This window comes from Rhea pennata, chromosome 2, assembly GCF_028389875.1.
Source record: "Rhea pennata isolate bPtePen1 chromosome 2, bPtePen1.pri, whole genome shotgun sequence".
Classification (NCBI taxonomy): Eukaryota; Metazoa; Chordata; class Aves; order Rheiformes; family Rheidae; genus Rhea; species Rhea pennata.
The window spans coordinates 68,505,843-68,752,019 of record NC_084664.1 but is presented as its reverse complement, the minus strand read 5'-3'; the positions used below and the strand labels follow the sequence as shown (position 1 = coordinate 68,752,019).

The window sequence follows — 246,177 nt, the reverse complement described above, 5'->3', positions numbered from 1 at the left end:
ACCAACTGATCTGCAGGACTTGCTTATTTGTGCTTTTTACCTCTAATGTACCATGACAAATCTGAGATTTCTACGAAAATTTCTTCATTTCTGGAGAAAGACATTGACCTATTGGCCATTAGCAAGAAACTGTATGCTCTAGGAACTCAAAATTCACCTGGGTTATTATTCTGCCTCCTGTATCAGAGGAAGGTAATCCCAGTAGTTGTAGGGAACATCGGACAGTAATCTCAGATTTTACAGAGATTTTCTCAGTTAATCTCAGATTTATTCCGTAACGTCTCAGATTGTACTGAGGGAAAAAGCATCATTGGATTAATTCATGCTTATTGTAGTGCCAGACTATGCAGTCAAACACAGAACCATTGCTACACAGTTACTTGCATATTCACAAGAACCCTTTGCTTTGCTCTAAAATATACTTCTCCTTCAAGTTATGCAAGGCTTAAGTTTGTCATGTTTCACAGAGTTGTTATGGTTAATGAACCTCTACAAGATGAATCATTTCACAATATAAGCTGCTAAACAAGGCATATTTTGCAAATTGCAATTTGTAAATGCGGGAGAAAACGATTCTTACATTTAGATTAGATTATTATTGATAAAACATTTCTAATGACATTTTGGTTTTCTTGCCTACTACTCCCACACTTCTAGCATACTAATTTTTCGCAAGTCAAAAGAGGGCATACAAAAAAGTAAGCAATTTGTCCATAAGTAACTCATAATTTTACAGAAATAATGTTTAAAAAGGAAGCTTCCCTCACATATATTTTATTGGAATATGCATTATAGATAAGATAGGTATAGATATTTGGAATAATATGCATATATTCCTCTGTCAGATAAAAATGATTCAAGATCAAGATACTATCTCCAACTGCAGTCTTCCACAAAAAGAGGCTGCTGTTCAGGATTTAGAAGTCTTTCTTTTGATCATGTGTCTCAAAACTTGACTATTTCATGATGCTATTTAAAGTAATTTGATACCACTACTTTGCAATGTGCAAATCAAGTTATATAAAAATTAAAGTCTCACAAAAGGACTGAAATTCCGAATGAGCCAGGGAACACTGAACCTGTGTTTTTTCAGAACCTGCCTGAACAAATAGTCAAATTCTTGATCAGATAATAGCATTGATAAATCACTAGCAGTCTGTCATCTCACAAGGTGATGAAGACGATATAAGTAAAGAGTATGAAAGGGAGGTAGAAGCAAAGAAAAAAGTTGCAGTAGGAGGATATCAGAGACGTTAATCAAAACAAAAAGAAGGGGGAAAAAACAGGTTACATATCAACACTAAGCTTCTTAAAGACTCATTTTTCCCTTTCTGTTTAAATAGCTGAGCTCCCAGCTGGAGCGTGACTTCCCTTTGAAACAAAATAGGCATGTCCAGGCCATGCTTCTACCTGCCCTTCAGAGGCAGAGGCAGCACCTGGCGCCTCATGACCCGCTTCCATGTCAGTGCTCAGGGGACCTCCACACCTGCCTTTGGTGGTGGCCTGAGCTTCATGGAGACCTGACCCTGACTTGGCAGCGCTGACATCGTTCCTGTTAGCCCGATGCCAAGATGGACACCTGGAAACCCCTGTTCCCACCAGTCTGTCCCCAAAGCAACCAGACACCTCTCAGCCATGTCCAACTGGGAGCTGGGAAGCTTCTTCATTTTTAGGAGCAAGAGCTGACACTTTGAAGGTGACCCCTTTCCAGGGGCCCTGAGGCAGCCTCAAGACCTCAGTCCCAGGAGCACTGCTAATGCCTCCTGAAAGCCCTTCGCGGGGGCCAGCACCCTGGTAAGCCGGTTCAGCTTCAGTAGAGGGACAAGAGGGCCAGAGAAGCAGCTGCCTCCGCAGAGCCCCCATGGAGGGGAGGTGACAAGGGGCCCAGGCAGGGGGCCGAGGGCCGCAGAGACCCCGGGAAAGGCCCAGGAAGAGGCAGGCGCCCGCCCTGCCAGCAGGGATGGGGCCTGGGGCCAGTGCCCGCCCGGGAGGCAGTGAGGGCTGAGGTCCAGTGATGGGGAGGGGGAGGGGAGAGGAATGGCAGCGGGCAGGAGGGGGCTGGGGTGGCGGCCAGACCTCCTTCAAGCTCCAGCAGGTCTCCACAGCCACAGGCCACTTGGACAGCTGGCCACCGCGGGTCTGCAGCGGTTCTGGCTCTCAGAAAAGGGGCGCAATGGGCCACCTCCCTTCCTCCCCTGGAGGTGCAGGTGAAGTCTGTCACCCAGCTGGAGACCCACCACCCAAAAGTCTCCTCCCTCTCCTGACCTTGCCTGGGGCTTCTTCGGGCTGCCCCGGTGCCTGCAGGCCAGCACAGCTTGTGAACCCTGCGGAAAACTGCCCCCGCGTGGGGGAGGCCACGTTGCTCTCCAAGGCGGAGGGACTGAATCCACCAACTGAAGCTCCTGACTGGGCCATCTGTATTCTCGTGGCTTCAGTGGCCACAAAAACCTCCTCTGACTGGGTGCTGTGAAGGGGAGGACAAGGAGAAGGTGTGAAAGAAGACAAGGAAGGTGTCTTCTTTAGAAAAAAAATATTCATTTTTAGAAAAAAAATTCTTTTGTTCAAAGCTACAGAGAGAAGCAGCAACCAACAGCAGTGTGTGTTTTCCATCCAGTCCTAATTTCAGGAATGGAATACAATATGGTGCTTTCTTCTTGATCCCGTATTCTCTGGTATGACATGGAACAAGTTTGTAATTCTTCAATTATTTGGGGAGTGACAGTCATAGAGCATTAGAGCTAAAGGCAATATAATCATAAATGGCAAGTTTGTTCTATGATCTTGCTCAGCAGTGTCCCAAGCTGTTACAATTAATTACATCATTTTCTGACTCTTTAGTTTTGTAGCAGATACTTGTATGAAATCTCTTATTCTAGTGATTCTATAGCATTATTTCACTGGAGTTAATTATACCTTTTTACAGTCAGCTCGTATGGCTCAAAACAACATATACAGTATGCAGAATTAGTCTTTGTTTAGTTTTAGTCATTTAACCTTTGGTCACATGCACCTGTGCTTCATATGGAAAGAATATGGAGGTCTGTATGTGTCTGTGAAGAGGTGAAAAGAGTCCATGGACAGCTAGTCTAGAAGCACATACCCCAGCTTTTGTGATAGAAACTACAAAATAAGCAGGCTGCCAACTTGAACATTTCCAGGTTGGCTAGTGTATCTGTGTACCTCGGTGAAATGATTTCCAGCCATCAGTTTAGGTGAGAGTACTACATTCTTTCCCTCATTTTCCTCTGTCATGTTTAACTGATCCTCGTTTTCTCATCCCCATCTAGCTAGATCATCTAGCACAACTCCCCTGCTTCAAGCAGGGTCAACTAGAATAATTTGCTCAGGGCTTTGTCGTGTTAGGTTTTGAATATCTCCAAGAATTCACAGCTTCTCTAGACAACTTGTTCCAGCAATCAATCATCCTTACAGTAATTATTTTTTTCTTATGTTTAAACAGAATTTCTTACATTTCAATTTGTACCCATTGCTTCTTGTCTTGTCACTGGGCTCCACTGAAAAGAGTCTGTCTAGGCCGTCTTTACTCCCTCCCATCAGGTATTTGTACACATTGATAAGATCCCATGAACCTTCTCTTCTTCACACTAAACAATCCCAGTTCCCTCAGCCTCTCCTTATATGACAAATGCTCCAATTCAGTAATCATCTTTGCAGCCCTTTAGTGGACTCACTCCAGTATGTCTATGTCTTTCCTATGCTGGAGAGCTAAAAACTGGACACAGTACTCCAGATGTGCCCTCACAAGAGCTGAATAGAGAGGAATAATCACCTCTCTCAAACTGCTGGTGATGCTCTTCCTAATGCAGCCCAGGATGCTGTTGGTCTCCTTTGCCGCAAGGGTGCATTGTGAGCCCGTGTCCACCAGGACTCCCAGGTCCTTCCCTGCAAAGTTGCTTTCCAGCAGGTCAGCCTCCAACCTGTACTTGTGCGTGGAATTATTCAGCTCCAGGTGCAAGACTTTTAGTTTCCATTTGATGATCTTCATGAGATTCATGTTTGCCCATTTTTCCACCTCAGGAGGTCCTTCTGAATGCAACTATCTGCTGTATCAATCACTCCTCCCAATTTTGTACCATCAGCAACCTTGCTGAGGGTCACTATGTGCCATCACCCAGATCTTTAATGATGATGTTAAACAATACTGGTCCCAGTATCAACCATGTTCTCCAGATGGACATCATTCTGCTTTGAGCCCAGCAGTTCAGCCAGTTTTCAGTTCACTGTACCTTCCATTTAACTAGTCCATATTTTATCAGTTTATCTCTAAGGATGTTATGGGAGACAGTGTTAAAGCGTTATTAAAATCAAAATAAGCAACATCCACTGCTGTCCCTCATCCATTGAGCCAGTCATATCATCATAGAGGGCTACCAGGCTGATCCCTTCATAAATCCATGCTGACCTCTCTCAGTCACCTTTTTATCCATAGTATGTTTGGAAACAGCTTCTAGGATTGTTTCCTCCATGGAAACCTTCCCAGAGGTCAAGGTGAGGCTGACTAGCCTGTGGTTGCTTAGACTCTTCTTCTTGCCTTTCTTAAAGATATGAGTGACACTTGCTTTATTCCAGTCCTCAGGAACTCCCCCCTCCCAAGTCACCATGCTCTTTCAAAGACTGTCAAGAGTGGCCTCAAAAGGATATCAGCCAGCTTCCTCAGCACTCAGGGATGCATCCCTTCAGGTCCCATGGACTTGTGTATGTCCAGTTTGTTTAAATGTTCCCTAACCAGATCCTCCTCCACCAAGGTTTGCTGCTAGTGCCCCAGGCCAAAAAAAAAAAAAAAAAAAAAAAGGAATCAAACTGGCTCAGATACACAGAGGGTATTGAGGAGAGGGGTTGTAGGAAGCAAAGCCTGTATGATAAGCCCTGTGTGATGAGTAAGGTGGGAAAGATATAATAGAAATGAGGAGGAAGAACATTTAGAGGTGCTTTCCCTGACAGTCTGTCCCTGGCATAATTTACTTGGACATAGTCCACAAAAGCAAATCCTTTTGTGAGCTACCAGTGGGAAAAATCCTTGACCAGCTCCACCAAGAAGGAGCTCTAAACTCCAGGTTCAAGAGAAGACTCAGAATCCCCAGCCCAAGGGGCTATAACAGTCATATTTGAACGAGAGATAAGCTGGCAAAATGATCCAGAGTCACTTAGGTTTAGGTATAATATTCAGCGGCAGGTGGTAACAGAGTTTGCCCTGCCAAAAAACATTCTGTAGATCTTTAACTTGGCCTGAAGTTTTAGGCTCTGCTGTTCTCAAACTCTACCTCATAAATAACCAAAAGACACAGCTTCTCAGCTGGCATGATTCAGTTTCCTTTGTATGATTCAAGGCTGCAGTCACCAGCATCACAGCAGTTCAAGTAAGGTTAGCTGGAAGGCTTTAGGGAAGTTCAATAAACTTTGGAGGTTAAATCTCTTTCCATATGATTGTAAACTTCTCCAGAAAGGACAGAGGTCCTCTTGTGTCAGCAAGTATCACTGCAAAGTAGAAACAGAACAGCACCGAGCTGTCATTGAAACTGTTTTAAGCCACTGAGAAAGCAACAGAGATGGGATTCTATACACAATTACTTCTACATGCATCTCATTCTGGAATTGTTTTATGGTGTTAGGAAATTTTCTTGAGCAACCTGACATACTTAGAAATAGTCAAAGTCCTTGCTTATTTTAGAAATAACAATGTCCTTAACCACAAAAGAGTTAAAGGGAACAAGCTATAAACATCACATCTGTTACAGTACATCCAGATCAGAAATGACATTGATTCTCATGTAGCACTTTTCTCCTTTTTCTCTTCTAGAAATAGGCATGATCTCTATTTTGTATATATGAATAGTTTGTGTAATACTTGCTTTAGCTTTGTATATACATATTTCAGTGGAATAATATCTGCTCCAGCAGCATTACTCTTCTTTGTTCTGTTCTTGTTCACATGCTGTCCTTACTGTTGCACTGATTACATTTAGGAGATCTCAGAAATGTTGCTATCATCACTGAAGAATGTTTTTCATCTTTGTGCTTTGGTGGAATTCACAAGTAAGGTGCATAAGTCTAGAAATGTTTCTGTGAACATCATGAAATTATTTGATCTCATGATGGCCAACATAGTCCTGTTGTTTCTTAGCCAGTAAGGTACTATTACTTGAATCTTTCTCACCACATGCATCTCTTCTCCAGAAGCCAACAGACCATGTTGACAGTTGTCGGTTGTTGCTTGTGATGTTCTTGAAGCAATGAACAGTGTTCTTTAATCAAGGTTTCTACTGTTTTCTTTTCCAATACTGTTGTATACAAGGAGATGCTACAAGGTTCCTGAGCTACATCCAATTACTGCATACTATCTTTGCATAGAGGTCTACCACAACATCCAGTTTGGTGCAGAGAAATTAATTCTGTTTTGGCCACTGAAAAAGATCTTATCTTTCTTATTATTACAGTGCAGTCATTTTTGGACCAGAAAGCCCTGACTGTGTGGCATAATAGTTGTGTACCAAAGGAAGTCATAACAACCTAAGGTAGCCATTTAGGCTGCTGGCTAGCCAAGAGACCAGCCACAAGGGGGAGGTAGTATTTTATAATATGAAGCACGAACGAACTTGGCTGAGGGTTTTGTTCTGTGTAATGCTGAATGTAGTCCCCAGTAGCAATTGGAGCGGCTACATTTGCCATGCTGAAGGCTTTCACTCGGGTCGACCTTCTGAAAACGTATGCAGCTCTACAGGTCTTGAGCTGCAGGGAGTGCCTGGGGGCTCTCCGTGAGGCTGGGGCTGGCAGTTAGCTTTTCTACAGAAGCTATGCTGTTGTTTATGAGTTGTGTTGCCAGGTAAAGGAGTTGTAAGAGGAAGAGAGTAGGCTGTGTAGCGTCTGAGAAAATGAGTGAGAGACAGGAGATTCACAGAGACTCTAAAGCTTCAAGAGTCTGAACCTCCCGCAGCAGCGGAGATGCAGAAGGGCTCTGTACCATGTGGCACAGAGTCATAACTTTGTAGAAGATGAAGGCCGGAAACTCGTCACTTCTCAAATGAGGAAAAAGGCTCTTGCTCCTCCTGAAGACTTGAAATTGATGAAGAGGTTCAGTGCCCTCCAAGCTGAGAAGGAGCCAGGTATGGCTTCAAGTGAAACAACTGAGCTGATGGACCCCATGCCACACAGGAACACCTGAAAGAAGCAGCGAGTGATTTTTGTGGGTGACTCCTGTATCTGTACTATTTGTATCTATCTGCTGACTTGACCTCTTCTGTAGAGAGGTTTGCTGCCTGCTTGAGGAGGCTTGAATAAAAAGTCATGGAAGAATGGAAAGACTGCCAAGACTTGTCCACCTCTCTTATTATCCCACTTCCAATGGGCAGCAGTGATACTGCTAAGGGCAAGTTAGAGAGCATCAGATGGGATTACAGTGCTCTGGGGACAGTGGTCAGGGTGTTCCTTGATCCTTCCAGTGAAGAAGAAGGATGGGAGGAGGAGTAGACAGATACTGCAACTAAACAACTAGCTGCACAGCTGGTGCTGGCAACAGGGTTTTGGTTTCTATGGTCATGGGTTGTTGTCACTGATCAGCAACTGATTGGGAGAGATGAGATCCACTTCATTAAATGGGGCACATGTGTCTTTGCCAACAGACTGACCAACCTAGTAAGGAGGGCTTTAAACTGCAAAAGACGGGAGAAGTTTGCAGTCAGGAAAACAGGGGGGTACCTCCGGCAATTGCATGCAGCTATAAGACAAGACTATGCGAAGACTTCTTGCACCCCTTCAGGGAAATCAACATGCTCGAATACCTCTCTGCAGTGCCTGTACACAAATGCATGCAGTATGGGAAATAAACAGGAGGAGCTGGAGATTTGTGTGCAGTCACAGGGCTATGATTTCATTGCAATTATGGAGATGTGCTGGGATAGTTCACATGACTGGAATGCTGCCATGGATGGCTACAGGTTCTTTAGGAAGGACAGATCAGGAAGGCAAGGAGGGGAAGTCACTCTGTGGGAGGAGCAACTGAAGTGTATTGTGCTCTGCCTAGGGGTGGCCAATGAGCAGGCAGCGAGTTTATGGGTAAGGATTAAAGGGCAGGATAACATGGGTAACTGTTGTGGGTGTTTGCTACAGGCCACCTGACCAGGAAGAGTAAGATGAGGCCTTCTACAGACAGCTGGAAGTAGTATCACAATTGCAGGCTCTGGTTCTCATGGGGGATTTCAACCACCTTGACTTCTACTGGAGGGGCAACATAGCAAGGCACAAGCAATACAGGAAGTTCCTGAAGAGCACTGCTGATAACTTCCTGACACAGGTGATGGAGGAGCCAATGATGAGAAGTGCTCTGCTGTACCTTGTATTAACAAACAAGGAAGGGCTGGCTGGACATATGAAGGTTGGGGGCAGCCTTGGTTGTAGTGACCATGAGATGGTGGAGTTGAGGATCCTGAGAGGAGGATGCAGGGCAAAGAGCAGGATCACAGCCCTGGACTTCAGGAGAGCAAACTTTGGCCTTTTCAGGCCTGCTTGGAGGAATCCTATGGGAAAGGGTCATAGAAGAAAGAGGAGTCCAAGAAGGCTGACTGATATCCTCCAAGCTCAAGAACAATACATCCCAATGAGCAGAAAATAGAGCAAAAAAATGAAATGTATAGAAGGTGGAAGCAGGAACTTGCAACTTGGGAGGAATACAGGGATATCATCTGAGTATGCAGAAATGGGACTGGGAAGGCCAAGGCCTGTTTGGAGTATAATTTGGCAAGGGATGTCAAGGACAACAAGAAGGGCTTCTTTAAATATATCAGTAAAAAAAGAAAGACTACGAGAAATGTGGGTCCACTGCTGAATGGGTCAGGGGCCCTTATGACAAAGGATACAGAAAAGGCAGAGATACCGAATGCCTTCACAGAATCACAGAACCACAGAATGGTTGAGGTTGGAAGGGATCTCTGGAGAACATCTAGTCCAAACCCCCTGCTCAAGCAGGGTCACCTAGAGCATGTCAGATAGGGTTGCATCCAGGTGGGTTTTGAATATCTCCAGAGGAGGAGACTCCACAGCCTCTCTGGGCAACCTCTTCCAATGCTCTGTCACTCTCACAGGAAAGAAATTCCTCCTCATGTCCAGGCAGAACTTCCTGTGATTCAGTTTGTGCCTGTTGTCTCTTGTCCTGTCACTTAGCACCGCTGAAAAGAGTTTGTCCCCATCCCCCTGACACCCTCCCTTCAGATACTTATGCACATTGATAAGATCCCCCCTCAGTCTTCTCTTCTCTAGGCTAAACAGACACAGCTCTTGCAGCCGTTCCTCGTAGGGCAGATGCTCCACTCCTCTGATCATCTTTGTAGCCCTACACCGGACACTTTCCAATAGCTCCATGTCTCTCTTGTGCTGGGGAGCCTAGAAGTGGATGCAGTACTTGAGACATGGCCTCACCAGTGCTGAGTAGAGGGGCAGGATCACCTCCCTCCACCTGCTGGCAACACGCTTCCTAATGCACCCCAGGATACCACTGGCCTTCCTGGCCACAAGAGCACATTGTTAGCTTGTGGTCAACTTGTTGTCCACCAGGACTCCCAGGTCCTTCTCTGCAAAGCTGCTTTCCAGCAGGTCAGTCCCCAACCTGTACTTGTGCCTGGGGTTATTCCTCCCCAGGTGCAGGACCCTGCACTTGCCCTTGTTGAACTTCATGAGGTTTCTCTCTGCCCCACTCTGTCCCTTCATCCACATCATTGACGAATAAGCTGAACAAGAAGAGACCCAGTACTGAGCCCTGGGGAACTCCACCAGCCACAGGCCTCCAACTAGACTCTGCACCACTGATGACAATCTTCTGAGCTCTGCTTTTCAGCCAATTTTCAATCCACCTCACTGTCCACTCATCTAACCCTCACTTTCTGAGCTTGCCTAGGAGGATGTTATGGGAGGCAGTGTTAAGTGCTGAAGTCAAGGTAGATAGGAGAGGTGCCTGAGGACTGGAGGAAAGCCAGTGTCACTCCAGTCTTGAAAAAGGACAAGAAGGAGGACCCAGGAAACTATAGGCCAGTCAGCTTCCCCTCCATCCCTAGAAAGGTGATGGAACAACTCATCCTGGATGCCACCTCTAAGCATGTGAAGGATAAGAAGGTGATCAGGAGTAGTCAGTATGGATTCACCAAGGGGAAATCACGTTTAACCAATCTGATAGCCTTTTACAATCGAATGACTGGCTGGGTAGATGAGAGGAGAGCAGTGGATGTTGTCTACCTTGACTTCAGCAAGGCTTTCGACACTCTCCCGTAACATCCTCCTAAGCAAGCTCGGGAAGTGTGAGTTAAATGAGTATCCACTCATGTGGACAGAAGTGAGGTGGACTGGGAACTGGCTGGATAGCAGAGCTCAGAGGGTTGTGATCAGTGATGCAAGGTCTAGTTGGAGGTCTGTAGTTAACGGTATCTCCCAGGGGTCAGTACTGGGTCCCTTCTTGTTCACCTTATTCATCAATGACCTGGATGAAGGGAAAGAGTGTCTCCTCACCAATTTGCTGATGATACCAAACTGGGGGGAGTGGCTGATATTCCATAGGGCTGTGCTGCCATTCAGAGAGATTTGGACAGGCTGGAGAGTTGGGCAGAGAGGAACCTTATAAAGTTCAAAGTAGGGAAGTGCAGAGTCCCCCCACTGTGCACAAGTACAGGCTGGGGGCTGACCCTGCTGGAGAGCAGTTTTGCGGAGAAGGACCTGGGGGTCCTGTTGGACAACAGGTAGACCATGAGCCAGCAATGTGCTCTTCTGGCCAAGAAGGTCAGTGGTGTCCGCGGGTGCATTAGGAAGAGTGTTATCAGCAGGTCAAGGCAGGTGATTCTTCCCCTCTACACAGCCCTGGTGAGGCCATGCCTGGAGTTCTAAGTCTAGTTCTGGGTTTCCTAGTACAAGAGAGACATGGAGCTATTGGAGTGAGGCCAGTGCAGGGCTACAAAGATGATGAAGGGACTGGAGCTCTCCTATGAGGAAAAGGCTGAGAGAGCTGGGACTTCAGCCTGGAGAAGAGAAAATCTAGGGATGATCTTATCAATGTGTGTAAGTATCTGAAGAGAAGGTGTAAAGAGGAGGGGGCTGGACTCTTTTCAGTGGTGCCCAGTGATAGGATGAGAAGCAATGGACACCAACTGAAACACAGGAAGTTCCGCCTGAACATAAGGAAAACCTTTTTTACTGTGATGGTGACAAGAGCACTGGAACAGGTTGCCCAGAGAGGCTGTGGAGTCTCCCTCCTTCGAGATATTTAAAAGCCATCTGAACAGGAGCCTGGACAATGTGCCCCAGGTGACCTTGCTTGAGCAGGGAGTGGGTTAAACTAGATGATCTCCAGAAGTCCTTTCCAACCTCAGGCATCCTGTGTATGCACACAGGTTTAGCCTTTATACCCAGCTGCACAACTATAACTAAAGAGCAAATCTGCATTTCATCCTTTCATCACAGTTATAACTTAAATTCTCTTGATTTTGCCACAATATCCGATCCGGGCTGTTGGCTGCTGTTTCTGCCTTGTATCCTCCACAGAGTAACTCTTGCTATTTGCTCATCCTATCAGAACAGGAGCACTCAAAGGTATGCTTAAAAAGGCAAGAGGTAAAGGATGGCTTCCTAAGAGCCCTTCTTCTCAAGGGAGCTTGAACAGAACCCTCACTTCCAGAGTACAACATTCCTTTGAGCTCATGGCTACATGCTTGTCCTGCCACTAGTCTTCTTGCAGCTCATGTTTAAGTAAAGGAAGTGAGAGAAGGTCAGACCCTCTGGGCTGCTCCCTCTTTACCTGTCCCCCTGCCAGAAGGCAGCACTTTCTAAGAAACATTTCCCTTTTCTAATGCTTAATCCAAGTTCCATTAAACACAGGAAATGTTTTGTAGTTTTCTGTTTCATGTACCCTGCACAGAAGCTGCATGGCACAACATAGGCTAGGCAGGATGTGTTTTCTTCTAATGAAAGCACAAGGTACCTCAGGGAGTTTCCTGTGTCTGAGGGTGAAAAGTTTATAGGGCTGGCCTTAATGTTGTGACTGCCTTCCTGGACATGGACTGGGGGCTAATTAACTATGAAATAGTGAAAATAAAATGTGCAGCTACTCTCAGAGCACACTCTACTTGGACTCAGGGGAGGCTGAAGACTTTGGGAGGGACATTCCCTTCTCCAGTACCTGCGGGCTCGTGGACTCTCATTCACCAAACACCAGGCCAACCTCAGCACCTCCAGGCACGACTTCACTTGGAAAGGAACACACAGCCTCCTTAAGAACCTTGAAACACGTACTCCAGCTCTTTGACACATGGCAAGTAAAACTGCTTTCATGTCATCTGAAGCATTGGTGCACACACAGGCAGCATCCCTGCTTTGTATTTCTCATTACAGTATCAGTCTTTGGTTACTGTAATGGACAAAGAGCCTATCAGTTGTTTGGTTACTTCTTATTTAATTATCTCATACTGATAAATAAATGTAAGCCCATGAGTGTGTTATACAAATGTTGCATAGGAAGATGGTATTTTCAGAAACTCAATGCTTCATGCAAAAGACTTTAGAAAACACTTCGTCCAAATCATCTTATGGAGTACCTACCATATAGTGTCACAGGTAGATTCAACAGGAATGCTGTAAATTATTAGCCAATTACAAATACATAGAAATGCGTATCAACTTGATTATTCTTCTGAAAGCTAAGTTTTTATATGGCTATATATGTAAGAGATTTCCAATGATAGTAAATGATTAAGCTAATAATAATAGCAAAAATTACTTGGAAATATTCCAAACCTAAGTAATTGCTAACTTTCAGGAAAGGCTGAACCTGTAATATGTGAAGCTTCTAAATAATATATGTATTAAAAAGAAATCCAAAACTCGAACTCTTGGAACAGTGTGGGAATTGTAACTCTAAGTTACATTAACAAACCTAACTTTTATTCTCAATTTGGTAACAAGCACTCCTCTTTTCATTTCTAGTATTTCACAAAGAAGGCATCCTCCTGTGAGGATGAGGGATGGGTGCAATATGAAGCACTGTGTCAAATACAAGGAGATGAATGATCTATTACTAACAGCAACAGGAATCTCCAAGACCTCTGAACACTGTCTTGTAACAGTGGGATTGGAATGCTCTGGAAAACAGGAAGATGAGAAAATCCACAGAAGGAAACAAAAAGTAGTTGAAGCACAGTATAAGACTTTTGAGGGATTCTGGAGGAAGGCAGGGTGTCCTATCAGACAGAAGCAATAACCCCAGTGTTTCAGTAGAATGGTCATCTTTAATCATTCATCTTTAGTTAATGCTGGTGCATTTATCTCACTTTAGGGCATCTGTTCTTTCTAAAAAAAAAAAAAAAAAAAAAAAAAAAAAAAATCCAACATACTCTGCTCAGCACTGAAACCAAAGCTTTTTAAGTGCCAATTTACTTTAAAACTATGTAATTTGCTTAGAAAGCTGGCATAAAATAGACAAATCCCCTTCCTCTCATCCTCCTCTTTCAATTTACAATACAGTGCATAAAGATTTAAAATTTTTAATTGTCTATTTAATAGGTGAGTGACATTTTGTAATCAAAAGATCTTCATTAAATATTCTGAAGACAAATTATTCTTACGTTGTACATATATAAGGGAATTTTCAAACAAATCACTAACCTAAATCAATAGCTACTAAGCAAGATAAAGCTCACAACAGAACTTTCAATATAACTCAACCTCTAGAGGGGGAGTATTTCAAAAATGCTTAACACTAAGAAATATTTATTTCAGTAGAAACGAATAGGAGTGATACTTCTAAACCTGTGTTCAAAAATTCTCCTCAAATTGCTCTTTTGTCTTAATATCCTGATCTGCAAAGTGTCCATGAACAACCTTAGCTGTACAAATAGTCAAAACTTCTAAAGAAGAGAATTTCAAACATTTATTACATTGCATCCAATCACATACAGTCAAGCACACAGTGCTTCAATTTACATATTTATATTGAAGAATGTATTTTACCCTCTTGATTACACGTTTTCTTTAAATATTTTGAGTTGATGTCAGTGACAAACTATGAAAAAACTCAGAAAGCATAAAAGCTTGACCTTTTAATATCAAGAACTAATGAACATGTACAAAGCCAAGGCATGAGTCTTGAATATATTGGCATAGATACACTGGCTACTGTATGTCAGCTGAATTGCTGTAACTGCCTGTATGTGCTCACTAAACTCTCCATAGCTGTGCGGCAATTTCCACAAGCTGAAGGAATTACACATAAGGGAAGTTGTTTTATTTGTTCTACTAAGCAATTAGGGTATGTGCATATGGTCAGCTACAGCAGCTTGCCTCAAGTGGTCACACAAGAGTAGTATTTCAATTGCTTATTGTCATCTCCCAACCTGCATATATTTGGCATCCATAAAGTCTTTGGCCTTTTCGGTGCTTGCGATAATATATTTTTTTCCTCTTTTGGTAATGTATGTTTACCACAACTTTAAGAAATATCATTCCATAAAAGGCTGACAGATCAATACAATAGTATAGTTACCACTAAAGTGAGCAAAATCACAACTGAAGAAATGATTATTTGAGAAACATGTACAGTTTAAGAATTTTGTTTCATGTGGGGCATTTCTGCTGAGTAACTACGTTAGGTTGCATACACAATTTGCATGGTTGACTTATCTGCTGTCTCCTGTACTCAGGCTAAAATGAAACCAAGAGGAGATAATAAGAGAAAACTCCAAATCTGCCAGAGCTCTGTTAAACTTGCACAGGCATCCACTTTGCTGAACTGCTTCTGAGCCGAGCAACAGCTGACAGCCTAGGGCAAACTTGTTTCAAGGCTGATCCTGAATAACTGAAGAACTGCTGAAGAACTGACAACCTATCAACATTGATCAATGCCAAGTAACAGACAAGGTTATAAGGTTATAAACAAAAGGGTACACACTGCTGCTTTGGGAGTAAGGCTGGATTAGAAAGGAGGAAGAAATCCACTCCAAAATGCATGGCACATTTGAAACTAAATGTGGTTCCCACTCTCCACAAAGAGCCAAAGTTTCAGGGGATTTCAAGCACAGAAATGCACTATGGTATTTTTAATGTTCTGTCTAGATCTGTTCATTTTATTGTGCTCAATAAAGTTAAAAGTCCTTTTACTTAAACTTTTGCAAAGCTTGTTGCTTACAGTTCATAGGCTTTCAGAGTCATGTTTACCTCTTCTGAAGAGGTGAACTGTAAGTTCAAAATTTAACAGTTTTGGAAAAGTATACTTCAGTTCTGGGAGAACTGAGACAGCTGTAGGGCTGGAAGTGGCTAGAGGTGGTCAGGCTACATTTATGTTTCTGTATGCGAGTATCAAATAGGGCCTGTACCAGGCATGGGGCCAGATGTACTGACAGGAATCTTCAGAGGCTCCTGGAAGTGCAACATGTACCACCCAGTGCACCAGGACACAGAGACAGCAGCATGGTAAGGTCTATGCTGGAGGCACACTCTTCAGTAATAACTGAAGTCTTGACTAAGAAGAAAATGTATGTATTCTTAACATTTATATGGTATGAATATAGCCTAGAGTTCATATACTTTCCATTTAGAACTCAGATATGCTTCCCTAGTTCAAGCGAGACTTTGATCAAACTGTTTTTTAGGCATTATTTTGATTAGCATCTTTGGGATGTTTCCTACAGAAAGTCCCATTTGTACATTAAGCCTGGAAAACAAGACAATGCAAAACTGATTAATCTGAACAAGATCATACTTTTTCCTCCCTTGGAATAGTAATACATAGAAATGTATGTATTATACAAATGTATATACATGTACACACATATACACACATACATGTGTGTGTCTGTGTGTATATATATATATACACACACAGTCACACACATTTTACATATATACACACACACACATATATATATATGCAAGCACATGTAGGATTTATGTGACAAGGAACCTTGCTTGATCATGGTCTCTTCCAAGTTTCTGCCTGGAAATCAGGCCTGCTTAAAAAAGGTGATGAAACATTATGCAAGAAATTAGAGATAAGGAGCACTGTGTGTTACCTAGCTTGAGGGAGACAATTCTCATTCTCCATTGGAGGAGGATAACCAGCAGTTAGGTAAATTAGTCTAACTTGGTTTCCATTTTTGGTGCTTCTGGTACCTACAGAAGCCTGCATATCTGTACACTACACTGCAGTCTGCAATACAAACACACTCACAGAGTTTTAGAGCAAAGTGCACAGCTCACTAGAGCATTTGTTGTTAAATAGTGAAAGGAAAGGCACCCACACTGTACATGTCCCATGCAAATACAAATGCAATGAGGAAGGGAAACTGTCAAAACAAAGTAGAATTTAACAGCTTCAGACTACAGTTGTGATAGTCTATACTATTCATGGTGGAGCACATGAAAGATCATTATTTCCCCCACCTATTGTTTTCCTAACATAGCTTTTTCTAGCCTCTGGAACTTCTGTACTTCAATAGCTAGCTCCCAATATCTGAGATACAGCCACATAAGTCTTCCATTTTGACTTTTGTTTCTGTTCAGCAGATTGCCACAGTAGTTATCATGCTTGAAAATATCTTTCAAGCCACTCTCCATTTGCAGATCCACAGCAACAGGATCAGTTGCTGCTTTAACTAGCAGATTTTTCTCTATTTCTAGTCTCTGGTTTCTTGGTACCACAAGACTGCAGTAGATTTCCTGTCTTTCTTTAAGTCCATCTTCAAATTCTTTTAGTAGAATATTGGCTCTTTTTTGCCACTCTTCTTCCTTTGCCAGATAACTTTGGTACAAGTTACCTGCAGCTCCTGAGTGCAAGAGGACTTGTTTTTCTCGCTCTAATTTCTCCTGTTCCTGTTCTAGGATTCTTCTTTCTTCTACTAATTTGCGACTCTGAGACACCAGTGCTTCACGGTAACTCAAGGTTCTGTTGCGTTCCTTTTCAAGCTCCAGCTCCAAGTGAGCAACTGTGCGACGATTTTCTGTGATGATATCCCGGTATTTGGCTTCTAGGTCTCTTTGTAAAGATGAGTGTTTTTTATAATATTCTTTTTTTTCTCTTTCTATTTCTTTCTGACATTCTCTGGTCCAGATCCAACCTATCATATACAAATGAGACTCCACATATTAGTAACACACAGATAACATTGATGGGATTAATTAAGTATACCTCAAAAGAGAAGTTATTCTGCAGTTGAAACTTTCTTTCCTGGTCCTTGAACACCAAAAAGTGGCATCCGCTTCTGTTTACATGGCCTACAGAGTGAACTTCTGTGGGTCCAAGTTTCACAGTAAGTCAAACTAGATAATCATGTTTCCTTTGAAGCGAAATCTCTGCTAGTCTTTTATCGCTCACACACATACTTCATGGATTAAAGAAGGAAGAATTACTGAGGAGATAAACTCAAGGTTCCTAATGTGGAAACTACGCTAAGAACTTTCTAGGCCCAGTAAATAGATATACATCAGTAGCTCTTCGTGTTGTTACCTTTTGGCTCTCTAGCATATCACTTGTTTCCTCCTGTGACAGAGGGCTGTGTAAAGTGGAGCTTATTAAAATGCAGATTCAATTCCATGTGTAAAAAATTGTCATTGCCTTAGGGCTATTAATTTAACAGCATTTACTGGAACATTCCAAAATGTATGACACAGCCTGGAGACCAAGGGCAGGCTAGAGGAAATCCCGAGACAGTGTATTACTTAATCATTGTATTGTTTCAGAAATTTCACTTCAGCCTGAAGGTTACATGCCTGCACACGGCAACACACTCCAGCACGAGCATTAGATACTACTTACGAAAGGCTGCCAATCCCAGCATGGGAACCAGCAAAGCGTAATTCCATCTGCCGCCCTCATCCCTGGGCTCTCTTTGATTTGGCTGGATGTTCCAGTTGGGAGGATCATTTAAATTATTCATGAAGACACCTTAGATTCATAGGAAAGAAGGGAGGGAAACACTGTATTAGTGCTGTACACAGGAACAAAGGCTGCTGCCATAACTACTATTTTATCTGAACCAGTGCTAACCTTAGGACAAGCATTTCTGCTTTAGACTCTGCATCAAACCAGATAAAATGAGAACTTTAAGAGACAGTTTAAGGTAACAAAATCCTGATGCAAACTGCCCCAAAGATGAGAAATACAGTCCATTATTCGGAACCTTCAACGCAATGTGCTTTTGCTCGGCAGAGGTCCCTCAGGTAGGGTACACAACCAGGGGCCGCGCTGAGGCTCGCAGGTCGGCTCCCAGCGCTCGGACCCCGCAGGCCTCAGCGCTCGCTGGCGTTACCTTCCGTTCGCTCTCCGAGTTGGGTGCGAGGCTAGGCGGTCCCTGCCACCCGGGCCGCCGTCCCGGAGCCCTTCAGGCCCCTCGGCACAGCGGGTCCCAGGCCAGGCCAGGCCAGGCCAGGCCGTCCCCACCGCCAGCCCGGCGCGGCCCTGCCCGGGCAGGCCCTGCCCTCGCGGCGGGGGAGGACGCGGGGGGCGCCAGGGAGCCTCACGCCGCGCGTGGGGATGGGGGACGCTGGCTGTAGCGGGGGCAGTTACGTACCAGCCCAGGTGTGCGAAGCCGCAGCAGAGCGCCCTCAGGGCCACTTACCCGCCGGCCCCGCCTCTTCTCGGGCTGACCCATTAGCCGAGAGAAAAAAGGGGGAAATGGAGAGGGAAAGGACAAAGCGACGCGCTCGAGCGCGAAGTGTTCCCGTTCGCCTGGCCACTCTGGAGCTTCTCGCAAGAAAGGAGGGCCGGGGGAGCATTCTGGGGGGAAGCCCGCGCGCAGGCAGCCTCTGACTCCCCCCGCACACACACCCCGTTGGTATCTCCTGCCGAGCCCTGCGGATAACGGCACCGCTAGCGAGGTCTCGCGCATGTGCCTTGATAGCTCCCCGCGGGCCCGTGTGAAATGGCGGCGACAGTAGCGGCTTCGCGGAGTTTTGCGAAGCGTTGGTTATGGCCCGTGGCGCGGGCGGTAAGTGTGGGTGCTCGGCCTGACCCGACCGCCTTGCCCTTCCAGCGGCGAAGGGAGTGGAGAAGGCGAAGGCCGCGGGAAGGGTGGAGAGCTGCTTTCGGGGGGATAGGGTGGAAATGACGCAGGCTGGGCCCGGGGGTTCCGAGAATCTCCTGTCGCTCCTCTTGCAGGGGGGAGGGGGCCGCTTATCCGCCGTCCTGCTCCCACCCGTCTCTGAGCGCCCGCGGCGGTGTCACTGGCGCGTGTTTCCTCCGTGACCTTGGGGCAGTCCTGCGCTGCGGCCGCGGGAGCCCGTGGGGGAGCCCGAGTGCCTGGAGGTTCATGAAGGCACTTGTCCAGGGGGGAAAAAAAGAGAAAGAGTGAAACACTATGAACTCGTTCACTGTATTCTAAATACACGTACTAGAGCAAATAATAATATACGTGAGGAAGGACTTTTAATTTGCCAAGGCATGTAGTGGTTGTAGTAAGAAATTGGAATTCGTCTGATCAATATTTGCAAATTGAGTACATCTTTTTCTGCTTAATGGACATCTGTTCATAATCTTTCTGATCAAAATTCAGGGACAATAGAAATTCTTACCTGTTTGACAACAGCAAAAATAATGTGAATGGGAATAACAGTCCTGAAAAATCGGTTTTGCAGAAGCTGAAAATTAAAAGCATCTGTTAATAATATATATATTTTATTAACATATATGTGTGTATATATATATATATTTGCTAATAGATTTCCAGAGTTCTCTGATGCAGAGGTATACTTCATGACTGTTTACAAATAGTCTGACAGAATAGTGATGTAGCAACTTCAGGAAAATAATATATTTTTTAAAAAGCTTGTTATTTATAAGGCACTCATAGCAGAATTCTGACTGGAGATTGTAGCTGGACATTGACTCTGTGCATTGGGAGAGAGGCATTGATTTTATACTTCATTTTGCTTGGTATGTCTATTTTGTCTGATCAGTGAAACACTTGATCTGATTTTCCATGTGAAAAGTTAATGAAGATAAGCATAAATATGGGGATTAAGATGGGCATGCAATTGTCCAGAAGTGTAATGACACAGCAGTGGGGGGGGGGGGGGGGGGGGAAATCAACAGTCATAAGGCTGGGATTTACTGGGAGAATTTTTCAGTAATAGCTGTTAAGATTGATCTTATTTAATGATCTCACCTAATTACCTGGTCTCTAAAAAGTTGTCATATTCATTAATACGCTCCTATGCTTTAGATGCATTGTTAAGCAAAAAGATGATTTTAAGGAAGTAGTAAGAGATGGTAAAATTTAATTCTTAGTAAGGAATTAGTAAGAGATGATAAAACTTAATTGAGTAAAGCTCAGTTTGGTTTATTTTATGGTGGGGGGGGAAGAGATGAATTTTTGTGAGTGACAGGGAGCAGAAACCTTCTCATTGACTGTATTACAGGGTGATTTAACCACTGTTGGAAAAGAGAAATGCAGTCCTAGAATGTGTTGGAGAGATATTTCGAATAGAAAAGTACTAGTGTGCCTGTGTAAGGCACTGATACGACTTTTTTTGTATTACTGTTCTAATAGTGTATACACAGATATATTTTCTAAACAGTCTGAAGAACGAATTCCAGGAGGAAGAAATAGGAAGGAATACTAGGATTGACAGAAGGAGTACTAGGATTGGGAAAATTGGTGACTTACCTAGAGGGGCTAGAATTGTGGTTTTAACCTATCAAAGCAAAGACTGGATGTGAGTTTGGGTGGTTTAGTGCTTTTAGTGGTTTAGTGTTTAGGGAGCAGTGAGAAAGTTACAGAAGTGGAAAACTGTGCCACTGTGCTTCATTCTGGTAAGAATAAATGATTTTAAATAGGCCACTAATAAATACAGAATGAAAACAAGGACAATATCTCTGGTTCTTTCAGACATCTGAAATAATTCAAATTTTGTGGATTGAGTCAAATGAGATGTCTTCCAGTAATTTCTGTGATTCTCATAAAGCTGTCTGTATCTTTGTTTGCATAAGAAGAACCATGATAATGCCAGAGCCTTAGTTTCAAACCTACATTTTGGCCATACAAGGCTCAGATAAGTTTAAGAGACTAGTTAAGTGTTAATGAGGTGAAGAAAATATGATAAAGTCCATGACAACTTGTTACTTTGACTAGACAAAAGAAAAACCTGCAACAAAACTTTTAAATATTTTTCCTTCTAGTTATGGCAATAGGAAAGCCAGAACTTTGCTCATATAACTCTAAAATGTTGTTGATACAGTATTCTTGAACATGTGGAATCAGTGGTAAATAGATGATTATTATAAACATAGGGTAATTGAGAATGCTGCAAGTTTTGCTTGTGGAAACACTTGTCCTACAATAGTCATCTTGATTTTTTTTCTGCAGTGGCCAGCAGCATGCCAGACTCTTGCACGCAACATTCACTTCACAGTCAGTGGAAAGAAAAATACGTCCGCCAAGGTTTCTGATTCGGTATGTTTGTGCTTTTCTATACCTTAAGTAACAGATAGATAATACACATGAGATTTTTGAGGCCTGGAAGGAAACCATAGGAATGCTGTGTCAGATGTTTGGCTTCAGTGGAGTGTTGTGTTCAAGTAGGTATTGAGTTTGAGTTTCTGAAATGAATTGCTTTTTCTATGATAAATTTCCCCCTTGCAGATAGTATCTAATATATTCTTTTAATGAGTGTTACGTCTGTTAAGAATGTTAAATGTATATTCCTTGTGTCTACACAGAGCTTTAAAGTTTGGCTCAGCTTGAAGTATTTTTGATAATAACAAACGGTCTTTTTCATTCATTTTCCAGATTTCTACACAATATCCAGTAGTGGACCATGAATTTGATGCTGTTGTTGTGGGGGCAGGAGGAGCAGGTCTGCGTGCTGCATTTGGCTTGTCAGAGGCTGGATTTAATACAGCATGTGTTACAAAGCTGTTTCCTACCAGATCTCATACTGTTGCTGCACAGGTGAGAAATTAGGCAGAACGAACGTTAAAAGAAATACCTGATTTCAGAAAGCCTGTCTGGATATGTACATGAACTTGTTTCAACATAATAAAAATTTCAACATAATAAAAAAATTACACGTTCAGTTGAAACTATTTTGGAAGGCAATATATGTCTAGCTTCAGTTTTGTTTTACTGCATTCCATGTATGGAATATAGCTTTTGTGTTACTTATCAGAATAAGATAAGAGCTGTTGTGAAACTAATAAGATTGCATGGATTTTTTTCACAACCATGTTAAGTCTGACTTTACTGTTTCTTATGTATACAGCATATGATTTTAACAGAAACAGGAGGAAAAACTGCTGAAACTGTACTTCAGTAATATCATTCCAGGAATATGTATTTTCATTTTCAGGGAGGGATCAATGCTGCCCTGGGAAATATGGAGGATGATAACTGGAGGTGGCATTTCTATGACACGGTGAAAGGGTCTGATTGGCTGGGGGACCAGGATGCCATACACTATATGACTGAACAGGCCCCTGCTGCAGTGATAGAGGTGAGAGTCACTGAAATTGATTTCCACTTTAGGTAATTATAGCACAGACCAACGTCCATTAAGATCTCCTTACTAGGAACAGTTAAAAAGTTAACTTTTTGGCTTATTATGCGGATCTGTATCTGATGCTTATATCTGGGTTCAACAGCTGGAAAACTACGGGATGCCATTCAGTAGAACAGAGGAAGGAAAAATCTATCAGCGTGCATTTGGTGGACAGAGTCTCCAGTTTGGAAAAGGAGGACAGGCTCACAGATGCTGTTGTGTTGCAGACAGAACAGGACACTCACTATTACATACGTTGTATGGGAGGGTAAGAACCTGTGAAGTAAAACTGAATTTGGGTTTTTGTGTTAATGATTTCTTGTAGCATTTGAAAAATCAAAGACTTGTAGCTGCTCGTACGTATAGTATCAGGCGAATCTAGGCAAATCGCTGATGTATATTCTGGATTTTCTTTCCTGAGGCACTGTGAAAGGATGTAGCCTAGCAGATGCCTGTTTGCGGTCAGGAGTACAAACAAAAGACACTGAAGGATCCTGCTTATACTTGCTCTCCTGGAGGCAATGTTTGAGTAGTAGACACTGTCAACTTTGTGGTTTGGAGTAGTTTTTCCTTGATACTTTTGCATCTGTTAACTAGTCAAAGACAGAATTTATTTAAACTCTACAAAACCCCACCTTTTTCAGAAAAGCTGATTCAGGGGCATTGGGGAACTCTAGCAGAAGGTACAAGGCAACATTTTTGTTTAGTCATCTTCAAACAAGAAGCAGGGGAAATGTGTAATGTTTTTAAATGCTTGAAGGATTACTATGATTACTATGCATTCCTGAGCTTGCTTTCTTGCAAGTAAGTGACCAGAATTCTAATATCTGGTCCTATCAATTCTGCATGCTGTAACAGTGGGAAGATTCATTTTTTTGAAAAAAATGATAGCAAGCTACTTGAAGCCTTCAACTAAGTGCAGAACAGCTAATGGTTTTTATTTACTTAATAGCTAGCCATTTGCTCTCCTTGTGCTTAAAGCCATATGTGCTATTGCAATACAGATGCTCAGTGCTGGCATATGCTAGTCTGATCCTTGAGGGCATGAAAGAATCTGACTTTGCTTGCTAGTTCTGTTGATACACTGGGCTTGAGGAGATATATTGTGTGTCTTAGGGAGATTTAGTGATACATGCTCGTGCGTGTATTGAGCTCTGCAGCTGACTAAAATATTGCCAAATGAACAAGTCTTGTGGAGTAGCTATGGCTTTTCTAGTTCAACCACTCAAAATGAATAGATTCTTTTTCTTTTCTTTTCTTTTGCCTTTTTTTTAATACAGTTTTATAAGGAAAAAGGCTTCCCTGAGAGCTGCTGGGGAAAGGGGATTTTTTTTTTCTTATCTTTTTGTCTTTGTCTTAGTATAGTTCATATGCATTGACATTTTTGAACAGAGCTTACATAAGTTTCCAGATTGTTCTTGATAATTACTTTACTTTTTTCTTTGCTTTTTTCTTTTCTTTTCCCCCCTCCAGTCTCTGCGGTATGATACCAGCTACTTTGTTGAGTATTTTGCCTTGGACCTTCTTATGGAAAATGGAGAATGCCGTGGTGTTATTGCCCTTTGCATAGAAGATGGTTCTATACATCGTTTTAGAGCAAAGAACACAGTAATTGCCACTGGGTAATGTAATGGTTATGATAAAGGGCAGAAATCTGATGTTGCTACTAGTTTGAGAGCTGGGTTTTTGTAGATGAATTTGAAGCTCTAGTGTGGAGGTGAACATATAATGTATAATTTTTAAGTCATTCTGCCTGAAAGAGAGCACCTAATAATGTTTTGACCAAGTATAAATTCAGGATGAGGTTTAGCTTTAAATTCTAGAGCAATGACATAAAGCTGAAATGTGTAAGAGCAGTGTGTATACAATCTAAAGGTTTTTTGATGTTTTTTGTTTTTTTAAAACTAGCTGTTTAAAGCAGATACTGTTGTAGTGCTAACAACAGTGCTAACAAATCCTACAGTATTTGTAGGATTCTGAGTTTCCTTTAGAAAACAAGTATTTCAGAAAGCTCTTGAGCATCTGTGACATAAAAATAACAGAATTGTAAATACAAACAGTATAGAATGGAACTATTTAGAGATTAGGTCAGCTTTACATTATCTCGTGGCAGAAATTTGTATACTCATATTAGAATATGATGTGGATTACACCTGTGCTGCTTGTTGTCGTCTCCTATCTATTTGAGTACGATGGATTTGTTATGTGTATCTTGCAAAAATACTGTGTTTGCTGGTTGCCTACATGATTTGGCTTTATTAAAATCAAGGCTAATGTTTTCATACTTAAGTACTACAATCTGTAGGCTGATATCTCTTCTCAGAAATTGTTCTGAAATTGGAAATACTGGCAACAGTCAATAACTTTGGAAATTAGCATGTTTGTTTTAGATGTAAAAATTCACTTCTAATACATGTTTTAGACAACTAACTTGTCAAATCTGAGCATATGGAGTTGTGACCATATCAAGGATATAAAATCCTGTTATGTATTATTTTTGCTAAAACTGGTAATAATAGTTCTAACTGAGTCTAATGGTATTGGATTGCGAGAACTTAGCTTTCTGAAGCAATCCTTTTTTTCCCAGAGAAAAGACTTCTGGTGAATAAACTTGATTTTTGTTATTGGGCATAGTTTGAGTGATGGTGCACCAACTGAGTTATCCTGCTTTAGAATTGTTACTCTTTCTCTTGGACCATCTGGCACCAGTCATTTTTCAGATGTGGTTGACCATGACAGGAGACTATCGATTTTTATTTTCTTTGGTTAAACTTAGTACAGGAGATGGCTACATATCTTGCTTATTAACCCTCTGCTCTAGTTCCACTGTTATGCAAACAGCATACGTGAATGATATATTCTAATGACTCTTCCTTGACTTGCAACTTTCTCAACCTTTCTGTTTTGTAGTGGGTATGGCCGCACTTACTTCAGTTGTACATCTGCTCATACTAGTACGGGTGATGGCACTGCAATGGTCACACGAGCTGGTCTTCCTTGCCAGGACTTAGAGTTTGTACAGTTTCATCCTACAGGTACAGAGTACAATTACAAAAGCAATCCTAACCGTAGAAATATTTATACCTGCAGCATTGAAGTAATACTTGCAACGTTATCTTTAATAAGAAGACTTGAAAGAGGAGTTTTACTTGTTTGTTTTAAAAACTTACTCAAGTCAGTTTGCACTGTCTTGTGGCACTTACCTGTTCATAAGTTGATTGTAAAGAGTGTTCAGACTGCTGTAGAATATAAAGCTGAGAGTAGGGAAATTACAACATGAGAAAGACTTCAGCTCTTCTAATTTAGATACCAGTGTTAAATATTCTGAAGAACTGTCTTTACAATATTAACAAGTCTTATGAATTTCCATGTGAAACTACTTGACGTCTTAAAAATGTGTTTCTGCCTGTCTTTAAAATATTAAATGGTTTGATATTACAGATAGAAGCAATAGGATAGATGTAAATGCTAGGGAGTTGCAGTTGTTTAGAGCATGGTGCTAATAATGCCAACGTTGCGGGGTCGATCCCCATATGGGCCACTTGCTTGAGGGTTGGGCTAGATGATCTCCAGAGGTCCCTTCCAGTCTTACCGATTGTGTGATACTAGGATGTTTTGTGGAAGAGCGGTAGTTGAAGTAAAGTTTAAATGTTTAGGATCGTGGTTTTATAGCAGCGGATCAGTATCAGAAGTGTGGGCCATAAAAGTTACAGACTAAGAAGTGAAGGGCATCCATGTCTTTTTACTGTAGCTAAGTAAGTGTTCAGTTTTGGCTTGTTAGAGTTAGAAATAGCGAAGTTTTTGAATTATTGACTTAATTTTACAGTATTATATCCTGAAAAGATCTAAGGTTTGTTCTGGTCAAAGAAACTTCACTGCTTGTCTGATAATTCCATACTTTTTGAAATAATTATGAAGTACATGAGTAGTTCAGCTTTTTTGCTTCGTATAATGACCAGAGCTGAAGACTAACAAGTAGGCCTTACTTCTCTAGGGGAAAAGAAGACTTACTGAGTTTTCTTTTCCTTTCCGTACAACTTGTACTAAATGTAGTGCAGCATAGCTTTGTGAGAAACAGGAACAAAAATGAACAAACTGAACTTAAGATGATCAACTTCTGATTTGCTTCAAATACTTCAAGAAAGTAATTACCCAAGGTCTACAAGATCCTTGTAAATGTTCTCCTTATGTATTGGCAGATGCAGATATCTTCAGATCGTAATAATTTGGATGTAATAGGTGTTTCTAATCAATTTGCTTACAAGCCGACAAAATGTTTGAAAGGAATAATAAACCTTGTTTCTAAGCAGCCTTGTGGGACAATTACTAGTATGTATAGTTATTAAGACAGAATAAAATCTACCCGTGTGACTTGTTTGCATTATTTTAAGTAGATTTTGTTTCCTCAGTCCTGGTCATCTTGGTCGTGAAGCTGTCTTGTGAGTGTTTCACTTCATGGGTGTTCTTTTGTTTTTTTGTTTTTCAGGTATTTATGGAGCTGGTTGCCTCATAACAGAAGGGTGTCGAGGAGAGGGAGGTATTCTAATTAACAGTGAAGGTGAAAGATTTATGGAGAGATATGCACCTGTTGCTAAGGATCTGGCTTCCAGGGATGTAGTGTGCCGTTCTATGACAATAGAAATCAGGGAAGGAAGGTTAGTTAAATATTTCAAAGAAGTTGTAGAATGAATGTTTAATAATACTAGACTGCATGTAGTACAGAAGTTCATTTGGTAAACTCCTGGTAATTTGGACACATGAACTTTAATTGTTACATGAAGACTGTGTTTGGAGTGAAAATGTTGCTTGTTATTTCTTAATAATACTAAAAAGGAACATAGGAGTAACATAAGGAGTGTCTTGTTTGAATTCAGTTAATCTAGGGACAGTTGCTCAAGTAAGTTTAACATATCAGTTCTTAGTTTTTTAAAAAAGAAACCATTTGTTCTGTTAATGAACTATCTTTTACATCTCTCTGAATATGTACTGCTTTAAAATGTTAAATACTGTGCAGAAAGAGGAGAAAATGTTCTTCCTCTTCCAACTTTCTTTTGGCAAAGACACTGCCAGGTTAAAACACATTTTTATCAGAGATGAATCTTATTTTTTAATTTTTGCAAAGGTTGTCAAAACTAAATAGGCTTAAGATAATTACTGGATTTTGTAGAGTTCTTGTTTATATATTGTTTGTTTGTTTTGCTAGGGGTTGTGGTCCTGATAAAGACCATGTGTATTTGCAGTTGCACCATTTACCACCTCAGCAGCTGGCAACCCGTCTTCCAGGAATTTCAGAAACAGCTATGATATTTGCTGGAGTCGATGTCACTAAAGAGCCCATTCCTGTTCTTCCTACTGTGCATTACAATATGGGAGGTATTCCTACCAACTACAAAGGGCAGGTAAGTAATACAGGTTATTCTCAGTAACTTGTATCATCTAGTAATAGGAAATGATTTTCCAAATATCCAGGCATTAACAGTATTTTATAACTGTCAGGATGCTGAACTACATAACATAATACTAGAGTACTTGAAACCTACTGTCTGGTTTGTTTTTGTAAGTAACCCAAGAACTATGTTTCAGAACGTCTGGAGATGGAATTCTAAGGAATATCTGAAAGGAAGCATTACTGCCATATTTGATAACAGTTCTCTGATTAACCAGTTGAGGATAATACATAGTTGAACAGGAATAAGACTAAGAGTCTACTGCAATCTGTAACTCAGGTCATACCTGCTAATACTTTGCACCTAATATAATTATGTAATCTCTGCATTAGAACTGATTCTTTCAATTCATACTACTCGAAGGTCAATTTCATAGTGTCAGCTGAATTTTCTGGCTCAGTACATTGTATTTGATAGGTGTGTTTTTGTTGTAAAATTTTTGCCTTGGAAATACGCAGGACAGATTCACTTCCTGTGCTTTTTCTGGCTTATACTGAAAAAGTCATAAAGTGTGTAGTTTTGTTTCATACATGTGACTCAAGAAATACTAAGTTTTACTTCCATCTTAGTTTACGTAGCACTACTACTTACCCTTTGGAACCAAGATACTGATAGATTTAGAGTCAGAAAACTTCAGATTGCTGTAGTTTGATGCTTACAAAGTATGAAACTCTTTATTTGAAAATGAGGCTTGCATTACTACAAACTGTCGTCTTTGTTTTTATTTTTTTAAAATAATACTAATTGGCTGTCTGAAATGACAGGTGATTACGCATGTGAATGGTGAAGATAAAGTGGTACCTGGCTTGTACGCTTGTGGGGAAGCAGCCTGTGCATCTGTCCATGGTGCAAATCGACTTGGAGCAAACTCACTTTTGGATTTGGTGGTCTTTGGTCGTGCTTGTGCCCTTACTGTTGCAGAAACGTGTAAGCCTGGTATGTCTCACTGTTTAGCTCAACTTGAGAGATATTTACCTTTATGATCTGATTTCTGCCCAAAAAAGAATTGTTACTTAGTATGACTACCTATGGCTAATAGACTATTTGTTAGAAAATGCAAAAAACTCTCTGCTTATATACTTCTCGCCATGTTCTTGAATGTGAAAATGCTTACCGTTGGTACTTTGTGACCCACTCCTGTTAAAACTAATTCGTTCAATGCTGTCAACAAATGCAGTTGATTTTCCACCAGCTACTGAAACTGAACAGGAAGACTAACTTTTCTGCATTCTGCACTGTATCTTCTAGATCAAGGTGTGGTCTGTCTTGCACTTTTTCTTTAATATAGTAGGATTTGCTGCCGCCTTGTTGATTTATGATGCGGACCACATGTCTGCATGCAAGTGATGCAAGAACTGGATCCTAAGAATTGTAACATCTCATTGGCTATGTGGATTATCACTGTTGCATGTTATTTTAGAATAACTTGATTCTGCAGCAGTTACTAAGCTCAAAAATAATGGTAAAAGTGTAGTTAAACTGTCAGAGCAACTTAAGTCCAGAAGTAGTCATCTGTTTCCTCATAACTTGATGTCCAAATTAATAAATCAGTTTATTCATTCTGGCTGCAGAGTCGATAAGTGGTGGTTCTTCGTGGAATCAGTTTTGGTCTAGCAGTGCTTATTGGCTCTGGTTTCATGCGGATGTCTATTTGGATCAGTCTTTCTGTGACTCCTTTGAGAATGAAGTTGTGGAATGGTGGGGGTTATTTTTGTTTGTTTGAGGGGGGAGGTCAGATTTTTTTAGTGTGAATGCAAAGCTACACAAGAGAAAAAAACATACCAGTCAGATGTAGTGTACTCTGTTAGTTTAATCTTCTCTGTTACCTAGTAACAGGTGGATCCTGGCATTAGAGATAAGCTACAGAGCCCACATATAACTGCCAAAGTTGTTGACTAGGCCCTAGTCCCTTAGTAGAGCCAAGAGGAGGTGGGCAGTTTGGATGTGGTAAGGACCCACGAGCAGTGAGGCTTATTCCATGGTTTAGGTGAATTTGCTTCAAGTGTTTCTTTTTAAGGAATTTACAGGTCCAGCTAAATCCTGCTGTTAATTCCCTCCCAAATAGCACGTGCAAGAAAGTGATTCATATGTTCCACTGAGAACTCTACTTTTAAAAGTGTAGAGATGTTGGTGGGAGTTTAGGAAAAATCCAATAACCTGCATCTCTGGCAGTGATAGATTGTTTTTAGTTTGTTGTGATTTTTAGTAGTTACTGTTTTATGAAACGGACAAACTGAAAAAAATAATCTATTAAACTTACTGAAACTTTCTTATTAGGAGAGCCAGTTCCCTCCATTAAGCCAAACGCTGGTGAGGAGTCAGTTGCTAATCTTGACAAATTAAGATTTGCCAGTGGAACCATAAGAACTTCAGAATTGAGGCTTAACATGCAGAAGGTAAGATTGATTGAAGTCCTCAAGTGTACGGGGGAGAAGCTGAAAGCAAAGGAGATTGGTTTGGGCACTGTTAAATATGCTTTTCAGGATGTACTTTAGTGAAGTAAAAAGGAGTATGGGAACAATGTACACAGCAAAGGCATTTTTGTTAGTTTTTCTTCCCTCATGCTCATTCCTCTTGGGTAGTTTACTCCATTGTGTACCATGGTGTGGTTTCCTCTGGGGAGTATTTTTCTTCATACCGCAGGCATGTCTGAAGTCAGAATAGCTTTATATAAAGCTCTACTGGAACTGATGAAATCACCTAAGAACTTTGTGCATGTACAGCAGATAAAACTATGCCATTTCTTTTTTTACTGTCTTGCAGACAATGCAAACCCATGCTGCTGTATTTCGTACTGGCTCTGTATTACAAGAAGGTTGTGAGAAACTTAGTCAAATATATCATGATTTGGCTCACCTAAAAACATTTGACAGAGGTAATTTGATATTAAAGAACTGATCTTGGTTAGAGTATTCTATGGTAGAAGTGTGGGGGGAGAGGGTTGGGATTTTTTTGTTTTGTTTTTAACTTTGGCTAGAGATCTTGACCATTTCAGATTCTCAGAAATATGTTGTAGAGACTTGAATGCTAAATATGATAATCAGGAAAGTACTTTATCATACTGAACACTTTTTAGTTGTACTTGTTTTCAAAGAAATTGATGCTGAAGTCAAATGTAATTATAGAAGATATTACTGTCTCACAGAGCGTAAGATGAAGTGATTCACATACTGACCTTTTCAGAAAATATTTACAATATTCTTAGTAAGTCAATGAAAAGTTGACAAGACACTATTAGGCCGAACACTCAGTTCTCATTCTTCATCTAAGAAAACAGCTATGCATACAGTTACTGTCATGTCTTGCAGTGTATGTTAGGAGGACTTGGTTTAAATGCATCTGATGATGTACACTTGCTCCCCTCGAGTTGTGTATTTCTCTCCAACTACTGCTATTAGATATGTATCCTGACTGTGAAAGTAGAACTGGCTTTCTTGGACAGCTGTCACCATGCATCAAGAGGAATGTTGTGATAGATTAGAATGTAGAAAAAGATACATTCATCTAAGTGAATATAGGTCCACTTTGGAGATAGTTAACTGAAGGAAAAAGTTATTTTTTGAGAGGGAGGAGAAGGGGAAGCTTTATTGTTTGGGCCTGTTATGGAATCTTTCAAAACTGCTGAATTTGTGTGACATGTTAAGATTATAAGCATTGAGTATTGAGATGCAGTATTGAGCTTTACAAGCAATAGTGAGTAGTTCAGTGTTACTGTACTATGATCATGTTATTACAGCACTAGCTAGCTTCACTCTAAATAGGTTAGAAATAAATTGAGGGAGAACTTGTTTGTAGAAGACTTTCATAGTATTTTAATATCTTTACTAGGTATTGTGTGGAATACTGACTTGGTGGAGACCCTAGAACTGCAAAATCTGATGCTTTGCGCACTGCAAACTGTTTATGGTGCTGAAGCTCGTAAAGAGTCCCGGGGTGCTCATGCCAGAGAGGACTATAAGGTATACATGTTTTTGTGACTGAACATGAGATTGATTTTACTTTTACTTTGTCTTTGGATGGATTATGTAAGTCTTGATTTCTTCAAAGAACAGCCCTCAGAATCTTGAGTTAGAATTCATGTGGCATTTTTTTGTGGTCTCATTTGCCTTTTTGCATTTAGTCTGCTTTATTTAATATATATGTGTACATACATATACACACACATAGAGGAATCTTCTATGCAAACAACACTATTTTAAATATTGAAGCCTCACAAGGACCTTGGGTTTTGACATAGGTGGTGTTAAGATAAAGTTCACTGGCTATTAGAAGACACAATGTATTACAGTTGCAAATGGCATGCAGTTAACTATGGTTAGGAAGTAAATTTCAGGTGCAGCTTCTGGTCTATACTAATCTGATCTTTTTAGGTACGGATAGATGAGTTTGATTATTCCAAGCCACTCCAAGGCCAACAGAAGAAGCCATTTGAAGAACACTGGAGAAAGCACACCCTTTCATATGTGGACATCAAGACTGGGAAGGTATGTTGACTCTGATCCTTGAGGGTCTTTCTCCCTGTCAAGAGACAGCCATTCTTATGATTGGCATTGTCCAAGGTACTTGGTATAGTTCGCTTAAGGAATTAAATGTTCAGTCTGATACAGTAGGCGTAGCTGAGAGAAGTTATTGTTGAACTTTGAGAAGTAACTTTGTGATCTGAGCTGGAATTGTTCTTCACCTTGCATCAGGTTAGTTGCAGAAGTGTTCCCCCACCCCCACGCCTCCCAATGCTGGTAAAACCTGTTTTTTGAGGTTCAACATAAGGTATTTAAAATAAATACAATTGAAATTTGACCTTATTAAAAAAAAAAAAATCCTCGAGTGTTGGCTTGTATATCCTTTCTCTTAGTTCTCTTTGCCCCTGACTTCCAGCTTCCTTGACTCTATCTTGAGGACAAGTGAGAATACTCCTGCTCCTGAATAACTGCTGAGGTGCTGGAGAAACAGAATGACACTGGTTTACCTGCTTCCTACTTAATCCATTGTGTTTTCAACATCTCCCAAGACTTTCTTCAGCCAAAAGAAGTAGGAAATAGAAGTCTTTGGACAAAAGTAAATTTTTGTCCAAAGGTGGTCTTAAAGAAGCAGCTTTCTGCTACCATGTTTGGTCAAGTTTTTGGTTTTGATAACTTCAGTTGGTGAATTCAGCTGAGAACTGTCTTCACATGTTCCATGTAAATTACTGAATGTTCTTTTTCTGTGGAAGGAAATTAATTCTGTAAAACAGTTTAATACCAGCCAAGCGATTCAGTTATTCATATTATCCCCAGTCATTTGTAATTACCTAGGGTGTCTTGTTTGGGATATATGAGGCTTGTTTGTCTTAAAGTTTTTTTTTGTTCTTTTTCTCTCCCTTTTTTTTAAGGTTACTTTGAAATACAGACCTGTAATTGACAGAACTTTGAATGAAGAAGATTGCTCAACTGTTCCACCTGCTATTCGCTCATACTAGTAACTTGCAATCAACTTGCAGTCCTCTCCCAAAGAGGGGTTAGTGTACATAAGCATAGCACAGGCAAATCAAAATGCTATTTTCATTAACAAATAATGAAAAATGCTTCCTGGAGATGTCTCCAATTTATGTTCTGCTGTGTGGCTTACTGTAAAGCTATGAAAATGGAATGCAAAACATCTTATGCTCTTTTACCTATCTGCCAGAACTGAAAGGGAAAACACAAAATGTGTCTAAATAAAGTGATAAGAAGTCTTGTCCCAATATTTATCTTTGAATATGCAGTTATGTATATAACCATAATGCATTTATTTTGAATGTATAGTTGTTTCCTTGGTTTAAAAACAAGTGCATTGCAATAGTTGTACACATGCCTGAGATACTGAATTTTATGATAGAGATTTAAGATTAAGCATTACAAAATTGCCACTTATAAGTAACATGAAAGAGAAGTATAATATGAATTATAACTTTATATGTTTTTTTCTAAAGTTAAAATTGTAAAAGTTGTCTATTTCATTATTGAAGGAAACAAGACAATTTTATTCCAGTTGAAACAGGTTGAAGTTATTTCCATGAAAATATAGCATAAGTAAAATATAATCTCATCAGCTATCTGTAGTATCTCTGGAACTGTTGAAGATATTTTTCTGTTTTATTTTATGTGCATTCTGTATTTCCTAGCCTGCCTTTTCTCCTAGGAATCAAGAATCGGAATTGCAGAAGACAACTCATCTAAATGTTAAAGCTTACCAAGACTTAAAATTTCTGTGCTCTCATAAATGATGCACTAAGTAAGGCACAAATGCTTTTATAGAAGTACAGTGGTCCCTAGCAGTCTTCCTGTGAATAACTCCAGAGTTTGTGCAGTTACCCAGATCTGAACTGAATTAAGTGTATCTTTTTCTTTCTTTCTTTCTTTCTTTCTTTTTTTTTTTTTTTTTTTTTTTTGGACAAATGTTTGTTTTCTGAATTGCTGAATGTTTTATTCCCTGGTTGCTGTTGGAAAAATGAATACATGATATCTCGCTTGCTTCTAGTGTTCCTGTGTCTTACATCTAAGAGTTCAAACTGGACCCGGGGCGGGGGGAATTCATAAGCAAAAGCGTGTAGAATTACTGTCCTTCCTTGGGTAGGTAAAGAGGAGGAGAGCGTGTTGCAAAGACAGGATATAGTATTTCAGTGTTACAGGAACAGCTTTGTTTTTGTTTTTTGTTTTTAACTTAAGAGGAAATAATGTTTCAGTCTCCTCTGGTTATTGTAAAACAAAATATGATGCTATTTATCAGTGTTCTGGAAACAACTTACTGTGGGGCTTTGCAGCTGCCATATGGGCCTTGGAAGTGTGATGTATGATGTACTCTCTGCATCCATAGAACTGGGAACACCTCTCCGAAGGACTAGTGCTGCCGCTATTCTAATGAAAATATTTGCAGTAAAGACCTAGATTTTGCTCGCTACAGCTTGTATTTGCCTCCTGGGAGGAAGCGGAGCTAGGGCCGCCGCAGGCAGTGCTTACGGGGAGGAGGACGCTCTCCCGGGGGAGGCGGGGCCCTTCCCCCGGCGCCGCCTGGCTGCGCCTGCGCCGCCTGCGCAGCGCTCTGCCTCGCCTGCGCGGCCGGCCCGCTCGGCGCAGCTCATTGGCGGCGGGCGGTGCCGCCGTGGCGATGGCGCTGCCTCCCCGCATGACGCTTGTCCGGGGCGGGGCCGCTCGCTGTACCCGCCCCGCAGCCGGCCCCCGGCGCTGCGTCCCCGAGCCGTCACCATGCACCGCTCACTCTGCTGCTTCCGCCGCCTGGGCTGCGCGGCGGGGCTGCTCGCGCGCCAGCCCCGCTCGCCACGCGCCGCCGCCGCCGCCCTCCGCGGCGCCCTGCCGCGCGCCGCCATGGTGAGCACCCGGGGGCGGGGGGAGCGGTGACCTCTAACTGCCACCGCCGACCGCGCCCATCCTGGCTCCTCCCCTTGTGCCCGTCAGCGCTCGCGACCCTCCTTGCACCGCCGGGGGCTCTGCCCCCCCCCCCCCCCCCGCCTCCCCTCCCCCGGCGCGCGCTGCTGTCGTAGCGGCTGCCGCTGCCAGGGGCGAGGGGAGCGGAGCGATCATTTCCCTCTCCCGCTGGGAAGCTGCGGGGACTGCGGGTTCCTGGCCGCCATGGCCGAGTGCGGCGGCGCCTCCGAGGCCCACCTCAGCCCTCCTCCCGCGGTGGTGCTGGCGGTGCTGGCGCATCGACTTTCAGGTTATTCCTTAACTTAGCTTGGGTGATGTCTGTAACAGGCAGCTTCCCAGAGATTTATGCTGTGCGCAGCGCCGTTATAGTTATCTGAGCTTGTCTGGAGAGGTGAGGAGGAAGGTAGGGCCAGGTGAAGCAGCGGTGAAGAAATTACCGCAAGCACTGTTATGAGAGAGAGCGCTGGCGTTAAACAGTTTCTTCCGTAAAATCTTTGGGCCCTCTCTTAGGGCTGTCGAGGGATAAAAAGGAGAAAGCTGTATTCGCACAGAAATGGGAGTACCTGATAAATCTTTTGCTTGAAAACTAGGGATGTTTCTCTGACTGCATCTGAGAACTTTGAGACCTCTAATTCTCAGGTATCCTAAGCTTTTATTCAAGTACAGTCAGTCAACTGTTAGGCAAAAGCATGAGTGGGACTCGTTTATTGCCCATGATTCAACGTGAAAGTAGAAATGCTTTTCAAATAAGGAACTGTAAATCTCAGAGTTAACAGTTAGGACATTGAGTGTGCTGTAACAGAAGTTCATTCCTAAAAACAAGAGGTAAGTGATGACTGTCAAAAGAATTCCAGCGGAAAGTGAAATGTATAGGATACAATGTTTTTATTAAAAATAACTAGAATGTTAGTTCCTGATCTGTAATATTACTTATGGTGCAGAAAATAGTGTAAAAAGATAAAGTTTCAGATTAATGAATAAGCTGTATGATGAATAAAACATGAGAAAATTGGTGTCAAAACCAGTTATGTAACTCATAAACCACTGGCCTATCAGATGATTCCTTTTTAAAAATTTTCTGTTCCTGCCCCATCATGTAAGAAAAATGTTGTAGATTATGGTCTTCACTTACTTGCTGAAGACCTGGTATTTATGAAGGCTGCAAACTTACGTGAAACATGTTCTTTGATAGTCTCAAATATAACTTACCCTGTAAACAGACATTCATGATGTCGTTAATTGCCTGTGTTTAAATAACTGCAGAATTTGTAGCAAAATGTTCCTCAGTGAATTTCAGGCTCAAAAAGCTCTTGCATTTTAGTCAGGAAAACTTTTTTTGGTGGCCATTTGGAAAGGAAAACATACAATATACTAATCAGTACTTAAATGTAAATAAATCGCTGTGATATTTGCAGAGACTTTTCAGTAGCAAAAATTGTCTTTTTGAACGTTTTATAGGTAGAGAGAGCCTAACCTGCATGTGGTCTTGTAGTTGCTCTAACTTGGTGCTAAATCAAACAGGATTTGAACTGAGATGATTTAAATAGAACTGGTTTCTTTCTTTCCTCAGTTTAATGTTGTAAAATATTTGTTTTTGTTTTCTAAAGAATACATTTCAAGATTTGTGACTTAATTGATATGTAAAGGAAATGCCACACTTAAAAATGGAAAGCCCATCCATCTGACAAAGGAGAGCAGGGAGAGTACAAATTCCATTTTCTGTTGGTTTTTAAGGATTGACTTAGACATGCTAGTGGTGTTTATTTAAACTGAAATACTCCTTTCCAAAAGTTGCTGCATACAAAAATCAGAGAGCATTATTGCAGTACATTTGATTTTTTTCCAGTGCATTATGGTACAATCAGTTCCAATGTCAAAAGAGTTTCTAGTAGTGAGGCAAAAGTACAGCTATGTTTGCCTAACTACATCAGCTTTGGTCTCTGTGTTGTTGGGTTTTGGGGGAACACAGCCACCTGGCCAGGACACTCTATTTTATTTTATTTTTTTAAGAGAACTATTTATTTTATAAATGTGAGGAATATGAGGAATAGCAGTTCCAAGCTGACTTTTACTGTGGATGTGATGGAAACTAAGTGAACATAGGAATTTGACTTAGCTTCTCATTAGGTCTCCTTTTGGTTTCTTCTGTGGTCCAGTAGAATGGGCCTGGGGAGCTGATACGGTTGTGCTTTTGTTACGCTATTGCACAGGAGGTCTCCTAATTCCCTAGGTTTCTAAGTGACTGTAAAACCCACTCTAGATAAGGAAACTGGGGCCTTCAGCTGGTTTCGCCCAGGAGGGTAAATTCTATTTAAGGAGTTGGGAATTGTATTTTTTTCGCACAAAAATGTGCTGAATTTTGCTGACTGCTACATTAGTCAGTCATGCAGATAATGCATTGTTTTCTGTGGTACCACTTGTACTTATGCAAACAGTAAATTAACTCAAATTAATGTTTTGGCGAATATTTAGTGAATATTAGTGTCCTATATATTCTTTGTACAGGTTCGTGTGATCTTGTTTGTATTATTTTTTTGCCTTCATTTAAGACAACTTATGACAATTCCTGTGGCTTCTTGGCAAACTTAAATTAAAATACTGGTAGGTAACGAAAATTATTTTAGTTATTGAAAATGAAATTACTTTCATTTTTTTCTAATGTCACTTGTTGCTTGATTAATCAGCAAATGACACATAGCTTAAAGCAGCTCATCCTCTTCATTTGAAAATCTTTGTGAATCTGTGTGGTATTGTATGTTCCCTAGCTAATCCCATATGGTTTTCTGTTAAAAGTTACTTTAACAAATATACTGGGGATATTGATCTGTCTGAGTTCCCATTTATTTTTGTTTCACCAGTGTTGACTTTGGAATTGTATAAGCTTGAGAAAATCAATTGTGCGCCTTCTGACTTTTTGCTAGAAGTTTGTAGGTATTAAACATTTTATGTTGTTTGAGCGTGGCTACTTTTGGTGAATGAACCAGTGACTAGATCATGATTTGGGCTTGGAAATGAATTGATTCTGCTCATCTTGTTCTATAGAAAGTTTGATATTTGTCTACTTTTACAAGATTTCCAGATTTCAAAAGCAGAGATTTCAGATATCCTGAGTCAGAGATACATATTGGTATTTCAACAGTAGATGCATGTGTACAGTGGGTAAGACTCTCAAACATCCTGGTTAAACATTTTTGGTTGTAAGATACTGGACAAATATTGACTATGTTTTGTTTCTTTGGTAGCATGTCAGTGAATGATAAATGATTAAAATAGGATAAAGAAGATCCAAGAACATAGGAATGGCATACTGGCCCACACCAAGCTTAGTATTCTTTTGTGGTCAGTGTATGTGGAAGAGTAACAGCCAAAATGCAAGCCATGGGAGAGGGGGCAGCAATATAAGAGCTAAATTCACTCTTTGTGGACTGGGCTATGGTGTCTTCTGGGTCATGTCCACATCTGCTGTGCAAGAATGAGCACCTTCAGTAGCAGGGCTTGTGTCTCCATTATGTGACTGTTGGAGTTTTAATGGCAGACCTTCTACATCTAGCTGGGAAAGCAAGTTAGGACAACAAAAAGACTGGACCATCCTACCACTGTCAGCTTGCTATTTGCAATGGTGAGGACCTAGACAGGCTGTTGGAGAAAGTCACTGTTGTTCAAGAGAGGGTTCTGCTGGAGATTAGCTGTGCTGTCTGAGAAGACTGAGAGCCATAAAGCAAAGAACAAGTAAAACTGACCATGAAAAGAGAGGAACATTGTGACTTGAGAAGTCACCCGCTAGGGAAGAGTAAGAACTGTGCAAGCATATGTATTGTTTTCCTCTTACACTGATTCAGAATTTCTTTTTTTCACCATCAGGGGATTCCTGTGGTTTGTCTGTGTAATAACCCATTATAGCTCGCTCTTCTGAGTGCTTATCTAATCTTTTCCTTGAACTCAAACTTCTGCAACTACAGCATCCTTTGGCAAGGAGTTTTGTCAGTCTGTTACTTGTGTGAAGAGCTGCTTGCTTTTGCTTGCTTTGAACATGACTCCTACTAGTCTAATTTTATGGCTCCAATTTCTTGTATTGGAAGAATACAAGTATTGGAAGAATACAGTGGGCAATGAATATATATTTCCATTCTACTCATAATTTTATTGATATAAATTTTCCCTCCATCTCACTAGCCAGCTACTTTGGCTAGTGGAACTATGTTCCTGATTTATTGGGTTTAAGATGAGAATGAGTAGTTAGTAACTTGGTACTGAATTAGTTACTTGCTGCCTTCCAGTATTTTTATTCTGTTCCATGTGCAATGTTAATTTCAAGTAGGGATCTTGTTACATATATGTTGCCTGTGAAGATATCACCTGAATTATTTCTGTGCTAAGTTTGGTAAAGTTTGGTTTTAGGAGTACAGCCAATCTGTAAATTGCAAGGTGAACTAGTAATTAATTGAGCAGAAAGGGAGGGACTCTCCTTCAAAAGAAACTGAAATCTTTCATCAGGTAAGTGTTTCATTAGAAGTGTTTAATGCAGTGGGCAGCAGAAGTCTAAGCCTTGCAGTGCTGCCTGTTACCTGTGAACAAGTGAGTCTGCTAGGTTACATACCAGTCATGTTAGTAGTTGAGACTCTCTTAATAAGACAAGTATTCAAAATTAGACAAGTGCTTAAACTTTGAAGATACAATTAGAAAAATACTTACGGCCAATATTTACCTTTGATATCATTTCTTCTCTTATTGTGTATTTTTGCTTAGCTGTATCTGCTTTCAAAAAGGTTGTTCTGTTTACCAGTGTTTGAAATGTGTTTTCTTCCTTTTCCATAGTCCAGTCAAGAGTCTTTTAGGATAGAATATGATACCTTTGGTGAACTGAAGGTTCCAAGTGACAAATACTATGGTGCCCAGACTGTGAGATCAACAATGAACTTCAAGATAGGAGGTGTTTCAGAAAGGATGCCAGTAAGTAATTTCAGTCTGTGCTCATTTTTTTTCTTTAAGTTTGTGGATGTCAGAGTAATACTTTTTTCTTAGTCTTTTACTGGGAATATCAGCAACTTCGAATTGTAATTAAAACTAAAATCTCCGTGGCAAGATATTTCTCAGTGGTAGAAATCATTTTAATTTAAAAAATTGAACATTGCTTTTGAATAATTACTTAATTGCATTGCTTATTTTTTTAAGCAATAGATAAGCAGAAATATATGGCTTTCATTTTTCTGAAGACCAAAGACTGTGAATAGAACAGTTTGTAGTTTGAGTTATTTATTTACTATAGTGTGATGCTGTTTGTTTCTGAAGATGTTTTGCATAGCATAAATTACTGTAAATTTTGCTTTTTTACTTGCAGCTATACTTGTAGCAGTGGTATGCACACAACTTGTCATGCACTGTTTTTGCATATACTGAAATGTAACACAGTTTGGCTTTAAAAGGCTATTTTAGAAAGGCTACCAGTTCTTCTTTTCTGTTCATTTTATCACATATAATCTGTTTTGATAGAGATACCTTAGCTCATCCTCACTTTGAAAGTTATGTTGTGTACTGCTTTCTGTACTGCTTGGATAAATATTAATTCTAATGACAGCACAGTCAATATGACCTCAGTTGCTCTATGAATTGCCTGATGGACTATTTGCTGGTTAAGAAAGTTTAGTTTAGAACTAGTGTAATGGGTTTCTTAATTTTCCTTAGGGAAAAAAATTTACGTATTTAAACTTTCTCTTGTGTCTCAGATTCAAGTCATAAGGGCTTTTGGCATCTTGAAGAGAGCAGCTGCTGAAGTAAATCAGGATTATGGTCTTGAACCAAAGATTGCAAATGCTATCATAAAGGCAGCAGATGAGGTAGGAACCAACTATTTGACATACTGTAACTTTCATGGTATTTTTGGTAGCTTTTCATAGGAAGATTGGGTGCTGGGGAAAGACTTCTTGCATTTCTCAAACTAAGAGCAAAACATTCATAGTTAATAAACTGTGGTTTTGAGGCTGACAAATTTTTTACTTAGTAATATTTTACTTCTTACATTTTTAGAAATGATTGAATAATCTAATACATTTTGATACTTACGTTTCTTAAAATAATGTAGTTTTTCTTCTCCGTTAATACTATACATTACTTGCAAAGTGTTTGTGGAATGACTCTTAACAGATGAACAGTACAAAAAAACTAGGAGGGGAATAGAATATTGCTGAATTCAATGCTAATATGAAACCTGACACCACAAAAAGCTTCTTCCTTTCTGGAGGTCCACATCATTGTAGTATGAAGACGATCTGAAAAGTTCTGTTACTGGTCTAAATCCTCTTCAGAATTAAATTTACTACTATACCTGTGCTTGTTTAGTGTAACTTTTATGGCTAGAGAGGACATGATGTGACACATGGAGGCATCTGTTCTTTCTCAGGATAAATGCCACAGGATGGTGAATGACCATTAACTGAGGAAATGCCAGGTGTGCCTGCATAGTGTAAATCAACAGACATATTTAGCCTGCAACATTTTTTACAGTTCTGAATAGCTTCAAAATATTTCAGTACTTTCAGAAGCCACATCTTCTTTCCACCAGCTGTAGCACCATGAGTCCCAAGCCCCAAGACTTCTGGAGAGCTTCAGAATATACAGCTAGTCACTTCTTGTGGTTTCTAGGGCTCTCCAAGTTAAAGTGTACCAGGAGTCCTGGTGGCTGAAAGCCGTTTAGCTTTTCAGCTTTTTAGCTCTATTTGTTATCTCCGAAAGTTGTCTAAGGCATTATTGTTATGATTTTAGAATGCCCCTGCGGTGATAGCCCTTCCCTTAACTTGAAGGAATCAATTTCATCTTGGAAGTGAGAGTTTTGCTCCTATATAATGTGGAAAATTCATAAGAAGATTATTTCCTGAAAAGCATAATTCCAGGATGACTGTTATGTATCTTTAAAATCTAGAGATAGTTATCTAGCCTTAGACTCATGACAAGAGATCGCCTGCTTTTTAGAACATGAGATTAAGTGGTATCTTCCTTTGTTTTAGAATTTAGTATCTTCTAAAAGCATAACAAAAGCGTAACATTGAATTATCTTCTTAACTTTTCAGTATAAATCCACAATGATTATATGTTGATTTTCATATATAATTGAGAACATTAACAACCTTAAAATTACAGATTGTGTAGCTCTGTTTCAGATAATTTTCTTTGTCTTGGCAGAACAAATCCTCTCTTTTTCCATTATAGGTAGCCGCAGGAAAATTAAACGATCACTTTCCATTGGTGGTGTGGCAGACTGGGTCTGGAACTCAAACCAATATGAATGTCAATGAAGTCATCAGCAACAGAGCCATTGAGATAATGGGAGGCCAACTGGGGAGCAAAAAGCCAGTACATCCGAATGATCATGTTAACAAAAGTCAGGTTGTTATATTCTCAAATATTTTTACTGTTAAAATTATATATATATTTAATTGTGATTCTTCAGGGTTATTTTAATAGTGACTGTTTAGACAGAAATATATAAAAAAGGGAGTTTTGTGAAATTTGTGCACAGCTCTGGCAACTGAATTTTTCAGGCTTGTAATTTTTCAGTTTAAATGAACTTTAAAGTGTTGGTGAGTGACTGCTTTTTAGATTAAAAACTTCAAACTCATTCATAGCAGATGAATTCATATGGGAGGGAGTAGAATTGGCCTACTGGCAACCACTTCTACTGCAGACAACTGTAAAAGAGTCAAATGTAGGTCCAGTTTTTAAAGGTTGAGTAGGTGTAGCTGTTATCTCCATAATAGGTTATATAAAGCATATAGAAAGCAAAGTGACTAAATTCCTGTAATTGAAAAATGAAATATGCATTTCTTCTTCTTTCTATGGATTTTGGTAGACAGTCTTATTTTTGTTGTACCTCACTCCTAATATTTTCTTTAGATTAGCTGAAACTGCTGAGTTGGTTATATCCCTGCCTGATCTTTTGTGGTGGGTGGATATTCTGGAAACTACTAGAAGCAATATGATGGCATTTCAGTCACTTGCAGTTTCTTTAAAATCCTCCATCCGTTTGTTATCTCTCTCTCATAATTACTATAGCAATTCTTTTCTTTTTAAAAAAAATCTATTGTGAACTATCTACTTACGCAGTTAATTTTCCATGGGTATAGAAAAAGTTGATTTTATCATTAAGATGCTGGATTTGAACTTGGAAGACTTTTATTCATGTTGCAGATTGATGTTTGTAATGCTCCTAATTTAATTGTGCTTCATTTCTTCTTGTTTATAAGATAAAAAGGATAAAGCCATACATGTAGATCTTAGAGCAACAAATGATGAGAAAAGCCTATAGATAAACTTCCTTAATTTCCTTCACAGAGTTCGAATGACACGTTCCCAACAGCCATGCATATTGCTGCAGCCCAAGAGGTTAATGAGGTATTGTTACCTGGACTAAAGAAGCTACAGAATGCACTTGAAGCAAAATCCAAAGAGTTTTCTCAAATCATAAAAATAGGGCGCACTCATACACAGGATGCTGTTCCACTTACACTTGGACAGGTAAAAAAAAAAAATATATATATATATATATCTTTTCTATTTGTTTGGGATAGTCTTGTAAATTTAGTGAATGAAATTAATTTTTACTGAGGCAAACTCAGGGAACTCTAAAATTAAGTTGATAATTTAAGACAAATTATAGGAAACCAGTTGAATCTGTCATAGTATTTTTCATTTTCAGCGGTGTTTGCTGAATTCTGTGCTCTATGAACAGCATCACAAATTTCCTTAAATTTTTGCAAGGAACTTTTATTGCTAAAAGTAGTAAGATATAAATAATTTTTTAATGATTTTTTTTTAACCAAATAACACAACATGATGTGTGATATTTCTATTGCAGTGATATCAGAAGGAATAAGGTACGGTTAGTTTGTATTCCTAAGCATATTTAAGTGAGGTTTTGCCAATACACAAAATTCCTAAGTGTTTTGAACCAATTTAATTATACTACTAAAAATCTAATCTTAGTTATCATTTGTTCAGAAATGATATTACGTTAACTTGGTACAGAATCAGTTTAAACTGAACTGATTAAAATGCATGTAAAATTTATTTCAAGAGGTACAGGTGAGCTTTTTACTAACTAAATTAAGGTGACCAAAACTCAGGATACATTTTCTAATTGCACCTTGAGAATTTGTTGATTTATTCTGAGAGCTGATTTACCTTAGATTCAGGTTCTACAAATTATACAACTCAGATAAAAGGCAAGAGAGAGGTACAGTGTATGTACTTTTTTATATGCAAGTTACTTTTATATGTAATTGTTCTTTATGCGTGAGCAGTCTTCTAATGTAAGAGTTACTGTCTGGGAGAAGTTTAGTGTTTTTAGATTTTTAGAAAGAGCATCATCACGTTAAAGTAGTTCTAGATGCTTATTCTTGTTTGTCATCTTTGTTTCTTTTCTTGTCCTCTTTCCTTTCAAAGGAATTTAGTGGTTATGTGCAACAAATTAAATATGGTGTGGCTAGGATTGAGTCAACCATGCCAAGAGTTTATCAGCTGGCAGCTGGTGGGACTGCAGTTGGTACAGGATTAAATACAAGAATTGGCTTTGCTGAGAAGGTTGCTGCTAAAGTGGCTGAACTGACAGGTGGGCCATAATGCTTCCACATTGATCTTTGCTCCTCTTTCCTAATCTGGAGTGACTTGACACTAAAGAGGAAGAAAAACAGCCAAAAATACTTTTTTTATATATATGAAAGAGTGGTTAATTGTCTAATTTTTGATGTTGTCTTTATAGATCTAAAACTAACTTACAGAGACATTGAGGTTTTTTGATCCTCAAATCAGTTACAATTGCTTTGTCTTGTGTACCAATATCAGCTTAAAAAAAAAATGAGTATCTGAAAAATGAATGTGTCTGTCTTTCACTTAAGCAGCTTCATGTTTTACAGGAAATTTTTTGGCAGTATGTTTGTTCTAATGGATGTGTATTGTTCACTGTCTAGTAGAGGACAAAGATTTTCTTGTATCCCAACAAGGAGGAAGTAGCATGAGATAAACAACGGTTGCTGACAAGTTATTGGGTGCAGTGCAGGGCTCATCTTGGTGCTTGAAGAATCCATCAGTGTTTTTAGGAAGTTCTCCCATCTTACAATTGTAGGGTGTACCACATGTGCAGGCTGTATGAACTTAAACCAGTTAGGGCAGACTGTTGAGACTCCATGTGTTCTTATATGGGAAGTTCATTGTCAAAGGCAAACTGAAACAATGGAAGGTTTAGAATAGTATCTGCAAGTGAGAAGGCAACTACAAAATGCAGAAGCCCATGCAAGTGGAGAGTCGGTGTTAGGCAGGAACTGCAAAACATGGTAGAAATTCTCTTGTTCTTCTGGAAAAGGGACTTAAGCTACTCATCTGTTGTTTGACTAGACAATATTCTAAGCTCAGATCAGTAGTTTTGTGTGGCCGAAGTCCAGCTTACAGTCAGCATCCCTGCACATATGCTTAGTGATGTCCATTACCACTATCAGATGTTGACAGTGTGCTCAGAAACACCTGCTGATACTTCTCTTCCAGGGCAAAGCCTTGAAAAAATTCATTTTTCTACTATGGGTCCTAGCCTCAAATTTAAATTCCAGTTGAGGAAGCTGTTGCTTCTATTGCTCTTGTGCTCCTACTGTTGTCAGAAGTTTCAGGCATCCTCCTAAGTTTGAATCACCTTTCGTGTTCCTTTCCAAGCCCAGTAGTTAGAATTTGGATGTGTTTTTTTTTTCTTTATGTAATTGTTTCATTTGTGATTATTTTTTCTTTATCCTAATATTTACACTGCTAGGCAAAAATCTTCATAACTGAGAGAAAGCATCCTTGAAATTAAGAGTCTCAAGCATCTAACTTGCTATTATAGGGGAAATTTGTAAGTTAGGGCTAAATTTTAAGAAATTCTTGACATTCACAAAGTATTACGGTACAAAGCAATACTTATGATACAACACATAGTATGAAACCTTGACGTTCGTTATAGGTAGATGCTCCACTTTCATACTCTTCTATGTTCTAGTGACTTTTACTGTCTTTTGTAAACAATTGAATCTGTTTAAGACACGTGAGGAAAGGTACAGAGAAAACAGAGATGAACTTAAGAGTGTTATCAGTATAATTTTATATTAAGCAATTTACATGTGTGGTTATCTGGTTTATGTCTGTAAGATCACGGTTTTAATATTTCTTGCCCTCCTTGTAGGTTTGCCTTTTGTCACTGCTCCAAATAAGTTTGAAGCCCTTGCAGCTCATGATGCTCTAGTTGAACTCAGTGGCGCTATGAACACAGTGGCATGTAGTCTGATGAAAATAGCAAATGATATTCGTTTCCTGGGTTCTGGACCACGCTCTGGACTAGGGGAACTCATCCTGCCTGAAAATGAACCAGGAAGCAGTATCATGCCAGGTAACATACTGGGAAAAAAATGCCTGTTTCTTTTGTGTTGGACTAGTATCTGTTAACAAGTATTTACTGAACGCACAGTGCAAATTTCGGTGAGAAGTCCATGATTCAATAGTTCTGTCACTTTTTTATCTTCTGTCTCATTTTACCAAAATTTGTGTTCATAAATATTTACCTTCACAGCTGTGTGTTGAAAAGTATGTGCAGGGGATTAATATCTGTACATGTATAATATAACTGTATTAATGCAAGCATACTTCTCTAAACTTTTCAAAATTTTACAGATCTTGCAATTCAAAAACAAAAAAGAAAGATTTTATATAAAGACTTTCTGAGACAGGCTTTAAATGATCTAATCTCTGAATTGTATCCATTATTTGAGCTGAATAGATGATGATTGTTTTGGCAATATTGTGATTTAAGTCGACTTCTGTCTTTACTTTCTAGTCTGATTAATGTTACAAACTCACATTTTCTCTTCTGCAGTGATCCCAGTTTATGGGAGGACAAGAAAGAAAGGAATAATATTAATTGTTCCTTGCTCCTTTCCTAAAAAGTATGCATTTATGAATACTGTACATCTGAATTTGTGCTAACCATGTTGCTTTAGATATTAGAAAAGAAAAAGGTTGTGTATGTATCTGACATTAAAAAAGCAGATACTAAATGTTCTTAGTAGGATTATTTTCTGTATGTGAAATCAACCATGAAACTTTCTTGTTAGGAGGTCCCTTTTTTTTTTTTTTTTTTTTTTGCTGACGAAATAAAACATAGTGAATCAATTGTATTACAAATTAATTTGTAATAATTATCTTACATTAACTGAGATGTAATAGTGATTTACCAGAAATGCCTTATGTTCTTGAATAGTAATGGTTATATCATTAATAATCTCTTGACTGCTAAGAATTGTGGTAACTTAGAGTTGCTTTTTTCAAACACATTAGATTCATCTCTTGCAGGCTTGGTAGATTGCTAAAGCAGTCTTTGATGTCTATATTGGGGATGGACGCCTTTAAAACTTTGCATTCTGCAGATGTGTTTTCCCTTCCAAGAGAAGGAAACATGATTGAAGGTTGTTTTTTATTTTTGTAGAGAATGGAGAATTAAATGAGAATGGTAGGTTGTTTTTAAGTTTGAGAGAAATTAAAAAAGAAAAATCCTAGCTGAGTTACTGGAAAAGTGCAGTGAATTTAGTATAATTTTTGAAATTACTTCTCTTTTGTATTTCTAGATTTAATAGGTATAGATGAGTGATACATGCTACCTCATAGAAAACTTTTATTGAATGTGATTTGGTAAATAAGGGACTGCTATTCTACCTTTTTCTCTCCCTTCCACAACCAGGAAAAGTGAACCCAACGCAATGTGAAGCTGTAACCATGGTGGCAGCCCAAGTTATGGGAAACCATGTTGCTGTTACTGTAGGAGGTAGCAACGGACACTTTGAACTAAATGTTTTTAAGCCCATGATGGTAAGTTCAAACCATTTTAAATATCTAGGACAGATAGTCAGATAACTAGGAAAAAGATCAGTGAACATATTGCTAACACAAGCATCAGAGAAGTTCATAAAAGTGAGAATAAACAATATTCTTTTGTATAAGTGCTATTATTTTGACAGAGGCCCAGCTAGCTTTTTTTTTTTTTTTTTTAACCTGGCTCTATCTTATGCAGAGAAGCTTCTATCTTAAAAAACGTACCCTTATCATTAGTCTAAGGAGGTGGGAAGGCAGGATCAAAATACGAGACAAAATTCTGTCAAAAGCAGAACAAAATATGCTACAAGGGAGGATTTTTTTTTTTCATTTGATATGCAGGAACTATTGTTGCTAATTGATTTTACTGCTGAAAATGAAGGATTACATACCTCTGGCAAGCGAGTTGTTTATAACTGTAAATGACTAGTTTGAGACTTTAGTATTTAAAATTACATCTGCCTTCTGCAGTGTGAGAATAAACCACAATCCTGAGTACTCCTTCTCTATATTTAAAGATGTACATCTAGTTAACTGAGTATTATGTCTAATTTCTGTTTTTTTAATCTTAAAACCAAGAAGGAAAAATGAACAGAGAAGAAATTGAGAAAAAAGAATATAAACAAAAGCATCAAAATTGAAAATTGTGGAGAACTGTGTATAAGATGATGGAGGAATAGCAGAGAGGTTAGAGTAGGAATGCTATTTTGAAAAGAATGAAGGTAGCTTGTGGAAAGGTTCTTTAAATAGAAATTTTAAAAAATGTGAGTGCTTGTCTTTTTGTAAGAAATACAAGGCACAAGGGAAGCAACGTGCCATATATTATTTTTCTACCTGGCCTATACTGACTGATGCTGCTGCTTTGTTACAATAGTTAGAAATGATTGATTGAAATTGTTAATAAAACCAGTATTTGTCTCTTCCTTACTGGGTCAGCTTAGGATACTGTTTTTTTCACCCATTTGAACAAACTTCCTTAAAGTATATAGCATCTGGTTTGGACCAAAAAAAAAAAAATATTGCTTAGCCAAGAGATTTTTTCTAACAGAAGATAAATACTGATGGAAATGGAGAGCTATCAAAAAAACTGAGTAATGTTCAACAATGTAATGGTTCCTCTAAGTAGAGGACTAATGCCAGATAGTATTGTGGTTTATATTTTAAAGATGTCTTAACTGTTAGTTAGGGGAAAAAATACTCTTGAATCAAATCCCTTTATTTATTTTTACTTGCTATTTGTAAGCTGTTGTGAAAAAAAAGTGTTTATGTGTACTGGGATTATCTTTTTGTAAGAGTTTTTCAGCTTTTCAACACTTCTCACAGATTTATTTATTTATTTATTTTATGTGACTGGCTGGACTTAACCTGCAAAGGGAAGCATGTATTATATACTGTATTCCTTTTTATAAATACACACTATCAAAGAAGTATATATTGGGAGAGGGTGTTAGGTATGAACAAATACACCGGGTGATGCAAATACTAATGTCTGAATGTAATGGTTGGTATTTTTTCCTCTTTGTTAGATTAAAAACGTGTTAAACTCTGCAAGACTCCTTGGAGATGTTTGTGTCTCTTTCACTGACAACTGTGTAGTTGGAATCCAAGCGAACACAGACAGGATCAACAAACTAATGAGTGAATCGCTGATGTTGGTGACAGCACTTAATCCTCATATAGGTAAGTTTAAGGCTCAGAAGCTTCTCAAAACATTGTATTTAATATTTTGCAGTAATGTTCCATAAAAATATTTTGTAGTAACATGATTTTGCTTATGTTGTTTGTGTTACCACAATGTTTAGGAGATCAAGTCATCAGTCAGGTCAAAACTTAATTTACTTTAGCATCCCCCAACTACTATTATTAGTGAAAAATATACCTCCTGTTTCCAGTGGCCATTCCAGTATATTAAGAGTAAAATCCAATAGGAGTCAAACATGAAATTACGAAGAATTGTACACCCTTTGCCCTGATTTGATCTCTTTAATAATAATGAAAAATGAAAAATTACAATATAAGATCTTTCAAAAGGAGAAGTTACTGAGTAGCATGTTGACTAAAGTCACACAGAACTCTTAACTCAATGCATTATTACCAGAATAACAGAATTTGCCTTCACTTTTAAGTGAGCAGCTGGTGTACTGTATTTAGTGCAGCTTTACTGCAAATTAAGTAGCAATGCATCAATAATAGTAGTACCTAGCAAATCGGTAATTCAAGGTCCAAGTGTCCTACTTTTTCTCGTATCTAACAAATCTTCTAGAACTGTAAATGGCTAATTTGATCCCTTTGTTTTGTTACAGGATATGATAAAGCAGCTAAGATTGCCAAAACTGCACACAAAGAAGGGACAACATTAAAAGAAGCTGCTATAAAACTGGGATTCCTTACATCAGATCAGTTTGATCAGTGGGTGAAGCCTAAAGATATGTTAGGTCCTCAGTAATTTCTTAAATGTTCTTAACATTAAAAATAAATAAATAAACGTATGCTTTTGTTTTGGTTTTCATTGTCACAGGTTCTCACGGTATTACTCTTTAAGTATTATCTGCTTATATCTTTATTACAAGCATTAGCTGATCAAAAGATCAACTGATCTTTTGGGGAAGACTACTGCTATAGATACTTCATTAGAAAATAGGTACAACTTCAATAGTTACATAACTTAAGATAGCAGAATGTGTGTGTATATATATATATTTTTATATATATATAGTATATGCTGAGAGAGTATTTGTTTAAGGAGACATTGGCATAGCTGCATCTTACTTCGTTTGAGCTATTGGGGCCTTCCTAGTTACTAGAAACACTCACTGAAAGGCATTTCGTAGTGTATTGAAAAGTAAAAATTAGGACTAATTTATACATTCTCTCATAAAACTCAAAAGTTTTCCCCAAAAAGCTCATGCACAATGTAATAATTTTATATTCTTCACTTTCCTGTGTCAGTGCTAAGAAACGTGTTTTAAACTTGCTTTCCAAGTATTTTATTTGGTTAAGTAATCTTTTGATTTCTGCTAGTGGCTGAATAACAATGATTTGGCGTAATTTGGGTTTCAGCTTTCCAGTAGAGAGTTTATCAGGGAAGGAAATGGCCCTAAGTATTGCAAGTCTGATCTATTAGTATGTAGTAATTTGACCGGTTACCTTCAGACTCTGTAATTCAAAAAGAAACTATAGACATGAACTGCCACTGAAGAGGCAGACATTCTTGCCCAGTGTTTTTATTATTTCCATTATTAATAGCTATGCTAAGCTATTAACATCATTTAAAACTGGCATATTACTGAATCTTCAAATGATTGAAAGCAAGTGTGTGTCCTGCCTCAATTTAAATGAAGATACACCTGTTAACCAAAGTAAAACCATGTGGAACTTCTTATGTTAGCTCCTATGAAGAAATACTACTTCTTAAAGAAGAAAACAAGGAGTGAATAGTGGAAAGGACCTAATCACGTGCAGTAATATTGGACTAGATAAGTAACTATCATCAGGAACAGATCTCCTAGCAATAAAACTAGTGTGATTTCTAAGCTGCGGTCAGTTTGGGGCTTGATTTGGTAATGCTTCAGGAGATGCAAGACTAGTGTGCAATTGGTTGCCCAAATCAGCAGTAACATGCTTAGAAGAGTACGAAGAGTACGCACATCACTCAGAATGACAGTTGTGCATTGCAGCCCAATTTGTTCTTCAGTTCAGAACTCCCTAAAAAGGTGGGTGGGTTATTTGGCTTTCTTTTTCTTTTTTCTTTTTTTTTTTTTTGGGGGGGGGGGGGTGGACGACTGCTTTCCTGCAAGTGTCGTCTTTATAAGCAGGCGTTTTTTACTCCAGCCTTAAAATGGCCAGGACACTTACTAAATGCCCTTTTTTTGTATTTAAGTACATTGAAGGACAATATTGAAGGACAGAGCAAGTAGTTTTTGCCTGTCATGCCAGCTCCTAAATAAGACTTTAGTACAGTGCAAATGATTAGCTGGAGGTATCACCAGAGCTGAATTCAGCTACATGCACAAGTCCTGAGTATCCCTATTTGTCTTTGACTTTTATCGTTGAGCATCAAATGACAGCCCATGATTGCATATTCTAATGAAAACAGTCAATCTTAGAGCAAAACTATATGACAAAAAAGGGAAAAAAGACTGCTTAGGAAGGAGGAGATTAGGATCACTTGAACACTACTGTGTGTTGTAAAGAATGACTGCTACTGCAATTTCTGTTCATTGTTAATGTACAGTCGTCTTCACTGATCTACACTTGAACTTGCAGCTTACACGCACACATCCATGTATGTAGCCACCTTTATTTTTCTCAGATTGCCATGCTCCAGGTATAAAAGGGAAGAAATTTATTTTAAGCACCAATACTGAGATTATAGTATTTAATCTACCAGACAAGTTTGCCTGAGGTTTTCTATGCTTTCCTACTATGGATTCATCTTCGTATAGCAAAAATAACTTTAATCTAATTTTTAGATTGACAGCTACTCTAGTGAAAATCCCTTGTCAGTATAAGCTTATCCTGTGTCTTACGTTTGGTTATTGGCTAAAAAATAGTTTTGGCAAGATGTACTGCTGAAGCATATACAAAATGAACTATGTCATATCCAAAGTAAGACTTGGCACTACAGAGTGATTATTTGAATACTGGGAAGTTTTATATTCAAGTAATGAAATACGAATGCTAGCTCGTTATTTCAGAGGCTGTCTTGTACCGTGTTTCGGTTCAATGTCATATAAAGGAATGAGATTTTGACAAGATGCACCACTTTGCCGCGGTTTGAGACCCCGCCGGAGCACCAGGGCCGGGTTGAGCGCCCTGTGCACGAGGGACTCCAGCCACCCCCCATCACTTGAGCGCCCTGTGCACGAGGGACTCCAGCCACCCCCCATCACTCCTCGCTGCTGCTGCGCTTTCAGCACGGGGGCCCAGGCCGGACCCTTTAAATATGCTCCGCTTTGCCCCGCCTATTTTCGAGTAGCCAATCACACGTCGTCTCCCTTGACGGAAGGGCGAAGGAAGGATGGATATTGCTGAACAGTACTTCTGCCCTTAGCAGGGCAACTATTCGCAAGGCTCTTCCGGCGAGGCGTTCGCGCAGGCGCGTTGGCGTACGGAGTCGGCTTGGGTTTCCGGGTCGGTGGGAGAGCGCTGCCGCTGTCGTCGCGTCCGAGCGCTGCCGCCATGAACCGCTTCTTCGGCAAAGCGAAGCCCAAGGCGCCTCCGCCGAGCCTCACCGACTGTATTGGGACGGTGAGTCCCCTCCCGTTGGGGCGAGGCGCGTAGCCGCCCGCCCAGCCGGCTGCCACGGCCCTCCCGGCCCCCGCGGAGGGCCTGAGCGGGGCGAGGGGAGGGGAGGGAGCGGGAGAGCGGCGGGGGCTGCCTGGCCCCGGGTGCGCCGCTCTGGGTCGGGCCCGGCCGGGCACCCCGAGGGTGCGGGCGGTGCCCACGGCTGTCGGTGTAAAGGTGCGTGCCTAGTTTCCTGGGTGGGTTAGTAGACACGGAAGCGCGTACTTGCGCGCGGCGGTGTACAGGCGCACAGCCGTGCCGTGCCTATAGCTGAACGTACATCTCTACCTCCTCTTCTTTGCCGTCCTGCTTGCTCTGGCTAGTTCCTGCCGTGCCGGGTTGTGGGAAAGCAGGGATGGCAGTGAGGGACCCAGCCCTCCTTTCCAGTGCACAACGGGGCGGAGAGGAGGCATCGTGTGGCGGATAGAGAAGGGTGACAATTGCTGTCTCTCCACTGCACAGCGACTTCTTGTAGGGTCAGTGGTGAAGATCTGGGCAGAAGGGCAGCTAAACCAGCCCAAATAAGCAATGCTGAGGAGATATGTGGCAGAACTCTTCGCAGCTGTTTGAAGGTTGGCCTGTCTGGAGGAAAGGAGGGGTGGGGGGAAAAGGATCTAGAAAAGTTTTGAGGAGGTTAATCTAGTCATTTCATGACTCTCTTCTGGCTTTTAAACCTGCAGAGAAAAATGTAGTGTGTTTTTACAGATTAAGAGGTGAAAAAGGAGTACAGTGATCTTGAATACGTGTCTGATTTCTTGACAAACTGATAATGCTTGTAGTATAAACCAAAGTGTTCTAGTCCAAGGCTGTTTCAGTGCTGTCCTCGGAACCTGCCAATGAGAAGTTCCTTTAGAAGGTTACCGGTTTCCTCCCAGAAGTTTTACTCTTTCTCCCAGTGATGACCTTCTTAAATGACACTCTAAGTACCTAATAATTTTTTAGCAGTAACTACACAAACCCATGCACACCAGTCTGTGGTTAATGTTTTTTGTAGAGTGTTACTTTATTAGCTGAGAATCCATGCTGCTTTTTAATAGTGCTAAAACGTAGCTCCAAGTATGTTTAGTTTGTTTGAACCATAAGTTCAAGCTGTTCAGTTTGAGCCAAAACTGTTTAGTTTCCATAAGTTAGAAGTATGCTCAAAAATTAAGATGAGCTTTCTCATTGTTACCAACGAATGCTTTGGTGGATAGCCAAAACTCTGAAATTCATTTGAGGTACTCTTGATTACATTTAAATTTTCCCTTTTGGCAATGTAAGCTGAAGACCAGCAAATCTTTTCTTTTCCTCACAACAACAGAAGTATTAATTTACTAGATTTTTCTTTTTCAAGACTGATCTTGCCACTCCCAAGATAATGTACACTTTCAATTGTTGAGGCAAATCAGAGTAAGACCAGCCAGATTTAGATATGCCAGCGGCTTTGCTTCCATAAGGAGCTTGTTCAGTCCCCATGGATTTTGGGTGTACGTAAAAGTGTAATTTAAACAGCTGCTTTTTACTGACAGTACAGGCTTTTCTCTTTTTTCTTTCCTTTTTTCTTTTTCTTTAAGTCAAAGCTATGATCTACTGGCTGTGCAGTTTCATTTTTTTCTAGTTATTTGTAATTACATTCTCTGAAAGTGTTGCTGTACAAGACATCTCATGTTAACTGCAAAGCAGAGTTCCAGATTCGTTCTACAAATGTGATTTTTTTTTGCAACCTATAATGAGTTATGGGTTTTAAGATATGAAATCAAGAGTCTATGAAATCAAGAATATCGTGAAAAATTAAAAATAAAGTGTGTGTATTTATTTTATAAATAAATTTATAAATACTGGAATAAGCTGCTGGTTTGATTAATAGGGATTTGGAATATGGCTTTACTTTCCTGCATTTAGGTTGAGCTCTGTAGCACAAAAAAGGGGCTCCTATGTGTTTTGTTTGTGAATAATAGAAAGCACCTCCTTGAGGTGCTTAAAGCATAATACAGATTTTCTTAGCATAAGTTAGATCAATTCTTGAAGCTCCCCACCCCCCGATGTATGTGTAGCTCTAAGTAATGTGCGCATTTAAACATCAAGTTTCTGGACTTGGAAGCTGAAACACCAGCATATCTTACCTAATTTTGCAGTAGCAGATGTACTGTATATTCATGACGCTCAGATTGATTTTAAAAGTTCAGATTATGTGTTTATAAAATCCTTATGTAGGTTATAAGCATTACAAACAAAGAGACTGAGGCAGATCTTCCTAGATCTAGGTGTATAGTTGTAGACTCTTGTCTAAATAACTGGTTTTCCCCTGTGAAGGAGGCTGGCTTTAAAGATGCATTTAGCTGGTGAAGACCTTGAAGAATTGCTAGACTTGGAACATACAAGACTTTAAAAATCATAAATAGCTTATTTTCTTCTTATTAGTGAAATGTTTAGCATAATGAAAAGCTTAATGCAATTTTTTTTCAATGCCAACTGTGACTGAGCACTTTAATCTCTAGTGTAGAGAGAATTCATGTCAAATACTCCGCTCAGAATGCCTATGGCAAAAGCATATTGCTGTCAGAACAGCAGTTTAAAAGGAGCATAAAGACACAAAAATTAAAAAGAGGATAATTCTATATGTTTAGATACACTGATAGCAAGTCAAATTCTAAATTTACACTAGTTTGTCTTGCTCTAAAATTGGAATGTAATTATATTCTTATATTCTAATCCCTAGATTCTTTGAATGAAAAGCTAAAAAGATAATTTTGATGTTTTCAAAGGAATGCTGCACAATTGTCAGTGTATCATAAGATGACCTGGGGGCCCTGTTTTGTTTTGTTTTTTTTTTCTTTTTTTGCATATGCTTTTAGAATAATCTATATCTATATTTGGTAATGTAATTATCTTTTATCCACCTATGGAGTGGGCTTAAAATATATTACTGTAATGGTGGCCACGTGATACATTTTGGGCTGTGTCAGGGTTGACCACTGGAGGAGTGTTCTACTGTGTTATTTCAGCTGCTATGGGGATGTTGAGCAATAAGGAATTCAGATTACTTGCCATGCCCAACTGCTCCAACTGCTGTGTCGTGGTTTCCTTTGCAGGAAGTGATAGAGAAGTGCAGCTGTGACACATAATTAGGTGCCTTTGGGAAGTAATTGAAACAGTGCTTAAGTGTGGTCTTGTAAATGTAGCTAGTAATCCAGGAGTCAAAGCATAAGTATTAATCTGAAGTTTTAATATTGAATATTTATTTAATATTGAAGTTTAATTCCCTGCCCATCAAAAGTAAGCTTCTAGTCTTGCTGGGCACATCCCTGTCCATTTTGCATTGCCCCCTCATCTGCCAACGTGGCATGCCTAAGTTGTTCTCTATGCATTTTGGCCTAGTCCCTGGCATTGTACATGGTCAGAAGTTCCTGAACAGAGCTGTGGCCTGAGTTGGGTATGCAATGGAGCATCCCAAAGCAGAGAGTCTTGTTACATACAGGACTTAACTGCAGCCTCAGAGTGTTCCTTGTGCTTCTTGTAGAAGATGTTTCACTTGCTTCTGGTTTTGAATGTTTTTACAAACTTTAAACTGTTTTCTAAAACTGCTGAATGGAAAAAATATTCAGAGACATTCAAAATAAGGCTGTTGTTTTATTGTCCAATGAATAGCATCTCAATTTTTTTTCTCTCTTTTTTTTTCTTTTTTCCTGTCTTGTATCAAAGGTGGATAGCAGAGCTGAGTCAATTGATAAGAAAATCGCTAGACTTGATGCAGAGCTAGTGAAATATAAGGATCAAATGAAGAAGATGAGAGAGGGGCCTGCAAAGGTAAGAAACTTCTGTGGGGTTTATGCATGAGAGGATGTGGACTCAATTTTTGTCATTTAATGGGTTGATGATGTAGCCAGTTCTTCAGGTTAAAATTGTGCCTAGCATCACTGAAATTTATATAAGATCCTACAGGTTTATTTTTAATCTGAAGTCTCTATCAAATGTGTATCTTAACATAGTTGGATTTTCATTGGGGTTTTTTTGTTTCATCTAAAGTGTAATGTGATTTCCTCAAATCAGAAATAACTTGCTTACTTCCCTTCCTCCTTCTGTTTTCAGTCTAGTATAGAAGCTGTTTAGTTCACCTGCCAGAAGCAAAGGTCTGCACTGTTCAGAAGTGAAGTAGGAAAACCCAGTTTTGCAAGGGGACAAACATCAATTACAATGTTGCTGAAGTATTTTGCAGGATTATTTCGTGCTGACCATTAAAATGTGTTGATGAAAGATGATTCTGATTGATCAAATTTGACTTCATATTCTGCTTATCAAAAAAGAATTTAAGAGCTAGAATACCATACGTTATGTTGAAATAGTATAAGCCAGAGTAAAGTGCAGTTCTTTTCCTCATATTGTTATGCTTATCTCTTTCAGAATACAGTAAAGCAGAAAGCTTTGAGAGTGTTAAAGCAGAAGCGAATGTAAGTTTAAACCTTTCTTGGTTCTGAGTTAATCAAAAGCTGTTTTGTTTAAGGAAAGAGGCATGCTTTTCACTTATCTTTTCAGTACGTTACTTCTCAGCATTCTTGCAATAAAATAGCTGAACTAGCATGGTCAGTCTTTCAGAAACAGCTGTGTACAGATTTTGTGTCATCATATCTGTGCCATATTTGTATGTGAGTATATAAATTTGGATTGGGAAAAGCTCACTTAAAAATGCTTATGTGTACTTGACTCCTGAACTTGCTTTATTAGAAGAGTAAAGCCTAATTTTAGATCATTATTTGGTTATTATAAATAATGTACTTTATGATCTTGCCCTGGTTCATAGGAAGTTTACCAGCACCCTTTATGACTGTCTATCACATGTAGCACATGTAATCGTATCTATTTAGAAGAAGAGCAGATAGGATATGCTACATGATCTTGTAATAATAGCTTAATATACAGTCTCCAAAAGTGACCAGCAACAAATACAAAGGAAAGAATGTCAGAACGTGGCACACATTCAGGGTGCTTCACCAGAATATTTTGTAATCTCTGAACTGAAATCTGTTAGGTGCTATCTGAGCTGAAGCTGATGTCTACTGGTATTTCATGTCCCTCAGAGGAGTTTTTCCTATACAGAATTGTTCAATTGCTTTTTAAATATCTGTAAACTTCTATCATCCAGAGTATCCTATGGCAAGGAACATAGTAGTTTAATTAGATGTTATGAGGAGAACTACTTTCTTTTGTTTTTGACTCTGCCACCTGCTAATCTCATTTGATGCTTCCTCAGTGCCTGTATTGGAAGAGTGAGTAGTTGTTTCCCCATTTACGTTTGCTTGGCTCCTCATAAGAGGCCATAATCATATCTCTCAGTCATCTCTTCTAGCTTGTTGAACCTTATCTTAGTGTGCTTAATCATTGCTTGTCCTGAAGCTGCTCTGTGTTTGGATTATCCTTGTCATCCTTCTCTGAAGCTTTTCCAGTTCTGCTACATTCTTTTTGAGATAAAGCACACAGAATTTCACATAGCATTCAAAATGTTGGTGTACTTTGCCAGTAGCATGATATTCTTTTTTTTTCCTTTCCTGATTACTCAAAATACTCATTTTGCCTGTTGTACTGCTGAACATTAATGTGACCTTTTCATAGAACTGTGCTTATAACTCCCAAGTTCTCATTTCTAGAGAGGAATGGTCAAAGTAATGGCCAGCTTAGAGCCCCTCATACTCAGAGGATTAGAATTGTTTATCCCTATGTACATTGATTTGTTCTGGTTTTTGTTTTGTTTTCATCAGCCATTTTTATGTGTAGTCACTGGATCTGGCAAGGCCCTTATGAAGTTTTCAGTCAGTTCTTAGCTTTGCAGATGTTATTTAGGGAACTGTCTTGTCAGGTACTAGTCAGCCTTGATCCAGATCATTTATGTCAGCTGAAAAGCATGGGGCCTGAGGGTCACTGAATATTGGTGCCTTGCCCTTCTCTGTAAAAGTAGTTACATTCATTGGCCTTTTCTTATCTTTTGTTCCTCCTTGTGAGGACCTTCCCTCTTATACATTGCACACTTAGTTTCTTGAAGAACTCTGTTTCTTTGAGTGGCCTTGTCAGACAACATTTGGATATATATAAATAGGCTATGTTAGCTGAATCGCCTTCATCCATATACTTGCTGCCTCCCTCAAAGAACTCTAGAAGAACAGAGAAATTATCCTTTACAAAAGCTCTGTGACTCCGAAAAGATCAAGTTTAAGCTAATTTTGTTCTATATTTTAATTTGACGGGTACTGATGTACTCGTCTTGCTGTATCCAGATCTCCCCTGAAAAATTGTTGCATTAGCAACCTTCCATATCAGTCCCTGGGGATTAACTAAAAAGTTATATGCCAGTGAATAGTTAATTTCTTTCATTCTGAATTACCTCAAAATTATCAAATGAATGATGTGTAGAGCCAACTGTATGTTACTGTTTGTATTTGGTCCGTGCCATCTTCTGTTTACGCTTGATTTTGTCAGATGCTCTGTAGCCTATCATAAAGGGAGACTTCCAGTACGTAGACATTACAAGTGCTTCCATAGTGAACAAGGATTGGGGGGGGGGTGTGTAGTTTTTCTGGTATACCATCATTTTTGCTTCCTTATGTATTCTGAGTGTCCGTAGACCCTACAGACTCTCTTGCATCTGCTTCAGATGTTTGAAGAATGATTTATTGCTTGTTTTAATGCTTTATGCAACCTGTTCCTCACTGGTTTTTTAACCTAACGTATTTTATGTTCTTTTGGTCTTTATTAGACACAACTTTGGCTCTGTGAAGAATGATTTCTTGTGTGTGTTTTTTTATTATTTTTTATTTTTGAAGTCTTTATTATCATTTTGGTTAGCCATAACAGTTTCCATTCTCCATTTTGACCTTTCCCTCCCACCCCATGCTAAATTGCAGGGCAAAGCCCCTTTTTTGGATAACATATGTCCCTTCTAGTCTGCTTACAGCACTAATAGGCAACAATATACTTTTCCAGTTTGTAGTTATTAAAATATCAGCTTATACAAGCAGTCTTACCATCCGTTAAAGTAGAATTTTAATTCAAAAGTAATTTTGGCCAATACTGGGTTTAACTATATAGAAGTATATAATGGACTGTGAAACAAGATTGAAATAACTTGTTTTCTGTTTATGAAGTTATTTATTTGAGTATTGTTGTTGTTTGTAATAAATTAGAAATTTTAATTTTGTTCCCGTCTTCACAGTACTGTTTTTTGTTGGTTTGCTTTTTTTTTTTTTTTTTTTTTAATTAAAGAGTATTTTTGTAGCATGTGTAGTGATGTTTTTAAACCGTAATTTTCATTGTTTTTAACAGGTATGAACAACAGCGGGATAATCTATCACAGCAGTCTTTTAATATGGAACAAGCTAATTACACTATTCAGGCACTCAAGGATACAAAGACGACGGTACCTGAATATTAATCTCACATTTTTTTAATTTGTGTATGCTACATTAGATAAAAACACATTGTTTCATTCTATTCTAGGTTGATGCAATGAAACTGGGAGTGAAAGAAATGAAGAAAGCTTATAAGCAAGTCAAAATTGATCAAATTGAGGTGAGCTGCTGCTTTGTAATAATTGAAAATATTGAAAGAGTGTACTGAAATAGTGATGGGAGTGGTGGACTAAGTAACTAAACCACAAGCTAATTGCTTTGTTTTGGTTTCTGTTTTGTTTGGTGTTCATTCTTTCCTAATTTCTCTGGTATTACATAGTCAGCCGTTTCCTTTACTGCATTTAGTGTTATTTCCATATTGGGCTAATCTTTAATATTCATCTGTTCTTCCTTTCTTCTGTACTTTTATGCAAATATTAGTGACTACTTTGTTCTATACAGTCTTTATCCTCTTCCTTTTTTTTTCCCATGTTGCTACTTCTTTGCCCCCCTGTGTTCATATTCATGGCAGCTACTGAAAATAAATATTTTCAAGAAGCCTGCAAGGCCTCGTGGTGTCCTCAGAAAATGCATTTTAAAAACATAAGATCTTGAAATGTAACTTCAAGCATGCGCACTTAAATGTTCCTCAAATGTCAGTGTTGGCATTTCTTGTGTTATTTTTAAAACTGTCTGTATTGTAAATCCTTAGACAAGGATGATTTTCTTATTTGAATCTAAGTACAGTGCTAATAGGTATGCTACAATATCTTCTACTCTTTTGTTCTGGCACATTCCGGCTCCAGCAGGTAGATTGGCTCTCCAGATTTCATACTTTCCTATTTTTCCAAGAAAATAGTAGGCTCCAAATCATTTTTATAGGCTTTTGAATTTGCCCTGAAGAGTACAAAAATTATCGGGGTTTTGAAAAGACGTTGTTGTGAAGTTCCTCCTCTACCTGATACATCGTTTATATTACATTTGTAATAGTATTTCAGGCCATGCTGTAATACTGAATACGTATGTAGAAGTTTGTATTAATGCTACCTCAGAAAAAGGATTTATTTATTAAAACATTTGTGAGTTTCTTGTATGCTGAAGTACTCAACTGGTTGTGGTTAAACTCTGATAAATTTAGCTAAAACTATTGGATGCAGACATGTTGAAATTTTTTGTTGTTCCAGGACATACAAGATCAGTTAGAGGATATGATGGAAGAAGCCAATGAAGTTCAGGAAGCACTGAGCCGTAGCTATGGAACACCAGAGATTGATGAAGATGACTTGGAAGCAGGTTAGGAAGGTGGAGGAGAAAGTACAGTGATGTTTTAATTTCATTAGCCAAATACTCAAAAGCATTAAAAACATGTTTTAATTACTCTTTTAAATATAAACCTGCATTTCTTACAACAAACTTAACTTTTATTTCCTGCGCTTCTTTCAAGTGCCATAACAAAAGTATGAGGCAAATGTGAAGGAGATACTAACGGAGTTCCACAGAGAAGGAAAAAATGTTCTTTGTGTCTGTGTGTGCACGTGTTCCTGAATGATACCTAAATAAGAAAGTAAGAAAGGAGCAAAGTGATTCATTATGAACCATGTTTTTCTATAAGAGATGCTTTCTTCTCAAAAAAGAAATGCCTTGCTTAATTTTTGAACCTACATAATAATTCTATTATTCTATTTCAGAACTGGATGCACTAGGGGATGAAATTTTAGCTGATGAAGACAATTCCTACTTAGATGAAGCTGCATCTGCTCCAGCAATCCCAGAAGGCACTCCTACTGATACAAAAAACAAAGTGAGACTTTTCTTTAAAAGCAAAATGTATTTTTTTCTGAATTAATTGTATTTATGTGGGTTGCCTGCTCTTTGGAATCCTCAGTATGTTAAACAAAAATTGTGCTTGATATGTTTTCTGTCTTTTGGGTGATCTACTTATGTGGGATGCTCGCTGATGAATTAGCCTTCTAAAGCATAAGCTACCTTCATGATAACTGGGTATTTTCCAAAGATTTGTATGTGACAGAATACAATGTACTTAGTTTTAAAGAGCTAAGATGGCATTTTCTAACTATTGTCTTGGTAGACTTCATAGTCTTAAAGTTTTTCATATTTTTGATTTTCAGGGTGGTAATACAGCTTAGTAGTGAGAAAGAATACCAACTGCTTTTATTTTGATTAATTTGATACACAATGATAATTACAGATATATCACTAAATGAAAATTGTGAGGAAAAATTTGCAAAATTTGGAAAATGTTCCGATTGGAGCATTTATTAATTTGTTTCTCTTCTCTTCTTATAGGATGGTGTCTTGGTGGATGAATTTGGGTTGCCCAAGATCCCTGCTACATAAATGTTTAAAAAGCACAGTGGATATAGTGAACTACATTTTACAAATCAAGAATTTTTTTAATTCTGGAAAACTTATCCTTCCAGTGTAACCTTAATATCACTACATCCTAGTATGCAATATGAATGGCTGATGGTGTTTTCTTTCTTTGAAGAAAGTTGTTCTACTACTGACTTTTCTATTAATGAAAAATTTGGCACAGAATCCTTCAGTGGAAGCAGTCAGTCTAATAGGTTTTGATTTCCTGTGTCTCATGGACAAGTAATACGTGAGGAGTAAAGGTGGCTGTTTATAGCTGAGCTCTGTTTTGACTTTTGTATTATGGTTCTCTTTCTTGAAACTAAGACTGTATGTTGCTGCTTACTCTCTGTAAAATAGCTTCCTTACTTCTATGCTTATTTGATAAAGAATTAGATGCATTTTAAAACTACTTCAGTCTTGAGACTTTTGTGCTATTGTATTGTAACCTTCTTGATAGCTGTAACAAATGGTAGGGTTATCATTAACCCTATGCATTCCATTGTGACATAAAATTATTTAGATAGCTGATTCTTGTGTTTTTGGTAATGATCTTAATCTGCCACTTGTTCTCACTGTTACCAGCTGCTTGAGGACAGGCTTATTCAGAGGTGGAGCCTGGTTCCAATCCTAAAAATATCATATATGCTTCCTTTGCAGTATCACACTTAAACTGTACTGTTGCTTTGGCCATGTTTCTCCTCCTGTCAGGAGTTACTCCGCTCAGCAATAGAAGTCATGGGGGGGGGGGGGGAGGGGGAAGTATCTCACAAAAAGATGATCAAAGAAAAACTACTGTCTTCCTTCTCTTGAACTCACTGGCCACAAATACAAGACTGCTGCCAAGCCTCAACTCCAGTGCTGAAGATCAGTTGTCAAGCCTGGAAATCATTCTTAATTAAAAGGAAAAACGCTTTGTGAGGATACACTTAGCGTACAAATGTTTGTATAGGAACAGCTTTATTTAACACTAATAAAGATATTTTTTTCCAAAGTGGTCTTTAGAACGTATCCCTCTAGCTGCTATTAGACATGCTTATGTTTGCTCTGTGTAATTAAACTGAAAGCGTATTTGACCATAACCTGATGTTTTTGTGACAGGTGTTTATCCTGCTGAAGAATTCTTCTTGTCGGTTTTGTTGGTAAATAACACCTTATACTCGAGCAGGAAGCACTGTGCTAGTGGCTGGGAAGCTGCCCAAGGAATTGAGTGTTACCTGAGACGGCTTACAGGATGCTTTGGCAAAAGGGAAAGTGCATGTGGGCGGGGAGCTAAAGAAAGCCCCTCCCTGAAAGCTAAGCAGCTGTGGCACACGGCTGCTTTCTTTCTAGTGTTTAAAAATCTGCTTCTCCGTCCTTCCCCCATTTCTCCCTTGCTTTCCCCGGAAGCGGAGCAGAGCCGGGGCACAGCGACATCACTCCGGCTCGTGATGTCACCTAGGGGCGGGGACGGCGCGGGGCAGCCCGCGGCCGGGAAGTGACGCGTTTCTGGCGCGCTCCCGGAAGCGCCGCGAGACAGTTTCCTGCTGGCGGGACTGAGATGGCGGCGCGCGGAGCCCCGGTTACCGTTACCGTCACCTACAGTAAGAGCCGCCACAGGGAAGAGCGGCCGCGGCCCGCAGCGCCCCGGGGGGCGGGTCCTGGGGGCGGGGCGGGGGGGGAGGGTCTCGGCCCAGCCCTGCCGCGGCTCCCCGGGGAGCAGTGGGGGCAGCGGCGTTCCCTCCTGTGTCAGCAATCCTGCTTCACGTGAAATGCACCGCGGGGCTGGAGGCAGTGCTGCGTACGAAGAGCAGATGCTGTCTTTTGGGCTGCCTGCTTGTTTGTTGAAGAAGCTTGAAAATGTCTGGTTAGCGAGATGGGAGATTGCAGCAGCAAAAGATAATTTCTTGGTTAGGACAGTTGGGTGCCGACCTGATGAAATGAGTTACTCAACGGCCTTTGGAGACAACTGAGCTTTTCCCTAAAGAAGAGAAACCGGAGGGGGGGAAAAGTGGATGGGAGATACACACTAAAATCTTCAAATACATGTGAAAAATTAATGCAGAGAGTTAAGAATAGCCTTGACTCTACAGTTCCTAAAAGCAGGATAAGAAATATATGCTTAAATTATAACTAAGTGGGTTTAGGAAGAACCCTGAAGGAAGAGGAAGAACACTGAAGATAGTAAAGTACTAAAAATGATTCATCAGCAAATTTTGTTTTTAAAACTTACGACTATTTTATGTATTTTTTTTTTTAATAATTGAACAGTGTACACCCTGCTCCCATCTCTTTTGCACTCTATTGGTGATGTTCTATCACCTGGTAGCTTAGTTTATTTAAGAGTCTTTGCTGAGGGACCCTGTGGAGTAATGTATTTGGAGCTTCATGATCTGCGTGCTTGTTGATACCTTCAGAGAACTCGTTTTCAGCTGAGAGATTTTCATTTGCACAGATCGTATCAACTTTCCTTCAAAATGCTATGTCTATAATTCCAGCACCTTGCTTCCAGTTATTTTCTTGTTTGTAATTACTTTGTCATTCATGGCAGGTAGAACGTATCCTTCATCTTGGACTTCAGCTATCTGGTTTACACCTGTTGCTGTTAGATCTTTGTAGAAACAATTTTGTTAAAACTCTATGTGTGTAAAAGTGAGAAATGATGGAAATAATGAAGGCTTAAGAAAGAGAATGATAGCAGACCCACATGTATCACTGTACAATCCACAAGTCATTGAGCTGATTTTTCTAAGTGTATTTAGGGTTTTCCAAAAGAATTGGGAAATTTACATTAGCTGAGATCTTAAATCACTGTTGTGGCTTACAGAAAAAGAGTGGGAAGCTGTAATGCCAGTTCTAACCTACGAGGTGTTTTTTTGTGATTTCACTCAGCAGTGAATTGACAGTATAACTTGTGCTATAGTCATCCTGCAGTGTTATTCATAATTTGCAGGTTTTTCTTGGAGATAGATATTCTATTAAGATGTGTTGAAGGGAGAAACCATCTTCAGACTGTGAGAGTTCTTTCAGGTGGCGCATTAGAGGGAAGGCTGGGAAGACATTGATCGCTTCTCATGCATAAGGAGTAGGGAGCAAAGGAAGTGATAAACCATCTCTGATTTCCCAAGACTCATGTGGTTAGAAGTTCCTGTAAGTAGCAAATAAAGCAGATCATGAAAGTCTGGGCTTCCATTCTTCAGCTTGTGAGATGACTGTATTAGCTGCGTTCTTTAATATTACTCCCCCTGCTCCCTCAGGAGCATTATGGCCAGTAGTTTTCTCCTTATCTGCCTCTTTAGGTTCTTAAAAGATAAAAATACGTACATATTTTCAGCTGAGATGAGTAAGATGAAGGAATTCTAAGATAAAGAATTGTAATAGCACCCTGTGATTTAAAAGTTTGTACATGAGTATCAGTGATTTGAGAACTTTCTGTGTTCATGGAAATAAGTATTAGAAACTGATTCCACCTAAAATTTTCTAGGTAACAATAGATACTACTGTTGTTCTGTTTTTGTTAGGTAATGAAAAACACAGTATTGAGGTCGGTTCTCATCAGGAAGATGGTGAACCTACACTACAAGACATGGCTCTACTTATTGAACAAGTCACTGGTGTTCCAGTTCCTTTTCAGAAGCTGATATACAAAGGTAACTTACAAATCTGTTCATGTTTATTATAGATAGTACCTTTCCTCTTACTTTCAGGTGTCCACAATCTGAACGTTTTTAAAAAGACGTTCTTAATACTTTAATTTTTAGGACTTGGAAAGAACAGTTGAAAGTATCACTTACTGTTATTAGTAATATTTTGACTTTTTTTTTCCTCTCTCATTCCATTTAGGGAAATCTCTAAAAGAAATGGAACAACCATTATCAGCACTTGGTGTTAAAAATGGTTGCAAAGTCATGTTGATTGGGAAAAGGGTAAGTGTTGCCTTCACAATTTTTTTTTCTTACATTATCCTAATTTCTATTAGTGGCTCAACTCCTGAACATGAATATAAGTTTCAGCGTAAAACTCACCTTGTATACACACCCACAAAGCTGTGTTCAGTCTCATGTTGTACTGCAAATAACTCTGCAGTTTTCTGAAATTAAATTACTGACAAACTTCTGTCTAATGTGTGACTTGTCAGCACTCGTGAACCTCCTGTGTGCTGATACCCTTTTCTGTCCATCTTATAATTCTAGTTGAAAAACAACAACAACAAAAACCCGTAGCTGCTGTCTCTGCTGGGTTACTTCTAGTGAAATGACCTGTGACTAGCTCTGTCAAGTTGAGGACAAAGTAGTATCTCCTCCTCTACTTGCAAGATAATAAAGCTAATAACAGAATTTGCACTTTTCATTTTCTCTTCAAATTAATCTCAGTTAACATGTTTGTATACATTGCTACTATATTTGTTATTAAGCTTTAGAAGTAGCTTGTTTAGTAGGTACTAAAGTATGGAAAGAATAACCACAGTGTAATATTTAATTCAGGAAAAGCCTTCACTTCTGTATCACACTGTTGCTGCACTTTAGCTACATAGTGACTTTATTTGTTCCACAGTTGTGAATTTTATGCTTTTGAATACACAGAATAGTCCAGAGGAAGAAGCTGAATTAAAGAAGTTAAAAGATTTGGAGAAGTCAGTGGAGCAAATAGCTAATAAATTAGAGGAAGTTAATAAAGAGTTCACAAGTATCCAGAAGGTATGTCAGCTCTGTATAGTTTTAAATTCTTGCAAGACTATTTTTTAGATACATATTTTAAAAAATACTGCTTGAAGGTTTTATACAGTGAGTAATATGCTGTCCCTTTTAGCTTTCCAAAGGACTGTAGAATTCTTACTAAACTTCAAATGCTATTTGTGAGTTTTCAAAATAAGGAGATATATGTATCACACTGTTTAGAAAAAGGTAAATATTGTTGCATATTGAACAAATGATATTCTTTAGATCTAGAAAAACATGAACTGTTCTCTCAAAATTCAAAGGCGGATGGCTGTTCCTTTGAGTTTTGTTTAATATTTTAAGAAAACCTAGTAGATCTTACAGATAGTATTTCAAGCATTGATGGAATACAAATTCAGATTGGAGTTTTTATTGCACGTGAAATTACAGAATAGTAAAAAGTATTTTCTAGTGTAGTGGATTGACAGATTTTTCTAAGCTGCATAGTCTTCAGGGTGTGGAATAATGTTGTCTTGTCTTCCCTCCTTTTCTTCCTCAGGGTTTTTTAGCAAAGGATCTCCAGGCAGAAGCTCTGAAAAAGCTGGACAAGAGGATAAAAGGAACTGCAGAGCAGTTCATGAAGATCCTGGAACAGATAGATTCCATTGTAAGTAAATAATCACAGAAAGGCATTATATCCCCAAATAAGTTTGCTTTTAAGAATAAATCTTTAATATAATTTATTTGATATTTTAAAACACTAACAAGTATATTTCATTTTTTAAAGTTAGTTAATTAGTTTGCTCATTTTTTTTCTTTAATATCCAGCTCTTGCCCCTGTGTTTCTCCAAAAGGCTACTAAATGGTGACATTAATGCCTGTGTATGCATCCCCATTCTACAGAAGAGCTTCATATTGGGCAACAGCCTGTTAAGACTGCATGAAATGGGTATCCTTTACTCAAGTTTTACCCTTTTGTTTTGTCTTGACAAAACCTGTTAGATTATATTTTATGGTAACAGTAAAGGTCTTGAGGAGACGTTGACTCAGAAAAAGCAGAAGCACTTTTTCTATATTGCTTAAGAACAAGGAAGTCCTGAAGAATCTTCTAGTCAGTCCTATGTGGATTGACAGAACTTTTATTCAAGTGTGCATACTGAGGACTGGATTCTTTATTTGAAATGTACTGGGGTTTATCCAAGCACTTCACAGTCATTAATGGATCATAACCTTACAGCATCCTTATTAGAGTATAGTATGTATCTCCCTGTATAATGTGAGAACTGAGAGCTGCATGAGAATAAGGGACTTGCCCTAGATTGTGGCAACTAGGGCATTTTGTTACTCAGTTTCTATGTCTATTGAGTCATTCTCTTTCATTTTGTAGTCTAATTGCATATGTTGCATATCATGATCATAAATTCCTGTTCTGAAGGAGTACCATGCTGCTTTGCTGTGGTAGTAGTGTCTTTGCGTTTACTCCTTTCCACAGTGACCCTTATGGGTTTATTTCAGCATGTTTTATTACAAAGGTCTATGTTCTGTGAAACAAATGGATTTTAACTGATGAGTACTTTGAAAAAGTTGAGCGGCTGACTATGTTATAGAGTAATAATTTGCATTGGCCCTCACCAGGTACTGTACATTATGGGTTGCTGGGATTGGCGGGGAGTTTGTTAACTTATTTCCTCCTTTCATGCTGTGCAGTTTTAATGGTAAGTTAGCCTTTGCTGTTTGCTGCCAGGAGTTTAGCTTATGCTTATTATATCTGACAGTTCTAAGTATGTTTTAATTTTTCTTGCATGTTATAGTTAAAAGAAAAAAGTAGTTTAGTATTTTGAAGTCTTCAGCTTTCAGTAGTCTTCATCACTTCTTGAATGCTATCAGACATAGACTTAATACAACTGATGCCTTGTTTGAAGTGGCAGATTTTCTGTGTGTTACCATGAAAATAGCAATGAGGTGACAACTGGCTCATTTGGATGGGATCAAAGCTTATTTCTGATCCCATTGGTTTCCGGTATCGTGGCCTACTTAGATAAAAGGCAGTATTTGTATGCTAACATACAGTTCTGAAACCTAGCAAGCAACCTTGAAAGCCCCTCTTCATTGCTTCCTTGTTAGTCCTTATTAACCCAAGTTTTCTTTTGATTCTGGTATTGCTTGCATGGTTTAAATAGAAAGTTTGCTATTACCTATCCCCTTATCCAAAATGCTCTAGATAGTAATGGACATGGGCTTCCAGGCTTAATAAAAGATTTTAGGAGGCTTATAAGCTGGTGACTTCTTGTTTCGATGAAATAATGGACTTCAGATGCCTCAGCTTTCTCTTGTGGAAATGGAGCAGTCAGGACTAAAACTAATCATGATTAATATATTTTAATATTGGCGATAGTTATTTTTGACTTCATTGTAGAAGAGCCTAGAAGCTGACATTGATTAGGATCATGTCTTTAAGGGTGGGATGAAAATTAGGGCTTCTCGTAGCAGTGGATGAAAGGTACATTTTGGAACCATCCTCCATATTGATTTGTCTTAATATTCTAGTATAACACTGTTAGGCCCCAACTTTGTGAAGGTGTTACTTAAACGTACTGCAGTTGTGGAACATACAGATGTAGTAAAACAAAACAGTAATGAAGTATGTTTGAGGATAATGAACAGGTGCTATTGAAGTAAGAAACTGTGTGAAAAAATGGTAAATAAAAATGTAAAGTAGAAGAGTGTAAAGCTTCTAGAAAGCAATTTTCCTGTGTATCTGAAATGTTTTACATACTTCTTAATATTCCTTGCCTTACCCAAGTAAAAAACAAGTCCTAAAAAATAGTAGTTTAAGAGCCATATAGTATTGGGGTGGGAGAGGAGAGATACAGTGGTGTCACTGCCAAAAGAGCAGAAACAAAGACCTGAAGGGATGTCTCCGAGTAGAGTACCTGCAACTTGAACATTTTAACATTACATGTTTTGTTAAAAATAGCTACTGTTTCTACAGGGGAGAGGGGAGAGTGGGGATCTTTTCAGCATCTAACAAATTTTTGAATGTTGTCTAGTCTTTGCACAGGCTGCAAATCATTTAATTTTCTTCAGAAGGAATACAGAGTCAGTTTTGCTCAGCAGTTGAGGATTTATCTGTATACATCATTGGAAATTCATTTATTTTAGCAATTAAAATACTTGGTTCAGGAATAAAAGTCAACACATACCACTTACTGCAAATCTCAGTATATAGAACACAGAAAATGCCTGACTTGATTAGCTGACACAAATTTTTAGACAAATTACTGAAACAAAGGAAAGGAAGGAAAACCTAGTCCTGAGATAAAATTTAAACCCACAGGCCTGATGCTATGCACTTCTTGTCAGCCTACTCTAATTTACTTGAAGCCTGTTACTGATTTTGCACCTGAGAGATTACTTTGTTCTCATGATGATTCCTTATTAAATTCTTGAAATAAAGTCATTGGCTTTTTTGTTTACATATGTTAACTGCAAAATCCACTGTCAAAGTGGCCATATCAGGTAAACTAATGTTTAATTAACATTTCAAGGGTTAAAGAAGGAATTATTCTGCAAATAGTGTTATTGTGCCTTTAACAAACACTTCACAAGCTTCTATGAAGTTTTACCATTTACAGTTGGAGTGATGTGAGCTTACTTCTGAATCTTTGATTTTATTTGGATAATTAAACGTTTGATAGGCATTTCTTATTTTTAATTCTTAAATTTCTTGATATGGATCAGAAGTGTAAAATAAAAGGGGAATATTTTTAAAAAGCACAAGAAGCATGAAAGTGCCATCACTCCTCAGTGAGAGTAGAGCACCTAGTTACCACTTTAGAAAACCCATTGACAAGTGCAGGCATTTAAAAGCTACTTTTAAAGAAGCTGCTTGAATGTCTAGTTAGGTGAGAAAGTTTTGGTATCAACATAATGTGCTTACCTTATTTACCAATTTATTTAATAATAGGTGATGAAAGAGTGGCAATTGGTAAAAATAATGCACCAAAATACTGTACATTACAGTGTTTTTAAAACCCTAATATAATGTAAAAAACAAAAAAGCTTCTGCCTAAATGGACAGTGGTGTCAGCAAAAATCCCTATAAGAGCATTAACATTGGTGCTGTGTGCAACAGAGTGATTTTTTTAATCAATTTGATATCAGAAATCTAAAAGGTTTCTAGCTATTGCTACTGTTGACTGCTAGTGTTGGAGACAGAGTATCCACATGGTAAGACCCCTCAAAAAGATGTGGTTAAGCAGCTCTGAATTTGAGGTATGAGGAGGAGCTAGCCAGTGGTAGTAGGGGGACTCGGGCTGTTTCTGAAGGGGAGAAAAGAAAAATGATAACCTGTTCTGGAGAGGGGAAAAAAATCCTGTGCCCAGGAGTTCTATAGAAATTGCTGGACTAAAGCCTGCACAGCAGTCAGTGCTCAAAAGTTTAAGCACATATATGCAAAGCACTGTGAAACTTGGAACAGGGTTTTGTCATGGAGAAAGAAGAAAGCAAGAGACCTGCTGTATAAATCAGAATATGCTATGCAGTGGAAAGTTGTCTACTAACCCAAGCTATTGATCTGTGAGAAATGCACCAAGACATAAATTTAGCAAGAGCTTTGCAGAAGCACTGCCTAGATTAAATAATTTTTTTAAAAAATATAAATTAAATTTGATTTTAATTAAATATTGAAATGTTATTGTGACTTAAGGTTTATTGCCAGCTTCACCTGTTAAATCCTGAATAGTTGGACAACGTATTCCTGGAGAGGAGACGTAAGCTGACTAAGGTAAAATAGAGAGACTGTGAGATTTAATTTGATGTTAAGATCTGTAAGCTTTACTAATTTGATTGCAAAATACCTTTTAATCATTTTAAGCAGTATGGTAAGTTAGTACATTTAGGGCTTCCGGTTCTATGTCTTTGCCTAGGGCTTTACAAGATGTGATTTTAAAAACTGCTATGAGGGTAGGCAGACAAACATAGAATTTTGCATGCACAGATGCATTTTAAAAAGAGTTTTGAAAAATGTCCAAATAGAAATGGATTTCACGGTTTTCCTTCAGTTACCAGTATTTGTTTCTTAAATGGCTATTGAGTGGTAGCCCATCTGGGTTTCCCTATCTACTATTAATAGTTAACTTAGATCCATTTAGAAGATTGCTTGTTTAATATGCTATTGCAGTTTGGTAGGAATACTTGAATAGGCCAAAATCTCTCAGAAGGTGCAATCTGAGATAAAAAGCTCTGGGCAAAGAGAGATAATGAGAAGGCATGGACAATGTAACTGAGCTAGCATATTATTTCATTTTTTAAAATCTGATTATTAATAAATTCTGAGTCATGAAGAGCTTCAAGGCATAGAAGAATTTCTGTGACACGGTGAGATCTTAATGTTCTGGTGAGAATCAATTGTTAATATTTAGGCCTAACTGATCTTTGTTTTTCCAGGTTATTACACACTGTGGGGTCAAATACTAGGCATCAAATACTTTTTTCATGTCAGATGCTTCTTGTTGTATTTTTTTTTTTTTTCATTTTTCAAAAATGAATATTGTACAAAACCAAGGGAAAAATAGGAGTGTTTCTTCTTGTGGTTACAGGGTCCTGTGTCATAAACAAGATCCATTCAAGTACCTCATACACCTTTATAATATTTTTTTTTCTCTTTTTTTTCTGTGACAGCTGTAAGTATTCCAAAGGCCTTCATTTTTATTTGTGAGCTAAAGCTAGTGTTTGAAGAAGACTAACTTCAGCTTTAAACTAACATTTCAGTTGTTCTGTAATGTCTTTGGAACATCCAATTTTCTGGAAAAAATGCATATAATAAAATCTTATCACAACCTTGTGCTTATTGGGAAGAGACATGCAGGTTTAGCATGCTGCAGTGAGCAAGACCTTATTGCAGTACACAGTGCTAGAAAATACACTTATAAAAGAGCAATGTACATCCAAAAATGAACATTTTTTTTTAAAAAAAGTTGTGCTTTGAGAAACAGATGTGGGCCACTATTAAAGCTTTTGTTTATTTAAACAGTTGTTGAAAATGTGTAATGGCTTTTGAATCTATCCTGTGCTGTAAATCCAAAGAGAATGAAGCCACACTACATAAATGAAGAAAGTAACCAATGTAAATCAGGCTGCTGTGGGAGAGTTTAGACATTGTGAATAACGAATTCCTGTAATTAACCTGATAACTTATTTTCTAAAGGTGCTTTTCCTCCCCTTTCTTACAAAATAGAAGAGGAGATGGAAAGGAAACTGTTTCTTGGGAAAAAATGAAAAATATTTGTGGTAGTAAGAGGAGGAAAAATCATAACTTTTAATTTTTTTAGACATTTCTGTCCCTGTTTGCAAAAATAGAATTGCACCAGTTTGTATTTGGGAGGATGTCTCTGTTAACCGGCAGGTTGATCTACCTGTCTTGTGCCTTTTGATACTGCTATTAATTTTTCAGCCTGGAAAAAATATGTCTAGTTTCTGGTGCTGTTTCGGAAGGTGCAGTCTGACATAAAAGCTCTCTGCAAGGGAGATGACTTTTTTGATCTCAAAGGAAGTGTTAAAAAATTATACGAGTCTTATCAGCTTAATAGTACTACTGTTTGGGAAAACTCCAAATGGTGCTGGAACAACAGAAATGGAAGTTGGAACTACAGGAACAGAAGTCTCCTCCTCATCCGTCTTCCAGAAACAAACCAAAAAAAAAAAAAAAAAAAAAAAATCTGACCTTGGGACTAGGCTAGCTTAGTAGTAGTAGTAGTTATTCCCATTTTAAACTTTCATACAGTCCTAGGAGATGAGCAACGTTCAGTGTTCCTCCTGCCAGTGAGGATAGAAGAATAATGATGGGGATTTTAAACCAGGGTTTATGGGGAAGTAAATGAAAAAATAAGTTGCAGCTTAATCCATGTGGTCGTTTCCTCCTCACTCCTGATGCAGAGTATGTTCAGAGCCTGGCTGTTATTATTTCATTATCTGGTACCACCCACAATGTCCTAATCACTACACAAATACCAGAGCAGTGTGATCTCTGCTCCAGAACTGCCCAAGGTCTCTTTAAGCCCATAGTTTCACTTCTCACAATGACTGGGGTTTTTTTGGTGTGCAGTCTTGTGTATTTTTAACACCTATATTAAATTACGTGCAAGACATATTTAAGACTCTGTATGGTTAGCTGGACTTTTAAAAAAAAAGATTTTTTTTTTTTTGTATTCTTATAAATGATTTGGTATCTGATTTTTCCAGTGGAACTTGCATTTTAGGAGAAATGAAACAGAGGGAAAGATAGGGTAACCTCTGGTCTTCATATAGGTTTAGGAGGAAAAAAAAAAAAAAAAAAAATGGTGTACCAGTGAGAAACTCCAAGATGTGATGGTGTGACCTTTTTTATGTTTCCAGCAGTGAGCATAGTGTTTCTGAGAACATTTGTGTTTAAAAAAAAAAAAAAAAAAAACAAAAAAAAAAACAAAAACACCCTCTCCCATCCAATATGTCAATTTAAATTCTCTCCAAAAGAACAAAGCTTGTAAAATTTGCTAAGATGATATATATTAAATTATACATATATATTGGGTGGAAGGAGTAGGGAAATTGATACAATTTGACTTTAATTAAGAACCTTCATGACAATTTGACTTTAATTAAGAACCTTCATGTACAGAGCCTTCCGTGAATAGATTCGCAGGGAAGATCAGACATACAGTTTAAACAGACTAGCAATGCCTGCATCAGCTGACTATTTATTGATGATATAGTCTAATGATGATGAAAGATTGAGTTAATGTGTTTGTAAGAAATTACCACATCTTCATTAGTCTCAGAAACCTGAAGCTGATGCTCAGCAGAGGAGTTAACATGCTGCAATGGACAAAGTGTATATGGTCTATTGCTGTGTGTTAGCTGAAGCCTCATGGTAAACTTGCTAGCTCAGTTGTTTGTAATCATCATGTTATATCCCTGGATTTTTTGAAATGATTACTTTTTCTTTTGAATTCTTTCATGTGTAATCATCCTCACTGAGCAGGCATGCCATTTCCAGGTTGCCTGTTAAGAGGATTCAGCTCTTTGATGCATTCACTTTTCTCTGTGTGTTTAATATATTAGTTTCAAGATTAAGCTGCATCAACTTGTTCACTTATTTTACTGCAGAATCTGCCAGAGAATTTCAGTGATTGCAAACTGAAAAAGAAGGGATTGGTGAAAAGGGTTCAGGTGAGTTTTTCTCATTTATGTTGGGTACGTGTAAACTAACCGTTTGTGAAAATGAGAGCTGTGTTTAGAGCTTAGATTTTTGCAGTATTCGTTGTTACAATATTATTTCTTATGACCTCTTTTTGAGTAGTATTTAATACTTTCATAAAGGAACATAAAAATAGATTTTCGTAGTTCATACTGTTTTCAAATAATATTTGTAATTTAAATTAGTGGTTGGCCTTATGGCTATCTGACAATGGAAGCAATTCTGATTACTTATAAAGGATCACAAACATTCTTTCTTTCCCGTATCTGTGTGAACTGGAGCAATGAATGAGGTTTGGGCAGCCAACTAGCTCCTACTGGAGGCTGGGAAACACCTTAGTAGAGCTGTTCTTTGGAAAATTTAGCATCTATTGCAACATAGCAACTTTCTATAGACATTAAGCCTCTAAAGTAAAAGCTATACAGAAGAGTGGCTGTGCTGGGTTTTTTAATTGCCTTGCTGTTGTGTGATGTTTATATTTTCCTAGATGTTCCTTAGCAACTTTACTCTGAAGTTTTGTTACTAAATGCTGGAATTTCTCTTCCACCCCACCACTGCACCCCCCCCCCCAAAAAAAAAAATCCGCCTTCCTTAAATGAGTGGCAGTGCTACTCAAATGACTGTTTTGATTTGTATTGTGCTAGCTTCAGTCACAAGTTAGACTTCTGAGAATTATTTGTGAATAATTGCATTATGTGGAGTTGAAAGGTTTTGTCTTTTACTGTAAACTTTATTTAATAAATTTCCAAAAATGTTTCCCAAATATTTTTAAATAGTTGTCTATTTTAGAGAAAATCCTACCAAGAAGTACTTTATAGTGGAAATGCTTTTCTGTTATAGCTTTAGGTCCAAAGCCCTTTGGACTCTGTTACAGAGAGAAGTTCAGTTAATAAAAGTTGAAATGAAGATGGCTTCCTCGTGTAGCTATGTTATATGGAGCTCTGAATAATTTTGATTCTGTGTGCTTGACCAAAGTTGTTAGCTAGCCTTTCTAATACAGATATCACCATAAACCTCATTGCAAACTGCTAGGGCTGCACTCTTGTATGAAGTTATCAGAGAAATAAGTGGGACATTGTATAAGAACTGCTGATAAGGCCTAAAGTAGGCTCTGTTGAGCAGAGGTCAGAATTATCTATGTGCTTTTATGGGGACAGTGTTCAGCAGCTGTAGCTTATGATTCCTTTGGGGATGCAGAAGAATCCAAGGGATTTCAGACCGAAGCAGTCAACAATTATTTTTTTCAAAGCAAGGAAATTACGGCAAATTATGCTTATTACTCTTACATATTTATAAAGGTGAGAGGGTGTTATTAACTGTTTCCTGTTACTGGTGACCACTCGTGTCTTCCAGAGTGGAGACTTGGATATAAAACACTCGCAGCCAGCAACTGCAACTGTTACTTCCTTGGATTTTTCATCACCCAAGTCTTGACAGAAGTGAGTTGATGTCAGATTAAGGGGTTGGGTGAAGACAGATGATCCAAAACTGCAGGATGGTTAAAAACCACTGGCCTGGCACAACAAAGTACTGGTTTAGAGGGGAGGGAGCAAAAGTTTCTTAGCGCTATTTCAATTTAAGTAGCGTTAAAAGTACTGCTTGACTGTTAAGTCTATTGCAGACATAGCAAAACTGAGTGTAAGACATATATGTAGATAGAAACTACAGTTAGTACTTTGGACTTGGCCTGAGAGAATATATTGGTGGAGATAGGAAACTTAAAGGGTTAAGGCGTGCTGTGATCAGGTAACCAGCAGCCACTGGCTTTTAACTACTGTGTGTGAGTTACTACAATTGTAATAATTTGTGGGCATGTTTTAAGAAATGCTTAAGATACTGTGGACTGTTCTCTTTGGAAATGAGCTTTCCACCATTGAGGCGCATTGGTTACTTGTAAAGATTAGGCTTCCTGTTGCCTTGCAGTCTTGAGAAGTACAAACAAGGAGTTCTTGGCTTAACAAAGGCTTGTTTTGATTTGACTGAAAAGAATTTTTCAGTCCTGTCTTAGGCTACATGTATTGTAGGAAGAAGTTCTAAAGTTATATTCAAAACTAAAGCCCTAACTTACTGGTGATTGTGGATTTTGGATTAAGTTGAAGTGGTTTAGCAGCAGGACTGGTGAGGATGGACAGCCACATTGTTGTCATGTTTCTGTTGGATTCTAGGTAAATAAAACAGTTAATAAAGCCATTATCAAAACTGATCTGGGAGGTAGTTGTTGAATTGCTTTCTTTGCATGGTGGAAACTTTATTTTCTGTTCTTAAGAAGCAGTCTACCATTGCTGTAATTGCATCGCTGATAACGTTTGTTTGTTGTTTTCAGGCTTTTCTTGCCCAGTGCGATACAATCGAAGGAAATATTGGTCAAGAAATGGATAAGCTGCAGTCAAAGAATTTGGCACTGGTGGAATGAGACACTGCTCTACTTAATTAGGAAACATAATTGCTCTATGAGCAAGAAGAGAAGTTTGCTCTTTGTTTTAGAGCACATATTCAATGTATTCAGCTTTTTTTCTTTTTTCTTTTTTTTTCTTTTCTTTTTTAAAGCCCAGTCTATTAGACTGGTACTAGTTAATCATTACTTGCTGGTTGTCATGGTTGCCACTTGGTTAGATCTATTATTCTGAAAAGAAGACAATCCTTCCTTTAAATTGCAGAAACAATAAGAATATTTGTGGTGAATTGTCATGTATCTTATGAATGAGTGTTTAGTTAACTGAATAACAAAGTTTGCAGTGATGGGCAATTTTGTCTGTTATGTCTTGGAATTTATTGACAGCTCAAATCAAAGAAGATCTATAATCCTAAAAATGCCAGAAGTCTCAATTGTAGAACTTCAGCTTGATTGAAAAAAGATTACTGATGTAACATCTGGGGAAATACAACATTCTTGTAGACAGTCCAGAGCAATAAGAAGACCACACATTTGTATCTACTTAATGTTTGTATGCATTGATAAATATAAGAAAGCTTGACTATAAGGGAGTTGTACCTATTTTAGCCTTAAATTGTCATAATAAATGGAATGTACTGTAATAGATACATAATTTTGAGTGGTGCTTTGCATTGTTGTTGATCTCCTTGATACACTTATTTTTACATGGATTTCTGATGCTCTGTGTTTTATAGCTTATTTTTATTGCTTCTGTTATGTCTTGAGTTATGGTGAGAAAGGAAATGGGATCATTTATGCTGCTCATAGGCAAAAGATTCCGTTGAAACAAGGTATCAATAAGGAACTCTTAAAAGATATTTTTGGCTTTTTTCTGGTTTCACTGAATCCATGCTGTATTTAATGGAAATTTGCAGTGATTGTTTCTAATTGATGCTTGCAGACACATGTCCTGCTTAGCCTTCCTTGGTAGATGAAAAACTTTGGCAGGAGATAGCAACTGTTTCAGCAGCTGCAGCCAGCTCTGTTTGCAATTGTGAGCCAGAGCTCACAGCTGGCATATGTGTAACGGCAGCTGTTTTTTCAGTGATGTTTCTGACACGTGGGTCCGTTGTCATACACAGTGACCAGTGAAATACTGACTGGTAAGAGCTTATTCCTGTGACAAACCTAAGCTGCTTCATCTCACATGAGTCAGAGACTGAGGATGTTTAGAAATGGCCCCTTAGATAATGAGTCTTTATCTGCATATGACTGTTTAACTATTAGCTCTCCTTACAAAATAAAAATAGAAAATGTGACTAAAAGGATAAGTTACAACCATTAAAGTATTATCCTGCAGTATTTCTCTGTTGTTTGTAATTGGAGGAGCATTTCTTTAGTGAAAAACACCATTGGACATATTAAGTGGTAGCCCTGCATTAAAAATGGGTCACTTCCATTGTAAAAAATAGTTCTTGACCATAACAAGATTCAAGCTGCCATATTTTTGTTTTTGACACTTTCTGTAAGATTGCACTTTTTTTCCATATGAAACTTGTTTTTTTAGGAGCTGTGAAAGATTTTAAGGCCTACAATTGTAGTAAACTTAGCTATGAGTTAGAAAATGGTATGTGTGGCAAGACTGTAGTATATTTCCCCTACTCTCATCCTGTTGTATTTGCCCACTACTTCAAGTTTATAGGGAGGATCAGCTGTAGACGTTTTTGTGAAGCCCTAGCTTAGTGCCACTTCTGTGCCAGGTTCTGCTGACTCCTAAACCAACAGCAACACAGTTGCTTAATTCAGGGGATGCAAAATTGCCCACTTTTCTTTGATGAAATGGATCCTCACCCCCTCAAAAGTGAATGTGGTCTAATGCATTGAACTTTCACAGGTGTGTGTGTGTAATAAGCAACGTATTCTCCTCTGCCCACGAAGAGTTGTGGTCATGACTAGGATTGCGTTCACTTCTGCTCCGTTGTGGTTTTCTCTCTTCAGCCAGAACGTTAAGGCTATAGACAGGCATTGTTGTTTGGATCTCTCTGTCGGTGGAAAAGGTACCAGCCTCCAGCTACTTATCATCCCTCTTTTACCAGAGACTGCTGCTCCTTGAGACCTGGTTGGGTGAGTATATCCTGAACCTGTCTCAAAGTGGGATGGATTATTTGATGATTTTAAATAGTAAATCTTTGCTAATCTAGTAGTCTGAGGCAAAAGGAGTGATGATGAACCTCTCCCACTAGCACATCTGGATTCAGAAAAGGATGTCCAGAAGAACTGGAGGACTTCTGTGATAACAGCAGTTACCAGTATTCAGTTGTGAGGACAAGAGAGTAAACAGATTAAGACAAATTTGTGCAACGAAGAACAGCAACCATCACCCCCTGGGGCAGTTACCTCAAACGTAGAGAAGTTCCTTCAAGTCTGAAATCGGATGAGGCAGGCTGAGCGCATGCTCCACTTCTAACTGCATGTTTGGCCTGTTGAGGGCAGCATCAGCTCAGACAACGGGGGTTACCGAAGGGGTAAAAGGGGCTAATGAGAGAGCCTAGGAGGCATCTGGATAACAGCGCTTCCAGTTCTGCTGGTGCTTGGAGGATTTGAATTCTGAAAAAGGCGACTAAGCCACAGAACTGAATGCTGCTACTAGGAGGGAGAGCGAGCGGCGGAGAGTGCGCCCCGCCCCCTGCCTGCGGGGGGCGGGGCTTAGGCAGCACCACCCCCCCTTTGCGCGCGCGTGCGCGGCGTGGGCGGGAGTGGCGCTGCCGGACAAGATGGCGGCGGGTGGGGTGGGCGCGGGGCGGAAGCAGGTGCGGCAGGAGGAGCTGCGGCGCCTCATGCGGGAGAAGCAGCGGCAGAACGCGGGCAAGAAGCGGATCGACTCGCCCTTCGCCAAATATCCTGCGCCGCGCTCCCCGGACGCGGTCCTCCCCTCCTTGTGGCGCCAGGCGGGGCCGCCGCCGTCCCGCGCAGTGCCGTCGGCGCGGCCGGGGGTGGTGGGCTCCGGGGCTGGGGGAGGGGGAAGGGGCGGCTCCACAGCGCCTTGGCTTCTCCTTAACGGCGGCGCACGTACAACAGCCTGGGGCACCTGAGCTGCGCGCTCTGCAACGTGGCGGTCAAGAGCGAGCTGCTGTGGCAGACGCACGCGCTGGGCAAGCAGCACCGCGAGGTGAGCGGCGGCCGGGCCCGGCGGGGGGAAATGGCGGCGGGCGGGGCGGCGGGCAGTGTTACGGGCTCCGCGGCCGCCTTCCAGCCCGCCGCTGCCAGGTGACGCAGTGTTTCAGTGCAGCTCGCTGGGTTTGTTGAAGAAATGCTTTAGACACGTCCGCATTAGCATCGACTTTTAGCTCCCAGCTGTCTACGGCTTTCCGTAGTTTGACTTGTGTTTCTTATTGTAGGGCCCTAGGATAAGCCGAGTCTACTGCTTTTTGCTCCAGTGTTTTTCTGCTGTAAACATTACTAATCCTAGCCTTTGTGCAAGCATCACTTCTGCCCTAATGTCATACAAGAGACTAACACAAACACCAGTCTTGATTTTGATATTGGTGATGCCTATTTTAGTACTCTTGTTATGGAAGAATATTAATTCATTTTAATGAAGTATTCTACATGTATTGCAGTATTTTGAACTGTGATTCAGAAATTCCTGATAGCGTCCTGAATTTTGTACTAATTTGCAGAGAGTTGCAGAGTTAAAAGGCACGAAACAGACAGCAGCTGGTTCAGCTGCTAGTACATCATCTCATCCTGTCAAGAGGAAAAATGAGGCAGAAAATACAGAATTAAAGAGAACGAAAGGTAAAGCATAAAATTACTTAAAAAGCCCTTGGCAGAATCTGACGTTTTGCATCTTAAATGTGTACGTTTGTAAGGCCTGGAGAAAACGGCTATTTTGGTAGGTTAGCTAGTTTTCTTTTGGGTTAGTAGGTCATGGAGTAGTGGGCTTGGTCCAAACAGCATGAGAAACTGTGTATATTAAGCAGTGGAAACACTTGCCTAGGAGTAGAAGTATTCCTTTTCAGTGAAATCATAGAATGGTAAGGATGGAAGGGACCTGTGGAGATCATCTAGTCCAACCCTCAGCATAGCCCATGCAGGGATTCAACCCGCAACCTTGCTGTTAGCAGCACCACGCTCTAACCAACTGAGCTGAACCTGCCCCCATCAAGCCCTTGGACCACAAACCATTCATGAAACTTTAGGCTAAAAGAAAGAAAGTGTTTAAATCTCTTCCCCTGTGGCAAATGAATATGAAAATGGTACACCTGTGAAAACAAATGTTTCAGAATTCTCTCTCTTTGAAGAACTAGCTGTGTGCTTTCAAAATACTCTCTTGTCTGTGGTTCATACACAGGGATTTTTTTTTTTAAGTTTCTTTAAGAATTGTAAGAGAAACTACTGTTCTGGGCTTGACTAAATGCCAGACACTACATCTCTGAAAGTAACTTTTCTGTACATAGGGTTGGAACTCTCTGCAGCACTAGTAGCACCTGACAGTCATAGGGAACATTTAAATTGCAGCAGTTAAGAAATTATGACAATAGACACTATCTTTATGAGCTTCCTGCCGTAGTAAGACTTTATTTGAAGGATATTTCTTTTAAAAGAATAGACTGTAAGAAGTGACTCTTGACTATTACACAGGTTCAGATGACAAACCACACACGTCTACATCTGGGTAAGTAGATCTTACATGTTTTTTGTAACTGTGTATGAACTTTGTTATGCTCTCACCCTGTTTTTCCTCATCTGTTGTTTCCCAGCTAAGGGTAAAGATACAGGTACAAAGCAGCAGATTCCTGCTTCTGTTCAGTGTTTAATGTGGGTGTATAACCTTGAGTTTGACAGCATCTTCCTCTGTGTAAATAAGAAAATCACAATGTTAACTGTAGAGTGTGCAACAAAACAAGAAGTAATTTGTTGTTATTATCAGACTTTCAATGCTTAGTATGGTGGATTTATATGGTCTCTTAGAATAAAAGTAAGTAGATTATTGTATGCACTCCAATGGGTAATGCTAGCATCCTGTTTTTTTTTTTTTTTAAAAAAAGATACCTTGAAGAGAAATTACATATTATACATGCCAGTAATATTTAGTCACAAAACCTACTAATAAATTTCATCAGCAGATTTTTATTAAGAGACTTTTATTTCTTAAAGTCATGTAAATGCCTATCTTTCAGATGAGGTCTTTCTCTTAAAGATGTGAACAAATCCCCTTCAAGTGATTTAGTCGTTTTTCCTCACATATGCATCTTGGGACCATTTGAGATTTCTGAGGATATTTTGACATTCATATTGGTTTGGGAGATATCACATGAGGCTTATAAGTCTCCTGTTACCAAATGTACCCTTCTACATAGGATAAATTATTGTCTTGCATTGACATTAAGCACTATAATCTTGACCCTAACAGACATTGTTGCCTTGTGGAAATTCTTTTTTTGTGTATAAAATTACACAGTTGCGAAGCTTGTTCATCATAAAATTAGTCAGTAATTTTAAAATCACACAGGAAAAAATGTTTAGCTTGGAGGCCTGCAGATATCCGAAAAAATAATAAAAAAAAAATCTAGTTTTTTTCATTGCTGAGCCTGTGCAGCTCTTCCTGGATTCAGAATGAATTTGTTTCTTTGCAGTTCTGAGCTGCAATAAGTACCTAAAATAAGCAGTTGTATTATACATGAAGGTTATCAAAGTTTGGGTGACATTGTATCACTATTGTCCCATGAATTTTTTATTTACTGTATTCACAGCAGGTACACAGATACAAATAACTGAATGTGAACATAGTATTATCTAAATAATTTGCATTCCTGAAACCTTGCTTTGTTACAGGATAGTTTTATTGAATTATCTTATGGTGAATATACAAGTAAAATAATTGAAATCTGAATGTGTTTTTAGCACTAACCTGAACATTCCTGAGGAACTTTAAAAGAAAACAGCAATTATGTGCTGCCTTTGGACCATGGTTACATTAGTTTCTCTGAAGTTTAGTGTATTGCAAAACATTAAAAAGATCGTAATGTTCACACATTAGACTTTAGATGCTAGACTGTAACTGATTTTTGTGAAGTTTCAAATATTTATTTCTTATATTCTTTACTAGGCTACCAGCAGATTTTTTTGATGAAACAGAGCAAAACGGTGCAAAACAACAGCTTTCAAAGGGTCTAGGTCCTAGCTTATTGTCAGGAAATTATGATGATGATGATGAACAGGAAGATCACTCAAACAAATCATCTGTTACGCATAAAACTGAAATTCCACCTCCAGCTCAAGAAGTAATAACTAATTCTCTACCTACAGGTAATGATGAATATAGTAAGTGATTCAGTAAGGAAAAGCTGTGTGATGGAGGGATTTTGTTTTATTTTTCTGATTATTGGTATTAACTGATTAAGTTGTAGAAGGAGTGTAGGGAGAGAGATTCTTGGGTAGTTGGTTATTTTATAGTGTTTTCTCAGCCTACTTACCACTTTTACACTGTAATTATGTGAGGTTGTCTAGTGGAATAATATCTGGCTTTTTTTTGCTTGATTCAATAAGGTATTAATTTAAATTCCTCTCTAGTCAGAATTTTGTGTAGGAGCTTTTACAATTGTTTGTGGCTTCTGTCCTTTGTTATAGATTTCTTTGACAGCAAAACTACGGCTGCACCTGTAGTTTCACATTCAGGATCCATACAGAAACGAGAGATACAAGAGAAGGTAGTGGAAAGGTAAGTGGTTACATGAAATAAATGTTACCCTTCCTGAAAATATTTGTAATCATTCAGAAATCTGAGTTATTGTTATCTTGTAACCAGAATAGTCTGTGTATAATTTCAGCATCTAGCATCATTTCAGACTGATACTTGACACCCTACAGACAGGATAAAAAATGGAGCTGTGGCTCTTCCAGATATCTGTATTTGCAAGTTTTAATACAGGATACTTCTGAAGTTTAGTGTCAACTGTTGCTTTTTACTGTTTAAAGAAACCATTGACTTGTTCTTATAATAGTGGTTTGGTTCATTTAGGCACTTTTTTTAGACATTGGCCTAAGCCAATGTCTAAGAGTCTAAGTAGAGATTCTGTTGTTAAAACATTTGGGTGCTCAACGCACTGGAAAGGGTAGTTCAGGAAGCCTGAGTTATGGTTCCTGTTTTGTCAGTGAATTTTAAATCTGTCTGCAGTTCCTTGTCTGTTACGTAAGACCAAATTGAAGAAATGAGTTTTGATGACTGTAGGCGAAACTCGGAGCATTAAAAACTTGCTTCTATTCTAGGTGCTTTTATAAAATGAATTTTTTTTTCTTGACTATTTTGAACATCCCTCCCCCCCCCCCCCAAAAAAAAAAAAAAAAAAAAATTATGAAGTGTTAACTCAGGGTAATAATCTTAACATTTCAGGAAAGAAAACACAGCTGAAGCTTTACCAGAAGGGTTCTTCGATGATCCTGAAGTAGATGCAAAAGTAAGTGGTCTTGTATTTCTAGTCTACCAGATTTATTTTCTGACAGATACCATAATTTTGTAAGTAGTAGGGATGCTTTTCCAGGTAATTAGTTATGACCAGAATATAAGAAAATGACTGAATTACTTCATTCTGTATTAATAAGAAGACATGAAAAGGTGTGGGAGGAGGAGAGTTTGTTAAACCATCTTTCAGACTATTTTTGGTTTCCTTCTTGAGTTAAAAGAAGCAATGTTATTCATTGACTAAAATGCTGGATTAGATTTGGAAGATCCACTTTTTTTCTGTGAGCGACCCTGCGAAAGGCATTTCTTTATGTCAGTTTCTGCCTCTCTGAACTGAGAATATAAAAATACTTGTGCTTTGAGAGATTCTGTTGAAAAGTCTTAAGAGTTGGTTTAAGTTTGTATTGATATTATACAGACTGCTAGAATAAAAACAACTGGATTGTGATAGGCACTCTAATCTTTAGTCCTGATGTACTATAACACTAAGCTTGATCTTAAACTCTCTGTCTTTTAATGCTATGGGGTTTTCTGGCTGCTCAGAAAAAAAGAGAAATATGTTGGGGCATTCAAGGTGTTGATCCAAAAACAACCATTAAAAATCTTAGAATTTTGATCAACATCTTTATTATTATTATCATCCTACAACTTGACAATACCAAATCATGATCAAAATAACACTGATCTTTGAAATGCAAAGCATATTTTTGTAAAATTTACCACAGATTTGATAGCTTTCTTGTTATCTTTATCAAAAGTGTTGTAGACTTGCATTTTCTTTCAAAATTATAGTTATTTCTTTGAATATGTTTCTCTTATGATCACATTGTAGAAGTCTGTTGGTTTATTTAAATTCCATTGTGAGGTGGACACATGACTTCTGATTAGGAGAGCCTTTTAAGTGAGGTTTCTTTAAGTTTACATAGTCTTGCTGTCACAGTTACAAACTTGTCTCTCTTAATTGTTTTGGCAGGATTCTTCTGGCACCACTCATGCACATATGTATGTTGGCAAATGTAAATGTGCTCATGTTCAGGCACTTTGAGTAATGAATTTCTGAATATTGAAATATGTAGCTGAAAAAGACACTTCTATTTATTTTGCATATGACTAAGTTGTGTATCGCACTCTTCAAATACTTCAGTTTCATCATGTGGTGGGAGGCTAGTATAAAGCAGGAGTGTCTAACAAGAAAGGTGGATGTCCTTGTATCTTCTGAGGACACTGGTTAGAGACCTTTAAGGTCATTTCCTTAGCTGATAAAATTTACAAGTGGATAGATATTCCAACAGGTTCTTCGTTCATCTGTTTAGTGATGTTTGTTTTAGTCAGTCCTTTCTGAGTGTGGCTAATATGAAGGAGGAGGAAAGTGTCTATGACATTAGTTACGTTGAGATGGTTGCAGTGACTTTTGTGCTGGAATCATGCACAAAATAATCTAATTTCAGAAGTTCTAGTGGGCTTTTTGGCGGGGAGGTTGTGGGCTTGAAAAATGTTGATTACTTACATCAATGTTATAAAGCATGTCAATTCCAGGTTAGATAAATATTTCAAAAAAGTCACATCTATGTATTTGGGTTTATTATTACAAATACAAACACTTAGGTATTACAAAAGACAACTACAGTGTGTAATAACACATTACCTATGCGCATGTTAGAAATAATCACAAAACAGAAAAAGGAAATGATGGATACTAGTTCCCACTATGTAATTTGCCTTGAAACTTTTAATTTATTCTATAAACCTGATTCATTCTACTGGATTTCCTATAATCATTCAGGAACAAAACCTGTGCATAGGTTGTCTTTACCATGATGATGATTGATGTGTTGCTGGAAAAGAGGAATGAATAAAGGAAAAATAAAGCTAATGCAAAAAGATACCACAAATCATTGTCCAAACTGCTTGCTTCTCCTGCTTTTGTAATTTCCATCCAATCCAGGACCAGACATAATCTGTCATCTAATATAATGATACATGCCACAACTTCTAGTCTTCATTTGTGGAAGTTTTGATTACAAGGGTAGATGATTTGGCTTATTTGCTAATATGCTGTGCTAAAAGCAGAATCTGGTTTTGATTACATCATTGAAGATCATTCTTACAGCTGCTATTCTTTCAGTCATCTTGTCTTACTAATTAATGCTCTCATTACTAAATAATGCTTTCTACAAAAGAAAAAGCTTTGCAGATATAAGTGGTATGTAGCTGCAGTGTTTCTTTTTTCTTTTTTTTTTTTTGCTGGATGTCAAAAAGGGGCTAGATTTGAAATACAAGGGAGTAGTCAGACTAGTTACTTAATCATGTATACTCTGTTACATTAAAAGCTGATAATTCACTGCTTTCGAGACATGCTGCTATATATGATTTGAACAGGCAGCTCATGGAAGAATTTAAAACTTACCAGGTTTGGTAATTTAAAAATTACCATGTTTGATCACTTTTGCTAATCCAGGCATTTTACACCATCCATTCCTTGTGAATTGTTCTTTAATGTGACATTTTAATCCAGGAATAGAGTCATTTTTTTCCTCTAAAATCTGATACAATATCTTGTTCTTACACATTACGCTAAAGTATGTTTATTGGACTTTTCTTAGAAAATCTCATAAAAATTTTCGTCTTTTTTTGGTTTACAGTGCCCAAAGGGTGATATGACATTAATTATTAACACACTTGTTTTTCCATAATCCTTAGGTACGAAAAGTTGATGCTCCAAAAGATCAAATGGACAAAGAATGGGATGAATTTCAAAAGGCGATGCGACAGGTCAACACAGTAAGTAATGGAATCTATTTTTATTGATTCTAAATACAATACACAATACAGAAAACAAGTTTCATGCAGGTCTGTGGAATAACTGACATACTGCATTTGTCAGCTACTTGTTTCAGTGCACGGTGTAGTTAAATGTGCTTAATCAATGAGTAAATGGTTTCTTAGGTTTTCCACTGAAGCAAAATTAAGTGGAAAGAACTTTTGATGAGGATTCAGTCATCAATATATCTAGTTACTTTAGTTAAATTACATTTAAGTAAGATAGCAGATACCTCGGATCGGTCTTCTAAATCCAAATATTGGCCTGTATTTATAGGCTCTTTTTTAGATGAGATATATTCATATTTTAACCTTAAAAGCCAAGCAACTCCTGAACCCCATATGCCTGTCTTTTTGAAGCAAGATCTATAAAGTGTAGGTGATCTGGGTTTTATTGTTAATTTAAATTTACTAGAAAGGAACCCCAAACTTTGGGAAAGTAAAAGAAGATTTTTATATATGTGACAAGTTGGCCTCAGTTTTTTCTGTACTTCTGTACTTCTGTATTTCTTATTGTTTAGCATTGCATGGATGTTTTCCCAGAGCAAGTTTGTATCCGCCCCTTTTGTACAATGCGAAACTAACTTTAAAGATAGCTGGTATTCTCTCTCTTCCCTTTGAGTATTTGCCAGTTTTCTTCAATTTTAACTCTAAATAATTGCTCTTGTGTCAACTCTTAAGTGGCGCAAAAAATTTATCATTGCTCATTTTATAGCAGTCAGCACTGTAAACAGAGTGAATGTTCATACAAAAACAGTAGTGGATATGTTTTGCTAGCATTAGCCATTCAGATAATTCTTCAGCTTAGAGGGAATCTTCTCAGTTACGCGTGGATCATTGACTGCATAGCATCTCCCAGACATTCAGATTTGAGAAAGTATATGCTGAAAAAAATAACAGATTAGAAATACTTCGGCATCTAGTGGGAATATTTAACCAGTACTTTCAATACGCTTGTGTAATAAAGTCTCAAATATTGAGAGAGAGTTCCTATTTCAGCCTCAGTTTGGGTGTGCATAGTTTCTTTATGCTCCATTTCAAATAGTAGTGTATTGAAAAATTCAGAGTGATAAAAAGTAGTTTGGCTGCTTTGGGGCTAATGTAACGTTTCATTGTGTCCTCTCCATTTAAAACTAATTGAGATCACGAAGTCTTTTTCTGCATGTGCCTCCAGAGTCTGTTGTGAAGGTAGGACTGTATATACAGGAGAATGACAGTTTTAAGACACTTGGGGTTGGCGAAGGGGAGGAAGGGAAGACATGGACATCAAAAAAGAACAACAGTGAAAGTCAGGATGAATATAAATTTTCTTAGAGCCTTTCTGGTTTAGATTTCAGAAGCAATAGTGGCAGAAGAGGATGAGGAGGGACGACTGGATCGTCAGATTGGAGAAATTGATGAGCAGATGTAAGTAGATCAATTTTTCCTCAGACTTTGTTCTCCAGCAGGAATGGGTATCTATTTGATTTGACTCATAAACATTTTTAATGATAATCTTCTGTGATGCTACTTTTCATTAATCATTTAGGTATTTCACTTAGAGGACAAAGATAGATTCCCTTAAATTTCAAATAGATAGCTAATAAGAACATGAATTTTGGTGCAAAGTTTTGTAATTATTTGCTAAAAGAGACTGTGCTAGGATCATTGAAAAGAGCAAGCAGGCAAGGGCAAAATGAAGCAATAAAATGTAAATCCTTTGAACTTTTTGAATCCTTTTTGAAAAAAACTGCCTTTTTTGCTTCCATGAAATGCCTGAAGTTGTATTTCTCTGAGCTTTGAGTAATTCTGTTGTGAATTTGGAGTGAGTTTTTGTGAACATACTTAACAACCATTTTTTTTTAAAACAAGGTCTGATTTTTCTGTGCAATAAAGGAGCATAATTTCCATGATGAGGTTTGTTTTGATCATCTATTTACTGTGCTGAAAGTACCATTCTAACTATTTTTGTCTCTAACAAAACCATTTTTGTAGCTTTCTGAGTGTTTTGAATGCAGGTTATTTCAGAGCACTACTGTGTATTTAGCAGAAATTCTGCAGATAAAGCAGGTATTCCAAACAGAGTGAGAAAATGTTTTACCTTTTAAGTACTGTTTCAATGCCAGGAGCTTACCTTTAAGCATATGTGCCCATGGGCTTTCAACATCAGAAATAAAGCTATCATTAAAAGAACTTTACAATGTTTCACTCTGTTTTAATCAAGAACATGTCCCAGATGCTGGTGAAGTAAATGGTAGAATTATGAGTTGCGATTTAAGAGCATCTGAGATGATGAATTTGGTCTGGAATACAAAGTGCAGTTAAAAGCACAAACTACCTATCTAAAAATGCCATTTTTGACTTTCACATTTTGAAAACGTTTTGGTTAGCTGTATGTTTCTTGCACATGGAGAATTATAATGAATCTACAAATCAAAATAATTCCAGTGAAACTCATGTTTTCCTTAGCCTTTGTATCTTTAGGTATAACTGTCTGTAAGATTTACAAGGGGAAATAGGATCCAGATAGTAAGTAATCTTCCCTTGTTGACTCTCCCTGTCAAGTAAGAATGAAACAAGCAGAAATGTATTTCAGTCAGAGAAACTTACTCTACTTGGCATTGTCAACAAAATATCCTATTATAATTGCAAAATTATTAATAATTTTTTAGAATAGTTTTGAGAACTTTTAAATAAGTGCAAAATTGAAAGTCAGGGCTGAAGGCTAGAGGCCTAGTCTAGCACTCAATAACCAGATAAAGGATATGAGCACTTGTGTTACTCTTGTCTTCAGTTCAGGGATGCTGCCTCTAAGATAGAAAAAGTGGTAGCCAGTGCTCACCTTTCTACCATATATGAAAAACATAAGTGGAGCGAATAATTGAATCTCTTCGGTATTGAAGTGTGGATACTGGTTCTGTGTTCTTAAATGAATTTGTGGTGGTATTGCAGTTGTTACATGTTTGGATTAGGCCTCATTGTTAGAGAATTGCTTGTGCATCTCTTCTCTTTTGTTCCACTTCCACTTGATTAATCTGAGAAGGTGCAGTAGCATATTGAAAGACATTTTTTATTGTTGGAAAGCTTTTAAGCTTTTTTTTTCATGTAAAGTTGGAGAAGCAAACTAACAGCACCACAGGAAATCCACTTGATTTGGAAAGGCCACAAATGTTAATAGGTGGTTTATTTTTCAACAGTGAATGTTACCGTCGTGTTGAGCTGTTGCGTAATCGCCAGGATCTGATGAAGGAAAAATTTAAAGAAGCCATGAGATTAAAATCGACACAAGAGAAAGAGGATGAGAGTATGGATAGCGAAGATGAAGAAGAATTGCAGGATTTGCTCTCTCAGGACTGGCGGGTGAAAGGGACATTGTTGTAGCATTTCTGGAACATGACTGATACTCTCTTTACCTGTGATGTTACTTCCATTATCAGAAGTGAGATGTCTTTGTTTAAAATATTTATTTAAAGAGGATTGTGAGATGGTAGAGAGCCAACTATGGAAGAAAAAAATCATTGTGGATCTACAATGGTGTACTACATGCTGTAAAAAACTGTATATTGCAGATGTTTTAAGATTGAATGTAACTTTCCAATTAAAAATACTGATTTCCTACCAGAGATATTTTAATGGGATTAAGAGTAACTTAGAATCTCTAACATTTTTGGACATTAGATGTGTACAGTAAGTTGGAGATTTGTGTCATTGTGTATGGAAGTAAAGAACTAGCAGACGTGATGGTATTTTCCCCCATGATGGGGTGAAATAAAGGAAAGCCTTATGCATTTATATTATTTCAGAAGTTTTAAAACTCTCTTCCCTCTGACCCCAACAAAGTATGCAAGTCTTTCTGGATCTGTTACAGTTTCTCTGATGTGTTTGGATATACCAAGCCCAGAAATGCTGTGCAGCCTCTTCTCCAGTGTGTACTCTGTGATCTGCCAAAAGAGGTAGGCAGTGCTGAAGACTTTTCTTTATAGCATTAATCATTTTGTTTAATAAAGCTGTAGCATGCCTCACACTTCTTAAACTGGTGGTAGGAAAACAGAGCAGTTACATATTTGACATTTTATTACCCTTTCATTTAGTTATGCAAGGAGATAAGGTATTGTCCTGGAAACTTTGCTAGGTAAAATCATTTATTTAACTGTAAATACTAGATGTTTCTCTAAGGTAAAGAAGTACATCTACAATGATTTCTGTTCTGCCAGACAGAGAAGTAAAATTAAGAACCAACAAGCAGGACAAAACTAGGGCCCAGAAAGCAGAAACTATCTTGAGCTTTGGTAAATGCAAAGCAAAAAGCTTTTTCTAAACGTATTATTTTCCTTTGCAAATACTAAAAATGACAAACTTACTGAGTTACTGAGGGATTTCAAAAAATAGGAGACGTGATTTAATTTTTATCACAAAGTGAAGTTGCGAAAGAATAGCTTAATAGTTCCTTCTTTTTCTTCCTAAAGTTTTAAAACAAGTTAGTCATGTCCACAGGGAGGAAAATGAGCTTTGCTATTAAGAGAGATACTCCGCTCAAAGGTGTTTATTAAGTAAATAATTAAGGGGAAATGTGTTGCATACTGAAGCTAGATGTTTAATTTTCCTCCTTTCAAAGAAACACTTGTATAATGGGAGCCTTTTCCTTATTGTGAGATGCTGTTTTACCACTTCTGTTTTCCATGATCCTTGAATCCAACTCGCTATGTTTATAAAACTGTCAAAAAAGCAATAGTCTTTAAAAATTTGGTGCATCTGTTATTCCCATTCATATATGCTGGCTGACAGCCTTGGTTTCTTGGTTAATTTAATAACTGCAGTGTTGAGTGAAATATTTTTTAGTAACACCTACTTACGTTTATGGTTAAGATATCAACATTTGTGATTTAATAAACATTCACATTATTGAAACAAATTATGATTTGACAAGTTAGAGAAAATTAGTTGGGCCAAAACTGAAATAATAAAGGCACTTCCTGCTATAGCTTGAAATGATAATTTGAATGTCAATCTATAAGGTACCTGTCATGCCATAGTGAAGGATCTCAAGCTGTCCATTTTACTAGAAAGCGAACTCTTTGAGCTGAGAAAGTGAAAGAGTATTAACAGATGCACAGTTTTGTTCAAACCCGTGTGGTCAGTTCTCACTCTTGGAAGAACTAAGCAAAGCGACTCATTGTTCTACTTATTGTTGTTCACTGAATTCATTTCTCAATGCTTTTTAACATTGGCTTTTAAAATCATCCTTGATGTCAGAGAATCATACACTGCTAAGTGCAGGTTACATTGAGCATCGTGGGCATACAGTGTTTTTACAATATAAAAATGTTGATTTCTGAATTTATAACTTAAAACTTTTGTTTTATACTTGTATCTATAAAATCATACTTTCAGCTGTAGATAATAGGAAGGGGACTGAGCATTAAATAGTACAGCTATTTTAGTTCAGTTGCCCTCTTTATAAATATTTAGCAGTAAGATGGTAACGGCAGTTACCAGTCTTTAGTATCAGGTGTATAATGCAGAAGAATCTTCTATACTGTTTGTTTTTAAAAGTCACTCTTCATTCTGTATTTTATTACAGAGGAGTGAGCTTGTATGTTCAAATTCCAGCCAGTAGAATTCATTGTTTTAATCAATGTTGGGAAAAGCTGGCAGGAGTAAACATGGAATTGTTCCTCCCAATCACTGTTCATTACCTCGACATGATTTATATTGAAGTAGTCTGGACAGTGAGCCAGAGAGCGGACAGGATACGTTCTGCTGAGGAAGTAACTGACAGTATTGGTTCTTCTTGGTTGTTGCTTGTTTAGGAGTTGGCGCCTCTTTCCTTAGCGAAATCTCATAGACCCATAAATAATCTTGTGCATTAGTTTTCACTGGAAGAAGTGGCAGTAGTGGAGGCGTAGCTACGTTTTCTTCATCACTTGCAACACAGAACTTTGTGAAGAAAATAGGAGTGACTTTGCTAGCTGTGTCCTGCAAGACCATTGATGTCTATGTGCTGTTGTGCCAGGAAAGCAGCAAATCAACCTCCTTTTTAGCAAAGTAGCATGTCAGTAAAGGAGAGAAGGGAATTATCCCAGAATACTCAGGCTAATATATTGTGATAAGTGACCTACTGTGTCTTACAAATTAATTGTGCCTATGTTTTTCTATCTTATGTCTGTCCTCAGTTTTAGAAAACAGCTCTATGATTAATTTCTGATGAGCTATTTTGCTAGGTGATTAATCAGAGCAAATGATTGTTTTTTTTTCTTAATTCTCATTTCCTTAAAAGCTTGTATTTTATTTTTATGCAGTTGAGATGAAAGTAGTTCTAATAATTGGCCCTGTCCATACCAGAGTCAAAAAAGAAGCTGGTACTCTGGCACAGTGGAATTTGAAGAATATTTTAAATCTCTGACATCTAGGACTTCTGGAAAACTGAAGAATCAGAATTAAGGGGGGAAAGCTTAGCCTTACTTATTGATACTATGATGGCATGTGTTGCCCAAATGTGAGAACACTGAAATTTCACGTCACCAAGAAAAGTTGCTGTTCCACATCTTAGTGGTTATGAACCTGGTAAATGACCCCCCCCTGCCCCCGGGCTCTGCGTGTGCACACGCCTGTTCCAAACCCCATGCTCCCTGGGGAGCAGCTAGCCACCGGCTGCTACTGCCTGTAGTCCGGTGTGCTTGGTAAGTTGTAAGTAGTTAAGCAAGTGCAAATAATTGGAAATGGCAGTCTGGTGTGCTCTCTTCTCCATCAGGAAGGAATTGAGCTGCTGCCATCTTGTCTGAGAAGCAGGTGTGTAAAAATGGCTGCATTTGCTATACGAGGAGGTATTTGGTGTGGAGTCCAAAAATGGTTGGGGGGAAGGAGAAAGGAAGAAAAAATAAAGACTGTTCCTTTATTAAAGCAAATTACTGTAAAATCTGCTTCAGAAACAAAATTATTGGTTAAAAAGAGCGTTAGCTTTACATTTGGCAAACCTCCCCTCCCCATAAACTAAATTTGAGATGAGACCAATTTTATTTATTACATGCTGCTATAAATAAATTGTCTGCATTTCATCATTTCAGAAGCAATGAGCTAGAAGTAGCTTTAGTCAGAAAAGTCAGATACTCGAATATTTACAGCATTTACATGTTACAATTTATTTTTTATAATCAAGAAATTGAGCACTAGGAAATCAGACATCAGTTCTGCTACTGATTTGGGATTTATGCCTGTTTCTAGAGTGACAGGACAGATGCAGTGATGCAGAAATGTAGCCGTTCTATTAACATCCTAGACTTCTCACCATTGGAGTAAATATACTTCAGTGGACAGAAAAGCAGTATAGCCTTGATTGCCTATGAAGTGTCATTCAGGCCAAGGCTGCGAAATGTGATGTGAAGCAGTTTTCCAGTATATGCCTTCATTTAATGTTCTGTTCATCACTTAATGTTCTGGCCATCACTTCATTTACAACTGTCCTGGCTTGTTAGCTGGGGAAAGAAATAGGAACAATTCCCTCACATAGGCATCTAAACCAGGCCTTTCCTCATAAAACATAGCTGAGGGACTAAAGACTTACTTTGCTAATTGGTGGTTGCAGCACTTGCTGAAGCTATAAGAGCTCTAGGCACAACTCCCTACTTTGCATGCTCTGATTTGAATGTGCAGGTTCTGTGATCTAGCTGAGCATCCTGACAAGATCGCAGGCTTTCCTGTTAAAAGCAGTGTTACCATACACTAATTGAACTAGTGACCATGTGTGACTTTCTTGCCTGGTAATTATGTCACTCACCTGGGAAGGGGAAAGGCCTGCTGCAAGTATACAACTAGTACTGAAATACATTCAACTGAAATTGAGGCTATGGAAGAAACTGAATTTGGCTCTCCCGCGTCCCAGAAAAGCATTTTTTTACCTGCTGTTGGGTGTTTAAAAATAAAAAGAATGGGAAAGTATCTCTTTCTGGCTGGTTTAGGTGGAGAAAGTTCAATGTACACTTTATAAGTCTATCATGTGACTTCACAGAAACATCTTGCCCTTGCAGACCAGTGAGGCTTCAGCACTTACCAGGTGCCTACATGTTTGGCACCAGTGAGACCGATGCTATTTGCCTCCTATGGACTGGCAGAAGTATGTGCCTTAAAGCCTACAGGTGCCTTCTGGTACGTCTGAGAACATAAAGCAGTGGGCTAGGTTATGTGGCTAAAGACCTCTAGGGCTTTTTTTTCCCCTCCTTCCTAGTTGACTTTATTCCACCTTCTGCTTTCCAGCATTCTCACTTTCTTTTCACTAGAGAAACTCAACAGAGCAGCTGCTTCAGTTCCTTTGAGATGTTTGCTAGAGCGCAGATACTAATTTGGTGATGTGAAAGCTGTAGAGCTTGTGTTGGCTTTCAGCTGGAGACTCACAATGGAGTGGCCTTTTCAGGTACAGACACACTGCTTCCTCTTACGTAACCTGAGCATGAGTTGGTTTAGTTTTCAAACTTCATAGGGTTTTCCTCTTCCCCCCACCCCTCAGATGTACCTTCTTGAACTGTGCTTGCCCATTTTGTGTATTAAATTTATCTACTAGTTCTCCTGCCATTCAGAAACCTTTTCCAACTTAAATCATTGCATTAAAATGAAACCTCCATTAGCCTTGATCTTACCACATTTCTGACTGTGCCATTTTTGGCAAAAGCACTCTCGAAAGACTCTCTCTCCCCTACCCTCTTGTGTTCATGCATGTTTACCATACTGCTCCTCATCCCTCACATAAATATATCCCTTAATTAGTTTTTTTTAAAAAACCTATCATAATCTGTTCTAGGCAACTCTGAAAGGTGCATGGAAATTATTTATGTGAAGGATGGTGTATGTAACAAAGCTGCTGCTGCTGCCCTTTGCCTAGTAGCCTTATGGAGAGGGCAAGGTCCTAACCTGCAGTGTTGAACTGCAGCGATGTGTTCTCTTTGTTCACTTATGTTAGACAGGCTGGCCAGAGAAATGGCTTTAGCTATTTTGGAAATGGAGGACCCTGCTTTGAAAGCAACCTCAGCTTTCAAAAATATGACTGGTGAATATTATATTTTACAAAATAATGAGGCAGGATTTTAAGGATGAGGCAGGGAGAAGATTAATAGTACAGCCAATAGTTCTTCCAAGCTAGGGCTTTGGACAGCTGTTGGGTAATGCTTTCTGGGTGCTGGCACGTAACATGGGATTCTGTGCTCCTCTGTAAGCTTTGTTGTCAAGAGTGTGCGCTGTAGCTATGTCTGTATTAAAAACTTGGGAACAGCTACAAGCTTCCAGGCCTGTATGCACATCTCAGTTGTATCATAGTTCCAGACTTGTACTCAAGACCCAGACACAAAGCAGCTTTCTGGACCCTATATTCAAAGGAAAATAAATAGTGGCATGCACCATTAAGTAACCAGTTTGGACAGTCAGAGAAGCCAGGACCCCAAGCAAGGCACCAAGGCAGAAGTGCAGACCTTAGTAGAGCTGGGATGCACCTTGTAGAGCTGGAGTCTAACTTTCCTAAGCATTGTCAGTGCCCTAAAAAGAGGGATGGTCAGACCGCAGCCAGAAATGCTGTATGCAGCAACAGCTCGGATCCAGCCCTGTCCCTCACTTCAGCATGAAGACGTAACTTGTGGCTCTGCCTGCAGTGCTTCAGCAGATGCAAACAAAGAGCTGAAGAGCTCAAGTAGTATTTTAGGGCAGGATCAGTGGTTTCCATGGGCTAGCTTTCCACTCATTATACTACGTTATTTTTAATGCAAATTGTAATGTTCCTCCCAACTGCTGGCCTATTTTCCTAACAACTGAAATGTGGTTCTCTCTAGAAGCCCTGTCACTGAGTGGTGCTGCTGGGAATAAAGACATGAAAAACAGGAAGGCCCTTAGCACTACCAGGTTAAGTATCCAGGCTTGTTCTTTCATTCTTGTTTTTTTCTTTTCCCCCAGTATCTCATCTTAAAACCAGTATAAGAAAACACATGTGTAATACAAAAGGGTAGCTTCTTATAGCTTGTAATAAGAGGCCAAATTCTGTCTGCTCTGTGCTATGGGAAAAGTACTCCAAGTGCAGCTTTGTTAAAAACCAAAGAAAGATGTTTGCAGAAATACTGCTTGCTGTACTATTTACGCAATCTGGGTCTGTCTAATCATGCTAAGAATCATCATCCCTGAAAACAGACTAATGTACTTTCTAATATTGCCAATATTGCATAGTTGTTACATTCTTTCCCAATGAGCACTGGGACCTTAAGCGTGATGATATGAAACCTTTAATCATTAATGCAAACAAGCAATTTGTCTATGATCTTAGTTTGACAATCCATAAAATAGTGTTTCTCAAATGACAAATTAGCAACTTGGTTACAAAGAACAAATATTAAACAACACAACAGTTGTATGCACAAAGCTACCACGTTGTTTTTAAATCAGGAAAAAAATTTATTTATAAAAACGTCTCATTTAATTTACTGTCAAGTCTCTAGCTGAATACAATGATTTAGAACACTAACAGCCCATGCTTTTATACAGATTAGCCAAAGCATGAACATCAATGAAAATTAACCCCAGAAAATAACTTTTCTTTGCTTTATGTTATGAGCCACAACAGTGTTAAAACTGTAACAGTAATGAAAGCAACACAAGAGTTAGGAAGCACAGTTGCTTAAAGAGTAAAAGAAGATTTTCTTTTGATGTCTCAGAATAATAAGAAAGTTAGAAATGGCAGAAACTCCTCTGTAGATTAGTCCATAGAAAGCATTGTCTCATGGGGCTTTGGAAAAGTCCTGTCTGGTGGCTAATGCACTAGGGCATGATGAGATACATTACAGAGCCCCCAGGCCAGTAACTTCTGAAGACAGCCTAAAATGTAGGAACAAAAATGAGGAAAAGAAAAGAAAAAAAAGGCAAAAAAAAAGAAAAAAAGAAAAAAAATCTTCTCACTATTAAAAAAATAACACTTGAGTACAACCAGCATAGAACAGCATTTCAATGCAGGCAAGTTTTCTCACACAGAGTTGTATTTTTTTTCCTTTTTTTAAATGTCAGTTATTAAAACAGTTACAATAGTCCAGAACAAGTTTACAGCAGTTTTCTAGAGCTGTTAAATAGCTGAGGTACGTTGACATTATTTCCAGGTTTTCCTTCATTATATACAAACAAAACAAAACAAAACCAAAATAAAAAAAAAAAAAACAACAAAAACAACCAAAATCCTCATTTGGATAAGTGCAAACTGTAACAATGGCAGTTCTACAAATGGTTACAGCGACAAAACTTAGTGCAAAGGTACTAAGGTGAAGAAAAGCCCACAGAATACAGAAATGACACAGAATACTGAAATAGAACTTAGCCCTATACAATGATAATAACACACTTTTTGAAATACCATGTTTTAAAAAGTATTGCATTTGCATTGTGTTTTTTAGTTTATATTAAAATGCACTGGATACAGTTCAATTGTTAAAGCTTTGTGTCCAAGGAGTGCAAAGTGGATGAACATGACGGGCTAATGGGATTCTGGATTTGGAAGTGGTGAAGAAAACAATATTGCATTACTGCATTATGCAACAGAAATTAAAAAGAAGGTGGATGGACAAACAGAAAATGCAGTTAAAAACTAGTTCCAACAGCTAGCAACCAGCCATTACATCACCCAGCTCGCTTCGATTTGGCTGCAATTAGTCTGTTCTTAGTTAATCTTAACGTAATTAAGGCCTTGTGAAGGGATGTGATCTATTAAAGCAGCGCCCTTTGAAAGGCAGCTGAACCGCGCAAGATAGTATTTTATTTGTAATTATGATATACAATCCAAATGCATAATTTGCAGTGAGTTACTTAAATTGGAATGTATTTTGTACAGAAACCCAAGGTGGGGGGGAACCAGCCAGTTCATTTTTGGCTAAGCAAGGCATATGCGCCCATTAAAGCCATGGGGATTTCTTCCGGTGACTCCAGTAGGAGACTTCAGAGGGTTTGCGTTTGGGCTGTATGCTATGTCACTGGCAGGGTACTTCGAACCTAAAAAAGGGATAGGGGGCGTAGGAAGTAGTAGAATCGTGACTAACTGCAGCTTCGATTTGTGTCTCTTATTAAGTAGTTACACAAGTATTTTGTCAGGAATCTGAGAGTAAAATGTCTGCATGCGAAAAGGAGCCTGCTCTCCCTCTCCACCATGACCCTCTTAAAATTACATTTTCCTGAATCACAGAAAATTGCTGCATCCTTGAAAAATACAGTAGAAAGGCACAGGTGCCTGATTTTTTTTTTATTGTTGTCTTTTCTTATTTGTGTGTAAAAGTTTCTCCCAGACCAGAAAGCTTAATTTACCGGGGCCATGTATTACTCTACGGGCCTGTTCTGGCACTTGCTAACCTTCTCCATGTTCTAGCGGGTGGATGTCGGAGTGGGGAAACCGAGAGGCCTCCAGAGCAGTGGTGTGACCACGAGAGGCCACCTGGGGCCAGCATTTCAGTTCAGCCCTCAGTGGTGCCACTCAGCCTCAGAGATGGATCAGAGATTTGCAGCATCTAACAGTAGAAAAATTGTTCTGCGGTTGGCGGGATCCCTTCAAAGGGATATAAATCTACGCGCTAAGGCTGCAAGCAATAACGCACTGCCAAAGGCAGCCCCCGGTATCCCAATTTTTCCTCGGTTTTCCTTTCTCGCCGAGCCCCACCAGGGTGTCTCCTTGCTGATGGTCCTGCCCAGCTGCAGCAGGGCAGGCGGTGTGGCCCTGGCGGAAGGGCGTCCCCGCCGCGGCCTGCTCAGGCTGGCTCGCGGCTGGCTCGCGGCTAGCGCCGAGCCGGCGGCACGTGACGGGGGCCGGGGTCCCGGCGGGGCGCCTGCTCGCTGTTGGAACTAGTTGCTACTTGGTGCCTGGGTGTTAGTCGTTATGGAAAGTGGAAGACAATTTGCGTTGGCAACAGTTCACACTAGCAATTTAACAGAAAATAGAAATATGCCATATTGTTTCCTTGATAGCTAGGATCTACCAGAGACTCTTGGTAGAGCTGGCCAAGCTTGCACTGTGTCTCCTCCCTTCAATATGGAGCAAACTTCTGGCGGTCAGATTTCTTAACCCCGCTCGTCGAAGGAATTTTGGCAGTGTAAGCGGACAAACTCCCCGCGGCCCCCGCGGCGGCCGCGGCATTTAGTGCCAGGAGCGGGACAGTTTTCATGCCAAGCAGACTGGAGACAGGAACGGCATAGTGGGTGGTTGGCAGAGTTGGCAAGGGGGGGGGGGGTACTGACGGTGACGGCGGAGGCGGCCGCCAGCACGGCCATGGAGGTGGGGGTGGAGGTGGGGGTGGCAGACTGAGAGAGGTTCATGTTGAGGTCAACAGGGGTCGTGACGGAAGCGGTCTGGGTGCTGACTTTAGCCATCTCTAAGCTGCAAACGAAGAGAGGAACAGGAACAAACAGGTTGGGAGGGTCGAGCCGGGGCGGGAGGGGGGAGAGCCAACACGAGAGGGCAGGGTTAGATCGGGGGCGAGGGGGCGCACGAGTGGGGGGACGGGGGGGGGGAGAGAGAGAAAAAAAGGGAAAATGAGGGTCAAAGGAGGAACATGTTATGTGTTAAAGAAGAGAAATAACAAAAGGGTTTTTCATGATTTGATGGTGAAAACATTACTGCGGCTCTAGAAGTTCTTCCAAAATAAAAGCTTTTTTGGGGGGAGGGGTTGCTAGTTTATTTTACATATGGAAGAAGAAAGAAATCTAAGAAGGAATGTGAATAATGGCAAAAAGATGGAGAAAACGAAACTGAAAAGAAAACTTAAAATAATTATGAAGTTTACTCCCCAGCACTGATCTGGTGAATTAATTTTGCTTTCCAAAATCTACTGGGTTTTTGAGAGGGGGGGCCGCGGAGGGGGTGGCGGTGGTGGACATCTCTGTGCTTTGCCAATGGCATCCTACACCTGGTACCCGTCATGGCTCTGCTCGGCTGAGAGCGTGCTGAGCAATGCGCTACCATTCTCAGCTAAGGCCAAAAAAAAAAAAAAAAAAAAAAAAAAACAGACCCAAACCAAACCCTGTTCATTTGCTTGTTTGATGAGGTTACAGGTTTTAATTGATTAATTCACTGTGAGGTCAATGTGCATTTTTCATATAAAACAAGCCTGATGATTAGCCAGTGTGCTTGCTTAGATTTATGCTTTCCTCAGACTTTTTTTTTTAATGACCAAAAAAACATATATATAAATGCACTCTAATTCTGCGGAAATCAGAAGAAAAAGGAAGACTGAAAAACACACCAGCTTCCACAGCAGCAGTATCCTTTCTGAACTGGCAACAGGTATTACAGTTAACAGTCAAGAACTTGGCACCTGACAGACAAGATACTACGTTAACACAGCACAAACAGTATCACACAGATCCGCAAGACACCAAGAACCCGGCAGGACCCAGCCACTTATGCCACCGATGTGACGGGCTTTTTGGCAGATGGCGGTACCAAAGCAAACTCAGCTTATCGCGAGCAGCAGCAAACATGAATTGGGCCCATCTCTTCAGGCCTTTCCGCATTTATTTATTTATGAATGTGCAGTGATGCCAGGGGCACGTTGTTTTTTCAAGTGAGAAAATATTTCCCTAGTTACTTGGCAGGTGTTTGGTATGGCTTGCATGCTGTTTTGCTATTTGGTAAACACCAATTTCGGTATGCATTTTGGAGGTGACTGGCTGGGAGGAATTGCAGCCTAGTACATAACTAGGACTGCGGGTTAGAAAATCATCATTGAAAAACCAATCAATCATCATCATCATCAGTTATAAACATACTAACTCCAAGTTTGTTTTTCAATACAAGGATTATTAGCAGGTTGCTGGGCTTTTTCCTAAGGTGAGCTAAGAGAGCATCGCCCTGGAAGAGTGTCTCCTTCCCATAGGAAAGCAGCAACAGAAGCGAGTCCTAGTGACTGCCCGTCCACGGCGAGGACCTGGTGACAGCCTGCCAACTGCTTATTGAGCCACAGCAGCCTGGGAGAAACTGCCCAGCTGAGGATTTCTGCTGCACCACTTGCGTAGCTCATGTAAGCATTACTATGGGGCAAAACCATGCAGGGTATACAGGGTCATGGAGCAATCCTGACCATCACGGTCGCATGATTGCACAAGGAGTGCAAGAGGTGTCATCCTCCTCAGGGCTTGCAAGAACCTTCCCCCCCCCCCCACTTATTGTCGAGTTCTACACAGTTTTGAGAGAAACAGCCCCCAGTCTACTCATGGACAGAGAAGGGTCACAACCAGATGCCTTGCTCCCGGCGTACAGCGGCAGACAAACAAGCACTGAGCTAGGGCATGCGAACATTGGGCTAAAGCGTCCCCAGAACACTGATAACTCCTGCTAGCCTAAGTTTGAAGGGTGCCCGAAGCTGGTGTGAGCTGTGGTGAGAGGGAGTGGAGGAGATGGGAGGCCCTCGAGCATGGGGCTCCTCTACACCCCCAGAAGGAAGTGAGCTCTTGGAGCATTAACTTCTCAGCTTCTCTGGCCAGGAAGCTGGAAGATGAGTCGTCTCTGATAGGTGGGAGAGGAGTAGGCCGAATTCATGAAATGCAGACCCATTTCTAGGACATAAAACTTTGGTTTGTCTACCCTCAGTTCTGTGGTGTTTATCTGTCTCTGCAGTGGAGCTTCTCTTTTTACTACCCTCAGTATCAGAGTTGTTCTTTGTAGAGAGAACAGCATCCTTGTATGGCTAGAAGTGCTACTGCCAATCCTAAACAGTGTCATTTACATTAGGAATACTTATTTCTATTGCTGAAACGTTGAAGCCAACTCCAGTATACATCCTCCACTTGAGAAGTAGGAGTTACATGGTGATGATACCTCAGTAGCTTTTGTAAAACTCTGTTTATACAGTTGGATTTTTATATATATATAATTCAATTTTATTTTAGGAGGAAGACATGTAGAAAGCTGATGTGGAACTCAGTGTTTCAGTGACTCCAAATTTTCCTAATTAACTCACATTAAAAAAAAAAAAAAATCTCTACTGGTAACTCCTGGAATTTGAGCCTGAGCACTGAGCTCTGGTTCCTGCACCAACAGGGAAAAAGAAGATTCTACAGGGTAAATACGGCATTGGTAGCAGCCACTCAAACTCCCAAATCATCGCTTCATGCAAAAAACCTGAATATAAAAGCTGATGAGGCATTCTTCATATAGAATTTAATGATGACAATTTTACACAGTTATTTTGAAGAACTGCACTTTATATACACGGAAGGCCACATCCTGCATTATTTGGAATCAGTGAAGGATTAAAGGAGTGTGCCTTTAACAGTTCGATTAATTTTGTGAATGACTCATCAAAATGGAAGCAAAAACTATCTTCAGAAAACTGCTCTTCAACAACAACAAAGTGCTGCTGACTAGAATTCATTTATAATCCAAAATCAAGTATTATACAGGAAACCTAAACTGTTATTCATCCTTGATAAGATTTAGAAGTTGTAATTGGATAATGAGAGTCCGGTTACGACAGCAGAGACCAGTTAAGCGGCAGAAGATTTTACAGGCAAAAAGACATTTCTACTGCAAGTAAGCTGGGACACATTCTACTGCTACAGAGGTCGACATCTGGATAATCAATACAGAATCAAAACAGTATTTTAGAAAGTTTTAAATCTCTGTCTTGATATTTTATCAATGTATTTATATAGCTATAATTTAGAGAATGTATTCTTATGTACATATTCAACACCAAATTGCAATAAAATCTTTAAAATAACGCGATAACTTATTATCTAGATGGCAACTCTGTTTAGAAAACAGTTTGAAGATATACACAGATTGTTTGAAGAATACAGTGGGTAGTCTTTTAAATCCCATGCTGCTGTGAGACACTGATACATGCAGAAATACTGGCCCTGGATACTGAATCTACGAGAATGACAGAGCTCATGGGAGAGCGAGAGAAAGAAAAAGTCCACCCTACCCTGAGTCTTTATATGGCTTTTTTTCCCCCTAACATTACAGAATGTAAGTTAGTAAGTCTAGGTGTACTCAGCTTTTCCCTGAAACTGTTAATTTCATGCCAACATATTAAAGAGATTGCAGGACCTGCGCCAGTTCAGACACTGAAACTGGGTCCCAGCACACACAGGTAGTGGCAGTGCAGCTCTCCCTCTCAAAACCCTGTTTGAGCACCTGAACCACAGCTATCACAGACCTCTCGCATGAACGTTACTCGGTTCTTCACCTGGTGCCGCTGCAAACGAGCGCTGCTGCTGTGGGGGCACCTACTGGGACAGAAGTTCTCTTGGGAAAAGAGAACTTTTGCAACAACGTAACTTTTTAAAAATGAAAAGGCCACCTTAATATCCTATATTACCTTAGAGCTTAATTTATTATACATTGCTTTAAGAGTCTTCATTTACAAATGAAGTCACTTTGTCTAAATACAGTTTCAACATATGGTACATAATAATATATGATGGTTTATTGTAGATGATGGTAACAAATGACTTCTAGCTAGAAATTCAACAAGAAGAAAATAAATAGTTTGTTTCTGGTTTCACAGGGTATAGATAGATAGAGTATCCACGGCATATGATTGCTGAGAAGTTTTCTTCTTTGCAAAAGTATGTTAAAAGAAAGACCTCATTTATCCCATTCCATCAAAAGATTTGTTAAACAGTAATAAACAGAATTGTGAGAGTTCACAGGCTTTTCTAAGTGAGTCAAAGAGGTTTGTTCACTAGAGTTTCTGTCTCTGGTGAGCAGCTCACTGCAACTCCATTTATAAGTGCATTATTTTATTTGCATGCTTTAGCTGTCTTGAAGATCTTAAATTGTTATCTTCTGAGATCCAGATGCATGCCATATGGTGTTTATGCAACTAAAAGTGAAGGGGTCTATTCTCGTCTCGATGTGTGGGGAATCCCTGAACACCAAGAGAAGAACATATCCTTAAGGGTTAAAGGAGGGAACACATTTTTATTTGATTACAGGGCTTAAGGAAGTGACTTACATTTGCTATAAAGAATATAAATCAAAAGAGCTGTAGGTTGTTTTAGGGTTTTGTCAATGGCTTGTCTAAGGCTTCATGATGCCACCCCTAAATATATCTTCCCCTAGGAAACTACTTTCAATTGAAAAATAATATTTTGTTTGTCATAACGTACATAATATACGTAATTGCACAAACATCCTTTTCTTTATTATGATGTCTACAGTGGCTTCTACTGGTATGCTACATAAGTGAGGTGGAGAGGTGATTGGACCATAGAAGTCTGTAGACCTGGTATGACTACATTCCACCGCATAAATCACATATAATTTCTACTACCTTAACAGCAAGTATAGTTAAACACAAAGCTTGGTTTCTCTCATGGTATTTTGAAAAAAAAAAGTTGTAGAATATATAGATATTTCCCCCTCCCACAAATGGTATACTCCTCAGTATACCATTTACAAATAGATTTATGATACAGCACTATATCCATTGCGCTTCCTTTCAAGATAATTGCAAATAAAAGTGATATCAGTTTTAATACATTTTTAAATAAGCATATCAAAATTGATAGAGACTTAAGCTGTCTCAATGGCTTAACTAAGCAGCCAGTGTTTTCATAAATGCTGGTGGTGAAAAATGGGGAAGCAGATAGTCTTCCCCTGTCTCATTAAGGCATGCTTTTTACAAATTTGTGGTACTGTCTCTGAAATAATAAATCCTGTGTCTCTTTAGCAACCAAATGTCAGTTTAATATCAACTCTGAGTGGCAATTTCCAGCTAGTAAATTAAATCTGTTCTGCAACCTGTTTCACAGTATTTGCCATTTAGGACAGCAAAATTGTTCTGTGAAAAGTATTAGCTTCTAAAGAATTTATGATTGTCATTTAATTTATATCTGCCCTGTAGTTTAGATGAATACAAATGTGAGTATTCGGAATATTTTTGAGCTCTGGTAATTCAAAATGTACCTAGAAGTGCACCAGATTAAGCTGCTTTCCATATAAACCAATAATAACCACAGTCTATTAATACAAGCTTTAAAAATAGCTAAGAATTGAATAAAATTGTGCAAAATGGACACTGCAAAGCAACTTTCTGGATCTATCCAGGACAGACATTTGCTGGAGAGCAGACAGAGCAATCTCGCGGAAGCGTATCACTTATAGAGCAAACTTACCTTGCATTAATGAGGTACTGTGCTAAGCTGATATTTGCAGGGGATCCTGTGATTGTAACTTGTCGTTCTGCAGAGCCTTCTGTGGCATTAGCAATCTTGATCTGCGCTCCTGACATCTGCCTGATTTCATTTATCTTACTGCCTTGTCTGCCAATAATGCAGCCTATTAACTGGAGTGGGACAAAGACTGAGATTAGTGCCACAGACACAGGCAAAAACCATTTAACTGAAATTTGTAGTATTGATAAAAAAAATGGTTTAAAAAAGAGAGACTCTCAATAGCAAAACAAAAGATTTTTGCTGTGCTGTTTGGTAGGAATAACTAGCAGGCTTCATATCGGCTGAATGTTCATACTTGTGTAATTCAAGTCTTGTTGCTCACAGGGCTAGGTATCAACTCAGCATCACAGATTATTCCGCTATCTTCTACAACAGAAAACAGCATTTTGCTGTAGTGCTGAGGAACACAAGTACTGCCAAGAGCAGTAGCTAGAAGCCAGACAATACCAAGCTCTACCAATGCTGAGCTGCACCAGTCTAGCATGGCTGCTAGTCCCCAACCTTCCTTGGCAAACTTGGTCCTTACTTGGCCAGATATTACGCTATTAAAATCAGTGGGATTTACAGCCATGTAACTGAAGGCAGAATTAGACAAAGAGAAAGACTGAAATTTGCTCCCAGAGTAACTGCTTTATTTTACAGAAGGTTAACAAAGCCTACATTTTGTGAATAAAACTGAGCCTGTGTGTGCATCCCTCAGCCCCATAAAATTGCACTGCTGTTACCGTTGTCACTAAACAGGCTTTTAAAGATTGCTTAAATGCCCCGGTGGAGTTATAAGCATTTGGAATTTGAATGCAACATTTTGAAGTATTTTAACACTATCCATAAGGACTGCAGCTGCAGGGTAGTGATAGGGGAGTGTGATAGTTGCTCCTCCAGCAGCCAACAGTGCATGAGCACCAAGCCAGCAGCTGAGGTTCAGATGTCACAGATTCTTTAATGGTGAGGAGGAGGCCAGCCTTGTGTTTTGTGGTAAGGTGGCTGGACACTACCAAACCCAGCAATGCTCAGAACCAGTAGAAGACAAAAATTTTGCTATACTGGAATGCCAACACTGGACCCTAGTTGCCAGAAAAAAGTGCAAAGATGCTGCGATTTCCTTGCCCTCTCACCCTCTCTACTGCTTCTGCTCCTGACATATTACTTTTTCTGTTACTGTAGTACTTAGTGCCTCCAGCCAGAAAGTGATTCCCATTGCCCATGACACTGTCCAGACATTTTATCAAATGAAAAAGAATAAAAGATTATGTCTACACTATGTTCAGTGACAGACAAGATGCCAGAATAGAGAGCCTGGTAATCAAAATAGATATAGAGTACTAGAAGCTTATACATGAGAGAAAAATGGATTAAAAAAAAAAAAAAACACAGATTTTCCCATTCTGTTTAAATATGAGGCCTCTTTTAACTCCTTATCCTTATCCTGAAGACTTGCATTAGTATATAACTGCCAGGTGCCAATGAAGAGCCCTTTAAGCACTTTGTTGAGCTCCTTGTGATGAGGACAGGGAACTTGCTGATGCTGACACTTCCTAGGGATGTGACTGTGCAGGAGCTAAGTCTTGTGGATTAGCTAGGAAAAAAGCAGTTCCCATGGCAGCTCAGCAACTCTGCTCAGCAGCTACCTGCTTTCTTAGTAACCTGGTGAAACTGGGAGTTGAATATATCTTTAGCTTTGACTCATCTTTGACTGCTTTGAATTTGGAGCCCAGATAAGGTGACAGGCCCTTTTGCTGAGGGACTGCTATGCCAGATCAATATAACCCACGAATATCCAGGTAGCCTGAGCAGAAAGTACTATTTTACGAACTGACCACTGTGGTGAATGTGGGGACTTTCAGGATTTCTCTGTGTACACACACAAGCACATGCACATACACTAATTATTATAATCAGTATAGGATTCCCTTAACATCTGCTTTCTATGCCTCACTCTCACTGGCCTCCATGGCTCACAGGCAGTTAAAAGGTGAAGCAGGAGAGAAGAGCAGTTAGCTCACAGCTGGTTGCTGTGATGCCAGCCAGTGGTGGCTTTTGGCTTTTATCCTCATATGCCATCATTATGCGAGAAGGAAAGCAAATTCCACCACACTATCATGTGCAGCAAAGCTGAGAGCACTAGAATCATTCTTATGTTAAAATCTGATGATAGAGGAGTTCCACATTTTTCTTCCTGGGATTATTTGCAAGCCATACCATAGATGATATAATTTACCCAAATCTGGTCTGAAGTATTCACTACTGTGGGAGCAGAACAGAGCTCTGATGGCAAAAACCTTGGGTCATCTTTACCTGGCTGTTAGCTAGAATTGTTCACGGATACGAAATCAGCTTGGGATGGCCATCAGCAGCGCAGTGAGTGAGGCTGTCAGTATTTCCCTCTGCTAAAACCAGGGACTGTTTTTGCAGATCATAATCTTAAAGCTTTTGGTCAACAATCCATTTGTTGGTATTGATGATCTTGGTAACCAGTGCCTAGGATTCAGGCTCAGTGAAGCAGCAATTCTGGCAGCCCATCACATCCGCAGAGTCCCCTGACTGATGCTAGACCTGAATATGCATCTGGTTGCTTTAACAGATTATATCCTAGTATATGTATTTATCTATTTTTCCATATATTAATAACAGAAAAATGTAGGCTGCACTTCCTTACTCCCTTAAACCTATCCAAAGCAGAAGGGTGGAAATCTAGTACAATTGGTACCTGCTATATAAAAGCTAGTTATGCCTTTATCACTTAGCAGACTGATCAAGGTGGTCCAGCAAGTAGATGGTGCTGTTGCTGACCACAGGTTTTGACACTGGTTCAAAGCGATGAAATTGTATGGCTCTGCTGGTTCTTCAGGCAAGCTGCGAGGACACAGCAGTTTCACAGCTCTTGTTGAACAAGTCTGTGAAGGCACCTACAGGGTTAGGCAGCAGTCTGCCATTTTTGTGATGGATCCTTCTAACCTACATGGATCAGTAGGAATAATTTGCAACCACCCAAATGAAGTCGAGTTAGGTAACAAAGATTCAGTCCAGATGGGTCAAGGATAATGATGTTGATGGAAGTATCTGGAAGAACCCTTTTCAGTAATACTCTCACCACAACCCCCCCGTGATGCAGGTAGGAAACTTGAGAGGCTTATTATGGGCTGGGCTGATTCTGCAGGCCCAGTCAATACTTTTGGCATGGGGTTCCTTAAAATCATATTTAACAAGAAGAAAAGGGTACCATCTTTGTTCCTATCTGAGGCTCCTCCAAAGCTATCCTTTTCACTGTAGTAATGAGCTGCCTGACCATGCTCTGTAAGACATGACCTGACTTGTGCTACATGGTCACTCTAGCTTGTGCAGCATACGGTTAACCCCCCCGTGAAGTGCAGTAATGCGGGAGTGCTTGGGCTTTCACCTGAGATACTCATCATCTTACGCACTGCCATATTACTTACGTTCAATTTTGTGTAATATCTGAATATTCGAGAGAGGCTGGTTTCTGGAAGAAGTCCAAGGAACTGGTTTTATTCTGTAAAGATTTGATCAGTCAGGCCTTGAACATTTCATTTTACACAATAAAACCTTGCCTGCCTATCATGTCAAATTGCATCCAGAGTCTTTCCAAGACTGATCTTTCTAATGCCATCAGCTGCCCTCTCTGTCATTCTTTAGCTGGCCATTTCACTTTGGCAGGTTGTGCACACTTCAGTCCTAAAAAAGGTACCTTGCAACAAAAGCAAGCCTCCTCTGACTTTGAAAGTCTTGCATGAAATGTTGGGTGTAGTACAGACAAGGATTTGCTGCTTTTCAAACTCAGTAGATAGACAGATAGGGTTACGGAATGAGGGAGAAAGTAATGTAATATATTATTCAAGGACTTTAGGCATTGCATTATTTTTGATGGTCACCTCTTTGCTTAGCATACTGCGAGCCTAACTCTCACTTACAGATGAAAAAAACAGGATGATGTTCTCCAGAAAACAGGTGATAAAGAAGCATGCATAAAAGAAGAACCAAAGCTACTAACTATATATGTGTGTGTGTGTGTGTGTGTGTGTGCGCGCGCGCGCGTGTGTGCATGCACGTGCATGCATGTATATATACTCAGTGTGCCTTTATGCTTAATAGTCCATATGTCTCATAATTTCCTTTTCAAACCACTCCTCCTTCTGCCATAGCTGCAATCTGCACAGCTCATTCATATTTGGCCTTACACCTCAAAATCTCTGTTGATGCCCCTCTTTTTTGTACTACACTTCTTGTAAGCACGGGGGGAAAACTGTTCCCCTTTCACGTTCACCACACCAGTTATGACCTGTTTTTCCCTCTTTCAGTCTCCCCCACTTTTCTCCATGCAAAAAAAAAAAAAAAAAAAAAAAAAAAAAAAAAAAAAAAAAACACACACTAAAACATATTCTCCTTTTTACCTTTCTCTAGTTTTCTTTTACCCTTCAGTAAAATTCCCCTAAGAGCAATGTAAAAAAGAATGAATGATAAATCTGGACTCCTAAAGGAGTCCACTCCTGTGATGTCCCCGCCACACATGCTGCTGGTGATCACACACATCATGGCACTGCAGAACCAGGCCTCCCTCTTCTGTCCTCCCTCCCCAATAAATGCTAAACTCACTGATAAAGCCTAATAAATTATCTGCGAAGAGAAACTCAGATAATTAGCCTTTAAAATATAGCTTACTGCTGCGTATTACCTACTTGTCCATTCGCCTATACCCACCGTGCTGTGTTACTTCTGTGCAGAACTGGGAGGGATCAGATATTTAGTCAGCTGTTTACGATCACCATCCAACACTGCAGAGAATCACTTGTCATAGGAGATGGCATTGAGCCTTTTTTTTTTTTTTTTTTTTTTTTTTTAAGACAGATATTTACATACTTGTAAAAATCACATTCCATTTTTATTTTGAATTTAGCACTGGAAAAAAGGGCCAAGCAATTAGCCTCTACGACTTGGCGCCTGCTGTTTCCATTCCAGGAGCTGATCACAGAGGTACGTGTGGGCCCCCTGTGCTACCTGTTGCCAGCCCAGGGACTCTGGCAAAGGCTCTGCATTAGCTCTACTTCAATGTCACAGCAAAGTTCCCTACGAGAAAGACTCTCAGTCATTTTTCATAAAGATGTACTCTTGAGTCCTTTGCTTGCTGCTGCCAGTCCTTCTCTCCTCTATCACTTTTGCAGCCTGAGTTTTTCCACTGACAAGACTCTTGCACATGTAGGCTTTTTCTTTTCTTTACTACTATTATTATTTTTTAGTTAGAAATGCCAGGGGCAGGGTACCCTCCAGGGAGTGATAATCTCCCGAGGGATGATTATAGTTTTTTACAGACTTACTGCAGGGCCTTGGAAAAGATGCTTAAATACTCTGTGCCTCTTAAAAAGCAATAATAATAATAATAATAAAACTTTGCATTCCTTGCAAAAATAATGCAAAATCTGGACAATACTGATTTCACAAGCTTTGTAAGAAAACACACAGAAAGCTGAGATGACATTTGCAGAAACAAGCATTACTCTTTGTTTGTAACCTAGCAAGGCTGCAGATCTCTGTGCCTTTCAAGTTATTGAGGGCCCAGTGTCCATTCCCACCCTGCTGCCTAAGAGGAGCAGCAAGTGCTTTGTGGAGAATTTCTTCTCAATGCTAAACAACAGTCTCTCTTTGCTTCTGAGGGCTATTGAGCTTGTGTAGTGTAATCTTTCCACTCATTCTTGAGCTCATCTGGACAGGTCTAATTCAGGAATCAAATGACATCCTCTGATTAAAGGAAGACAAAAATCTAGCCATGTGCATATGTCTCACAAGTGAGGCACACTTTTCTTAGAGCATTCAAACAGCAGCACGGTTGGAAGCCACCCCAGCATCAGAGGGTGGCCAGAAAAAGCTGGCCTCGTGGTCGCCTTAAGGGCTTACATCAATTCGCATTCTGCAGGACGTGATCTCCAGCTCTGCCAAAGTGGGAGTTCAGGCTCACCAGTTCCCCCTCAGGAATACCTATGGAGGAGGAAGCGCCATCCTGGAGGGTTACATGCAGCCAATGTCAGATTTTACTGTAAGCTACTCTGAGCGCATTTGCCCATGCAAGTTCCCTCTAGGTTGTTTGCAGGGAAGTAGTTCTAGCTTTGTGAAAAAAACATAGCCAGCTCTTGAGCACACCATTTCCAACTTAGATGGATTCTCATTTCTGCTTCTCTGGAGTATTTAGCAGATTTATAGCTTGCTTAAGTTTTTCGTGGTGTTTTCCAAAGAAAAGGTTGTTTTCCTGTTACTTGTCTCTGCCTCTCTCTCCCATATATATTTTTAATAAATTCTACAATAAAATCTTTGATAAAAGGGAATTTTTGGTTATTTGCTTGTTCATTTACTCTCAATGGCCATTGGTTACTGTTTTTTTTGTTTACTCTCAAAGGCCACTTTTGGGGGGGGGGCATCAGATCACAAAACATATTAAAACAGCTGGCATCTGTGCCAAATCAATCCCCACCCCCCCACCCCAAAACTATCCCTTCCACTCCCTGTCATTCTCCTTAGATACCAGGGTGGTGGAAGCACTAGGGTTTGTGTAAAACACACTTATAAAATGTAATTTCCACAACAGCTGGAGAAGATCTCAGTACTGAAAGCAAGGCAAACAAATAATGTCTTTTGGAAGAGAAGACCACCGCCAAAGAAAGACACTCTTGCTTAGGAGCATAGCTGCAACCAAGTAATTACATACCTATGGCATAGAGTATCTTCTGTGCTCTTCACTCCTTTGGGGGCAAATAAATAATCAGAGCAATCTTTTCTCTATTATTTCCATGATGAGCTAAGGGAACTCACTCTGCTGCCTGCACTTTCTTTGATTTTTGGAAAATATGATCAACCAAACCCCAGGGCAGTGTGGCCTGGCTGTAGCCTGGGACTCAGCTCACCGCTGGGGCAGAGCCACAGGCTGGCCTCAGGATTGCAGCAGCCACTGCGAGTCCCACTGCAGGAGCATGCCAAATCAATTGATGCAAGTGGCACCAAATTTTTCTCAACTTTTCTAGCACAGAAGCAGCAGGACTTCCCACTTAAGAGGTCAAAAGTGGAGACTCATTAGGCAGAGCAGGGGTTTCTTGGCAATGCTGGGCTAATGCTCTCTTTGCAGAGGTGGGAGGTCCCTGTAATGAGAAAATGTCCCTATGATGAGGAAAAGGAGATAAAGGATAAAGATAAAAGTGATTTCTAAGAGGGACTTGGAGCAATGTCCTATCTGCTCTCTTTCTGAAGACGTCCAGAAGTTATAACAAAACCTAGAAAGGCAAATCCTCTGCATTCGCTCTTTGGAGAGAAAGCATGGGCTTTCAGTGTATGGAAAACAGTTTTTGGTGAAATGTATTTCTTTGTTCCCCAGTTATCTTTTTTATTTAGCAACAGGTTAGCTGCAATTCTCCGCACACTGCATGAGGGAAGCACCATGACTTTGCGACAGTAATTAGTAATAAGAGAAAAGATATTTGGTCACTGCCTTACCAGCTTTATACAAACAAATAATCAGTGTGTGGCACTGCCTGTCAAAGTGACCTGCATCTGCCCTGGCCTGCTGCTTGTAGCAATGCCCAGCACTGCCGGCAGAAGCCAGAGCAGACGCTGCTGCAGCTGACATGTTGTTTTTTAGGAGAAGACTCTCCTTTCCTTCCCTGTGGTCAGCACAGCCTCCTGTGGGTCAAGCTGGTGCAGATCATGCAACGACTTTGGAGTAGGTGTCTCCTTACTCGTAATTTAGATAATGTTGACAAAAATCAATTTTGAGGGATGCAATAATTGGGATAGAGGACTATGAAGGGCCAAAGTATCACTTCTGCTGTCCTGTCACCAGCCCTCCCAAGGGCTCTGCAATGCATGGATCTGCTTTTACCTGCCCCACCACTGCTCTTTGGTCACAGCTGTCAAGAGGGACGCCAGCATGTGCACCTAGGCCAGGAGACCCAATTCACCTGCCCAAAGCATGGGCAGAGTAACTGCTTTGAGAAGACACAAGGGGAAGCTACCACTCCCTGCCCCTTAGACAGAAAAAAGCTCCAAGCACTCTGTAGTGCCTTCTCAGAGACCCCTTCCTTCCACACCCACGTGAAAGTACAGTACCGGGGACACACACACACACTACAAACATCATGATAATGCCATTTCACCATTTGTAGCACCTCTGCAGGCTTGTTTCTCTCATTTTGGCCTTGTTTTTGTTGCTTTGGCAACAATAGCAAGATACATGCTGTGTAGCTAGAAAAATCTTCCATTGCAAACAAGACACCAATGCATGTTTGCTCCGCAGGGCCAGTGGCTTCGCTCAGTCAGTGCATTTTACACCTTCTAGATGAAAAACAGGTACTTCTTTCTTTTCTGCTGGACACAGGGCGAACTCTCTCTTTCACCCGTATCAACCCTGAAAGGCTCCAGTGAAGTCAGAAATGTTACTCTGGATTTATACTGCCAATGGCATCAACAAAATTTGCCAGACAGCCAGATTACAAAGACTTGCATTGTAAGGATAAAGACTGCTCCCATAAAATCCTCGACATGTAAATTGGGCTATAAAGCCAGCAGTAACAAATCAGCAGGACATCCTTTAAGTAACAGCAAGCTCACCAAATCCCAAGTACTTATAGAAGAAGATTTACCTTTGCTGCTGCTTTGTTGTTTTGTGTTTTTTCTTTCTGCAAATCGTTGCCACTGAGTTTAATAGGGCTTACACAATATTGTAAGCATCTCTTAAGTAATGCAATGTTATTTGTGAGCCCACTCGTGCTTGAAAGTTTTTTTTTTTTTTTTTTTTTTTACTAGAGGAGAAATCTTCCATTTTCCATGTGACTCATTCATAATGGAAACCAATAAAACCTCTTTTTGCAAGAAAAGAGAATAAAACTGGGAGACATTTTTATATGGCATGCACAAAATCACTTAGGCACTTTGAGGAGCTGCTTTAAGATTCAGAACAACATTGTTCAGGGTGACCGAGTTTGCCGATGGCAGCCGGTTGAGGGTTCCCCGAACGGGAATGCTTTTTAGCCCAAGTTTTATGTAAACATTTATATTGCACCTTTATATAACTGTAGTAGCTTTTGAGCTCAAGAAAAGTGCTGTTTAATTTGGCATTCATAAATTAAAAGATGAGAGATTTTGCCTGCGGTGGCACAGAAAAGCAAAAGAAGAGAAAAGCAATACGGACTGTTGGTCCACTTACATCGTTTGGAATAGTAAGTTCGTGGGAACTGGTTGGAGTGGTGGCATCCAGTCCTAGTTAGGGACAGAGGGAAAACGTTACGCCAGCGCGTCGCAAAAAGGGCAAGACATGACAAATGATACTTTAAAGAAGGAAACATACAGAGAGAAAAGAGAGGAGTAAAGAAAAGTAGAGAAGTGCTAGCGAAACAGAAAGGAAAGCAAGAGATGCAAAACTCAGCGGGTTGGACTAATTTTAAATAAGCCTTATTTTAATTCACCTTTAACCCACCAAAATAACAAATGCACATGAGGTTCCACAGAGTTATAAAAAAAATTTCTGGAGAAATGAAGGGTTTCACCTAAAAATAGTCTTTGACATTTTTGCTAAAAACATTAATTCAGAAATTAAGGGATGGCTGAAATTTGACCTGTCTACCAGGAGTTCTAAAATACAGAAAATGAAAGTGGAAATCAGACCAAAAATTAATAAAACAAACTATATATATACGTGAAAAGAAAAAAATAATATATTAAAATACAGATGAGGAAAAAAAACTAGGAGAATTTGGAAATTACATGTGGGATTAGTTCCTGAAGAAATGTTGGGAAGGGTAATTTTTCAAGGGGAAAGAACAAAATACTGTAAGCTGCATACATTTGTTTTTAAATTGGGTGGACAAAAGGAAAACGCTTAGGAAAAATGGAATTACTGCTCTAGCACACAGTAACATTACAGAAGCAACACATCTCACAAATACAATCAGGAAAAGATTAAGGAGAGGCATGTTAATGACAAGAATAAGGAAAATATAAAGCTAGGAAAGGCAATTTATTTGTAGATATTTTATCAGATACACCATTTGTAGGAAAAAATACATATTTTGGGTGTAATTTCTCTTTCTCTGCTTTTCTCTTTTTTTCCCTTTTATTATTACTTTGTAGAGACATGCCAAAAATATGCATTTCCAACTATAAAAGATGGAAAAGAAATAATCTAACAAAAAAGTGACTTGCTCACACTTTACTTATTTTACATTCAGCTAAGAATTGTGTACGTTTATTTTACATCGAACATACATAAAGCAGTAAATGATCAAGTTGCTCATAAAGTTTGATGTATGTGATAAAATGTTATTTGCCATACAAAACATGTACCAGTATATAAGCACTTTTGTCATATAATTCTTGCATGCCAAGCTCAGATGTACTGAATAACAGTAAAATGATTTATTGCAGGGTTATATGGCTTGAGTTCTGTTTTTTAACAGACAAGTCAGCTTTAGTTGACATCCTTTAATAAGTATGGATCAACTCTGGCAGTTCTTAAGTGAACGAAATTTCTGCTGCATTATGTGAGATATCTATTCAAGCAGGAAGAGTGAGATTTGTCCAGCAGTGATGACTACAGATGCTGTTAAGGCATTTGGCTCTGCAAGGAATTCCAGTTCTGGCATGCAGTAATTTTTTTTAATCAGTATTTCCATACTGCAGGACCATATGGTTTCCTTATATCTACTTCTTTCTGAAATACATTACTGAACTGGGAGTTTGAGAAGACATTGCCTAAGTAGTTTGCCGTAAGTAGCTCGCTCAATACCAACTGGTACATACTGTATAGTGCATAATAACTTGACAAGGACTGAAGAAAAGAAACTCAGAGCTTTTTGCCAATGGCACAGATTAAGTGGTTTTGATGAAATAAATGGCACAAACAAAGCAAGACATTTTAGTAATGACGAAAGGAACGGCAACAAGAGGCATGGGGGGGGCGAGAACAGAGATTAATGTGTGAAAACAAAAGGATCGCTGGTCATTGCGCACATTTATTATTAAAATGATGTAATGACCGTGGGAAACAAAGCTGTTAAGAAGAAGGACATCCCCAGGGGGTCACGGGTACGTACCAGGGAAACCAGGGGTGGTCTGCCCAAGGGGAGTAAAGGGGGGATGCTGCATAGCCAACTGGTGAAGCTTGGTCAACTGCAGGGCAGGATGGGAAATTAGAACTAACCAATCAAATGGAATTATTTCAGAGCAGAGAAACCATCTTACATGTTCTAAAACTGGATTAATTAAAATTATATTAAAAAAAAAAGGTTTAATCATTCATTCTAGTCTACCATAGAGAAAAAAGAAACTGGTTATAAATGACATCTCTACTGTTATTACATGTAATAGCTACTGTTAATATTAACTAATTATCTGTAGAATGACATATTAAAAGAACTCAAATATATCACATGCAAAAAAGACCAAGATAACTGGCATTTGTTCCTGGGCCATTGTACTTTCTCGCAATTACTATGTGAAATAAGAGATTCAGCCCAACTAACATTGAGCTGAACAGTATGTCGTTATGGAAAGGCGTCCTTAGGCCATAGCTATATAGGCCATAGCTGTAGAAAGCAAATGTTGCCCAGAACAAATAAGAGGGAATAGAAAGAAAAAGGGGATAATTTACATGCGCTGGACTCACGTCTGGATGCGGGATGGCATACTGGCCCTGAATCGTAAACGCCTGCGAATAACAAGCAAAGGGAGACACGGATCAGGCAGCTTGGCCAACAGCGTTCCCCTTTCCAACGGGCTACAGAAAAGCCTCCCGCTAGTTCCTCAGCTAGCGCCACTCTTTTTTTTTTCTTTTTGAATGCAGAGAGGGGCTTAATTCTCTTGTGCTGCTTGACATCACTGGCCTGACACAAGAGAGGCTCTGCACCTCTTTCCCATCCATCCCGCAGCGAGATGTGCTGAGGAGAGCTGCAGAGGAACAAGATGGGGACCCCCAATGTGGCCAGGTCTTACGTTGCACAAAAAGCCAAATATCCACCCCAAATCCAGCTCTGTGCACCTTAAGAGCAGTGCCCAAGGTATGGTTTCCGGCATCATTCCCCGGCAGGGGGCTACTGGCCAGCAGTCCCACTGCCGGGTAGGATGCCATGGCATGCCTGACATGAGCTAGCACAGCCCTCCATCTCTCCTGCCAGCTCTGCTCAATGGCCTACAGAGAAAAACTATTAAAAAAAACCCTACATAAAGTATAATTTGCTATTCTATCCTGTAGAACTTTTCCAAAAGGAATGCATGTCAGAACAAATTTAAAGGACTTGTGCTTAGACAGGCAGGAAAGCAGAAGGACAAATTATAATGTATAAATATTTGTACTGGGAGAATTATAAACAGGCAGAGAGACGATTAGCTTAGTTTGCAAAACACTTATTTGACAAAAGGCCTCTTAGAAAATAATGAATCCTCTGCAAATGATAAAACAATTCATTTAATGGAGTTTGGATATTAAAACCTTTAACAACCCAACTGTTTAACACACATTTTTGCAGGAGAACTTCCTTTCTGGAGAGGAAACATTTTATTTAGTTTTCAAACTAGTTATAAAACAAGGCCACGATTGGCAAACATCATGTACATGATCTTTTTTTTTTGAGGCAGAAGTATGCTCTTGAGCTCAGTGAGATGTTCATGGGCATACATACTCACACTCATTTATGGGGGATGGCTGTTACAAGCAGTCTATAAATGGAAAGAAAAGGCTCCAGTCCAGCAAAACAGATCATCACTGCCATTAGTGGGTCTTAAGCAAGCAAGCAAGCAAAGCATGTGTTTAAGTGCTTTACCAGATGAGGACAAGCTTAAGTGAATGCTTTGCTGAATGGGGGTTTTGTGCCTAGGGTCGAGCACTGGAGCAGCCTCACAGATAATGACGCTTGGAAAAGATGCTAAGTTTGTGAGCAAATACTGGGTCTATAAAACATTAATTTGGTCTCTAGGCCTCTGTGTTGGATCCGGGATGTCCAGTCTGATCCTGGCGTTACTTCAAATCCAGCAGAAGGAATATCTTTTACAGGTTCCTGATCTGTGGTCTGTGAATTGGCAAGAAATCACTGCAAACCAAGCCAAACCAAACCAAACCAACAAACAAAAAAGCCCTCCAGTGACCCTAACAAAGGTTGCCCGCTTCCCTCATCACCTCTCCCCAGCTTTCAGCTGTACAAGAGGAAGAAAGTACAACTGGGAAAATCACTGCAATAATTCAGATGCAGAGTTGACAGTGAAGACTATCAAGGCAGCATAGGAGAGATGAGTCTTAAATTCTTTTTCTTTCCTAGCAGAAAAGGTGCCCTTCACTTCTCATGATCCCAGAAGGTCATTTGATTGTTTCGGGCAGAGAAAACCCATCTTTGGCTGTGTCATCCCTTGGTGGAGGACCTGTGCCCTTCCCATGGGAAAGTGGGACAAGCATGAGCATGGGGCAGTGGCTCCCACGTCTGTGCCACAGCAAGTCACCAAGCGTGTGAGCCATGGCGCTGCTCCAGCGAAGGCAAGGGTGACTCTCCTGCTGACGCACTGGCATTAGTAAGAGTAGGAGTGAGCTGGTCTACAAATCCTCAATTTAAAACATAAAGCCATTATGAGGCATAGAGAAAAGCTGCACCCACTGAGTACCCGTTCCAAAAGCAACATAGCACAGTGGGTAGAAATATTTGGTTTTGTTTCCAGAAGGCAGGAGTGCCTTTCCCCCACCCGCCATACGTTGGATTTTGGTAAGGGGCAGAGCAGAGCTGGGCAGGACAGCATTCAGCCTCCTTTCAGTTTGGTCATGCAATGCGACACCAAAGCAGCCCAAGAGAATTAAAAACAGTGTTTCAAGCAGCAAAACCCCAGCTTGTTTGTTAGGTGAAAACTGGAAGTTGGATTTTGCTAGTGTTATTTAATACGCAAGCATTAAAAAAACCCTAAAACATTTCAAGATAGCCATGGTGTAATTCAAAATGGAAAAATAACTTCTGATACTATAGCAAAAAGGTTGGGCAGACTTAACACTGTTGACAAAGTTTTATTTTCAATATTAATTTCCAGTAAACAAGCAATAAACTTGGCACTCTGACACCCACTAGAGATGCTGTCCATACTTACTCCGAAACCCACCTTAAGCATTTTCTAAACTGCTGAAAAGTCCCTAAGTGAGGAACTAGAGTCAAAGTGGGCAGAAAGAATATGTCTCATGCACTTTCTTGTCTCAACAGGGTAGCATTAAAAAAGTAGAGAATGCCTTTTTGACTGATAAAACTGAAGATGACAAGAATTTAGAGAACTATCAGACCTTTAAATAGGACACTTTCAATTATTTATACAAACTGCTCAGAGCACCCTAGTGAACAGTTTCAGTATTTTTGAGTAACAAGGTATACAGAGACAGTTTTTGAAGACAGTGGCCATTACCACACGGGTAACACGGGCTGTTACTTATATACACACATATGTTTCCTAAAGAGAAGCACTGCATCATAAACTTAATATATCTTTTGAGTATTTTTTTTCTGAGCTTTCCATCATAGACCCATTTCTGGCAAGTTATTTTCAGTTTCAATTCAACTTTGGTCAGCAAAGGAAGAGCAAAGGAGGCAAATTTCTTATTCTGAAGAAACAGTAGGCTCAGGAACAGTATCAGAAACTGATGGCTGCTATATCCACATTATGAAAATACAGACACAGTATATAGTTACAGGATGAAAGATATAACACTGAAGCAAGATCTAAAATAGTAAACACTGAAAGCTCACTCAAAAGGCTTGTTGGAAGCAATGGCGATGATCTATACTGGAGAGGTGCAGGAGCTTTCTTACAAACTGGCAAAGTAAATTCATGTCCCATCTCAGCTGCATGCCATGGGCCCATTTCAGGGCAATATCCAAAGGCAAAGAAGACTTGCCCAGCACGTAGGGCTTGCAACGAGGCTTTAGAAGCTGGGAGAAACCCGATTCATACAGCTTAAGGTGAAGGGGGAACAATTCAGTCTTCACTCTTTAAAAAACAAACAGGAGAGCTTCAGCAGTCTGTGCACTTCATGGCTGGGAAGGTCTGCAGTTGCATTTACGTATTTGCTGCAACCTCAGAAACCCATTCCTGCTTGGTCCTCAGGGACTATAACAACATAGTTATGTGTGTAGGTATTTTTACTGTAAAATGCATTATTTGGTCCTAATAAATACAAAAACTATGAGAGAAGAAGTATGCCTTTCTTCATCAGAGTCATCCTGCTGTTTGACCATCACTTGTACTCTCTGAAAGGATGCCAGAACTACTTACACCACTTTAGAGTGAAAAAGCAACTCTTACCATAATGGATTTGGACACCTATCAATTGACAGGAGAGCAATGTTATGGATTACAGAAGTCAGCTTTAAACCTTGTTAAACTACCAGCCATCACAGTGTTGTCTTGTTCTACTGCTCATTATACGAGGCTGACGAGAGCAACTCTACAGTACTGAAAGAGAAGCAAGGAAAATGCCTGCTCTTCCTGCCAGGTAATACATTGCTGACAACATCTGCTAGGAAATAGCAAAGCTTTTTTCGAGCCCAGCTACAACAAAGTCCTGTCCCATGAGAAAATCTCCAGGATAGTGCCCATGGTATTACTGAAACAATTACTTCCCAGGCTTATTTGGGCCGTGTATTAAATGCTTCCCACCACTGTTTTAAGTTTGTAATGCAGTGTTCTCCTTTTCTGCAGACCATAAACACAGAGAGTAGACGAAGCACATCAATACTATACCAGGCAAAAAAAGAGTAAAAGTTGAAAACTAACAGGCGCTGGCTGAGGTTGGGCCAAGACGGTGTGGTTTCCAGCTGAAGCCAAAATGGTGTCTGCTCTTACCTGGCCACCTGCAAAAATGATAGGTGCAGAGGCAGGTTTGGGACGGTAGGGGATGGTGGCACCTTTGGGTGGGGACTGCAGACAGAAACACAAAGTAGTCAAAATGCAGAATGAGGCAGAGCTCGTATAAAAATCTCTTCTTCCCTCGGTCACCTTCAAATACAACGCATGCAGCTAACCCCGTCCCTGTTCTACCCATCCCTCCGCCACAACTGAGGCCAGCTGTCCTTGCTTTTGTGGGCACATGCCACAATCCTGCCAGCACGACTGACAAAGGCAGCGCTGACACTTATGCTTCATTGCCACAACGGTCTGATGAAACTATAAAGCTTCATTAAGTATTTCAAGGCATTTCAAGAAACAACAAGTTTGAAATTTGTTGATCTTTTGGAAAAAGCAGGCCTATGTTCTCACTCTGTTAATACAGAACACATTCAGTTTATTGAGTTTTCCTATACTGTTACACATCAAGATTCCTCATCAACTCAGTTAAGTCAGATGCTCAATTTCAAGTTAATGGTCTGATCCTGCCTTCCATTTGACTAACTTGGTGAAAATTTTCTCCAGCTTCAGTGGGAGCATAGCTAGGAGCTTTACAGCAAACAGGAGAGGAATTTACTCTCTGGAGTCCAAGGTAGGACTCAAAGAGAAAATACCTGACTAAGGCTGACTCTCTCCTTATAAATAAAGTAAAACAGGCTTCTGAACGATGCCCTTGCCTCAACGCATTAACTGTGATTTAAAAAGATAATAGTAACACTTACATTATTTAAAACCATCAAATTAGTTATTTCATTTCAATAGAAGTGTTTACTGCCAAATTAAACATATACGGCCACTTAGAACATACTCATGTTCTGAATTCTTTTAATGTTTGAAGAAACAAACTATAGTGAAACCGGGGCCTGTTTGAAGAGAGTTGCTTGTGATTTGCCTAACCCTAAAATTAAGTAATTCTCATGTCAGAACTGGTTATATAAGAAAATAATGGCTCTGTCAGCTGAAAAACGTGACCGTGCCTCTGATTTTGAGAAGCGGCTTCTCTCATTTTCTTCAGTAAATAACTATGTCTTATGTGAAAGCCACTTGTACTTTAGACTACACACTATTCACAAAGCTGATGCCTATTATTTTCTCTACTAAACTAAAATTATTTCCCAATATCTGTCTTTCTGTTTTCTTGCCTTCTATAAAGAAATCCTTTCCTCACAGTAGTCCAACAAAAATTGAAGGGTCACTTTTTCCGGGAAAACACTGGGGAATCGATTAGTTTTTTGGCATCTATTTGCATAAGGCTGTATGTCATTTTGACGTGAGGGCTATATGTCACTTGGAGACATGGCAAACTTCTGCACAGCCAATAGCCACACTGCAGTATCTGACACTCCGCTGCTTCTCCTATCTCCCGAGGAAGGAAGAAGGGTGTCAGACATCACAGGGAGACAGCTCTTGATAGGCTTGGTTTAAAAAACAACGACAAAAAGAAATATGGAGAAAATTCCAGCAGAAAACATGATAAAAATGGAGATGCTTCATGTGCTGTGTCAAAAATTATGGTTACTAGGTCAAAACATTTCATTTTGATTTGCTGAGAGTTGGTTCTTTTCAAACTACTATTCAACTTTATCATTATGAGAAGTGTACATATATAAAAGTAAAGGTATTTTCAGTAATCTCAGGATTAAAATGCCCAGATTTTTACATAAATTAATTTATATAACTGAATCTATGAGTTAAAAAAAACAGTCAAAATGAAACTTTCTGGCCTTATGCAATGCTGTGATCCTAATAAAACAAGGAATCCTTACATAGTCTAAATAGCAGTATTCAGAGTTATTTCTGTTTGAAAGAAGAGCTTGTTGTTTTTTGCTCAAATCTACATCAAAAGAAAATGCTTCTCTCAGAATGGACCAGAATTCTGCTCTGCACAAATCAGGTTTTTTGGTTTGGGGGATTTTTTTGACAGCTTCCCAACAGCCCTGGTCTGTGGTTCTTAGAGCTTGCTCAGAGGGGCATGAGATGCTCTAAACTACCAGGCAAGGCACGGCCCACCAGAGCCCCTTGAAATCCTGGACACAGCAAGGGCACGCAGCACCCGTGGGGCTCCCAAGACATGGGAAGCATGGGGGAAAATGATGGTTTTGAACATCTCCCAGACGAGAGCGGAGGCTCTCGGCGATTGCTTACCTCAAGCATGACCACGCAGATTTGCTTCACACACTGGATGATGGCATCAGGAGTGCCCGAGATCGTCACCGCCCGCTCTGTCGAATTTGGCAACATATCGCCTGCCACTTGCACTTGGGCTCCTGTGGACTTCAGCAAAGACAAACCAGAGAGCAAATCACTGTCAGGGAGGTGATGGCGCAGGCTGAAAGCCAGGCATGCACTGCTGGGAATGGAAGCGATGAGGTGGAGTCCCCTTAAACTTGCTCTTTTCTCTGTTAACTGCATGTGCAAATGCACACACAGACACAGTAACTGGACTCTGGCAGAACATGGGTTTGTCTGCTCCAGCCAATTTGCAAACATTTCCATTGTGGGAAGGTTAGTTCCCAATAGCTGTTAAAGCAGCAAACTGCGACTTGAATTTCAGAAGCAATCTTTTAACTCCCTTAGACAACTGCAACACTGATTGGAAAAGGTGGAACTCACTACTTTCTGATAACTAACAAAAATTAGAAAAAAAGAAAAAACATTTGCTCATAACTGAAGAGGGTCTGCTCATCAAACAAGTTGCAACAGCAGATAACTGGTTCCCTAATCCATGATGGCTGACTTCATTTCTCTGGATGAAATCTCAGGCTGCTTCATACTCTGGAATATCTCATGATGGTGCAGGAGCTCTTCTAAATTATAATTACTGTTAATTAAATATATGCACATCATCAGGTTTTAGCTCATTAACGAACCCAAGGAGGTAATGAGCAGTTGTTTTTTTTTTAATTTGATCTTGGCACTCATGTACCTTAATCAAAAAAAAAAAAAAAAACAAAAACAAAAAAAGGAGGCAGATATGAAGGCAAAAATGATCTTTGGCTTTATTTCATAAAAATCCTTAAAGACCTTTCCAATCAATGGAAAAACCATGCATTTCATATTGAGTTAGCATTTTCACATATACAATATAATCTATTCCTGATTGTTATTGTGATACAACACTTGGGGGTTGTTTTCCTCTGTTTTTTAGCTATCATTGATTTTGTGTCAATCACCAAGGGGTTAATTTATTTTTCTGATGGTCACATACAACACATCTTACTCTTCTTTCCAGAGACTGAGTAAAGTACTGATTACATCTTGTATTCGCTGTTGTCTAAGGGCAGAATATTCATTGCTTGTTCTATAACTTTGGAATGCTTTGGAATTTCATGATAATTTGATCAATCTGTTGTCTTTCTTTTCTTCTTTTTTAAAAATAATCTTATTGTGGGAATAGTACAGCAACCATGCATGTTGTTCCTATTTCCCTGACTGAACACAGAAGAGCATCTGCCATGCAACTGGTGCACAGAGCGTTGTGTGATGATGAAAATCAGAAGACACCTTGAGATGGATGCTCTGGTTTTCAGTTGACTGTATCTGTAGTTTAACATACAGTTCTGGGGACTGGTACATCTAGCATAAATTATTCTGCCAAATACTACAATCACTTATGCATTTGCTTTGAAGGCTGATCTTGTTTATTCTTTGACTTTAATCATATGTCAGCAATGAAAAACTGGGTAACATATTGTCCATCGCCTTTATGCTTAAGAAAATGTACAGTGTGAATTCCTGCTATGTTGCCTTTCTCAAAAGACCTCTTTGGCCAAACAATATCCTTCTACTTCCTTGTCAGCTGAGAGAGCATTAGATTGAAGATCTAAAGGTCTCTGGTTCAGGTCTGGGCTTCAGCAAGGGGGGTCCTTGTTGCTGCAACCCTGTCTAACATGCTGTAGCTGACCCTGCTTGAGCAGGGGAGTTGGACTATAGATGATCTCCAGAGGTCCCTTCCAACCCTATGATTCTACTACAAGGGTAGCTAATGGCTTGAAAAACAGCAGCATAACCATTTAAGTAAGTCATTTATTGCCAGTAGGCCAGCAGATTGATCCCCATGGAATTCACAGAGCAACCCATGTCCTAAAAGCGCTCACCCCATGTTTTGCATGAAATTTCCAATTTTTAAGAAAATCTGTAAAATCTGCAGCTAACTGCTCACCAGAGCATAGTTCACACTCCTATGTGGTACTGTTCAACACAGCTAAGCAATCAGCCCGATTTCCACTTCGTGACAAGTCCACAGGGCAGCTAAGAAACCTAGGGGACCAAGGGGAAGCACATCTCATAGCTGAGGTCATCTCTGAGCCCAGGGAGTGCATTTCAACACACTAATATTTTGTTCCATCTAATATAAAGTTCTCCGACAGTTTTTTTGCAACTAAAGAAGAAAAGAGAAAGTGTTTCCTATGACTCTAATGTTTGCATAGAAATACTGTTTTCTTCCTCTCAATGTCATCAGGTGGCTCCTTTCTCCCACATCCCAAAAGCAGGTTTGAAAATAGAGACTACTAGGGACTGTAGCTTGCTGGCTCTTTGATGAAAAATAATACAACAAAATTTGAAGAAAAAAATCTAATTTGTAACTAGCTTTTACTTGCAGGTCTCAGATGGCAGGGCTCCCAATTATTTTTCTATGAGTTTACAAAAGACAGCATGTGTATGTTACCACGCTCTTACTTCCCTGAATGCAAGAGGAGAAAAGACTGTCGGTAAAGATCAAATCCTGAAAGGTTAAACTAAGTTGCCAGAAGGACCTTAGTTAAAAAACTCATGAAATAATTAAATTTGAATTCAAATAAAATAATTTGGAAGAATTTGAAAGCCAGTAGGCTAAAGCACTTAACTGCCCTCTCTGATCACCTCTCCTTTCACTGTTAGCATAAACTGACATTTCATAGCAAAAGCTGGATGTACAATTTTGATCAAACATTTCCCATTAATGTATAACACATCAATTTTTCTTTCTGTAAAAAAATGTTGCTTGGCTTTTTTTTTCCATGTTTGAAACGAAAATTTAAGGTTCAATGGAACACTATCTTTAATCAACATTTTGAAAAAAACTATTTTAAAAAGTAAGTTTCATTTTGGTGAAGGCTGTCAAAAGGAAAATTGATCAGAATGTTAGCTTGATATTCAATATTTTATTCTGTGTTGGGATAAGTATAAATTTAGACGAAATACTGTCACCTTCTAAAGAGTAAAAAACTCTTTTTCTGAAATGTTCTGTTTAGATTTTCCCTGTATTACCTATTTGCCTATATTACGCATGCATCCTATTTTTTTGTTTGACTGATGAAGAACATTAGAGTCTCAGCCTGGCACGTGCTATGTTGACGGAGTTATATATATGACAATTTAAATTGACATAGTATTAGCCAGCCACAAATCTGGATTTTGTGATTAGAAGAAACAGGGTTTGCTGGCATGGTACGTTGAATGGATACGCTAAGACAAAGTCAAGATTAAAAAAAAAAAAAAAAAATCCATATGTCTTTTCCAGGATTGGAATATATGAAGTCAGGTCACTTTTTCCCCCCTCCTTTCACATACCGTCTTTAGCTTGCAGGAAGACACACATGTACAGATGTGCTGGACAGCTGCTTCCGCCATAGCAAGGCTTTTCCCAGGCATTTGTGCTTGGCATGTATTTGCAATACTGCTATCAGCACACTGCTGCGGAACAAGGCAGGGGCTTTGGGCAGCTGCACCGCGGCACAGAGCAGCCCGGTGTCCCCAGCAGCCCTCCCAAGACTTACCTCCCTGATTTCTTTGATTTTGGAGCCTCCTTTTCCTATAAGGGACCCGCACTGACTCGCTGGCACGACGAGTCGCAGTGTTACGGGTGGCTTGCTGGTCACCGTGCTGTTTGTCATCGAAGCATTTATGTCCTGCAACAACAGCATCAGCAAGAGTTGGCCGAGTACCTCCCACGCCTCCAAAGCACTGAGGGGCTCAGGGCAAATGCTTGAGCTACACTTGGGAGTGCAAGGCTAATCAGGGAGCGGGGTTCTGCTACAGGCGAAGCAGCCAACTCTCCGGAGACCCGCTGTGAGCCTGAACCACACGGGGAACCTGCACCCAGGCAGTGCCTCTGCTGGCTGGTGCAGGTCCAAGCAGAGGGAGCAGCGGCAGCCTCTGAGGCAAGGGCAGGAGGAGGACGTGGCATCCTCCGAATGGCATCTCCGTAGCAGACCGAAGCAGGTAGGGAAGCCCCCACATCCTGCTTTGATCCCTTTTCCACTCTCTCAAGTGGAACACTTCCACCAGGTGTCTTCACGTTTTGTGCAACTTCTGACAAAAAGGAGAGGTTAAAAAAGGGAATGATGAAGGATCTGGGAATAATGTGAAGCAAACAAAACTGAATTAATTATTTTGATAAATATTTTGACCCTCCCCTGATTTAACTTCTCTTTTGTGGTGGCTCTACGGGATCTGTAATTCTGCATCATTTCTAAACTCTTGTGCATCACACCTTCATAGCAGAGCCTCCACGGCCAACTGACAGTGCTAACAGACTTAATCCTTCTAAAGTCTTCATTACAAAGGAAAAGGTAATGCTTATCTTCCCACTGAACAACAGGTGCACTGAAGAACAAAAATAGGAAGAAAAGAGGCACAAACTGCATAGCACCTTGCTAGCAACCCCAAGAACCTCACAGTGGTTTGCTAACACTGACGGAACTGACAAGGAGCTCTTCTTTCACCCGTGGGGTGGAACGGAGCAGCTATTCAGAAGTTCACGGAAATGCTGCCCAAGAGACTATGAAAGAAGTGACAGAAGACGGCACATTTAAATACGCATTCAGTTCATTTAAAATGCAATGAAAATGACAGCAACCAGAACAAATGTGCTTCCCTACAGTCTCACCTATCAAGAGGTGCCGCGTCTACCAAAAAAAGTGCCTGTGTGTGAGGTCAGGACCCCAATGGAAAAAAAAAACCCAAATTTTCAGCAGGAAAATGCAACCCTGTTGTATCACGTTTGTGCCAGGCAGTGGCACACTATCCTCCAGAGTAGGTAAGTAACCAACTTCCAAGCCACATAGCAGAACTCCAGCAATCTCTCCCAGGTCCATGTCACAACTGATCTGTCCTCAAAGCATTAACTGCACTTGGTGCCTTCAAAAGCACTTCACAAACATTAGTTCATTGAAAGCTGTAATTCTTTTCATTTTCTCCTCATTTAAAGGGAGTGAGAGCTAAATATGTAAGCCCATAAAGGAGTCAGACCAGGTTAAAAATGCACAAAATAAACAAAAAAAAAAAATCCCCTCCAGAATTGCAGGCTCCCAAGCAGAGCTGGCCAGAAATTTTCTCATAGAACGTTCTTCTTTCCAACTGGGAGATCCCCCTTTCTTTATACTAACTCTCTACAGCCCCACATCCACATCTGAATGCTTTGACAGATACTAGATTTGGACCTTGCAGAGCTTTAAAGCTGCTGGCTTTCCCAGGCTGCTCCTCAGCCAGGATGGGCTCCTAGGTTGCTGGGAGGTGCTGTGAGAGCCTGTCTCAGGCATGAAGCTTTGCAGCAGCCCGAGTTTCTGGCATCCTCGGCTCCGGGGCGGGAAAGGTGACCCAGAGTCACAGTGCTTAAGTTCCGAGATCTGCTGACCCACTTGGCGAAGACATTTTGCAATTTTTTCTTTATTGGTTTCTAAATGAAATGTTAAACCTGTCAATTTCCACAGCAAGCATAATGGAGCTGTGGGGTGGCTCCTTGGTTGGTACCTGATCATCACACCATTTACAGCATTGCTGCAGTAGCAATTTAGTACTTGATATAACGGCATCATTTCAGCTACTTTTATCACCTTTCCCCTCCCCCATCTTCTACAGCCGAGCAAATTCTTCATAAATGCTTGCAAATGGCTATGGATTCTACTACAATTTTGCAATTTAGCTGGAGGAGGGCTGACTACCAGCTCTGCCTGCTAATTATTCCAGGACTCAACTAACATGCATTTTTGCAGTGGACGATGTAGACTTATTTTATATATTAGGTAGACTTATACAGAGAGCTGGCCCACTCACCAGTGAACTTACAGCTGCATTCCTTGGGTCTCAGTCCCTAGCCTGGAAACCACTGCTCTGCAGTGTCTTCTCCTGCAATTCCAAGGACCCAGCTGGGTTAATGGCATGTTTTCATCTCTCTCTTTTTCCTCTGGAGTGAACACTTTAATTGCTTATGTGATTATCTACTTAGTGCCTAAGTTCATCATTAGGCTGCCAGAAAATTGAGTTTCATTTGGAAAGGTTGTCAAAATGGAGTGATATGAGTATGCAAGAGTTGCACAGCAAACTCCTTCGGATCTCTCTTTCTTCTGTAAGACTGCATTTTGAGAATTTTGCTAATATTATAAAAGCATTACAGGGCTCCCATCTCTCCCTATACTTGCTTAACCCTAGCTATACAGCTGTATGGTTGAAATTAAGAGTTCAAGGAGTTCATGTAATAAGTAAAGTACTTACTATAGTACATCACAGTTTAAAAAAAGCCCTGCATCTTGCTATGTCTGAAGAAGTATGCAGAATCTAGTGATGACAGCTAGTGCAAAGGGCAGAAATGCTGTAATTTATAAATTATTCTGACTGTGCATGCTGATAGACTGAGGCTGTGGGCATTGAGAAAAGGATACTGTGCAGACTACACGGATACTAGCTGGTAACTACTTTGGCCTGGTTTCAGCTCTACTGATAAGCTACAAGAGCTGTTGTCCAACCACAAAAGGGCTGAAAAAGTGCTGGTGTGTAAAAGGGAAGGACATGTGTTAACCTTCCACAGGCATGGATAAGTAGAGCCAGCTATTCATGTGATGGTTCAAAAGCAGACTAAGACTTGACTGCCTACCTTCTAAGGTCGTTTGCCTCCTGCTAGTTAGTAGAGTGACACAGAGCACAAACTCTTGGGAAAAAGGACATGCTCTTTGGGGACATACACAACAAATAGAGAAAATCCTTCCTCCTTTTTTTTTTTTTTTTTCCATAAAGGATACATAAATATATCTTAACTCACACAGTTCAGATTTTCAATGTAGGCGGGTCCACTTGTATTTTAACAGTGTAACTGTTTAAAATAATTCAGATAGCAGCACTTGGGCACCAACATAACCAGCTAACACAGATGTAGCATTAAGTTCACTCTAGTTAGTTGGGTGTTAGCTGAGCTGTTCATCTCACAGGACTTTACAGATGTAGTGTTAAATCTACTCTAGTTAGCTGAGCGTTAGCTGAACTGTTCATCTCACAGGACTTTTTTGGCTAATAAAAGGCCACGAAATGGAAAGACCCTAATGAATATGTTTGGCACTTTATCATCCAATAACCGAGTGAGACATCTGAGGGCTCAGGGTGCAGATACGCATGATCATCACACGCTCTTTGAAGCTACTTTTATCAAGATGAATTATCAGGCAGGTCTCTTTCTACAAACTAAAGATGACTTGAAGCCAGGATAGCTCCTGGGATGTATCTCAGTTTTCCTTCTTCCATAAAGGATGAAGGGTTCCCCCTAGTCTTGAAAGCAAGGTCAGAGCATGTGAGAAGAAACTAGAAGGGAGATAGTGTTTATTACATGCTAACGCTGCTATAATTGTTTGATAATGACTGCTGAACATTTCTTGAATAGTTATATTATTACCAAAACTGTTAATGATAATTAATGTTATGTTAGTTAATTAACATTAAATTCACCTCAGTGAGAATAGAAGGTCACAGGGTTTGTCCTACATTTGCTGCAAAAGTTAAATTTCAGATCTGGCTATTAATATTATTTAGATTTCTTAGAATGAGTGAAAATAATGTTTTGTAAGAAAAATTATGTTCTCTTTGGGATTTTCTATTTTTTTAATGCCTGAAAAAATCTCCAACAAAGATATGAATGACAAGTAACATCCAGTAGTTGGATCATTTGTAATTTCTGAAACAGGACTTTATTTTGCCTCCATAGTGTTACAGTTATCTGATTTTATCAACAGGAATAACTAAAAACCCCAATTGATTATATGATACCGCACCGTTTACCTCATTTTTTTAAATATAAACCAGTAGCCAATTATATTAAAATTAAATACAGATACTTCAGTATACCTAACAGTACTAGATCTGCAGCAAGTGCTAATATGCTTTTGCGAGGTTTCCACATTATGATTCCAGATTGTTCTCTAAAACCTCGGAGGATAAATACGGGTAAAATCCACTCAGAGGCTTGAAATCCAGATTTCTTTGCCTCTTGCTAGCTACAGCATATTCACAGGTAACTTGGTCCTGAGAGGGGTAGAGGGAGGCCTTGAGGTCTGGGGGCCCAGGGATTCTGATTCGGTGCCGTATGCAATGTCTTTGAGAGATGCAGCATTATTTTTATTGCGTTTTGATGGGAACTGGCAGGGATTTTCTCCGTTAAAGATTCTCTCAGCATTTTTCAGGATACGGGCCTAAACAGAGCATATTCCTCACAGAGATTATTGTCAGTGCTTCACGCTTCTCTTTGAATACAGGAATTGTGCTGACAGGTTAAGGCACAGTCTGAATGCAGCAGCCACGTACATCAAAATGGAAGAGGAAAAGCAAGCAGAATTTAATTGCCTGTACAAGACTTGGGCAAAAATACCTCAGTTCCTGGGAAAGCGCTCACTACTCTATCCTGAATAGCACACAAACCTTTAGAATAAACCTTCAAGCAAAAATGATTTTATTGACAACAGATCTCCAACCTCCTTCTTTCTCTCATAACAAAGATTTGTTCTTTTGTAATTTTTTTTTTTTTTTTTTTTTTTAGATAAGAGTAACATTGTCAACTACTCTCTTCAGGTCTCCATGGATTAGAGGGTAGGGTGCCATATATGGAACTGTCTCTTGAGCTAGAGGGAACAGGGTGGTATAAGGTAGGTAAGGAATAAAGTTGAGGAGGATGTAGTAGCAGCTGGTTTTAAATCTGGGTTGGAGAGAATTACTTACGTAGTTCTGTAAGATTCAAGCTCAAGGTCAATATTATTTCATTAACAGCTGATTAGGAAAAAAAAAACTTAGTGTGCATATAAAATGTTCTGTGCCACAAAATCGTGGGATTTCATTAGTAAGTTGAAAGACTGGAATATTATACAGGAGGATCTGCATAACCATGAAGGACTGGAAAAATATAAATAGGATAAACATTTGCAGTACTAAAAAAAAAAAGGCGGGGGGTAATTTATCTGGGACTACTAAGAAAGCCTGCCAAGACCTAGGGGTTCCTCTTGAAAATACCCGTGGGAGAGCCAGTGATTCCCACTAATCCCAGAATGGTTGTGTGCAAAACGTTCCATCACTCTCAGATGAGATATTCCCAGCAGCAACAGGTATATGTTAGCACAATAGCCAAGATGTGGAATTGTTAGTGCCACTAAATAAGCCCTTGTGGAATTTCCTTTGCAACCTGTCCACAATTAACATACACACTTAAACTCAGACTGGGAAAAAGTAGGAGGGGATGATCAGAGTGACAAGAGAGGTGGCGAATGCATCTTATGAAGACTGAGCTTGGCCCATCCACGTAGGCTGGCAAAGGCAAGGGTGTGAAGGCATAAAGCTGTTTTCTAGAAATACGGCTAGGAGGAAAATCCTTGGGGATGGAAAGAACTTCTTAAACTAATGGCCAGTACTTGCACAGGAACAAAACTGTATAAATTGCTCATGAATGAATTCAGGTGAGGAGTGAAAAGAAGATGTTTAATTATTGGTGAAGTGAGGTTCTGCATCCAATAACAGAAACTAGAAAAAAAATCTAACTAGTTTTGATTATGCTATGAAAGTAATTGCATGACATGCTGCTTATACTAGAAGATGACTGCATCTGATGACCCACAGGCTCTTTTCTAGTCCTTTTACTCTAAATGTGAATAATCACCATAGGTAACTAAAGGCATAGGGTAACATTTCCGATCATTGTCAGCATCTCCAAATGCTATGGGGAAGCATGGAGATTAACCTCACTGAGTGAGAGAAAAAAAGCACTCGTAAGAAAGGGATTCAAATCCTTGTAATTTAGTCACCAAGGTGGAGAGACAGCCTCTTTCACCTGCTGTGGGTGACTCAATCCATGTATTTGCAGGTTCTCCTCTGCAAGCATCTCTGCCTTACCATGGAATACAGAAGAGACACCTACACTGGACACCTGGCTTTCAAAAGTAAAGAGAATTAAATCCTCTCCTAAGAGACTAGAGTGTTCATGTAGCCTGCTGCTTTTTCTTTAGGGGCTTCCATTAAAGTAGTGACCATGTCCAGTCATAGGTGGTCCATGAAACCTGAGGAAATCACAGCACTTTAAATATGTACATGCCCAGAATGGTAATTCTACAATAAATTGAGCACTCTCTTGCCTCACTCTTAGTAACTTTATTTTAATTAATTTTAAAAGCCAAGATTTAAATATGGTAATTGGTAATTATGTATTTTGTTTTTAAAATAAAAATTTTCTAGTTGAATGAATTATGTATTCATTTTGACATATATAAGATTTGCATCAATACCAAATTGAATCGTATAAAAACAGAGGTAGAAGTTATGCAATTATTCTTTTCAAATCAAATCCACAATGGGACTAGAAATTTTCCAAGACATTTTTCCTACCATTAGTGCACATTACTAGAAGCAATTGCTTTTCCCTGAAGCCTCCAAAGAGCAAAAGAAACGATCAAACAGCTTGTAAATTGACCCATTATTTTTCTTCAATGTTACTGCCAAGAGCATTTATAAAAATACAACCACTTTCATTGCCATTAAATAGAACATTAAACAAATCATATTTAACATTAAAGCAAACATGAGAAAATTCAAAGTGTTTGTATTTCAACTTGAAGAGAGAAAAAATGTATTTTATTTGCTTACCTCTTCAAATTTTAGTGCAATCATAGAAAAAGCTTTAAAAATGGCATCTGTTGGGCCTGTTATTGTCACAATTCTTTCTGGACAGGAGCCTTCTGAAATATTGATTCGAGCACCACTCTGTCAAAAAGAAAAAATATTTTTCACATGTATACCTCCTGGGGAGCAAAGTAAGGAGGATCAGGGATATAGTTTGGGAAGGAAATCTTGAGGCATCTAATCTATCCCCTACAGTTGCAGCCCCCTACATTATACAATTTCAGCATAAACTGATCATGCACCAAAAAAATCATCTGGCTGTGGGAAGCCAGACTCTGTCTAGGTAAATACTTATTCACACTATGCTGATTGTACTTCTGTAATTCAAAGTTACAAATAATTACATGAACAGGTCTTCTCTTTTTCTTCTTGCAGGATTAACCTTAAATAGGGCTGAAACCACAAAAAGATTCACTTCACTCTGGTTTGGATGTAAGCTCAGTCCTTGATCTTTCTAGCTGGGCATTGCTTTACAGCATGAAGAAGGTCCCTTACAGGTGAGTGCCATATGAAGTTAGTCAACAAATATAAACTGATGCACCCTTAATTAGTCCCCCTTATGTCACCATAGCAATGTAGAGAATGTCTTTACAGCAGATGTAAATATATTTAAGAGGATCTTAATGTAGATGAAAATGAAATCCATTCCAGGTGAGATCAACCCTATACTCGCTCTGTGGTTTCAGCCATGGAAAGGTGTTAATGACTTAATAACAAGTCACTAAAGCTTCAACTGCTCCACATACCCTGAAGATCTCGGCCTGCAGCAAATGTGAGATAATCTGGCCCTTTGCCTTCTCCTGTGCATGTTAAGTTACCGCCAATCAGTAGTGATCCACCTGTGTGTGTGCCTGAGCCTTTACTCATGTGTATACTGCTGCTGAATGGCAGAATGTCATATTTCCCCATACGACAGCAACCAAGAAGAAAAAAAAAACTATTAATAGAAAAATCTTGCTGTCACAGACTCAGCTGGCAGTTCTACTTGATGCTTCTAGATAAGAGCAGCAGACACTTTCTCTGACAGGTGAACCTAAGTAGGAATTGCTCTAATCAAACATCGGCATTCAATCAGGAAGGAGATTCAGGCCTAGGGCTAGATTAAGCTGGCAGAAACGTTTGGTTGGAGTTATCAAACACAAATTCGTTCTTTGGGAATCAATTCTGCAACGCACTTGATGGGAGTTTTGCCAGCCAGCACTGTCTGTGAGTGCCTGGCCCCAGCTACTCCACCACAGACTTCAGGAAAAGCAAGGCTCTTGCCCTGCAACCACAGCTGCAGGAGTTCATGTGAAAGATTACTCCATTTTGGTCTAGAGCCAAAAATCACAAATGTTACTCTGCTGATAGACTTCTGGTCAAAGCAGAGCTATTGCATTTAAAAGATTAGGTTTTAAAATAAAATGTGGTGGTCTCTAATACTTTTGTGCAAGAAGTTAACAACAGCAGGGCACAAAACATTTTTTTTTGTATTTTTCCTTAGACACAAAGCTGCCTATGACATACTCCTGGCTGACATAGCAGGCCAAAGTTGTGTTTTTTCAAAAAAGTCCAAATAAACTTGTGTGTGAGTGCATTTTAAAGAATAAATTTAAAAAGCAATGCTAAAGAAAACAGTCATTTAAAAGAAGGACCACAGGGCCTGCTAGATTATCATCACATGGGGACGTATCATTCTTGTCCTGTGTTGACAGTAAAGATGCATGTAATTACTTAAAAAAAAAAAAGCAAACAAATGAAGAAAGCCTTTCATAATTAAGTGTAGGTGACAGTCTTACATAGCTTTTCAGGAGTGGAAGGAGAATATTTGACATTTATCTTGAAAAACAAACCAACCAGGAATTATAACTCTTCTTTAATATGTTTGCCTCTCAGGAGTCAGAAACACTTGGAATTTATGCGCCAAGATATCTGCCTGTGATTTTAAGTAAAAATTAAACTACTAACCAATTGGCAGGGTCACCTACTCCACAGAAAGCTCACTTTTTTTTTTAAAGTTTAAACAAATATATAAATATTTTAAAGCATAGGATGAAATTACTATCTCTAAAAATGGAACTGTGAACCCAGTCAGCCTGAAAATGAGGTCCCAGTTGTGTATATTTAACAGTGTATCCCAGTGATTTTCTTTACTATGAGTATTTTGAGATTTTGCTGCCCGAGACCTTCTACTAGTACATGAAACAACAAAGCAGCTGGCATAATAATGTATTGTGGAGATGTTAGCACCAAACTTGTTCTTCTTGAGGCATCCTCTATATACTTTGCACTCCTGAAGTTTTAAACAGTAGCATTTGTCTTTGGACACACTCTTTAGGCAAATATTTGAAAGAATAAAATATTTCAAGGATCTGTAGTTTGGATGTACTGATTTGTAGGATAAGTGGGTCCTTAACCTCCATCCAGTAGCCAAGTATAATCCTCTAGAGGTAGCACAGCTCACTTTGGGACACAGGTATACGCCTATGAGTGCTGGGGAAAATGAAGTTTATGAAGTTTACTTTTAGTTAGTCTTTTTGTATTTACAGGCCTTTTTAGTGCATGCGAAATGGCCAGTGGTGCAGGTCTACCCTCTGTACATCCCTCTAAGAGCAGCAAAGAAACGAAAACTTCTATGTTGAGATGTGGAAGGGGGATGATTTGGCTTATGCAGGTCCAGCACTGGCTCTGCTGAACTTCACGTCTATCCCCAAACTTCAGAAAGCATCAGCCTAAAGCCTGGTTTCAGATTTTGGAAGCTCCCTCCGAGGAGGCTGAGCTGCGCGCGGACATGATGTTGGTGTGCCAGCAAAAGAAAGAGTGGGTCTGATGCACTGGATCATGCTGGTTAAGGTGGCAGCAGCAGGCATATTGATATGGGGCAGAAACCCTCAAGACTTCTGCAGTGTTAAGGAGGTTACATTAAGGTTTAATTTAGGGCTGTACATCTATATCAGGACACTTGTAATACACTGATAATATTAAATTGACTGCCCACTTGGTGGCACTGTTGCTCCACACATCACCAGCGCTAGCAAGAATGGCAAGTGAAGACATCAATGGTTGTCTTACCTCCTCCCTCATCTTCTTAACTGTCTCACCTTTCTGTTAACAAAACAGAAAAAAAGTTAGCCTGCGCTGATGAAGTGAACTGATACACAATATTTTGACATGAAGTTAAAGAGTGAAATTTCCTGACCTTTCCAATAATGCTTCCAACCTCCTGAAACAGAAAAAAAAAAAAAGGTAAGTGAATGATATGATTCACTGAAGAAGAGTATTTGCTAAGCTCCTAAGTGGTCCCACTAACCACCTATCTCAAACTTGCAATGAGAAGCACAGCACTGCTCCATTGCTGCTCTACCCAAATATGCCACATTGTACAAAGAGGGGCTGATTAAACATGCGGCTTTACAGCTTACTTATGGTGGAAGAAAAATACCTTTCACAGAAACTAAGCTTGAGGTTAGAGATCACTTCAATAACTACAGATAAACACGTATACCAGGGAATGAGAGTTTCAAAAATAACAGAGCTACACAACCTATGAGAAAAAATGGGATCTGATACAAGCATCACAATAATTGCTCATCTCACTGAAGGCATGCATCTACCTTCTTTTCACCAAGTGATAAGACTTGGATTTCCATGCTACGAAGTGTTATTGCATAAATACCTGGTGGTCTGCCTTAATCTCTTTTTTATGCACTTACAGAACAATAATTGCTAATCATTTTTTAGGGATTTGGGAATTACTACTAGAGTTCCAGAATCTTACATGAAGGGACAGAAAACAACAAGAAACATTGTTGTGAACTTACAACACAATGATTTGGCAGTTCTGGCAACATCCTGCAGGTTTAAAATTTGCCATATAACCAAAGGTAGCCAAACTGAAGCTAGTAACTCTAAAATCATAGTCTATAGACATTTTACACAAGTCACACAGGTGTAACATCAGACTGGAAAACATCTGATGGAAAGGAGACCAGTTAAAGGAAAACAAACACTTCTCCTATATTCAAACCATAAAATCTACTTCCACAGTTAAAGACAGTCTCATATGGCTGATCTGACCTACAGGTATGATATATCACTTTTTTCTGCACAGTTTATATACTTGTCTTACCCATCCTGAAACAGAGCCACAAGAGTAAGATTTAAGAAATCATTCTCCACTACTCTCTCCAATGACAGACTCATGATAAAGTAGTACTAACTTCCCCCCGTTGTACCAGACTGCCTGGAGTGACCTTGAGGAAGCTATTTCTCACCACTAGGTTATTTATAAGCTTATAATATGAAGCTGCTTGTGCTTGCAGCTCCTTGAATCCTGCTCACAGGACTGAAGGGCTGCTCAGTGAGAGGAAGACCCAGCTCAAGGAAGAGCTTAGACATATGATTACTTTGTGTTCCTTGCAAGCTTGCAGATAAAACCAAACTAGGGGGAGTGGTCGATATACTGGTGGACAAAGCTGCTATTTAGCATGACCTAGACAGGCTAGAGAAATTGGCTAAGAGAAACTTCACGGAGTTCAACAAAGGCAAATGCAAAGTCCCTGCGTCTGCGATAGAATAACCTCATGCAGTAGGCTGGGCTGGACACCAGCAGCTTTGCAGAAGATGAGCTGGGGCTACTAGTGGACAATAACTCAAACATGAGTCAGCAGCGCACCCTTGCAACAAAGACGACCAACAGTATCCTAGGCCATATGAGCAAGAGTGTAGCCAGTAGGCTGAGAGAAGGGATTCTTCCCCTCTGCTTGGCACATGTGATACTGGCCTGAAGGACTGTGGCTTCTTTTGGGCTCCTACAACAAGACAGACAAGGACAAACTGAAGAGAATCCAGTGGAGGACTACAAGAGGTCAGTGGACTGCAGCACAGGACACATGAGGAGAGGCTGAGAGAACAATGTTTGCTCAGCCTTAGGAAGTGAAGCCTTGGGGGATCTTATTGCTACATAAGACTATTTAATGGGAAGGTGTAGAGAAGTTGGAGCCAAGTCTTCCCAGAGTTGCACAGTGGAAGGACAAGAGGCAATGCACACAAGCCGCAACACATGCAATGCCTACTCAGTACGAGAAAAAAAAATTATCGTAATGATGGCCAGACATTGAAACAGGTGCCCAGAGAAATTGTGGAGCTTCCACCCTTGAAGAAATCCAAACCCAGCTCTGTGTAACCTGCTCCAGTGGGTCCTCCTTTGTGCAGGAAGCTGGACTGGAGATCTCCAGGGGTCCCTTCCAACCCTTGGTTACGTGGTTCTTCAAGCATGGCCTTATGTCCACTGAAGTCCATGTCTAAGTGTAGCTACAAAGTTCCTCCACCCTATCTAGCTCTGTGTGTGGGTCTAGTCCGGCTTGTTTTCAAAACTTTACTTTTTCTGTTTCCCTTTCTTATTTTCTTTCCTAATTCACCACCAAGATGCCATTCTGCTCTCTTGCACATGCTGGCCAGACAGCAGATATTCTTCAGCTAGCTATTGCAAATTTTCCAGCAGTATCTGCCTTCCAGATCCTGCCTTTACCAGCTGACATACAGTGAACACTTCATACAGCTGTGCGTTTTTGCTAAAGTGTCCCACGTCCATCCAGAACTGTGAGACATCTGTGTATCTATGTATCTGTGTGCACAGTGCAAAGCAGAAGCTCTGTGAAGAGGGCCATGAATGAAACCTGATACTTGGTTGTTTTGCATCTTGTGACTGAATTAGCCTGTGTCTAAAAATATGTAGATTTTGGTCTTGCCTATTCCCATGTCTGAGACAGCCAAATCAGCAGGCTGGGTAGGTTCACTAGTAACACACAGCCTTTTTGTTAGCAGTGACACAACTCTGGGACATTCCAAAGATTTTTCAAGATCTTACTATCTTTTAAAGACTGCCACTGTAACTCTACAAACAGGCTGAAACTGTTGAATGGTATTAAAATGTCCAGGAGGATAAGAAGGGAGAGACAGACACCCACACAGACAGCATGACTGCATAAATCTAAATAATGATAAATCTAGGGAACCCCTCATATCTAGTAGCACCTAACTGCTCAGCATATCCAAGTAGCTTTACTTCAAATAACTTTTCCATTCTTCACAATTGCAGGTTTCAGATATAGTTTCTTTGGTAAAATTTACTCCCAGTAGGTGGAAGGGCCCTTTGCTATGGGCAAGCAATTTCAGTCTGTAGTACGGGGCTTTTTTTTTTTTTTTGGACATCTCAAGTTTCATTAGAAATTACTGGCCTGGTCTTGAACCTGCAGGGCTTTGCTGGTATACTCTTATTATGATATCTAGCCCAATCTATTATGCGATCATCCTAGGTCTTAACGACAGACATATTTCTTTCAGAAATGCATGAACAGAACATAGCTAATAAGTACAAACCCATCTTTCTTGGAAATGGACAAGATGTTTTTACTTTGGAAATAGAAAAGCAATATATTGATGAAGTCCTTTTGAAAAAGATGGCACATTTCAAACAAAGAAATCAGAAGTCTTTAAATAAACAAAATGAAGTGTAAAATATAAAGATTCTTCCAGCTGCCTGTCCCACTGAAGTCTGTGGGAGTTTTCCTATTGATTTCAGTGGGGATAGGAATTCTACCTGAGCTAGTATCATCTTATCTTCAGATTAATGTTTTATAAAGAACTGCAATCAATGAACAGTGTGAACCCCACCAGCAAAAAAAAAAAAAAAAAAAAAAAAAAAAATCATTGAGACCTGTGACCAATACTTGCGACCAATTCCTTGGAGCGTTTTAGAAAATGTCACTGTGATTCTACAGAATATTCCAAACCTTCTCCTCCTCAAAGGAGGAATTTAAAAGCATACTCTATAAAGAGGCTATTCTAAAACATTCAATCAAATTCTTTCCCTGTACTGTAGTTCCTTTTGAGCTAGGATTCTGCTATGAAATGTGAAGGAAAGTGAAAAGAGAAAGGGAAAGCATTAGTCTTATATGATATTCCTAAGTTTTCTAAACTTTTGATCTTGTAGAAGTTAGTCTAAAAATAATTCTGGAACTGGTAGTTTTAGCTTTCTCTGGACTTCTCTTTCTAGGAAAGCTCCCATAAAGCTTGGAGATAATACATATTTTTTAATTATGATGAGAAATCTACTTTTGTCACAGATTCGATTGGAGGATTCTTTGATTTACTCTTCAAATTGCCTATGCTACCCCATCAAACCTTTAATGATTCTTTACATAGTCCAATATTTGTTTCATACAGATTCTTATATGGCTCTAAATTATGTTTAGCACTTCATAGAATATGTAACACCATTCTTATGATACTCAAGTTCTATCATTATTTCTAGCTGAGGTTATTCTGAAGGCTTTACATTTGTCAGAGAATGTTTCTAGATCTTTCAGACACCCAAACTGTGCTGTAGGTGACTGCTTAGACTGAGGGTGTAGCAGGTCTGTCACCTATATCAGATGATTAAAAGTTAGGAATTGAGTGTAACCCAGGCACAGAAGCTCTTCTCTGGTGTTTCACTCCTAAAAGAGGAGGCATGACGTGTGTTCTCAAGGAGTTCGATTATCTCCATCTGCTGTAGAAGCAGCCTAGACTTGCACTAACATATACAAGCATAAGTTAGGTGAGAGAGTTTCTGTCTCTGATGTCAAATTCAGTCTCTGTGCAGGAGCTTGATTTAGCTGTCCTAGAAAACAATAGCATTCTAAAATATACTAATATCCTTGCACTATTTGCTACTTTCTAGTGCCCTGGCATACATGTTTGGGCATATAGCATATACGTATGCTATGTAAGTTTTTATTACCAATTTCAGACTGATTTATTGACTAACTACCTACACATACACACAGTAAGGGAACAGGTTATGTGATAATAATTAGTAGGCTTTACACACTCGCATTTCAACAGCAGATCAAAAAGCACTGCACAACTGGAACTTCTATAAATGGAGAAACTAAAGCACCAGGGAAGAAAGACAGATCCAAGATAATCCAGGAGACTAATAGCAGAGCTAAAAGCAATACTCAAGCTTCTTGGCTTCAATATGCAAACACTTGTCTGTCAGAAACTGAAAAGCCGCAGCAATTGCCTTGGATGAACAGGAGGCCTCCAAAAAGCCGCAACTACGTGCGTGTATGCAGACGCACATCCACATACGTACTTACATAGTTGTGTGGGAAGTCAAGATACATGCATAGCCACCAAACAGACAGACAGACAGGTATGAGCTTCTCTTCCAGAAGTGACAGCAATTTGGGATGCTTATCTGGATACTGATCAAAGTGGCCTGAGCTTCAGATAGTGCTGAGTACCCAGCCTTGATAATGCCTTTCAGAGGGCATCTCCAGATGCCAGTGACTCATGCAGGATAGTCTTGCATTTAGGTTCCTACAGTGTCCTGTCACTGTCAGAAATCCCAGAAGAAAAAAAAGAAATTCAATTTCAGATAGCCTGAATAAAGTTCATTAGCCTTCGAGGCTGGGTTGATTTATGACTATCTTTCTTTTTCATATGCCATGTCTAATAACTAAGGAGATGATCAGATGACAACAAGAGAACCTCACCAACACGCACTAGAAGATTGCCCTATTTTATAAGCAAAGTATATGGATATATTTCTTCCTGTTAGCTAGCCATATGATTCATTGCAGATAACCTGAACAAAAACAATGGTAAAAAAAGAGTTATGCTTTCCTTCATGTTGAAATGCAAATATAATATTACTTTCACCCCTAATTGATCTGGAATGGAATGAATTTTATGCTTAACAAATGCTTAGAGAGTGCTGGGTCCATCACAGAAGGAAATCTCTTCCTACATTTAACGCATCATCTATGGTAACCTGACAGAGAGGCACCACTGTCAGAACAAGAAGAGGCAGCACAGAGGTCTTGGTGAGCCAAGGCTTTGGCAAAGCTCTTGATGACTAAATGACTAAACAAGGATACAAACAGGCTGTAGGAGAAAGCTATTGCCTAATCAATTAGCCAGGGTGTCTTTTGAACAACAAGAGAAACAAATTAGTCATGTTAAGAAAACAGAAGACTTTTAACAAATGGCAACAAACCTTGGTATAAAGATTAACCTTTGTTCTGTAAACACAGTGTGTGAAATCCCATCACTTTTCTAAGTGTAAGGCTAGATTAATAATTACTCTGACCCAGAAAAGCAAAACAAAACAGCTAGATATTCCCAAACCATAGAAAAGCACAGCCTTTGCTTTATTACTGTCAAGTATGTGGTTTCTACCACCAACACTATGTAATGCATACTGCAAATGTAACACTAACCTCACTGGAGCGGTGATATAAAGCCACATCTAGAACAAAAGATCATTTAGGAAGTAATGTAAAACTATATACTTTTATCCCAAAACATTTGACAGACTATAGGCCAATTCCCAAAGTCTTCAAATTCATTCAGGTTATGCTTTAACTGTGTACTCTTATCTGCTTTCTATGAGCAAGGATAAAGTAGGACCAACAGGACTGGGCTCTTTAAACAATAAAAAGCCTATTGGAAGAGCACTGATGAAATGCAGCCTTCTGTGGTGTGGAAGTACATCTATCACAACACAAAGAGTTATCCTCACAACAACAAACATCCGTTCTGATAAAATGTCCTAGACCACCACTAGCTGTCTTTCTCTCCATCCATAAAAAGGCCTAACAACCCAACTCTTTCTTTTAGTGTTGTTCTGAGGATGCATTTCTAAATACTTCTATAAGAATGTAAAGATCTTTGCACGAAAGATCACGTGAACCCATTAAGATGGTGCATATATGACATCAGTATTTTTTAAAAAGCTGAAAAAAAGCCAGAGTCAGTTCTGGGAAACATGATTTAACAGGTCTATCTCAGGGAACAAATGGCTGCCTCAGATAAACTGAGATTCTTACTTGTGTTTTGGGATTATGGGGGATTAGCCTTGCTGACACAGGAGAGCTCATGTTCCTAGGTGATGCTTCTGTAGTCACTGTCTGATGTTAACAGTCCTAATTTAGTAAAACACTAGAGTTCAAGCCCTTACTGAGACAGATCTCATGCTTACAGATGTGCTGATGCTTGAGGAAACTTTCGAATTACGGTCCTTCTGATGCAGAGGCCAGTGTTATGACTCTTCCATATGTCCATCCATCATTTTTTGGCAACTGTGCCAACGGGCATTTCTCATTTGCTTTTTGATAGCAGATATGTAATCAGTTTTCATAAAATATCACCATACAATTTCATACCAACCCTCCCATCCTTCCTCAAAAACAAAACAAACCAAAAAAACCTATCAAAAAGCAGCTGTCCCTTCACTTTGCTCTTCTGTGTGCCACGCTGGAACAGCAGCACTGAACAGCGTGCCTTTTGCATTCTCAATTCATTATAACTGTGGACTGATGAGATTCTGTTTGACAGAAGTGGGAAAATTTGGTCACAGCAACTGTTTTGGGGAACAACCTATGCCCACAGGCTGTGGCAAAAAGAGCTCTGTCCTCCCATTGATTTTTTTAGGCTAGTGAAAATAGTGAGAAACCTTCAGCTGCTACTACAGTAATACCAGGAAGAGATTTGCACATATTTGCACACTGAGGTTGTTCCATGACCAGAGCTGTTAGGTACTACAGTCATGCAAACAAAACAAAACAGGAACTATAACAGCAATAAGCAGGACAGTCAATCCTCTTAATACCCTGATAGCATTCCTGGAAACTAGAAAGAACAGAACAAACATTGACTTGGTTGGCATTTTCTGGCTTGGATTAAGTTACTGAAAAGATGATTCTTATAGCTGCTTTCTTTTATATTGCATTTAAATAAGTAAAAACTAAAAGAAAACAAATGAGGAAGAAAGAAGGCATTACCTTCAAGACGGGGAAAAAATTAATTATTTCTTTTCTTGCTTAAAAATCTTTCCAGGGTCAATTAAGCAGTTATGCAAAAGTGGCTGCTAAAAGTAATCCCTGGCACTAAGACTATGTTACCTATACAGATGTAAGTGGCAATGTTCATCGTTTTATGCTGCCTGTATTTGAGTCTTTAAGTATGAGCAAGTACTTTAATGAGTCCGAATATTTTTCCATCTGTAAATTCTACAGCACCATAAACTAATCACCGATGTATTCAAAAGTCACCACTTAACCTGGGTGCAGTTCCACTGCAATTAGTCCTTCCAGCGCCATAAGGCATTGGAAATAATAATCCAGCTGAAGCTAATGGGAGACAGAGTTGCTCAGCATGGCTAAGACAAAGCTGTTAGTACAGTTTAAGTTTTGTGCCCAAAAATCAAGGCACTCCTAGGTTCTCATCCACCCTTGAAAATTTCCCTGCAGGATCCATTTTTGCTATTTCTGTATTACTGAAACTATGAGCAATGTATCATCAGACAGTCAGAGGCTGTTTGCCCACAAATGCACACACTCTCAACTTGTGTCCATAAAGCCCTTCAAAAATGCTTAGGTGCATCGGTAGTAGGAGTTTAAGAGACAGAGTTTAAGATTATGCAAGAGAGACCCTGGAATTTTCATGAAATTCACCAAGAAAAAAATAACTTCAGAATTGATCTTTCTTGCAACCCAATTTGCTGCTATTTTTAAAATGCATTTCTAATTCCCCTCATCTCTTTCAAACTATGACCGCTTATTTACAGCCCAAGCTCTGTTTCAATTAAATGTTTTGTCTCAACATACTAACAAGAGATCATCAATCTCCAGCAATGTCATTACCATAATGAACCTTAGCGAAGAGCAGAGGAGCATGTTTCCCCTCCCATTTCAGAGGCACATACAGAGTGACCTTCTCACAGTGAGTTCCTATCAGCTCACACAGCCTTCGCTCCTTGATATTAGCATTTTGCAATCACAGAAACGACATCAAAGAAACCGTAAAAGCCCTATCTTAATTGTCAAAATAAATTCTAACTTAACGTATTCTTTGCCACACTTTGGCAAAATAGGATACAGGATTAGAGCACAGTGAAGCTCACTGTGCCTTGCTATCTGCGGACGCATGGTATACTCCCACCTCTTTGAATTTCCCAGCTTTCATGGGTTTAATTTAGACCCTTGGGGCTACGTAAGCGTTGAAGATTGGACACACAACATTCATTACTGTTAAGAGTGGTTGCTCACACAACCAACCACATTCAACACAGAAAACAAGCTTTTTCTAATTTCTTTTCTGATTATCTTGTTTTTTAAAAAAACCCTACCAACCCACAGTTTAAGTAAAGTATTCTGAAAATGACAGTTACTTGACTTGAGCTTTACTGGCATGATTCTCAAAGGAGCTGAGCTGTGTGGCAGTGATTAAAAAAAAAGGGGGGGCACTTAAGCACACAGGAATTTGACTGAAAGCAGTAGAGTTACCTACACTTACCAGGATATAGCTATGTTCAAATACTTTTTTGGCCTGGGACCAGAACCCAGCAGAATCGAATCCCTAAAAACTAATTTTGAGTGCAGACATGCGCACAGATATTAAGTGGGTTTGGTGAAAGAGATCGTTAATAAATGTTTGACAGTTCTCTATTTTAGATGTAAATCTTACACACCAGATCCCTGCCAAAGGCTGAATACTTCTAGGGAAAAAAAAAAAAAAAAAAAAAAAAAAAAGAAGGCAAAATGGCTGAATCATTTTCAAGAAAATATATAGTTTGACCCATAATTCATTAATTCTGGCATATCCTAAGTTTTGGGTTTTTTAAATTGCAAACTTAAAGTGTACCCTCTCATAATTCCTAATAGCTCCACAAATATAAAATAGATGGACCTATGTTCATCTCCTGTATTTATGCTATGGGTATATCATATGTGTGTTTATGCCACAGCTTTCTGATCTACAGAGTTGAAAGTATACACTATTTTAAAATATAAATATATTTTCAGTTTATAAACTAAATTCCATCATAAAAAAATACTTTTTATATTTATATATACAAATTTGATCTGTAGAATGACATATATCTTCACTGCCCCTTGTTAAAAAAGAGCCAAACATCTGAAAACAGATGTTTTCATAACATCTGTTCCTTAAGCCTAAAAATGTCCATTGTTGGCCATACAAACATTGCAAAACAAACCTATGAAATGTATTTTAATAAAAAACTCATTTTGTGATCTTGTGATGTGAAATAAACATCTATCAGACTGTCAAGCATGACAATGCTGAATTGGCACCTTGTCTACGGCACAGATTTCACACTTAACTGTGTGCTGTGGTAGACAGAGATGAAATTGCTGTCTAATCTTCCCAATTGAAGCCACGGGCAACCTGGACAAACACTTGTTATATCAGGAGGTTCACTCTAATAACATCACGGAATAGTTGGGGTTGGAAGGGACCTCTGGAGATCATCTAGTCCAACCCCCCTGCTCAAGCAGGGTCACCCAGAGCATGTTGCACAGGATTGTGTCCAGGTGGGTTAAGTTTTTCTTCATATTCAGATGGAAATATCAGATGCTATATCAGAATATATACACACACATATATATACATATGCACATACATATATGTACATATACATATATACGTACATATGTATATATTCAGATGCTATAATAGAATAATGAAGAATCGTCCTGTGTGAATACAACAGACACAGTAATTCTGTGGCCATTATTTCACAAAAATCAATGTTCTGGTATTTTCAAAAGACTGTAAAGTCCAGCAAATGATGAGAAAGGCAAGAAAAGATGGCAGCTGTAGATAGGCGAGCCTTGTGCAAGGGCTGTATAATTTGGCTAACTATCAATGACAGAACTCTTTTTTGCTGCTGCAATGGTTCAAATGAATTTTTGAATTTAGACTGCAACACAAATTTAAGTATGTTGCCTTGAAAGGCAGGGGGGTGATTTTTCAGTGATGGCGATGGCGCTTTGGGTTGGAGTTAGAGGAGGAGGAATAGACCTCCTTATCAGACTCTGATGGCAACTGCTAGGGCAAAACGAAATGCTTCACCTTGCCGTGCATGAGGAGGCGTATGGTGAGCGTGACATTGAGACCTCCTTCAGTCACTTTTGCGTCCTTCGTGTTCATCCTGGTCTTGTCTCTTCTATGCTTGAAAGCAGCTTCGTTTTTTTCTTTTTTTTCTTCTTCACTTAGTCAACCTTCAAAGAAATAAAGGGGGAAAAAATTATCATTGAGTGGCTGAAGCTCCTCTGAACTGAGTATATTGTGTTGTACAAAACAATTAACGTTGCCTCCTTTGATATTCTGGGCTACACTTTAGTGCTCAAAAGGCTCTTGATTACTATCAAAACCAACTCTTTACCAATTACATGATAAAACTCTCTTCTGGAACCTTCAAAAATCTCTTAACTTCCTATGTTCCCCAGCCGAAAGTAGAGAACACAAACTGAAATACAGTGCTTTCTTCTGAATAGCACTTTCTTTCTGTTAATCTCTGTTGTGTGTATACACATATATGCATATATTTTTACATGTGTGTGGTACTATTTTCACTTCTCTCCCTTTCTCGCTCTCTTACTACCTCTTTCCCTTATTGCTTTTGCAGATAGATTTTTATTTTCTCTCCACCTAGAAAGAAATTACTTCCGAGCCTAAACACTGATCCCTACCAGCGCCAGCAGGTGACACATTATCAAAGACATCTGAGTAACTAAGAGCCACTTGCTGCTGTAAATCTGGGCACTGTCTGACTTTGTATTTGTCTACCGAGCCCAGAGGTGGTTCAGTCCCTCCAAGGCTAAAGCCTAGCTTCAGCCCTAAGTGTAAAGAACATGTTTTTTAATTCATAATGACAAATTGCAGATTTTCTGTCATTTGCAAAGTCACAAATATCCTAATATGCTAATAAAGCTGCAAGGACTGGCCTTGAAGAGACAAACAACATGTATTATGAGTTTCGTAACACAAGGACATTTACCATTACAAGCAAAAATGGGGGCAGGAAAGAATATTAGCAAGGGCAGGCAAATTCCACACTAGAAAAGGCCTAGAGTTTCCTTGCTCATTTTTGGCCTTTTCAGGCCTATCTTATATAACATAAAACCCATAAATGCACATCACTGTTTCTTATTAATGACAATCCTGTCCATGAGCTTTGCATTTGGAGCTTCCTAAAAGCCTGGCTAGCTCAGGCACCAACTATTGAGCACACCAAAGGGTAAACATGCTATAGGTGACAGCTTAGAAGGTAGATCAACATCCACCGGGGAAGCAGGCTAGCATCCCCTTGTGTAGATGCCTCAGACATAGGACTAAACTACCAGAGAGACCTATGAGATCAGTGCCCTGAAAACACACAGGAAATACCATCAAGCAGAGATTCTTCCATCAACTGATTAAACTCCACCTTAAGAGCCATTAAGAACCGGCACATCAGACCAAAATAAAGTTCATCTAGCTGAAAGTGTTATCTACGAAAGAGGTCAACAGAAAGCTTAAGAAACATGTATGGAGTGACCCTTGCTAGAGTCATAGCCATCCAGGATCTTCTTGAGTGAGAGGCTACATCCAGACTGACATTTTGAATAGGCATTGATGGCCCGGTCCTCCATGAATTTGTCTGACCCCTTCTTCAATCCATACTCCTGGTCGCCAAAAGTTCTAGTGTCACAGATTTGTTACTAATGTGAGGAAAAGCACTCCTTTTTATCTGGCTTAACTCCACTGACTGACATTTCCCCTTATTAGACATTTTGTGTGTTATGGGAAAATCATCCCAGAGAGTAACTCCTCTGAAGGCTGAGTATATGTGTCTTGCTTCAGTTCAAATCTGCCAATGGCCAAGCCACATCTGACCTCTGTGCCTCTGGAAAATAGCCTGGAAGATGCAGTTTTTGCTAATGTCTCAGCAGAAACGTCTAGAGCCACAGGGAGCTTCTGTGCCTCCAGGGACACAACCTTGAGAGGCAGACATGCTTGAGTAGAAGGAGTAAAAAGAGAAAGGGGAAAGAGTACTACAAACTCGCCCTTCCTAAAAGTAAGCCCATGAGTCTACCACAGAGCAGCTCCTATCTACCTGCTCCACTACCACGGCTGATTTTCCCTAACCAACAAGGAATTGCTACATTTCATCCCATATGCTTTACGAGGCAGACCAGTGACATTGGAATAAATCCTATTTTTTCCAAATATTTTAGGCTTACCACCTACATTATTGTATCACCTGTCTGCACAGAGAAAAGTAGAAGGGGAGGAAGGTGCCTGGACAAGAAGACAGACACCAGAAAAAGCCTGGCTGTGCCCCTGACGCACCATGCAGTCAAGAGGGTGAGAGGAAAATGGCCCAAGTTAGCTGGTAGGACATGACTGAGAAAGGTATTGGGCTGTATTTTCCTTCTTTAAGGTTAGACCAGGACTCACAGTTGAATTCACAAATGAGTGAATGAGATTATCCCTTCCAACACAGAGAGAAGAATGGTGGAGGCCACCATGGCTGTTCCCAGACTAACATGGGAACAGGCCCATGGGGCTCACCTGCTACTTGCTGCTTTCTGAGGGACTGCTCTCCTAAGGGAGATCAGGCAGGAGCAAAGCATTTATAGCTCAGCTCTATCAAGGAAAAAAACATAAGTGGTTTTCCATATAAACAACAGCATGCAACTCAGCATTCTGGATTTTCCTGGAGCAAAATTAGCTTGACATCTCTAGAAACCTACAGTAGCTTAGGGGATGTTATGAAAGTTTCACATAATGGATGCCTTTCAATTAGCAGTTAGGTGCCTAAGTCCTTTGCTGGATCAGAACTTGGTGATGAAGGTAAATCTATAAGTTTCAAATGAAATTTATTCCCATGGGGGAACAATAATCCTGGACAACATACAGATTCACAGTTGCCACAGGCTTTTGCTGAGTGCTGTGAAACTACAGCAGTACGATCACAGGAAAACCTTTTGCAGGAAGCCAACCCAAATCCTAAGCTTTCTCAGATGAACCCTGAAAAAAGTGAATTGTGGCACCTGGTGCTGGGAAGCAGCACAGATGTTTCAGGGAGGGCCAAGCACATGTGTGCATGCAAGAAGTCAGGCAGCTGTATGAGACACAAAGGCAATGAATTCAGAAGGGCATTCATAAAATACATGAAATCTATACATTTACCATAAAGACAGAAGGGTGCTCATTTTGCAGGTCATTTACTGCTGTCCCAGGTGTCCTGGGAGTCTGTGTATTTTAATAAAACATTTACAGCTTTGTAAAGTAAACCTAGGGGATTGCTAATTACCTAAATATTTCAGCTTTAAAGAGAGATCAAAATAAAATGTATTATTGTATCTTATTATTTTTAACTAATTAAAGCAAATTTTTTCCCCTCATTGTAAACACACTGGCCTGGATCTCCTTAAGTATGGAGATGTCAGATCCTGGCACTAGGAAGAGTGTGGTTTCCTCTAAAAAGCCTCCTATCCAGCCAGCAATCCATCCATGTATTTATAAACCTACCACTGTAATATTAGAGCATATAATGAATATTTAATCAGAAAAATAATTTCCTGCTCCTTTGCAAAATCAGCATTTTGAACATTTTATTATATTCCTGCCTTACGTATGCCTACCTGTGTGAGCAAATGCTATTCTAACTACCTAAGACTTGCCTTTCTTGTGCTGTGTGTGATGAGGTCCCAAGGCTACTCTGGGCCCTTAGGGAGAGAAGCCACACAGACTAGGAAAGAATCCATCTATCACACTTTTCTTGACTTTAGAGGAAAGTCAGGGTGTCCACAGGGGAGCAGAGGGAGTACTGCACAAGCAGTTGCAGTCAGGTGTGCGACAGAATGTAAGGGTAAGGTCTTATGCGTTTTACCCTACCTAATGGAGAGCTGGCAGAGCCAGAAGACCAACTGGACAGAACGTTCCCTCTGACCTCAGGCTGAGGATGAACGCACAAAATAGGAGATCTAGGGCTCTGCAGCTCAGAGTAACAAGCAAGAAAAGGGACCAAGGATAAGCAGATCACTTCAGACATGTCCCAGGAAACAGCAGGCTCATGCCTCTTTCAGGGCTGAGCATGAACATTCGAAGATATTCCTGTTGCTATTTAGCATTCTTTAATTTAAAAGAGAAAATTCCTCTTTAAGTGGGAACATGCATCCAAATGCAGAAAAACAGGCATAATGGTTTAAAAAATCCAGTAAAAGAGACATTTGATCTAATGCAAATGGCTTTTATATGTAAGCACATGTTTGTATGCATTTTTAACATTAGATAACCCAAGTTGGCATAACATGGGATGCCCTATATGCTCACTATTCACTACACAAAAGCTACCAATTTTCTAACGTGGTATTTCAATAACTGTTGGTAGGTTAAGTGGTTAGAACAGTACACAGCTCAGCCATGCGTTTACCAGGATACTTCAAAGAACACCACAGTTCCTCAATTGTTTCACTGAATTAATGAAGGAAGCTGCAAGATGGGTTATACAGCTGAAGGGCAGTGACACAACCAACACCCCCCCCACCACATGCACAGAGGTTATGGATCCATGAGGCAGAAGGGTGAGGGTTAGACAGCTGCCTGAAGCCTGAGCCATGAAAATTCAACATCATAAACCCTTTTCTTCTGTCCCTCAAACCTACTAATCCCCTGCCAAGAAAATAAGGAGACGATGGCAGAGAATATGGTTGCGGTCTAAAAAAAAAAAAAAAAAAAATCATTAAAAGTTTAAAAATAAGAAATATATGTTTTAAATCTCTAAGGTGAGCACTTCAAGCACACAGGATAGAAAAACTGTTGACTCCACGGCAGGCAGGGATGAAAGAGAGAAATAAAATCAACCTAGTTCCAAGGTAGACATCAGGCAGTTGATCTCTGAGTTGAAAGCCGCAGGAAGTTATTTGACATCCATGAATCTGCCAAGAGAGAAGAAAGCTGCTCATCCGGAAGACCCAGAGGAGCGAGAGGAAGGAGGCAGTGAAAGCGAGAGCATGTGTGGGTAGGTGCAACGAGGCAGAGCCGCACGGTCACAGGGCTGTGCCAAAAGGCAAAGGGAAAAAGAGGAAAGGAGAAGAAAGGCAGGGAGAGAGACGGAGCTGAAGCCTCAGTTGGCTCACACAGGTAATAAAGCGAGAAGAATCAGTGTGGAAGTGAGAGCTGCCTGAAAATGTTCAAGGAGGTGGCCTGCTCTGGTAGGTACGGTATTGACTATATGCTTGTTAGATCTGGGCTTCGCAGAAAAGATGAAACTGGATAGCACATCCAGCACAGTATTCCCTGAGCTGGAGCCTCAAAATAGACCCTTAAATCTAATTATAGTGCTTCATTATCATCAACAGAAAGATGTAATTATGAAGAAAGCAAGAATGAGCCTACAGATAAGATTCAAAAGGACAAATTCCAATTGTTCAACTGGAAGGAAAAATTTTCTTTTTGATAAAGAGAAAAGAATTAGGGAAATGAGAGTGACATTCAGCAGAAGGCAAGTGTAATTCAAATGAGAACATTTACTTAAACTCTGTCATCTAGTTCCCAAGTATCAGTAGGTGTAGAAGAAAAAAACTTAAATAGGGGAAACACGAGAACATCTCGTCTCTCACAATAAACCTGTCACTTCAGTAATATAAGAAAATATCCCAAAGGAGAGATAACTAGGCAGACGATCAAGCCAGAGGGAAGGGGAGCAGGAAAAAAAAAGACAGGAACTGAACAAGAAGACTAACATAAGCAGAGTAACCCAAAGATGAACAAAGAGTTTTCTCAGCAGTTATGAAGCACTGGAAGTTGGACAGTAACACACTGCTGTTACGAAGACAATAATTCAGAGTTTGGTTTAATTAGGAATAACTCTTTTAAAATAGATAACAAAGAGTCACCACAAAAAGAAAAGAAAAAAAAGATTGTAAGGAGTGAGCAAAGAAGACCAGAGAAAACGGAACACAGGCAACCATGAAAAGGCTGCAACTACGTCCTCTTAATCAGAAGTCCCACAGGTGGAAGGAGACCTCCCTGGAATTGGAAGAAGCAGCCCAAGCGATCATTATGAGAAGAAGGGACCTGCGCTTTCAGCAAAGTAGAGTTCTTCAGGGAGAGATTTGTGCTACTTTTATTATTTTATTCCTTTATTTAGACTGAAAGGAATACAGAAAAGGAGACTGAAAGGAATGTAAGAGAATTACTATAGGACAAGAACTGGTGATGTTGCCAATAGAAATCAAGCCATATTTAGGCGTATATAGAAGAATTTAAATAATTAAGAATAAGGCATTTACCAGAAAAGGGGGTTCACTCTATCAAATGGAAAAAAAAGTACTTGGCTTTCAATTTTTTTGATAAGCTAAGCAGTTATTATCTATAGCTTTTCACTTTACAGTAACATCTTTGTATGTTAAAGGACTAAACAGTGTAATTATATAGAAAAACACTGGCAAAACTAAAAAAATAAACCCAAAGTACAATCAAAAGCAAGCCCAGCTCCAATCAGATTGTTTTTCTTCAAGGAACTTATTTTCAGATATGGTGAAAAGTAACAGCTATCACCAGCTATTTATTGTCTCAGTAGTCAAAGAAAGAAAAGAAGAGTATACAAACAGATATACAAAGCATTTGTTTTATGAAAAAAGTGGTAAGCTTGTTAGCTCAAAAGACAAAAGGGTTTAAAGAGCAGCACATCATTCCACCAGCTTAAAGGTACCAGAAGACAGCTGCACACCTTAACAGGCCACGTGCTCTTTTTGCTGACTACTGTAAAAATCTCTATACATGCGCTACGCTAAACCCTGCAGTTATTACAGATCCCTGGAAATAGCAGGTTCGCCAAAGACATGCAAAACTGGTATGAAAACGATAAACTGAAAAGAGCAGAACAACTTGTAAAGGCAATAGCAAGTACAAAAACTGGTAAGACTCCAGGACTGCTGTCTTTCCCAGGTAATTTTGTGAAGTATTTAAAGAGGTGCCACTTTTCCACTTTTTCCTTAAGAAAAGCTTTCTGTTCTCCCTAAAATAGGAAAAATCCTTACCCTATAGCACTAATACAGGTACATATATCTCCATCTGGATTGGCTACAGATAACCATACGACAAAAAAATCTTTGAAGAGAATAGCAGGATTAGAGAGACTTGTGCCTTTTACTCTCATCCGATGCACATTCAACTGCTGAGTACAGATAGGAGCCTCGTTCCTCAAAAGGACTAGTGTCCTTTAAGCCAGGTGGAAAGAATATGCTTCACTCAATGGCACTGGATGCTCCTTTTTTTGCTTTATGCAAAGAAAATGAACAGCAACATATTTATTGACTCTGCTACTTAGAACATTTTGGTAAAACTTGTTGGGTTTCCATACTCAGAGAAATGCAGTAAAGCCTATTGTATCACTATGTTCAAAATTATCTCCACGTATCAAAATTAAAGCATTAGTTACTCATCTAATATCAGTTAATATCAAATTGTTATGTTGCATCCAAATAGAAAACTACACACTTTGCCAAAATACAGTTACCCCTTCACAAAACATCATATGACAAATGCACACTAGAGGCCCTCAAATGCCTGGAAATCAAGTCTCAGGAAATCCAGAAAAGCTGTAGACAACGATCCCAGACTGGAAGCCTCAACATGGACCAGGCAGCCTCCAAGATCAGCAGAGACAACACACCCTTACAGTTAACCAGACAGCTACCAAAGACTATTTTCTAATCACAGCTTTGAGAACAAAATCAGCTTTACCTGTCCTTTTATCCCGTGTCTCCCAAACCCTCAGGTTAAGTATTGTGTTTCTCAAATTTTATTTGTTCTTGATCCTACTCAAGTTTTAAATAGAAACTTGGCTTCAATTGCTTACATTCAACCAAGAAACAAATATGTCAACTCACTTACATTAACCTCATAGGATCTAAGATGATAAATGTAGTAAAGATGTACACATAAGTCAACATGAGCGTCGTGGTAAGGTTTGAACAGACTACCAACTGTAGGACTGTCATCTTTCCAACACAGAACTACCTTTAGACAATCATACAATAAAAGATTTTCAGTCCATACCTCTTCCCCTCTACCCACCCCAAACAAACAGATTCTGATGACCAAAACACTGTGAATTATCTCTGTCCCCAGAACTCAAATACATAACATTGACACTTCATCAATGAAACTTTTTTCGTTTTGAAATAACGTTTCAATTGCAAATTTACCTCAATTTTATTCAAAACAAATAAAATGACAATGACTAAAAATGTTCTAGGGCAAACAAACTTTGCTTATGGATCTGAAAAGAAATATATCTGCATCTTTTTAACATCTTTCTTTTCACAGACTCTTATTTCCAAGATATTTTATTCTACCTAATATTTTATATATTTATATTTGCATTTTATATATATATATATGTATATGTCAATAAATTTTATATAGTATGTTTATATATGTAGAATATAGTTAAATCCTAGAAAGGAATTGAGGTCCATTTTTAGCACTGTACTGTGAACAAATACTAAAATTGCTGAGACATGATTTAGTAAGCATTTATTAACAGCATGATTTTTTTACATTCTTCTGTTTAACAAAAATGGTCTCACAAACACACACAAAAATAAGAATTGTAATTTCCTTTGCCAGTACACAAAGAATACTGATAGCTTTGTATTGATCAAAGAAAAAAAAATTACCAAGGCAATACAAGAAATAGAGAAACTTCTTTAACAGGAGACATTAACCCATTAAGTATGTTCCCACTGGGCACAGAACAAAAAGATATTTCTATGTTTGTATTTTTATAATTCCATCAATATTCAAGTGACATCTGCCTTAGAAATATCTATTATATCTGTCCAACCCATTTGTAAACTAAATGTTTTGTAGACATATCTCGTTTGACAAACATGAGTCAGTTATTTCACTCCATTCAACATAAAACATGCTTGTTGCTAAGGGAAAAGAGGCTCACAACAATAATATGCTTCACTTTATTAAGTAAACAAAAAATATTATATATTGATAGAATTGTATCTCTAACACAAGCAAGCAAAAAAGATGACATTTGTAATCATCCTAATTGTGCTATTTACAAGGCTGTGATTTGAAAATCCATTCAAGCTTCCTAGTTGAATACAGCAAGCAATCACTAAAAAAAAAGAAGAAATTTATATAGCATCTAAGGGAGAGAGATAGGATCCTAGTATTCTATCAGAAGAAAAATGGTCTCAGTCTCCGGAATATCAGTTAAAGGCCCCCTTTCTGGGAGGTCCCACTCATGCTTGCTTGGAGCAAGGCTGCGTTGGGAATTCTCTGCAAAGGAAGGAAGGACAAACTGGTTCAACAGTAACACCATCGTGACAGCTGAAAACATGGCTCTGGGCTATGAAGACTTCATCACTGACAGGGATAAAAAGAAAAAGGAAAAACAGCATTGCAATATCCTGTCGAAGCACTGGAACTGCTGCCTTCAAAAGCAGTTCTCACAAGATGAGTGTTTCAGCTCTCAATCATCATTTCACTGGTTATAAGTCAAAACTCAGAGCACCATAAGAGCTTCACTGTGAACCCCAGGACTCCACAGTGGATATAAAAACAGTAAGTTCCCAGAGCTCCATTTGAAACTAGATTTAAGAAAAGAAAAAAAAACCACAATAAATGACTCTTTTATGGACAGTCAATACTCAGAGTAAAGAGCCAAATGGATGCCAAGATTTAAGTCACTTAAATCAATATCTTTGTGACTGATTTAACTAGGAGGATCTTTAAAAGTCAAAAGCAAGTCTAACTGTAAGGAAGTATTCAGAAGCTAAGAAAAACCAAATAGTTTATTAATGACTTCAAAGTGCAAGTTCTAAAGTGAATCACTTGATCTTGCTTTACCACTGTGAGAAATGAGTGCTAAAGCTCATTTCAATTAGCCCATCAGCTAATTCTGTGCTACTCTCACACAGGGAAGAACACATTTTGTCATAAACAGCTAGTAGGTTTCACAAGACATTTCATGAAGTATCTGTCCTTTTGTCTATCCCTCAGTCCCTTCCTATGTGTAACTATGTATTTAAAAGTTATACACCCACGCAAACTGCCTGTCCAATTTCAACAACTTTTCAAAGAGATACCAGGATGTCCAAGATTTCAAGTTCACACAAATTTTGTGGGACTGTAGACTACCTGGAGGAGCACGGGTGTGCTTCCACCCAAGGTAAGGCATTGATTTGAACTCCACGGTGACCTCCTTCCAGCACGGTGGCCAGCAGGTTGTTGGACAGCCAGCCCCACCATGTGCTCTCCTAGGGAGAGGAGTGCAAGCAACGAAACGGAGAGGGTGGTATTGTGGCAGTGCTACAGAGAAGGTCTGGGGGGAAAACTGAAGGTCCGGCAGGGAGAAGAGGTCACTTGTTGGTGAAAGCATGAGGGAATACAAGGAGGAAAGTAAGGTCATTGAACAAAAACCTCTAGGAGTTCAGGCTCTGGTAGTTTCCCAGTTTTTACTGGAATAGTGGGTACCATCACTAACTCGATGACTCTAAGAGGGCATTAGCAGCACATTAGTGACACCCATAGGTACCATTCAATTGAAAAGGCTGTAGACAGTATAAAAGGGGACAAGCTGATGATAAATACGAACAGGAAGATAACAACATGAAAAGATTTGCAGTGAAGAAAGGCAGGACAATACAACTAGGGAAAAGGAGTTTTTAACAGTAAGCTATATTTCCAAAAAAATAGCAATACAAAATCCTTGGAGATGACAGCAGGCTGCAGATGAGAGGCTACAAGATTATACTTCTGATATACAACTATTATACTGAGCAGGAGAAGAGAAAGCGACCACGTTCATCTAACTGTATCCTGCTTCATAGTTAGGTTTGGACACTCCATTACCATAAAATAATGAATAAGCTGGACTTCATTCTGAGGAGACTGAGAAAGACTATTGAGAGGGAAAATAACCAAAGTAAGAAGGCTGAGCTTAGCCAGCAACAAATAAAGCAATATTCAAAATAGGCAGTGTTCAAAGAAAAAGCTACTGATCTTGGAGGGAACCAAAGAAAAGATGAGAAACTTGGATGCTGCAGTTGTGGTTGGTTGATGTGAGGATGACAACTAGAAGAAAAGAGAAGCAATTAAAAGCTAAATTTCTGCCCCCCAAAATGGAATTTTGGGTATTTCTTGGGCTGAATAATATTCTCGAGAAACTGCACTGCTGCTGGCATTTCCATTTAGAACGGTTGCATAAAGCTTCCTTGAAGCCTTACAAAAATACACTGAAGTTAGCAGAAAAACTTATCATGGGGAATACTGGATCAGGTCTTGAAGAGAAATTAGACAGAGTGCATATTTTATAGATTCCTTCCTTGTAAGGTTTACTCTCATTCTAAACTGAAGCAAAATGTCAGAATTTGAAACAATTTGGTTTGTGTGTGCATGGTGTAATATCTTTGTATCAATCTAAAGAGGTTATTTTCCTACAATTAAATTCTTGTACAGATTTCAGCTTGCTGCTATTATAATATATTATGTATAATGTATTTCTAAGTAAAAATATCACTTTGAAATGGAAAACCCAAATGGTACAATTTTACAGACCTGCAAAGGCAGTATGGTCAGACCTTATCAAACTCTTTCATTCAATATTTTTAAGACAGAAATCAACATTTTCCCAAGGAACATTTAGACATTTTGACAAATGGGCACTTTTTAAAGGAAAAAAAATCATTAAAAAATTTTCTGCCTGCTTTCCTACAGGCTGGCCTTGTAATGGAAAGGAAACTGAGTTGAATGAACTAATGAAGTCTTTTTCATCTCTAATTTCTAGGGACTTCATACATTTCCTGTCTCTTCCATTTTTACAAAAACCTTGGCATTATTTAAGTTAGGGAGAAGAGGGGTGTTTTAGAGGTTTTATTATTATTATTATTATTATTATTATTTAGTCAACGAATAAGTTAACTTGGGAAGAGAAAAAAAAAAAGAGGTCACAGAGTATTCAAAAAGAAACAATACTTGTTTTCTTTTTTCCCCCTCCAGTACTCTGCATGGAAGTCTAAAAAGCCCTGTTTCAGATGCTGCACATTGCTATTGCCCATGTAATAATGGGACACACTGGCCTTTGATACGATTCTCTCGCGGGAACAAAAGCTTCCTTTGGCACAACTACAGCCACTGCTTGTTGTACGTTACATATGTCTTTCCAGTCAAGCATGATTAATAACTGTTAAAAAAAAAATGCTCATGACCCATGGCAAGTATTCTTTCAACTATAATACCAGCATTATGGGCTCTGAATCTCAGTAATTTCAAAATGTGCTTCTACAATGAAACTATAATTTAATTACTTTTTCTGCAGCCTATTCCATTTTGTTTCATCACTTTGATTGCACCATGCACTTGGCAGCTTATGGAAGACTGCATCTGCCTCCAGGATTATTTCACTGGGTTCTTTCGACATCTGTTTCTGAAAATGACTTTATTTGCAGTGGCATAAAGAATAATCAGAGACTTGTTTAATCCAGATAAATTGGAAAAGAGAAAGACATAGAGACAGAGTGGAGAGAGCAAAAAGACAAGGGAAAAAGAGAGAAAACAAATCTATGCTGCATGCTGCCGAAGATGTCAAAATAATCTGAGGTTCTGTGGTTCTGAAAGCACTGTTTTCTGATGGATGATAAGATGCACGAAAAGATGAGTCACTAAGTCTGTTCCTTTTAATGTCTGAGCAGAGTTCATAGATGCAATACATTAGACCTTCTTGCAAAAGCTGCACAATGTACAAATTTGACACCAAGCTCAATCAGTTTAATATAATCTTCATCCCTATGAACTACATTTGCAACTTCATCCTCTAGGACCATGAAGCAATCTGAAATTATCTGTAACAGTTAATAAAAGCCTCTATACAAGAGCAGCTAAACCCAGGCTCCAGTGGGACCTGACATCCTTCCAAAGGTGGCCAAAATTAACGCCTGGTGCCTCGCCTGCTACAGCATGGACCGCTCAGTAAGCAGCTTAGCAGTCACCAAGATGGACAACTTCCTACATCTTAACAGCTATGAATAGGGGCACCTGCATATCAGAAAAGCAAGTGTAAGGCATCTATAACATGCCCGTGCCTCTACCTGTTTCTATTCAACGCAGTGGAAATTACCATTGGTGACTATGGGTCATTTTGCATTATGAATGAGTATATTTGAGTTCCATGTCAACCATAATAAATAAATTATGAACAAAAATAAATGAATAAATACTGAACATATTACCTAGCCAGTTTGGATACATGCATTTTGCTAGAGATTACTGTAAGGACAAACCAAACAGAGACCATACAGTTCTCAGAATGGGGGGGAACCATCTGTCCCTAAAGGCATGCAAACCAAATAGCTGTATCTAGAAAATTTTGTAATAGCCTGATTCCTGCAGTAGTGTCATCTTGATTAACTGTCACAAGCATTTGGACTTTTCTGTGACCAGACTGAATTTTGCCTCCCTCCAGAGGGCAGTACCACTCATGGCCTGGGACTTTGTCCACTGAGGGCAAGTAACCCCCAGCATCCTCAAGGATGTGCTCACAGAGATGTCCACATACCATGTCTCCATAGAAAGACTGCAGAAAGGAAAGGCATAACATTTCTTTACTTCTATATTTCACTGCTTCACCTTTCCTGAGCAAAACACAGCAGGTGTGCTGAGGACCCCAGGAAACTCAAAGTTTTCATATTACTGATCTACTTACAGACAATCAAGAATGCAAAATTTCTTTGGCAGCCTGCATGTCTAGTCACGTGGCAAGCACGACCTTTGCCTGGTTATTTTCATAAAAGATATGACTGCAAAAAGCAAACATCTCAAACTGTTGGAAAGCGACCTTAGGTTTTGCCCCTAAAACACACAGCAAAACAAAAATACACAGCTAAGGAAAAGAAAATGAGACCTCAATGCAAAGTAGCTCACTGGAGAACTAACCAAAACCCAGGAAAACAAGGTCTTTCCTTCCTAAACAAACTCCTAATATCTCTATGATGCCTGAGGAAGTGAAGATTGCATAGATCTGCATAAGACATGTAGAGAGTTACTATAACTCTCTTAGTAACTTAGGTTAGGCGTGTGAGTTTACAATGAAGCTTTCAGATTGTTTGTAGCAAGAGAAGAGATACTACCCCTTATACACTGATTATAAAAGAATAGTTTGTATGGTCAGGACCTGTAAGGGTAGGACATCAGGCAAGGGGCTTTTTACACAGATTATTCACACAGAACAATAGGACTGTAAGCTTTTGGGCTGCATTGAGTCAGTTTGGATGCTCATGTTAGCACCTGCTCAGATGTTTAGAAGTTAGGCCCATACTTTGGTGACATGCTGAGCGAGCGTCAGATTGACTCACCAGCAGGTTGCAGAGAGGGAATGCAGAATGAGCTAACATGACTTATCAAAAGAGGCTCTTTTTTTCTTCAAAAGTGATGAAAGCAGCATTGAGAGACATGGGGAAAGAATCAGTGGAGATGGGAGTGACTGGCAGGAGAGGAAAAGACAAAAAGATACCAAGAGTCTGCTGCCCATCAATATTCACCATAAAGTAGCAAAAGCCTGAGAAGCATCAGGGTGGGTGCACCCAGCAAAGTGTCCAGAACTCTGGAGCCATCATATAGCTACAGTCACACTTGATTCACATATGCACTTGACAGAGCAAGCATGAGGATGATGTTTGTCCTCATGAAAGGAACTGTTCAATGAAGTCTTTGAGTAAATCCAGAGTAATCAGTTTGGTTTCTCATTGGTTTTGGGTTCAGATCTGGATTTCCAGCATTCATTCACAACAGCGATACAGTTCTGTTGCCACAAGAGGATCACTGCTTTGCACCAGGCTGCATGTAAGACTGAAGCTCCCTAAGGGTGGGAACAGAGCCACCCATGTGTATTTATCAATGGTCTGTAATATAGCTAAATTCACTGTTATGTCTTCAGCTCTAAGAAATTATTTTTTATGCATTTTTCTGAGCTCTTAGTGAGTTAGACTGTGCTGTAGAGAATATTTTCCAGCAGGATTACTGGACTGTGAATGTCAAAGTGGCACTCTGGGCTATCTGCATCTCTCTTTTTGCCTTCATTTGAAAAAAGACAAGAACACAATGTAAGAAGAGCTAAAAGTTCTAACTGTACTCTTTCTGGTTTGGGCTTTCCTCCAAAAGGGTTAAGAGTGAATTCCCCTACCTAGTCAGGACTGCTAATTAATTATGTGCTTACTGGCTGACAAGACCCAAACCAAAGCTCTCCTCCTCTTGTCACTGCAGGCCCACACGCAGGCACAGGGGATACATCTTGACAAGTGATGGAAAGAACAGCCTATTCTCTGTTCAGGACATTTCCCCTGAACTCCAGGGGTAAGAGAAATTCAGTTTTTACAAAAGCCCAGCCTGCTTTGCACCTACTACCCTTCCTTAGGAAAAGCATAGGAAGCATTGAAGGCTATACTGCTAACAGAGTAGATTCTACAAGACTAAAAACAAATTTGGTCAATAAAAATAGCAGAGATGCCTGTCATGTGTCTAGATATGGGCAACTTCTCACCTATTTACATATAGATGGTTATATAACTAGGTGATTTAGGCCCCTTAATCCAAGCACATTCACCAGTGAAGCTCCTGGAACACGCTCAGGTGCCCACAGCTGGGCTCATGGCTGCAGCCAAATTCCCATGCTACCAAATACTGTTTCTGCAAAACAAATGATTTCTGCAGAAATCATATCTTAAAAAATATATATATAACCATAGGGTGGTTATCTTCCAGCAACTACTCACAGACAATGCCCAACACTGCCTGGAATCAACTAATTCCACCCAAGGATGCCACTGAAGAGCTAACCTGCTTGGTGGAGTTGCTCTTAGATCAGCAAAGGAGGATGACTACACTGTAGGGCATTGATGGTCCCTCTTCCCTTTCCTCTTGATATTCTCTATACAAATGAACCATTTTTCTGGCAGTGTTGAAGGAAAGCTACTTATAAATTGCCTTCTGATGTTGGTATCTCAGCTATTTAATTGATTTTCACCTACAGCTTATTATACATCTTTGAGGTGGAATCAATTAAGAACTGCTGAAATTAAAATGGACCCTGTTTGTAATGGGCCAATTTAGTTCTTGTCTATAGCTATTCTCCACCTCAATAAGGTGATAAGATACAGAAGGAAAATAATTGGTATGGGAGACTTCACTGTGCTCTGCTTAATTAAGCACTGTTCAACATGTTGAATATACAGCAGCATGCATGCTCACAGCCACACACCTTCTCGCCTATAAAATCAACGTGCACTAGTAATAAAATATATTTTCTATAAATTGGGTAATGACACCAAAATATTACCAACAAGTTTGTATTAATTTATAAAACAAATCAGATTCTCCTAGACTGCAACAGCTCTGATCCTTTTTTTTCTTAATATTGAGTTCATGAGCAGGATCCTTTTCATGTCTTCATGTTCTAAATCTTCAACTGCTATCATAAAGATAAAATGCTGTCTGTGCACAAACATTATCAATAGCATTCACTCAAGCTATCTTGTGTCTTTGCATTCTGTATTGTAATATAGTACAAGATCATTGTGAAATGAGCCAGGGAAGATATAAACACACACATGCACACACATATAAAAACATGCATAAAATTGCCTGTGTTAGCCACAACACTCCTTCGATGCTCAGAGATAATATTTTGATCACATCTAATGTGGCAGCAACCACAGTTTTATTACAGTCATCTATACTCAAATGTCAGATTAATGTATTGTTCTTGCCAGTGTAAATGCCAGTTTGGATTGCTCCTACTCTGTAAACGTGCTTCAAGTTACTCCAGCACCAACGTTGCTCTGTGGAACTGAGGCATAAATTCTTGGCACCTCACAGGACTAAAGACCTGTGCTGCCAAGGTAGGCAAGGATACATTAGTACTGTCTTTCTGGCAGGAATGAAGTCCAACTATATGCGAGTGCAACTGGCCCAACTAAAATGTTTGCCTGTGCACTTCTGACGGCTAAAAACAAATTATCAAAAGCAAAGCAGGAGAGAACAGCTGCTGGGTACAGGCACAATTAAAGGTCTAGCTCCTCTGAGCTGTCACCATGGTTGAATGGACAGTAGAAAATCAAAGGTGGCACTTTTCTAGGTGCAAACTGAACCTTTTAGGAGGGAGGTCTAAAAAACACAGAATGGAGGATAGTGCAACTGTTGTTTAACTTCTACAGCTAACCCACTCCTTTGCTGTTTCAACAGCTACATGTTGCTTAAAAAGGGCTGCTAGTAAATTTCTGTAAGAAAAAAGGGTGAAAAAGATGGCATTTTAGGGAAAGGAAACATTAGATATGCTATCTCATGGCATGTTAAAAGTTTCCCTCTATTCCCCTTGACTTCCTAGGCCTGTAAGCAGAAAAAGTAGTGAACCACACTCAAAGATTTTCTGCTTTTTGCTAATAGTCTCCCAGTGCCTCTACCTCATAATCATGACAGATTAATAGCAAATTTGAGGGAAAAAAAGACTTAGCTTGAAAATGCTAAAACTTATAATTTTGTGTTCTGTACTTCTGTTGAAGTACTAAGATCAGAGAGAAGAATTACACCAGTGATTTGTTATTGTGGCTACCTAAATAAAACTCCCCAAGCCCCAACTACGTATCACTGCCTCCCAGAATATTTCTTCAAAGAAGAAATTTCAAATGCCACATTAAGCCTAAGGATTCATGCTTTATACGAGGTGTGCGTGAGGGATCTCTGTCACGATATCCCCAAGCTCTGGGCTAAACGCAGTGTTTGTTCTTCCTCTGAAGCACAGTACGTACATCCTGTGAATCCAGGAGAAACTGGTCTAAGAGTCCTATTTCTGTTAGCTAAACATTTGTCAAGCATCACCCACTCTTCTCACACTATGAAAAAACAATGGAATTCAGCTCTCCATGAAATACAGATAACCAAGATGATCACTGTATTGCAACAGAGCTGCTAGTGCACTTTTTAATACTGCATGAGAAAATTAGCAAAAATAATGAAAGCAAAAGAGTCACAGGTATCAAAAGTGAAGATAATGAAATACTTAAGTAGCACCTTTCACCTCATGCAAAGACATAATGCAAGGATGTCCTTGCAAGGACTACCTTTCTATGCCTTGACACACGTTAACTGATGTAAAAATAGGTGTGTGTTCACTTCTCCCCACACAAACACACATACCATACACACAGACAGGCACATATGACAATTGCTGGCATCCTAACAGTTCTAAAGATGACTATTTTGCCATAAAGCTTTTGGAAGTACGTTATGCAAAACTTGGTGAGTTTTACCTCCTCCTTACTGATGGACTATTAATAAAACTTAGCTTGACTTTACATGCAGATCGAATATACTAACAAACAGCTGTGTTGTTTCAGAAAAGGAGAAACAGAGTTAGTAATTTTGCCATCAAAGACACCAGATCGGGTGTTTTTACTCATGGCCATGAAATTCCTTACAGTGACATACTGAAAAAAAGATTTGAGGAATCCATGGAGGAGAGGACAAAACGAGCCACATACATATTTTAGCAAAACACAGGCTTGCAACTCCAAGTAACGTAGGAATCGTCAAGAAGTAAACTTTCATTCAGCCTACTACAAAAGGCATTTTGTTGGCCTCTCCCACAAATGCATAAGTAACTGACAAGCTATTTGAAGGCTTTTCATCAAAACAGCTTTTCCATGGAAAACTGAGTTGCTCTGTTGTTTTTTCTTTTTTTTCTTTTTCCTTTTTTTTTTTTTTTTTTTTTGTTTTTTTTTTTTTTTTTTTGTTTAAACAGATTCTTATTTTCCCACAAAGGACAAATTCAACTCTCCATCTCCAATCACAAAACACATTTGCAGTGTAAATAGGAGCATCGTTATGAAGATCTGAATCCGCTGGCCAGGCTCTCTCCCTCTCTCCCTTTTAAGATCTTGTCATAGCAGCTGCAACCCAAGTGCTGGAGAAAATCTCTGCCTTTCCTTCCCCCCTTACCCCTTGCTCTAAACCAAACATCAGGCTCTGCGCTGAGGACAGGCGCAAGGACTTCTGCCCCACTGTGCAAGAGCGACACTCCTCTGGTCCCCAGTTCCCCTTCATGAAGGATCAACCAACCAAAAGTAGTGAAACAAGTATGGATAGATGACTAGAGTAAAAGGGTAATGATGAATCACCTTGCCCCAAAGACAGGCAGGAAAGCCCTATACAGACAGCACTGGCACTACAGAGGAGGCAGAGTTACATTTATAGCCAGCTTCAGATAGGTGAAATTCCTCCAAAGTTCCCATGCCTAGTATTTATTTCTGATCACGCATCTCTGAAGACTTACAGGGAGAATATAGAGAAACTCTGTCCAAGGACTTGGGTGGAACTGAAGCTGTCCAAACCCACCTGCCTATGCCGTTTCCTACTCTCAGCTCCTGTGGGAATTCTGGCCAAGTAGAGCCCCACTGTTTTAGATCATGTGTTCATCATCACGTGGTTTTAAACTCAAGACTCGTGTGTTTGCTGACATAACTTTGGTGATTATAGGAGAAAAGATGTACTTCTTGGTTCTAAAGCTATGGGCTGCTCCCAGGCCAATACATGGCCCAAACCATGTACTTACCAGTAAGAGTGTACTGTGCTTGAAGATGGAGTATAAGCTATATACATGCTCATTTGCTAGTCCAAGCTGTAACCACACAAGTGGTGCACTGGTGGTGTGGTACAGTGGGGTTACAAAGCCATCCGAGGGTTTACATCACCTGAGCATCCTTAATTTCAGCAGGATGGCTTAAGTGATTAAGCTTTGACTCAGCTTTATCGCTATGCTGGTAACATTACCTTGAACTCTGCAAGGTGAGCAGCCATTTACATCTTTAGTAGATTGGCTTCATCTGAGTTTGTATTTCAAATAAATTTAATTAGGTGGATTTTGTGTCCCTTTTGTTCCTGGTATGCAAAAAGCTAATCCACTTATTTTGGCACATGTTCCCTGCTTTAAGATGCTTTATGACTGCATACTTTTTGCAAAACATTAGCAATTTATCATATGTTGGCACTGAAGGAGATTAAATCCAAAAGCTTGTAATAATATTGTGGTTAAACGATGACCAATGAAGTCTGGTGCTAGTTCAACCACTGCTTGTGAACAGTTTGACAAATACTATCTCTTTATCTTCCTTCTAAAGAAACCAAACTTTTTCTAAGTGTGTTTGTCATTCTCAGGTGTACTAGAATTAATTTATCTAGCTGCAGGTTTATCCAGAACTTTCCACAGTCAATATCAAAATGACTGCACAATATACTACATTTGATATTCAAGCATAGTCATGTGTGTAAAACAAAGAATTGGTTTATTCAGGCATTGGGTAATCTGGCTAAAATTAATATCACAAAATAAACTATACTCTTTAATTCAATGAAATCTGGCTTATCAGTAGCTTCTAAAGGTGGTGATAAATCCACAGAAATTCCAGTTTCTAATTGAACAGTGTGTAAGGAAGCCTTTAGTTTATGAACGCTTTGGCTTCCTATATAATGTAACTAGCCTTTCTAAATACTGATGATACTCTAAACATGTGCATGTAGTTGAAATAGTCACATTTTCAGGGACATGAAAGAAAAAGTTAATTCAGATTAATTATTATTACTGTTATTTTTTCTTTTTAGCACTGTAGGTGCTAAGGAGCTAGGTCAACTCAGTGCAGGGCAGTCTACATGCCCATTGCCCATCGTTATCAGTAGCACATGTGCTATTACAGACACAGCCCTAGTAGCCCCTGGGGTAACCTGACAGCAAATGAGCAACATTGCATTAGAAGATATTGAAAGGGCTTTGTTCCCATAAAGTATTTGGGTTTCGACAGATATGTTATTTCTGACAATTCTCCCTTCTCTGTGTTTCATTAGAAAACTAATATAAGAAATAAGGTGCAGCCTGAAACACAGGCACTCTGCACACCCTCGTCCTGTGAAAAGGAAAGCAGGATCACAGAAACGTTTTTTGTGATGACAAATGCAATTTAAGACGTCCTCATCCACCTTTCTTCATGCTTCCCTCTTCCCGCAGCCCTCTGTCGCCCTAGACGTGCTGGTGTAACTGCGCACTGGCTTCCTGAAGTGACTCTAAAGCCAGCAGCAAACCCAAGCCCAATCTGGATCCGGTTTATAGCGCAGCTCTGCAAAGATGAAACCAGCAGGACACGGAACGGCCTGAACAACAGCGCAGCAAGCCAAACTGGCTCAGCTGACTGCGGAAATGTTTGTGTAACCATACCTGCCTATACAAAACGCACGGCGCTGAAGAATCAGACTTGGTGGGGTTTTTTTCCCTAGTAGCTTAGCCCCTTTCTAGTTAGCCAAGACTTAGTTTTGCTGCTCTTTCTTATGGCCCATAAGGCAACTTGGTATCTCTCTGCAATTCCTTGCGGTTTCCCAATCACGCTGGCTCCATGGCAGGTAGGAATGCATCTAGGGAGCCAAAGTCCTCAGCAATTGCAGTGTAACTATATTTGCATTAATAAAATGAGAGAAGGGGTCATTTTGTACTAGTGCTGCTTTTGCCAGTCTTAGAGTGGCACTGTTGAGATTCAGCTAAACTGAAAAGATGTGTCAAACTTGGACGCTAAAATACTCCGCAAATTTTCTTCAACAAATTCTGCATCAAGTCACAGGTGTGATTTCTTTTTATTCTTTTTGAGAGAGAGGTATACAATGCTTTCCAGTTAGCTATGACAAGCAAATGATCAACATAGACTGAAAGGGACAAAAAGAATTGTTTTTATTTTGCTTTTTTACATATTAATTATGACTTTTTAAGAAAAAGAAAGCTTTGTTACAAACCCACTTTGGCCTTTGAATGAAAATGCTCTTTATTTTTTCTGAAATGTTGTGAGATCCCTAAAGAGAAGATAATGTGTAAGCATTACTGTTAAAATGACCACTGCCTCATCCTCAGAGAAACAGTATGCAAAATGCTTACAGCGAGTTTTAATGCTGCTGAAATGCAGAAATGACTTCTCCATAATGATTCATCTCTTTTTTTCACCCATTTTGGAAAAGTACTTGGGCCCAGCTGTTACCAGGTGAAATTCAGCTGCAGCTGTCCTGTCAAAGGCATGCTAAGCAAACTGAATTTATTTCAGTGATCTGCTGGCACTCCAGAGTAAATGACTTACTGTTATTAACTGAATTCTCCCTTCTCACCTGAAGTGGATTTAAACTCGTTTTTGTGTTGCAAGAAGCAGCATAGGAGTAATCTGATTAGCATGGAAGCTGCTAGAATGATTAAAGAAGGATATTTAAACTGAAGTGTGTGATGAGGAACAACAACTAGTATCAGCAGGACTCTTGTTTTTTTTTGTCAAAGCCCCAGAAGGAAACTCTACCATCCCATTTCTGTGTCTGCCTGCTGGCATGTCTTTGCATAATTTTGCTAATGTTTTTTCTTGGGAGATGGGCTGAAATCAAGACCAGAACTCCAGACTTAGAAGCAGCCCTTCCTCCTGCCTAGACCCACAAATATTTCCACTAAGCCCCAATATCTAAGCTTCAAAACTACACCTTATTTTTCCTCCCCCAATAAAATATAATGCCATAAAATATAGTCCAATAATCTGCAGTGTCTTGCCTAGCAAAAATAAAGCACTGCAAAATATTTGTGGTTGCTCGTTGAGATCTTCTGGATTAACAAGGAATTGCTGCTCTTGCTCAGCTGGGGAGCACATGCCAAGGACAACAGGCTTGCAAAGAGGTAAGTAGCTAAGGACTACATACTCCTAGCAGCCCTGCTCCCCAGGGCCTGCCAATCTCAGTAGCTCCCTAGATTAAGAACATGACCCCCATCTTGTCCTCAAAAGTACTGACTCTAGTCTCTGTGTCTCAGCTCCAAACTCTCCTTTGCTGCCTTCTGCAGGGCTGGCAGCCTCCAGCCAACACCACATTGAGACCAACTAGAATTTTTCCAGGTTTTCAAGTCTGTGCAGACCCCTCCTCTCCCTGTGTTACAATCTACTGTGAATGACCATCTCTCACCATGGGCTTGCACTCTTCAGACTTGGGACGGCAACACGTGCCGAGCTCAGACCATCCCGCAGCGGAGCTCCCTGATGCCAGCACAGCAGCGCATGCTGCGTTATTACGAGCCTTTGGGAGCCCGATGTCAGCCCAGCCAGCCTGTGGCCTGCAGCCTGGAGGAAAGGTGAAGGCAGGCTGGACTCCCAACCCCAATGCCCTCCCTCTCCCTGTATTCCTGGAGCAGGGCCAGCAGTGAAGCCTCCTGCCTCAGGTTCATCTGATTTAAACGCAAGACCACCATTTCCTTTCACGAAGTCACCCTTCCTCTTCATTACGCAGTTGTCAATTCCTAGACTAACTTCTTCGACAGCATCCTCATTCATTGCGCCAGACTGACTCAGGGCCAGACCGCTGCACATCTCGCACGCAGAGGGAAGGCTGCCTCTCTGGGGAAGCTCCGTCAAGGAGGCAATTCAAGGCTCTAACAGAGTGCATACGCAGAACAAGGCCAAATTGAAGGCACAGAAGAAACCACACATTTGGCTTTTTGTAACTTCCAAGAGCCTGTTTCTGCCCATTTAATGTTCTTTTCCTGTTGTTTTTTACTGTAACACTACACACGCTGTTCAGCACTGACAGTGAGGTTGGTGCCGTAATGGAAACAGACATGAAGAGAGTCTCTGTCTTGGGGAAAAAAGCCTGAACTCCTTTGGCTTTGCACTACATCATGATGTCCACCTCCCACGGCCGGCAAAGCTAAACCATGCATCACTGCTAGGGAACATGTGGGAATTTCTTCAGCGAGAAATAAAGCTACGCCTTCACAATTACTTCATTAATTTTCATTATTCTCATCAATATCACTTCTACTTTTGCTCTGTTCTACAATTAGTGTCATACAAGGTACAAGTCAGCATACACCAAGACTTTCTCAAATGAGAGCATGGCACACAAGAGAAAGCAGCCCCACCTTCGGTTCTGCCCTCTCCTTTATTTCAAGCCAATCTTTTCTCCCCATCATGCCTAGTCTGCTTCTATTTCTTAAAAGTATAATTTTATTATGCTGAGAATTCTAGGCTCTCCAACAATTTGTAAACACATTTGAGCTCCTGAATATAAAGGGTCACTTTATGTTAAATTAAAAAGAACTGAGTAATCATTTATTTTGAACAAAGCGTCTTTTGTTCCCCAAAGTTGTTGCCATGCACAGTGATGCAGGAATATAACTTGATCACAGGGAACAAGAAAGCTTTGTAGTTTGCATTTTGTTTTTGGCTTACAAATGCAGTCCTGTTCACAGTGGTCACAAAGACATCACTTGATTTTTCACCAGTATTAGTCATGAAATAATCTTTTCTTGCTAACGTTTAGTGCTGCACAACTAATACTCAACTGTAACACAACAGACCTATCTTTATAGGGTTTAGGGTTGGAAAGCCTGCTTTTTGCACAGTGTTTCTTAGTGTTTCAGGCACTAAACTGGAAGAGAGATTGGATGCGTGATGGCTTATGGCCAGCCGTTCCACACTCCAGTCTGTCTCTCCATAACTAGTTCACATGGTGCGAGTCAGATCCAGATCCCAGACCTGTTCGCACTGCCCCTGCTGCCTTTCGCTTTCTGCTCTGGACTTGTTGCTGTTGTCTCTGTAGTATATGAAAAGGCTGCCTCAGAAACACAATCCCCTCTGGGTTCATTTGCACCGGAAGCGATAAAGCTAGAGGCAGAAAAGCAGCAGCGAAGACCTGCCCAGAGCCTGGGAGTGCCGATGGTGCGCTGCTCCTGCACCGCACTGCTGTGAGCCCAAGTAGGCAGAGGTGCTTGCTGGTCTCCAACAAGACCTGCAACAGCCCTACGCACTTCAGTGGCACTGGGTCATAACACAGACTGAAGTATCCACATGCACATGGCATTTACCAAAGGAACATTTTTTTACACAGCACATGCCATTTAAAAATGAATGAAGCACAGCCATGAAATGACTTTGGGAGCAGAGGCAAAAAATCCCCAAACTAAAAAAAAAACGATTTCTTGCTGTCCAGTGGGTCTTGAGTGAGAAACACAAAGCCCTAGGACAATATTCTCTCTTCTTTGACCGCAATCAGCTATGTCAGCCCTAATGCCAGCGTAAGAGAAAATAAGCCACCGCTGTCCTCCTCCAGTTATCCTTGAGCTCAATCACTCGAGGCTCTGCAAGCCAGGAAAGGACAAGAACTTGAGGCTGGAGAAGCACCAAGGCTTCCTTAATCCCCTTTCTAAAGAAAGGGCCATGCTAAGAGTCTGCTCTAAACTGCCCAGGGTGCAAAGGTACTATCCTGTCCTCTACTGGAGCATGAGCCTGTATGGTGGGAGGGACCAAGGGGCTCAGCAAACTCATCAGAAGCAAGTAATGCAGACAGCTTCAAGAGCAGCACATAAGGAGATAGCCTTTTTGCTGCCGTATGATCCATCAGTGACAATTTGGACAGAGCACTTTTCTTCTGTCACCAGTCTATGACACTGCTTGATTTGGTTGCATGGGGTTATACTCATGGTCTTACTCTGAGAACAACCTCAGCAACTACCCTCATTTGACAAGGCTAAACTAAACTCTACAGTACTGTTGCATTTTACATGAAACTTCTTCCATGTAAAATAGACATCAGTATAAAAACAAGAATGGGATGTCTCTCTTAAGGATTTTTCTAATAAAATGAGTTAAATGACCTTTCCTGGCATTTCTATTATTTTTCACTGAACATAAGCATTGATCTGTGATGATCTGTATCAGGTGACTCTCAGAATAGACTTAATTTGTTAAAAGGAGTACCATGAAGCCATTACAACAGGTAGAAAACTGTAAGGATCTTTATTGTGTCAATGACAAAACAGCACCCGGGCCCTTGAACCAGATGCACACATCCTGACGCTGCCTTGACATGCTGCTAGCTGTGTATTGCCACTCAGGGGAAACATGGTTGGGCCAACAGCAGGATTAACGCAGAACACGAAGGAACCATCTGCTGTCTTTTAACACGGTGCCAGTACCCTAAGGAGACTCTCTCTTTTTTTTCCCTCCTCTTCTTCTGCAAACAAAATCTGGATGTCAAGTATCAGTCTGAACTTGCATTAAAACATTGATAAGATTTGACTGATGTAAGATCATCCGGTTCATTCCAAGCCTTGTTGGAATACACCTAGAGATAATCTCAAACCTCTAGAACTACCCACTTTAATGTAGGTAAGTTTGAATTGGAAACAACACTTTACAATTTTCTACTCCCTACCCTATACGGGGACAGGAATAATTTATAAGCTCAAGTTCTCAGGATGAAAAAAAGAAGAACAACAGAGCTCTCACTTGCCTGTTTTTTTTAATTTATTTTCTTGCTCTTCAGTTTGCAGTTTGGTTCTGCTCTGTTAAGTTAGGATGAAATCACAGCAAACACTACACTAATGCTTCTGTTAATTAACAACATGCTTCCCAACTGCACTTTTCATTCTCACAAAAAGCACTGCATTTTCACAAAGTATTACTTGTAGTAAGGCATTCAAACATGCTAATTGCAGCTCTGCCTCCCAGGGAGATATAAGAAGGCCTTAGTTTGCACTATTTAAAGGTTTCTGCATTGATTTCTTTTTATTATTGTTATATTTGCAAAAATTAGGACTTATTTGATTTTTGCAAATTTGTACAAATCTGGCATAAGACCAGATACAATGCTACCTCAGTATGCTTTAGAAAGATACACATAACCCAACAGGTTTATAAGTGTTGTAAGGAATGAAGATAGGAGGGAGCCAGGAAAAGAAAATTCTTTGGATAACTCCTCTGGCTTTCTGCACATCACAGAAATGGGAGATAGGCAACTCTGTGCTTGGGCCATATGGGACTGGGATAGAGAAACAAGTGATGGCTCTGCAAAACAGATGGGATTGCAGATTGCAACACAAGCAACTTGGTCACTGTAGCTTCCTCGGCACTGTACACGCAATTTCTTAAAACATTCTTTGCTTGCATCTTTACTGAATGTTTTGGCCTTTATACCTCTGCTTTATTTTTATCTGGCTGCTGTATAGTGATAACAATGAAAGATTGAAAAGTTCAGTCATAAAGCAACAGGTTGCAGGAGCTGGTTACTGCAAATTTCTGTTTACCGCAACCAGGGATAGATGTGAATAAAGAATCCGGGTCACTGCAGCCGACACAAGGATGCTACCTGCCTTTGTACTGAACAGCAGGCAGCTGGGAGAGTGGCAAGTTTGAGCATAGAAACAGCAGGAATTTGCCTCAATGAGATGATTCAATTTTTTATAAGAGTCTTTTAGATATTTACCAAAGTGAGAAAAGTTGGTATTTCCTGATGAATTAAATCTCCACTGTCCTGAAAACTGCTCTTTCCGATAGACTTAGAAAGCTGTGGCTACCGTGCCTATGTTTATGTAGCCATCAGCTTTGTCTTGCTGGGCACCTTTGAACGGAGCCTAATCCTGGGGACCTCTGCTTGTATCACTAAGTGCATATCAGCAGGTATGTGCACGTGGTGGGTCTGGAAAGAATTGCTGTTCAGGGCAGCTGTCTGCTGCTGGAGAGCAAAAGAGAGGAGAGACACTAGCACTAGCGTTAACTACACTAGCAGTACACTAGACACTAACTAGACCACACTAACTAGTAAGAAGCTGTCTAGGAAGAAAATCCCTATTCATATGGGGCTAACATTCATACAATAATCTGTCTGGAAGAGTCCAGGGCAATGTTAAAACTAGAAGAATTGAAAATATCAGAACTGATGCTGCAGTTTTTGACCCTGTGTAAGTGGTAGGATATTGTACGGTATCAAGAAAAAAGATAAAAATTAGGCCACTGCCTAAAGAAATTACCTGGACAGCATTAGGTGTAACTTAGTAGGACATGGAGAAATAGGCAGAATGGAGGCAGAGTGCCCCAAATGAATCTGAGTCACGACTCTCCTCAAAACAAAAATAATAAAAAAAATTAACATAGGCAATGTATTCATGCATTGCACACAAGCTGCATTTGTGCACAAATTCGTTCAATGCTAGCACAAAAAAATCTAAAACTCTCTCAAAAAATATCGGCTAATCACAAATACAAAGCCTTTACTGCTACAATCTCACAAATGTTTTCAGTTGGACTAATAAAAGTCTAGAGTAAATTCATTTATTTTACTGGTATCACTGCACAGAAAAGGGCAAGGCAGATTAGCCTCTGAACTACAATACTAAAAATTGTTAGCATATTATTAGATTCAGCAAATATGTTTGCTGTGATGCTTTAAACACAGGATCATATTTTAAAAGAAAAAAATAGAAAAGGGTTCCTCTAAATCAACATTTACTTGCAAAAAACAAAGTTAAACTTCTGAAAATTGTTTAAATTAAAAAAAGTTAAACTTGGGTAAAAGCCCAAAGCCCATCTTGGTGCGAACCACCAGGAGTTCTGCCATTAGAATAAATGGCTGTCACATTAATGGCAGCCAAAAGGGTAGATAAATTAAATGTCTACAAGCACGCCCACTTTAAAAAAATTACAACGATAAGCATAAGATTAATTTGCTACAAGATAGATGTTAGGTATTGCAGAGTCAATTAGTGAAATGAAAAGTCAGGGCAAATTCATCACAGCCAATTAAGACTTATTAAAGATAATATTCTCTCTTTGGTGTTCTTACAAATTTAAAGGCATTTGCCCTGCGGCTATTGCTGTGCAGCTCTTGCATGCAAACATTATATTGTTTCTTAATGGGTCCTGATAATACATACACTTTAATAGGCCCATTCCTTCATTTAAAGGTGAACTGTAAAGCAAAAAGACTACTATTGTCTACTACTAGACCCTACTGTTGCTTTAGAATGTATTAAAGAATGGAAAGGGCAGGAATGGAAATAGCAGGGCAGGACTGGGCATTTTCCCTTAAATGTTGTTTACTGACATCTGTTGAATGTTTTTCTTCTTCTTCTTCTTTTTTTTTTTTTTTTTTTCAGCCCCTTCTTCAGGAAAGAGCTCTGAGCAATGCAACATCTCGTCAAGGTTTTATCGCTTGCTTCTTTTCAACCACACAAGCGGCTTTATAACAGCTTAGGGAAGGCTCTGAACTTGCATCCTAGATCTGGTCACTTCCCATCCAATGCAGAGCATTGAGGTTTGGGAACTTGGGCCAAGTGCAGATGTGTGCTCGCTCCCAGGCGCCCCGAAGAGAGGTAGGGTAAGCATGGATGGCTCGTGCAGTGGCTGTGGGTGCACAGGAGGAGGGGCAGCACAGAGGCAGGGCTGCAGCCACCCTGGAAGCTCAAGGCACGGGGATGACCCTCTCCTGAAGCCACACAAGGGTACAGTTGGGGTAGGCACCGGGGGAGACCTCAAGCCGCCAAGGGGCTTGCGTACGCTTCTGAAAATGCCTGAAATTTCTTGGGATGACATTCACCTTTCATTTATTACCCACGAGAATTTCCCTCGTGAGCTGCTGCTGCTCATCCAGCACTGACAGGCAGACCGCCCCATGACTACACACAGAAGCACAAAGTAAAGGCCAAAAATTCTGTTTTCTCTTGAGAAAGTAGGACAGTAGTAGCAGTGATGCTGACTGTAGCGACGAGCTCAGACATTTGTTGAAGTGGTTAAAAACAGCAAGGCAGTACGTTTGTGTCCTTCGCGCAGCGCAGCTTTGCTCCTCGTCAATCACCACGTCCAGTTTTCCACAAAGACGCCTCGACTAAGTGTCACCACGGGGTGCACGTTGCTGGGCTCTGATGAAGCAAACCTTTGGGCTAAGCTCTCCCATGGGACTCTAAGAGGAGGCTTTGTATTGCAGCACCTTTTACAGGGCCGGGCAAAAGGGAAGAGCCAAGGTGTTTTCCTCTCGGAGGAGCTGGACTCTGAAAAGAGTACAGTTGGCCCCTCGCAGCCATGGCCGGAGGGCTAACCTGGGCGCTAGCGCTGCAGGAGGCAGAGGGAAAAGACGGCTCTTAGTCTCTTAGGCCAGATCTGTAGTATCAAACGCATTATGTCAGAAGCAAACCGCGCTGTTAAGGAACTCACGCTGTCAAACACAGCCGTTCTACCACCAACAAGCATTAATCAAGATCAATTTATATATTTTCAAACACACTGCTCATATTAAAGGTAAAAAAATGCCGAACTTTCTTTTTTTTTTTTTTTCCTGTTGAGATATAACCCAACATACTTCCCCGAAGGTTCCCCCGTTCCCCAGTGCAGGCATCACCAGGAGAAAATGACCGACACTGGAGAAAAAGATACTTTTCTCTAAATGCCTTCTTGCTGCCTGGCCCCATCTTTGCGCACCAGCTTTGCAGAGGGCAAGATGCAGCTCTCTGCTGCTGCACTGGGCACACGCTCAGGCAGCTCAGCGAATGAATCGGAAGGTAAAAACGAAAGAATTGTAACATTTTGTTCTACATGCTGAACCTCAAAGGCCTTGATCTTGAAATGTCACTGGTCAGAGATGCCCAAATAAATATGCTTCAACAAGAACTGTAACCTTTAATAAAAGATATAAGTGTTTTCTAAGGATATGTATGTATTTTCAGCACAATTACAATGAATTCAAATAAAAACAAATTCCAGCACCACAGTTGGCCTTTAATGATACTTAATTTACATATAAAAAACAAAAGCGAGTGTTTATGGAACTGGTAAAACATGGAGAAGCTGGTTTTACCTTCCAATACTGCCTCTAAAAAATCCTCTCTGCTTCCACAGCTGGGTCCTGATGCACTGCCTTTGCATTAAGGAGTGCTAAGAAATATAACGAGATGGCCTTATAGGCACTCTTTCAGATATAACAAAATCCTTCTCAAAGCAATTTCCCCCTTTGCAGAGGGCCAGCAAGAACTTTTACATCCCTTTTGAACTTTCAAACTAGAAAGCAGTTTAAAGGGCTGGATTTCTTGTTGGAGAAAGTCCCCAGCCCTCACACCTCTAAGATTTCTCTCCTAGTTGTACTTTAGTATGAGCAGCAAACTTGCAGTAAACTTATAGCATTTCTTTTAATCCAGCTTCAATTATTAACACTGACAAATATTCCAAATTAGCGTTCACGGAGTTCAAAACTCCTTGGGCTCCACCAGTTTTATTTAGGTTTGGTACGGTTGCTACCAGTGGCTCCACGTAGCCTTTCTTTCATCCAGTAAAGAGAAGTCCTAAGCCACTCCGTCAGGTAAAGTTTGCTTTTTTAACGGCTACTGCTCTGCAAGCCCAGTGCTAGAGCTGTCATTTTCACCCTGGTGGCTCTGCCATCAATCTCAGCGAGAGGAAAAGAAAAGGTGAGCTCCAGAACGGGGAACACCATGAAAGCTGCCCAAGAAGTGCTCTTCAGCAGGCTGCCAGCCAGCTTTGCTCTCACACCTCTGCAGCTTCAACGTCCTTGCTCTGACGCAAACTCCACGTTAGCTACCTCTTTCTCCCTTATTATCCATTTAGCTCATAAAACTGGCTTGTACTTTGACTACTCGTAACAAACCTGCTGCAGGCACAGTAAGACATTAAAATGCCACATATAGCAAATTGCCACAATCCCATTATCAACAAGTTTTAATATTTCTAAGTCTCCAGAAAACAGATGAGAATAAAACCATTTTATAAAGACAAAATTGACACTAGTATTTACAGGCTTCTCTGTGCAAAGGACAATTTTCTGACAGCTTATTTAATCTAGTGAGCTGAAAATAATCCTTCTGCCCAATATATGCTCAAGAAAATGCACACAACGTTTTTATTAGCTACTAGGATTCTTAATGCAATTTTGTGTAGCCCATGTAACATCTTCTGTAGAAAAATCCTGATCCATAAGTTTTCACAGGTAAGACTTGATGAGTTCTTTTCAATATAATGAGATGGGCTTCTATGCTCACAGGAACGTTCTTTCCACCTCAAATTATGACTAGAAGAAAGGTTCTCTCCTGACAACATGCTTCTGCAATATTAATTCTGCTTAGTGGGGGAGGTGCTGGTGGCACAAATATTTGGTGTAAACAACTGGATGCAGAGGCAATGGTTTGCATTCAAGCTGTCATATTGGACTCTGACTGAATGCCTTTAAATCAGAACCTCTTACATCAACTATATGTCAATCACATGCAGGTAGTGTCTGCTACCAGGGAAGAAGATACTGTTTCTGTTTAGAATAAAGAAAAATTAAAATAAAATCATCAAGAAACGCAGAGATTTTTTTTTTTTAAATCTACCTGATATAGGCACCTGTTTACACTATCCTGGACATATTTTTATATAAGTAATTATCCCCCAGTGGAGAATGATACCAATGAAATGAAAGAAACGTCACAAGTGAGTAACAGTAGCCCAGCAAAACATATTATGGAATGTGCCCAACACAAGCTACACATAGAAGAAAACATAGTATCAGCAAGGGGCAGTACGGTTAACTGCGAGTCGGAGAGCCTGGTGCAATGTCCTACTCTGCCACAGACCTGCTGAGCAACTTTCAGTAACCACAGCTTGCTGTCCCCTCTTGGAGATCTCCTGGCAAAGGCATTTAGGGAGTCTAAGGTCCCATCTTCTTAAGACTTCCGCCAGGCATTCGACCTCAACATGAAAATGAAACTCCACAGGTTGTGCTGCATGTAAAAAGGCAGCTTCCATGGAGCAGCTCCTTGATCTTCAGAGTGTGAATGGAGAAACTGCATGGTATAGCTTGCTTTCTAAGGTTAGGCTGCATAAACTATTACAGAGTAAGTTGAATTTAGGATACAGATGCATTTATTTGAAATAGAAAGGGAGAGGACCGCTCTGCCAACTCCGTGTTCCTATTTGTTTGGTGAGCTAAAGAGAAAGGAAAAACCAGAGCAGTAGTCAAAGCTTAAAGTCGAACTGATCACATAATATGCTGGCATCTGAACTTTCAAGGTCTATATAGGCTTGAATTTCAGTTTAAAGATGTTGACAGTTACATGAAATAGGTAACCATATCTTTTTATATTCTATTATGTATGTATTGTGCATTGCATATTGTAACTGAAGTGTGGTTTCTAACTCTCTTCATCCAGGAAACTTTTAACAAGCCAAAGGGAGCCAACAAGTGTTTTGTAGATTTTTGAATGTTTACTAAGGCAAAATATGTTAGCAGAAAGGGGCAGGAATTCATGAAGGACCTGGGAGTGCTGGTGGACGACAAGTTGACCATGAGCCAGCAAGGTGCCCTTGTGGCCAGGAAGGCCAATGGTATCCTGGGGTGCATTGGGAAGAGTGTTGCCAGCAGGTGGAGGGAGGTGATCCTGCCCCTCCACTCAGCCCTGGGAAGGCCTCATCTCGAGTACCGTGTCCAGTTCTGGGCTGCCCAGGACAAGAGAGACATGGAGCTACTGGAGAGAGTCCAGCGTAGGGCTATGAAGATGATCAGAGGGCTGGAGCATCTGCCCTATGGGGAAAGGCTGTGAGAGCTGGGCCTCTTCAGCCTGGAGAAGAGAAGATTGAGGGGGGATCTTATCAATGTGGATAAGTACCTGAAGGGAAGGTATCAAGCGGACGGGGACAAACTTTTCCGTTGTCCCATGTGACAGGACAAGAGTGAATGGGCAGAAATTGAACCATGGGAAGTTCCGCCTGAACATGAGGGGGAATTTCTCCTCTGTGAGAGTGACAGAGCACTGGACCAGGTTGCCCAGAGAGGCTGTGGAGTCTCCTTCTTTGGAGATATTCAAGGCCTGCCTGGATGCAACCCTGTGTAACATGCTCTAGGTGACCCTGCTGAGCAGGGGGGTTGGACTTGATGATCTCTAGATCAAGAGGTCCCTTCCAACCTTACTGATTCTATGATTCTTTAATTCTATGATGATTTTCACCCACAAACTGTGGGTGAGGGGAAAAAAAAGAGAGGAAAAAGAAAAAGAGTAGGACTGAGTCTTAGATGAGTGAGTGTTAGTCCAATCACTGGCACATTAATACCGACAAACAAAACTAAAACTACATTTACGGTTAGGCAGATTATCCCAGGAAGCTGTGAAAAAGTAAAGCAGTAAGGCAACACTGGGGAGCTCGTTTTAGAGAATGCACAGCAGGATGCACAGCCACAGAAAAAAAATATTCAAAAAATCTGACCTACATAATGATACTTCCTAGTGACTAGAATTCATTAAAACCAGTAGATTAGAAAAGTACTGCACAGGATTCTTTGAAGCCTGACACATTCATTTTAAATAACTCAATCCAAATAAAATAAAATAAAAGCAATTCTTTTCTTATGAAGAAAACAACAACAAAGATAGCTGAGAGTTATATTATTAAGAAGAGGCTAATAATAACGCAGTATGAAACAGAGCTCTGCCTTTGTAGGGTTTGCATGAATGGATGCTTTCTCTAGTTATGAGTGATCTAAGCCCACAGACCTGAATGTTTGGTTCAAACAGATTCCAGATGCAAAAGCAAAACTCAGCAAAAACTCTCAAAGTTTACTTGCCATAAAACTTAAAACTTAGCATTTTCACATTACGTTGTGTTGTCTCATGGCAGCAGTGGGTTTGGAAGTTAAGTTATAAAGTCTCCTTCAAGTTTTTTCTACTTCCCTATTCCTCCCTAGTTGCTACAAACAACAAAATCTTTCTTACAAAAAGGAGACTAAGTTGTATCTCGCATACAGCAGTGGAAGGGAGAATCAACTTCTTCCCTCCATGAACAAGCGTTTGGGCTCTCTGCTGAATACAGCCCAGTCAGCTCTTCTTTCAAGGGGCTACTCATATGCATCCTTAACCAAAGTTAAGCATCTGCTCAAGCACTTTTCTATACTAATGCCAATGTGCCTTTCCAGATCAAGCCTATATTCACTTTATAAGTAGATATGCTTTGTCTTAAAAGCTTTACTGTCATGCCTTGGTGAAGGGAGGAGATTCATAGCCTTGTCCATCTTTTCCCATAAAAGTAACAAAACTGTATCAGGAAACATTCTCTAGCGAACTTAGGGCACCTGCCATAGGCCCTCTGACCATCCCCATATCTGAAAAAGCACTTTCCTTTTCCCAAACAAACAAACAAAAAAAACCCCAATAAATCATTCTTGGTTTAGAAGTCACTAAATAAGAAGAATCACAGCACTGCAACTAATATAAGCACATCACATTCAACTGAGTTTGTCATTTTTTTTTCAATGACTCCAGATTGTAGAGACTTGTGTAACAGTTTTGAGTTGTACAGTTGCTTTATGCCTACTGACAGCATGGTTAGTCATTTGTCACATAATAGCATTTATTTTTGCTGCTGACACAGTTACAGGAACCAAATTAAGATTCTGTCTTTTAGAAAACACCAAAGTAATGTGAGTAGATAAGTGTGTTCTGCTTGAATCATTATTTACTTCCTACTCATATTTAATATTTACTTCCTAGCCATCAAATTCCTGCCAAGCAATAGAATCTGTTACAGAAAGTCAATTAAAAGAAGACTACAATTATTAGTCAATATAGGATCCATTCATCAACTGAAGACAGCAAAGTGCTGATCAACGACACTGCAGGAGAGAAAAGGCTGCAAGTGGGACGATAAGAATCCACAAGCCCAACAGGATTGAACTATGATGGCTGAAGAGGTTACCACTCCTCTCACCTTATTCCCACACCACCTCAGTGCCACAGACAAACCTGAGGAGTTAGTGACTCAAAGTCCCCAGCTGCCTCAGTTCACACCTTGCCTTATTACCAAGTAAAACCTGGAGGTGGTTTACAGCCTCCTTGGGCTGGGAGCTGCAGTGATGGAAGAGCAAGTATGCTCCTTTTTGCTACCTCTACTACAAGGATGAAGGATTGCTGCAGAGGCGGGGCAGAATTATTGATGATGAACTCTTAAATTGTCACAGTTTAAATTGACAGAGCTCTTCAATCACAGCCCAGAGAGCAAAACTCAGACCTGGTCTCCATCCGACCTGTTTAAGTTATCCGCAAAAAGAGTTGCTGAAGTATATTGGGACTGGCTGTCTTTTGTTGCCCTGTTCATTGATGAATGTCTGGAATGAAACTTGTTGCAACTCACTTCACTGAACAAGTGAAGCTTCTTCTTAGACAGGCAGTTCTGTCTGGCAAGACTTGCATGGCTTTGATTCTTAGGAAAAGTCTCAGACCTTATCAGAATAAAATCTGAGGAAAACAGCCTCACATGTCTTATGTGACTACACTCTTGCATTTTAGAGTTACTACTTCTAGGCCTTGCAACAGGGCTGGTAATCAGAAGTTAAACTTGGTATCTTGTAAATCAGTGCTCTTCCTACCTGGGATTTTTGCAGATGGTCCTGGAACTCTTAGTACAACTGGAAGGGGAGAGAACTATTCAAAAGACTCTGGTTACAACACAACCCTAAGCCTACTGGATGCAAAGCGTGGTAGTCATCTTACACGACCTTCCTGCCCTCTTCTTTCCTGCTCTCAGTGAGAATGCATTACTTGGCCATATTCAGAATTTTGGCCTACGTATAATGCGCAGCTGCTGTTTCGAAGACCCCTGCAGCAACCTTTTGCTATATGTTGATTTACTTTGTGTTTGGTGCCCAATCACTGAATCATTTTCCACCATTTCAAAATTCTAAACCTTGTCACAAGCCAAATGACTAGTTCAGGCCCTGCTGCCTTCTGCCTTTAGCCCTGTGTCCAAGAAATAAAAGGTAAGGTTGCATCTCAGCTGTTACCTGCTCCCTTCCTGCTAGAGAAGCTTTGAAAAAAACCTGTTCCAAAGCCATTTTGCTCCTTTACTGGGTTCTGTTGAACTGGAACTGTGATGCTTTTCCCCTGTAATCGGGTGGAGGCTTCTCCTTTGGAGGACACTATTTCCTTTGAAGAGCACAGTCACAGAGTCTATCTTTGCTGCCAATTGTTACAAATCACTGATTTGGGACACTACATTAACCTTGGCAGTTACAATTGTCTCATTTTGGATTTAATGTATTAAAACTGTTTAATGCTTAATAAGGGTCAAAAACTACAGACCTGGGCATGTAGAACAAGATGAAGTTTCTTCTTGAATACATGAATCTGAGGAAACCACTTTCTGCCTCTGGAACTCCAGAAGAGGAGTTGCTGCTCCTTTTTATTTATTTCCTTTTACTTAAGCTCCTTCTTCTGAGGAACATTTCAGTGTGAGTTTGAACCCTAAGAATTCTAGGAACAGTCAGCAAGAACAGGAGACGACAGACAATCCCGGTGTGCCAGGATGCTCAAAAAGTGAACAGGCTTCTATTAGCTAAGAGTAGTGCCCCTCAAGAGCTAAAATAAGAGCTCATTCTGTGGGGAAAAGTATCCAATCACTATCACACTAGGGCCAAATCAGGAGCAACCCCACAAAGTTCAATGGAGTTACACAGGTGACAGAGGAGAATGAGAAGACTCATTTTATAGGATGTACTTCGTAAAAGTTGAACATAGCCTACAGGTTTTTTGGGAGGAGTTGTTTCCCCCCCCTCCCCCATTATACATATTTGCAGAATAGAATTTGGAAAGGGAAGGAACTAAAACATCTCACCTGCACCTTTTATTTTTCCCAGATATTGTTCTCATCCTAATAAATAGTCCATCTTCAGAGTAAGGTCAGCAAATAGTCACCAAGGACCTGCTATGTCTCCTTGAATTCTCCTGTACTTTTTTTCCATAAAGGGAGGCTATCCATAGGAAAATCTGTCCAAAAAAATGTGCTTAAGTGCCCAGGCTGTGTCTATGAATTGCTCCAGATTACTCAAGTCCTAAATTTAGTAAAACAGCCAAATTTATACTTAGGTTTATTTCTACCGGGCAAAGTGCTTACCTATGTGCATAAGTCTCACTGAAATCAAAAGGATTTAAAACGTTTAATTACATTTATACAGGGGAGTTGGATTTGAGCATAACATTTAAGTGCTCTATGAAGCTGTGACTTAAGCAAGCCAAAGCAAAGAACACTTGAAATTTAAAGCACTGCTCCTGTAATATCCCCATATAGGACTGCAGAAGCGCCAGTTCACACTCTGTATCCTCAATTTACTTTACAAAAGAAGCATACTTATAAATTAATGTTTTAGATATATCATTGGTTCCATCACACTTTCTTTGGGAATTATTTTACTGTCTACCTGTTTTAGAAATAGAAGATTCTCAGTTTCTACATGAAGACTTGTGAGAAAGGATGGTATACTTTGAAGTTTGGATAAGGTAAGATTCACTCACAAAATTACTGCTTTGTCAAAATGCAGGTCACTCACCTGAGGATGTGCCCCTCAGACTAATATAGTAATTTATTATTATTTCAGTTCCCATTCTAGGGACACTAGAAGAAGTTGTGGCTTAAGTCATTGTCTGAAATATATTTTGCTGATGGCAAAAACCAGTCAGATCTATAAGCACAAATCCAAATTATTCAAAGTGACTGACAGTTATACTGTACTCCAAAGTCTCAATAAGCCTCAGAAAAGGATGTGTGTAGAGTTTATAATCAGAAAAAAAGACATAGTTAATTTTTTTTTAATTGTAAACAGATACAAATAAATAACTGCACATACATCAAAAAGGTACCCTGACTGCCATCCAAAAAATAACTGACACTACTGCAAATAAACATATTACATAATAGTACACAGGTAACACATGCAGTTACAAAATACATGACAGGATGCTATAAAAATATTTCAAATATCTTTTGTGGATGGTTTGATTGATTTACTCATGATGTTGCCTATATGTACTACAAGCAATATTTTATCGATATTTTGGAGAATTTTCTTTTTAATTGGGTATATATGATTCCCTCCACTGATACAGAGATTTGAAAAAGGACAGAGTTAAGTGATAAATGCTTGAAAAAAAGCTTTTCGGTGTTTCCCAAAGTCATGAATTTTAAGCCTCTCATCTCAGTTTTAAAGACCAAAAGTAGCTGCTGAGTAAGGTACAGCAGCAAGTGGAGATTCAGTAAGTAATTGACATTTATTAAATAATTCTGTGATCATCATCATATGATGATCATCTGCACATGTACATATACTATATATACATATATGTACACACACACAACTGCACAGTGTATATACTATACGCAATAATAAATACACTAAAGAATATACATAGGCTATATGTAGCAATATTAAAATTGTTTCACCATATATATTAAATTCATGGATTTTCCATTTATATAGATATTCCTACTTCTTCCTAAAAACAACAAAAAGTCATCTCTTCCTTTTAAGCTAGACAAAAAAGACACTGAAATTCTCATTAATCAAAATACAAGAAAGCATCTGTTTCATTGGAGATTTTATGAAAATATTATTCTCTGCTTTGCTTGTGGTTGTGCTCCTCAGACTTATTACTGCAATTCTCTCACAGTTTGGCTAAATGTCAATGCTCCAATTACTTTAATAGTCAAACTGTGCGCTATTTTCACCACACAGTCATTCAGGCGTGTCATGTTTGACAAATCCAGTAATTGAGATGAACTCTAGGAGAATACTGACATGTAACCTGTCATTTCCTGCTGTAGAACGTTGACCTCTCTAGCATAAACCACAGAGGATTTATTTGGCAATTTGTGAAAAATAAGCAAGCTTGTTAAGTTTAGGATCATCATTTCATACATTTCCATTCATTTCCTTGTTCATTTACTTTACGTTCCATGGGGGTTGGAATTAAAAATATTAGGAACACTTTGAAAAAACACTAAAAAAATAGAATAGAGAAAAATATTCTGAAAGGCTGTTATAAATTAGAAATTGCCTAGTAGATAATCACAGAAGCTCAGGGCAATATCGAACAGCTTAAAAACAAAACAAAACAACCCACCCACTTCTCCCCCAGCTTCAGTTCATTAGCAGAAGAAAGTATTACACAAACTGCACAATTTATGGAAGAGTACTTGTTTACATCAGTCACTACAGCATGCTAACCCTGCCTGGGGCCGCCTTCTTACTGTTCCTCCGCAATGACTTCTAGCAGCCAAAATGTGTCTGCGGCTATCCTCATTTACCTTGGATTCACTGAGCCAAGCACATGCATTGCCAAACGTACCAAGAGTGTGGGCTTCCTGAGCCAGAAGGTCTTTAGAGGATGCCTCTGGGACAACCAGCAGTATATAACAGGCTTGGAGACTACAAGCCCATCACATTTGCATTGAAAAGCAAGCAAAGAAAATTTTTGCAATGACAGCTCAGTAAAAAAAGAAAAACACAACAAAGGTTGCAACTTAATTCAAATGTGATCCTGAAAGTCCCCTGTGATTTACATCAACTGGGGACCTCGTATTGCTGTTGTCATAATCAAGAGAGCTACTACGGACCTTGCTACCAGGATTTAGTCCTCTTCTGGATGAAATGCTGACAATTTGTATAAACAAGACTCTAAAAAGTAAGTTGCGATCAAAAGCATATGGTGACAAACAAAAGTACAGAGAACAAATAATCCACACAGATAACACCAACTTCCAAGAAATGACCTTTGCAGTTGCCAAAATTAAAACATCTCTTTGCATGCTTCTCACTATCTTTGCCAGAGAATCACAGAATCACAGAATTGGTAAGGTTGGAAGGGACCTCTGGAGATCATCTAGTCCAACTCCGTGCTCAAGCAGGATCACCTAGAGCATGTCAGATAGGGTTGCATCCGGGTGGGCTTTGAGTATCTCCAGAGGAGACTCTCTGGGCAACCTGGTCCAGTACTCTGTCACTCTCACAGTGAACAAATTCCTCCTCACATTCAGGTGGAACTTCATGTGGTTCATTTTTTGTGTTCATTTTTGTTCTTTTTTTTTTTTTTTTTTTAATGAGGAGCAGGGCAGCTACAGAATTGGGCACACTCCTGCTTTGAGATCTGCACTAGTAGAGCTTAAGGTATTGGTTATCATCAATGAAGCTGTAAACGGGCATCCAGGTCCAGTGCACATCCTACCCAACTGGGCTAGAAGAGACTTGGTTTCACATCTCCTCTCCCAAAGACTTTTTGCTTGATCTTGGGTAAGTGAATTAATTTTTTCTCTTTTGCAAGCCTGTTTGCTCTTCACTGCAGTCTTGGAAGACTCAGAAAGAAATGTGTGAAAACCACCAAAGACCAAGAGGGTAGCAGGAGGCAGTAACTGACAGGCAGAACCAAACAGCGGAAAACTGATGCAGGGAATAAAGAGCTGCATTTCACTTGTACAAAATTCTATTTCCAGAAAAACAGAAACAGTTCAAATACCTAATAGGAGGAGGGAACAAATATGCAAGAGATTGCACTCTGATGCAATTACTGTATATTTATTCTCACAGTGCTTTCTTCCAGTATTACTTTTTCAATTAGCTAGGCATTGCAAACCCGTGAGAGAACCTATAAAACTAGGTAAAGCATCAGGTCATGTGAAAAGCCTGAGAGCTGCTGGGCCAGAACAAGATCCTCTTTCACTGCTGAGAAGCGCTTAACCTTTATCAGTAGGAAGGCAGTAACTGTCCCTTTGGCTGGAGGCACCAGATCCCACCCTTCTCCATGTGAATGCACGAGTTCTTCATGAAAGACAGCAGTTAGTTACTCATACATCATGCATTCAAACAAATATAAGCAGAATGTGACTGACTGAAGCAATTCAGCACTCCTTGAGGAGTCCTTGAGGAGTCTGACTCAAAAAGGACAGGAACGACTTTAAATCCCAGTCCTTTTCATAGAGCCACAGTCCTTAACATCTCCATCAGTCACGCACATTATCTGTCTGTGGTTATTAATTTGTGCATTTGCAGAGATTAGAAATAATCTCGCCTTTCCAAATAGCGCTAACCCAGCTGGGTCTTTCAATGAGGAACAATCAGTAACAAGAAGGCAGTAGCGGAGGCTGGGCACCCTCTCAAGGGGTGGCATACCAAACAGTGCTGTCCCCTGAACACACTAGACTCATACTACAGGTAGGGTTTCTAGACACTACCGCAATGCAAGCACCAGAAAAAACTTGTGTTTAGTTATGTCCACCCATGGCTAACATGCACTGGGAGGGAGAAGAGTTTCTGCTTTGCTAACACAGAGTCACAAAGCCTGAAGACCGCAGAGCACTGGAGCCACACCTGTGTAACAAGGCAGTCAGTACTCTGTTCTCCTCCCCACCTTGCAGCAGCCACCTGATCCAGGCCTGATCAATCTGCCTGACACCACAGTACGCTGATTTTTTTCCTCCTCTTCCTCACCCACTTGCTCTTAAAATGATCATATTACATCAGTAGTTCAGACAACTTCATAGCACATTTACCTGAGCAGGAGCTGAACCATCTCCATCAAGAGACTGGCCTTGCTCATTGCCATCCATAGCTTTGCCATCTCACGTAACAGTGTGGCTATGGCCATGGTGAAGTTAATAAGGAGCAGGGCAGCTAGAGAACTGGGCACACTCCTGCTTTGAGGTCCGCGCTGGTAGAGCTTAAGGTATTGGTTATCATCTACGAAGTTGTGAACAGGCATCAGACAACAGCTCAGTCCAACTCCGGGCCTACAGAAATGGTCGGGGAAGTGCAGTATTAGCATTTCCCTGCCACAGGACACAGTAAATTCCAACCTGTGAATCCTCAGAACATCATTCAACTTCTCCAGGAAATCCAAACCTAGACTGATATATCTGAGTGACTGACCTCTCCCTGCACCTTCTTGCCATAGCTGCAGAGTGGATTCTCACTGTATAAGAGAAAAGGGCAACAAACTGTAGACCGCAGCAGGGAACAAGTTCTCCCAACAAACGGGAACATAAAGAGCTGAGGGGCATGATTAAGGAAGGACTCATCCTTGTTGCAGGGGATATAAACTAGCTGACCTTTGGACCCTCCAGTACTATTTTGTATGATTCTGCTAGCAAAATCCCATTTATTAGACAGCACTTGTGGCAAAGGCACAGTTTATATTCCTAGGTGGTACATGCAATATATTGGCATAGGTAGCATAATTTGTTACCTATGTAAGGTTATCAAAATGATACTATTATTTTCCACAGGCTAATAATAGCTAAGAAAGCAGCTACCAAAATGTTTCATAACATTTCCCTTTTACTGCTGTACAAAACAACATGCTATGTAAAATATATTTGCTAATGTTTATATGAAAAATAAATATGCCATGGAAGAATCCAGATTTTCTTCCATAAAGTGCTGGAATAGCTATATATTTGATCCATACACACACACACACACACACATATAAAAAACCAAAAAATCACAGCTGTCTCATGAAATTAATGTTTTGTTTTAATAATCAGTCACTGATATTTCTGAGAGAACATTTTCAGACCACAGAGCTTGTCAAAGCCAAGTCCGCTGACTCCATTTCAGAGTCAACCATATCCCTGTGACATTCTCAAGCTGGATTACTGCATCCCCCCTTTTTTTTTTTCAGGCCACATCCTTCTTTTCTGTGGTCAAAGTCCCAGCCAGACAGATGTTTGGAAATAAAAGCTTTTTGTTCTTTGAGCCTCTAGCCTGAGAAAAGACTTTACTCTTGCAGGAAGAGGCTATGAGGAGGGAGGAACAGATGGAGTAGTAGCACTGTTTATGGCTCTAAATTGGGAAGATGGGCAAAAAGACAAGCAAAGCAGCATGAAGATGAGCCCTCCAAGCCAGGGGGATGGTATTTTGGCTTACAAGAGATTCTGTGCCAGAATGTGAAAAAGAAAGTGTATCATGGAGCCCTTGCAATCAGACACAGGGGATACCCAAGACTACAGGGGCTAAATACAGGATGGCTGTCTTGGTGCTGTCGATGAAGTCCAGGGTTTATATTAAGAATATTTATCAGAGTAGTAATAACTCAGAGATATCAACAGCTTTTCAGTAATAACTAGATCATCCAGGAGCAAGGAAAAAGGAGTTTGTTTATAGATCAGCAAATGTATGTATGTGAGCCATTAGTCATATTCAAATAAAGTTTAACCATTATGGATTTAAACAGTGCTCTCTATTACAAAACTTACAAAAAACCTTTCCTTAAAGATGTATTTGTTTTTTCTCAGAACGTTATTTCAGATTACTTCCTGGATTTTTGACTCACAGATAGTTCACATTATGCCTGTATAAAATTAGAGTCCAAATTATCTTGTGTGTTAAAACAGCACTGCATTGTGAGAGAACTCACCACTGCCACAACAATCTCATTTCATGTCTCTGAGCTCCCGAATTACTTAAATCTGTCTGTACCACCCTAATATGTCCTAATGGAATGGTTAACATCTATGAGGAATGTCATAATTTGGTTTAATATTATCTAATAAAAGACTTACGAACACATCTGAAAGAGAAGAGTCAAAGTGCCTGTGCTGGTGTCTCATAAACAGTTATAATTCTTTTGTAATGACAGTAAAGATTCTAATCTCAGAAACAATTATTCTTGGTTCTGTGTTGAACCCATCCCTCATGCTGATGTGAACAATCCTGAATATTGCTTACACTTACATTGCCAAGAACTGTGCTAGGTTCTTTACAGAACAAAGAAACATAACCCTTGCTTTGACAGGCTTACAAACTTTTAAGTTTGAGAAAAATGAGAGTAAAGACACAATAGGAAAGTAACAAGTCAGTCTGTGCACCCCTAGCTATAGATTACCAAACATATATATATATTTATATATATAATATTAAAGCCATGGATGTGTAATGAAACTACTGGAGTATATTTTCTTGAAGGGCTACTCACACAGCCTTAAAAGTAGGAAGTCCTGTTCACCTCAGTGCTGCATCCCATGAGCTACAGGAAAAAGGGGAGATCCTTCAGAGATGGTCCTAGCAGAATAAAAAGGACTCCATGAGTAACTCCTCATATAACCATAAAAAACAGAGATAAAACACACTCTTTTAGCCATAAGGCTGCCTTCATGAACTTTTTAGTGTAGAATTAAAAAAAAAAAAAAAAGACAATAAAGAACAGAAACCAGTCAAGGCTTTTCCTGATGCTAAATGAGACCTCCTTTTAATCGTGTTTGTTTTATATGACTCTGGGGGCTATAAAGCTTTTGTAAAATCTTGTTTGAGTTGTTCAAGTGTAATCTCACAGCCCAGACTCAGCTTTTTCATTTATTCTAAGAATTTAAATCATTTTGAAACTCTAAAAAAACATATTTTATGGTATCTGCATTTTCTGCCTAAATTCTGTATATACTTCTGAATTACAGATATATAATATATAAACTGCATCACTTCATTTTACACACATACACATCCACACACACACATCCTTTTCCCTTAATAAACTGCAAGATTTATTTTGCTGCCTAAATTATAAACACAAAGAGGATGTTTTTATGAGGTATCTTGGGCTTGATACATAATGCCGTGGCATTTTTCCTGTTTAATGCAATTTAATGAAATTGCAGTGAAATAAGAGTAGCACATGATTCTAAAACTGTAATACCTGAATAATTAATCAGTTTTACTGTACTGTAATTTCTTATCTAACACCTAACCACAACATCTTAAAAGCACTCTATCAACCTGCCTTTCATATTGCTCTGGTTTTCTTTGAATCTAGAAATGTAAGGTAGCTGTTGAGTATTTTCTGTTACTTGCCCTCAAATATCTGTTCAATAACCCTTAGAGAAAACATAAAATCAAAAGGGTATCTCTAATAGTTTTTTTTTCCTGTTTTTCTCTCTCTCACACACACATTCATAAGTATATACTAATATACTACCCCTCTAAAATCAATAGCAAACCCCATATTACTTTCAGTGGAAACTGAACTTCATTCCTAAAGGCACAGATCTGCAGGTACCCAACTCAGCTGCTTAAACTGAAAATAAAACTTTGAAGTTTGCAAGTAAGAAGAAAAAAGAAAAAAGCACTTCATATGATAAAAAAAGATGAATATGCAAGAAAAGAATAAAGAAAAAAATCTGGTGCTATAGTAAGGAATAATTTGAACTTTGTTTCTGGCTGGTCTTCATCTCACTAGAACTTTATCAATAAAATGATAACCATGTATTATTACAGAAGGCCTACTTACTGTTAACGCACACTTAATTGTGCCAATGACAGTCTTACAGGAAACATTATCAGTTTGCAACCATAAATGAACAAAATTACCATCTGCACACTGAAGAGCAGAATGGCAACTATAATTATATCTCTTACACATTATAAGTGCACATTTGTTTTAAATTTGGACTTACAACCTGTTTTTCAAATAACAGCTTCAGTCTGCTTCCAAGTCACTAAGGTAATGGCTGTAATAAGTAGCTATACCTCCTAATCAGGGAGTGTCACAATAAGCATAGCACATCTATCTATCTAATCTTTTTTGGCCCTGTTATTACAGTTTATGAGCAGTTTTACCACCATATGTTATACTGTCACGTTCTTCCAAAAGCTAGTTATTAGGATTAACTGGAGAAAGTGAAATATGAACGCTGTACAAATGGCAGAGCTGAGTGCTGCTAGAAGTAAGGCGTCCTGGGTCAGAGGAAGATGGGTAATGTGTTACAGGACATGCCATTTATTTCAGCGGAAAGCCCATAGGATTTTGGCATCTATGAGACTTTATGACTTGTTGCTACATTTGGCTTCATATGCAAGGCAACAGATGACCCTCTTTAATTTCTACTCCACTGCTATCTACCATAAACCTTTGAACAAAATAGCAGAGTCAAAAAGAGGGGTCTCTTTTCATCAGCAACTTAAAGCCAGATGCTGTCATAAGAATGCTATTCATATCACTAAGACCACTGTACTTCATGAGGAGTTACTGCTAAGCCTTTCTGATTTTAGCAATAAATCAAGATTCAGTGGGCTACTTCCATTAGGACAAAAAGTTCACCATGAAAACACCAGGGGTACACAATGGGATGAGCTCCCTAGGCAAAAATAGTACCAAAAAGTTCAAAACTTGTTAAAAAGACAACTCTTATCCTGTGACAAATTAATAGAAATGTTATATACAAGACGCAGGAGGCAATTATTTTCTTCCACTCCACACTACGGAGGCCCCAGCTCATGTCTTTGATCTTGTTTGGGGTATTTCTCTGAAGTGTGGAGATACTGGCGAGAATCCAGAGGAAGCAAGAGAGCCTTTAAAGCTTTGACCAGGAAGGAGAGACTGAAAGATGTGGATTCATAGTCATGGTAAAAAGAGGAGACCATGTAAAAGTTTTCTGAGAGAGAAAATACTCTGGTGAATGAGGACAACAATCAGTTGCTCTCCACGTCAAGACAAAAAATAAGTAGTTTAACTTGCAACAAAAGAAAGAATGCTTTTATGACTATAATTAAGGTTGATATGAGCAAAGACCTTTTAACTAAAAAGGCCACTATATACGGAAATAAATTATTACATGCAATCTCCTTCAGTGAAGATTTTTAAGAAAGTATACCGTAAGAGATAATCTAACGATAAATAATCCTGCATCCTAGCAGAACTAGGTTACCTTCAGATATTCCTTCTAGCAGAAACACCATTAAAATTGTGCTAGTCCACACAGCAAAGGGAAACATATCAGCCCTCACCTCTTTAGCGCAGCTTCCTGCCTTAGCCGAACAAGGGCTGCCAGGACCTGGCATTCCCACGCAACTGATGGCTGAGTCACCCTTTGAGCTGCTCTGCCTTCTAGTCTTACATTGCTGAGACCGTGAAAAGACGGCTGCATAAGTGCACACCAACAAATTTCCATCTTCATGCCTACAGGAGTTAAGCAATACTTTTTTCCCTCACAACCACTAGTCCCTTTGTCAGAATGTGGCCCAAAACCCTCTGTGGTCTTTCCGAGGACCACCTTACTGGTGTTTCTGTGCCTACATCTGGTCCTCCCTCCTACCTTCTCCTCCACCTTCTGCCCTGGATTTCCAAACCTGCACAAACCTTTGCATAAGCAAAAGCACCCTATGGAAATGTGCCTGTGTATGGGGAGAAGCCCACTGTTATGTAGCCAGGCTCCTACACAAAGAAGCTAAGTGACCTCTTGACATTTATCCAGACTGCAAGACTGTGCTTCTACCCATGGTAGAAGCATGTATGTATTCTGACATATTTATCATTCAAATGTTAGTTAAGACATTTCTAGGACACCTCCAACTATGTACTAGAAAGGCAATTTCATTAAGGGAACTTCTCACAATTCTCCAGAGCGGATTCTTATTCCGAGTTAAGGTATCCTTCCTTTCTGATATGGACACTTTTAAACATCTCTTCTGTTATTTTGAAGGAATCTTCTGCTGTAAGATGAACCTTTGTTCTGAAAACATCAGAGCTGAGATTTTTTTAATTGTTCCCTCTGAAATACAGGAAAAGGTATTCGGCCCAAATCACTCTTCTCCAGTTCCAGGAAGTTCCATCCTGCATATGGTTAGCAGCATTGTCCCCAGGATATGAAGCTATCCCAAGAGCCACGGACAAAATAGTGTCCATACCACAGTCCTTTAATGACCTTATACAGCAAATGAACCTGCAGTTGGCTGCTGAAGCAATTGGAATGGCAGCTGACGATGCACAGCACAGGCGCTGTGTGTTTTCAGTGCTGTTCCTGCTAATGAGGTAGGCTGCTGTGCTCGGCAATAGAGTTTCTGTGGAGCTTTTATCTTCAGCTTCAGTGAGTTACAATAATCCAGTCTGGTTGTGTAGAATGTGTTCATCACTGCTCCTAGATGCTTACCAAATAAAAGGGAGTATAGCTTCTTGGACAGCCAGAAGTAGAATAATCTCTGACTTCCTTGAAAAATGAAGGTCAAGTGCCTTCCCAGAGAAAAGAGGTCACTGCCTCTTCTCCTTGAAAATCCTCTCACTAGTACATCTTTGTGCTATGGCTGGGATGCAATCTGAGCCAATGGCTCTTGCTGAGTAATTTAACAGCATTTTATGATCTACGTGTCAAAAGCAGTAGGAAGATCAAGTATGGACTTTAATATGATTTAAAAGGTGCTTTGCAGTAGCAACAGCTAGAGACACAATTAGGGCTCCATCTCTGCTGGTCATTGAAATATTATAAAATATTAGTATAAGTAATTACATTAGAGTTGTCAAAATGAAAGAGCTCAGCACTGGCTTCTTTGTGGAGTCTGTCCATTCATTTGCCAGTTGAAGAAGTAGTAGTTCCTCCATCTCTCAGTCATGAGAATATATTGTGGAGGCTATCTTGCAGATGTACCTTTAGCATTCCATTTACCTCTTACAAAACAAAATTAAATCAAGGCAGCAAAAAAACCCCAGTATTAAGTGTTGGAACAAACACTTCTCTGATGCACAACAGCTAAATGTTATGATGCAGATGTATGAGCAAATGGACAGTTTCCAGTGCTGTATGTTTGAAGCTGCCGGTAAAGTTTTCTCATAGGTGAGGTGATAGCTTAAAATGTTAAATGTAAGTAGTCTTGGTTGGGGGAGGGAGAAGGGAAACAGTACAACAAATGAATCCTGAAGGTGGTCAACAAAACATCTAACAGTGTTTAAGAGAAACAGCTTACCTCCTTAACTAGCATTGATCCTTTTCAGCAAAGGGAGCTTTGGTGGCAGCCAGAAGTAGATGGCTTCTTACCCTAGGGGGTCAAAAGGATGAAGGAAGGAAGAACTGGCTTTCCACAGTGACAGAATCTAGAATAGGAGCTGAACAGCCTGGAGGACATCTGCTGATAGTCAGCTGATGTGACTGTGTTAATGACAAAAAAGGATTATCAGGATGCTTTCCCCTCTGAGATAAGGCAATGAAAAAGAGTTGCACATGAAGCCAAATTGACACCTGACCCTCAGTAAAGGCTCCAAGACAGACAGTACACTTTTTGCAACAAACAATACATTTTAATGCAAAGACTTCAAGTCAGTGCATGAAACTTACTGGCTTGTCTGGGATGTTCTTTATGTTCCCTATGCCAGGCCCTATGCATAGGACTACACACTATCCAAGCATGAGAACCCTCTGGGTTAGCAAGGGGCCAAAGAGTACCTGTGCCTTTTTCATTTGTGCCCTGTTGGGATAAAAAGGGCTTCCCTAACACTGCAGTTTCAGATATTGCTTCCTCAGCCCATAACTCCTACATAGTATCACTGAGCAGCACTCAGTAAATACTCAGCTGCTGCTAGAAAATGAAATAAAGATTGCCAATAAACATTATTTTTAACCACAAAACATGTTACTCATTATGCAGTGTATTGCCTCTGTCATTCCCCAAGGGAAAAATGCCTAATTGCTTACATCATATCTCACTGGAAATAAAACAAAGACAACAAGCCACGCTATTCGAGGACACTAATCACCATCACAGCAATATGTGGTACAGGGGATGACCCTGAGAGAGACATACTTATTGTGAAGAAATGAACTGGATAACAGGAGTTTTGAGGAAAAAAATCTGCTAGTTAAGGAAACTGATTTACAACAAGGAAGTCTCATTTACCTAAATCCTATTTACTCCAGCTTAACTGTTACCGTTTTGTTCCCGTACGCAGGAGTAGAGAGCAGTGTCATACAAGATTGATAGAAGCTTGATTATTTTTTTCTGTAACATTTTTTGCTGCTCTTTGCAACTATAATTCAATGTAACAAAGAAAGAGAGTTTTCTGAAAAACTACAGTGGCCATCACTTACCTTTGAACATATGATCAGTCTGACAAAAGCTCTTGCAACCTTGTGGCTCAACACCTGCATACATATACATACTTCACTTTGGCCTCAACAAGCAACGGTATAACCCCCTATCCTTCTCCTTTCTGCTGACTGCCCATCACTCACACATACGCCATACAGGGAACAAGCAAACAAAAAAACCTGCTGTTACATTCCTGCAAACATGCTGGGTCACTCAGCAGCCACTGCTCGGGAAACCCATACGCCCTCTGCACACAAAACTTGCTGCTAAAACCCGAACAGCTGCTGCTTGGGAGGAGTCTGTAAATTTGTCCACCCATAAATGTGCTGGATGTGCTTGGTTCTCTATCAAACGTGCAGAAAAGTAATGGCACAGCAAACTTCAGAGTTCATGAAGGTTTTGGAGGGGTATTTTCCCCCCTTGAGGTACATTCAGGCCCTACCAATGGCCTCCTGGAGGAGATGGCGACGCAGCCTGGGAATCTATTCAGGAGGGAGGGTGACATGAAAGACTAATTAGATATTTGCACTTCCTGGTGCCACAGTTGTCATTTTTGTAAAGAGATGGAAAGGCACCTTTTACATGCTCATATTTACCAAGTTGGATAAAGTGGGGCAAAACTGGACTTTAAACCTTGGATTCATGCTTGCAATTTAGAGAGGAAGGGTTCAAAAGAGACCACAGCCATCGTTCTACACCCGCAGAGCACCGCTCAGAAGCAGCACGATGCACTAACATGACTGTTAAAAGTCATAATAACGACTACTGGCTAACACAATATAATTAGAGAATACCTCCCTATGAATTAATTGCAAATACTTGGATATGTGACTGAGCAATCACCCTTAGTGATTATTAACAAGGTAACCCCCCCTTCTGAAGGGCTCGATTTTTTCCTTGCAATGCAAGTCAGCCAGAATACAGTATTTCCACGCCAGGGGTAGGAGGGGGACTGAAAATCTCGGCAAGGCATGCCAAATTGAATTTCAGCAAAGCAATGGAAAGGATGTTGTCGGGCAATCACAGCGCGGCTGTGCTTGCGGCCCGCAGAGGCTGCGGTCATGGGCAGCAACAGCACGGCACGTTGCTCCCTCGAGGCAGGGCACTCCAGCTAAATCAATTTGTCGGCAGCAGTGCCACTGCCTCCCGCCCGCCAGGGCACACAGCTGTCTCACCGCAGCACATCTATTAGGGCATCAAAACTCATCTGCTAATTAACAGGCAGGGAGAGAGTCGGAGGGAGCAGCTTCTCCTAAATGAAGCGCTTCCACGTGTTAATAAATAGAGAGACATCCCAAACCGAACGCCTCGGCCACAGAGAAGACGTGCACCCATCTTGGTCATCAGCTGATGCAGGATGACAATTTTGGTACAAAGAAAGCTAAATTTGCTGCCGAGATGAAAATAAAACTCGCTAACGCTAAAAATCTGCGCTTCAGGTATCAGTGAAGCAAGACCCACGTCTAGTAGAGCTACTAACCTCTGATCACAGCATAAACAGTTCTGCTTAGCTATAGCACAGCGTAATTAGCTGATAGCAATGGGACTAGGAGAACTACTTCTCATCAGAATGACACTCATCCACATGTTGCAGCACTGCCAAGGGGTGTTTTTACAAGAGAACTTGACCCAAGCCAGCTGCCGATTCTATGGCGTTTCAAGGGACAGGGTCACCAATTTTTTTCTTGGACACTTCCAGTGTTTTTAGCAGAGAGATACTTAAAAAAATATCTCCTCAGACACACTTCTCCCATCAAAGCTCAGAGCATAGATATTAATTCTTGCATGTTTAGTTCCCAACACAAATAGAAACCTCAGACATTGATTAGCATACACAGAAAATTAATTTCTTCAGCTAGGAAGTACATCACCAGGTTCCCTAATTACTTCCAATGCCTCAGCCATCACAGCCTACCTGCAATGGACTTTAATAGCTCTTCTCAGGATACAAGTGCTATTTTTTGTTCATGAAAGCCTGTTCAAGAACGCTTGTAAGATGGTTATGTTGTCAGAAATTATTAAGGGCAAAAATGTTAGTGTGCATAGGACTAAGACAAAATGACCTCCCAGAAACAGCAGCACAAGAAGGAAACTGCAAATCTGGTATGTCCAAGAACCCTATTGCTTATTTTAACCTTATAATTCACTGTAATTCAATCAGTTTTCTCAAGCTGTATATTTTTTTAAGGCTCCATTTTCTTATGACTGTACAAACATGATTTTCAGGACTTTCAGCACCAAACAACCAACTGTGAATCACTATTTTAAAATAAATTATAATAGGTTGCCAGGCAGAGAAGCCCAAACACACAGAGTACCTGTCTGGAAAGGATACACTTTGACCTTTGATACACAGGTGTGGACTGCTTACCTTGCTCTTAGTTGTTCAGTTGCCTCACCAGGATTTTTCCCTTTTTCCTCTTTGAATGACACTCATTAAAACTGAAACTGTATTTGATGGCTGAAAACACAAAGCCACAGAGCAACGCAAGAACACGAGGAGCTGAATCCTCTAAGGTAAGGCTGTGAAATGTTATTGCTAGCTTCGCTGCAGAAAAACAAACTGCCATGGAGAGCCATGTCCATTCTCATCTATCGAGAGGGAGATGATCTGAGAATAAATCTCAGGGAACGTGAATTGAGATAGTACAGTCTCCCACTTGCCTTGCAATAACATGCAGTGTGAATGAAGAATGTTTAATTGCAGGAGAACTTTGCATTACCACCTTTCTTCCTTTCTCAAATGCTTCATAGGCTTCCTTTCCCACTGATCTGCATTACAACTAATAAAGCTAATGCACAAGAAGGAAGAGTGTGACCCATCAAGCTTCACAGTTCCAAGTGGCCATTTAGTTCTCCTTTTTTTCTTTCTTAAATGAGGACTGCTGAACGTGGCAAGCACTGAGCTGTAGTATACATTCTAATAAGAGCAGTTCAGAGAATGTGACATTCTTCTGATCATATTACCTCAGTTACTGACAGAATAGCGTAATTATGGCTCACATTGAAGTGGCCTACAGAATGGATTTAATCAAATATAAAATATGATTACTTAAAGCATATTCCATTCAATAGCTTCTTCATTCAAGATGCTGGCACAGGGAGGGAAAGTACACTGTTGTCTTTCCCAGTGACAAACTAACAATCTCTTTCAAGTCAACTATGGCATCAGGATGTTTAAGCTGGCATTAAAGGATGCATTGGTGTCACTGCTCTTGTGCTGCACTCTATAAATAATTTTGTGTGGATGACTGCTGTGTCACTTTCAGTCCCTTATGCTCAAATTCCTAAGATATGGAGATACTTAGTATTTGAATGTTCCCAGCAAGGAATAAATAATTCACACATGGAGAAAACTCTTCTCCTACCTCTATTCATGCAGCCCCAGTGGATTCTGTTCTGAGGGGCACTAGCATAAATTCACATCGGAGCCATAAAAAGCACCCTTGTTGCTGAGATTTTACAGTGTTCTGACTGAACTTATGTCTGCTGATTTAACTACACTTAGATGATTTGAAAGTGGAACATGTCCCACTGATTATATTTTAGCTCGCTCCAAATAAAAGGAAACACTGCATAAGCACGTAAAATTCTCACCAAGCAGACAATTTTCAGAGAGTTTGCTTGGGAACTATGGATACAAACATCCAGGTTTTAAAATAAATGCAGAAAGTATGCAACATGTATTAGACATGAAATGGATTTGTGGGGATGGGAAAGTCCATTACCATACACATATCTTCTGTAAAAAAATTTGGATTTGATACTCGTCAGGTCAGTGGTTTCAAGGCTCTAACATACTCTGGTAAAGGAGGAAGAAAGAATTGTGGCAAAATAAAAAGCCAATGGGGAGCTGCATTTCAATCTATAGCCTTGAGGATCCAGACATACCTTGTACAACACTTTAACCATTTGACTGCGATTCCTTAGCACTTTACCAGATTTCTATTGACAGTGGATTAAGTCCGTGAATTCCTTGGATGCCATTTTTCCCCTTTTCTTTAAACCTTGCCCATCTGCCACTCTGCTAGGACTCTTACCACATCCCTTACTGCCTCATAGCATCTCTCTCTCTCTCTCTCTCTCTCCCCCCCCTCCCCCCGTTCCTTACACTAGCTCTATTTGCTCTTTATCCCATGTCATCTTCTGTTACTTTAACCACTCTTTCATTCCCGTCTGTTGGGTCTGACCATGTTTGTCTCCTCGTTCTCTCTCCATTTCCCCTCACAGTAACACTATGACCCCACTTCCTCACCATCCTGCCTCTGGCCATTTTTTCTCCAACACTCATGTTCCTTTCATGTCCATCTTCTTCTGCTTCCCACTCAAGTTTTGCCACTACCTCAAAGCCTTTACTGTGACTATCCAATCTGCACATCTCATCTCTCAGCCTCTTACTTTTCCTCTACCTCCTCTTTTAGCTTCTCTGAAACTCCATATTTAAAATTCCCACAAGTAGCTACAGCTTCCCCATAATTCCTCTTCCCCTGCTTCCTCCAAGATCAAGATCCCTTCTTCTGAAACGCCTCCTTTAGCTATGCTTTCCGAGAGTTATTTCTCCTTCTCCCTATCACTCTCCCTGCCTTTGATCATGGTGATATTGGGCTCCCCCAACTATCCTTCCCACATGCTCTCTCCCCCTCTAGCCTGGACTTTTTGTTTATTTTATTCTGGGTTTAGTGTCACATCTGGTTCTACATCACTGCTTCTCCATGTTGCTGTCACCTATGATCCACCAACTCCTCTCTCCAGCCTGTTGCTTCTTTCCTTTCTTCACAACTGAGCTCAGTGTTGGTATTTTTATCTTCCACTCCTTCAGCTGTACATTTCACTACTCTCCCATCTTCATTCAGCCACAACATTGATTCAGTTCGTCCATTCCCCAGACTGCCTGTTTGCTTAACTTGGCTCTCACCACCAACACCAGATTTTCTCTCTTGCTGCTACAATAGCCTTCCCCTATCCTATTCTGGCCTCAGCCAAAGCAGCCTGCCAATCCCCCCTCACTCCATCACTGGATGTTTCTGTGATTTCCAGGTCATGAATGCTGACGACTTTTCGCCCACTCTCAGTGTACTCTGCATTCTTTTGCTTCCCTTGCCCCTGTGTATATGGTTACAGGTTATCATCTTCCTTCTCCATGTTTTTTAACCTTGACTCTTTTATTCTTCTGCCTCATTTACAAGACACGGTGATTGTTTAGATACCCCACTTCCCCCAAGCATTTTTACAAATACTGTTTTATGCTCTCCATTTCTGTTTTTGACCTGCTTCAGTCTGGTTTTTATCTCTTTTCTCTTTCTTTTATCTCTTTTTATCTTCAGCCATTTAGAGGAAGCTTTTTCTCCAAGAAGTCACCTCCTTCTTTTCCCAACCCCTCCAGTCATTATTAGGAAAGAAAGAAACCACTTTCAGAAAAGATCCTACATGAATGTTTCTTATGTCCTTTTTCCTTTAACTTCCACATCTTATTCCCAAATAGCTTCACGCTGAAATTGCACTATACCAAGGATATATTGGATATATTATTAATTTACCTCTCTTATCCAGAGTCATCACCTTTCCTCTAGTCTGTACTTTCATCTTTCATCCTGACATCTCCTGTAATGATCAGTTCAAGAGCAACAGGGCTAAAGTAAAGTGGACATCCCTACTATCTCCTTCCTCAAACAGTGTAATGGCTCTGCCATGTTACCAAACACACAATCCTGGAAAAGGATGCCATCTCTACCCTCATATTCATCCTCACAGTCAAAACTTGCACGATGTGGTCTTTTTGCTATTTCCTACAGCTCTTGATGCTTCTCAGTTCATGCATGAATTCGAGACTTGTGATCTGCTTGTGGTCATGGTAGACAACAATGGATTATTTCAGTCAGAATATAGCTCTGACTCTACAGTGTCCAGAGAGCTCTTGCAAGTTCTACTCTCTGCCCATACCTCAGGGGTCAAAGAGACAGACGAGTGAACAAGGAGGGCTAAATACATACCTAGTGCTTGGGCCATAAGTCCTGTATCCAATTTAGGTGCGTGAAACATGTTAAAAGGAAGATGTGGAAATGAAGAAAAAGAAAAGAATCAAAGAGGAAATGTGAGCAAAAGCAATGACAAGAAAGAATGGGGAAAAAAAATGTGGGCATTAGAGAAGAGCAGGAAAAAGAAATAGTAAGAATAGAACAGACCAAAGAATAGTGGGGGGAAAGAGTACGACACTTAAAAAATGCAAGTAAATAAGCTCATCTGTAATTATAGGATAAGAAATACAGCCACCTCATGTAATAAGGTGTTAAATAAAATCATATTAAAAAAATCATAGAATCATAGAATCAGTAAGGTTGGAAGGGACCTCTGGAGATCATCTAGTCCAACTCCCCTGCTCAGCAGGGTCACCTAGAGCATGTTAGACAGGGTTGCATCCAGGTGGGCCTGGAAGATCTCCAGAGAAGGAGACTCCACAACCTCTCTGGGCAACCTGGTCCAATGCTCTGTCACTCTCACAGAGGAGAAATTCCCCCTCACGTTCAGGCGGAACTTCCCATGGTTCAATTTCTGCCCATTCACTCTTGTCCTGTCACATGGGACAATGGAAAAGAGTTTGTCCCTGTCCACTTGACACCCTCCCTTCAGGTACTTATCCACACTGATAAGATCCCCCCTCAGTCTTCTCTTCTCCAGGCTAAACAGGCCCAGCTCTCGCAGCCCTTCCTCATAGGGCAGATGCTCCAGCCCTCTGATCTTCATAGCCCTATGCTGGACTCTCTCCAGTAGCTCCATGTCTCTCTTGTCCTGGGCAGCCCAGAACTGGACACGGTACTCGAGATGAGGCCTTCCCAGGGCTGAATAGAGGGGTAGGATCACCTCCCTCCACCTGCTGGCAACACTCTTCCCAATGCACCCCAGAAGACCATTGGCCTTCCTGTCCACAAGGGCACCTTGCTGGCTCATGGTCAACTTGTCATCCACCAGCACTCCCAGGTCCTTCTCTGCAGAGCTGCTCTCCAGAAGGTCAGCCCCCAGCTTGTACTGGTGCCTAGGGTTATTATTCCCTAGGTGCAGGACTCTGCACTTGCCCTTGTTGAACCTCAGGAGGTTCCTCTCCATCCAGCTCTCTAGCCTGTCCAGGCCTCTCTGAATGGCAGCACAGCCCTCAGCTGTCTCAGCCACTCCTCCCAGCTTGGTATCATCGGCAAACTTGCTGAGGATGCACTCCATTGCCTCATCGAGGTCATTAATGAAGAAGCTGAACAGGATGGGAACCAGTACTGAGCCCTGGGGGATGACACTAGCCAGGGGCCTCCAACTAGACTCCACGCCCCTGGTGATGACCCTCTGAGCTCTGTCATTCAGCCAGTTCTCAATCCACCTCACTGTCTGCTCGTCTAACCCACACTTGCAGAGCTTATCTAGGAGGATGTTATGGGAGACAGTGTCAAAAGCCTTGCTGAAGTCAAGGTACACAACGTCCACTGCTCTCCCCTCATCTACCCAGCCAGTCAATCTATCAGAGAAGGTTATCAGGTTGGTTAAGCAGGATTTCCCCTGGGTGAATCCATTCTGACTACTCCTCATCACCTTCTTATCCTCCGTATGTCTGGAGATGACATCCAGAATGAGTTGTTCCATTACCTTTCCAGGGATGGAGGTGAGGATGACTGGCCTATAGTTGCCTGGGTCCTCCTCTGGCCCTTCTTGAAGACTGGAGTGACACTGGCTTTCTTCCAGTCCTCAGGCACCCTTCCAGTTCTCCAGGACCTTTCACAGATGATGGAGAGCGGCCTGGCAACAACATCCACCAGCTCCCTCGGTACCCGTGGGTGCATCCCATCAGGGCCCATGGATTTGTGAACGTCAGGCTTGCCCAGAAGGTCTCTAATCCTATCCTCCGCAACCAAAGGAAAGTCTTCCCTTCTCCAGACTTTCTTCCTCACATCCAGGCTGCAGGATTCATGAGGGCTGCCCTTAGCAGTGAAGACTGAAGCAAAGAAGGCATTCAGTAATTCTTCTCTGTATCCCTTGTCACCAGGGCCCCCGCACCATTCAGGAGCGGGCCCACATTTTCCCTAGTCTTCCTCTTGCTGCTGATGGATTTGAAGAAGCCCTTCCTATTGTCTTTGACATCCCCTGCAAGATTCAATTCCAACAGGGCCTTAGCCTCCCTCGCCGCATCTCTACATAGTCTGACTGCATTCCTATAATCCTCCCAAGTAGCCTGTCCCCTCTTCCACATTCTGTGGACTTTCTATTTCTGTCTGAATTTGGCCAAGAGCTCCTTGCTCACCCATGAAGGTCTCCTGCTCCTTTTGCTGCACTTCTTACTCATAGGGATGCACTGCTCTTGAGCTTGGAGGAAGTGATGTTTGAATATTAGCCAGCCAAAAGAACCCATGTGAGAACCTTGTCTCAGCAGGAAATATACTAAAATTGAAAACACTTGCAATTTTCATTAATCTTTAACTTATTCTTGAAAACAGGAATTCATTCAGTCTGAGAAAATATTCCAAGTTAATGGTGCAGCTCCACAACCATGGCAACAAAGAGTTGACTTCCTACTGCTGAGGTCTAACGTGGGAGCTGCAAAAGCAGTACAGTGCCAGCATTGTGATCAATACCAATAGAAGCACCATGATTTCACTGCAGTGTGATAGTACAGCTGCTTCGCATTATTTGTTACCGTGCACACAAATTGTAACAGGTCCTCAGCTATGGATTCTTTTCCAACAAATTTAAACCCCTAACAGCCTTGAAAGTACACTAGCATCTTTAATTTAAAATAAATGTTTCTGCCTCAGAGATAAACAAATAGCCTAGAGAAACCTCTTTTGTTTAGAAACACCTATCTTACTTCTAAACAAAAGATTTTATTCTAGACTATTTGAAACAGTCAAGAAATTTACTAAAATTTAACTGACCAATGACTTCAAAAAGGAACTCAAAACTACTATAGATTATTCTAACAAAGATTATCTCTTTGAGCTAATCTCTTCCTACACAAATTCTAATCAGATTAAATTTTGCTGAACCATGAATATATAAAAATATACACTTTATAATGAAGACAGATCACTAACTACATTGTTTTAATATCTCTGGTGATGCTCAAACACAACAATATCATGCAAAATTAAAATTTAAGACAGGCCATTTTCAAAGTTACTATAGGATATGCCATTCTCAAGACCATTCTTTTCTCAGGGAGAAAATCACTTTCTGTTTGCTTCCTAGTTTGCATATTAAAATACATATGTATATACGTGTGTGTGTGTGTGTGTGTGTACATCTATATAAATGTGTTTATATATATATATATATATATATGTATACACACAGGTGTATATAAAATGTGTGTGTGTGTATATATATGTATGTATATATATATATAAATAAATATACACAAAAATACACACATGGTGTAAATTATGGTATTTACTCCTGTTTCAGAAACACACCCTTTTGGTATCACCTTTTCATTTATCATGATTGTGATGAGTATAAAATCCAAAGTACCATAAATTAACACAATCAAGGGACTAAATATATTAGAAGATGAGCAAGAAAAAATGCTGAAATAGTTTGTCTTGCATGTCAAATGACAGGAAAGGTAGCAGTGTAAGGGGCCAAGCTACATGTGGAAGAAAAATAAATGGAAGACTCTATTTCACTGACTGCTCAGTATATTTTTTTGCCCACTTTTCTCTAGTAGGTTAATAGCTGGGCTCCCTCAGCCATGATAGCTCTGATGACTGTACTGACAAGAATTCATGATCTACAGCAGATCTGCTTTTAGGAAATGGCTGGGTAAGCCATTCCATTAACAATACTAATCAGATAGAGTATTGCTAATGGATGACCTTGCATCTGGTTAGCACGAGCTGCTCTACTTAGCATGTATATGTTGTATTTCTCGTGCAAGATCAAGATGTCACTGCTATAAATATGCACATTGTGTTTAGAAAATTGTTTAAAATTTATTCTCTACATCTGCTGCAACTTTGAAAAACACAGAGCTCGTTCTTTTCTTTTGTCATTAAATCAGATTACTGTCGCACACTGCTAAAGCTTTTCATGCCCCGAAGAAACAAACAATGGACCAACGTGTAAAGATACACTAGGAATTTATACATTCACTTTTCTGTCCTGGTATAAAGGAGTTCTCTCTAATATGTGTGTCCTGACAATCATGTTTCTAGATAAAATATATTTTTGTATTCTGAAATGAGAGGTATAATAGCCATTTGAAAGATACACTGCACAAAACTACAGTGCCCACAGCTCTAATCCTTTCACGTAGCTATAAAATATTTAAAGTACACAGTGTTTACAGGCAGTTAATAGATAGCAGTGACAAACTCTTTTCAGGAAAAGCTCATTCTAGAAGCTTTATAAAAGTAGGAGAAATCTTAAGAGGCATAGCATCCACAAAATAGGGCATTTTAAGAGATTCCCCCTCACCTTTCTCTTCCATGAAAAACAACAGATGTGCAAAAGTGTGTGTGAATGAGCTGTTTTCCTCCATTCCTGGACTATACTTACCACCAAATCAGCACATGTCCTTAACAAGAATTTTTACAGTATTTGTCTTTAGTCAATGAAAATTTTCCTTACTTGCAGCACAGATAACAGATCTTGGTTGGCTTTTGCTCCATTGCAGTGTAACATGCAAACACAGAGCAAAACATCACCAATTTACCATAGTAATATCTTATCCTTCTATGAGGGGAGAGCAGTGGACACTGTCCACCTTGACTTCAGGAAGTCTTTTGGCACTGAATTGTGATCAACATCCCCTTAGGCAAGCTCAGGAAGTGTGGGCTAAATGAACAGACAGTTAGGTGGATTGGACACTGGCTGGATGGCAGAGCTCAGAGGCTTATGATCTGTGGTGCAAAGCCTAGCTGGAGACATGTGGCTAGCTGTTGCCCCCAGGGGTCTGGTCTCGTCTTGTTCAACTTATTGATCAGTGATCTAGATAAAGGGATAGAGTGTCTTCTCAGGAAGTTTGGGGATGATTCCAAACTGGGAGGAATGGCTGATGCACCTGAGAGCTGTGCTGCCATTCGGAAGGACCTCAAGAGGCTGGTGAAAAGGGCAGAGGGCAACTTCATCAAGTTCAACAAGGGCAAGTGCAGGGTCCTGCACCGAGGGAGGAACAATCCCAGGCACACCAGTACAGGCTGGGGGCTGACCTGCCGGAAAGCAGCCCTGCAGAGAGGGACCTGGGAGTCCTAGTGGACAACAAGTGGACCATGAGCCAGCAATGGGCCCTTGGGGCAAAGAAGGCCAATGCTGCCCTAGGTTGCACTGGGCAAAGCATTGCCAGCAGCTGGAGGGAAGTGAGGGCCCTCTCCTCAGTCCTGGTGAGGCCCCATCTGGAGTACTGCATCCAGTTCTGTGCTTCCCAGTACAAGAGAGAGGTGGAGTTACTAGAGCGAGTCCAGTGGAGGACAACTAAGATGAAGGGACTGCAGCATCTCTCCTTTTTAATGGTGCCCAGTGGCAGTATGACAGGCAATGGGCACAAACTGAAACACAGGAAGGTCCTTTAGAATACAAGGGAAAATTGCTTTATTGTGAATGTGACAGGGTAGATGATCTCTACAGGTCCTTTCCAATCTCAATCATTTTCTGGTTCTCTAAAATAAATCTGTTCAATTCGAACTCATGAGTTTTCCCCCTAAAGTTTCCCCCCTAAAGTTTCTTTATTTCTTTGCACCTCAAAAAAGAAATCACTTCCACTTTACTACATCAAACTAATGAGATATTGAGATCCCCTTGAAAGTCAAGTAGAAGAGAAAAGGGTGGGCTCTGAAATAAATATACAGTTCTTAAAGCTGTATGCCTAAGCAAATCCTCAATTCCGAGTTTCTTCTGCTTAACAAGGACCTTCAACACATAGAGATAGTTCCCTAATAACAAGAGGGATGTCTGAAGCTCCCCTCCATCCATGGATCTCTTTTTTTGTTAAGTGAAACTGTGATGCTTGATGCACTTACATTTACTACCCTGAAAGAACATAAACCTTTCACTATTCAACTCCTGGTCCTCTAATATTAAGAATTTGAGTTGCATGATCTGGGAAGTAAATGTACATTTAGAAAAACATTACTAATTTTAAACATGTTTTACTGTGGTTTCAAAAAGTTCTGGAACTGGCACGACTTCCATCCAGCACTACTAGCAATGCTAAATATTGTATGGCCAACTCATAGGGCACATTTGTTTTTCTACTCACATACCATACAAAGAAGCTAAAAAATCCCTTTCATACCAGGTTACTAATATCCACTCTATAGAAGAGAGCAGACAACATAATTTCAGCCTTCCAGATTAACTTTTGGCAACTTAAGAGTCTAAATTTTAACATTCAATCACTGCAGAACTCATGTTTTCCAAACATCACTTTTGTATATTTGTTAACTTTAAATTCTGTTGTTGCCAAGTTTGGATTCCCTCCATGCCATTCTTGCACCTCCAATAAGATTTGTTCAGCTTGGTCAACCTTCTTGTAATACCTGATAACTCAATGCTATGCTTCCTATGGTTTCCTTACCCTTTCCACCTCTAATTTTACTCAGAATGAAAATCAGGGTATAATTCCTCGGCTTTGAATCTTATAGGACTCAATCTTACTCTCAATCTGTGCCAGAAAGTACCGTTTAAAAATCCCAGACCAACAGAGTTTGGTTGGTCCCTTTAAGGCCTGGGACAAGTCTGTATAGTACAAGGATTTGCCCTTAACTTGCTTACTTTGCAACCCTACTGCCCAAAGGGCAGGTGGATAAAGCAAAAAAGAGGACAGTTTCAGCTAAAAATTTACCTACTGGTTCCTACAGTCAGTTTTAAAGGGCTTTTTTCCTCTCTAAAATATATAAAAGCAACAAATCCTTTACAAATGAGCCAAGCTTCTCTGTCGGGCAGTTACAGAGGGAGTCTAAATGCAGCGACAGCAGAAAAGCTGAAGGGCAGCCCTTGCTCAGTAGTGCTTCTTTTGCTGCTCTCCTGGGCCCCTGCCTAAGCGCTCGGCCTCCACCACCCCTGCTGCAGAGGTGCACGGCACTGCGGCTGAGGGCTCTGCACTCCTCACGAGGTGACGGTGGCAATGAGCTTCAGCACAGCAAGCCATCACCTCATTCCTCTCCAACACCAAAGTTTTATGTGCAGAACACTTCTGCATGGGTAGTTTTGGGTCGTACTGCCACCGTACCAGCTTTTGCAGCAGATAGATTAGCATGCAGCTAAAAAATGCCTCTCCAAACCTGTTGGTACATTTTGGCCTTTGCTTATATGAAAAGAAGAGTGAGAATTGAAACCATCATTTACAAAATTCATACGTGTAAATTGTCTGGGATGCCCATGACTGCTCTTTGTGATACGATGCCACAGTGACGTTAAGGAGCTGCTCTTCAAGCTTTAACAGGTCTGCAGCTTAGCGATAAGAAGTTCTCAGCATAGTTGTGCTCTTCTCTGAGCCTCACAAGCTTACATCCCAAAGGTAGACTACAGTCCTCTAATACAACACAGCACAAGAAAAAGGTACATTTTCACCCCAGAACCTGGCTATCCCTTTCCTTTTAGGGTGGAGTTTAGTTTGTCGCTCAGCGGTCCTTTCATTGCAGCTAAACCTCTTTGCTTTGTTAGCAACTCCAAAACACCTCAAGGTTTTTTGTTCCCTCTCCTGGAAAAAATGGGAGCTTGTTAATGCTAGCAGGTGAAAGGACCGTTAGAAGAAGGGGACTATTTGAGCTTTTGTTTTGGGGCTGAAAATTCCTTTGGACAGCCCAGTGGCTTCAGATGACATCACAAAATGAAATTATCTGGTTGCAGATAAAGGGAAGGAGAAAGGTCATATGTACCACAGCAGCTCTCCAATAAAATACAATTAAGTTCATGAGTTGCAGCTTCCCAACCTGAATTAAGAAGGGTCAGCAACAAATACAAGCCTAGAATGCCTAACCAAAAGATTTTTTTTCCCTGCTCACAACTGCTGCCAAAGGCAATAGTAAGACATGAGCATGAGCACATTTCATGAAGATGACAGCTCCTTTGAGGGAAATAAATTCTGTGCTGACTTCCACTCTGGGCAACTCCTTTGCTTTCAGGGTAGAATTTATCTAATACTAACCTCCACTACATTCCATGCTGAAAAAACAAAGGGAAAAAAAAAACAAAATACCCAATGCCACCTGATTCAAAACCTTCCTTTCTATCAGAATGAAATCCCGTTTCAACTTCCATTGCTTGTTAGGGAGACCCTCTCCTCGCAAACCTCCAAATAAAAATGCCACACACATATACAAAATAAAGAATTCAAGGTAAGTATATATGAATGAACTTCGACCTTTCCTTTTGGCATGGCCATATGACTAAAATACTGGCATCTGCTTAAGGTCAGAGGTCTGTGGTACATGAAGTCTATGATTTTCGTATGTGCTTTCAAAGGCAGGCTGTCTTGTCATGGATAATTATGACATCTACTGCAGACACATCTCAGTTTCATTTACAGTGGTCAAAATCTTTTTCAGCTTCATTGAGCGTAAATGCAAATAAACCTTGGCCAGAGCTGTAAGAAATATTCATTATAATAGGAGATCTCTTTGGTTAGACTGACCTTTAAAATTAATTAAAATTAATTAAGTGAAAAACATGAAGATTTTTCAAATTAATCTGATTTTTCATTTGCATTTAAATTTGCAGTAGATCAGATAATTGTACATGTGGTATTGGGAAGCTCCACACTAATGTTTCAACATAAAAAGATCTAATTAGAAGAGGTTTCAACTATAACAAATGAAGGGCTAGATTCTGACTACGAACCACATGATCCATTAATAGGATCGGGGTGCATTAATATCGCCACTGAGAGACATTCTGCAAACGCAGCTTCACTAATTGTGTGAAAAGAAGGGAATGTATTTTTATGTTAGTGATTTTTAACTGTTTTGAATTCATAGATCCCTAAACATTTCTCAGTGGAGATGCAGACCTTTGAATAGCAAAATAGCCTGAGGCAAAGCACTTGCTTTTCCTTTTACTTGGATTTCTGAGATTTAGTTTCCAACCATAGGCTAAAAATCTTTTTTTTTTTTTTTTAATAAGATATCTCTTTGCTGCAATTTAGGCGTTTTGCTTAGAATATTACTACTGAAGCTTCCTCCATGACGAAGGAGGAGAAAGAGAGGGATGCTTTGTGGACTTCTTTGAATCGAAATTGCAGGTGCTTATGTTTCCAGATCCCATCTTTCTAGATACGTTACATACAAATTACAGATTACATCTAAATCCCTCTTTCTGCAGCTCATCAGCCTTCAAAATTACAGGGTTTCTGGCATCGCTGTCAACCTAATACTCTCCTGAGCCATAGTTTTAGAAATATTTAGACATTACTTTGTTTAATTAGACCTGGGCTCCTAGGTGTCTCAGCTACATTTGAGAATATGACTTGGCTGTCTACACTACTTGATTACGTAATCAAGCACTAAAAGGAGCCATGTCTAAGTAACTATCAGGGTTGATCTTTGGCATAAAAAGATCTAAGATTGTGCCATATTCTGGTCCAGAGCCCAAATGTCTTTGACCAGAACCAGGTACTCAATTTACAGCATAAAGTTAAATGCCAATATGTAATCTGAGGCTTAGGCAGATGTGTACTTGTTATCTGGAAGAGTTCTGTGTGTCACATCCATTTGCCCAAGAATCACTAGACAAAGGATAACCCTATACAATTTTTTAAAATCTTTCTTCTAGTTGTCTTGAAAATGTTTTCCCCTCCCAACTCAAATTTCACTAGAGCAAGAGGAGGATCCTTTGCTCTGACAGAGGTATACTATAGTCTTCTTCATATTTCCTGATCAAATATTCTTTCAGGGTTATTATTTCTAGCATTCCTTCAGCAATAGACATGATTCACCCAAAAGGCTCAGTCCATTATTTCGCTGCTGTGAAGGCTGTTCTACACAACAGAAATCCCCTCAAGCACGAATTTGGAAACAAAAGCATCTTTCTGCCCATTGATCGTCAAAGCCCCTTAGCACTTCCTTCAATCCATGTTTTGTGCATATGTTTAAGATGTGCCTCCCTTCTGTTCCTTAAAGAGTATTCTTGGTACAGGGCTTTAAATGAAGTATTGATTTGAACAAGGTTCTTCCTGGCCATGTATTTTCTCCTTGTCAGTGTTATGAGTTTCTTCCTAAATATTACCTAAAGGTTTGAGAGCTAAGCTGCAGCTTGGACTCTTGTGTTTGGCATTGCCTCATCTATGACTTCTGGTGATCTATAGTCGCATATAGAAGAAAAAGCAATACAGTCACCATTTACTGGCTAAGACCCAATCTAGATGATCAGGCAGGCTCCTTCCTATAATGGTATGCCATCTCCGGCTTAACTTATGCAGGAAATAATGATTAAAGGACCCTTCATCAGACTAATTTGGACAGAGAGATTGTGCAATTTCGTAAAAAAAATGACAAACTTGATGAAAAATCACTAGAAAGTTTTGCAATGCAACAAATTTACATGCCATAGACAGTAATTAGTTTTTTTACAACAGATTAGATATTACTCACTCTTGCTCTCTGTTACTAACCATTTTTCCCTCCCCACTAACACACAGTAGAAAACTTTTCCGTGGCAAACATTATCAGCAAGGATACAATTTCCTAGAGAAATCTGGCTCAGCTTCAAGATTCGTTGGTAGGAACAAATACGGATCAAAAAGAGGAAGGTAACCTCATGGACGCATCAGGCAGAAAATTTGCACACATCTACTCTTCCATCCAATCAAAAATATGTTTTTTTATAGTGTCTGTATGAGGGATTAACATTGAGGCCAACACAACACCTCTGATTTGAAATTGCAAGCAAGTCTAAGGCCACTGTGCTTTTGGAGAGACCCAGACCAAGTACATGACAGACAAATAAACATCAGCTGCCACTAGAAATCTTTTCCTTTAAATATAAGGATTCATTGCAGAACAAAAGATGGAGGCTAGGGACTTATGTATCGCCTTTCTAACAAGTGAGGCAGCTAACATCCAGATAGATCTAATGTTTATATCTTTATTACTACTAATTTGCAAGACGCACCAATTTTAGTTAAAACTTAACATTGATAAGCTAGGACTTGATAGTCCAGAAGAGTTTCAAGGAATAATGAACTACTACAGAAAAAAATCCTTCTGTTCTCTGGATGAGATGTAAAACCTAATATTTTCCTTATCATGGCCATGAAAGCTTACTGAATTTCTTCATTACTTGACACAACAGCATTCAGGTTGCTTAATTACAGAAAATTGAAAGTCATAGTAATAAAACTATGAAAAATACTAAAGGAAAGAAGCACAGTGTTGAAAATTGCATGGGAAGTTGCTGGCCTTGGTTCCCAAGAGATTAAAAATGGAAACAAATTTCAAATATATAGGCTTGTCATTGCAAGCAGTGCTGCCAGCATGGAGCAAAGTAACACAGCTCACACTAGAAGGGGTCTGTTACTAACTGCCACCGATCAATGGGCATGAGAGCAGAAACTGAGAGTTAACCCAAGCAACCTAACCCTAACTCACATCATTATATTCTGCCTGAGCTTTCCGAGCATTATCAACTCATAGGCTTTCCATTAGTCTTAAACTGTAGATGTTTAACAGCACTTTGCAACTTAGCTCTGCTGTGCTGATCTCTAAATGTGGGTGCATGTCAAGAGTGGATGAAGTGATTGCTACTCTGATATTTGTGTCACATTTTCTTTGGCATTATTAAAAAAAAAAAAAAAAAAAAAAGACGGACCAACAGAACAGCTCCTGCCTCTGTAAGTGCCCTTGGTGCCATTTCAATTTGAAGACAGACAAAGTGCAGGAGAAGACAAGTGCTGTGATGGCCATGTTAATTACAAACTGAAAAAACAAAGCAATGAAGGTGAAAGGACCAGCAGGGCACAAAAAGGGAGTTAGAAGACAGTATCTGTAAACCCATAGCGCTGCTGCTACGCATCAACTTCTGATCTCCCACAAAGTCATCCTTCTGTGCCTCTGATTTTCAGCTTAACACAATGTCAGGTGAGACTATGTTTAATCCTTCAACTCAACATCTTTCACTGGGCCCTGCAGCACAAAACTGCACCAGACCAGAGCCTTTGAGATAAATACAGCTTAAACTGTGGGTATTTAATTCTGCATTAGCTCTTGTACAAGTCCCCAGCTCAATCTGAATTGCCTCAATATTCATAAGCATCAGGTATCTGATTAAAAAGTCACGGCAGCATGATGTACATGATGACATCTCACATGGCACGCTCTGTGTGATATTTGGCCTTCGCATTTCTTCTGCTGTTGGTCTCAGATCACGTCAAGGGCTGGGATATGCTTTCTGCCAGCTCAAGAGCAAGCTCTTCCACAGCCTAAGCAGAATATGCTCCCATTTTTAACTGAATTTCTTCATGGCAGGGCTATGGTGAGGCCAGCACATGCCACAGTCCAAGGGCACAGGAGGCATGGCCTCAGTTGAAGGGAGAAACCCAAGAGCCTTACCCAGGGGTCACTTATGCCTCAGAACCATCTCACCCTTGACTCTTATCATGCCTAGGGACTTTTATTCCCGCCCCCCCCCAGACATGAGGAGTCTGTATGCATATGATCCTACTTTCTTTTTTAACATTACAAGGATAGTTCACAGAATCACAGAAAGGTTGAGGCTAGAAGGGACCTCTGGAGATCACCTAGTCCAATCCCCCTGCTCAAGCAGGGTCACCTAGGGCACATTGCCCTGGACCAAATAGCTTTGCAATATCTCAAAGGATGGAGACTCCATAACCTCTTGGCACCACCTCTCTCTTGTACTGGGAAGCACAGAACTGGATGCAGTACTCCAGATGGGGCCTCACCAGGACTGAGGAGAGGGCCCTCACTTCCCTCCAGCTGCTGGCAATGCTTTGCCCAGTGCAACCTAGGGCAGCATTGGCCTTCTTTGCCCCAAGGGCCCATTGCTGGCTCATGGTCCACTTGTTGTCCACTAGGACTCCCAGGTCCCTCTCTGCAGGGCTGCTTTCCGGCAGGTCAGCCCCCAGCCTGTACTGGTGTGCCTGGGATTGTTCCTCCCTCGGTGCAGGACCCTGCACTTGCCCTTGTTGAACTTGATGAAGTTGCCCTCTGCCCTTTTCACCAGCCTCTTGAGGTCCTTCCGAATGGCAGCACAGCTCTGTTCATTATAACTCAAGCAAGTTCAGTGCAGATTACTGAGCCCTGCCTTGAAAAACCTGTTCATTTGCAAAGCCCCCACCCAACACACAGTAGAGAGGTGGCTCAGTAGTTACAGTTGTGTTTCCAGCTTCGGCAAGATGAAACCATTTAATAGCCCTTTCTGCTTATCCTGAGAGGTACACAGACACTCAGAAAGCAGCCCGTCCACGCAGGCCAACTGCCTGTACTCAGACTCTAGTCACCCTGGGCAGCTCAGATAAGGAGTTAAAAAAAGGGGCGTCTATTCTCTCCTGCTGACAACATAACCAAAAGCAGTACGACTCCATGCTCCCTGCCTCTGTCTTGCCTATCAACAGCGGTGTAAGAGCCTATAAATACAGCAGAGATGCATACTTGTGGTGCAGAGCCCACTTAGGCTTCCAGTCTGTTCTCTGGCTTCAGCACGAGATGCCAAATAGTTCTGCAGGACCGTAAGGGCACTCCTGGGCTCTTGTAGGGGGCTGGAGTAACATGGCAGCTTCATTTGTTTCGGAAACAAAACAATGCAGATTGTTCAGCTGCCTTCAGCTGTCTAACGGTTTCTTTTAATCTCCAGAATCTGCTATTTGTATACATTTGCCTTCCACTGCACATTTTTATTTTACTATTTATGCACTACAATATCAACTCCCTGAACAAGCTACTAATCTTACACTATGCAAAGTAAAAAACAAAAACAAATAAACCAAATAAATTTGGCACTCGACGAATATCCTAACCCCTCTCAGTGAACAGTAACGTCAAAGGAGACATGCTCTGAGACTGGAGGAGGCAAAGCTGGCACAGCTACTCTGATCCCCTCTGCTCCCAGCACAGTGGGGCAAGATGAACTCCATGTCTAATAGCCTGAGACTGGCATTAGGAAGAAGCTAGTTATTTGCTGAGGAAATGATGATCAAAGCCACGTCTCTGCAGATTCAATGGCAATGAGGTATGAGACCAGATCCCAGCTCTCGGGCTAGAAAAATGGATTTGAATGGCTTAAAATTTCTGCCTAAAGCCCGTTATTTTCCAATTCCAGTTCAATTTCTGCAGCGAGTCCCATTTCCCTTGAGACAGTAGGACTGTGTTTCAAGTGTCTGGAATGAGCCATGCTCTCCCCAATTTCAGTGACTGCTGACTTCAAAGGGAACACACTTGGTTCATTAGACTACTTAATGGTACTCATTTTGGCACTAATCTTAAAGCATTTACCAAAAATCAGTTTTAAATGTGTGCTTTTGGGTTTTTTTTTGTTTTGTTATTTTTACAATCAGAATAAGCAAACAATCAAAATAGATTTGCCCATAATGGGCAGGGACCTGCCTCACAGAAGGAAGCGGGCACATTTTAAAGACAGCTTGCCTTAGTTACATGCACTATGATAAAGCAACATCCGCAATCACTGCATCAAGATGCTTTGAATTGCATTACAGCAACATATGAAAATCTTTTCAACTGAAACTAATGAAACAGATTCATCTCTGGCATAGGCTTATATGGAAGCAAACAAGAAATGTGTCTGCTGATGCCAACTCAGATGGTAAGAGCAGGAAACAATGCGCTGTAATACAAAGTGCACAAGTCTTTCTTTAACAGAGCATTTACATTGGGATTGGTAGAAGATTCTGATAATCAAAGAATAAACAGCTTTTTTTTTTTTTTTTTTTTTTTTTTAACCAATTCTGAAATTCTAGCATCCATTCAGGCAAGAATGATACAAGATGTCAGTAGCATGAGGTATTTCACAGAAATAAGCAACTCTAGTGGAAGCAAAAGGTTCTAAATGTTACTCAAGGGAGGAGCGACAGCAGTGGAGAAAGAGTTAGACACATAGGATAGGTTTGGCAGAAACGGCTACTGGCTGGGCTGGGCTAATGGCCTACACATTACAGGGCAAATATAGAGTGTTAAAAAATTAAGACTTGATTATGCAAGTTATTACAGATGTCATTAATAATACTGCATGATATTTCTATGTGATTTGATTTATAACAAAACTCATGGTTGGAACTCACTGAAGCTGAAGAATTCTTGAATTCAAGATAAATAAATCACACACAGTTCAGAGGTTTGATGTAGTTCAGAGAGGAAAAAATAAAATAAAATTGTGCAGGCCTCCTAAACACAAAAAAACAAGCTTGGTTTGTGAGATTTCTGGTATTTTCTGTAGCTGGTCTAACATGCAATTGACTTCTCTCTATTTTAGAACTTTTATTTTGTCTCTCTCAAGATATGAAATCACAAGTATGCATGCAAATGATCAAAAACCCAAGCATGTAACAAATAAAGCTGAGTGACTTTTTTTTCAAAGTTAAGTTTATGTATTTTGGAGAAAATATCTGGCATCTTCCTATTTGATTTTGCTTTGACTACAAAGCCAAATAGGACAGCAATCCATAAACATTTAAGTGTAGTGCTGCAAAAAACAAGGCGGTATTTGCATATAATAAAAAAAAAATTTCTTTTTTTTTTAATTCCACTTTATGTTGAGATATAAACAGCACTTACAAAAAGTGTAGTTACCTAAAAGCATCAAGTGTGATGCTATCTAAAGGTAGGGTTGATGTTAGATTGCAAGTTTGATTTGTTTGTAGGAGAAGCAGTTCCTGGGTTTGTATGTGTATATATCTCGCATAAAACCAAGGAGGTAATAATTTTGCAGTACAAAGCCATAATGAGGCCACAAATGGAATACCACACACAGCCCTCATCTCAATAATTTTTTTTTTTTAAGGATGTAAAATAACTAGAAACACACAAAGAAGGCTATCTTAAATGATACAGGAATTGTGGGATAAGATACTGAATATGAAGACAAAGGAAGCTAAATTTCTATAATCCAGAAAAGAGGATTGAACAAAATATGATCATACTCTATAAATACCTTACAGGTAACAATACAGATGAAAGAAGAGAATTATTTAGAGTCTTGCTAGAGAATGAGAAGCAATTTCCTTTAGCTAAGAAAGGAAAAACTGGACAGAAGAATGTAGGCTAAGCATCTGCAAAAGGTAGAATGCCACAAGAGCAGGCATGTATGGGACTGCATTTTAGACAAGGTGCAGCTGTTTCATGCAGGTGGCATGTTGAACCAGTATGGACAACTCTTGTGTCTACCAGGACACAGTCCTGCCCTATGGCTAATATTGGGTGGGTTTTGTTTTGTTTTCTGGGGACCCAGTAGCAGAGATTAATTCAAAGACATATCAAAGTTATGTACGACTTTAATGCTGGAACATATGCTGTCCACAATAAGCATTTCCATTTCCCCTTGTAACTTATGGGACATAAGATGTTAATGCTTAATCATGGACAGGACAAATTGCATTAACGTGGCAAATACTCCAACAAAAGAGTCAGAAATGGAAATACAGCAACTGCTAAGTATGTCTCTTAGACAGCAACAGAAGAGTTGCTCTCAATTAATCCAACATGCACAATTTCAACTAATGTCAACATAAGTAATATTCGTTCCTAGCAAATGAACTGAAATTAAAGAGTATTACCTCAAAGATTGAAAAAGTTTCAGTTTGCAAGTGTATATTCAACAGAAGTCTACAAAAGACAACAAGAAGTTGATCTGAAGCTGACTATGCGCTCCAGAAGGTTGCCGCTGTACTTCTCATGCTGCTGTACAGCAGCATGGACCTCAGCTAACTTGGGATTAGCTGTTTTACTGGGCATTGTGCTAACAGTGTAGCCATAACTACACAGAGGCAAGCACAAGCTTCAGAACCACATCTAGACCCTGGTAAAAGCTCAGGCTTTCCCCTGATTTTATGTTCCTGTGACTACATTATTGTCAGTACACAAGGCAGCCCACCTAAAGCTATTGCAGAAAGGTCTGTAGGGCACTGTGGCCATGCCCTAGATTGCACTGTACTCAGGTGGGCTTTGTCTCAGGGGTTAATTTAGGCCTTCCAAGCCTTCCCATCGGTCAGGAGTGAACATCTGGCTCCTGGACAGTGCAACTCTGGGTAAAATGTCAGAACTGCTTCTTTCTCCATTGATTACGGAGTGACAAGGGAGCTTTGTTATGCTAGCATTGGGGAATACTCCCTCCTTGCATCAGACATACCATATTCACAACCAGATGCTGGTTATGCCCACTAAATAAATAAAATCTGTGGCTCTACTCAGTACATTCTTGAAATAGCAGCATTTTACCTTCGATCTCATACTTGCAATAATGTTAAGTTTGTTTCTAGTAAGCCTATTGACTTTCAATGACTTTAGAAAGAAGCAAGCAGGACCATTTTCCGGTTAAGGGCATTCTTGTTCACATCTCGGGAACAATCTTTTATTTGATTGCCATTTGTCATTAACTCAGTGCTCAGATGAGCACTGGGAGAAGATGATATTCCTTTGCACTGTTCACATGGCCATTTCAGACATTTCTTCTGCAATGGAAATGCCAAAGGCTCAAGAAAGGCAAGCCACTGCCATCCCTTTGCTGACAAAGCTTTTGTAGGACAGTTTCTATACAAACACACCTAAGTATTGCAATCATTATTAGTTCAGAATAGAAATGTTGCAGCAGCTAAAAATCTAAACGGAGGTAAAGAGCGTCTAATGTGCCTCTGCTACAGTTTCTTCTGCTCCTTTCTCCACCAGAGTTGTGGAGTTCTGTTTGTTTTTTTTTTTTTTTTTTTTTTTTCCTCTCTTATTTGATTCTTATATCACACAGTTGTGACTACAGTACTACTATAGTACACTAAATAATGCACCAGTGTTTCTAAGGAAAGAGCGCACAACAACAAGCCAAAGCCTACTTGTTCCCTCCCATTAATAGTCCCTTGCTAATGCTGACATGCTGACGTGCGCAACAGAGGTTTCAGATGTACTGGACACAGTCCAGGACACGCTGCTCACGTGCCACTGCAGAACCATCTTGTGGCATCAATCCTTCTCCCAGCTGGCATCAGAAGTACTCGGGTTGAGATAGTGCTGAATGGAAAAAGTATTTCATTGTTGAATGTTTTGAGTAGTTGAAATGGAAACGCACAGGTTGTGGAAAGCCACTTTTCCTCCTGGAATGAGGTGGTGGTACACACAATACAACAGTCTGTATGGTGTAGTGCTCCTGTATTAGCCCCTGGACCTTTCCCTTGTCATGAAAGATGACATCTTCTTCTTCTTTAGGGATGTGGAAAAAATACACATACCAAAGAAAGTGCTTTCTACAGGTGTCTCATCCCGAAGAAATACAAGGATTCTCACTCTCCCTTCCTAATCCCATGGACATACCACTCATTCTCCCTTCCCACTGTCCCCCTCCCCGCAAAGCGAGCCAGACATCTTTGCAAAACCTTTTCCTTCATCTTTTATCTCAACAGACAGTGCTGTCCAGATTCAGAATTCAGAGGACTTTTTGGAGAGGGGAGGGAAGGTCAAGAAAAATGCACAGGGGAGAAGACAGTCTGTGAAAACACAGTTTCCATGGTGCTTATTCAGACATGAGTTGGAGCAGTATTACAAATCACTTCCACAATGATATGCCACCTCACAGCACAAGTCAACAGAAGAGGTTGGTAACATCTTTGCGCTGTCACAAAGATGGATGTTCCTGGGATGGAGAAGCACAGAAGCTCCCAAGACCCCTCAGGGATTAGCCAGAAAACCTGTCCTGGTCCCACTGCTCTAACAGAATAATCAAGGAAAGTCCATAAGGGACTCTCAGGGATCCCTCTCCTGCTGATTCCTCTCCTTGGATTTGTATAAGACACGGCTATCTCCAACTCAGCCTTTTATCACACTTGATCTTTCACACTCATGTTAAAATTCAAGACAGTCTTAAGTCTGTCCTAAAGGGGTAAAGCAGTAGGTGAACGGAATACCTAACAGTAGCATATTCAGTTTGCAAAAATCAAACAGGTAAACTGTACTAAAATATACTTACATGTACAAATCTAACATCATTGTCAGCTAAGAATGCAGAGCAATGGCATTTCAGACTGCCAAAAAGAGAAACGGAAGATCATATTTATGGCTTATAGTTCCTTTTAACGACATTTTTGGCACAAAGTCACTCTGTGCATATACATACTACAGACAGGCATATAAATTAGGTGTACAATGCTTATACAAAACTGAATTTGATTATATATTAATTGAACAACATTAATAGGTTAAAATTACTACTGAATAAATCAATACTTTGCTGATTAAAGATCATAAGTTAAAGAGATTTATCTGAATAAATACAGTGAAATAAATCCTTTTAATGAATGAGAACTGTGAAGGCAAAGACAGCTGTAGAGGCACTGCTTACTCAATGCCGCAGACAGGAAAGCTGCTCTCATAACATGAGCTATAAAAACATTTTTTGTTTACTACTACAGCCTACCCATTTGACATATATCCTAATAAATGGTTCTCAATAAAAAGTATGTAAGTGAACACCATTTTCTCTGGCTTTCCCCAGAGTATTGAGGATTATTAGACAGATTATCAGCTTTCCACAAAAGAGGTTTGTGTAGTTTTCAAAATTTGACTCGATCTCTTGAAATAAGGTTCACAGAAGAAAACACACTGGGCCAAATTCATCAGTAGTCAGATATATTTGCAGACTCAAACTGGTTATTTTTCTTATTCAGGTCACAGAATACACACAGGGAGAGGAAAGGCAGGTTTTATCCTGTGGATAACCTTTCCACTCCCCCCACATTGTAATTACTATCCAGAAAATACAAATACCAGCCCAAAACTTCTTCTGATCCCAGCAGCTGAGCTGTTTCTGTGAATATTTCCAGCAATAGACTTGTCAGAAATTTCTCAGAAAGTAGAGATAAAAGTGCAATCTCAAACAAAAGCAAATTCATTTCCTTTTAAATTCAGGCAAATATGTGCACAATTTTTTAATGCATTTGCCCATCTTTAATAAACAAAAGCATGCAAGAAAGTTAATGTAGTATAAACATGAATAATTTTCTTTAGAAAGATGACAGCCATGGTTTAAAATCACAGTGAAGCAAAGTTCCAAGTTAAGTGCTTCAGACAAGTAGGAATTAGTATGTCTTTGAAATCAACACAGCCAAAGAGAAAAAAGATTTTGTAAAATCTACTAAGCTCCACATAATGTAATCGCCAAATATAAAATTATATGTATCTGAAATATCTGAATTAGCAGCACAGAGACTAGAAATGAAATGCATTTTAGTTGCATCTGAAATCTTTTATGCTTGTCTAGTATCTTCTAAAGATATTATATAGAAATAAATTTATCTCGCAACTCATCTATATTCTCATTGAGAGCACCAGAGTCTGATGCATTTTTAAGTATGATCTCAGAGGCATACATAGCTAAAATGAAGGTGACATTTTATTAGTAGCTGTAGGCAACTCTAGTTCTGGCTACTCTCTTTATTATTTATCTCTCTATACGTATATGATCTGCTGCTTTTAACTTTATTGACTAAGAATATTCTCTGGGGACAGGGTCTTTCCTGTATGTTCATCATGATGAGAAAGCAGAAAGGTCACAACGGAAAAGAAACCTCCATTTTCATAGGAACTTTAATGCATTGCTCCTAAGGGAATTCAAGCTGCTTTAGAAAGGTTTAGCTGCATATGGGTGAGCCCTTTACTCCGGAGCCAGCTAAAAGCCTATTCATCTATGCACGATTCAGTGTAACACAAGCACAATAAAAAGGATAGTTTCTGCACACTAACTAGAATCCAGTGTGCACTTCATTGTCATCTCTACAGTTACTCCACACACCCACACAGTGTAAGATAAGGGCTGTTTCTTAACAGGAGGTACAAGAGGCAGGGAAAGGTCATAGTGCCGTGGGATTTCCTTTTAGATAATAAACAGGATTACAGTGAATAGGTCCCAGTGACTCGATGACCCTCAAATGATACCCAGGAATCTCAAATTGCGTGACTAGAATCTCAGGTCCCAGCAAGTCTAGGAACAATGAACTGGCATATATGCAAACCAACATAAGCAGCATATATATATATACACACACATATACATATATACATATATGTATGTATATATATGTATATATAGTTGCTCAAATATCCAACTAAACAGCCAAAATCCTCCATGATGTTTAAAAAAACAGAGAGTTCTTGCTATCTTTGTCAGAAGAGTATTAGTATCAGAAAAAACAGGACCATAAAAACATAAAAATAAGTTGCCTCTATCTCATATAATTTCTGCATTGAGCAACTGAAAAATCAAGAGACCAAGGGGGTGATACTGAGAAGCAAAAAAGTCCAACCACATTAAACTATGTTCACACAATTGCAAGAGACTGTATCATCCATTAGCTATGAGTCACCACTCATCAGCTGACCCTCAGTAACTGGTCACTGATGTGATCCACTGAGGCAACAAGAAGCAAAACAGATGAGCTTCAACTACATTCAGTCAATGACAGTCTTCCTCATCACTTAAATTTTTAGTGCTTTATTTAAATTCTTAGTGCTTAAGCTAATGCACCCTACTCCATTGTGGCATACCCAGGACCAGGAACACATACACTTGCAGTCACTATACCACAGCTGAAGATCAGAGGCTTCTTAAAACATGCTTTTAAAATACACGCAAAACTACTCTAAACCATCGATTAGCTACCAATGAGAGACTGAATAGTACAATGATGTAAATTTTAAGTCATGACAGGATACACCAGTAGATTAATTTGCACTTGGACTACCCCAGATATGTAGGCAATTACAGCTCTTGTAAATAAACAAGAGGGTAACGTGCAAAATGGATCACTCAGCAAACCAGGATGACTTCTGACACTGACTAAAGGATTGAATGAATAAATCTCAAAACATAACTGATCACTAGCAGGTACAATTTCTTGCTAAAAATTACTAGGATGTTTAAAAGCATGGTCATTGATTTTAGACTAGCACCCTCAATGTGCAAGAGAAAACATGCATTTTAGCTTAATTTCAGCACTCAATTCATCAAAAATTGCGGTGTTCAGCCCAGTGTGAATAAAAGCAGTAAATTATAATGAAAAAGTTCTGAGAGATTATTCTTCTCCAATGACTTTTTGCAACTTAAGAATAATTCAGTTAAAACAGAATATGAGAAGCAATAGAGAAGTACTATGTAGGACATGGCTAACATGTCAGGGGAGTGGTGAGCACATGCCATTCACTTCTAACAAGTTCGTTTAAGCTACATTTGAGAGAAAAAAAATCCACAGCACAACCAAAAAATTGGCGAGGAACCAAAACCAGTCCTACAATACTGATTTTTGCTAGTGTAGCGATGCTGCTAGTTAGAAGTATGGGAAGACAAGAAAAAAAGAAGTCACGCCCAGTAGATGATGGTCACACCAGAAACCCAAGGCAGATGCAACTCCATCAACATCAGTGGTTGTTCAGAGAGGTGCAGTAGTTAGCTAGGAGGGCAGAGCCTCGTAACACTATTTTCTTGTGGTCTTATTGGAGGCTCTCTAATCACAGACATATCATTCATGTTCAAACTACATAAGTTTCCAGGATTTCAGCAGGATTTTAAAACACAGGGTCAGACTTTGAGTATCGTAGTTACCTGACATTACAAACACTGAAGGCAAATTAGACTTCATTACAGGAAAGGTTTAAGAGTGCTGATGATTTTTCTTTAGCTTCCCCCACTCCATCCCCAGTAAACATCACGGGATGCCCACAACACTTAATTAACAGCGACAGTCTCCCCATTACCTGCCGGGGATCTGTATTTGTGCTGTATGAATACTGATAGGGAAAGCAGGAAGGAAGAAATCAAGTGCCTATCTCTTGGTGTACTGCCCAAGGCCCTTACTCTTCCCTGAGAAATTTAATGGTACAACTTACGATGCTCATGACTGCTTGGTTGAAATGCACTGATTTAAACATCTCTGAACTGAAAGGGATACAGAATCAAAACCTGATTTGTATCTCTGTGTGAAAACTCTGAACTTGTATACTAAAAAAACCTCGTAGATCAAAGCTTTGGGTATGTCTTCCTCTGCAGGCAGGAGTCCTACACATATTTCTGATATCATTTTATTTTAATTTACTCTCACAGATATAACATACATTAATTAAAAAAAAAAGCAAACATTGTCTTATCAAATTGATTAACAAAACTCCACCAGATCTGAATAGCTCAGGACCTTTCAGTATTTAATCCTGGACATATAGTAATTATGAAGTGGTTTTACAGCATTTACAGTGGTTGTGTCTGCTTCCAACATTTTTACAGCTTTTTTATTTAAAATTTCTGCTGTTGTTCTATAGAATGTTTAATGTTACAAAACAGTGGGTAAAATTTCCATTAGCTCTTCTGGCCAGATGTTGGCACACAGCCACAATCACGCGAATGAGATCCTAGAGGTATGCACACAGTTTTGTTAATTGAATGAAATCACAGAAAAGTCATTTTATGCTCCTCAAAGCTCAAATTCTATGTTTTTATCAGCTTAAACTGGGTTCAAATGCTGGATTGGTGCTTTACCATCCACTGATGAGAAAAATACCAGCCAATGGCGATAAAGATAACAGACTATCACAAATAACCTTTTTTCAGGACTAGATGGTATGCAAATCGCACCAAGCCCTTCACTGCCATGTAGCTACACCCAAAAACACGTTTTGGGGTTTTTTTTTTTAAGAGGGGTGGGGAGGGCACTTACCTCCCATTGCTTTTCTGTAGAGTGCTCTGCATCTGGGCTGCTTCCCTTGCTACGAGCAGACAACCACACCGTCCAGACCCGATTCTGTGAAATCCTCAGATTAGTGCTAATATCTTGACCTTATTTGCTTTCCAATATGTGGCTGCCTATTTGTACGTAAAAGATGACAGAACTCTTCTTCCTAGAGCCCAATTGCTCGATATGCAGCTGCCCAGGCTTTTGCTGTGCACCTGGGAACGCAGCTCTGACTCAGCCAACTCAGTTTTCTACAACTTAGCTGAACCTTCATAAAGCCCTGCGGCCTTTATTATTTCTTTTTATTTTAATTCATCAGAGTCAAATTTCTTTTTATTTTGCATGTGTGAAACTATTCTTTGTTTCTTCTTACAGACATGGCCCTAATCTAAAGTATAGCCTAAATATTTTCAGTAAAGGTACTATGAAACTTTGACAGAAATAGAGTACTTCAGAACAATGCAGAGGAGTGCAAATGAAAAGCACTTTTCTGCATATTTTCATGACAATTTTTTTGGATAATTTGCAAACGTTTGACTGTCATAAACTGAGAGTAAAAAAAAAAAATCACACATCCAAGTTCTCCAAAGCATTTTGTAGAAATTTTGCTATTTTTTAGCTATTATCAAGATAAATCCTACTAAGAAGTGCCTCAAGACTCTTCTTGCACACTTATATCAAACAGCAGGCTATCTGGGCAACTAAATCACACTGAGAACAATGTCTTTTTTACTCATTTTACAAGTTTGCTGACTATTTACCCTATATGGCTATAGTCAAATCCTGCCATTAATGCCCATGTCTTACTCAGAAAAGTCTGAGGTCACTGGACTGAATCTTGATGATGTAATCATGACTCAAGAAGAGCTCCCAGGTTTTAGCTACGATATCAAGTGCAGACATTTGAGGGGGTGAGTGACATAAGAAAGCTCAGACTCCAAGTGACCATTATACAGCCTTGGGAAAAACAAGGTCTTGTCAGAACAGGAGTTTGGCCTGCAGAGGAACACATTAAAAAAAAATGCATTCATTAATCCTTTTGTGGAAAAAAAAAGACAATTAATTTGTGTTGTTTCGCTTTTAAAATATAGGTAATAATGGTTTATCTTAAAAACACTTTCTATACTAATTTCTTTTTAATTTCTCTCTCTGCTAGAAGCTTTCAGGATTCTGAACGCAAGTCAAGAGGCTTAGCAGTGCGCCTGCACGCAAGATGGAAGTCTGGCAGAGGACACAACAGCTCCAGGATACAGGGTAGCACAGCAAAGGGCCACTCGTGTTCACAGATTACGGGGCTGTTTGCTAGGAAACTTGGCAAACTCTTCAAATGAGAATTAGCTGACCTGAACACGATTTCTGCGCCTGATCGATGATTGTTAATTACTGACAGGGCTGCACAAATGATTGCACTTTCTGAATGGTTTCACGGCTTTATGACCACAGTACAGGCACTTGGACATAATACTATAACCAATCAGCGGACACTGAATTTCATAAAAACAAACATACATGCCCTTAAGACTAGACAGATATCTGTTATAAAGCTTTTCTGCTGGATTTTAATCCAAAGAGCTGTCATTGAGACTTTTTTTTTTTTTTTTTTTAATTAAAACCCCCTCTGCTCAGCTCTTTTTTGTCTTGTGGTATATCAATCAATCAGGAGCAGCTACTGCAGGATGCACACAGCTGACAGGAAGCTATTCTGTCCCCTCTCCACCCCGGATACTAACTTAAAAAAAAAAAAAAAAACCTTCATTAACTAAATGCACTGAATAAACCTTAACATCTCAGCTAAATCCTATTGGCCCTGGATTTGCTGCTTAATGCTAAAACCCAAGCGACCCATTTTTCCCCTGTTGATACTTCTATTGCTGACAGCAGCCAGCAGAGAAGAATAACCAACTTGAAAATATTTTAATGTAATGAATAAAACCTGGAGAATTCATCACTCACTCTCTCTGCTACTGCCTGCGAACTTTACATAAGCTCTACTTCTTGTGTCAAAACCTCCTTGGCTTTTGTGCTTCATGGGCAACTAAGTGAATCTGTTGCTTAGCAAATGAACGCAATAAAATGCATTTGTTATTAAAAACATTACAAGGACTCTTTTAGAGAAAATCTATCGTGTAAGTTCTATGAAAATAAATTTCTGGGCACCCTCCACTCTCCAGCCATGACGTTATTAGACTCTAAACCAAAACACAAGAACGATGCTCAAATCAATCTGTGGCACTAAAAAACTGTTTGTTAGCCCTTCGCAGTGATTTTCAGTTAGCGGGATGTCTATCTTTTGATGTCTAGAATAATTTGCCTGGCTGCTTTCAGGGATGCAGTGGAAAAGGCTGGAGGTTATCCAGCGTCCCTCCGGCTCCTGGCTGTGAGCCCTCACGCAGTAACAGGCCTCTTCCCCACACCACGCGAGGGCTGCGAGCCACCCCTCTTGGGCCACGACAGGCTCCTGTCCGTGGGTCGCTCGGGGCCGAGGAAGCTCTCCTCACGGTTTCCAAAAGTGGTCAAGCACATTTTCAGAAATCCAGCAGCAAAGGCTAGTCTAGCTTGCACTTTGGTACCCAACCACACAACAGCCTTCTGCTTTGACTTATTTTTTAATAACGTATTTCATTTTACGGTAACATCAGACCTCAATCCCCAACACTACTCTAACAAGAAGGACCACATGCAAAAATAAGTATCTATTTCTGTGCAGTTATGTCCTCCTTCCAGCAAGTTCTGCAAAGGCTGAAAAGGAACCGAGGAAATGCAGCACCTGGTAGAAGCCGTTATTTTGAATAAAGATTATATTTCTAAAGTATCTAAAAGTAAACCTAAATCAACCTTAAATACATGCAGCACAAGTTACACATCAGGGGTACTAGTCAGACATCTCATAAAAAGGCTTACAAATAACAATGCTTCCTTACTCGCTGTGCACTTGTGTTAATCTGCTTCTTACTGAAACCACCAATGGAGTATTTATCATATGTCCAGCCTCTCCAAAATTATAAGAAAACTATAGTAAGAATAAAATAATACATTCATGGTTTTATGTGTTATCATACCTCTTACTCTACTGATGTGTTCAAAAACGCTCCCTGAAGGGAGTGCTGGCAACTGACTTGAGTATTATGAGAAAGGTTCAGGACAGGATAAATTGGGGACCAGGAGTGATAAGGAATGGTGCTAGCAAACAGCAAGAACAAGAAGTTATATCTTTGAGAACTTATTTTTGCAGTATGTATGCACATAAGAGGGCTATGTGAGACGAAATCTTTTGTAGGAAACCGGCTATTTCAGATTATGAAGCAAATAAAAATATTTTTGTGCATCCGATTATAGATTAAGAAGTTGCGGAGTAATAATCACAGCATCAATTAAATTCTTCATTTGGGTGGTGCGAGAAATACAATGAAAAGAATACTAGACAAGTGACTTTTTTATAAAAATAAACTGAAAAAAGGTGGCATATGTTCCCACAAACCTTTTAATAAGCTCTTGCCTGACTCCGGCATGTCCGATTCCCAGATTCCATTTGGAATAATCCACAGTGCTAGTTCATCGGATTCCACTTGGAGTAATCCACAGCGGTACTTCATGAACTTTGCACTGGGAATCTTTTTAGAGATAAGCTGGGGACGAATGGATTACCAGCTGCTCAACTCCCTTTATTACTGTTGTGCTACTTCTAAAACCTTACAGAAAAAAAACAAACAGGGCCTCCAGCTAGCCTAGATGCAATGTCTACTTTTAACAACAAAATTAACATTTGTTTTGATAGTTCAAGGTAGACATGCATAGGCAATAAAATCTATCCACATCTGGAAGTCACTATAGTCTGCACCAGAAACTGTTTCTAAGCATTCAGTTAACCCCTATTATCTAACCATATTTTATTTTTCCAGTAGGTCTAGTAAAGTTAGCAGAAATGCAAATATCAAAATGCGTGTGTTAAACATAGCCACTTTCTGTTTACTATAATACTCTAACCAACACAGCAAATAGACTTAAGCAGAGTTTATGGCACATAGTAACAACTTCTGTTACATCCTTAAAAAAAAGGAAAAAGGAAAGAAAAAAAGAAAGGAAGAAAGAAAAAGAAGCAGGGTCCAGCGTCCCCTCTCAGCGCTGCTGCGACCCCCGCCCGCCTCCAGCCCGGCTTTGCCGCCGGAGACGCGCACTCCGGAGTCACGCTTTCCCTGCCTGTAGCACAGCGCGCTACGACACGATTGCGCGCTCCGGCCGCTGACATCAGCAAGCCGAAACAAATTCAGGCGAACAAAAAGCTGAGCGGCACCACGTCGCTTCAAACGCGAACATCCCAAAACTACGGGAAAACGCGGCCGCTCGCTTGATCTCGCCAGCGCCGCTGCCCCCCGGCCCGTGGGAGACTTCCCAGCCGCCGCGCCGCGCCGCGCCGCGCGCCCCACCGCAGCCCGCCGCTCGCCCTGGCCGCGGCCAGCTCCGGCCTCTCCCGCTCCCCACTGAAGTTGCAAACCGTTAACTGGGCGGTGAGGGGGGGGGCTGCAGGAAGGGGGCTGTTACCGCACTGACATCCTCCAGCCGCCGCTCCGGCGGGGTTACTCACCGGAGGGAGCGCGCGCTTTCCCGCTCACGAGCCCCGCGCCGCCGCCGCGCCGCCGCCCGCAGCCTCCCACCGCCTTGCCCCGCGCCTGAAGGCTTGAAAAGCGAAGAAACCCTCCCCTTCCCCCCCGAGAGCTCCGGCGGCCGCAGGCACGCGCGGCCCCAGCGCGGCCGCCCCCCCGGCCCCGGCCCCGGCCCCGGCCCCGACCTGCTCCGCTCCGCGCCGCGCTGCTCTCCGCTTCCTGCGTCCCGGCGCGGACAGATGGCCGGCAGCCCTGAGCCCTGCGAGCATGAGGCAAAACTTGCCTTTTTTTTTTTTCCCCCTCTTCCCTCTCCCCCCTCCTTTCCTCCCTTCTCCCCTTTTTCTCCCTCCCTCTCTCCCCTCGCTTCGCCCCTGGCAGAGCCGCCCGAGCCAGCCGCCGTGCGCGCACGGCCGCCCTCCCCCCCGCCACCAGTCACCTCAATTAGTGCCACATGAGAGGAGCTTCTGCCCCAAATCTGCTTAAGAAAGGGCCAGAGGGCAGGGCAATCTCCTCCGCTCAACAATGACCAGAAGCTGCTATAAATATCCAAACAAAAGCACTGTCAAGGCCAGGAATGTCACATCCTAATGTGATAAAAATTGTAAAGACTCGAAGTATACCAGAAGTACACAGGAGGAAAAATAAAAAAATAAAATAAAAAGACAAAGATTAAAAGCAATCTCTGCCTTCCTACCCTCTCCCCAGTACGTAACCTTGTAATACATTATCAAAGTTTTCTATTTCTCTGTGCCAAGTTATTATCTTTTCCACGTCCCGAGCAGCTCGCTCAGAATCCTTTTGTGACAGCTGCATGCTAATATTTATAGGCATCCAAGTATATGTATCTTATACAACCAAGTAAAGTTACCAGAAGGCTGGTCAGAGGTGGCCTTCCACCCCACAGATACTACATCACAAAAATAATACAAGCAACTATTACACTAAATTAGAATATTAATAAGAGATTCCCAACACATCCATAAATTAATCACTACATTAACAAAGTACACACTCTGGTGGATTTGTATCAAAACAGGGGGCTTAAATTTAATTCAATCAAGGCATGTTTTACGCCAGCATATTCCAGCAGTATGATTGAAGGCCAAGTCCAGTTTGAGGTTTTTTAACTCCATGGTGAGGTAAAATTGAAAACTAACCCCAAACCACTTGAAAAAAGAAGAAGGAAAAAAATCCGGATCCTGCATGGTGCCTCCGTTAGCTGTGCCTGGATGGAGAGCTTGGATACTACTTTGCAAACATCCAATTTGCACGGCAGCAGACGCGCCTCCTTGCTGGACACCGCTTGCTTCAGCCTGGGGAGGGAAAGGCGGGAAAGGGGAGTGGTTTCGATGCCATTTGACTGCTTGTAAACTCAGCAGAGCCTTTGAAATAGTAATTTCCAGCCTGTTGATGGCAGGATGACAGCAGCGAGGTTCACCCGAGGGGAAGCTGCTAGTCTCTGTCACCTACCTCCCCTCGAGTCCCCTTCCCCGACATTCCCCAAGGTAATCACGGCGAGGGGACGGCACCCGGCTCATGCATTAACTGTCCCTCCGGCTCTTGTCTCTCTTGTTTATACACGTAATCTATGTAAAAGTAGCTAATCCTATTGACTAACCTCGGGTTCTTTTAGGACAGAGATAAGAACCATCTCCTGTTTCCTGTCTTCACTTCCTCCAACTCCAATAAACTTCTCCTTACCTAGAAATACTTTTTTTTTTACACTCCTCTGGTCATACTTGTTTGTCCTGCTAAAACGAATGCTGCTTTCCCACACTGAACCCATCCACATGACTCTCTCAGCACCCTCATCCTCAAAGGATGTCCAGAAATGGATTTATAATTCTCTGATTAATTCCCACATGCCTATATAACAAAGAACACATTTTTCAAAGAACACTTGAAGAGATACATTTAAAAGAGAGGATACTTAACTGAAGCTCATGCAAAACTCTAAGCAGAAAATTGTGCATACAAGCTTTTAGGAACAAAAGCGCTCGCAAGACTTCCAGAAGGCTACAGAAGTAGTCTTTACTTTAACAAAGAATTTTCAGCAATGCGCAGGGCACAGATGCAGAACAGTAACACCGATACAAACAGCACGGACTAAGCATCGTCAGACCAAAGCCGACAGCCCATGGTGCGACAAAACTCCCCCAGCGGCTGTGTGGGCAGGGGAGAACAGAGCAGGGGAGACCCCCTTCGGGCAGAGGCAGGACGGTTCGGCTGCAACGTCCAGCCTAGCGTGTGGGAGTCTCACTAGTCGCCCAGCCGTATTTGCAAAGCATTGCAATACAGCTAATAAACCCTGGCCAGCTCCCCTGTCTGAGCTATACGTAGGGTCCAGCTTTCACGTCAAGCAGAGCGGAGCTTGGGTGCCTCCGCAGTGGCAGTACAGCCATGCCCTGCACTGCAAGGAAGTGAACTTCACTGAAGGTGAAAAACGAAACACAACAGCAACAAACCCCACTCCAGGTAAGCATTAGAAGAGTTCTGGAATAATGAGCTTACCTGGGAAAAACATGACCTGTAAGAAAAACATGACTCAAATGAGCCGCGGCTTAGTTGCAACTGAGTAATAAGCTAGCAAAAATAAGTCGCTAATGAAGTGAAATGCAAGACTGCATGGCATAAAAACCTAGCCAGCCAGGCAGATGAATACATCGGCAGAGCTAAGCCATGGACACCATAAATGAAAGGGAAAAAAAAATCTGAATCTGAATTTTTGGTTGTTTTTCTTTTCATATCTTTCACTTCTCAGATCAGATATCATTGGAGAGTTCAAAGATAAGAGTGAAAAAGAGACAATAAAAATAAACAGTATTCCGCTGTCTTGCCAAAAGATTGTGTTCAAGCTGATCTGGCTTGACCTGGTCCTCACTGCTTTGCAGGCTGCCTTCCCTCTACCCACTATGGGTAAAAAAACCCAGCAGAATCTTGCTACCTCCCTCAAAGGATGCTGAAAGAGAGGCAAACTGCACATACGGAAATACACATCAGTGAGAGAGATTCAGAAGGGCAAGAATGCTCTCCTTCATAAGCTTGCAAGTATTCAAAAAGCAGCTTGATTTGTAACTAAAAAACTCTATATTTAAAAATAAATCTAAGAAAGACATGACAGACATCCTCATGAGAAAATGTCCCATGAATGAGAAGGAAAAAGAAAAGGTAGCATTTAGTTTGTATATAATTTAGAATATATTTATATTTGTAAATGTTTATAAAATATTCTGCCAATGGATCAGGGTGAGATTTCCTGTTTTATAGAAAATCATAGCTATTTTTATCTGAAAGTGCTTTAAGTTAAATCATTATGGTAATGGAAACTTGGAATAGATGTATTGGGGCCCAACATCTGACACAGGCTCCTGGAGGAAACAAGCATATATAGGGAAAGCTATCCTCAAGCACTGGTTGAAGTTTTCCCTTAAACACTGTTTTGTTTGATAAGTGAAAACTGACAACACCACCAAATCATCTAGTATTAGTGTTCTTTTCTTTCACATGTCCCTGCTCTTGGAAAAAAAATAATAATGGATTATGCTATTTCTTTGTCTGAATAAAATGTTGCAGTTCCGGAGATAAAGACGTATTCAGTAGAGCAATTAAATAGCTAAATAAATGAATCAGCAGAGCAGAAGTGACAGATTTAATTACTGCTTAGAGCTAGGAAGGGGAACTAATTATGGGGTTCATGAACCACACGCCATTCTTCTCCTTAAGCATGTGCTCCGATTCTTCTGGATCAAGCTTGGCAAAAGCTGCAGCAACATGCACCAGATTTTTCTTCAAAAAAGGGGGATAAAATGAATAATAAAAAAGCTACTCGAAATTTGAAAACAAAGTCTAATCTTTGTCTGAAGTAAGAATATTCAACACTCCATTTTAAGAAGCCTGTGTTCAACTGAATAGATGCCATGAGTTAGAGAAACTTTCTTTTCTCCAAAAAATCAAAGCACAGTGAAGTTCACTGGATGTGAACAAACCAAAGATGGCAACACAAAGCTGTGGTAATTGAGGCATAAAGCATATAGCTATATCAAATGATCAGGAGCCCCATTCAGCAGAGAAGTAGCTATGGCTGGGAAACCTTTGAATGCTGTTTATCTTGGTCCTCTATTGCTTCCCTCTGCCCACCACAACAAGCAATGAAGTTTTAAAAAAATGCTTTTATGGCAAAAAGCCACTTGAACAGAAAAACAAGTTCCTTAGTGTCTGCCTTAGTGTCTGGGTTTGGTGGAAGTTTCATCAGAAGTTTCAACTACTCAGCAGCACTGAGTTCCCCTGTGCAAAGGGCAGCTCTGGCTGTCTACAGAGAGGGCAAGAATCGCCCGCAGCAGCTAAAGACCACTAGCTACAGAGCCTCGAGTGCCAGGGATGGTTCTTCAACCACACCTTCTCAAACAAACAGGGTGTCGTAACCCAAACAAAACCTGAGAAGCCTTCCAATATAATTCCACAAACCCGAACTCCTTCCCCTGAGTAGTAGGAGAGAGAGTATGAATCTCCCACATGTATCACATTTGAATCACATCATTTAAAAAACTGCATTATTTAGGACAGCTTATAGGAGGGGAAAAGAAAGGTATCGTTTGAGCAAAAAAATAGCCAAGCTGTAAGGGTTTTTTAAATGAATAAGTAGAGGTAAAAGAGGGGAAGTATCTCACTGATAGCCAACTGTTTTCTAAAGAAAAAAATATTCATGTGTTGTGATGTCTTCTTTAGCACCTTTTTAAAATCAACAGATTTACAGTGGGGATTGATGACTCTTCATTTGCTTCATTCTCCTAAGAATACTGTGGAAGAAAGAGCTAATTAACTCCATAGGGCTGACCTCCTACACCATTTTGAAAAACACCTGGAATTTGCTCTCCTCTGCTGAGTTTGAAACTTTATAAAAAACAAAACACTATGCAAGCAATAAAACATCTCATGACTGAGAAAGATCTAAATCCATCCCAGCCATGGTCATGTTCTTCTCTACCACCAGGAATTTTGCCAGAATCGAAGGAACTGTGCCCAAACCCAAGGATGCAGGCTAATCCCCTGCTAGGCTCCCTGGACAATCACAAATGCCATGGTCATCCAAGATTACAACATCACCTCTACTCGGCTGAAATTTTCTTCTCTGAAGGCTGCCAGCAACAAAGTCTACTGGATTAATAAAAGCCAAAAGGAACCCTATCTTGAAAATCAGTGTTTGGGCTTCCCATCTGTCTTCTGAACGGAGGGAGACTGTATCTGCAGAGAACCAGGAGCTCTGTATAGCCAAGATAAGGTAACAGCAGGACTTTTTTTTTTTAATTGAATTATGGTATAACACTGTAAAGGAGACATCCCCTGCCTGGAATTTCAGTGCAGTTTGGTCGGATGAAAATGTGCTTTGTACCTAGACACATAGCAAAGCAGAAAGGAGGGTCACAGAGGAGTTATGCTTCAAAAAAAAACACTACACCTGAAAAAATGATGTACGAGTTGGATTATCACTCATATCACATGAATTTTACAGCATCTATTATCCATTTTAATCAAGTGTGACGTCTACAGAACGTCACTAACATACCAGTGACCATGAACCTTGCGGCACATATGCACAATTGATATAATATTGTAATACGTATTATTACAATTGCATAAGTAGCCTCCAAGGAGTGGGAGGACTTGGAAAGAGTCTCATCGGCAGGGGTGGCTAGTCAGAAGGCTGACAAAGGACAAAAGGAGATATGCCCTTGGAGCACAACATTTCTGATCTCAGGAGGCCCAATCAAATGTATTTATCTATTTCATGCTCCCTGGCAGAGTGACATCAAAATGACCCTTTAAATATCTCAACATAGGACATGATTGGCATTTGTATTTGTATCTGAAATCACAGCCTCATAGGAATACAGGACATTAGGAAGTAGAAATCACTCAGGAGTGAGCTAGCCACCTGGGAGGAAGGCTGACTATGAATTCAGGATCTTCTGCTCTCACAGTATGACAGTGCAAAAGAAATTCTTCATGGGACACGTGAAACAGCATGAATCACGTTGTTAAGTATAGCCCAGAACCATATTTATCATTGTTTTATTTATAACCTTTCACTTTCAATCTTGCACTTGGATGTCCGCCCTTAAGTCTTGCTTAACATAACTTTGCAGTGTTTCACCACTCAGCCAATCTGGTGCAATGGTGAAGCCAACAAGCTCTAAGCAGAATATGAACACACAGGAGGGTGCACAGAGCTTATTGAGACATGTGCATCTGGGTCATGGCAGCCCAGAGCTGGCATGCATTTCCCTCTGCTCGTCAAACTGTCACCGGTGCATGGGTGGGAAGGGAGGACTCTACTAGCACGGAAAGGACTAGTCCTCCTGGTTATGAACTAACACCTTTCCTGCAAGAACACCTTTGCCAGGTGGCAAAGCAATATGCCAAAGTTCTGTGCGAAACAGGCTCTGATACTGTGCTTGACTGGTACATTGAAGGTAGAGGGTCATTTTTCACTGCTGTGGGGAGCATGCCTACTTACCAAAATTACCCTTGAGTACTGGGTGAGACGGCTTAGGAAGCTTTACAGGAGATGTGACTAAGAGTGCCAGTGGGTGTAAGAAGGAGTTGCTAGTTGACTGTTATAAAGAAGAAATTACTGTGTTTTTGGTATAAGGTCTAAATAACATTTATTCACTGCTAATCACAGAGCTAAAAATAATTTAAAATCACCCACCATTCTCTCTTTTTAAAACTCAAAGAAATGATCCTTTGTGATCCTCTTGATCCTTTTTTTTTTTTTTTTTTTTGCATTTACCTAATAGTTCTTTGAAGACTGGAAGCAAACATCCATTCTTCAGCTAACAGAACTAACAGAAAAAACAGTAAAAACAGTCAGGCTCCCTGACAGCTCTGATGATAACTGAAATAATAGGAGCCACTGCCCAAACCAAAGCCAAGGTAGACTTTACTCTACCATTAATTTCTACCCAGAATAGGTACACTCTACATAAATGTGAACACTGGCCAACCTGCTGGCTAAAAAAAAAAAATTGCTCTTATTAGGAGAATCCCAGGATGCCCCAGATAACCATGATAAATCATCAGTGGTCCAACTTTATAGATGGATAACTGGATATGACCTTGTAGATCAGGATCAGTGAAAAAGGGCCAAACATACAGCAAGATAACTTTGAACCTTTCTTCCAGTGCAGTAGCACACCAAAGAGGAAGCAGTCATTAGAATAAGGAGTAAGAAATCTCATCCTTTCAAGTCTCAAAAATACGACTCTTGACCTAATATAAATGTTCAGAAGGGGTACTATAACCTGGCTTACTGTGACACCTTTAAACAATCAGAATGAAAAACAATCTTGACTTGTAAAACTAGAACACTCATTATACTTTAAAATTCTGACACTGGGAAAAAAAGGCAGTATCACAGGCCAAGATGACAACTCACAGATCTGTAGGAATAGTTCAATTCATCACTCAATATGAGGACCAAAGCTGCAGGGCACAAAAAACAGTCTGACAGTTAGGGACAGGCTTGGGAAGTTCCACTTTCAGATTCTGAGTTTGGCTTCTGGATTTGTAATTGCTAGAAGCTCCCAAGACCACTGTCACGAGCAGAATCTGTAAATTCACCAGGCTAAAAATCCCCTCAAAGCCTGGGGAGCTGGGAAGCCAAAACTGCACCACCTTTGTAAATCTCAAATGCAGACAGTGATGGCAGGATATCCAGCCATCCCTGAATGATGAAAAATGTTTTTAATATTGGACTCACAACAAAGAACAAAGAGCAGAAAAACGGAATCACAACGGTCAGGAGTAACGAACAAAATGGTGATACTGTCATCTGTAGCTTAGAACAAGTAGCATGAATTCAGGAAGCATAAACTTCCTGAATTTCTAGGTACAAATAATGTCACAATTATTCCTCATTTAAGATTATCGACATTTTGTATGCTTTTTATTCTAAAGCTAGCACAAGACTCAGCTCAGGCAAAACTGACAGCCACTCCTCCTAAAAAGCAGATGGGCCAAAGCCACTCTTGCCTGCCACTGAAAAGTGGGGAATTGCAAAGGAGAGGTCTGGAGGATCCACGTAGCTGCTCTTGCTGCCTCCAGGGAGCTGCAGGAGCAGAGAGGGAAAGCCCAGCTGCTGGCCTGGGCATGCTACCAAGAGCTTCCACTCCTGCTCCGGGGTAGCAGCAGACTCAGTCAACTTGTTCTTCCCAGTCCTAATATGGACAAAATTGGGGGTGAGGTGGGGTAAAGAGACACACATTTTGTCTTCCCAGCAGCCTGCTACTGTAGGCAATGTGGACTTTGTCTGTGTTAACAGCCAGTCAGTCCAGTGTGCTGTTGGAAGCTGAGGGTTTGATTCACTTTGCATCGCTTGCCTTCTCAGAAGATTCAGCAAAGACCAGCTTCATCAGTATTGCCTTGAAGTCTTCCAAGAGTCAGGGCTCTTAACCCTAAATGTAGAAAGCCTACCTGGTATCACTCTTAATTCCACCTCCAGAGACATCAGGATATTCTCATTCTTAAACAAGCAAACCATTCATCTAAAATGATCAAGAGTTTTTTAATAAGCTGTCCATATGCTTCTCTTTAAATCTCTTATGAAAGAGTGTGAACGCAGTGAAATTCTTGATGTAAAAGGCTTTGAGGAGATCTTTCAAGATTCTGGTGCAGCAGGAGAGTTATCAATGTATCAGTGTAGAGCGTTTGACTAATGTTTGATCAGGAAACTACTGAAGAGCTACAGAGTAAATAATAGATTTAAAATCAGCAATGGCTCTGTATTGGCAGGTGCTTGTTGTACAGCAGCATCAGAACACACTTTGCAGTGACAGTGGCAGGTAACAATTAAATTTCAATAAATATTAGGGTTTCAGGTAAAAGTTACGAAAGCCCTATGTAGGTATATTTCTTACAGCTTTGCTGACAGATGATACCAAGGTTAGTCAAGTCCACCAGTGTAGCTAGCAATGACAGGAAAAAAAATGCAGAGTGGTAATTTTTTTCAACATAAAGTCGTAAGTTGCCCATAATGAGTTTTTATATCCAACTTCATAGCCTACCTCATTCCATTCCTTTAAAAAAAATGTTGGAAACATTACAGAGACAAAAGATACTTCAGTGATGCTCACCAAGTTCAATACCCTCCTATACCCACAGATGGGTGGGATGTGGCTAAACTTAGACACACTTTGTGACTGTTTTCCTGCTGTTCTGAATCTTTCCTTTACTGTCTTTGTATCATCCTGCTCCTTTCTTTATAGGGCTGAGGGACAGCCCTGCACCTTCTATACAGCAAGTATTCATTGAGGAGTAGGGAAATCAGGGCCTTTGAGGGAGGACATGTGTAGGTCTTCAGCTATGTGTAAAACGCTTTAATGAAACGAAGTATCTGTGAGAATTGATAAGACTATTTCCATAAACACACACATCAACAGAGGGCCATTTTCTGATAAATCAACCCCAAAATCTTCTGCCCCGTCAAATTTCAGTCAGATGCATGTAACTTGGTGAAAAAGACAGTAGATACTAACAGTTATATTAAAGATATTAATTGAAAACTTTCAAATGATCTGATGAACCAGCTGCAAGCCTATTTTTGTTAATGTTACCTAAGTCTTCCCTCCTCCTTTGTTATACTTCCACCTTTTTTGCCTTTGTGGCTCAAAAGAGATAATGAGCGCTCCAGGGTACGGACGGCGTCTCCCTGAAGCAAGCACATCTACAGTGCTCAGTGTAAAGAAGCTGCTATTCTTGCAGAGGCTGCAAGGCAGCTACAGCTCTAGCAGGCTGTACAGGACAAATGATCTTACGTCTTGGTCCTAATCCAGCGACAAAGTCAAAGCTGCTGCACGCTGGTGAAAATTTGGTTCCTGGGCCTGATGACAGCCCAAGTGCTGCCGGCTCCCAGCTGATTCTTGCGTTGTCCTTTTGGATGGGCTTTCCAAGAGTGCAAGTCAGAAGGGACCAATACGGTCATTTGATTTGATTTCACTCACTTTCAGGATCTAGTAAAGACCTGACCTGAGAAGAATAACTGAAGAATCTCATTGCTATGCCTAGTTAAAAAACGATGCTTATCACTGCAGCCTAACCCTTCAAAAAAGAACGTAGAATCCAGCATTTATTTATATGCATAGTGATATACATTTTCCTGTTTATGTCCCTTTCAGACATGTTAAATGGATTTTTAAAGTTTGATAATTACTCGGTTCTGAAAGGAAACAGCATCTTCCCTGCAAATCTGGAGAAATTATTAAAGTTGGTAGCACATCACAGTTAAGTTCCACCATTTTGGCCCAGGGCAACGGGCTCAGCGAGAAATCAATACTTCTCAATCCGAAGGAGCAACTCAGCAGAGGCTCCCGGGACTCAATCCTGCAAGGCGCTCACATAATCTGGTACCAGACATTGCTGCCTCAGGCAGTACTGTTCAGCCACTGCCAGAGCGTAGCCCGGGAATCTTTGTCTTTTTTTTTTATATATATATATATATATTTGTGCATGTATGTGTATACATATATTTATGTATGTATATGTAAATATGTGTGTATGTATTTATGTGTCCACGTATATACACAGACAACAAATATTTATACTGTATATTATATATTTATATTGTATGTATACTATATATTTATATACATACCTATAGGCACATGCGCACACTCATATGTATATA

General features: G+C 39.9%; 7 protein-coding genes across 27 annotated transcripts; 5 read left to right on the top strand and 2 right to left on the bottom strand.

The window, feature by feature from the left end:
- Nucleotides 1-13,890: 13,890 nt before the first annotated feature.
- CCDC127 (coiled-coil domain containing 127) lies at nt 13,891-18,818 on the bottom strand. Of its 5 annotated transcripts, none has more exons than XM_062569678.1 (3): nt 18,806-18,818; nt 17,795-17,923; nt 13,891-17,096 (listed from the first exon to the last, which is right to left on the bottom strand). In XM_062569678.1, exons 2-3 carry the CDS (start codon nt 17,913-17,915, stop codon nt 16,423-16,425), a joined length of 795 nt encoding a protein of 264 aa, XP_062425662.1. In that variant the 5' UTR covers nt 17,916-17,923; nt 18,806-18,818; the 3' UTR covers nt 13,891-16,422. The 5 variants fall into 5 exon arrangements, with proteins under 5 accessions (XP_062425662.1, XP_062425658.1, XP_062425663.1 ...); XM_062569674.1 differs by lacking the exon at nt 18,806-18,818 and adding an exon at nt 18,549-18,617; XM_062569679.1 differs by lacking the exon at nt 18,806-18,818 and adding an exon at nt 18,597-18,614.
- A 39-nt stretch (nt 18,819-18,857) lies between these two features.
- On the top strand, nt 18,858-34,448 carry SDHA (succinate dehydrogenase complex flavoprotein subunit A). The gene is made up of 15 exons (XM_062569671.1): nt 18,858-18,965; nt 21,342-21,428; nt 21,765-21,926; nt 22,324-22,467; nt 22,616-22,780; nt 23,986-24,134; nt 25,423-25,547; nt 26,999-27,167; nt 27,716-27,911; nt 28,724-28,895; nt 30,237-30,355; nt 30,723-30,834; nt 31,788-31,918; nt 32,330-32,443; nt 33,328-34,448. The coding sequence occupies exons 1-15, from the start codon at nt 18,900-18,902 to the stop codon at nt 33,412-33,414; spliced, it is 1,998 nt and encodes a 665-aa protein (XP_062425655.1). The 5' UTR covers nt 18,858-18,899; the 3' UTR covers nt 33,415-34,448.
- A 699-nt stretch (nt 34,449-35,147) lies between these two features.
- Nucleotides 35,148-50,721, top strand: FH (fumarate hydratase). 2 transcript variants are annotated; one of them, XM_062569669.1, is made up of 10 exons: nt 35,148-35,302; nt 40,175-40,309; nt 41,083-41,193; nt 42,563-42,739; nt 43,685-43,867; nt 44,795-44,960; nt 46,554-46,757; nt 48,102-48,229; nt 49,759-49,912; nt 50,536-50,721. In XM_062569669.1, exons 1-10 carry the CDS (start codon nt 35,180-35,182, stop codon nt 50,676-50,678), a joined length of 1,524 nt encoding a protein of 507 aa, XP_062425653.1. In that variant the 5' UTR covers nt 35,148-35,179; the 3' UTR covers nt 50,679-50,721. The 2 variants fall into 2 exon arrangements, with proteins under 2 accessions (XP_062425653.1, XP_062425654.1); XM_062569670.1 differs by lacking the exon at nt 35,148-35,302 and adding an exon at nt 35,559-35,648.
- Nucleotides 50,722-53,353: 2,632 nt separating this feature from the next.
- Nucleotides 53,354-64,240, top strand: CHMP5 (charged multivesicular body protein 5). Its single transcript, XM_062567953.1, has 8 exons — nt 53,354-53,482; nt 57,200-57,304; nt 57,899-57,945; nt 60,809-60,902; nt 60,983-61,054; nt 62,058-62,166; nt 62,562-62,674; nt 63,181-64,240. The coding sequence occupies exons 1-8, from the start codon at nt 53,414-53,416 to the stop codon at nt 63,229-63,231; spliced, it is 660 nt and encodes a 219-aa protein (XP_062423937.1). The 5' UTR covers nt 53,354-53,413; the 3' UTR covers nt 63,232-64,240.
- A 509-nt stretch (nt 64,241-64,749) lies between these two features.
- Nucleotides 64,750-79,166, top strand: BAG1 (BAG cochaperone 1). 5 transcript variants are annotated; one of them, XR_009957452.1, is made up of 9 exons: nt 64,750-64,829; nt 66,747-66,875; nt 67,069-67,151; nt 67,809-67,922; nt 68,443-68,550; nt 68,712-68,832; nt 72,604-72,669; nt 76,029-76,091; nt 78,443-78,459. XR_009957452.1 is itself a non-coding variant. In XM_062567951.1 (8 exons), exons 1-7 carry the CDS (start codon nt 64,787-64,789, stop codon nt 72,621-72,623), a joined length of 618 nt encoding a protein of 205 aa, XP_062423935.1. In that variant the 5' UTR covers nt 64,750-64,786; the 3' UTR covers nt 72,624-72,669; nt 73,566-73,602. The 5 variants fall into 5 exon arrangements, 3 of the variants coding, with proteins under 3 accessions (XP_062423935.1, XP_062423934.1, XP_062423936.1); XR_009957453.1 differs by lacking the exon at nt 68,712-68,832 and having other exon boundaries at nt 72,592-72,669; XM_062567951.1 differs by lacking the exons at nt 76,029-76,091; nt 78,443-78,459 and adding an exon at nt 73,566-73,602.
- A 2,101-nt stretch (nt 79,167-81,267) lies between these two features.
- Nucleotides 81,268-93,736, top strand: ZNF830 (zinc finger protein 830). 2 transcript variants are annotated; one of them, XM_062569667.1, is made up of 10 exons: nt 81,268-81,389; nt 81,563-81,662; nt 82,174-82,291; nt 83,138-83,171; nt 84,606-84,805; nt 85,127-85,217; nt 85,890-85,953; nt 88,659-88,739; nt 90,109-90,185; nt 91,955-93,736. In XM_062569667.1, exons 1-10 carry the CDS (start codon nt 81,268-81,270, stop codon nt 92,136-92,138), a joined length of 1,071 nt encoding a protein of 356 aa, XP_062425651.1. In that variant the 3' UTR covers nt 92,139-93,736. The 2 variants fall into 2 exon arrangements, with proteins under 2 accessions (XP_062425651.1, XP_062425652.1); XM_062569668.1 differs by having other exon boundaries at nt 90,093-90,185; nt 91,955-92,044.
- On the bottom strand, nt 88,745-235,786 carry LOC134137112 (poly(rC)-binding protein 3-like). 11 transcript variants are annotated; one of them, XM_062569658.1, is made up of 15 exons: nt 235,682-235,786; nt 195,175-195,260; nt 150,639-150,787; nt 139,912-139,935; nt 139,785-139,817; nt 136,698-136,814; nt 129,590-129,721; nt 129,384-129,506; nt 125,976-126,104; nt 123,720-123,863; nt 119,578-119,634; nt 119,021-119,096; nt 117,136-117,188; nt 107,877-108,046; nt 88,745-89,662 (listed from the first exon to the last, which is right to left on the bottom strand). In XM_062569658.1, the coding sequence occupies exons 3-15, from the start codon at nt 150,714-150,716 to the stop codon at nt 89,602-89,604; spliced, it is 1,197 nt and encodes a 398-aa protein (XP_062425642.1). In that variant the 5' UTR covers nt 150,717-150,787; nt 195,175-195,260; nt 235,682-235,786; the 3' UTR covers nt 88,745-89,601. The 11 variants fall into 11 exon arrangements, with proteins under 11 accessions (XP_062425642.1, XP_062425647.1, XP_062425648.1 ...); XM_062569659.1 differs by lacking the exon at nt 88,745-89,662 and adding an exon at nt 99,156-99,599; XM_062569660.1 differs by lacking the exon at nt 88,745-89,662 and adding an exon at nt 99,156-99,599 and having other exon boundaries at nt 119,593-119,634.
- Nucleotides 235,787-246,177: the final 10,391 nt, after the last annotated feature.

Excerpts from the sequence above, each read along its gene's own strand:
- BAG1 (XM_062567950.1), top strand. The coding sequence starts at position 64,787 with ATGGCGGCGCGCGGAGCCCCGGTTACCGTTACCGTCACCTACA. Across the intron at positions 64,830-66,746 it reads TACCGTTACCGTCACCTACA|GTAATGAAAAACACAGTATT; the intron begins GTAAGAGCCGCC and ends TGTTTTTGTTAG. Across the intron at positions 67,923-68,442 it reads AGTTCACAAGTATCCAGAAG|GGTTTTTTAGCAAAGGATCT; the intron begins GTATGTCAGCTC and ends TTTCTTCCTCAG.
- CHMP5 (XM_062567953.1), top strand. The coding sequence starts at position 53,414 with ATGAACCGCTTCTTCGGCAAAGCGAAGCCCAAGGCGCCTCCGCCGAGC. Across the intron at positions 57,946-60,808 it reads GTGTTAAAGCAGAAGCGAAT|GTATGAACAACAGCGGGATA; the intron begins GTAAGTTTAAAC and ends TGTTTTTAACAG. Across the intron at positions 62,167-62,561 it reads TGAAGATGACTTGGAAGCAG|AACTGGATGCACTAGGGGAT; the intron begins GTTAGGAAGGTG and ends ATTCTATTTCAG.
- LOC134137112 (XM_062569656.1), bottom strand. The coding sequence starts at position 150,716 with ATGAACACGAAGGACGCAAAAGTGACTGAAGGAGGTCTCAATGTCACG. Across the intron at positions 139,818-139,911 it reads TTGGAAGCATTATTGGAAAG|AAAGGTGAGACAGTTAAGAA; the intron begins GTCAGGAAATTT and ends TTTTGTTAACAG. Across the intron at positions 117,189-119,020 it reads GACCACCCCTGGTTTCCCTG|GACTGGATGCCACCACTCCA; the intron begins GTACGTACCCGT and ends GTCCCTAACTAG.
- SDHA (XM_062569671.1), top strand. The coding sequence starts at position 18,900 with ATGGCGGCGACAGTAGCGGCTTCGCGGAGTTTTGCGAAGCGTTGGTTA. Across the intron at positions 18,966-21,341 it reads TATGGCCCGTGGCGCGGGCG|TGGCCAGCAGCATGCCAGAC; the intron begins GTAAGTGTGGGT and ends TTTTTTCTGCAG. Across the intron at positions 21,429-21,764 it reads CCGCCAAGGTTTCTGATTCG|ATTTCTACACAATATCCAGT; the intron begins GTATGTTTGTGC and ends TTCATTTTCCAG.
- CCDC127 (XM_062569678.1), bottom strand. The coding sequence starts at position 17,915 with ATGAATAATTTAAATGATCCTCCCAACTGGAACATCCAGCCAAATCAA. Across the intron at positions 17,097-17,794 it reads GCTGGGATTGGCAGCCTTTC|GTTGGATCTGGACCAGAGAA; the intron begins GTAAGTAGTATC and ends TGTATATGATAG.
- FH (XM_062569669.1), top strand. The coding sequence starts at position 35,180 with ATGCACCGCTCACTCTGCTGCTTCCGCCGCCTGGGCTGCGCGGCGGGG. Across the intron at positions 46,758-48,101 it reads AGGAAGCAGTATCATGCCAG|GAAAAGTGAACCCAACGCAA; the intron begins GTAACATACTGG and ends TTCCACAACCAG. Across the intron at positions 49,913-50,535 it reads AGCACTTAATCCTCATATAG|GATATGATAAAGCAGCTAAG; the intron begins GTAAGTTTAAGG and ends GTTTTGTTACAG.
- ZNF830 (XM_062569667.1), top strand. The coding sequence starts at position 81,268 with ATGGCGGCGGGTGGGGTGGGCGCGGGGCGGAAGCAGGTGCGGCAGGAG. Across the intron at positions 82,292-83,137 it reads AGAATTAAAGAGAACGAAAG|GTTCAGATGACAAACCACAC; the intron begins GTAAAGCATAAA and ends ACTATTACACAG. Across the intron at positions 85,218-85,889 it reads CAAGAGAAGGTAGTGGAAAG|GAAAGAAAACACAGCTGAAG; the intron begins GTAAGTGGTTAC and ends TTAACATTTCAG.